Source organism: Manacus candei, unplaced genomic scaffold (genome assembly GCF_025592945.1).
Source record: "Manacus candei isolate 608988 ecotype Guabito, Panama unplaced genomic scaffold, ASM2559294v1 h1tg000056l, whole genome shotgun sequence".
In the NCBI taxonomy this organism is placed as follows: Eukaryota; Metazoa; Chordata; class Aves; order Passeriformes; family Pipridae; genus Manacus; species Manacus candei.
This window is the reverse complement of record NW_026138104.1, coordinates 7,717,289-7,995,865: the sequence shown is the minus strand read 5'-3', so window position 1 is coordinate 7,995,865 and position 278,577 is coordinate 7,717,289. Positions and strand designations below refer to the sequence as shown.

Sequence of the window (278,577 nt, the reverse complement as noted above, 5' to 3'; positions counted from 1 at the left end):
TGCTTACAGAGAGTTGAAAAAAAACCCAAACAAAACAAAAAATCCCAACCGAGCAGCTTCTTTCTATCAGATTATTGATACTTTTTTTCCCACCATGAATTAAAGACCTAAACCCAGAAGCTGTTCAGTAGAGAGGCTCTTGCATAATACCTGTACAGCATCTAGCACCCAGTTTCTGAGTTCATTGCATTCCAGGTCCTGCCATTTAACCATGTTTATTAATGAAGCAAATAGGGTCTTTTCATATCAGGTGATAAAAGAAGACTCAATGTTGAACAAGTATGTCTTTTCTTCTGCCTCTGAAGGGGTCACAGTGCACAAATGGAACTGTCAGCTAGCAATGATAGATGTCATTTTGTATGAGTGAAAAGGAGAGGGAATCTATCTTGATCAGCAGCCAGAGCACATAATTTTTTGTACAGAAAGTTACACATAGGTTGTACCTGAGCAGTGGGTCTCCAAAACACTTGCTCACTTTTCTTCTACCTGGCATGACTTTTTCAATCAGTGTTAGCTAGTGCAGAAGATTCTCCATTTTCACAGTTCCCACAAACACCAATCACAATTCTTCAGTTAAATTTCAGGCACTAAAGATGTTATGGTTTACATAAGACCAACTTCTCTCAAGACTGTATCAGTTCCAGTAGCCTTGCCAAGAGTCACAGGGCACCAGCTCCTTAATCTGTGGATTAACTGGATGTTGAGGTTACGATTTCGAAAAATTAAGTTTCTAATCCTCATAATATATAAGGGACTGTAAAATTTTATCTAAATACTCAGCAACAATATGGAAAATAATGATAACCTAAGAAATTTCATGAGTTGCATTGGGCTATGTCTTTTTTTAATTAACATTTTTTTTTGTAAAGCCAATACTATGATTTTGAATGGAAATTACTCATGAGGTTTGCCAATTTGAGGCTCAAGTTACTATTCTTAAAGTTTGGAATATCACATAATGTCCAGAATACTTCCAACAGATACACAGAATGTGTCAAATATTCTTTGTTCTACTCATTTTTTTCACTATTTTACACTGTTTCAGACATACTGGGAACTTGCTGTCAGTCTAGATCATCCTTTCCGTGGAGCCGGAGGTAACAAGCACGTTGCCAGACTTCACACACTTCACAAATCCACACTTCATTAATCCCAAACAGTTGCAAAATAACAAACAAAAAAAGAAAACCTGGAAAATTCTTTTTCTTTCAGACAAAAGAAGAGACAGATTGGTTGTATCACACTAGCCCCAAAAAGAGAATGACAAAGTAATCGGAAAATAACCTGAAAAGCTTGTTTTGGAGTTTTTCTCCATTATTCTGCCAGTATTATTATAAATTCCTCAGCCTCTTAATCCAGAGGCACACCACAAATGAGTTTTATAAACAGTTTCCTATTCGTGGGCCTGTCATTAATCTCTGAGGATGTTCCAAAGATAGCCCTGGGAGGATTTGGATTTGTCTTCTTCTTTTTCTTTTTAATCCAGTTAGGGAGTATAGCAAACAGTGACACAAACAGGATTACGTTTTGAAGGGGTCTATGGCTGGTTATGTGAGCAGCACAGACACAGACATGCTGAGCTCTGGTTTCCTGCTCTGCAGTTTGCTGTCTTTCCAGCTGCTCCTCCTCCTCTTTTCTGCTTGATTGTAAACACATTTGAAAAAGCATATTTATCTTGAAAAAACCCCACAAACAACCTGATATAAAGAAAGAAAGAAGGAGGAGGGAAGCTATGTGCCATCTTGATTTTAAACTTCTTATTTTTCTTTGTTTCCATGCTTGTGTCCCAGAGCTCTACCAGTTAGCTGGATGTATCATTTCCAACACTTCATTCTCCTGAATGATGAGACAGCTTTGTCATCTCATCTGCTAGCAGGAGCAGGAGCAATTCTCCACTGCTACCACAGAGTACTCCCAGCATTTCTGTGGTGACCGTTAGAGGCAAATTATCGTTAGGACTTTTCTAGCTAACAAACACTTTCTGAAATAAAACCATGGATTTTTTAAACACTGAAGGTAATTTAAAACACTGAAGTGAAATACAGAATGTACCAGTTTATTGTCCATCTCAGAATACCTTCAAATCAAGACAAAGAATTTAAAACAATGAAAAGCTGTTAAAGTATCAATAATTCTGTGTTCCTGGAAGTATTAATTGCATATTGATTATTGCAGCTGGTGTGCTAAATGGTCCCAATTGCTCTATCCGTGATGATCTCGCTCCATTATTTGTACTCCCCCAATTTCTCCCATCAACTACAAACTTTATCAGAAAATATTTTTGGTTCCCAGCTATTGTCAAGAAAAAAATTCTTTTGGGACCAAGACAAATTGATACAGACTTCCATTAGAAACATGCCTGGTTTTAATTTCGTGTTTAATTTTGAGACCTACAAGTACCCAGTTTCCAATCTGTCAAATGGTGGTGGAGTGGTTTTATAGGTTCCTAGGACTAATATATGTTATCTAGAGTGATTGGCTTTGGTATTTCATATAAACTATTATACTCAGCAAGGGTCCACATTTAAGAAGATATCTGATAATATATTCTGTCAGAAACACTCATAAGACAATCAAAACCCTCTTATGTTTTACTGACTAGTGTCCTAGTTCTCAAATGCATCTTATCTGTACTATGCTATGATCTGTATTATAAAAATATTAAATAAATGTCTCAGAATGCATTTTATAAGTTTATATATAATTTCTACATTAGGTAGTATGGGCTTTGTTGCTTACATACAGTTATGCCTCAGATGGTATCTGACATGGTTTAATATGATCTGTAAGTCACAACATTATGGCAATGTAAATCATTTGGAGTAAAGAAAATTACTCAATGAGCTCTGAAAGTTTCAATAAGCAGGATTTAAATTAAATGAAAAAGCCGACATTCGAAGCCCCAAAGCCAGCAGTCAAAAAAAGCCAAGCCAAAAGTTTTCTCCTTTACATTATCTAGATAGGAAAGAAGACTGTACTGTGTGTTTGTTAAATAATACACCTTTGCAAAGCTGAGGTAAACTTATCTGGCTGTTCTTTAAAACATTTAAGTTGCAATTAGTATAATGGTCCAGCAGTTGCTGTGTCTAGCTGCTTTTCACTGCCAGAGTTAGATCTTTAGCTTGTCTTTTAAAGGGTTTGCTAAGGAAACCTGCAGAGGAGCCGTAATGGATCTAACCCTGTGGAATTTTTCAGTCCTGAAGATGAAAATGGTCTTTATGAAGGCTGAGTGGCATAAACTTTGCTCCTCAAATTGAGCAGCTTTTGCAGCTGCTAATTCTGAACAGTGTCAGAGGAATGGATCATGCAAAGTGAAATTTAATTTAAATCCACCCTAAATTATGAGCATCATGTGGGGCACAGGTTTTCCACTACAGAGACTTGTGTGAACTGGACTTTGAACTAGTTTTCACACCAGAGCACAGTGTCTCAAGGGCTCGAAGTGTGTTGCTGGAAGTAGTGTAGGGCTGTATCACCCACTACTACAAAGGTAGCACTGCAAGGAACAGCTTTTTCGAATGTGATCTGGCCTAACTCTCAGGCAGTCTTAAGCATAACCTGTCTTAAAGACTGTTCTAGACTTTCTGACCATAATGATGGTCTATTCCTCTAAAGCTGTTTGTACTATATGTAACAATTTATAACTATCGCTGTTTCCACCTCCCTCACCTATCCATACAAAATTGTGAACCCACAAACACACTATTTGTAAAGACCAGACAAATTCTCATTTCAGATGTCAAACAAGACCCAAATTAAGAATTAGGATGAGGTATTTTATAAGGGGTTCTCTTATTTGACCTTTACCAGTGCTTCATGTACCTTTCTTTGATGGAGCTGAAATTGTTCACTGCTGGAGACCTGGTGCTGGACTGGATAGCCACAGGTTTGGTTCATAGCTATGAAAATTTGGTGTTCTCGCTGCAGCCTTTTGTCCTCAGGATTAGGATGTTTTCCTACCATGTTGTTGCCTGACACGGTCTCCTGTGGAGAATATCAGCACAAGCCAAGACTGTCTCCTCTCCCCCTTTTTGCTAAAACACACTATTTAATCATTGCTTTCACACACAATTGAGACAACAATGTGATTTTGTTTGTTTTGCTAAGCCATGCGGAGGTCAGGGCTGCTGCAGCTATCCTGTATGCACTGCCGTCTCCAATCAGCCTGTCTAGCGCAAAAGAGGTTGTTCCCGGAGATGGTTTTGTGTCCTGAGGTTCGGGCTTTGATTGTGGCAGCTGCCTTACTTAGCAGGCACGGCAGGATGCAGAGGGAAAGCGAAATCAGAACAGCGGGGGAGGTTGTGCTCACCGCTGAGGCACAGCAAAGAGCAGGGCCACCCACTGCTCCCCTGCTGCCATCTGACAATTGAGCTCGGATTTCTACCTTCAGGTCTGCTTGAACCCAAAGAAAGGAGCTGTGTGTTGCAAGCAGAAAATTGCTTACAAACTTCCTGCAAATGCAAACTTTTTTTTCTGTTAAAAAGGGGCTGCAGCTTAGGAGAGATTCAAAATCTCTCCTAAAAGAGGTTTGTGTGCATTTGCCACACAGTACAAACCTCCTTCTTGCTCTGTGACTGCTGGAAGGAAGCAAGCCTGATTCTGTGCTCCCTGAACCTGTCTGACTGGAGAAGAAACTCCCAAATTTGCTATGTGAAAGCTACGTCAACTGTCTTAATGTTCAGAACGCTACTGCATGCAAGTAATGAAGAGCTAATTACTAGAGTTGTATGAGGGAGTACACTATGGCCCTTTTTTCTGGTTGGGGGACCATATGTGGGTTTCTGATTATCAGGTGCACCTGTTAAAATTTACATTACTAACCCCAATGTCATTCAAGGGAACAGTAAAACTTATGTTGGTTTGGAATGGGCTAGGGACTGACCCTTGACAAGCAATACTTTTAAATTATTATCAGTTATTTCCCTTACTGTCCTTTTTGATATAAGACAACGATAAGAAGCAATATTTTACATTTTCTGGCACTGTTTATGCCTAGGATTTAAGAATATGCTGCAGTCTACATGCATGTCATCGGCCCATTGCCAAAGGTGTTGCAGTAGGCAGTAGAGATCTCCATGCTCACAGAGAGCAGGCGAGATTTCAGTTTTGAAACCTGGTACAGAAGACCTACTGGGCAGAAAGCAACAGTGCACATCAATGGATGTCTCAGAAGGAGCACAGCGCAGGATATGATGTGTTTTGCACCTGTTATGCAACAGAGAACAATTTGCCAATTAATTCAGGTAGTGTTAGAGAGAAGAGATAACATGTCTTGGATTTCCTGCTCTTAATTTATTGAACAGCTAGGCCCTTGGGACTAATAAAAAGTATTTCATCAGCCTACAGGAGGTCTACGGTTTCTGATATAATAGGAAAATACTAGCTTTCAGAATGACAAGGTATCATTAACTAATGCAGATCTTGCACAAGGAGGATCTCTGGTGGACTATTCAAATAAATGTTCTGCCTTACCTTCTAACTGTACTCCCTGATGGGCAAAATGGTAAACAACAAGGTACATGGGTGAGTATTTACTAATTTCTTACCACTCTGTTTCTTAACCAGCTATGAGAAAATAAGGTGGGAAATAACCTTTCCATCATTTTTTTCCTGACACATAGATGACAGAAGACTTTCACTTCCTAGGCACTTCTTACAAAGGATTGTGTCCTAGAACCTAGGTGACAAGCTGAAGTGTCTTGGGACCTAAACCACAACTGAGAGAATATGAATATAGAGGATTCCATTACGCTATGTGTTTACTTAGGAAATAACTGGAAAAACCTCATAAAAGGCTAAGTTGTTAGTTTCTTCTTCTCTGCAGCTTCATTAATACAAATTGGAAGAACAGGTAATACAATAGAAAGTCTTCTTGCATGACAGCAAATTCCAAGAATCTTCTCAGTTTCAAACTAATAAATAAATCAAATGTTCTTTATTCATGAAGATGGCAGTACCATCTTACAATGCTTGCTGTGATACCAAGTGCAGTTTAACTAAAACATAGGGTCTTTTTTTTTTTTTCACCTGGGGACAGAGGGCTTATTGAGGTACCAGCTGCTCTAAAAGTGATAACATTTTTCTCCAAAAGTCCATTAAAAAAAGAAAACCAAAGTTGAGTTAATATTCTTCAAAGAACTCTTTTTTGGTTTTTTTTTTCAGTTAATTCTAGTTTGTACCATATTTACTGAGCTTCTAAGTTAGAGGGCCTGTACCTAAGCTCAGATGAATATGCATCTCCTGATTTGCAGTCTTCTTGCACGGGTATGGTAAGATGGATTTATCAAGGTACTGGTAGAGTTATGATCAGATAGACCAATGAACCACTGTCCTGCCTTGTCTGACTACATGCATCATCTCTTTTCCCCTCTTTTCAAAATAGGCATCTCTGTCTTCAGTAGTTTTAGCTGAAGTACTCATGCTTTCTTCCACAGGCAGGAGTCTGTACCTCTGAGATGTGCCACACATGAGATTCATCTTACAGAAAACTGAGAACTAAACAAAACCTGTTTAGTTTGCAAAGTAGCTGATGTTTCAGTCTGTAAAAACCTCCAGTGCTGAAACACCTGGCAGTGAAGCCCCCCCAACACAGAGCGAAGTGCTGACAGCCAGACACGGTGGCAAATCAGACCTATATCCAACCTCCAGCCTTCAAACAGCTTCTGAGAAGTCAAGAGAAGTCAATGTGATTCATGTGGCTTCCAGGCAAACCTCACCAGCAGTAGCTTTCTTAAGACTCTGGCTGGAGCTATTAAAAAAATTAATTTCAGCTTCTGTTAGTCTTTTCTCAGTCTCCTTCACATTTGTTACCTTGGGTCAGAACCTCAGGTTTGTAATCCAGATCGGTTGCTTTTGATTTCCTTGCCAGCACCTCGCAGACTACAAGCAGGGTAAGGGCTCTGCTTTTGTTCTCTAGATAGCTCTAAATACTTTTTCTTCTCATGTATAATATGTTCTGCAGTTTATAAATCCAACTAGGTAAAGTGGGATGATCAGTCACATTGATTATAACTTATAGTTTTGCCTCTGCAACTTACCTTGAGCAGTTTCTTATTCAAGAAGAGAAACAAGGAACAGCAACAACCAACAGAACAATTCTGTCTAGGTAGTACCATGCAGACTAAAATCAGTACAGGTACAAAGATAATGCAGTGTGTTCCTCCACCCTTCTACCTCTGCTAGGACTTTTTTCTGTTCTGTTATGCTGGTAAATCACAATAGCATTATTTCAGCTTCTAAGAAAATCTGGAAATGAGTAATGTAAACACTTAGCTCATTGTAAGGGCAGAACTGAAAAGAAGGAAATGTAAAGACAAACACAGAAGCAAGGAAAAAAAGGCATTGATTACCTTTGCTTTGGTAAAACAAGTAAGTTTTGAATTCTTTTGTATAAGATGATATTTCTGTCATATATTCATGCATGCTTATCTGTAGTACTCAACAAGTTGCTCTTCAGCTATTTTCTGTTTTTATAGTGTGATTTCATAGCTTCTTCCCATAACTTGTTTACAGTTGTGCTCCTTCTGTCTAAATAAAGCAAAGATTCTTCTAAAATCCCACATCTTTACTTTTGTCTGGGAACTAGTCTTACCAGTATGTCTTTCAGATTTCTAGCTCCACTGTTTAAAAGTGGTAACATTAAAAGGGAACATTATAGTGACAACTGTGAGGAAAATTCAAATCTTTTAACTGATTAGTACAGGACATGTAGGTATCTAACTGAGGAGAAGACAGTAAAATCAAATGTTGGGAGACATCTGAAGATGCTGCAAGGATAGATGAGATTATGGATCATGGGTGTTTAAATGTTTCATATGTGCCCTTAAGAGGCAAAAGGTGTATTGTGCTATTCTGCCACTTGTATATTGATGATTAAATTGCCTTATTATGTGTCTGGTGCCCAATGTGAGCCAACACAAACCTCTCAAAGGCACCCAGCAGGTGCAGTGGTGCTGGATGGCTTCCGAATGCCACCTCTCCTGGATATATCTGCCCAGTGAAGGGGACCAGGATGTCTTGTCAGGAGTGTCCTTGGAAATGCCTTGCTGTTTATGGCTGGGACATGGGGTTGAACAGGCTCACAGAGGGGCCAGACAGCTGCTTCTCAGGTTTATCCCTACCAGTGCAGTGGGAGTGCTTGTAAGACAATCCAGAGGCAGACCTACTGACTAGGCAGCAGGACTTGGGAATTCCCTTCAAGGGACCTGTCAGGTCAGCCTACCTGAAGCCATAGGTGCCTCTCAGTGGAGGCTTGAAGCCTTGCCTGATTGACATATTGGCAGCACTTCGTATTGGGAGTGGCAAGTTAACCAACTCAGCTAATTTTTCTGCATATATTTGAATGTCAAAAATAGTGCTGATGCAACAGCAGTTGGAAAATATATAAAGTATGACTTACTGCTTTAGCCTAATTCAAAGCCAATCAAAAGGACTCTATAGAAGACAGCAGCTAAGACAAAGCTCTTGTGGTGCACTGAAATAAAGGTCACTGCTGTGCAAATCAGTGAGTTGGTGGTCTTGATGGTCTGCTTTGATACTGGCTGGTGTTGAGTCACGAAGCATGTCTGAAGAGCTCTGTTCTGCTGTCTGAGTTGAGAGCAGTGCCAATGAGGGTGAAGGTCAGAGTGGCTCCTCAGTTTTTGAGGACAGTTTTTGAGACTCAGTGTTTGAGGACCTACCTCATGCAGCCTGTGGATGCCTTGGAGGTCTTTCAAGAAGCAGAGGATCCCAGAGAACAAAAATAAGGCATTTCTTCAGGAAATGAAAGGTGAGATAGGGCATAAAGGAAGAGCTGACCAACCACACTTGAAGAAGCTCTTCAGGTACTAGAATAAGTTAACAACCATACATTTCTTGTCACTGCTACAGCTGCATGAAATTTATTTCTGGTTTTTTTTCTGTATACATTTTAACATACATACCCCAGAATGTCTGGTCTAGCCCCACTGAAGGAACTAGGAACACTTGTAAACTTTTTCCAAAAATTAGTTCATAGTGACAGTTCATCTTTCACTTACATCAAATACATTTACTATAGTTTTCAAACCTGTAAAGTATATTTTTCTTGTGATTTATACTGAACTTTTTGTTTGGCTCAAGTTTGACTCCCCCAGTTTGTCTTCTGGCCAACAATTGAAGCAGCATCCATCATGCAGCTCTTTTGCTAGACCTGACTCTTTCTCCTTCTGTTAGAGTAAAACCTCAGGACTCTGGGAGTTTGATGGTTTACCTAATCCTGTTGTGCTTGCCCATTCTAGAGTCGAGAGCAGGGCAACTTCTGGGGCTAAATTCACAGACTACCTTCTTAGTTTAAAACATCCAAAAGGGAATTTCTAGATTTTGGCTACCCAGTAAATCTACCCATGAGCTCCCAACTGTCCTTCTGGAGCTAATGCCCCACAGTCAGTTTTTTTCACTATAAAAAAATGACTGGTTATGCCCATGGATTCAGTGCCATGTCTGCGGGTTAGCTGCATTAGTCTGGGTTGCCTTACTGACTCTCCTTATAAAGGTCTCAGTTAATTTCATGTGTACAGAAGAGACAGGCATTTCCAGCTAGCTGGAAAATGTAGCTAAGTTATTCCTCTGTGGCTCTGGATTTCCTTGCCAGCATCTCAGACTGCTGGCAGGATCAGGGCCTCTGCTTCTGGGATGAGGGAGGAGACCTCTGCAAGGTGCTTCATCTGTCACTCAGGCTGGAAGTTCAGTAGTTTATTTTCTTCCCCTTTAATCTATATCCTATAAAAGGTCTAGAATTTAAGCACAACCTAGTTAAGAATCTTCACTTTCTTGCTTCTGCCTTGGAGCTGCACTCTGTCAGTATGCGCTGCTAAGATAATTTCTTTAAAACTGCAGAAATAGGAAGAGAACTTTGCAATCATCTCAGATATATTTTGTCGCATAAGCCTTGGGCTTAAACTTACATGTCAGGCCAACATCCCAATCTATCCTGCTGCCCCAGCAACTCTGTCTTGAGTATAAAGTGAGCCAGGTAAGTCAAGGAACAGCAAAGCATTGGAGGATACAGTTGGCTGAAATTCATCTCCTGTCTCAACAGGGCCCATGGCCATAATCCTCTTCCAACAATGTCCTGTGAGGATCTCTATTTAACACTGGATTAACTCATCTGCTTTAGAATACCAAAATAAAATTAATGGAAAGGGTGATATTCTAGGTGTAAAATGTTGTATTTAGGAGTCCCAAGACAGTGCATCATTATAGCCAGAGACCTGGCCCAGGGGATGAGTCTGGGACATTCATGATGTGTGAGTCACCAGGTAAGAAAAGTAGCTGCCAGAGATGGAGATAGCCATGAATGAAATCTAGAGGAAATACAGAAGGCAAAGTGTATAAGAATTGTCCAAGCATACTTACACTTCTGTTTGAATTACCAGAAACTTCTCCTGAATGGAGACTAACTAATCACATAGTTTTGCACAGTTGCACGCCACAGACCAGCAGTGGAGTTTGAACCACTGTGCTCACTCAGCTAATGGCCATGGCTCCAATTGTTACTGCAATTTCCTTTGCTGCATCAGCTGACAACATATATCTATGCCTGCCTAAGTGCAGTTATATGAGACTGCAGGAAGTGAAGATCAAAGCAGTTAAAGTATATTTGACAACCAAGGCAGATTGACAGCTATAAGATCCATGTATTGAGCAATGTAAGAAATATACATGGCAATTTTTGATCAAAATCATCAGAGGCAAAGGGTCAAACTTTCATGCACTTTTTGCATGAGAGACAATAGGTCCTGGGGTAGTTAAAAAGAACCATGATATGTCAGGAAACTAAGACAGCAGGGACTGCCTAACAGACATTCTACTGTCACTGGGAAAGAAAATTGGGCTGTGGAGACAAGATAGAGAGCTGCACTAAAGCTACAAATAGGAGAGAGTGCTGAGCCTGCAGGAGAAACAGAAAGTGTTTTCTTTATCCTATCTGGCAATCCTAACAGGAACAGTGCAGGCTCACCCAGCCAGGCTAGGACTGTGAAATAGTCACTAGAGTAACAGTCTCTGTGTGACAGAATAAGCTCTTTGGTCTTTCTGTTTTATGAATAAAAACAAGCATTTAATGTCAATCTTGAGACCCAGTGTTAATACTTAGTATGCTCAGTGTCTTCCCTTTTACAGTACCTGGTATGCACAATATCCCCCCCTTTACTCAGTGCTGTTGGATTCTTGGATGATTAAATAACTGATTTCAGGCAACTGACTTTTACCAAATTTTTAAAAATTTGATTTGATTGCTGTGTTAAAGAGTCACAAGTCAATGAATGGCCAGGCTACTAATGAACATTCAATAAAAATATAGAACAATCCCTCATCTGCATAGGCTAAAGCCATCTACATGTATTCTCCATTCCCACATCTCCACAGCTAACCAGCTAGTGAACTAAACTTTGGGGTTTACAAGCACTAGTGTGTACATTGTGCTGTCTTTGCAGGCAGGATTTCAAATATTATTTGTTTTAGCATCCCAAGCACAACAATATGGGTTTTTTAAACTAAACTTTGTATTTAAATGCACACATGTCTACATATACTGCAGGTGCATAGGAGATGGTTTGTAACTCTGGATGGCATGAACCAAAGTAGTTCCTTCTGTTCAGGAAAAATCATACATAGTGAACCACAGGAAGAAATATTCCAAAGCAACAGAGTACCACAGAGTGCTTTGAGAAAGCCAAGGCTCTCTAGGACATCAAAGGACAGAAAAACCAAGTATAAGTTTTTCATCAATGAATTAATATGTTGTCAAAGATCTGACCACTGCTAACATGTCTTTGTATGGAAGAGGAACCACAGCGGCTTTTGTCTCACTCCCTGAGCACTGAATCATCTTTTCTGCCTACATTAAATATCCACTGAACTAATCTAAACCTTCTGTAAATGTCTCTCTTCCTTAAAAGAAAGGGGTTTTCTGAATTAGTTCTGCCTTCATTTTTATGAACCAAGATAAATGTGAGTTGTTAACACATTTTTCAAGCACTTACTCAGGTTTTCAGGCTTGAAAAATCAAGCTAAGTACATCAGTAAGAAGTCTGCATACAACACACACAGCATCTCTGTCACTGCACTGTAATTCCTCCACTCTGGGATTAAATTCCAATGGACCTTGTCCTGCAAGTCTTACAGAAAGTAACTAATCAAGAGAGGCTATATGAAAAGATAGAATTTGGTATGAGAATGAAAGATCACATTTAAGGGACTGATATGTCTCTTGATTCCTATCATACTTAGCTTGTAATGACTTGCTGAAGTGCTGGGATAGAGAGGAAGAAGTCCAAGAGGTCTGTTAGCTCTGCCTTTTCTCTAAGTGCCCAACTAAACTCTTGCTTTGGTCTGATCAAACTCCTTTCTGGAATCAAAACTCTATGACTCTAAGCAACTTTGTAAGCTCACTAAACTTCTTTTTAACTACTGCTTATAAAGAAAACAATAATTCTCCTGTGAGCAAGATTCACTTTTCCAAATTATATCTACATATACAAATATAGATGTTTTCTGATACTGTATTGGGTTTGTGGGGCCAGGTAGAAGGGGGGTGGAGAGGGGCTACAGGGTGGCTTTTGTGAGAAGCTGCCAGAAGCTTCCCCTGTGTCCGACAGAGCCAAGGCCAGATGGCTACGGGATGGCTCCAAGATGGACCCATCACTGATCAAGGTTGAGCCCTTCAGTGATGGTGGGAGAGGCTTTGTGATAATATATTTAAGAAGAAAAAATAGTTATTGTGCAGAAGTAACTGTAGCCAGAGGAGAGAGGAGTGAAAATACGTGATAAAATCAATTCTGCAGACACCAAGGTCAGTGAAGAAGGAGGGGGAAGAAGTGTTTCAGGCACCACAGCTGAGATTCCCCTGCAGCTTGTGGTGAAGACTATGGTGAGGCAGGCTTATCCCCCTGCAGACCATGGAGGTCCATGGAAGAGCAGAGATCTACCTGCACCCCGTGGAAGAGATCCATGGCGGAGTATGTGGATGCTTGAAAGGTTGTGACCCCTTGGGAACCCTGTGTTGGAGCAGGGTCCTGGCTGGGACCTGCTGACCCATGGAGAGAGGAACCCACACTAGAGCAGGTTTTCTGGCAGGACTTGTGACCCCATGGGGAACTCTGGAACAGGCTGTGCCTGAAGTACTGCACCTCATGGAAGCAACCCCAAATACGTAGGCAAAAATAGACACAGAAGTACTGGATCTGACAGCATCTCACTCTCCATCCAACACCCTTTCAGTGGCTTCCAATGGTGCAGCAAATGCTATGCAAAACCTTTTGTGGCTAAATCCTACTTTTCTCAATATTCCATTTCCTTGCAGGGCTTTTGCATTGTCCCCAGCCTTTATGTCCCTGTGCCCTGCCTGAAAGTGCCCTTGATGCCCCTAGCTGTGTGGCCCCAAGGGATGGCACAGTCTCCTCTCCTCTACAGGTTTTCCTCAGACTGGGAGGGTAGCCATCAGGATGAAGAGCAGCCTTCCACCCTGCTTCCCTTTTTCATGGGCCCTTTCACAGGAACATGTTAACATGCAATAACCAAGGAAGCGTTTTAAACATCTGTGCCACCCATTCACTCATTTCAGCCAGAGTTTCTAGATGGGGTCTGCCCTGCCTGGTGTGAAGTGCAGTGACAGGTTGGCAGTGCCAGCTGGCTACTAGAAGACATTATCTACTGAATTAGTAGCATTTCCAGACCCATGAGACATGGGTGTAGTTTCAGCCTACAACCTCTAAATAAAATTAATAAAACTTCTGTTCCCGTTCAGCCAGAGGTCTGCCAAGGGGGCCAAGAAGGCTGATGGCCTCCCAGATTCAAAATATTATGGCCAGCAGGACTAGGGAAATGACTGTCCCTCTGTATTTGGCACTGGTGAGGCCACACCTTGAGTACTGTGTCCAGTTCTGGGCTCCTCACTTCAAGAAAGACATAGAGGTGCTGGAGCACATCCAGAGAAAGGCAACAAAGCTGATGAGGGGTCTAGAGAGCAAGTCCTATGAAGAGCAACTGAGCGAGCTGGGGTTGTTTAGTCTGAAGAGGAGGCTCAGGTACTTTATCACTCTCTACAACTACCTGAAAGGAGGTTGTAGCCAGGTGGGAGTTGGTCTCTTCTCCCAGGCAATTAATGATAGGACAGCCTCAAGCTGTGCCAGGGGAGGTTCTTGTTGGACATCAATAAAAATTTTCAACTGAAAAGGTGGTTAGACATTGGAATGGGATCCCCAGGGAGGTGGTGGAGTCGCCATCCCTGGAAGTGTTCAAGAAACAACAGAATGTGGCACTTAGTGGTTTGGTTTAGTTGACAAGGTGATGTTCAGTGAAAGGCTGGACTCAATGATCTTGGAGGTATTTTCCCACCTTAATGATTCTATGATTTTTTTATTCTCAGGGTGCACGGCAGGCTGCAAAGTGCCTGGGCTTTCCTTGTCAAACCCTCTCTCTACTCTTTTCCCAATGAGTGGAAGAAAAAAGAGCCAAGACCAAAAGAGCCTTTCCTGCTTTAGAAATCACTGGTGCCATTAGAAATCAGTTTTCAAGCAAGGACCGGCAGTGAGCAGGGAACAGTGGTATGTTTTCGGCTCCTTGGTGCCTGCAGCGCTGCGGCAGAATCCCTGGCCCAGTAGGGGGCAATCCCAGCAAATAACTCAGGAATCAGCGCTGTAGCTGGGGTTCAATTCTCTTGCAAAGGTAAAAGGTTGAAAAAGTCATGGAACCACAGCTACCTGGCTTCCTGCACCACCCTGTGAGTGAGTGTGAGGTGGGAGCTGGGAGCATGGAAAGTCAGGGAATGGCCCTATTTCTGCTAATTTTGGATCAGCTTCTGATCTCAGGAACTCTGCGCCTTTCAAGGTTTATGGGATCAAGCCCTGCTGGAAAGAAGACTTCTGAAAAGCAGCCAAATTCTGCAGACATGGGAATATGGAAAGATCCTGGGAGAACTGTTTTATTTTTTTGCACACCTCACTTGTACGGCTTCAAATCTTCTCTAGGCCTGCCTGGAAGAATATTTGCAAGTAAAAGAAAATCAGAGCAGCTTAGTAGTCAGACAGTTTCTGGGTGCTTATTTCTGCTACTAAATGAAGTGACTCGCTTCTAAGCTTCCAAGTACACTGAGTGTACTTTCCCGCACACTGGTATCAGCAAACATTTTACTGTAAAGCATATTAGCTAGTCATAAGCTTTCTTTTCTATAAAATAATGCAATGTGTACAATCCCCTGCTCATCTACATAGGTATTTGTTTGTTATTCTAGGCAGTCGATTAGCACTGAAAGCCAGAGATTCCACAGAAATCATGCAACACCAAGTGTTACTGTATCACTTTTCTGTATAGAAGGAAACTTAACTATTCTTAGCAGTATAAACATACATGTTATATCACTGACAAAAAAACATACCTATTTGAGGTAATGTTCCAAGAAGGCATTTATGTTCCCTCCATCAGCAGCACAATTGCTCAGCAAACGAGTTAAAACAGTAGACAGTACAGTAGACCAACTGGGCGGAGACAGAGCCACGGATGAATGCTGTAAGGTCTGCAGTCTCTTGGCCAGCCAAAGGTGATTAACAGCAACAAAGACTTGTGTACTGTTCCTTAAAAGCTGCTGCAGGAAAGCAGGCTGGACAGGTCAGAGACAATTCCAGGAAGCGCCATTAAGCAGAGTTCTATAACTTTAGGAGAGGGGACTTTTCCAGTGACACCCTTTGTTCCATGCAAGAAAAAAGTGATTGCCTGTGGTGTCTTGTGATTGTCACACAGGCTATAATTTATCCCACACTACCAGCGGATTCAGAAAGGAATTTTCAATGGTCTTTGACGTACAACTGATATTTTATCTCTCACTTTTAGTGACAAGATAGCATCATCAAGAGCCCTCAACAAAGGCATAAAATTGCTGTACTCATTTCTTCACCCCATCTTTGGAGCAAATCTGCTAAAATGCAAGTCTACAAGTAATGATCTACCCCAACCCTCCTACAAATATGTATGTATACAAATACATATATATAACATACCATTTCTCTAAGCATCCTGGTGCATTATGTCTTATGTATGCTCATCTATGTACAGTCAGTTCAAATGTTAATGAGATTTAAAAATTGTTTAAAACTGAATTCATGATCAGGTACTTTGCTGGCTCATTCAGCAATACTCCTTTATTTCACAGTCAACCTAATGTGAGTTAAAACGTCATATCAGATCATCAAGCTCATCTCATAAACCCTAGAGAAAAGGAAATAATCACTAGAGAACCAATTCAGTATCAGTTGGCTATTTAATTAATTAGTAGAACAAGAAAGATGAATATAAAATTTCTACTAGAAATAATTTCTACAGAAATCAGTAATACCACTGATACATTGATCATATAATAAAGCTTCATTTTATGAACTCTTGCACTGTAATTTTTATTTGAAGACTTCTTCACAATATTTTTAAACCAATTAAGCAAATATTTTTGCTTCTTATCACAATGTGTCATTACTTGGTATTCTCTTATTTAGGAAAAGAGACACAAAGAAAAATGCAATACTGTAAATGATACAGTGAAATGACTGCATCATTTTGAAATATGAATATACTACAAGCATACCTCTTCAAACTATTGTAGTTGTGCACTGTGTATGCCGTTTTGCTGTGCACAGTGACTTTTGCTGAGGGCTTTGGACTGTAGCAAGAAAATATTTTAGTCACATGTATAATCATGAAAATATGTACTAATATTTTGGTACTTTTCGTCATTCACTACTGAAAGAACAAGGAAGGAAAATACTGTCTTTTTCTCATTGGAAAGAAAGGGATGTAAAGAATAGACCAGAAACAGATAGATTATTGGAAATGCCATGATGTGAAGATTCACAGAGAACTGCAGAGGTGGATTACTTCTACTCTTGCATTTAAAAATTAGATATTAAAATTATAATTGTGTAAATAAATTTATGTTCTCATACCACTGCAAAAGTGAAGAAATAAAAAAAAAAAAACAAACAAACCACTGTTTTCAGTTAATATGGATTTTTTTTTCTGGGTAATATTTGCTTGGGGAAAAAAAAAAGTACAAATGTATTGAGTTACAGCCAGCCATTATATGCTCACAGAATTGAAGACTGGCACTTGCCTGTTCCCTCCTCATGTGGAATTGCCCTTCCCCAGGCCAGGTGTATTCATAGTGCTCTTGTTTTCTAATGTGTTCTCATCTCCTTCATATTAATCCCAGTGGGGCATATGACAGTTGTAGCCAACCCTTGATCCAACACCGCTGTGGTTGCTAGACTATGGCACTAAGTGCCACATCCAGTCCCATCTTAAAAACCTCCAGGGACGGAGAATCCACCACTTCCCTGGGCAGCCCATTCCAATGCCTGATTACTCTCTCTGTAAAGAATTTCTTCCTAATATCCAACCTAAACCTCCCCTGGCACAACTTAAGACATGCCCTCTTGTCCTACTGCTGGCAGCCTGGGAGAAGACACCAACCCCCACCAGAATCCAGGTAAATCATATCGTCCACCCCAGCTCAGCTGGGGTCACATCCAACGGGGAGTGTGAATGCCTCCTCCTCATGGGCTATCTCTGCCTTCGGGGCAGTTACTCAGTGAGCAACAGGTTCATGACATGGTGCAGGTAATCTTTACTGCACCAGGGAGATACTTGGCATCAAGGAGGAAAGGTCCAAACCTGGTGAGGGTGCCTGCTCAAAAAGGAGAATACGAACAACAAAGGAATGGTGAGTTTGGACCGCTGTAGGGAGGAAGGAGGTGAAAGGTAAGTGAAAGGTAAGTGAAAAAACTGACTTTCTCATGGATTGTGTGAGATAGTTGATCCAGACAAAAGTTAGAAATACTAATTTAAAAAGATATTTGAGGGGGCAACTTTAGGCAGAGTAAGTGGTTCAATGCTTTGAATTAGGTGATGATGTCACTTCTGTCATGAATGTCGTTTTTCCTTGGAAGGAAACACTCAGGGTTTTTCATACTGCCACTAAGCCTGGGAACAGTTATTGCAGTATGCTGGAACAAGCACGGAAACATTTAGGCAGAAACTCTGTTAGTTTTATACAGTCAAATACCTAAAGTCTCTTCTAGAAGCTGGTTGACTCCCCGGTTTTCTCACAGGGCTTACCCACAGGCAGTGAATTGGGCTCAGTGTTTTGCGGTTGCATTCTACCTTTGAACTTGGTAATTCTCTCATCTCTTAATCTTCTTTTCTGTAGGAACTGGCAGACTGCCTGGCTTTAAGCAAAAGCACTGGCAATGATTTTGCATTTTGTATGTGTTTTTTTTTTTTTAATTTTTAGGGCACTGCTCAATCTTGAATTTTGGATCTTCTTATCTGACGTTCAGCTGCAATGACAGAAACAGGGAAGAAAACAAGTTACAGTCAGTCCAGTTTGTCTCACAGACAGAAGCAGTTATTCCTCAGACTCCTATGAATTGCAAGATTTCCTCAATTGGCATTTCGGAAAAACAACAGTGACAGCTATATATCACAGCTGTCTGTTGTGGCATGAGGAACAGGTATTTCCAAGGACCACAGCTGATCCCTGGGGACATTGCATACAAGATTCAAGGTATCTGTCCTCTGATTAGATCTTGTGCTCTGCTTCCTCCTGCATAGACCTGGGAGACACAGCAATCTTCCTGGCCTGTGTCAGTTTACTTCCAGGTCAGACATGTTCAACTCACATTTGGGCTTTCTGTTCTTCAGGTTCTTGCTTCACGTTACAACATAGGTTTTTGCTGGCAGCTTTTAAAATGTATGTTTTGAGACATAAGAGAAAATCTGGAACATCTTTGAATTAAATCAGAATTGAAATCTTCCTTCCTGAAGCCACAGGTTTTTGAGTACTGCTTTGTTATGGGAGTTCATTTCCTCAGAAAATCCCCTCTGATGTGGTTCCTGATTCCCTCCATCCAGTAAGGTAACTGAACATCTTCCTTGCAGTGCAGAGGAGGATTTTCAAGGGTATGAAGAACATCTACATCACTCCTGCAGCATCACATGGAGTAAATTCTTACCAGAAATACTGTGGATGAAAATAGCATTGACTGTATGATGACAACATTGTTTTTGACCTTGAGATTTACTTTCCTATTCTTTAATGTTCCCACTCCTTTAAAGTGATAAAGACCATACAAAATCCTTCACTATTTTATTTGTTTCTTTTTTTAAACAGAATCAGCCACATCTCAGACTCACAGGAACTGGAACATCAGCCTCATGGGAAAATAGTTTACTGCTAATTCTTCATTATATAAGTTATTAATCAACAGCTTGAGGCTTGGGGAAGTACAGTGGAGAGATACGGAAGTTCTCAGTAATAATTAGGTTGAATCCAGAAGTCTGTTAGATATGACCATGCTCTGCACATGCCAAATAAGGGTTGGCTGTGTGGGAAAAAAAAAATTGCTGTGCTAACTCTTCGGGTAACAGAAAGTCAGATCAGACAGATCTGAGCCTCTATCTTCAGTTTGCCAGGGTATATTAGTGCATGCAGATTGCATGGAAGACAAGATATGTTTTCTCTTGCTCTATAGGCGGGCTTACCCCACTGTGTCTGGCACAGGGCAATGAAGGAATTGGAATTACTGGTGGATGGAGGGGAAGGGCCTGGCTGCTGTAGTGGCTGCAACTGCCCTACTGTGTCAGAGACATGAACATATTGGGATAGAAGAGGTGCCCTGCTGGGTCACAGTCAAGTGACCAGCTTTGTCTCTGCCAGTGTCAGAGGTGGTGTCTGAGGAGCACACATGGGCCTGGCTTCATTTTGTATTCCATCCTCCTACATGTCCCCAGCACCATGACTATTGTATTACAGATGTTAGAAAGACTATCCCAGCCTAAAACTTTCAAGAACTCCTTGTGGACTTGTTCCATGTGAATTCTGTTGAATCTACTGACTACTGCTCATGTCATGAAGCCCTGCAGTCCTTTTGGGCCCCTGTATCAGTTTGGCCTGGCTCTCTTGCCAAGTCCAAGCTGTCTCCTCCCCCCTCCTGCTCTTTCAAGTGAGGAAAAAAAAAAAACGAACCACAGAAAAAAACAAAAGAAGCCCGAACAAACTGGGATTATATAAAAAATATGTATTTACATATATTTACAATTATATATACAATTTGAATATATTGCACGTACAATGGGGAGCTCCTGAGGGGAAAAAGGGAAAAGGGAGGGGAGAAACAGGGATAAAAAAAACTAAAACAAATATCTTCCAAATATACACTGTTAATAGAGAGCTAGCAAATAAATAAAAAAATTAATTAAATACTTCCCCGAACAAGACAGCAGAACTGTGCGAAGCATCAACCAACTCCCCACACCTCCTGGAGGGACCGGAGGTAATGGCAGGCCTAAGCAGGCAGGCCTTGGCCTAGACAAGCAAAGACCGTCTGCGGAGAGACCTGTCGTCTTCAGCCACTGGAGGAGAGAAGAGAGCAAGTTCTCTTATCTGCGCCTTATTTATATGTTGTGTTACACTAAAGGATGATATGGAATACTTCCTTAGATTTCTGACCCCCCTTGCTAAGGAAGGCCTAAAAAATCCAAAAGCCAACCCACTACAGTCCTTTCCAACTCAGGATATTTTATGATTCTGTAATAGTGATGATGATGATGATGATGATGATGATGAATAGTACTTGTATAGATGGATTTTGTGAATAACATGTCTGCATTAATTTTTTTCACAATCTTGTAATTGTTGAGCACCTCCTCGGTGCGTGAATTATAGTTGCCTTATTAGGACAGACTAGAAGGCTGGGCTCTCCTCCAGTGCCCCATTCAAAGAATGGTCATGTTCTTACCTCTCCTTGTAGGGCAGCTGTCCCACCTCTGTGATCCCTGGGATGCCCCTGCGCATGTCTCTCCTGAGATGCACACACCAGAACCGCTGGAGATGTGGGTGTGCCAACGCGAGAAACATGTAGCACCAACCCTCCATCCTGTTCTCAGCAGTGTTGCTGTTGATAGGCAACACTTTATTGGCTTTCTTGCTTGCTGCTACACATAGAGACAAGGACTTCAGGTCAAGATCTCCTTCCTGTATTGACCCTGCCAGTTGCATTCACCAGCATCTGGCATGGTTTAAATTGTGTATCACTGTCCAAAGCTTTGTCCGTCTGCAAACCTGGAGATTTCATTGTTATTGATGAAGACGTTGAACAAAACTAGTCCCAGAACTGGTCCACACTACTGGCTTCTCCCCATCTTAAAAAGTGATTGTTAAATACTACTACTTACCTGTTGCTCCTTATTCAGCTTTCAATCTGTAAAAGGGCCTTTGCTCCAATCCCATGGAAATTTTCTTTCTTTAATATTTTTTGGGAACAAACCCAGGCAGTACAAACTGTCAAGACACTGGAACTGATGGGTGGTAGCCTCTACCTGGTGTGCCTGGTTCTTCAAGCAAGTGTTTTGTCACCTGGTGATGCAGGTCTTGCCACGTGGCAGGTAACACCAGCACAGCAGGCACAGTAAAAGCTGTTATTATTGAGAAGATATGAAACAGGGCAAGTGACACAATAAAGAAGACCATCACTGAGAAGAGGAAATTTTAGCTGTCATCCAAAAAAGGAAGGAAATAGACAAAGAAAACTGTGGGGTTGGAAGATGCAGCATGTAAAGTTAGTTAGGAAAGCAGCTACCATAAGTTACCAGTGACTGCCATACAGGTACCAGTCAACTGTGAGGTTTCAGAGATGTCCAGTCAGCCTCCCTGGCATTGTCTGAGGAAGTCATAAGCACCAGCAGGTCAGCAGGATTTATGCACTCTGTAATAAAGAAAAACAGTTATTTAGAACTCTTTTCCACTGAAATTTTCAGAACCTTAATGCTGTGTCAGCTGCAATGGGACATCACCTTCAGGTTAAGACATGTCCTACCAACAAAGCAAACAATTCCTCAAAACCCCAAACCCCAGATGTTAGATTTTAGATTTTTTTCGTTACTCAACAAAACATGCCAACATGAAGCGGGGCATCAGTGAGAGACAGCCTGAATACCCCTTCTTTGAAAGGGGTAAACAGGGATTCAGCCAAATAAAGTGATCTTTAAGAAAGAAACAGATGTAGAACGTTGTTCATATTGATAAATCTTTATCACACACTTCTACATAGAATCATAAAATAAGAAAAATGGTGAAAACAGAAGTCAAAGGCAAAAGTCTATAAGAATCATTAATCAATGATAAGGAACAGAAAGATATAAGACAAATGAAAAAGCACAGAATAATGACTCTGACACTTTATCACACAAGAGTGGTATATCACTTAATAATAAAAAGAAAAAAAAAGGAAAAAAAAACATAGGAAGGTACATACTAGCCCAGTTGACTCCTGTCATAAACTGTGAGCAGTGAACAAGGACTATTCCTACAACAGAAAATGGGGCAGTTACAGCTGTCTGGGTGGACAACAGTGGAAAGCTCTCAGCACGTTCAGATTTCATCAGCAGTGTAACAGCCAAGACAGACAGTAATATAGAAATTCATAATAGTAACTTAGGGCAGCCATTGCCAGCCTAGAGATCAAACTGATATGATAAGTGGCTTAAAAAATTGGTGTTTCAAGAAAAAAATATTAGTCAAGGCTTTGCAAAGTTGTGCAAGAGAATGAAAATGAACAAAAGGTGTGAGTCGGAATCCCCCAACACCTGTGAAGAAGTTTCCAACATTTTGGTAATTCTGCCTAGATTGCAGATTGCAAATGAAATTCTATGTTTTAAAGGCAGAAAGGGACCACCATATTCCTTTGGTTATGATTTCCTGCATAATATAGCTTCAGACTTTCATTCAAGAGAATTATTTTTAGAAAATCATGTAGTCTTAAGACTTCAAATAATGGAGAAACTACTACCTTTCTATTCCATTAATTCAGATTATTAACTGGCACATACCATAAAGGATATATACACTATAAGAAGGACATGGACCTGCTGGAGCAAGTTTAGAGAAGGGCCATGAAGGTGATCAGAGGGCTGTCATCTCCTATGATGACAGGCTGAGAGAGTAGGGGTTGTTCAGACTGAAGAAGAGAAGGCTCTGGGGAGATCTTTTAGCAGCCTTCCAGTAGCTAAAGGGGGTCTATAACAAAGCTGGAGAGGGACCTTTTACAAGGGCATATAAAGATAGGACAAGGGTGAATGGCTTTAAAATGAAAAAGAGTGAGTTAAGATTAGGTATGAGGAAGAAATTCTGTGCTGTGATGGTGATGAAACACCGGAGCAGGTTGCCCAGAGAAGTTGTAGATGTCCTATCACTGGAAGTGTTCAAGGCCAGGTTGGATGGGGCTTTGACAACCTGATTTAGAGGAAGGTGTCTCTGTTCATGGCAGGGGGTTGGAACTAGATAATCTTTGAGATCCTTTCCAACCCAAACCATCCTATGATTCTTATCAAGTTGATATTGTCCAGTTTTAATTTCTTACTAATAGATTGTGTTGTCTGTCTGTAATATGACATTTTGACTAAATACTTTTATTTCCTGAAAAAAATGAACCTACATTCTGAGAAATCTTCATTCCCTCCAGATGCTTGCTGACAGTAGTCAAATCACAGTCAGTGGTCTATAAAAGGTAACAAAAACATTTCTAATATATTTTTGTTCCACACTGTTGTACCTGATCATTTAATTGACAGCATTCAATTCATGGAGATAAAATTGCTTTTGTCTCTTATTTCTTCTTTCTCTCTTACAAAAATTCTCTTTTTGCCTCCTATACAGAATTGTCTTATAGAAAAAAAGGTAAAGCTAGATTATTAGTGCATCATATTGCCAACAGATACTGAAAATTGCCTTTTGTCAAGATGTTTCTGGGTGAAATTTGTCTCTCAGTTTGTAGCAATGCACTAGTAAAGCCTACCTAGGATGCATGTTATGAGAACACTTTCTATGCAGAAAGGGTAAAGGGGGGGATGTCTTTAAAAAGTGAAGTAAACTAGGATGTTCTCTAATACTACTCTTTTTGCTTTTTATAGAAACATCTCCTTCTCCCTATCTTGTTGCATCCATTAGAGGCACAAATAAACAAGTCAGCAAGCATCTTTGCTCACTTATTACCTTGTTCTTAAATCATCTTGGAAATAGATTCCCTACCTTAGAAACATCAACCACAGAAACTCATTATATTATATATGATGATCCTGTACCAACCCTCTCTGCCTGCCCTGTCCTGTGCAGGGCACAAATGTGTCCCTGACATGCCTCTCAAATACACCTGCCCTGCCATCACACCCTCCCACTGGTACCTGAGTGCTGAAACATACCTTTCTTCACAGCTAATATTACCTTTCTCCTTCCCACTTTTTCCCCATCTCCCTGTGCCCTGCACCACAGCCAGCCCTGGCCCCAGACCCTCCACACCTTGGCCCCTTGCTCCTGAAATATCTCTTGAAAGTACTGGTTCTCCAACCAAAGAGAAATTTAGTTTGTTGATAATATGTACAAACATAAGTAAGTGGGTTCAAATAATATCTTATCCCTATTAATTTTGTCTTATTTATGTTTGGAAAATGTCTAGATCAGAAGAGAAAACCTACTAGTGATATGTCCTTAGGTGGTAAGGCTATATCTCTGCATATCCTCAGGAATAGAAGGCAATTCCATAGAAAGGTAGTTCTGACAAATCCTATCCCTCAAACAGGAATCACCTTGAAGGTCTAAAGACCAAACAGATTTCTTTAGAATACAATCTCAGATTGAGTCTCAAAATACCTAAAGAAGACCTTTCAAAAAGTGTTTGAGAAACTAAATGTCTGTATTTGGACTACAAATTAAGAATGCATTCTATTACTCAGTGTAATTTTATTGCTTTGTTACTAGAGGACACCCAGTCATACAAATGCCCTGAAGCAGCTCTTCACAGGATAAAGGAGTAAATATGGTCATGCAGCTGAACTTTTGCATTTGCTGCTAGAAGCCCAGAAACTAGAAAAGAGAACAGCAAACCTTACTCAACACACAAGCCCCTTTTGGTAAAGGAAAGGCCTTGTTTATATAAATACCCATTTCTTGCAATTTAGAAGCAGCTGCTAACCACAAGTGTTTTAATTGCCACTGCACTATTTCAATTACTAATCTCTGCTTTGTTCCTACCTCTCTATGGATGTGCTGTAAATTATTATAATTTGTTATGATGGACAGCATTAGAATGGCATCTATTAGCACTTCTATTTAGAGATCCTCATAATGTCTATTAGCAACCCTTGCAGGTGATGACAATGATGGAGGGGAGGTACACCATCCAATGTCTACTGTGAGTAGTAATTCAGGCCACTGAGTTCTGGATAATTACTCCTTTTTTCTTCTTTTTCTGTCTTTTCCCCCTTTTCTTTGTCTCTCTTCCAGACATAAATATCGTAATATGTAAGCAAACTCAGTCATGCTAAAAACCCTGTAATAGGGTTCAGCAGTATTTTACTACACTCAAAATTATTTAAAAATTTAGTATTTTACAGACAATGAGTTTCTTATATGTTTAATGATGATTTTTGGTTCTTTGTTTAAAATATTGAAAGAGAGCAAGTTAAGATTTTAAAAGGTTTTAACAAGCAGTAGGCTTGTTGCACAGTGGGTGGCAACACAGAGTAGCATAGAAGAGATAGAGCTTTTCTGCAACCTTAGTGACCCTGCAAGCTGCAAAAATCAATAAGAGAATCAAACCAATTAAGGGGTACTGAGAAGTTTGCAGAGGCTTAAAATGGAACTCAGGCATACAGCCATTGATTTATTGTCATAAAGTGATCTCAAATAATAGATTTATAATTCATTGTTTGTCATTGGATTTTTTTTTTCTTTAAAGTAATCAAATACAAGGCCCTCTTCTGATGCAGGTGTGTTAGGTAATCATCCTTGTGAAAGGTGCTTTTGTCCTCTTTGCTCTTTAAAATACTTGAAGAATCACTTAGACAAAAAGCAAATTAATGAAAATGGTGTATGGCTCAGTAGGTGAGAGCATTATTCTCATTCTATTTCTGTGGGGGTGGGAGGAAATGTAAATGTTGATAAAAAACCTAAAATTGCAAGAAATGGGCTTCCTACTATCACTTCTTCCCTAGTGATAAATACTTTAGAGAGCATTCTCCTGAGACATGTTATGGTCTTCAATCCATACAGAGGATGGCACCAAACCTTGCTCATCTCCAGTACATGTCCATTCTCCTAATGACCCAGCAAGTGTAACCTCTCCCCTCAGCTGCTTTGTGCTCCTGCTCCCTAACAGGACTCCTTTTTTCTCATACGTTCCCAAACAAGATGGTTTCACTCTGAACCACAGGGAACATTGCAGCAAAGGAGGTGTGAGGTTTCCAGGATCTCTAATTACAATGGTACAGGACCCATCACTTAGTGAAAGTGTACTGGTCCAGGGCACCAACTGTCTGATGTTCAGTTCAATAGCGCTGGTATAGGGGGGGTCTCCTCCCCTGCATGTTTGAACTGGCTTCACACTGCAGAAATTTAACCTCTTTAATTCTGATGTTAAAAAGATACACCCTTGAGTGGAAAGGTTCTTCCCTTGGTTTCACAGCTAGCTATGCAGGAGTGATAACTGCTTGCAGTCAAGGTATCACAGCCATTACACAAGGCAGTTGCCTCAGTTTGCTTTGAAATACCTCCAGATTTTTGGGAAATGCTCCCGAATTATCCCATGTTTCAGCCTCTCTGGCATCCTTCCTGGGTAATGTACTGGCTGCCCTTTCTCATTTCTTGGACAATGGAATGCTCCAGCCCAGTGCAGGTACTCTCCCTAGATATGAATTGTCCTGTGTAGCCTGCCCCAGACCTCCAAACTCGAAGCTGCTCTGGGATACAGCTGAGCAATTCAGGAGCACTTTGGCAACTGAGTGGTTCCATCCTGTGCAAAAAGCCCTTTCTTTCTTCACTTTGTATTACATTAGAAATGTGTAATTCTACCAGAGAGGTAAGATGCAACTGTGTGATCCATGTCTCACTGCCCTCTTTGTTCTGGTATATGACATGGGAACTCTGTACCTACACCAAAATACAATTTCTACTCTGATCTTTTTCTGATCTTTTTCTGATCTTTTTCTGATCTCTGTTACTGCTGCCCTGCCTGTGTCCTTTTTCTTCCCAAACAAAATCTATTTGTGGTATGCAATTTCTCTGTCTTGCTAACACAAGCACAGGGGACATATAGAATAAAACACAGCATAGCTGACAACCGTGGTACAGGGAGGGGGGCTATAAAGGCACTGGAGAAGCAACTGAACTAGGATAAAGTATAACTGGATTTGGGAATGAGGAAAGAGGAACACTGAAAGATCATTAACACAATTGCTCTGCTGCTGCTGGTATGTGAAAGAGGGTAGAAAGAACTTTTGGAAAATGTATCACAGCTTTTTTGGAAGTAATTGCTTCTCTGCCAGTCTTCACATCTTCCTTCATCAGTGCCAGCAGTTGCTGTGCAGGGTTCTAGGGCTCAGCACAGGCAGAGCAGGCCAGCAGGGCCATGGCTGGCTGACAGCCTCACAGCAACCCAACTTACCTTGTCTTTACAGGTCCTGAAAGTTGCTAAAGACACAGACAGTTAACAAGATCAAACTAGAACTTGTGTGTCTGGAGAGAACACTCTACTTAATACAGCTTTCTCTAAAAATACATCTGAGCTGCTTGCAGACCCTTAAATTTCTCCAAACACATCTAAATTTTGCCTTGGAGGTCTAGAAAACACTTTATTCCTTTGGTTATGCATGATGGGAAGTTCTGAAGATTATTTAGTTAATATTTGCAAGCACTTTAAAGATAAAACATGTCAAATATGTTACAAGTAGCAGTAGTTACGCTCTTAGATTGTTCTTTTTAGTAGAGAACCAGGTACTTTAGTTAAAGATGAGAAAACAAAGGAGAATAAGCAGTGATGGACTAATTGCTACCGATTGCATTCCAACACTTTGCATTTACAGTCAGCCAAGATTTGTTTTCTCATCTGTTTGGTGATTTAACTATGTGACTTCCCCAAAGCTAGACATCATCCCAATAAAATTCTGATGCATTTCCCTGGCAAACCTCTCCTTAAATTACTTCTTTTCCATTTACTAAAATACAACCATTCATAAATAGTCAATTCATTGATCCCAGTGACACTGTGCAGCTTCAGCCCTGCTAGCAGCTAAGTGACACTAATATTATATTGAGTTTAGAAAGCAGCTTATTTGCACGGAAGAGCCTCATTATTCAGCTATAGTCTGTAGTCTGTGGAAATTAAGCAGCAGCTACTGAATGTGAAGACCCATGAGCTTCGTATTTTGTAAAGTTTTCACTCTGAGTGTGCTAGGGCAATAAAAGAGCTAAAATGGTGTAAATACCAGGTGGTTTCACAAGCCCTTATCCAGCATTTGGCATCATCCTGATTGTAAAATGACAAATATATTTGATCTTTTGCAACATACAATTGAACGCAAGAAAGTAAAATATCCCCCATTCTCCCAAACACACCAAAAGGACCTTTTGAAATATAAATATATTACAAAAATGGGGCTGTTTCTTGTTAAAACAGCTCAGTCATGGTCTAGTTATACAAAATCAATAGGCACAACATATTTTTGGTGAAGAAGTATGTACACGTTTTTACTAGATACTAATAATGGTATCAATTTTCTAATTAAAATGACAATAGATATTGCTTTAAAACTGTCTTAACGTGACTGATGCAGTTTCATATTGGCTAATAATATTCCTCCATTTGTTTCTCACCCATTTATATGCTACCATTTAGTGTTAGTGAAGTGTGACCTTGCCAGATGTGCCTGCAGAACTAAAACGAGGGCACACAAGCAGTGAAAGCCTCACAAGCCCTTCAGCTAATTGACATTACTGTGTGTACAGAAGGGTGCAGAAGAACAGCAGAACAGTAGTTTGTTTCTTCACCAGACTTCCACTGCAAAACCACAGTCATGGCATCGTGCTGAGCTGAACTGCCTTTGTCAGGAGACATTCCCTCTGGTTTAGTGTGAATTTTAAAGATTCAAATTTTTTATTGACAAGAGGATTTTAGTCTTTACCATATTTCCGTTTCATTAGAATCCAAGCAGTTGTCCTGGGTGAGATTATTAAATTTCACCTTATTTGGATTCAAGTTTTTTGAAAGAGAGAGTGTAAGAAAGACTCTCTCCTCCCTCCATACATACACCCTCATCCAAAGGACACCTTATGAGAGAAAATGCCAAATAAGACATAGTTTTTTAAAATAGTATGACATACAATTGTCCAACTTCTTTTGTTTTCTTTTTTTATAACTTCTTAAATACACAGCTGGCCTTTGCTTTACATTAGAAATACATGTGGACACTGATGCTAAAGTCCAGAGAGATCATTCATGTCAGGTATCAGCTCCTCACACAGGCAGTCCCAGCTCCAAAGGTGAGAGATGGGTCTGCATCTGTACCCATGCCTCAGAGCTTGGTGATAGCACCTAGAAAACCAGGTTCTTGACTACATGTATTGCTTTTCTCTGGACATCTAAACAGACAATACCTCAAGGATGCTGCACTGGTGAACAGGCTGGGAAACCATCTAGTCATCTGCAAAGATAATGCACTGTCTTTGCTCTTGCTGTGGTGCTCAGTGAAAGGAACTTAATCCTCAAACTACTTCTTTTCTCCTCAAAAACTTCATGTGTTGCATGAGGCAGGGACAGCAAAAGCCAGGGGTGCAGCAACGTCCTGTGTATGAGCCACACAAACATGGCTGGGGCCATGGAGAGGAGTTGGATGGGGCAGCGGTTGGACATGAGCAGGGCAGCCTCAACAAGATAGCCCTGCAGTAATCCAGGACTAGCTGACTGCTACAGGGATGTAAAGGTGAGCAGCTGAAGCTCAGCAAACTGAACAGATTTGAAATGAAACCTTTTTTAAGTAGGGAAAGTAATAAGCCATGGAACAAATCGTTACTGATGAAGTGTCCTTGCTGCCACCACTTGAAAATGTAAACAAATCTTGGGTTTCTTTTTGAAATATTTGTCCTGTTTCCTCCACCTATTGCAGGTGTTAAGACTGGATAGTTCAGATATTAATGATGGGAGGGATCTTTCTCCTTTGCAATACACAACAGCGAGCACAGCAGCTTCTTGTGCCCTTACAATAGATTGATCTATCAGTCCCGTGACATCCATCAGTTACCAGCCACATCTCAAACAGACCTGTCAATTGTTCATTTCACATCATTTTCTTGACATGAGGAATGAGTGGATAACGGCTGTCTTTGTTGGCAGGAAGAGTTGCATGATAGTGGCACAGCTGATGAGCAAAGCAGTCATTGCTGAAGGCCAGATTTCCATGCTGCTCACAGTTGAGGGCCACTTTGGTCAGCCTCCAAACACCCAGGGCTGACCAAAGCACCTGAGGCGTGCCTGCAGAGCCCAGCTTCTGCTCTGTTTCACCCAATAGAGAGACACAGGCTCTCAGATTACACTGCATGGTAGGTGGTGATCGTTTGCTTAAACTGCAGTCTCATGGTCAAACCACAGTGGTGATGTGGACACACACCCACTATCATGGCACAGGAATGCCCCAGTCCAGGAGAAGACTTGACTACGATAATAATCAGCTCTGGGTCCTCAAGAAGCAGGAAAAATGACATCTTATGATTCCCATGGGCAATAGTATGACACTTTGATATGAACTTGGACTTAGTCTTGAGATGATAGCAGGATCTGGCTATCTAAATGAGGGACATGTGTTTTTTTTAATCTCTAAGACATAAGGTTTAAGTCAGTTATGTAAAAAGAAAAATATTTACATGATCAACTCTAGAAATGCTGAAACATATGGAACATTATTTCTAACAACCTGAGAAAATGTTGCCTAATAGCAGTTCTTGTCGTCTCTTTAGCAAGGCTAATCTTAGTCTTCATTTGTTTTCCAAATGACATTATTATTCAGTAAATAGAATATGAAGCCAAAGAACAGAAATTGCTCAATTCCTGGCAAACTATTCTCATCTTGTTCAATAATCGTAATTATAATGATTTTATTCATAAGTCACATTAATTTTTCCCTATGGTAAAATTAAATGCAATGGGAATTGAATGATCTGTTCCCTAAATGCAAAGCTAGAAGCAATACGTCTTGCTCTTACATGAAACAACTATATTTATGCTCCAGATAGTCAGTGACTGAATCAGAAATAACTATTCGGATGAACACTGGCATTCAACTCTTCCTTTTCTTTTTGTTTAATAGCAGAACAAAATGTCAGTCTAATAAATTAAAGCATTGAGATCTTTATGGAGACCCCACAATGTCAGAAAGATTGATACTAACTCGCTGGATGCAGAGTAATCAATGTCATCTGAAAGATCAGAATCCAAAAGTCAAATATCACACTGAACAGATGATTTGTGCTATGTTTTATTATAAAACATGTGCCACCAACTCTCTACATTTGCACCAGCCTGAAGGGGACCAGTTTTAGGACTAAAGTTGGTGTGAACATTTTGCTGAATTGGGGTATCTATAAAACCAAAGCCTGGATATAATTTGCTGATATTTTAGTTTAGTAGAAAGTTCTTACAATTAGGGGGAATGCTCTGAAAGCCAGACACCCAAGGAAAGTGCCTGGGGTCTGAGGTTAGCAAGCAAACACATCCTCTTTGTTCACTATTGCTGAGTGAAGGTATATTGGACTGTACCAGGATACCTTCTGAGGGAAGCAGGATAATAATACAAAAGCCAAATAGTCTCTTCCCTTTGAAAGTGAAGTAGATGATTTTTGGAGGAGTAGGGCAAGCAGCAGCAGGCAGTCTTGAGGCTTGACACAATCCCGAACCTGACAAAGGACACAGAGAACAAGAAGTAAGAAAGGATGCAATGACTCAGATCAAAAACTTGCAGCCTTGGGACGTGAGTGACTGATGTGTTTGCAAAAGGCACTGCAATTGTTTTATATTTGCTTGGCATTTGTGAAGGGTCAGTCTTCTGGGGTTATACCTGTCACATACAGCAAACTGAGGAGATTTGAGGGAAGAAGACTTAATAATAAATCTGCTAAAGCTCTATGAGTATAAAATGTTCTATAATAACAGTCGCAGCATTTACCTGAGGTATCTGAATTATTTTGGAGAAATTTTCACATATAATTTATGGTTGCAATGTTCAGCAACTCACCAAACCTAAAACAAGTTTGATTATGCTTGAATATTATATATTGCTTTAATCAAGGCTATAGCATGTCCATGATACAACCCTTGGAGAACAAATGTCCCCACTGGCGCTTTGAAAGAAAAATCAGCTAAATGCATGGGATCATTAAGCATAAAGAGGGCGTGTAGTCCTATCCAGATATCGTGACCCGAACCAGCAACCAAGCACCACACAGCCACTTGCTCTCTCCACCACCAACGGGATCGGGGAGAGAATCAGAAGGGTAAAAGCTGTTAAACGCAGGGGTTGAGATAAAGACAGTTTATTAGGGAAAGCAAAAGATGCACACACAAGCAAAGCAAAACAGGGAATTAATTCACTGCTTCCCATGTGCAGGCCCCAGATGTTCAGCCATGTCCAGGAGAGCAGGGCCCTATCACACATGACGGAGTCTTGGGAAGACAAACACCATCACTCCAAATGTCTCCCCCTTCCCCCTTCCTCTCCCCACTGAGCATGATGTCATACGGCATGGAATATCCCTTTGCTCAGCTGGAATCAGCTGTCCTAGCTGTTTCTCCTCCCAGCCTCTCACGCACTACCAACTTTCTTGCCAGTATGGCAGTAAGCAAAGCAGAAAAGGCCTTGGCTCTGTGTAAGCCCTGCTCAGCAATCACAAAAGCATCTCTATATTATCAGCACTGTGTTCAGCACAAATCTAAAACACAGCCCCATACCAACCACTGTGAAGAAAATAACTCTATCCCAGCCAAAACCAGAGTACCAGGTTGTCATAGTACAATAATAAAAAGAGTTCACCAGAGAGCAAAGCAATACAACCAGGCATGTGTCGTTGTGTCTGTCTCACAAAGCGTATTTTCTGTAGTATGCTGAAATTTCCTAAAGTTTTGCCAGACAAGTCCTGTTTTTAGGATTACTTTTTGATAGCTTGAGAAAATTGATACTAATTCCCACATAGTGTAAGACAGGGAGACTTAGAAAGACAGCACCAAAGTACACACCACGTCACCCTACTCTCCTACCAGTGAAGATGGTGACAAAAGCAGCTCTGGTGAGGTAGATGTAGGATAGTCTGATCTGAAATGTGTGGAGCTAGGAGGCCACACTTAACCCCTAAGGGCTGAAATGCTCAGTGTAGGTAAAATGCAACTAGGGTCCAAAACCATCAAAACCATACTGGGCACTGAGCCGTCCTCTAGAAATGATCACTTGGCTTGCTCAGGATTCTGCTTTCTGAGTATGAACCTAAGCAAAAAATGACGTCTATTTCTTTATTAATTTCTCCGTCTTGTTTGCAGCAGACTAGATGTCAAGAATACATGTCTGTTTAGTTCATGCTGAATTTATGGCAGAAGGAAAATGTGATCAATGTTGAAGCCACATTACCTCAAATAATGGAGTTAATCAACTAGTTCAACATAGAGCACCATAGAAACAGCATGTTTAAAAGAAATACAAGGTTTTGATTAACTTCCTTGCATGTATTGTATGGATATGTGTGTGTAGCAAATGTAAAGGTTACATTTATTTATACTTGGTATGCCTGTGGAGTACCAGATACTCCCTTGCAGGAAAGAGTATGTCCTCTTTTTTGCCATGAATTTACCTCTGGAACTACACATGGAAGAACATTAAGATTTACAAAGCTATTACAACTGACATATTAAATTTCATGGGCATATGTATTTTAATTGATAACCATAAAAGCGGTGCAGTAAAGGTTATCTTGCAACTATATTTGGAAATTGCTTTCATAACATCACCTAATTTCTCTAGAAGTTATCTTTAATCAAAGAAACTCTCTGATGATATTATTACATATATTTTATCTGAAAGTGACCCTATTTTGTCTTGTTGGGACCTTATCTTATGCATGATCCAGCAAGAATGGGAACTCATTTGCTTTCCACAGATCCTTTTGCTTCATATATCTTGCCTAGATTTTCTATCCCCAAATAGACTAATGCAAGTATATAACCACTTGCTATGACATACTGAAATCCCTGATTAAAAAATGGCTGACGTGTAATTGTGTCCTCAAGCAGCTGACTACAAAATATTAGAAAATTGTGACAGAAGGTTGATTTTTTTCTCTTGTTTTTGTATAATAAAGATTTTTGCAGGAGAAAGGTATGTTGACTGAAGACCAAAATAATATTGTAGTGCCACTTCCTACATATAATATAGAATTCTTTTCTTCATTAAAAATAGAAGAAAATAAAGACTCTAGTCTTTGGCTTGCAATACTGGGTCACGTCTCTCCCCAGCCGCGGGTGGACGGCGGCACAGTTTGCCTCTCTTGTGCTATCAGGTGTCCACAACCTGAATAATGGTATTGTGAGAAACAACAATTTAAAAATCTCCCTAGGCTGTATAAGTGCATCAACATATCAGGGAAGCATAACAGCTTGGAAAATGATTTGACTGGCAGTTTTGTCATTTCAGTCTGTGTTTTCCCTCCTCCCTTAATAAAACTTACTGGCTGTTCAGCTCTGCAGAGCTGCAGGGAGGCAGGGGAATTTGAAGGCTGTAGAGTTGTCTCTAAGGGTGTCTGTAGGGGTGGCTGTAGTGGTGTCTGTAAAGGTGACACTTCTTTTTTCAACATGATAGTTACCATATTAATTAAATAACATATCCAGTTGTTAACAGATATTGTTAATGAACAATTAATTGTATCCATATTGCACATGAAAGCACAAGTGTTAGAATTACTTTCAAAAATTAGAAGGATGTGAAATGAGAGGCCTGATAATGCTCATCTTGTTTTACCTTCAGTGCTCTTGTACAGCCTGTGCTCCAAATCCTAGTTATGAGCCATCAGACTGTACTAGTGACATCTAGTTACAAATACACGTGGAAAAAACATAATGAAGGGTCAGTAAGAAAAGTTATAGAGCAAGTATGGACAAACCAAACTGCAACAACTTGCTAAGATCAGATGATTTCCAGCCAGCATCAATAGTAGCCAACATACGCAGAGTCATGTATTTGAAGAGAGATGGCCCTACCCTGAACAAGTTCATTCATTTAAAGGTACCAAAAAGGGGGTGAGAATAAATGATCAGTTTTAACAGTAGAGTGGCTACCAGGGGGGTATGAGTGATGCAGTACAATCATAGACAATCTGGAAAAGGGGTGAATGGTCAAAAAAATGAACCAGACATGAGGAGTTATAGGAAAGAAACAGAGAACAAATCAGAGAACATGATTGTGCCTCTGTAGAAATGCATGATGTGTTTGAATTTGACTTGTTTATGTATTTCTAGTCCTCAGATTTCAGCCCACAGGGGACATACTGGAAATGGAAGAAGTTCAGAGGAAGGATGGTTATTGATACAGTGCAACTTCCATTAAAGCACTGATTAATTACACTAGGATGCATTTGCTTAACAGTAAATGAAAAGGGTACTTCCTCTATAAAAGCTCTAGTGACCTGGACAGAGTGAACACAATAGTGAGGAAAGAGTAGATGGACTTCAGAAGAAAAAATTGTAAGCCCAAAGCAAATCAAATCAGGCTTTTTTTCCCCATGATGTACAGTAAAACTGTTATTCCTTGCTGCAGAATTGTAACTTCTAAGTGTGGCTTCCATGGGACTAATGAGACAAATTCCATGAAGAAAAATCCATTGACAAAAATTAAATACAGAAGTATTTCTGTCTCAAGAAATGTCTGAGGTGTAAATTTTCAGAGTCTGAAATGGTAGAGCCAAGAGGCCTCATTCCAAGCTTGCCCTGTGCTTTTACTGCTCTCTAGCTGCTGGGCACTGCTCAGGGCAAAGCCCTGGGCTGCCTGCGGTTGTGGTCTGGTCACTATTACCACTCCCATCAGAAAAAGTGTTGAACAATAAATACACTTTCCCACATTTTACAATAATTATTTAAATACAAATATGAGAAAATAATTGAAAAAATAATAAACTAACAAATGTTTTACAGTGCAGTAATGGACCCCGAGGTAGTTGCTGTCCTGCAAGGGTCTATTGGGGAGATACATTTCTATATGTTTTGTCCATCTGTGGTAGGCTTAAACATTTTCACCAATGATCAGTCTGACAAGACAGGGGCTTTCTGCGAAGTTTACCTGCATGGTTCAGCCTAGTGAAGGGATCAAAAGTGGTATTTTATAACTGACCCAGCTCCACAACTCTGCTCTGCCAGTACAGAACTGATTGGAGGCTGGAGGACCACCATGCTCATATTAATTTACCAGCTAGGTTAAATAAAAATTTTTTTGCTTATATAACCAAATAAAATAATTGCTGACCTTTATGCTACTATTTGCAGGAAGTGCACTGGGGCTTTGTTATTCTTCTGTTATTTCTTAGGATTGATTCAGATTAATCAGAAAGCTCCTGAAACCTTTACATAGTATTAAAGAGATCGTGCCAGATAATCAGCACCTTTAGTCCCAAATTTTTTACTGCATAACAAGTATATATCCTTTCCTTTCCTGCTCTGGGAACTGCATTTTCAGTGAATTAAACACATGGAGGTTGAAAGGCTCAGAAAAGTAGAGCTATATTAAGGGGAAAAGAAAACAAACACTATTGAGTGGCTGCTAAGTGACTTCAGAAACATATATTCTCCCTCTGGTCCCTTGTTAAAGGCCAGGCAGCCTTGGTGAAAACAAATCTGACTCAAGAGAAGAACCTGCACACATTGAAAACTCTGTTGTACAGAAAGAGAGCAAGCATTGCAACAGGACTTTTTCGGGAAAAATGTGTGGATTAAATATGAAGAAACAAGTAGTTTCCTGAGGCTGATACTTTTACTCATCTTCTGAGATCAAATACCATGTGATATATTTAGCATATATCTTATCTCACAGTTGTGGGTTCAAAAATCTTATGGAAAGACATACTACTAAATTCTGATGTACCTTTCTAGAAAATAAATGTATCCATTCCCATTTTTTCTTGGTGTATGACTTCTTTAAAGGTTTGTGCTTGACTAAATCTTTCTCCTTCAAAAACCAGACATTGAGAAAACAGCACTGCCAAGAAATTCTAATCAAGATTTAGAAGAGTCTGTTGCTATGGAAATAGCCATGGCATAGCATGTTCAATACGACTTCTGCTGCAAAAAAAAGCAGATTGAAAAAAACAGGAAAGTCTTGCCTGAATACAATAAAACAACAGAGTAAACCAATTGAGTGAATTATATCAGTGATAAATTAATGGTGAAAATTTAGCCTTTAATAATTATACTTTCATTGGATCATTTTTACCTGCAAGCACAGGGACTGCCTCCCCCCAGGAAGGGTGACTGCAGCAGAGAGGGACTACTTGCCCCCAAGCATCCAAAATGAGTTCACTATTTTGCTGAGTATATGTTTAGTTTTGGAGGTTGTATATGCTCTCACTCAGCACTGCTGACACCAGGGTTGAGAAATCATGACTTAGCTCTTCAAAATATTAAGTAGTTTTTCAAGAGCAAAGGCTCCCTACTCCAGGGGAGTGTGTGCATGTGGGCTGCAGTCAGAGCTACTGATTATTCTCATGAACTGGCAGAGCCCCATGTAACCTCAGCCCCACAGAATCTCAGCTCCACAGAAAGCCTATGGTAGTTTATTCTACATCCAAAATTAATCCAGATGCACTGTCCAGCTCTCATTTCTATCCCATCAAGCTTCAAGACACAGTAGAGCCTGCATCTCCAGTCTGCCCGTTGACAAGCCCCCTGTACCAGTTCTGTCCATTGATTCTTGCTACCACAACAGCCCTCCTTTTGTTTAGTTTGATCCCTAGTTAAAAGATTACTAAAGCTGAAGATACAAATTATCATTTGTGCCTGGAGACCTGATGACCTTGGAGGTGAATCAAATGATTCGCACCTCCCTCTGGTCATGGCTCAGAATGTTCCATGTTCCAGGTAGATATCATCACTTTGACAATGCTTAAGAATGTGAAATCAATTCAAACATGAAATCTCAGTTTATGGAACAGGAGCTGGGTGGCTCCTGCCAAGCATTATGTGTAGATGCACATCCATTTTGGGGCAGTTCATGGACATATGGAGATTATGAGCACAATGGTAACTGAACTCTTTACAGAAATGGCTTTACATCATTTCCACATGCTGTGCAAGATTGCCCTGTGCATGTATAACTCTGTATGTACAAAGTGCAAAGTTGCTTTTCTGGGTCCTCTGTATCTGAATATCTGATTTTAGATCTAGGCAATCATCTGACTGCTGCAAAACCTTCCTGTAAAACTATATACTTTTGAAGAAAGATGTGATATCTGATGTACAACATGGAAAAGCCCATGTTATACAGGGTGCCTAAGCCTAGTGTGGCAGATGGATCTTGAAAGTCTTTGGCCTGTGTATTATGAATCCATGCCTTAACATCCAGCTGATCCAGTGCAGCTCCTTGTGAGCCATCTTATGCCAGTGATGACTATAGTAAAACTACTTTTAAAAGCTAGAACAAAATTGTCTAGTTATCTTAACTGAATTTTGCACCTTTTGATTTAACCTAATGTGGCCTCAGGAGGAAGAAAGGAACAGGAAGAGTTAAGTCCAATGTTGGTAGAAGGACGTGCTCTAAAAGCCTGATTATCCAGATGGAACAGATAAATCTGTTACTCTTTCTCTAAATATCAACACTGCATAATTAGCAGCTGCTAAAATAATGGAAGCCAATTGAAGAAAAACATGGTATGCTCTACGTTCATTTATTAAATACCTTATGTTTCCAAACAGAGCTTTCCATATTTGCTGCAAAACTCTGTAGCTTCATGCTTTACACAACTGAGCAAAGATGACAGCACTGAAATGAGCTATTACTATTTCCATCAGGACGATATGGGGAACTAGTCTGTGTCTTTGAGGCAAAAATATATATTCATCAAATGGAAAAGCTTTAAAAAGCAGCACTATCTAAGATATCAGCATCCCGTCTCCCTTGGAGACAGCTAAACCCCATATTTATCTAAATTATCTTGGTAATATGACAGAGTGATTGCTCACTAATGGTCAGTAACAGTTTTCTTTGTCATTTTCCTAGTCATTACCTCCTCAGAATGAACTCCAGAATAAACTGCTGATGCATCGTGACTAGAATATAAAGCGCACCATCACAACAGAGACCATTTCTATTAAACTCACGAACCCTTACATTGGGCTTCTGACATTTTCATTTACGAAAAATAATACCCCTCTATTACAAACTCTGATGAGCTTAGAGATATTTTATGCTTAAAACAGAAGTTATATTTATTTTGCACAGCTGTCTTCTATTTTGTTCCTTTTCTCCCCACAGCTATTCGTGCACAGGAGCCACATTCTCTGCGAAATGAAGAGCACGGCTGTAAGCAGGCTAGTTTTGTAGGTACTGTATTTCATAGCCCATTCATCTGAATTTTTTAATTTGGATGTTTAAGTCTATTTGCCCTTTTTCAGGAGCTGGAGAAAATCACTGATTACACAGTCTGCCTGAATCTCATTTCCCCTGCTGAGTCTGAGAAAAGCCCCCACAAAGGGCTTGTGCACGTGGCAGCTGCTTATTGACTACTACTTCTCCTCTCAAAGAGTGGAAATTTTCAGTGCTCTGATCCATTGTCTTTATTTCAAATTAAATGGAGCTGATTTGTTGAGCTGCCAAGATGGAGGAGACAAAAAACTCGATCAGAAGTAGTAAAGGAGCCAAAGTGCTGCCATGTGAAGCTGTATGATTTTGAAACAGTGCATCAGCCTAGAAAAACAGCATTGGAGTGACCATAAAGGAGTATCCCATCTTCCCCAGTGTCACACCAAACAGATGCATACTGATCCTTCTGGGAGTCCTAAAGGCTGAAGCACTGTTGAAATGCTGTGGAGCTTCTACACTGCATTGTCTGACCTTTTTTTCTACAAGAGGGTATCCTATCTGTTTGCTGGGCAAATGGACATAGACAACATGGGCAGCCACAGAGTGACAGAGGTTCTTCCTTCAGTGAATTGTCAAGTGCTCCTCCAAACTTGCAAAAAACACACGCACAAATAAGCTATACCTACGAAAAGCTATCAATACTTTTTTTTAAGCTCTGCTGTACTTAGGAGGGAGGAGAGAATTACAGCACACTCTGACTCCTAAGAAAGTGAGGCCCACCTGAAAAGCCTGGTATTTCTGAATCATTAGGGCACAAGGAATAAAAGAGATCAAATTTCTCTTTCTCTTACAGCAGGCTACCAAGCCACATAATTTCCCTTGTTTTAAAGAAAATTACATGTACCTTTGCTAGCCTATCTACAGTTCAGGTCAGGACCATGGAGGAGTTCAGGTCAGCTTGATCATGAATTCAGGTCAGATCGTTGGACTTCATGACTGTGGAGTTCAGGTCATGTCCTCGGTTTAGTTAATCCCCAGGTGCACAGTTTACAAAAGAAAAACAGGATGCAGAGCCTCCTGAGGTGCTTTTCATAGCTGACCCCCAAGAATAGGCAGTGGTTACTTAAATGAATTCAGGTTTTCCCAAAAAGTGCCTTCTGGCAGCATCATGAACCACTCTACCCCTGGAGCACTGGGGCAGAGAGCTCAGAGAGGAGCAGCCTTGACCTGGGCTTCTCTGCTGAGCCTCATCCCAGGGCTGTGCAATGCTCCCCTCACCAAAGTTTTGGCTTGCTTGTGAAAGTGGATGATGCAAAATGCTTGCTGCCAGAAGCTTTCAGGCACAATACAGATGTATTCTTTCCTTTTTAAAGGGAAGGGAAAAGACATAAAGTTGAGGTCTGACTGTCATTAGACTTTTTGAGTCCAGGTTGCTTCATTCCTATTGCCTTTCCTGGAACACAGTGATGAAGATTTGCATATTTCTGTGTCTATGCAAACATTAGATCTCCTTGGCAGGCAATGTATTTACCTGAGAGGGCAATGAAGGACTGGCACAAAAAGGAAACATTTTTCCTGCCAAAGTATTCATGCATGGCTATTCAAATTCTGTTTTCTTACTTTCAAAAAGCCATCTACCATCTGAATGTGATCAGTCTCCTTGAGGGCTAAGAAACAAAACAGTGCATCTGCTTCACATGCTGAATGGGCCATGAGAATAAGGCTAGGAAGTCATCCCGAGCTATATGAGTCCTGTCCACATGGAGTGAGGGAGTTATGGCTTCAGCATATGCAGAAAGGATTCCCACTACATCCATGAATTAACATCGACTTACTTGTTATCTACCATTCTGAAACTAGATTAATTGCTAAATTTTCTGGATGCAAGGTAAGAAACACAACAAGAACCTAAGAGTGTAAGACCCAACAGGGTGAGCTGGACAAAAGCTCAGGTTAGCTCATTATCATATCTCCAGTGCCCAGCTTTGCATGGGTATCCAAATGCAGCATTTTGTGGCAGCAACTGATTCCACAGCTTAATTATGGATTCTGTCACAAATTGCTTCATCTTTTGAGACTTGCTGGAAATGTCATTTAACGCCCTTTAGTTGCTACGTATGAGAAACAGTCACTAACTTTTCACCTTCTCTATACATCTCTCTCCCAAGTCAAGGGTTTTAATCTGATCTTATATGGAACATATTCCCATAGAAAATATTTGAATGTTAAATGAATAATTTGCAAATCAAGTAAATTAATGAAATGTTTTTAAATAAAGCTAATATGCCTAAGAAGAATAACTACTTGAAGATGGAGATCAGTTCACATAGTGCTGAGACAGGTAAGATTATTTTTACTGTTTAGTCCTCTGCTCTTGGGAAAAATTAAACACTCAAAGATTTGAAAATATATATATTGCAATAAAGAAGCAGTAAAAATATCAGCAGGAACCACCTAAGTATATGTGGGAGAGGTGAGAGGAGGCAGGAGGAAAGTGAGAAGGAGTTTAAGCTAGCATAGAAAATTCCCTCCCCAAAATCATTGGAATGCAGTAAGAAATTAATCTATTCTATATATTTCCCACTATAATGAGCTATTTTTGCTTCAGGCTGCCAATCAATTCTGCTGACAAAGACTCCAAACTTTCAAATGTCTTGCATCACTCTCTTGCATGAACTAAATTTTCCAGTTAAATGTAATAGAGGGTTAGGAAAAGATATTGAAAAATGTTGCTAAATTTATCAACTGGAAAAGTGGCAAGGGCTAATTTATAAGAAAATAATTTAATTCTCCAAGGCGATTTAGTCTCTATCTTTCATGACTGTGTCTGAGAACTTAGCAGGCTATGTAAGCAAAATCACTCTTTTCAAAATGTTTACCAGATCTGCAGACAGATGTTTTGACCCTTAAGGAGATTTTAATCCATGTTTGCATAATCCTGAACCTAATCTTCCAGGTGGTCTTGCCTGAGGGGGAAAACGAGGTAAAGGAAATAGTAATATATGAAAGAAACAACACTATGCCAACTTGGCAAAAGGAGAAGTCTTGTAACAAACCCCATGCCTGGGGTATGCCCCGCTGGTGTGACAACAAGGTGCCAAAGGGGATTTTCACCCAGGAACCAAAGGCTGGGGTACCTCAGGGCATCCCCTCTGGCAGTGAGAGCACACTGTTATCACTGCCGATCACATGTGGGGTGCTTCCTTTGCCAGAGTGGTCTCTGAAGTGGAAAAAAGACATCTTAACTTTCAGTATTATCATTATAGATGTATTTGCAGGGAAACCGAATTTTTAGGAAAAGAAGTTTTGGTGTTTTGAAAATGAATGGGAGACCTTTCTGACCTTAAATGACATGCACAATTCTCTAATCCTCTCAGAAGCAGCCTCGTCACACCATACGGACCATTCAGAGGAACTCCAGGCCACTCTAAAATCAGGGGGCATATGATTAGCATTAAACCAAAAAGCATTTTAATCCTGCTGCAAGATTAAAAGGGTGCTGAAAAACAAAATGGTGTTCCTGTTTCCCTCTGAACAAAATATTTCATCCGATAACAGGAAGCTCTAGAGAAGAAACACCTGCACATTGGGATGGATGAGTGTGTGGCTGGAGGACTTTTCAACTTTTATACATCCAGCTATTAACTCCAGGGTGGTTGGTCCAACTCTGCATCGGTATCACTGAGAGCAGACCCTGGGCTCCAGCCATCAGACCTTGCCCAGTTCTCAAATGGCTTATCTGTAGCTCCCTAATAGAGAGGCTTACAAATAAGTGGCTCAGCTTGGTAAAAGCCACTTTATAAGCTGCCTGCTACAATACAAAGCTTCGTTCTTTGATTAAAAGATACTAAATTTATGGGAAGACAGCAGTGGTATGCCTTCCTGATGCTTAATGAGAACACACTGATTTATGAGAGAAGCCAATAAAAATGTATAGCTTGAGTCAAAAGCTTTTGATGGAGCTGAAAAATATGCTTTTAGGTATTTGTAAATTATTAACTACTTCCTGGACACAAACTGAGCACTTTTAAAAATATCTCCATATTTACAAACTGTAAAAACGTGGTCAAAGTTATCCTATTTAATTATGACAACTAGCTGACTGTCAATAGCCTAGACTATTGCTTGGTGCAATGGGATCAAAAGTGCTCTGAAAGTGACTATTTATTTAGGCAAGAATGAAGTATCTTGGGTGATGAGGCTTCTATTTTTCACAACCACAAAAATACCTGAAGCTCCTAAATGCAACCCATAGGCTGAAAATATAAGGAGTTATTACTGCTTTGTTGTCGATACTTTGTTATTTTATCTGTCTAATTTGGTCTTGAACCAAAACTGAATAGGGATTTGCCCTTACTATCTATCAATTTGTGTAGTATCTATAATACATGTCATGGTAAGAAACAAAATACAGAGTGCTGTGATAAGATGAAGTACCTATATTTATTTTCGTCTCCATTTTTAATAGTTCATGGCAAATTTCTATTCTATTTAGTGGAAATTATAGCATATTGATGGAAGATGATAATTCAACATCTTGCAAGACAGGAGGCAGAAAAATCAAAGGGAAACTTGCTGATTTAGCATCCTTATTACAATATAATAGTACCAGAGCATATATTTTCTTTTTAAGATATTCCATTTAATTTTTACTTGCTTTGGATTCTTGGATTTAAGAAAAAAAATCTTCGCCACCACTTTATGGGAAATGTGCTGGTAAGAGGAGGAGCCCTGGTGCTATGGTAACAGAGCTGCATGCCTGTGTGAGCCACCGATGCGAGGACTGTGAAACACAGGCTTTGTTCCCATCGAGTTCAACTGGAAGAGCTTCTGTCATTTCAAGCAGCATGAAACCACTCCTTTTCTTTCTATGCCAATGCAGGATAGTATTTCTCCAGATAATTTCCCTTCAAGGGTAAAATTTTTAAGGAAGCACGCATACCAATGGGTCTGTTAAACTGACTTCTTTGAAAACACCTCCTTTATTCAGGGTTAAACACTCAGATACCTACTTCTGCTTCAGCTGTATCTTACATTTACTCGTGGTTCTACTACTCTACTTTGCAAATAGTCCATGAGATGTAAGGAACTAAATGTATATGCCAAAAATCTGAAAAAGACTTACACACCTTGTCCTCTATTTACCAAGTGGCCAGTGGCCTTGACAATCTGCACTTTCAAGGTCTAATTTCAGGCACCATAGTAGATGCGTACAAGCAGATAGCAATTCCTTCATATCAAGCTTCAGTGACCACTAGTAATTTCTAAAAATGTAAGCTACTGACTGCATGGAAGTGCTCGTGAGATAGAGGTCCAGTGGTGATTGACAATAGGTATCTTCTGAACAGCCCTCAAATCCCTAAGGAGATTGCCTGACTTGAACTGTAAACCTCTTCAATTATTTCTTAATCTGCACTTACTTTCAGACTCTGAGACAGTTTTACTGAAAACAAACAAACAAACAGAAGTTGCTAATTTAAAATTGATTGCAAATGCAGCAGTGCAACTAATTATGCCTAATGTCATAACTCCATAAATTGGTCACAGCAGAGAAGGGAAGCACATGTGTAAGCTTGCTGTTTCTAGGGTGTGTGAGGTAGACTCAATGTTCACTTTAGGAGTTTAATTTGTCCACTATGTCCCCAGAACTTTAGGGGAGGGAATGCCCATTCTTTCTAACTTCTGTATCGCGTGGAGAAATATGCTGTAGGTAGAGACCCAGCCCACCTCAAGTGGGGGCCTTACTCCCTCATCGACTGCTTGAGGAGATCTGAGGGACCACTGGGCTCCTCCAGGACATGGAAGGGGGCAGGGATCACCCCTTCCACCAACATAAATACCCGTAGGGGTATGGCAGGTGCCATAATGCCCTGTGGGTTTAGTCCGAATGGTTCTCTTGTGAGGGCTGTGTGCTAGTTAAGGCAGCCTTGTGCCAGGGCTGCAGGACTGGCTCAGATGGGAGGGATCAGACTCCATCTCCCACGTTTTAGGAGAGTGTTGAATCCACCAAAACAAGGATACCCAAGGATGCACTGGTTTTTTTGAGTGTGATCTGCACAGGAACCCTTGGGCCACACAGCCCAGTGAAGCCTGCAGAGGAGGGCACACGACTGAGGACATCCACTGCCTGAGGTAGCTGAGGCCCTGTTCCTAATCTGGAGTGCTTCTCATTCATTCATGGTACCATGCAGCCTGGGAAGCTGGGACCAGAGGTCCAGCAGAGGTAAGGAGGGGATAAAGCACAACTTTTTCATTGCTTTAACATACCTTGTTGTAGAGAAACAGCCTCATGATTTTAAAATTGCTCTAGAGCAAGATTTCTTTCATCTTTTACCAGACAAGATAATGGTTGGGGTGCTCATTTTTCCTTTTAAATGAAGGAGACAAATGGAGACTGCAAATAACACTATGGCCCTTTAAAAAATAAAGACACAAATACTGAGCAGCTATGGTGAACAGTACTTCCGTACAGACCTCCAGGTACATGAAAACCAGCCCCAGTGTGATATTGGAGACAATAAAGAAACAGGATTAATCTCTTTCAGAGATTTTTTGGAAGAAAATTAATCTCTTTCTGTTTGCAAATTGTTCCTCGGAAAGTTTTGCCCATGCCTGCATGCAGCTATAGTACACAGAGTGTCTGGCAGCAGTTTCCTCAGAAGTGAAGCATAGTTTGAGAGCAAGTGTTTACACATTCTATATGCAACACAGCAAGTATCAATGCAGAGATAAACAACAATAACAGGATGTTGCTCATGCAACTTCCTTCAAGTGTTTTTTCATGTTATTAGAGAAGAAAATTTGGGCTCCAAAACTCTGGTAGGACTTTCTATTTGCTAAAAATTAAGCAAGTGCAAGGGGTATAGCAACAAGTGGGCCCATGTCAAGATAAAAATATAATAGGACATCTTGAAGATATTTGTCATGACTTTCCCCCTGCCCATGTTTATGGCTAGGTGCTGCCCTTACTATCCTCTTCTGCCTCTCTAGTTTCCTCCTGCAGTGCTCAGATAGCCTTTGCTCTCAGGGCCCTCAGGAGTGGAAACGTGGAGCAGTCATTGCAGGGACAAGCACAGAGCTACTTCAAAAAGTCACTTAGAGAAGGAACAGCTGAGAGCAAGTTCCCTTCAGTCAAACACGTGTCTGATGTACTGATCTAAAAATAAACCTGTGCAGTCTATGAGATGTGCCAGTCCCTGACAGCCTCCACCTTTGCTCACTGTGTCCTCACAAGGTGTGGAGCAGTGCAGTTGCAGAGGTTCACCTGAGCTGACCAGAGTAAGCCTGCCTATGCCCCCACAAGTAAAGCAAGTAGCCACTAAAAAACAGAGGCAGATCCTTGTGTGGGGGTGTGATGGTGTGATGGTTCAATGCAAAGTTGTCTAGACAGCAGCCTAAGACAAATCAATACCTGGAATAAGGCTCATCATGCTCCAATAGCTGCTGCAATCTGCATAGAAAGACTCATGCTGGAAGAAGAGGACATGTGTGCTCCTGAGGAAGAAAGCACTTAACAATAAATTCTCATTAAGTGAAAATTATTTGCTGATGAAAGATTGAGCCAGTTGGCAACGGCACAAAAGATGGGCGTATGGCAGAGAAAGAGCACATAATGTTTCCTAATAGATTCAGCTGAGGTTTGTGGTGGTGAAGTACAATGTAAGCAGCAGAAAATACTGCAGCTTTGCTTCCAATCACAGCTACTTTTTATCTCCTTTCTAAGAGGAATATCTGTAGGAATATTGACCAATATTCCTACAGAAGAAAGGCAAGATAGATCTACTGGAAAATATCTGGAAAGACTATTTTTCTGTCTTTAATTAAATATTATAAAGAAGTACATTTCTGAGAGAAAAATGTGCTTATATTATAGTGTGGAATTTCTTTTTCCCAAGTGTGTCGTTAGGCTATGAGAGATAAGAGTATTTATGATTTCCCACATAGATCTGATGAAACAGCTTTTTAATTTACATTTGAAAGAAGGAATTGCATGGGTAACTTATGCAAGAAAAATAAGACAGAAAAAAAGAAGAGCATTGTAAAGCTACAGACACCTCCTGGAGTTACAATGGAAAGAAGAGTGTTCACAGGTCACTGTGGCTTTATGCCTGACAAAGGGCAAAACAAATTTTGACCATTTTACTGTGGATACAAGAACATGCATCATGTGTTCGGGGATGAGGGGGAGGGTTTCAAAAGCTTTTATTACTGAGTAGTGGCTTCCCACCATGAGTTAATGCCTCTTTACATGCAGCTCTGGCAAATAACTCTTCCTCGACAAACTTAAGGAGTGGCAGACCCACACAGACAGAGCCTGACTCACATCGATGTCCGTGGGTCCTTGGGAAGCTGATCTGACATCCCTCAGGACCTTGCCAAATCAATCACCTCTGGTGCTGTGTTCCTGCATCCAGTGGAACTCTGCATGGAGACTGCCAGGGATGCTGGCACAGAGGAAAGATTTGCACTCCCACTGCTTGCTCTTGCCACAACTAAATAACTGAAACCCACAGTAGGGAGGGTGTCTGCCTGTGATGCTCTGCCTCCTGCCACCTGATCTCCCAGCCATTCAGTCCTTCCCTCTGCTTTCCAGCCAGCAGCAGCTGAGAGCCAGCAAGCCCCAGCTGGAAAGGGAACAGCCTGGTCGAGACAGAGTGAGTACAATTATTTAAATGAAGAAAGTTGGACAGTTGTCAATGGAAAGAAAATTATTTGGAATCTAAATCTAACTAAAAGAAACTACCCAGATTACGGATACTGTAAATTGGATTAAAATTAAGTCCTATGGGAAAATCAATGGAAAGTGATAAGGAAGTAAGTCAAAATGACAGCAGAAAGAGGCAGATGCTCTCTGAGAGCTTATTCAAGAGATCCAGTCAGAAGTAGAAAAGAAAATTTAATTGAGCCAATCCAAATCTAAATGGTAGAAAAATAAAGGGAAATTGGAAGAGATTAGAGAGAAAGCCCATGGAAAATATTTTTAAGAAGGCTACAAATTAGTACAGAAAACAGAAAATGGAGGGGAAATTAAAGAAAAGAAAAAGGCAATTTTAATTACGTCTTAGAGCAAGTGAAATTAAGTGCCTGAGAGTAGGGTTTTTTATAGGATGCATTTGTTTATGTAGAAGTAGACTTTGATAGACATGCAGATGTTGTTTCTCTGAAAACAGGCTGATTTTTTTTAACCTATATGTGCAATTACAAAGCCTCTGAAATGCATGTGTTCTCACTCCATGCTCTGAAAACCACCTTTTTTTTTTTCTCTCTCTGTCTTTTCCTTTACAGGTTCATCTCTTACAGAGGTGCTGCTCCAGGCTGTGGGAAGCTGGAGCTCTCTGCACCCCGCCAGCCTCCTCCAAGGGGCTGGAGCACAGGGAGCCTGTCCCAGTGTGAGGGAACCTGTCACCTCAGGAGTGAAAGACTTTATCTTTCCTTGGCTACACCTACAGTACCACTGGATGTCACTGTTGTTTCATGAAAGACAAAATCTTACTGTGATCTTTTTAACAGATAACGTTTGGTAAATAAATATATGTGTATTTATATTCTCTTCCCCATAACTTTTCTGCACAAGGATTGCAACCTCCTGGCTCTCACTCACATTTTCGATGACTATTTTACAGCAACTTTGTTCATGGGTCCCTTTGTGGCACTCTAAGATATCTTTTCTGTAAAGGATTTCTTTTTGCCATGGTAGATGTAAAGCATGGCCAAGCTGCCACAATAAATTTCAAATTTTTTTTTTGCTTCCATTTATTATATTTCCTGTGAAATACTTTAACTCACCGCATCTGGCCTGATTGCAGCTGTGTTGGAGTGGAGGAGTGAGCTGCCTGCAGAGCAGCAGGATCTGCTGGTGTCTGTCTGCAGCCCAGAGAGCTGGGCACTGCCAGGGCAGCGCTGTCCATAAATCAGGATTACCCTGGAGGTGTCTGCTTCCCTCCACTCTTAAGAGCACTGTGCAGAGACTCTGCCCCTAAATCAGGCACCTCCTGTACTAAGAGTCAGTGAGAAATTCAGATCCTATTTCTTATAAAGGAAAAACCTTTTCCCCCTCTCCCCCATCAGTTGCCTGAGGTGGTATTTAGATGGTCAAATGAAGACAAATAACTCTCTTTAAAGTCAGTGAAGAGGAACAGGCAGTTCCAGGAAAGTGATTCATCCCATCTGAAAGAACACTTCTAGCAGATAGGTCAGGCAGGTAAAGGCTTAGAGGCACCTATTTCTGCCAAGTCACATTGCATGAGCCTTCAGTGACCTTTCAAGAAGAATCCCAACAACTCTACAGCAGGGGTATAGAAGTCTTCTCTACATAAACTTCACTCCACTACTGATGATCTTTCCCCAACTTTCTACATATTTCCCTAATGCTAAACATGTCCAAAAAGGCACATGATACCCAGTGACTCACCCCAAACTGCCCACCAGGATCTCAATTATCTCTCCTTCTCAGGGACTGAGAGTGAGTCAAGAGAGGCCTTGATAGCCCCTGTTGAAAACACACCAGGAGTTGATCCAACAATATGGCAGTATGGACAGTGGCATTGCTGTGCCCAACAAGGCTTTCATTTTCAGTGCTGCAGCTTAGGTGAAAAAAAAGTATATTTCTGTCGGTGGCAGGCATGTAGACCTCAGTTTCCTCACTGTCCCCAGCTCCCAGAAATTCATCTGGTATACTGAGGACAACCCAACTGTTGTTGCCTATGACAGGACATGAAATACAATGCTAAGAAAGTGGTCCTCTATTTGCATGAAAATAGTTCAGCTCTGTTACCTGTTCTCCATCTCACAACCCATATGAATTTCCAGAAACAGTGTAAATAAAAAAACTAAGGAATTTCTGATAGTTGCCTGTATCTCTTCATGCATGAAAATAAAAAAAAAAAAAAAGAGATAAAGCTTGAGAATTAAAGCCCAATTATTCCAGTGAAGAGGTAACAAATTTGGGGTTAAAGGTCATGAATGCAGGCTGGCCTAAGAGATTTGCTAATTTTAATTAAAAAGGATGCTAAACCACTAGGAGGAATAATGCGTGCTGTGCAAATTGAATAGGAGCACTCCTCAGTCCCTGCTGTTTCTGGCAGTGCTATTTTCATTCTATATGCATAAATAAAGGATTGTGGAAAGATTACTGTCATTTAGTAGGGCACAGCAAAATGCCTGAATCATGTGAAGTTAGTGTCAGGGAATCAAAATTATAAGACCTTTCCAAAAATAAGGTTTTCTAGAGTAACTGCTTGGAGCAGGGCTCTTCTGAGGTTTGATAGGCAATTCCCCCATTTATCCACAGCACAAACCCCTGCCATCACCCGCGCCTTTGGGCTACTGGTACCTCTAGAGGTAGCGGAAGGAAACCTGTCTCCCCAGTGTGTGCACAGGCACGCTAGTTGCATCTTCTTCGTCTTATTTTGATTGCCACCAGGAGGTTTGTACCTGCCAGGCAGCCTCGGGCACTCCTGGGAGGTGCGCAGTGCGCCGGGGATGCAGCCCGTGTTCCCCCCAGCCGGGATGCTCAGCACACCCTGCTCGCCCGCGGGCGCGTTGTCTGTCGGCGGCTGCCGCAGAGCCCAGGCTGCTGTGCTGCCTGCCCAGCCACAGCCCGTGTCCCTGACAGGCAGAGCGGCACCTGAATTTTGTGTATAAAATTAAGCAGCATGCAGAGTGCTCAGAGACACGTGCGAGCTGTGGGGCAGGGTGAGATTCCACCGCTCTACCTCTTCCAGTGCTGATGTGGTTGCATGAGGCCCCACGAGTGCAGGGACCTGAGTAACATCCCTTCACCCTCACTTCTTCTCCCTCTCTGGCGCTCCTCAGGACAGAAGGCAATGCTAAAAATGTCAGTTTTTCTATATCCATAATTATATGCATTTTTTTCCCAATTTGTTGCCATTATTCCCATCACCCAAAATGAGATTAGTGATTTACAGAAGATGGAACAAGCCTGATCCTGCTCTCATGTCACTTTACTCCCAAGCTGTTTCACGGTACACATTCCCGCGGCAGCCGTGGAGATCAAATCCGCTTCACGCTCGGGCACTTGGAGATTGTCATGGGCAGGGAGCTGAGAAGCGCTATTCCTTCACGCTCCACAGCACAGGGAGGCTGGGAGGCAGACACAGCCCGCCCTGTGCCGGGACTCAGCCGACACGGGAGCTCCTCCTCGCGGCTCTTTGCCCGCCGAGGCCACGCGTCAGGGAGCCCCAGCCCCACTGGAAGCCTTTCGGGGGGGGGGAAAGGGACACCCCGGGAGCGGGAAGCTGACAGCATCGCTGTGTGGCATCCTTTTAGAAAGCTTTTTGCATTTGCTGTTATCTCCGCGAGTCATATGTATGCAAATTAAACACGGCTGGTAGCCGCTAAATAGGTATTTCTTTCCAAAACTATCTGCTCTCTGGGGTCCCCACCTTCTTGCGTTTGCAAACTGCATCAGATGCCACATAAGAAAGACATCCTCCAAGATGTGCTGACACTGATACCAGTTTCAGGCAAGAAGTTCCCAGCCCTCCCTGCTTTCCTCCTTTAATCTTTTTTTTCTTCTTCGATTTTAGGTTTTTGCTTTCACACTTTTAAGCAATTAATTTTTTGGCTCCCACGTAGGATCAACAGGTGTGGAATGACTGGCATGGCCTTGATACGCTCCATCTGGTTGCTACTGATAAGGTAATCCTTCGAGCTGAGGGCAATATCTCCAATAAGCTTAAACGGCGGCAGCACCCTAATCTATTTGCGAGAGAACAAGCCCTGCAGCCAACATTGTTATTTCGCGGGAACAACTGGGCACAGACAGCACTTTCACAGGCGCAGTGGGGAGGCTTTCACCCCCCTATTTTTCCCTTGGGAGTGATGACTCACTCAGTGCAGTTGTACCCTCTCTCTCAGGAAAATTAAAAGCTTTGCTTTTTATTTAGGCCCCCCCCCAACCCATGATTGCTGAATCAAACCAGTTATCGCTTTGCTTCTTTACATCCATAAAGTCATGGCTCCTTATTTAATCTTCCCCAAAGCAAGGGAAAAAAATGCCCGTTGGCTTTGTGTTGATAATAAATATTATTGTCTGTAACTTCCATAAAACTACGACAGCTGTTGAGTTCTGATGTTGGATGTGATGAAAGTAATGGGGTGTGCTTGGGGTGCCCTCTGCAGATGAAGGGTTCTGTAATCTCCACGCAGGTTTTGGTCTGTGGTCACAGCCAAGGAAGCCGTGCAGGCACACTGAGAACCATCTCACCTCCCCTCAGTGTGCTGTGCCGGTTTGCGGCATGAACCACGCAGTGTCAGGCCGACAGCATCACAAACCTACGCCTGCATCTTTCCTGGCGCCCATTTTGTAGGATTTCAGCCAGCAGCTTTGGAGCTTATTTTATTGGTGATTTCTGTTCTTAGCTTTCACTGTGTGGTTACCCTGTTCAAATACCTCTTCCAGTTTTCTGCCGACCAAGTCGTGCTGCGGGGTCAGCTGCGGAGCCGAGCCGCCCCGCCGACGGCAGCCAGACAGCCCTGCTGTAGCTCCTTGAGGAGCCACGGGAATTAACAGCTAGTATCCTCTCCTCTGGGCTGAGGAAAGGGCATTTTTAAGATGGTCTCTACTTAGAAAAACAAGAGAGAAGCGCTCTGGCAGACACGTTTACCGACGCGCAGGACAGGGTGATCCCACACTTGTCACACAAGGGCACAAGTGTGACGGAGGCCCCTGCGGAGCTGCCACCCCGTGCTGGACATCATGGTCCAGTAATGAGCACAAGCAGCGTCCCTGCAAACACGGCATTAATTGCGTCGAAGGGAGCTGCGGCATTACTGCATCACACTTTGTACCTTTGCTCCTCTCAGCCACAGCCGTTTCTGCTACGTGCGTGCACAGTGAATGCGCTTGGCTGTGCCCGAGGGGGCACAGCCGGCAGCAATCCCGCAAAGCAGGGGCAGAGAGGAAGCGGGCAGCATCCGGGCTCTCCTGCACAAATAGTTAAGCTTTTCCGGCTGCTGCTGGTGTCAGACATTACCCCATCTGCTGGTGAGCAAAGCAATGAGCTCGCAGCAGCCAAGGGGAGTTCTTGCATCATGTCCCTTCCTGTGGGAAGGAGACGTCACAGGGATGTCTTGACCATTTCTGCTGCCCAGGGCTCCCCAGGGGTATTGGAACCCTCTCGTCCTGCCAACCCACTGTGGGGAATCCCTGTGCCCCCACCTGCTGCACAAGAGGGGCCAAATCCAAATGGACCCCAGAATGTGCTGGGGGGACCACCACCACCCCATGTAATGAAGGTACCTTGATGCTCAGGTGATGGCCTTACTGCAAGATCCTGAAGTGAAGAGAAGGGGAAGACACCATAGCAGGAAGGTGGGCAGGTGATCTGGGAGATGTGGCCCTCACAGAGGACCATGTGGTGGGAGATGAGGCTGCTCTCCAGTGAGTTGTAGCAGCAATGCTGGGCTACAGCTGGTGCTCACCCCTCAGCTACAAGGAGGATGAGGCCAGGAGCTTCAGTTTCAACCAAATACGATTTTTCTGCCGACATGGTTTATGTCATTCATGGATTTACCAGATAAAAAGTTAAGATTAGTAGATTAAACATGCATAGTTGATTCTCCAGAGAGAGCTTCATCTCTGTTATCTCCCTTCTAAATCTGCAAGGACATTGTGCAGAGACAAGACCTTCAGCTCCCAGTTAAGAAACAGGTAGTGACTCTGATAGCACTTTTAAAATGGACATTTTTGAGAAGAAAAGTGGCTCTTCCTCTTCCCTGCTGTCTCCCTGCCCAGCTCCAGGCAGCCCCAGAAAGAGGGCTCCAGCTGCACCCACCTCAGCACCCCATTTTTTCCATGCCCCTGCAGACTCTCTGCCACATTGAGCCTGCACTCATGTTGGGCGCTCAGCTGAGATGCTCCTGTTTGCACCACAGACAGCAAGTGAAGGAGTGAGCACCAGTAATTATATGGAACAGCTTACATGATGCCCATGTACATGCCTTTTGGGACAAATGCAGGGCACAGAGGTGATGGGAGAGGTCTGCATGCTGTCAACCCATCTCAGAATAAATGAATGAATAAGGCCAAAATTCTGATTACTTTTGCAGCTGGGTGCTTCACTGGTGTTAATTACATGGTGGAAATGGAGGATCCATGTAAGCAAGATTCAAATCAGACACTGATATTTAGCTCTGCTTCAGGTCCTCTCTATAGGATTGCTTCTATCAAAGTAAAGAATGAAACAAAGAGGGGAAAACCTAAATAGTGATTAATGAAGAACAGTCGTTATTTAATCACAGCTTTCAATTCAGACTTTATAATTTAAACTTCAGTAATTGTCTTCATGATTTTGGCATCTGCTCATCCCAGCCTACACACTATCTTTGAACTAACAGCATGGCTTATCTTTGCAATTAAGCATTCAGTGTAGCAACAAATCTTCAATTTGGTGTGAGTCACTCAGCTGCTAAATCAAACAATGTGTTACTAAACAAACCAGTTTCCTCCTGACCTCATATGATGATAATAACGACTTGTGAAACCATCTTGAGATTTCTTTGGTATAATTTGCTGGTACTTTCTGACACACTCTTTTTCATCACTGTAACTGGGTTCTGGATAAGAATTGAACAGTACATAAAAAATTGATAGTTGTTATTATCATGGAAATACCTTGAAACCAGTTGCTAATAAAGCAAAATAATTTTCTGTAAGTAAAGGCTGTAAGTACAGGGTAAGCCAAAATTGCAACTGCATCAGCCTCAGTGGGTAGGTGGGGATCTGGACTCCTGTTATGAGGATGGGAAGTGCTGGGTGGACAAGGTGGACACTCCTGGTGCAAATGGGATCCCCATGCCTCCATATGGCAGACACACACGTGCTGCTCTGCATCACAAGTGTCTGTATGTGCAATCAATTAATAGAAGTAATTAATAATCTTCATCTTAATGTAGTTAAGATGACATTTGGAAACAAAAGTTACCTAGAAACTCATTTCTGTACTCAACCAGCAATGTTGGGGGGCCAGTTGTGATGTGCAGTCCCAGGACAGGCTGGGCTCCCAAAACACACACCATTGTTTCATGCAGCTGAAATTTCTGAGAAGCTGGATTTGGAGTCATGGTGGATGTGGGCAGTTGTTTACCCTGGCAGCACTGCCTCACTGTAACCATACATCCTTGAAGTCCATAACACACAGAAATTGGTAGTGTCCTTTTGGGTGCTTAAGCTTTTAGTGCTCTTCTTCCTCAACCCTAGGAGCCACCAGAGATCTACCACAGCATTTTCTCAACTGTAGCTGAAAATACCTGTGAGGGCTTTTACTTCAAAGGCCCAGCTGTGGGACATGATAGCTGCTCTGAGTGGGTTTTGCTGTTAGCTGCTGACACAACAGGGTCAGAGGTTGTCCTCATTTTAGGCAGCAGCACAGGCTGCAGCATCAAGGTGACACTGCTGCCTGCCACCTAGGTCTGTGTCTGGAGGGCTTCCTGAACCTCATTGAGGCTTATCTAGTAGATATGCTATTGCAATGCCTTCAGTGGCATACTCTCTGCTTAGCTGAAGGATCCAGGTAGAAAGTCACTCACCTTCTTTCCTATTCCTACCTCTCATGCAGCTCTTTGTTCCTTGGCATAAACCTGTTTCCCGCCTGCAGTGAACTAACGCACTCAGGCAAGTTCTCACATCCACATGTCAGCTGCTGTCAGGTGAATTTTGTACCTTTTGAGCAGCACAAAATGAACTTGGCAATTTGAAAAATGTGATCCAGAAGCTGTTCTAGAGTCAAAATGTCATAGTCATGGTGCCTTCCTGTATTCAGGAGAACATATGCATCTAATCATAGTATTTAATTAGCTTAATTGGGCTTTTCATTGTACTGCTCTGCTTTACTTCAGTTCTCAAAATGATTTCTAAGGGTTAAGATCCTCCTTTTACCAAAGGAGGAGCTTGTACTAAGCAACAGAGATTCAGTGTTAGATATGGGCCATCACCTGCCTGAATGAACCCTAATAAATAGGCAGGAGGGAGCCACTTACTAGCACATTTTCACATTTCAATCACTGCAACTAAGGTGAAACAAAATAAAGTCACTCAGTTTTTGATAGCAATGCCAAGAGAAATAGGCTTCATGTTCTGTATTCTCTTTAATTATTGCCTTTGTCTGGCTCAGGAACTACATGAGGTACAGTGAATGCTACCACCTACAGCAGAGCTGCTGATCTGTAAAAAAGCATTATGATCAGATGACAGCAGGAAAAAGGCAAGAGTTAAAAAAATAATTTGTTTTTTATAGCAAGAAAATAGATTTCAGAATAGATGAAACAGAATAGGTTGCCACAGAAAAGGCAGCCACTTGGAGAGATGCTGAAGAGATGACAGATCTCACTTGTTTTGGTTACATGCATTTTAGAAGTTTCATTTTGCAAACCTTCACCTTCATTTGTACCACTGACTTTACCAGCTTCACTCCAGCAGCCCAGGCTTTCCCAGAACAGTCCCTTCCCAGTTGTTCTGAGCCTGGAAATACTGCAAAGTTTCCAAACCATCTCATTAACAGACAAAAATTAAATTTAATTGACTTTTCAATGGCAGCATGATGGGTATTTTCAGTTTGGTACCTACAGACTGCTCTTGCATCTTGTTTTCATGTCCGTCTTCACAACTAGAGGAATTTTTTAAAAGGTGAAAGCTGAGATGTTTGTTTATCCTACGTCTCCAAGACCTGGAAGAAGCATGCTGCATGTCCTGGTAAAGACAGGTCACACAGCTATAGGACTGTTCATGCCACGACACGTAGTCCTAAGGAAGTGGTACTACACAGTTCACACCTCTCACAGACATTTCTTAGAGATGATTGAAAGACAGTTCCCTCCAAACTCATGTCAGTATTATTAGCAGAAAACAAAGTAATTTCATCTAACCTCTTCCAGCCAAAATCAGTTCAGCCATTGTGAGTGGTAGGTTTGGGTTGGAAGGATACTCCAAGCTTCACTGTTTACTCCTCCTGACCACCATGCCTGGTGTGGAAAAGGAATCATGAACAGGTGGGTGGCCAGGCAGTGAACACTCTGCCACCAAAGTCACATCCCAGTTCAGGTTTTCTCCATTCCTGGACATGTTTTCGCCACCCTCTCCTGAATGCTTCCAGGAACCACCCCTGGCGAGAGAGCCAGTCTCAGAAATTTGGGGTTTCATCAACAAAGGTTCTAGATCAGAGACCACATGAGTGGCCTCTCTACTCCTAAACAGCCATAGCTCTAGGAAGAAATCTGCATCTGTGTGTCCAGTCTCTGGTATTCACTTTCTGATTTACCTGCTGGGAAAAATTCAGTCAGGCAGATTTCCTTGCAGAGAAACAGCTGTAGGCACGTGGCAGGCCAAGTGCAAGTAAGTCTTCAAAGTAGCTCTTTAGTGTTCTCAGAAGAAAAGTGGGTCAGAACTTGCTGCTTAAGTCTTCTGGGACTTTGACTTTAATTAAAGTGTAAGATATCAGCACTTACCCTCACCTAGACATACAATGGAGGAGATGTGCTGCTATTAGTGCTTACAGATTCAAAACCCCAGGCTGGGAGCTTCTCTTTCCTGGTCTTAAGCCTCAAGTCACACAAAAACTGCATTTGTGACTTTATGAATCCATTCAACTGATGCAGAAATAATGTGCCAGGTGGAATGACACCAAAAGGCCTTTCCTGTGCACTGCTGACCAGAAGGAAGCTTCCCAGAGGGAGATGTCATGTTATTCAGGCAGCTTTTGCTCCACAAAATCCTTGGATTTGGCAGTGTCTGATCCTGGGAGGTCCTTGTGGAAGCTACCAGGCTACTGTAGAGCAGGAGATCAAACTTGAACCCCCAATCTCTTCTAGCAGAAACTGGTATTTCAGCACAAATGTCCATGGCAGCTATGTAATAAATTGACTGTTAACAAGAAATGTCAAGAGAGAAGTGTCTGAGGGCAGTAAAAGGCTGACAGGGAGACGTGTGGGATGCTGGAGCTGGTGGTAGGGACTGGAAACTGATGTCACAGTGAGTGGGGAGATAATAGATTACCTCATTTCTACGTTTTCAGGATGTGAGAGGGATATGGCAGCCTTAAAGAAAAGATTTTCAACTGCTTTGTGCAATTTATTTTAATTTCTTATTATGTCAAAACAGCATTTTTCTTACCCTGACTAAGTTAGTACAGTTTTATCTGTCTGTTTATATAGTGTTCTACCTGTACTCTGCCAGATCACCCAAATTTTTCAAATTTTTTTTAATATTTTGTGTTCTTCTAAAATCTCAGTTCCTGGAGATAAGGGGCATCCTCGGCATTTTAATTTTTGCTTTTTTTTATAAATTCTAGCCAAAAATAATTTTAAAAAATCCTCAACTGCAATATTTGAAATGCATTCTCATAATTTAGAGGATGACACCATATTTTTCAATACATAACTTTCAAAATATTTATTGATGCTGCAGAAAGGACTGAACTGTTCAAATACTGTGACTTTCATGCCACATATCAGTTTTATGTTCTGGATGACAAATACAGCCTCGTGCAAGTATTAGTCTGTATCTAACTAGTCTGTTCTAAACAACCACGATACCATTGTTAACGTTCTTCCCTTTGGAGTTTTTAATTATCCTAAAGTTCCATTCATTTGGAAAACATCCATTAAGTCTATTCACCATTGAATGAAGCCAATAAACCTGAGAGTACACTCAAGTATATGAATAACTGACAATTTTTATTTCTTACTCAGAGTGAAGTTTTCAGCAGTAGCTGAGCAGAAATCCACAACTGATAAAAGATGTATAATCAGGTAACTATAAGTTCTCCTGTAGCTGACCCTGCCCCTGTGCTGGTCAGATGGTCTCACTGCTGCCCAGAGGCAGTCCTGCCCCTTGCCCAGGGGAACATGTGCACAGCTCATGGGGATGCTGTCAGGTGCTGCAACAGGTGCAACTGGTCTTTCAAACCTCACAGTTTTCATCTCCTCCCCAGCCAGAGGGGAAGGGGAACTGTCACCTTCATGAGTAGTTACATTTGCTGATGGCTCTGCTTTCCTCCTTTTATGTACACAAGCCTGAAGCAAAATGCCCTGGATATGGTGGACAGGTAGATGATGCTTAAAGATCAGCAGATGCTACCTGGTGTAAAAACTGGAAGTTTGTTGAGCTTTGCATGTTTATCACCAATTTCATCTGCTCAGGCATCCAGAACTACATGTATAGTCTGACAGATCTCTGACACGTTTCTGTGATACATGTTCTGCGGAAGAGTGAGTGGGGAAGTGGTGTCAGAATCCTGACTGGGCAGCCAGCAAGGGCAGTGCTTATACACCCGGTGGTATAATACAAGAAGGAAACCAAAATGCCTCATAAATCTGTATTGTAGAGCTGCAAGGCACCCATACTCACAGCTGGCACATTTCAGGATGTTGAATCACTTAGATTGAATATCCATAAGGATAAGCAAATTGGTGATTAGAGCACCTGATTTAGACTGTCACCATGCCACATGTCCTAGAACATTTAGTTACCTACTTTACACTTGTAGAGAGAGGCACCAATTTTAGGAGCAAACATTTAAGGTGGAGCTATTTCAATTATTATTTTTCTATGAGGCACAGCACAGAAGACTGTATTTGTGTTCTGGCTTTGCAGGAAAGGACATAGGCTGCCAAAGGAAAAGCTAACTAGGCTGGTTCCAACTTAGTGGTAGCACAGAACATATTAATACACAAGATGGAATTGGGGGGCTACTTTAAAATGATGATCTAACAGCTAGCTAGTATATTTTGCAGCTGGGATCACTTACACTCACTTGGCAACAGTGTTCTGGCCATGCTGGCATCTCCTCAGCATAGCAGTTTGGCTTTGTTTCATTTTTTTCTGCAGCTTTTCAATGAGGAAACCAATTGCAGTTTTGCTGCATGAATGCAGGAGCATCACCAAGGTCAGCCAAGGAGAAAGGTCATCCTGTTGTCCTCTGATGGTCATGCACCATCTGGTAGTAGGTTAGTATGCATTGTATGCATGGTATTCCAATGACAGGTGAAGCAATCATGATCTGGCTTATGCTACGCAATGGAGAAAGTAAGCGACATAGTCCTCTAGATGTCCTCAAGGCAGAAAGAAACTGCTTTATTTATTCTTATTTTGAGGCAAAATAAAGAAGCCTTACAGCTCTAAGAAGAGTTTCCCCATCCTTTATCATGGTGTTATGTTAAGCTGTTTCAGTTATCCTCTCCTAAATTTGCATGCAGCTCTGTAATTAAGCTGGAAGTCAGTGGCTTAGTTGTCTTTGACTGCATGGGCCTTTGGGGGGGTGGGATGCAACATGAGATTAATACAAATGTAAACCTAGTGTAGCGAGTTGACCCTGGCCGGATACCAGGTACCCACTAAAGCCACTCTCTCACTCTCTCTCTGCAACTGGACAGAGGAGAGAGAAAAAAAACAGCTAAGGATTCATGAGTAGAGATAAGAGCTGGGAGAGGTCAGTTATTGATTACCTTCATTGGCAAAACAGACTCAAAGTGGGGATAGCACTTAAATTTATTACTAACAGGATAAAAGCCAAAGAGTGAGAAATAAAACAGTCTCAAAAACACCTTCCCCCCACCCCTCCTTCCATGTTCTCCCTCCTCCCCCCCAGCTCTGCAGGGGGGTGGGGAATGGGGTTTACAGTCAGTTGATGTTTCTGCTGCTGCTCAGGGAGAGGAGTCCTTCCCCTGCTCCCGTGGGGTCCCTCCCACGGGAGAAAGTCCTTGATGGACCTCTCCAGCATGAGTCCATCCCTTGGGCAGCAGTTCTTCCCAAATTGCTGTCCTGTGGGTCACTTCTCCATGGGGTGCAGTCCTTCACGAATGAGCTGCTCCACTGTGGGTCCCCCACAGGGGCCACAAGTCCTACCTGGGAAAAACCTGCTCCAGTGTGGGCTTCCCTCTCCATGGACTTCAGCTCTCTGGCAGGACCTTGCTCCATCTTGGGCTTTCCACAGGGTCACAGCCTCCTTCATGCATCCACTTGCTCCAGCAGGGGCTCCTCCATGGGCTGCAGGTGGGTCTCTGCACCCCGATGGTCCTCCATGGGCTGCAGGGGCACAGCTGCTCCACCATGGTCTGCACTGCAGGGGAACCTCAGCTCTAGTGCCTGGAGCACCTCCTCCCCCTCCTTCTGTGCTGACCTTGGTGTCTACTTTGTTGTTCCCATGTTCTCACTCCTCTCTTCCCTGGCTGGAACTCTTCTGCACAACAACCTTCTGTTCTTAAATGTTATCACAGAGGCGCTACTACCACTCCTAATTGGCTTGGCCTTGGCCAGTGGCAGGAAGCCCATCCTGGAGTCAGCTGGCATTGGCTCCATGGGACAGGGGAAGCTTCTAGCAGCTTCTAACAGAAGTCACCACTGTAGCCTCACCCCCCGCTACCAAAACCAGCCACAGAAACCCACTACATCTAGATATCTACATACACGTATATCTGTGAGCTAAGTATGAGATCTGCATTATGGTGGATGGAGTCAATAAGGTTGATGAAGCGTGGGGTGCAACTGAGGCTGTCACAGATTTGGTTTCCCTGGCAGAGTGGGATACATCATGCTCTGGCTCCACTGCCCACAGTCGTGTGGGTTGTTTGGGACTATGGATATGAGGCTGGATCAGGCACCTATGTTCCCTCTCATCTTGATGCAGCTGAAATAAGTGGAGCCCAGACCTCACTGGTCCACATTTCAATGTCTCAGACATAAGCTGAATCCCATCCTGGATGAAGTGTAGAGTTCTCCCTCTTCTGGAAACCTTGCAGGGCCTGGATATCACAAACACTACTGTGCCTTCACCTGGGGCTGTAAATGACCAGCATACCTGAGGACCAAGGAACTCCTGGACATCCCTGCTAACTCCCATGGTCATGCTGCAATTTCAGTCAGTGAGGACTTCTGTCATTGTATTGGTTGAACAGAGGCTTTGTGTTTGCCAGAGGCTGCATCTGAGGCCCAAGTGCAGTTATCTTTATACTGTACATATATACATGATTAGCTGGGTAGCTTTACCATTTAGCAAGCAAAATATTATGCTGAAAATAAATGGTTAATGGAATGATTTAAACATTAAACACAGAAAATGCTGCTTAAGCAAAATTATATAATTTTCAGTCTTTTACTTAACTTTGCCATCTACAGTAGTGCTTCCACCAGATGTCACCCCTCTGCCTCCTGGCTTTTGTAGAATATTATATTTTGTCAGGAGCTCTCAAAAACTGGGTAATTAATATAATTTTCTCTCCTGTTTCCCTGATGGTTGTTTAGCTCTATTGTCAGTAACCAACTGGCAGTGAAATGGCCTGAACTCAATTTCTAAGTACTTCAACTGAAAGCACTTGATTGATACCAGTTCAAGACTCCATCTGGCACCCAGGGAAACCTGCAGCTCACTAGCTGTGTACCACAGCAGATCATTGGTGCTCACTCATCAGCAAAGGGCTCCCAGTGTGAACATAGCTGGAGTAGATGTGCATTTGCAGAGCTACCACCTGCTCGCTGCTCCTCACCCCAGGGGCACCTATCACCAGTTACCTGTGGTATAGGTGTGCTGTGATGGCATGAACACCTACCTGGCTCCAAGAAGAGATGTAAAGTATGAATGTTTTCTCCAAAAAGGCTTTATGAGTTGTACCTGATGGCAGACAGCTCCCAATATGCATGACCTTTTACCTGGGATGAGTGTTGGTTTTCAGGACAATTTATGCTTACTACAAGACTAGCCTAAAGGCCTCCTAGCTGTTTTGGTTTATTCTGTAAATTTGCCTGTACTCCCGATGAACCAATGCTGAGCTGTCCAGACTGGCTTTCTGCACAGCAAATCCAGATCCATATACTAGCTCTTCCCTCATGACTATTCAGGACAGTCAAGGTAGGAAGATGTGGTAGTATTAATTTCTCAAGGGCCATTCTAAGTTTGCAAAGGAAGCAGAATGTTTATATATCATTGTCATTGACTAAATTTCATTTTTAGATTAGAGGAGCAATCAATGGAGCAATTTCATTGCTTGTCTATTACAGAATGCAGGAGGGCAACTTGCAAATGATAATTTGTGCTGGCTGATGGTAACAGAAGTGTGAATGATTATCCATAAATGGGCACTGTAGGCATCACAAATGTCCTCTCTGTGTGCACTAGTTTTGGCTGGGATGGAGTTAATTTTCTTCATAACAGTCCATATGGTGTTTCGGATTTGACCAAAAGAGTGTTGATAACACACCAATGTTTTGGTTGTTGCTGAGTAGTACTTGCAAAAAACCCATACATTTTATACCAATTCTTTTGCTCATGCTCCCCTCTCAGCAAGTGTACTGACAGTGGCCAAGACTCTGTGAAGGGACTGAGATGAGATAGCTGATGCTAACTGACTAGAGGGATATCCCACATGGTACTCAGCAATAAAATATGGACATTAAAAAAAAAAAAAGAAAGAGGGGATACTTGGAGTCATGGTGTTTGTCTTCCCAAATAATCATTATGTGTGATGAAGCCCTGCATTCCTGGAAATGAGAGATTTTGACTCTGGGGTCTAGCTATCAGGTGCAGAAACTGCTGGTCTGATCAAAAAAGAAAAAGAGATGTGCTGTATATCTCAGAAGAATGCATGCACAAAGGTCTGCTTTTCAGACCAAGAGATAACCTTTCATCTCCATCCACATCTACACCTCAAAAAGATTAAGTCAGAAAATGTGCAGATGCTTGGGCTCCTTAATCCTGCTGACAACTGTGGGTGCTGGATGGATTTCTTTGCTGGGGCTATGAGTGAGCTCAAGCAGCGATACCAAATCACATGTATTATGGTGGCTTGTGGACACGTGATCTCCTTGTTTCTATGTCTTTCAAAGTAATTTCTTTACAATGTCAAAGATGTTTCTTTGCATTGTCATCAGTTTCTTAGCTTCTGTGAAAAAGCCAGAGAGTTGGATTTGATGGGGATTGCAGAGAACACAGAACTGGCTGTTTCCCCTCATATTCCTGGCAGGACTAGCTCTGCCAATTGGCACTGTGGGCAGCCGTGGCAGGCAGAATGGCTGGAGCCCTGCTCCCTCTCCATAGTCACACAGGCTCCTCCACCTTCCCTCCTACTCTATCTCTGCCTCTTGGATAAAAGATTATTCATGTTTTCTCAAATCTTAGGATGAATCTCTCTTTGAGTAGATCAAACTGTGAATGTTTGCATCCTTTTGAGAAAGTCTAGTTTCCCATGGGCCTAGTGTAATCTTTTCAGAAATTAAACAAACAAACAAACAAACAAACAGCGTCAGTGTCAGTAAAAAGTATTCCTGCACTGCTACTGTTACAGGAATACTGTAACCTATTTTAACTTATGTTATAGAAAGACAGGATATATTCTAGAGTTGTGAACTTTAAGATGTTGTCCATATCTGTCCAGTCATCCTTGGTATTTCTGTTGTGTCCATGTCTGTGCCTGTCCCATACTCAGCCTATCCCTGAGATTTCTCTTGTCTAACTTTCGAAAATCAAAATGCAAAACTTCAGCTGAAATAATCACCTCCGTGAAAAATCAGTGGCTCAAGACAGGCCTTATAAAGGGCAGTTCGCTCCCACCTAAGGCAGGCATTTGCAGAGGACAGGTGGCTAACTCCTCACTACAGAGGCTTCATGTTTTGAGGACTAGCATTGAGATGCCACTCACTGTCCAAATGAGGTTCACTCTCTCCTCCACAGCTTTCTCTGCTGACCCACTGATGAGGAAAACATCTTCCTCCCTTGCAAAAAGAAGAAACCAGAAAGTGCAATTGCACCTGAATTTTAGTTCTTTAGTAGTGTCTCTGGGGAGGGAATAGGGGAGGCAGGGGCTGCTGTCTACCAGTCCCCCTTGACTGCGAGGAGCCCCATGGCTGTGTGACACCTTGGGATGTAAGCCCAGAGTCACAGAATGTTTGGGGGACCCAACAGCCACTTTGTCATTTACACTGTTTTGTTCACAGCAGCAGGAGACACAGTTAACATTCCCCCAAGGAGAAAGAAGGTGGAAGATCTGATACCAAAACTCATTGCCATCACCTTATGAGGGTGATGTCCACCTGTGATGACAAGACTGAATTAAGCAAATTCACGTTATTATGACAAATACATGCCAGATTTGGCCAGACTCTACCTTCTAAAGTAGAATTTGTTGCTATTGGAATTCTATTTTGTCTTCACTACTGTATTGGGAGTGGGTAGAAGATGGGCATGTAACTGTGGAGGTCATAACTTTTCCCAGATCTAGATCTGAGAGACATTTCAAATGTAAACTAAAGGGGGGATGGGGAGAGGTAGCAGCTGCCAAAGCAGAACTAGCCCTGGCATCCACATTCCTTCCCCTGGGAGACAACCTGTGATGCTCCCAGGGATCAGAGCAGAGGAAACCCGCACTGGGCACCCAGCCAGCACTTGCTGTCTGGCACATTCTTCAGAGCACAATTCATTTTATTCACCTCTTGCCCCATGTACCAATGGAGACTGGTTTTAGGGAAACATCTCACGCCTTCCTGGGCCCTCACACACATCTCCAGCACTTTCCCTGTCTTGTAACTGTTTGTCTCTGCAGCTGTCATGATATGAAGGTTTAATGGTCTTTTAAAACTGCTTTATTCCAGGTATTCTTGCTTGGTGTCAGAATTTGTAAAGTTGAAATACGAAGCCAAGAATTTGGGGTTTGGGTTATTCTCACTCTGGCCTCTCGCTGAACTTCTCAGCTGAACATCTTTTAGTGAAAGCTTCTTTCAGCTTACTGAAAGATGCTGTGATCTGCCTTGGCAGCATCTTATTAAAATGCCAGGAACAAGATCAACAGCTGTGCTGTGATTTCCATTTCTGTGCTGTAAGTGTATGACATTTTCTCACTCCAGCCCTCCTACCACCACACATTGGACCTCTGAATGTCCCTTCCAATCTAAGTGAGGCTCTGATTTTATGGCTGCTCAAGCAGAGACCTCTATGCACAGCTCTGCAGCTTGAAATGAATTACACATAATGAGGGCATTTCTTAAACAACATGTCCTTTTGAGGTATGTCAATGCTTTTAGGTTTCTTTTCATAGACTTTTCCTTGAATAAAATATCCCACAACCTTTATTCTAGTCACATAAAAGATTCATGCATGTCTTCTTTTGAGATGAGTGAAGAGAGGCATAATGTATGGGAAAAGGGGGAGCAACACTTAATATGTTTCCTCTTATGTGTACTGAAATTAAATATAAGAAGTATTTTATATTTAATTTATCACCATATTACTATTTAAATTATATGTGCATGGAAAATTTATAGATCTCCTTTGCCACTCTTAGTCTCTCTTTTTCTTTCTTCCTAGAAATTAACATATCTTGGGTATTTCCATTGCTCTTTCCCCAATATAAGAAAATAACTAATGCAATTTTATCTACATTTTTTGGGATTTTTTTCATTATATGGTTTACAACAGCTCAAGGTGGAGGGGGTAATTTTCCATAGGCAGGCACTTCCACTGAAGGAGGCAGGATTGATACGCTTAAGACATTTTGCTTTGCAATAAAGCAGATTTGGAGGATGACTATGAGGGCAGACTGAAGGAAAGGGAATATTCTTTGTAAATTTTCTGTGGAAAAACAACTTCAGAAGTGACTGGATGTGCTTGTCCTAAACCCACCTCTCTCCCTCAAAACATGACTTAAATGCATATGATCTCACACCCTTTGATCAAAGACAAAACCTTGAAGCCCCAACAAATATCTTCTCCTGGTCATCTGAAAACTCACTGACCCTTCTGGTTCATTTTACCTTCCTGAAGGGTCCAAAACTCACACTGCAGAGATTGTGGGCTTCCCTGTCATCTTGCATGCTATCCCCATTCACCACATTTTTCAGTTGCTCCCTGTGCACACCTCAGTGGACAAGATCTCCACGGCTCTGTCAGGGCCACCTCTGCCACCCAGAACTGCCCACCTGCATCTTTCATAGCATTAAAAACTTTCTCATTTTGCTAATTTCATACAAAGTGCAGTTTTTGAAATTGATACAGAAAGAGAATGTGATAGACAAGAAACAGCTGCCACTGTGAAAAACACAGCGACAAATCCACAGGTTGAATTTCAAATATGAAGAAAACGTGTATGGCCTTGAGGGTTTCAGCCACAGGACGAGCAAGGGCTGCTCGTCCACTCACCTGCACTGCTGTTCTGACAGTGGGTGAATGAAAATATTTTTTAAAAGCTGTCATTTTGTTTTGAATCCTTTGTGCACAAATTTTGCAGGGTGATTCCCAGCTCTTGTAGGTGGAGCCTTGCCGAATAACTGCTCACTTTGTAGAAACTGTCTCTTATAAATAGCTCCTTTTGATCACCACTTTTTTAGTGATAGTCTCTTCAAACAGTAGCTGCAAGATACACTGATCATCTTAAAGACAACTTTTTTAGGCCTTTTTTATGCTTTCACAGTGTGGGGAATGAAGGTGGCTCCAAATATCAACGGTACAGTATTTACACTGTCACATCTGGCATTGTCTCTGTTGGTCACTACTCTCCCTCTGTTAGTTCCTGAATATTCAGTTTTCCTCTTTGGCTGCTAACAGGAAGAGGGCTGAGGTTTTTCTAGGACTCTAGGAACTTTTTCTCACTTACTCAGGGGCCATTTTCTGTTTGAAGCTTGTACTTTGTCTCCTGCTCATCTGCCATCCCTGCAGCATGGGTAAGGCATGACCACCTTCATGCACCATCTGAGGGGATTATGGGGGCCCCTGAAAAATCTGGCACCTCAATGCCATTAGCAACTTGGCATCATAGCTTTGGCTATTTGTTTAAAATTAAATCCTCCATTTTTCAGTTCTACATTTGTGTTCACTAACTTGTAGGCTAAATGCCATCTTGGAGTAAGAGGATAAGTATGGAAGTCATAGGTGTTCCAGGTGTGACATCTCCACTGTCTCTGCTCTACTTTTCATTCCTTTACCCCTGTATTTTGACAAAGGCCAGCTTCTGCTTTTATGATGAGACCCCCCAGAGCTGCATGTGATGCTCAGATAGATGCTGTTCCTTTTCTCTCTGCATCCATTCTTGTTTGAGAAGATGATTTTATGGGGGTAGGAAGTGTGGTGCTTGTTAGCCCGTACCTTAGACAGATACAGTTAAATAGTCCCATCCTCCCACTGCTTACAACTGATGTGATTTTATGTCTGTTTGCAGACACATTATCCTGGATGTCAAACTTTTTTGCTGGCATTCTTTACTTGCAGGGTCTCAAAAAGCACCAGGACATGAGCTGTAGATGATGTGATTTTGTTTTGTGTGATGAGCTCCCTTGAGCCTCGTGTGCCTTGCGCCCAAGCAGGGTCCAGGAAGTCCACGGAGTTGCTCACAGGAGCAAAAGAAGCAGCAGGCAGCACATACAGCAGAGCATGCTGAAGTTAGTAAGAATCTTTTAAGCTCCCACCTTCTTTTTTCCACCCCCGTTCTTTATCCTTTGCTGTCCAGTGCTTGCAAACCCAGCAGTATGCTGTGGTGACTTGCTCTTCCCATCCCATGCCTGCTCAGAGGGGGCTGCCACATGGGTGTGATGAAATGCCTGCTCACACAGTTCTCTGCACCAGGGCTGAGCACTCGAGTCTCAGTGCCTGTGCCCACCTGTTGCAGCAGGGGTCAAGAGGCAGCCCTTGGAGCACTGCACTTCCCTTGCACGCTCATCTCCTAAAACTGAGGTGTAAAACACCTTCCTGGAAGCACAGGCAGTTCCTTTTATTCTGATCACCAGCACACCACCTGGAAAAAACTGGGCAGTACAGAGGAGAGGCATAAATACTGCGTAGCATCCTTATATATTCACTCAGTTACCTCGCATCTCACTTTTCTGTTATTTTGTAACCATCATTTAAATAAAGGAATTTTTCCTTCCACTGCCATCCACATCTTTTACTTTACGTTGCAATGGACTTGGAAACCACTTGGGGGAACTTTTCCCATTGCAGTTAATTATAGATGAAAGGCTGTGTTGTCACAAATACCCAGTGATCTGACTCAGCTGCTTTTATGAGCACTGAATATCACAAAAATCCAGCAAATTTCACTAAGAAATGTCAAATGCTTAGGACATTTGCAGATAAAGCATTCTTTAGATTCCTTACTCTGATCATATAGTTTGGGAAACTTTGAGTGAGTGCCTAGTTAAGCACTGAAGTAGCTCTGAAAGACCTTTTCTAAAGTCTTGAACTGTATAGTGACCTACAAAAATAGGGAAATGTTATTTAGTTGCTAAACAGGATTTTGTGGTCCTGTAAGATAACTACTTTGAACGGTTAGATTAATGTCGTGCTAGAAATTGTTCAGCATGTACCTGTGCAAATCTTGTAGGGACTTTTTCCCCTTAAAGCTCCCCTACACATACTATTGTTCGAGCCCTCCTAGGCAGGCGGTACGAGTGGAACGAGCGCCGGGAGCCTCCAGCAGCAGCAGGGAGCTGCAGCAGCGCCTGTGGCGGAGCCGCCCGGCGCGGCAGAGCCGCAGTAGCGTCACCAGGTGGAGCCCTGCCCCGCCGTTCGCCTGCAAAATCCTCCCCGAAAATGTGAGCCCGTGCCTTCGCCGGGGTGAGGCCACATTTCTTACAAACGCGGTTTTTAGGGAATGTCCTTTGAAGTCAGTTTTCAGTGCTAAATGACATTGGGGTGCTGTGCGGTGCCGCTGTGCCCCACCACGGGATGCGCAGCGAGCGGGGACTTTGCAGGGAAGCGCCCTGTGCCCCCCTCACTTACAGCCCTGTGAGTCGGCCTGCCTGCCGCTCCCGGCTTCCGCGATGAATCCGCTTCCAGCCCGGCTGTCGGGAACCTGGCACTGCCCCGGTGTCTTTTGGCCATTAATCAGTTTTGCCCCTCGAATGTTGCCCTCGCTCCTGCCCGCCCCGCCGGTGTGTGCAGCCTTGTCCAGTCAGGCTGCCCAGAGCACGTCAGATACCAGGATCACAGCATTCCTCATGCTTCTAGAGAAATCAATGGAGATAAGGTCCACGGCTGAGGTTAAGCATGCATCTGGTTGCTATCCAGGACTGGGGCCCTGTCTTCCTCCTCCTCTTCCTCCTCACCTCTCAGGGCCAAGGGGAAATGCTCTGAGTAGAAGCATTTTTCTTTGTGAGGATGTTGAATTTTGTGGCAGAGGCTGCAGTGTCAGTCACTAGGCCAGTGCCCAGAGTGTATGTGGCCAGAAGAAAATAATGGATGGACATGCATGAGAAAGAAGAGAGGAGAAGCAAGGTGAGGTGGGAAGAGGAGAGGAAAGGGAAAATAGAAAAAAAAAAAGTGAAAGGAAGGGAAAAGGGAAGGGATGCAAACTGGAAGCCAGAGGGACAACTCAAAGTGAGATCTGCTGTTCCTTAATGCATCCTTCAAGGAGAGAACAGCGATGCAAACAGGTGTGAGGAGTAGTAGTCACAGAGGATTTTGTTAGAAGTATCTGCCATAAGGTAACTCTCCACCATTGAAAACATGAGACTAAATGCAACACATACATGCAAAGATAATTCCAGTATTTAGTTTTCATTTTTCTTTTTAGGTAAACACAAGGAAGGTCTGATATTCACTTGCAGAAGTCATTGCTCCCCTGGGAACAGTGTACCTGCAGTGTAGCTGAAACATCTCATGGTCTTCTGTAATTGAACCTGAGGCACCCTGTGGTGGTTGAGTGCTGTTGAATAATCTGGGGCTGTCATGTCAGCTTTTTAAAGGCAGGAAAGCATTTTCTTGGACTGGGATGAAAGTCTCTAAACCACAGCCACAGATGGAAAAGAGACTCACTAGCCACTAGGTCACCCACTGACAGCCACAGCTTGGGGAAAAGCTCCACAAAGTGATCAGGGAGGAGGCTGGGCATCAGCAAGTACACTTTTAGAGAAGGGAAGGTTAGAGAGCTTGAGGGAGGAGTATCTGCCACTTTGCTGCTATTTTAGCACTCTGCATCCAGCAGCCAAGCTGATCAAAAGCAATCAGGACTGGGGTTTGATGGCCTAAACTGCTTCTTCTTTCCAAAGTGTATTTCATCTATGCCTCCCAACTGCTCAGCTGTGGGAGAGCCCACCTCTGAGAGAGGAACAAGCAAACAATCACCACTGAATTTTTGGCCCTCCAGCCTGCTGCTTTCCTTGCTGAAACCAGGGAAGCACTCCTTTTTGCACTGCCCACAACACAGGCACAGCACTCCTTAGGATGGGGGAGCACTCCAAGGAAGGCCCTATCTGCCCATTTTAGCCGCCTTCTGAACCACGACCAGTGCTGATGGCCCCTTCCTCTGGCTTCTTCTTCCAAGAAATGTATATAAATAGGTATTTGTAAGGATTTTTATTTTTGCAATAAATATGGGTTTGTGGTGTTTGTCAGGTCATTGGATAAACTTCAGAGAGTCAAAGCACAGCTGGGCTTATGCAGCTGCCCTTGATGGAAGGTCCTCATTAGGATTTGCAGAAATTTGCACTATAAAGACTTGGCTTTGACTGGACCATCAGGGGATTTCTGCCCAGGAAAAACAACAGATTGTCATTTAGTATCTCCCTGGTATGACTTTAAACAGTTAAGAGAAATCAAAAGCTTAGAGGCCCAGAACTGCCTGACCAGGTCTTGCCAGGCATCCAGTTTGCTCAGCAGCATTGGGAGAACTGGCAAGAAACCTCTCAGCTTCTGGCTGGGACAACTTGAGCCTGAGAATTTATATCATTCTTTGAAATGTTTGAGTCACAGCAAACATTATTTCTATTATGACAAATTTTTGAATAGAGATTGAAATGATAATTTTTCTTCTTGCTGTAGGAGTTCAAGTTTTTCTTTGCCTCCTAGTCTAGAGGCTTAGGGTTGCCTGGTTACTCTGACTCAGAAGCTCTGTGAGGTATCTCTTAGTGAAGAGATACAATTTGGCAATTAGAAAAGCTTGATTTGTCATCTAAATGTAGAAATCCTTAGGAAAAAATAACCATTTGAAGAGCAGTTGTACAGAAAACACAGTGAGAAAACTCTCAGAATGTACATTGGTACTGAACATTGCTGGTTTGCTTATTGTAGAGGCACAAAGGTCATTAATAATATATGCAATAATTAGGAATTTTTTTCCAGTGTTCAATTAATAGAATTCTGTTCATAGCATATATGAATTGCAAATGTGATCAGAAAAGCATTTTTGTTGAAGAATTTCCCCATGGACTAGCACTATAAAAAGACTCCATTCAACCAGCAATCTGTTCATCTTGGGCTGGAGTTAAAAGAGATTGATGTATTTAGGTGAGGGCCTCAGCACAGCCAGCACAACAAGCTAAAAAGTGTCTGCTTAAATGAGCATGTGGCTACATATGTATTTATATATAGTGCACGTGTGTGTGCATAAATGTGTGCAGATGTTCTTACAATAATTCATTTGTGCTGATGTGGAAATTTGTTATTGCAGAAACTGTTTTATTTTGCAAAGTATTTCCTTTAGAATTGAGACCATGTTGTTTCAACAGTTGCTTCATAGATGCCCTTTAGTTGTTTGCATTTTGATGAACAGCAGCAAATACTTTAAGAACAAGGAATGGCGTTTAATGACTGGGAAGGTGGGGAATGTTTGATGAAAATCTGAGATCTGTGGACCCACAGTTTTGCTTGGAGGTCCAGGGAGCAGAAAGTCTCAGCCAGAGTAAACTCTAAAAGGTCAGACTTTGATTTAATGAACTTAACTTTCAAGAAAACAAGCCTTTTTCATGCAGAATATCCCCTCGGGCTCACTGTATTTAACTAGCAATAAATGCAGAACAAATAGAATGACAAAAAGAAAAGTCCTGTTTTGTAAATCCTACCATGTTTTTAACCTAGTGCCACCACTACAAGCTTAAGAATAAATTTTAGATACTTCATGCTGTATCTACTAGGTGTAGGGTAAATCTATGGTATTATCTGGTTCCTTTATATCCTTGTGTTATGCCCACTACTGTAGCCTACACTACCAAGGTCTGAATTGTTGTCTGCAACTCCTCCACCAGGTCTACTCTCACAGACTCACTTTGGACACAGCTCAGTTGCAATGGGCTGTTGGCTTAAACACCTACACGCTGTTGGGATCTCCGACTTCTCACAATCTGCTTTTTTGGGCTCTTGAAATGCAATGGCTGTAATAGAGAAACAAAAAGCAACAAGGGTTTGTCCTTATTATTAAAAAGTAGGGATAACTCAGGAAAAACAGACATCACCCAGAATTATTATCAGTGGTATATAACTGGGTGTAACAATCATTTTAGATCTGAAATGGTGAAACTGTTAGGTAGTCATGATACTGTGAGCTTCTTGCCAGAACTTCGACAAAATAAAATTGTGCCTCACTAATCTCTTACATGAGTTTGTTGGGTTTTGTTTTGTTTACTAGAATCAATTGCAGTTAATGAAATGATCAGCATAAATATTTTTTCAGCAGGGCACAAGGTGAGCCTACAATACTGTGCACTGGAGTGATATGTAATCTATTTACTAAGTACTTACTAAGTACTGTGGGAAAGTTCCAGTGAAATGAGATAATTTGCAGATAACACTGCCCTCCAAAAATATTTATATTAACATATGAAAAACGGAGAAGAGTTCAGGAAGCCTTACTGCAGCAAAGCTGGGTGAGCAGTGAGGTGGGACATGGCATGCAGAGTGGTGGTTGGCAGGAATAATTAGAGAATATGGCAGTCTAAATTAGTACTGTCAGTTAAAAAATAGGTATTTAGTTCAGGTGCCTGAGGTGGAAGGTGGGTTGCCTGTGGTATCTCCTCTCCTACGCTCCCTAAGGGGCCCCAAAAGCTCCACAAAGTGCCAGGACAGGCAGGGCCCCAAGCTTGGCAGCATTGGGTTGAACCTCCACCCACACCTTCCCCACCACTCAGCACGCAGTGGCAGCAGGGAAGGGAGCAGGGAAAATTAGATTAGGAAGAATCACAGAATCATAGAATGGAAAAGAAAACAGCATAAGAGGCTGCACTGAGAGTTCATTGTTGCAGATCGCAAATCATCAATCTGTCTGTGACCAGAAAAAGGATTTAAAATCTGGTCACCACAAGAAAGCAGGATTTAACATCAGGAGAACCAGCACTAGGATACAGTTGAGTGAGTGAGTGAGTGAGTGAGTGAGCCACCTCCAAACAGGCTGCTTATTTTTTAATGACTTATGGAAGCAATACTTGCACCCTCCCTTTAGGATCTTCCACTTGGTTCCTTTCTGAGTCAGTCTACTGGGTCAGAGGCAGAGATATACAGAAGCCAATATGACAATACTTGTGTTTCTATGTTAAGATTCAGTCACGTTTAATAACATTATTCCAATGACCATTATAGTTTTGACTGATATATCTTATGTTCTATTTTCTGAAGTTAATATCTATGTTAACTCTATCACAATATAGAAGGAATTTCATCAGCCTGGTTTGTATGTTTTCACTGACCTCATGTATGCAATATAATTTGTCTGTACAGACAGTTTATTTAGGAGGACTTAATGAGAAAACGGCAAATCAGAGAGGCCTTATATTTTTATTCCTGTCTGTAAACACTATTTATTTATTAAGAACTACATTTGCCTTTAATCAGAAATATGGTCTCTCACATCTTTTGCCAGTCATGTTTTGACTTACAGAAGTTGCCACAGTAAAGAGATACTTTGCATTTCCAGGTTGTCTTTCTCCAGCAAATAACCCAAACATGGTATTCATGGGATTTCAGTGCTCCCTATTGCAAGGGAAGAATGGAGCAATAACACCGAAGTGTAAAGCCCAAGGATAAGAAGGGTCTGTTTTTACCCCAAATTTCTCACAGCATCAAGTGCTTCTTTGTTAATGTGGGAAGTACCATGGTACTCAAGGAAGATTCATTTAACAAAACCACCTGAAATACACCCAAACTCAGGCACAGGAAAAGCTTTCAGATTCAAACTTGGATGTCACAAATTTACAGAGAAAAAAAGAAAACACAGTAGAGAGGAGGATGATTTCCCAAGCCCTGAGGGATAGATACTTTTACCAGAATTCAGGAAATACAATTGCCTCAGTGTTAGCCTAAACTGTAGCACTCAGAAGGATCAGGCTAGTGGCAGGCTGCTATCCTCTTTTCTGCAATTCTGATTTAATTTTAGCATAAGAATAGGGATTTTATTGTAGTTCTTTCTTGCTTAATGAATTATCAAAGTTTTCCACAGCTTTGGATGGAAATATGCTGGGCCCAATTTTTTTTCCTAGTCTTTGCCCAAACGATGCAATCACAGCCTCCCAGTGGAGTAACATTACTTGAGGCTCAGAGAAAGAATAAATAAATTACTTAGAGGCAGTTGTATGAAATACACATCTGCATATATAGCTGTGAGGTTCTGGCCTCATAATTGGAGATCCTTTTTACAGATTTATCCACAGCCTGGTACACTTCTGGCTTCCTACAGTGAACTAGTTTACCCCTTTTTAAAAGTCACTTTGTTACATATCTGGTGCATAATATTAATGATGTTCTCAGCAAATGAGAGGAATTATAAACATCAGTGATGATGGAGAAATAATCAAGGAGCAGGAAGTTTCTAATGGGAAAATGGAGCCTCCCACAGAGAATTCTGCTTAAAATATCCTCTTTCACTAATTGATACGGCCACTGGTGTTAGAGATGTTGTTGTTTTGCACCTGATTTAAATAGAGTTCAAGGAATACTTAAATCGGATATGGAATTTGAAGTGTTTATTGTGTTTTTTCTGAAAGAGTGTTGTAAAAAAATATTTTAGAGACCCTGGGAACTCAGCAGCTAACACCAGTGATGCCCCAGCTGTGTGGGAAAGGGCTAGAACAGTGCAGTTTCACATTGATAGATGGCCTAAATACTCACCCAGGTATATCCATCTCTGCATGAAGGAAAAACTTTGTCAATTGCCTGGATCGTTACTTCCCAAAGACCAGTGCTATTGGAAAAGGAGGAGGAGATGTGAATTAACTCACCTGTGCAGTGAAGGGCCTCCTATGAAATGTGCAGTGGGGTGGGTATGGATCTGTAAGATTTCTGAAATGTAACAAAGTCCAGGCTGGGTTTCTCAGGCTCCTCTGAAGGATTAAGTGCATATTGTAGTGGATTTTCTTGTGCCTGAAGCTGTGAATGCAGAGTGACAGTATTCACATAGGACCCCCGGGGACCCTTGAATCCATTCCTGACAAAAAGTAGGCTGCATGTATGTGTTGCTGCATGTAGGAGTTAGCTGCTTCTCTGCTGTGGAAGTATCCTCCTCAAAGCTATTTTTGTACAGCCGCTCTTTCTCTCAGTATGTGCAAAGCCTCAAGTTTTAATTGCCTTCTCATATTTGAGCTTTTTATGATCCTCTTTACAGTTATTTATTTAATACAAATTCATATAAACAAAAGCAGATTTTTTCCAGCTAATAAAGTCCCTTCATTTAGGTAAGGAAACTAAAGATACACATTTCTATCAAAGAACTACTTATTTCAAATGTCTTCCTGCATTATTATTTAAGGGTGTAGGAGGAGTGGGAGAGGGAAGAAATGCATTTCTCTCTCATTCAACCACAGAGGTGCAAACCATGGAGTGAATCCACTCCTCCAGCTCCCTCCTAGCAAACAATGGTTTTTGGACACAGCTTAAGATAACTTTTTCATCTTACTGATGACTTCCTCAGCATTGTTGACTTTCTCAGCATTAACTTTGAGGAAGAGAAATAATGCTGCACAGAGACCTGGCTTAGTCAGAGATGGCAGCAATAGCTACAGGAAGCTTTTCTATGCCTTTCTGAAAGCAACATATCAAAGGGTAAGAGCTAAGCTACAGAGGATGCTTATTGTGCCAGGACAATAGCACAGACACCCTCACTTGAGATGGTGAAGATGAATTTTTCATGAAGCCTTTCATACTGCTTCCAGAAAATGTCATCCCATTGAATGTTTTCATGACAATGTACTGATGTACCTTTCCTCAGCAGGAGCTTCTTGAATTCATAATGTACACCTGGTCAAACAAGAGACGATAACTCTCCATGATGCACCCATGTTGCCATGATCTCCAAGCTGCAGTCATTCTTCCTAGATTTTTTTAATTAAGCTTGAAAAAAACCCACATAAGCAAGCAATGAAACTCTCCACAGAACAGGTTTTTTTATTTCTCCAGCTCTCCCTAGTCCTTCCCTAATGACAACAGGTTGTGTGTTGCCTCAAAGAACACATATCTCACAGAAGCTCTGCTAGGAAGAAGGAAGTCAGATTGCTGTTGCTAGAGGGGCAGAGCTGGGGTTTCCAAGGTATTTTAGCTATGCATTGCCTTATTTTCAAAAATGATCATATTTTAGATTTAAAATACAGTCTGAATTCGTAAGTTGCTACAGTTTTTCTTGTGACTTAAAACATTTTGGTTCTCTTCAGGCTGCTGCCACACATGGTGAACCTTAAACATGTTCAGTACAATCCTAAGAACACAGTATATTGCCAGCATCAATCAAGACTACAGCTGCAATAGCATAGTCATCTATAACACTCATGCACAAAAGGTACATGCATTTTGTACATTGGTAACCTCTGAATGGGAAAGTTAACACCATCAGAACATTCCTCTGCTCTGGGAAAAACACTGCCAGATAGGACCAAATAAACCAAGACAGAAGGATACTTGGATTAGCATCTCATATCAGAGCACATTGGAGTAGACTGGCTTCCTTTTACATAAAAGGATTTCTCTAGAACAAGGCTGATGTTTGAGAGCTTCTTGATGTTTCAGTCTCTGGTCTAAAGATTTGCCTGCAAAAAGCAGCAGTTCATTCCATAGTGACTCACTTTAGCGGATGGAAGACAGAAAACCTCCCCGACAGCACTTTATTCTTAGTCACAGTTCTCCGAAGCAGCATCTATTCAATGTACATGGACTGTCATCTTACTTGATCAATTAAAACCTGGAGCACTGCGTAAACATTATCGGAGAAAGGTTGTAACTACAGTGGTAATGGGATACATCTGCATAACAAGAAAGTAACATGCAGTACCAGCTTCCTGCTTTTAGAGCTTTTGGTTGAATTTTTTTTAAATAACTGCTTTCACATGTCAAGATTTTTAGGCAGCATCTAGGAGATAAATCAGGGATAGTTGGATATAGTTGTGTATAATTCTTTGTGTGCCTATGTGTGTATTTAAATGCATTATATATATATATATATATATTCACACCACTCACACACATATATACATACATGTATTTACATATACATTTTATATATAAATATATACAAAACCATGCAAAACCTAGATTTATACACAAATTACTATGCAATTGGGATGGTTATTCATGAAAGTATGGAACAAGAGAGAGACCTCAGCAGAGAGTTGTGTTCTGCTGCTGCCTGCCTACTGTCGTGCTCCCAGATAATTTCTGAAGTCAAAGCAGCCTTCATTGGGCAGGAGAGCACAGTGCAGTGGAGAGCCCAGGATGGGCAGCAGACAGGTGGTGAGGAACTGTAGGCACAGGGACAGCACTAAGAACACTGACTTCACTGACAGCAAACTAATTGAATTGGTGCAAACTTAAGACTCGCCCAAACGTCTATTAAATGTTTCAGTCTTATTCAAAATAACATTAAAGTGGATAATTTTCATTGTAGAAAATTAGGGGGGGGAAATTACAGTATACCCACAGAAGTGTAATGAAAGCTTAACAATTAGAGATATTGACAAACCTGACATACACAGGTGTTTTTACTCATAATTAAGTAGTAATCCTGGAAAGATTACTGGGTTTCTTCCCAGTAACCCTGGGAAGAAAGTGTGGCTTTCTTAGTAAAGACAACAGTGATGACTTTTACTCTAGTTATACTTTAGACATGTAAATCATCAGCACTGTTGCTTGAACTTGAACCTTAACATCCTTCATGTTCAAGAGACAGAAATTAGTATAGCAACATTTAGGTTGGAAAAGAACCTTAAGACCAAGTCCCACTGTTAACCCAGCACTGCCAAGTCCATCACTAAATCGTGTCCCTAAGTGCCACATCTGCACATCTTGTAAATACCTCCAGGAATTGTGACTCAACCACTTCCCTGGGCAGCCTGTTCTAATGTTCTACAGGAAATTTTGGAGAGTGTTTTATTTGTTCTCTTAGATGTGGAGTTTCACTAATTGTGTCCCAGACTCCATCAACTGTATTGATTTGATCTTTGTAAAGGGGACCCAGGGAGACTCATAGATAGAGATGTTGGCTCCAACTCAGATGGATATTATTTTGGGTAGTCTTTGCAAAGAAAGTTGCTGATACTTCCCAGGTTTCCTCAGTTCCCTCCCTCATCCCTCCCCCACACCTTTCTTGTGGAATTGTCTCTCTTGCTTCTTTTTTTCCCCAACTCCTGCAGCACAAGAGAATCATGGGTCCTCTTGGTTCCCAGAACAGATTTGGCTGGAACGTGGTGTGAAGGGTGGTTTTCTTGGTGAGCCATTGTGATCTGTACAGCAGGTTTGACAGAAAGCTCTATTTCATCTGCCTGCACTGGGCTCAGCCCTTTCACCAGGACATGATGCCAACACCCCCCTGCCTGACGTGCAAAAGAGACAAGAGGAGCCTGGGCAGCAGCAGCTGCACACTGTGGTGACAGAGCACACCCCAAGGCTGTGGAGCCGTGTTGCCATTTGGAAACATTTGGTGCCACTGTGTTCCTGAATGAAGGGAGGGACTGACACAGAAGTACTGTCCTTGCACATTTAGGCAGGGTTAAATAGAGGGTTTAAATAAGAAAGCATTGGAAAGGAGGTCAGGTCTATCTGCTTGGGGTTCTGGAATCTGTTTCTTAAGTTAATAAGGCCATTGGGGGAACACTGCGTTGTGATACTGGACCACAGTGCATTACTGATGCATATTGTTTACTACACTGATGGTTGCTATGGACTGTAATTATAATGCAGGGCAAAACACAACATGAATGCACAGAGAAAGGTATGGATATTCATTTCTCAACGAAAGAATGATATTTAGTTGACTGGTGTAGAAGGTTGGCTTCAACAGCAAGCAGGCCAGCTATGTATCTTGAGAGGTGTGATCACACTGCATATATCACACCTGTGCTATGGCATATAAGTTTCTGAGGAAGAGAAAGAGCTTAAATGGTGAAGTAGATGTGCTGATTTAGCTCAGTGATAAGTGACATTTCAGGGGCAGAACAAAGGGGTGGTTAGATCTCTGAGTGGGTTGGAGTATGATGTACCATTTGCACCCTCACCATTGATACGATGAATCTCAGATGCTGTATTACAGTAACTCTGCACTTACTCGTGCATGGAGCATCTTTAAAGCCTAACTTCATATTAGGCATGACCTGCCACAACATTAGCATTATGATCCATACATTTCATGGATCTCCATTCTCACTGTCATACAGATTTTCACACTTGGCAAATTACAGATCCCAAATTCATCATATCCACATTTAATAGTTTTCAGTGCTGCAATGATTCTGTATTACCTAGCATGTCATACCTATGCTTAATAGCCTTAATGTTCATCTCACTATACACATACATTTTACCTGATACTGATATTATGCTGCCGCCTTTAATTTCAGTACTTTAAGGTATTCCTTCAATGTTTAAAAACTACATCAGTTTCAAGGGAAATTGCAATCCATATATTATTTAAATAATTTTAAGCTTCAAGTCGCTTTATATGATATCATTTCAATTACATCGTTGATCAATATATAGAGCATTTACTCATAAAAGAGAATGAGTGAGTTAGTCAGATGTACAGAGTTTTCAAGGTCACTATATTGTTAATAAAACCTGTTAACTGACATAGGCATTAGTCATAAAGCTGAGTAAATGTAATGATTAAGCCACTCACAGCTCCTCACCATTCTGTTATATCCTGTCTTCTAAAGAGACAATTTTTATTTTGGGGCCTAATTTAAACCTACTTAAGTCAGTGGAAAAACTCCCTCTGGTTTCACTGGTATTCATATCAGACTGCCACTAAATAACAGAACCACACTCATGAAAGGAGCAGACAACAGGCTGGTAATTCAGGCAGACTCCTACACATCAGCTCCTGGCACAGTTTGTAGCTGTAACGTTCATCTCAGCAAGACAGATGGAGCTTGACCAAGCTCTAGGTGGAACTGTAATTACATTTTATTCCTTCAGACACCTCTTACTGCAGAAAGCACAACATTTCCCTGCTGCAGAAAGAGTGGAATAATAATTGTTTGGACTTGATGGGGGTTTGTTGATCCCCTAATGGTAGGCTGGTACCCATTTGCTGGGTGCAAGGGACCAAATGAGAGTATAGATACAACATGCAACCCTACAAAATGTGCAATAAACAAAGTAATCAGGACCCAAATGGAGACACTTCAATTTAATGAAATCCCCACTCAGCTCCTGGGAGAGCTGACAAAGTTCCCTTTTAGTGATAAGGAGTACATTATTTCTGTATACATGACCATTCTATACTGAATATTAACAGGTATTATGTATTCTGTTTAAAAGCAAAGAATTTGTCTGGCCTGTGTCTTTCTGCCTTACTCAGAAAATCACCAAGGTTTTAAGATTAGGTATTTGAAAGATCCTTGCCAAATGAAAAGTTGGAAGGCTGGAAAGAAGACTAAGGCATTGTCAGTGCCAATATGTACAGTATAGGATGAATCATGTCCTATGTGGGATCTCACATCTCACCTAGTATGAGACATCTTGGATACCTCTAAATCTGAGCTAGTCATCCTAATCTTCCTTGGAAAATGGAAAGATGGCAACTACCTTCTATAGGCACTGTCTTTAGTGTGAAAGGAATTCTGCCATTGACCCCAGGAAGTATACTGAATAAATCTCCATTGACCATACAAGGGCCCAAAGAAGACTCACATACATGTAGATTTCCACATGGTGACATTCATTCAAGGCAGTGCCAACTACCCAGAAGCATCTGCTGCTGGGTACCACAAGGCAAAAGAAAGACCAAGTTGCCAGTACAGATTGCCACCAAAACAGGCAAAATCCCTCCTTGGCAATGCCAAACAACTGCAACACACCCTTGAGGAAGCCAAGTCTGCCACAGAGACTAAGGGAGCACAAAAAACCTCTGTGAGTAGACTGTACACTGCAGTCCCCTGTAGAAGCCCCACTTAGGGCAGCATACAAGAGAAAACGTCCAGTTAAATAGACAACTTGCCAACTAAAAAAATACTTACACAACATGTATATAGGGTGTCTGCAGATCTCAGAGAGTGAGGCATTAAATTCACTGAAAAGTAATGGGGGACAGGCAGCACCTCATCTAGAAAGCTGATCTGGTTAGGAGCAGCAAGACAGAGAAGTCTGGCATTAGATACAGCATATGAACAGTATCATCAGAATGTCACACAGCAGAGGGACAACAGCAGCAAGGTCAAAGGACTCCTCCTCCTGGTAGTAATAGTAATAAGGGAGCATTCAATACAAAATCCAAGACACTTGAAGGATGCATCCAGAAGGTACAGCAGACCAGCAGCAGAGACTGTCCTTCAGTGCGATTCATTTATCAGCATCACAGCCCCTGTCACAGCCAGCTGCTACTGAAACAGCTTTTTCTAAAGAAAGCAAATCTTAATCCAGCATGGTCCTAAGAAAGAAAAATCACGGTTTTGGGAACTGGACTTGAAAGAAGCAGCAGTCTGTGCACTTGGCTACATTGTTATCAACAAAACATTTAGAAAAAGGAGCTAGAAAATTCTCTTAAGAATCTCTAGTTTATGCAAACAAGAGCAGAGTCTTCCTGCATTATTGTAAAGTTCATGTTTCATGAAACAGTATGGATACATACAGAATTTAGTTTCGTCAACAGAATTATTTTAATAACATAAAATTATTTTTATCTTTTTTATTTTTGTTTGAAAAGTACTCTTTACAAATCATAGACAATATCTCAATAGCTGGAAAATGGTGAACATTTTTTTTGTGTCAGTGATGTGTTCATTATACTCACATGATAGTTATCCCTCTTCCTATTTTGATTTTGTCTTTTTCTTCCTATAATCGTAGGCTGTAAAGACTAAAAAAAGAGTAAATCAGCACTTAATTTTGCATGTGCATCTTTGTATAATTGCCACCACAACAGAAATTGATGCAATCGTGATGCCACTCCAGTCTGATTAGGGAATCCAGAAAGACTAGGGAAGATAAGGCAGAGGGGGATTCACTCAAGTAGGGCAGCAGTGTCTGGAGTAAAACACGTGTCCATGGGGAGAAGAGAATTCAGAGCAGATGTCAAGGTGAGGGGTGATGAATGTCTGGGATGTCAGGATGGAGCACATGGTCTTTGCTAGCTGAAATTATTTTGAAGCTGAATTGGAAAAACAGGGGGCTTTAGCAAAGCCACAAGCACAGACTTAGTGGAGAAGGCAGAGGAAAACTCTAACATGAAATTTGTGTCTGACACACATGGAAAAGCTGAGAATCAAAGACAAGGAAGCATGCAGGACAGATGGGGTAAATAAGATTTTTAAAAACACCTAGATTCTTAGGGCTTCTAAGTGTCTCTTGTTTTCAGTGTCCTGCTTGGTATCAACAGGTAGAGATAAAAAATCCCACTGAAGGAGAAGAGCTCCAATCAGGCTGAGCAAGAGCTGGACCTCAGGCATGAAAAAGGGGTTAAAAAGAAATATGAAAGACTAGGAGACATCTGTGCATCTGAGCCAATGTTTTGATCACTGTTTGTAAAGAAGAGGGGGAGAAAACAGTCCTTGAAGGAGATCAGCAGAGAACACTAGAAAAGAGGATCAGGAAATGCACCTAAAGCTTTCTTCAAGATCTGAGTTTACTACGCATGAAGGTTGTGACAGTGACATTAAGTACAAACAAACTAGCTGCTCACAACAGATTTGATCTCCACATGGTGCCACAACTTAGCTTTCTTCTGAGCAGAATCAGCCCTGTTTAACAGAGCCCAGCTATTTTACTTAAGGGTGTAAAGAGGAACAGACTTCGATATTATTTATTTGAATTTACCTGGCTCCATGGAATTGAACAGAGATTAAGACCTGCTGAAATTAAACAGACACACATAAAACTGTACCAGATGTGCCAGAGATGCAAATACTCAAGACCCTCCCTGTGACATTTGGATAGTATTTGGAGAAGCAAGGAGGATTTTTAATTTGCTCTCCATGTGTACACAGGAATGCTGTGATAGCAGCAGCAAGCTGTGCAGGTGGGCAGGGGAAATTCTGGACAACTCCTGACACTGGTGCTAAAAAACAAGTATTAATTTCCTACTTCTGAACAACTCAGGAGACTATAAGAATTTTAATATAGGAAAAGGTCAGGTTATTTCAACTTGGAGTTTGTCTGGGCTTTATTCATTTTGCTAAGGAAAAATGTAAATTATAAAAGAGCCAGGAGGAAATTTCTCACGGTATAAAATTGCTTACATTAAGCAAGCTTCCATACTTGAAAGTTGATAATAACCTGCTTTGTGAATCACCTTTTACTGTCATTCAACACCATATAATCCTTTGTCATACAGAAGGTGAGGAGCAGTACCATACATGGGTTTATTAATGCTATCAAAATTATCTAAAGACTGTAAGATTTTAACTGCATCCTTCTTCCTACCATCAGTAGGAAGTAGTCAGGTCTTTGTCACACAGTGATGGGAAATCAAGGCACAGGGAGCCTGGGAGTCAGACCAGTACCTATGTAAAAAATTTGCCCCTTAATGATTTGCCAAATATTACACTGGAAATTTACAGCTGAGCAGTAAAGTAAATGAGTGTGGCTTTGTCCTGGCTATCTCTGGTCGGGGCAAGGGGACAACATGGCTTTAGTCTGTATGGTAGCACGATTTTAAAACAATAAAGTGGGATGTTTGAAGAAGATAACGATAATAGTGCTGCCATCTGCCCAGTACTTGAGCTTGGGAAAGTAACTCTGGTGATTAAAGGGAGCTGAACAGCCAGGAGGAAAAGCTGAAAAGAGCTTTAGTTTGCAGCACAATGCTTCTGGCCTCTGGCTGAAAAGATGGCAGAACCAAGCATAAGCCTCTGTGACATTTCCAATGAAAAGGCAGACCTTTTGTACTACCTGCAAGGTGGCAAAGGGCAGTAAGCACCTGGTGGGACCACCAGCTGGAAAGCAGGGATCTGAATGGGCAGTGGCAGCTCTTGAGATAATGAATGCTTTTTTGTTCCTTAAGGGTTTTGTATCAGGTGAATTGCTGACAGCAGGTTTCTGTTTCCCTGGTATGAATGTGAACCAGATCCTGACTTAACACAGGCCACCTAATTCAGTGGCCTACTTTGTATGAGCTTGTGGTCTCTCCATTGCAGTCCAGCTGAAAATAGAGTTTGACAGTGTTTATACCGTCAAACACATTTTCTTTCATGTTTGGTTCTAATAACTAATTCCTGCTAGTGCAAAATTAATGCTGGATAGAGTCAATGTGTAGTTCTTTGTATTGTTCCAAACAGTTTCCCACACCAACAGTCCACTTGGCTTCACATCAGCCTGTTTCTCCAAGCAGTTTTACAAGGGCATGGACTCTATTGCTGGCTTTGTAGATTTTTTTATTGCCATCAAACCCAATAAACTAGACTTTCAGACTTGAGTTTTCACAGAGAAATGGAGGCTAAATTAATTTCCTAGTGGCATTGAAAATCAGTAATTTCTATGCTAATAATTAACTAATAGTTTGCCTCTCATCCAGCAACTTGGTAACCTGTCCTCTAAGTCTTCTTTTGGGTCATATTAAGTTACAGTAGAAAATATGTTCCCCAAGCGAGGAGACAACAAACAAGCAGAGGAAAGTGGGAATTCTGCTTAAAAAGCCCCCAGATGCTGCATTGTTTGTTTTGTGTAAATGTATTTCCTTTTATAATCTACCTGTTTGACACTCCAAACATGCAAGCACTTTGGAAGTAACAATATCCAAATAATTTACTTCCATAAAAAAGCAATTTACTGTGAGATAAAAGCAGGAACAGCATAAAATGGTGATAAAAGCCAAAAATCATATGCAGGCATGGAACTTCAATATATATTTGTGGTTTCTGCACCTTCTGTTGAAACTCATCCCCACTGGGTCAAATGCACCTCCAGAAAAAAATAAGTTTTGGGCACTACAAGACACATACTTGCTTCAGCTGAAATCACATGGGTTTTAAATAGACAGAATGTACACAGCAGTATTTGATCAATTAGAAATGTACAAAAGTTTTCTCTGAGCTCCTTAATACTAAAATAATTGGTTCTGAATACAAAAGCAGTAAACAAAATCCTCATTGTTTTGTTCTATTTTCTCCCTCAGAAATGCTAGGATTTTCACTATCACATTTTTAACAAAATAAAGAATATGCAATTTTATCTCATTGTTTTTCTATTATTATCTGCTTGTCCATCATATTGAATTTTAATATTGTTCCCAAAGATTTAAGAATAATATCTAAATTTACAAGACAATGAATAAAACACCAAAGCAGGTGGTTTAGCAAGTACTTTAGCTTGTGTGTAAAAACGCTTGTTATACACAGATGAGACAGCAAATCCAAAAACCTAATCCCCACCTAGGCAATGATTGATTGTAATATGACTTCGCAATTCCAGTGTTAATGTAGACAACAAACAGTTGAATGGAAACATTATACAATGCACAATTGCAATGTACAATTAATCATAAATCCTAGAAGGAAAATACATCTAAATGACACCTAGAAAGTAATGAATGTAGCATTTTGTCACCAGTTCTTACTCATTGCAATTTTGTTGGTCATTAAAATACAATAAATAATTGAAGTAATCAGAATAATCAAAATTGTATTTTAAAATATTTAACTATTTCTGAAGGAAAATTCCATGAATTGTGAAACTACTGCTTTCGGACTTTAAACGCAAATACTTTTGTGAGGATAATGCTGGCCTTGCAATGGAGCCCCTGAGATATAAATCACATTTTGTAGGAAGTACCTGTAAAAGGATCAAAAAATCATCACAGAGATACCAAAAGTGCTGTAAATAAAGGCAAAGAGAAATGTTGTAAAACAAAAGCATTAAAATGAATATAAACATAAAATATATTGTATACAGAGAAGCACTAGTCAATTTTGCTGGCTTACACAAATCCTGTGCAGTTGCCAAGTACCTCATAAAATATCATGTGGGAACAGAGCTGGACAGGTGGCTTCTCCAGTGCTGCTGTGATTTTCCTTTGATGATGTCTCCAAGATGACTGCTTTGGAACCACACGATTCTTACCCCCCTGCAGTTTAAAAAAACCTTTCATGGCAAAGACATCGTTATATGATACTATTTTTGGCACTGAAGTATGTCGGATCAACGTGTTTTTCATCTGTAGTACTGCAGCCAGTCTAAACTCCCTGCCAACATCACCTGTCAAGCAGTACAACTAATAGTGTTCAAAAAGATCCAGGCAGCCTCCAGAAGACTCACTCTGCCCCACTCTGACAACCCTGCAGCATCCAAACCCATCCCATCTCCACTGCTCTTGGCAGCTTCTGTGGAGCAGCAGGGGAGAAGGTACAGCAGAGAGCCACAATTACGGGTGTTTGCCAAGCCCATCAGGCAAATACAGGTTTTTAAGTCTACTCCATGATTCCCCATCATTAACTAAGGGCACAGCAGGTGACCATCAAGCAGGGAAGCAGGAGTTCACCCATGTGGGCATGACAACCCGTGCTGTGGTGGATCTGCATTTGCTCTGCCTCAGAACATCTCCCCAACAGCCAAGAAGCAAAGACATAGGCACATATTTTATACCTGTAGACCCAAAAGACACCGAGTGGTTTGAATTTCATGAAAAGATTTCCACTGAGCAGGTTTAGCAATCTTCTCTTTTAACTGCTTCTCTTTAATTGCTATGCATATCTATATTATAGAGAAGATCATAAATGCATATTTCAAAAATACATGGCTATTTTGGGTACAATGCACTGTTTTTTCATGCTTTGAAACAATGACAAATTTGAATCAATTCATATATCTAGCAATCTAAAAGCCAGTAATTTCATGGTAGAATGTCCAGGCTTTGATTTGTTTGTGCATTTTCCGTGACTAAAAGAGTTAACTCATAAATAAATGAGGAGAAAAAAGAAAAAGAAAAGAATAATCACCTGCAGAAATGGAGCGATAATGTTTAATTTTCCAAGTGTTAAAGAAGCAGAAGTTTGAATATTGCAACACAATGGTAGCTTGCCAACCAACGATCAATATCCTTTACTAAATTTTTAGCATTGTTAAAGCTAATTTCTGAGTTGATGAAAAAGCTCCTTATGAATTGGAAAAGTTGGCTCCAACCCTGTCAGAAATATTATTTTACTGAAAAAAAACCAAAACGACATTCAGCTTGAAATAACTTCTCTGCAGGCAGGCTGGCAGCCCTGTAACCCTGAATCAAATCAACTGCCATTTTGAAGAGTTGCATTCACCTCCCCCCTCCCCCAGATTCAGAATTTCTTCATGGTTCCTTCAGAACTCAACACTGATTTTAAAAAAATCCTCAAAGTGTTAGAGAAAAACATTAAAATTTTTATGGAGTTTCTTTCAATTGTACATCAGCTCAAGTACTCACTCGGCATAGGCAGCTAAAACTTCTACCCAACCAGCTCTTAAAAAAATAATTTCCTTCTTCACTTTGTTACCATGATCATCTGGACTCTGGAGGTCAGAGGAAAAGCCAAATCCTGTTAAGGCAGCTGGTGTTTGTTTAGAGGGTTTGCCCACAGTTATGTATTGTCTAAATGAATGTGTGTCCTGTGCTCCTGGGCAGGAGTCAGAGCTACCTGGTATCCACCTGCAAGCCTTCCAAAGGATCATGTGAGGGGTAAGTTCTGGTAGTAAACACTTTTCACAGGACAATGGGATCATTCAGGAGGTCTCCAACCTGCTGTTCAAATCTACAGGATCAGGGCTTTATCCAAGAAAAGCTCCAAGGATGGCAACAGCACAACCTCTGGGAAAACTTCTCCACTGTTTGACTTCGCACGGTGAAAAACTTTTCTGAACATTCATTCTGAGCCTCTTGTTTGCATTTATGCCTGTATTTCTCTTCTTCCCACCATGTACTACTGTGTAGAGCCCATCTGCCTTCTCTATCCCCTCCCCATGGGTGCCAGCAGGCTGATGGTGGGACAACCCCTCGCCCCAGCTTCTCATGGCTGGGCAGGCACAGTCATGGTTTCCTCTCATGGAATATAATGGGAGAAGCAAGATGGTATTTGAAAATACAGCTGTGGATGATTTCCAAAGCCATAAAACTTTGGAAATCATTCCCTTACTTCTTAAAAACTGTGAAAATGTCAGAAGTGGGGCTCAAAAGGCCACTATTAATTTTGACACCCTGCACCTGAGAGAGCAAAGCTGCTCTCAATTTGAGCTGAGCTCCATGGAGTGGTTAAAAGAAAAATCTCCAGGTCTTATTTTTCTGGACTTCTTGCTTGCAGAGGACTTGTATACAGTTCATTTACGGAACATAAGTAATTCCCTTTCCCTTCTTTCCCTGTCACATCTCCTGAGATTCACAGCAATCTGTGAAAATGAGCTTCACAATTTATTTATGCCATATACAGAAGAAAACTTCATTTGTTTTAAGCTGCTGCATGATGGCCACCCTGGGTGTTCTGTAGTTTCCACATGAGAAAATCCAGCAAATTCCAGTCTCCTAATTACCTTCAAATCCTTCATAATTTTATATAGATCTCATCCCCCTTTCTGAGTCACCTCTCTCCCAAGCTAAACAAGTTGCACTTACACAGCTGCCATTTTCTCTCTCTTATCTTTTTTGTTACTATTTTTTGTATCTTTCCTATATCTGTTAGACACATATCTTAGATGAGGAATTCAGGTATACACACATACCGTACAGATGAGCTGTAGGATTTTACAGTGACATGATAAAATGCCATCCAGTTACTTCCTGTTATTTTTAATATTGTAGCTGCCATTAAATTTAAAAAATAGAACAGCCTCTACAGTTTTTTCACCTCAAAATTGCAACCACTGAGAAAACAGAGCCATTTCCTTAACCAGAAATCCTGAACACAGTACAAATCTACTCTAAAGGGTGATGTTAAGAAAATATGAGGAAAATCCAGAAAATGCTACTGACATGATCAGATCATATAAGCTGTAAAATTAGCTACTTTAGAAGTTTGATGGGAAACCTGTTTAGCTTGGATCAGTAATGACTTCAGAAGACCACAACACAAAAGCCTGCAGACAGATTTCATATAAATGTGCTTTATTGCAGAGAAGTTACATTATTTACATGCTGCAACACATTACAACATAAATCTATTAAGTATTTCATGGTGGATGCTGTTGGTTGCCAGATAACATTGTCATAAGAACCACATTATAAAGTGAAGAGACTTACAGCTTTATATACTCTACAACTTGGAGTAGCTAAAATGTTAAAAGTCAAAGGCAGTGTTTGCTCAGGCCTGCCTGTTGTCATATGCATGCAAAAGCCTAAGGAGAGCAAATATAAAAGTATTGTCCGGTTTCAAGTCTATGATGCCACCAAAGCTGACGATAGGTGTGTACTGATTTATATTTTAAAGCGCATAATCTTGCATAAATTATACAAGTCTAATAAGATTGGTATAAATCTAATTCTTTATAAACCATGTCTTAGAAATAAAGGAGAAATGCAGCTTGCACATGCATTTAAAAGGACAACCTAGCAAATGTTTGTGACCTTCATGTTTATTGTCTTTTCTCTGAACAGATATGCTAGAAAACATCTTTATAACATTTTTATTCTAGAGTTGCACTTCTCTTGGATAATGAAACTCCAGAAAAAGACAACTAAGCAATCTAGCCCATATTTGCTGGTGGAGAAAAATCTATGAAATACAGAACATTATTTATGTCTAACTTAGTATGTCTTCATTAAGCAATGTTTCTAGTAGCATCATAGAGAAACAGAATAGTTGTGTGAAGTTTGGCCCCTCATTTTCTTAAATGTGAAATAATTTTAAGTCCCAATTGAATCTGTAGTCCAAAGATCAGTTTCTTAAAAGACTGGGGAAAGCTTTGTTGTCTTCTAAAGGAAAGTTCCCCAGTTGTGTCAGTCTTAGGGGATGTGACTACAATGAGCCTAAAGAACCATAACAGACACTTTTTAAGAAGTGAAGGAAATGGTCAGGATGAAAAAAATCAAACCCAAACGAGAATATACAAACCAGTGCCTTCCACGGTAAACCAGCTTTTTGCTTGCTGTGCAACTGGGCTGTTGTACACCAGCCAAGGACTGGGCTTTGTTTCTGTGTTTCTAATGAAGTTATCTTTTAAAAAGAGAAAGAAAGGGAAAAGAAACCAAGCAAGGAATTATAGATACATAGCGGTGGCACAGACACAATCATGCATGAAGGGCTTGATCCTGCCAGGAATGCAAGGGGCAGTGGTACTGTGTGGACACTTTGCCAGTGTGGATCCCCTCATCCTTGGTGTGTGCTGCACCCCAACACGGCTCCCACAGAGCAGGGCATGGGCAGTGTGTCCTTGCTCAGCTCTGAGGTTGAGGATGGAGGGCCAGACAAGCAAGGGCAAGAGGGTTGGTGCCTGCTCCTTGCGACCATCTGTCTCCAAGAGGCAGTGAGAACACACAAATATCTAGTTTCATGATTCCTCCATGGATTCCCACTTCTAACATCACTGTCTGGGTCTGACAAAGCACTAGTTTTGTGAGTCAGGGCAGCCTGCAATAAGCTGTCCCCCCATCCCGTTCCCACAAACCACTGCTAAGATGGGCTGCAGAACCTCCCTTTGAGGGTAGGGGAGGTGTGAGGTGGTAAGCATTTCATCAGGTTTAAAACTGTGTATTTCTCTGCATACAGGGCCAGTGTGCTCCTGGAGGACCCCCAGGAAGCTATGTTCCCAGGATGGACTTCTTCCCATAGAAATATAGGGTTACTTTCTCTCTGAAGAGCTGATCAAGTCCCACTGAAGTTGACAGAAAATTTACAGACAAATTCCACTAGTGTCTGGGACTGGGAAGGGAGAAGCTGAGCACACCAAGTCTAACCTCAGCTCTTTTCCACACTAAGGACAGAGCTGGATTTGGGCTGCACATAGGATGCCACTGGCACTGTGTGTACAAAGTGGGTGCACTGATGTCCAAAGCACTCAGGCTCATATGTCTGACTCCCTTTCATGGGGGAAACAGGGATTCTGGGTTGCAAGGGTGCCAGTCAGATCTCCTAGGCCCTACAAAAGAGGGGTGGGAGAGTCGGACAAGCCCAGGGTAGTAAAGACCTGAGGCAGCATGTCCTTGTGGTGTAACTGAGCATCACTCTGGCTAACCAGGTAGGCTGGGGCAGCTCAGCCACTTAATCTGGAGCTATGAGGAGAATTTATAAGTGAGGTCAATGTGTTTAGACAGCACCAAGACCTGAGCCAACTTGTCCCCAGCTGGCTTAAGTGTTGGCATATTCCAGATTAGGGCTTAGCAGAGGCAGTAGGAAGATCAGATATATCTTGATCTGTCAGTCTAGACATGCCCATAGACTCCTCTCCCTTCTAAAGGACAGAAAAAGTCCTCCTCATGCCCAGGTTGTCTGTGCCCCTCTGCTCATTGCATTTTATCTTAAGCCACTTTTCTATGATGCCACAAAAATCAGTTTATACTACATACGTGTATGTGCATGTGTGTATTAGATATGACATTTATATATATATATTAAACATATATAAATATCTATTTTTATATATATTATATATATATTAAACAACACGTTCTATTCAATCATCCTCATTTCATGTTCTTCCACTGAATCCCATCACTTCTCTCAAATTGCACAAGTTCTTTAGGACTGAGCTGTCTTTGTTTTGGAGTACACTATGTATAGCCAGTTTCAGTGAACAGCACTTTACTGGTAACACATTTAGATGGCTGGGGGTTTTTCATAATTACTGATACTCCTTGGATTCTTTACAATATGTCCTCAGGCCCTGATGGTGAACCATCACTAAGACTCATAGTTGTGGATGGGCCATTTATGAATTAAGCTCATATGCATGATGAGGACTGTAGCTATTGCTGAAAAGTAGCACTGTATTAAACACTAACTTTTACTGTAAATGCACATATAAATTTTAAAAAAATCAAAGCATTTTGGAGAGTGGGAGAGAAGTGCCATCATTTCCATTCCCATTACCTCTTACAATTGCATGTATGGGGAAGAGTAATATTTTGGACTTCTCACTCAAGGGCGAAGTTTGTGAGGTTTGCCATCAGGGGTAAACAGTACAGTGTTGTTCTATATAGGCTAGCTAATATACTTCCCAGAGCTGTCTGGTTTTAGTAAAACAGGTGATCATTTCTGGGGTATATTCACTGTCATTCTTTCTTACCTTATTTAGCAGGATATGCTCAGCAGGGAATACTGAATAAGATCATCACAATCCATGTTTAAAGTAAGAGTTCTGTTTTGTTAGATGATATTTTCCAATTAGTAACAAAAAACCAGATAAGTTGTCCTAATATGCAGCTAAGACGACTGAATTTCCACTACTAACAAAGAACATTAACAGGGAAGTGCATAACTTACTGCATATAAAACTCCTGAATAATACAGTATCAAACTATAAATTTAAATAACAGAGAGTAAACAAAAAAATTCACTATATAAATCACAGGAAAGGAAAAAAAAATAATCTCCAAAGATCAAAAGAATTTCCTGATAAGAATTACGGCTTTCATAGCCAGTGAAAGATTACTGCAATTCTATATATAAACAAAATGATATTTTAACTTGCAATTAAAAGAAAGTATCTGCAGATTGCATAAATATGTTGTTGTGTCACATAATATCAAAGTTATTTGCAAAAATTATACAATCTGGAATGCTTTAATATGAGACACAACGGTGTACTTAAACATATAGTAATAAGAAAATGAGAGCAACCATTATAGAAAATATTTTTGGGATGCATTGAGTTAGCAGTGCTATTTAGATTAAATATATAAAGTGAAAAGTCGTCATTTTAATAAGCTGCTCATTGATACCCCTTTCTGCCATCAGAACATTTTCTGTGCCCTACTTCTGCTGGATCTTTAAAGTCCCAAGGGCAAGTTAAAGCAAGTTACGGCATCCAGAAATAATTCGGTTAAGATCTACACTGTGCGTTTGTTATCATCATGTTATTTTTCTTTTAAATGAGAAGTGATTTCACAAAGGCAGATTTCTTTCACTGACACAGTAAAATCCTTGGAGCAGGGACCATATTCTGGGCATTGCTAATCACATTGTTGGCACTCAACAAATAAATAATAACAACATCAATGATAATTTACTTCACTTCTACTTATTTGTAGTGCTGATTCCCTTGATTTAAGTGATGCTCCTTAGGAATTTTCAGATCCTTTTGGCCTAAGTCCCCTCTGTCCTTCCTGTTGTCTTTCTTCTCAATGTTGCTACCCTCCTCAGTCCAAAAGCCTCTTATTTTCGAGGTGCTGCTGTTTTATTTGCACTTATAGCAGAGGTGTTCAATAAAGCTACACTTCTTTCTGCATTTGGTAAATCTGGTGTATCATACTCCCAAGGGCAGACTTCAGCTCGAGATGCTAAAGGTTGCTGTAAGTAACTACTTGGCTTATGGGAGTTAGATGAAAGCACATTTCCCTCGGAAGAGGCATTTTTTTTCTGTTCTGCCAATTTATTGAGGTTTTCCTTTTCTGCTGCTTTCTGGGGCAGCTCTTCCCGCTCCCCAGGACAGGTATTAGGTGTATATTTATTAACATTCTCACACTTCAGCCCAGGAGCGACCTGAGACTTGGAATTTGACTGGTTTTTCTCATTTTCAAAGACCTGCTGCTCTTGTGTCTCCCGAGTGGCTGCCTCCACCTTCTCTGAGCTCTTTTGATTTGACTGTTGGTACCCCTCAGGTGTCTTCAGCTTATGATGAGTCTTCCCCTTTGGCTGGGAAGGGTGGTTTTTCTCTGCCTCTGAGGAAGCAATAGATACATGTTTTTGAGCTTTAGAGTCAAAAGGCACAGGACCAGGAATTTGGTCATATATCTCCCAAGGACAAACTTCTCCTCTGTCGAAATTGTCCTTGTGCAAAGACTTACCTGGGCCTGTGTCTGGATTTGCAGGTGTTTGACTAACCCTTTGCTGTTTAATAATTCCAGATTTATGGGCTTTCTTTGTTTCCTCAGAGTGGGTAGAGTTTTTCCTGTGGGAATCCTTATGTTCCCCCTTATCAGAGGCTGAGTGCTTTTTGCTGGCCTCCTTACCCTTCTGCTGAGGTTTATGAGATTTAGTGCTTTCTTCTAGACTTTGTGTTTTACCTGTTAGTCCCAGAGTCTTTTCCTTGGCACTAGCAATAACACTGAGGGATTTTTGTAATACAGACGTTCTTGGATGCAGAGGTTTCTTATCAGCACTTAAATTATGTGCACTTACTGATTTGCACACCAAAGGGACCGATTCAGTGGAGACAGCTTCAACTTTTTCAGGAGCATTTTTGGTTAATTTGTTACCATTCAAGGACTCCAGGAGTGTTTTCTCAGCAGGTATAACTTCTGCACTTTCTGTAGTTAAGCCATTTGGTTCTTCTGTTTGATCCCTAACATGATCGTAAGTGCTGTGGGACTTTTTTAAGGAAAAGACCCTGTTTTTCAAAGTCTCTTCCTTTGGCTTTGCACAGCTTGTAGAATCCTGTGCATTTTTCTTCAGTGTGGCCAAGCTCTTCACAGCACTGTGCTCCATCAAGTCCTTCTCATCCCTGGAGCACTGCCGGGTGACTGTCTCAGGGATTTCTGTAATACGTCGCATTATCGAGCGCCCCAAGCCCTTTTTAGAGCACCTTTTTTTCTGGAGATGTGGATTATTAGCAATCATCTTTTTCCTTTTATAGATTTCAAGCTGGGCATATAGTTTCTTCAGCTCATCCTGCAAAGCAAAGTGAATGGCAAAACTAGTATGTACAGAGCGAGTACAGTCAAACAAGCAACCTGATGAGTGCAAGATCTATTGCTCTAACAATGGCATTAAACTTACTTCACTGTCTTTTCTAATTCTTGAATTTGCTATTTCTCCAACAAATTGAATCCAATTTTTTTTCCACTTTAAAAATGTTACTTTCCACAGCACACATAATTCATATGCATTTATGCTGTATGTTTCACATTTTGCAATGCTGTGGTGTATGCTTTCCTGCTGATCTCTATAGCTATTCTTTATTCTCAGAATATAACCCCTTTTATCATGTAAAATAGGAATCATTTTTTTCTTTTAATCACGTTTTTAAAAATTTATCTATGCAGTTATATATGCTTATTTATATGTTACATACAAATGGCTAATCACACTGAAACCAAATGTTGTTAGCACTTCAAGATAATTCAAAGAGCCTATGTAAACTGATAAACAGCTCTTGCTGTGGATGATTCCTCCTCCTTAACTGCCAGTATGACTTTTACTGCAACTAATAATTCAGCATCTCTTCACACTAGTGAATACTTTCCATGAGATTTTACATGACCTGATACCACAATCATAAGAGACTTAAGCTAGCCTTTTTCAGCCGATATCTGCAAAGAAAGATAAATGCATGCAATTTGGAGTTTACTTGTAGGAAAAAGTGTTGTTCTTGAAAATGAATGCTATTCAAATCAGTTATATGTACCCGAATATCTTCAGGATCCAAACTATGTTCACTCCATGCTGAATTGATACTGCTGTTCAGATAGGATCCAGATCGACCCATATCGAGCTCATCTTCATAAGCTTCTGTAGCTATATCATCTCTTGGGTTATTGCTTGAATGTGAAAACTGCAATAAGTATTCATAAAAGAGAGGTTGCCATGAGTGCAAAAGTTTACTCCAACATCACTGTAAGAGCTTACAGCAGTTTTTATGGTACAATGATCCTTCTATAGATTTCATGTGATTCTCGAACTCAAAACACTAGCTATAATCTTCACTGGCAAAAGTAGTGTCCTATAGAATATCAGTATTGTGTGGAAGGAACTCTTAATAAGATGCCTTAACTCGATAAATCTTAGAGATTTACATAAGAAAAAATTCCTACTTGTTTTGATGCTTGTTTAAACCTCTTTAAATGGCATTTCAATTAAGCTAGGATAGAAATAGACTTTCAGACAGTATTTTCAATTTGGCAGCTGAAACCGTAAAACACTATTTTGTATTCCATACAGTTTAATAATCCTGTGGAAAGCAATTTTTCCATTTTAGATCCTGACCCTGAAAAGGAAGACATGAGGTGGCCAAAAAAGGAAAAATAAAGGAAAAAAGATGGAAACTAATGAAAAGGGAGATAATTTTTCTCTTCTGTGTTTTAGCAAATGCTTGAATTAAGAGTTGGAGAGTGTTTGTCATAATTTTTTTGTTCATATTGATTCACTCATCTGTAGTTACTATTGTTCACACAGTCATCTGTCTTCAGGAGTTTATGAATAGAACAGAACCTTGTGAATCTTAATTCCCTGAATTCTTTGGTATGTTGGAAGAAAAGCCTCCGCAGTGTTACATAGATAATAAGCTAAAAATTAAAATGTTGAACAGTAGTTATGAATCAGCTTCAGAAAGCTCAACAAATCTTCTAGGCTAGTTTAGAAAGACACCTCTGAAGATACCTTATAAAGTATATGAATATAAAGTAGAATATATAAGACTATTGCTAAAGACCAGAAAAGTAATTTAAAATAAAACAAGATTATGCAGTTTAAGGCTGCATCCATGTGTCCCCTTGTTGTGACTGTTCGATGTATGTATATTTGACAATTATCAGCATACCCTGTTCTGACACACAAGCAAAAGATGGGAATAGCAGCTTCATTAACCTGAAAATTCTATCAACTCAAACTGCTTAATGCTCTTCCTTCATATGTAGCTTTCACCTCTGCTCCTGACCTTTAGATTAATATGACTGGTCATTTCAAAAGCCATTATAAAATCATTCCCTTTGCTGGGGTACTGTCTTAAGAAGGATGCTCCATTCAAATCCTGGGGATCAGTGCTAGAGACAGGTGGAGCTTCCTGCAGTTCTCCTGTCCCTGGTGACACTGACATATTGCCACTCCAGTTTCAGTGCCCGATGGGAGGTGACTGCAGCGCTCAGAGCATTTTCTCTTCCCCAACTCCTGTCATCCCCCTCGTACTTGTGCCCCTACAGTGTTGGCACCCAACACTGCTCCTGGCTCCATGTCATGGGCCATGTCTCCTCCCAGTATGCAGCAGATGTCCATCCCAGGCTCTGATTTGCAAAGGGCTCTACTTTTTCAGCCTATAACTGCCTGGTTTAAATCCCAACCTCCCTGACTCATGGCTAGTCCAGTCTCCTGATTCTAGTTTTTCTATCCCCTTGCCTAAACTCTTTTTCTGTTCCCTGCTAACTCTGGCAGCAGCACAGTCACCCAAACACCTGAAAAAAGTATAGTTGGGCAGGATTCTTTCCTTCTTATATTAATCACAACAAAATTTTAAGTACTTTAAACTCCTGGAATTTTGAGAGCTGAAAGAAAGAATCTTTGAAAATGTGTAAGTTTTTTTAAAAAAAACAAACCAAACCAGCTTTTTAGGTAGCCAAATAGCCAAATTTTACATCTTCCTTTTTTATCAGTTGCTTGCTAGATTTATACAGAATTGCTTCTGCATGACAACTTTTATCTGCCTTAGTCTTGGCAAAAGAAAAGAGATAGAAGACTCAAATACCTTAGGAATCAGAAGTAGCCCAACAGTGACTGTCACAGTCAAATGTGTGTGTGCAAAGAACAGCATCAGCATCCAGTCAGACTGAAGTCTTGAAACAAGAATGAATCTGAAAATAGAATTCAGGTTTGCAATTCACTGCGTTTTCTCCAGTGCATTAGATTTAATATCTTTAATGTTCCTTAGGTTTCTTTTCATTGAATGGCCAAACACAATTGGTTTTGTTTTGTACTGCTTTCATAAAGACTAAAAATTACATCCACATGCTTTTTCTATATACCACATTTCAAAACAACTCAGAAAAAACCCAATCAACAAATCAAAATATAAAAAGAAATAACAGACCTTAAATGATACTGCTTATTCCATCTTTCTCACTGTATTGAGCTGTCTTTTCGTTTGGTTTATATTGTCACAGTTTCTCTAGCCTGAGCTGAGTTATGGCAGCTTACATACATTAAGGATGTGAAGGGATGATTTTAGGTTAAGTAAGCACACGTACTATGATAAATTGCAGTGCACTTCATAAACACAGGATGTCCACAGATCGCAGCTACCAAGTACAGCTGATAAGCCATCAAAGAGAGAACTGAACTGAAATGCATTTTAGTGGGGAGCAGAGAAATGATCTTGACTGCAGGACCACCCAGCTCACTGCTGCGGGGCCCAAGAGCCTTGTGAATGCTTAGAAATGAGTGGCTGAACCTCCCAAACAAAACAGTTCCTTGCTGAGCTTTCTATAAGGGTGGTAGAACAAGCAGTGCAGGTAAAGCTAGCTGGAGCATGCTTGGCTTGTCTGCTTTAGTGAGCTCCCAAAGATAGAAAGAGTAAGCAATGCAATGGATGAATGGATGTACCGCTGGCTTGCAATTTGCAGGTTTACAAAAATCATTCAGACAGAAATGACATTTGCAACTTATCCAAGTTCACAGATGCACATTTTGCAGAAGCTTTTGTTAACAGAAATAGTCTGGCATGAAACACTGGTTTATATGCTGCAATAATACAGTCATAATTACTTGTTTAATACTTTGTAAATGAAATGTTTCATGAACACAATAAAATATTATCATTAATTATTTCTTACAGAGATGTTGTTGTTGAGATGTGCAGGGATATGAGGAGGTTCAGGCCTGAGGTTTAGCTAACTGAACACGAGAACTGATGAAGATGACATGAACTGCTGGATGTAACAGTGAACAAAAGTTAGAGGGATGGCAAGATTTCACAGGTGGTTAACAGGGAGTCATTTGAAAGATGGCCAAACTTCACAGGTAACTGAAGGATCTTTGAGGGAGTAGAACTTGCAAGGTCACTGGTGCCAATGTAACCTATCAGTAACAGCATGTATGACTGTGATTACCCTGCTAATGGCATCACAAATACCAAAATTTGAGTACAGATGTAGCAAAACTTGGACCAATCAGAAAAAAATAATGAGGGGTAGGTTGTTTATTTGGGAGAAGACAAGAATTGGGACAGATAGATGATAAGGTAGGTGAGGGAAGAACACTGGAGACCTGCACCTGGAAGACCCAAGGTCTCAGCCCGTGCCCAGCTGCAGAGGAGGAACAGGACCAGGCTGTCTGTGTTGGGCCTGTGCTGGTCCACATGGGCAGCCACGTGCTGTGTGTGACTGCACTGCAGCGGATGTGCTCAATCTGCAAATGGAAACAGTGGCAGCCAGATCCATCAGACAGCCAGGAAAAAGCACCCACATCCTGATGCCCACTGGATTTGTTTAACCCTGAACAGATCCAACCCTCAAATTCTGTGAAGGTTTTCTGCTTGTTTTATGCATGAGATCTTGACGGATTTAAGGTATATGTGCCATACAATACCTCTGAAAGCAAAATAGTGCTTGTGGTATCCATTCAGTCCTACAGAGATGGGGTTTCTATTTGAATGAGATTTTTTCCATATAAATTTTGGGTTTCTCTGTAATATAAGAGAAAGAGTAACACAGGAATTTAATACTGTGCTGATCTGAAGATAATCCAGAATCCTCTTTTTCTGAAATGGGAATATTTTAAAAGGAAAACAAAATGCAAACAGTTCAAGGTTTTATTTAGTGCTCACATCAATCTTCTATGAGCTTTGGGAGTTTTTAAACTGGATGGTTGCCTTGTAGGTGTCCTTCAAGGCTCCAGTGCTTTCAACTTCATGACAACTCAGATATGTCATATAAATCTGAGTCTTACATATCCACCCTTTCAACTGCATCCAGAACTTGGCAGGGAAGATGAAAGCAAAAAAAAAAAAAAGTAAGGAAACAGACTAAAACTTGTATGCAGAAATGGACATAATCTCAGGAGGGATCGTGTGCATTTTATTAATTCCTATCCATAAACACTACATGATTCTTCTTCAACAAATGAGCATGTATCAGACAGATGGCAAAGAATCAATACAAAATGTACATTAAAAAAAAAAAGGAAGAACAAGATCAGCAGACCTTAGGCTGGAGGCACAGGACTGTCAATAAGATAAACTGAAAGACTTAATCCTTTTCTGTCTCCTTCATAAAGCATGTATTAAAATGCTATATTTTCCTATTTTTCCCTTTTCCCCTCTCTTTAATCCAAGATTACTTTCATCCTGCTCTATTGTTAAAAGAAACTTGCAGCCCACATAATAGGTCTCCTAGTGCACTGAACTGTATCTTCTAACATGGCCCAAAATACAGTTTAGGAATATTAATTAAGGGGGGGGAAAATTGACTGAGAAGCTGTCATATTGGTTATAATAAATTCAAAAGTATTTTAACTGAATTTTACATCCACTAGGAATTAAAAAAAATACTTTCATCAAATATAGATTTTAAACAATAGCTTTGCAGATGTTTGTGATAGGGAGTAAAGATTTTGAGAGTATGTGGATGTTGAGACACAGGGTTAAAAGAAGGGGAAGAAAAAAAAAAAGTTGCAAGTCTGAAAAATGCAGTGAACTGTATGACAACGATAAGGGAAAAGAGTACCAGGAAAGAACTGAGATGAAGGATTTGCTTTGCTGATGTTTACTCAGAAGAAAACATGAAAGCAAACAGCAAGAAGACAGAGAGAAATGTGAATACCAAGACAGACCAAGGAACAGAGAAGAGTATTTGAAGACTGTCAATTAAGCAATGCAAAAAATATAATCTTAGCAGATAAGATCTGTCAGGAGGCAAAGTAAGGTGTGAGAACATCATAAGAAAGTCTTAAGGGTTTTCACAGGATGAGATGAAACTCATGTTATCTTGCTATTTTGCATTTTCTAGGACCAATTCATTTTTACAGGGTACTCTGTAGGAAAGGAATATATAGCAATTTTCATGTAGCTCTAGCAAAGACCCTTATTACCCAAATACTACCCAAATAGTTTAGAAGTATGAAATGTAGAGCTCATTACAGACTTTAGAAGAAACATGGGCTTTATATTACTAATATACCATCATAGGCATAACAATATTTTTATGTCAGCATATAAAACACTATGCTTCATGCCCAAACCAGTACAGTTATCTTAATATATAGCTGCAGCTCACCAATCTGTTATACACCAGAAAAAGTTCATATAAACCAACATTCTTACCTGCTGTTTTTCTAGGGGTACAAAACAGTAAGCAGCATGTAGACGACTGAAGACAGATAGTAGTTTTGCTATACCTAATTTATCATATACCTGATTTATCAGCTATATTGAAAAAAACCCTAATTATATAATTTCATACTCTTGAATCCCATGGGAACATTTTTAAGTTTAGCAATCTCTTAGTTAGCAGAAACATATTTATAAGACCTTCCATTATGCATCCTATCCCATTCACCCATTTTAAGTTGTACCATATGAAACGTGAAAGATAAATAGTTAATTACTAGATCTACAGATCACTTGCCTAATTGTATGGAATATAGCAGAGATAATGAGCTCATTGTGAACTGCAACAGCCATATAACGTGGCTCATGAAATGCTGATGGGACTGTCCGCACTGCATAGCAGAGATAAACACCCCACAAGAGGAATAAAAATTCAGCTGTGAGAAGAACAAAAAGAAATAATTTGCAATTAGTTTTACAGATGGAAGGAAATGTGAAGTACTACAGCATCTTCTGTATGTGTGAGTATCTATGCAAAGACAATACACATGTACATAGGCACACACATAGGCATTTAAACTCTTTCAGGTACTGTTACTGTACATCATACATTTGGTTTTAATTTTACACACTTTTTTCCAGATCAGGAGCCTTTACATTTATGGTGTTTCAGTTTTTCAAGTGACAAACTTTAAGACAATGTCTAATAATGTCTTGCTTGCTTTTATATTTGGTACTACAGAAGTTTGACATCATTTCAAATAGTAAGTATTTTTAATTGCAGGTCTGGTTCTTGTTATAGAGGCAGATACTGGTGCTATTACTAGACTGTGCTTTTTAAGACAACACTTTCATTTCAAAGGTTTATAACTCAGATATAACAATATATTTGGGTTTAAAAAATTCCTTTGTTCATGGTAATTAATTCTGCTGGTACCCATTATACGATGAGTCACTTCTGAGGGTCTAATGCAATTGCAACAAATGACGTGTTTCTGTTAGGAGAAAAATGAGTAAGGGAAGAAAGAAGAAGGAGTAAAGGGTCAAGATCATCTTAAATTATCTGGTTAGAGCTAACTCATCTGCACCCAGCAGTATGCTGACTTCAGTTTCCACTGGACAGTCTGATGTGACATCATTTTGATTTTGATACAAATGAGGTGATTTCCTACCCATCTTGAAGAAACTCTCAGAAAAAAAAACAACCCACAGGTCTGCCATGTGGTTATGAATAGAGCTGGTGCCTGTCCCTCTTGCCTTCCAGCCTGGGTGACAAAGGCTGAAAGTGTTTGAGTGTCATCCAGAAACGTGCAGTTCCATGTTAGGTCAGCATTACTCCAGGCCAGCTTCAGAAACTGAGTGTGATCCTGTTGTTACTCATACACTGCTTTTGCCTTGTTGAATTTTAGCAGTAAAAGCTACAATCAAATGTAGTATAATAGAAAATTATTTCTTTTTCATACTTACTTTTGCCAAAAAATGTTATTATACTGTAACTAAAACCAGTGATCAGTGACATCACTCTGTGGTAGTGGTCAGCAAATAATTACTGGTCTGATTTAGATAAGCACACAAAAGCTTGTGAACCCCACCATTATCAACAAACTGAAATAAAACATCAGTACTGGATATCTCATGAGAAAACATCCTCTGGTTTCTCCACTTTTAGTAGTACACAGCTGCTGTAAATTACCTATATTATATTGTTATATAATTTTGAAATTTCTAATTTTTCTATTAATTTCATGTAAAATCAGTAAGAGACAAGTCTGGATAAAATGAATTCAGTTACACAGATCTCACTGTGCTGTGATAAGAGTTCAGTTTGAACTCTGAACAACACTTTGCATGTTTCTTAATGAAAAATAGATGGCCTCGCTCCGAGATTGTTGCTGTTACTAGATCATATCCTTCAGACACCCGGCAGCCCTACAGTTACATAAACCAAACATGTGAAGAGGCACAATCCAGGCATATTGCTGTTTTTATGTTCTTCCTCACCAAAATCCCAACAATAATAAACCTTTTTATCTTTTGACTAAGTAATAGTTTGACTTGGGACCTTACTGAGTGTCAAAATGAAAAAAGCATGGTATGAATCTTCTGAGACTATGTGTCCTAGCCTGGTTTTGAGCTCAACAAAAGTATATATGCAGGTATGTTTTTCCCACATCCCCCATACACTCACTGCCTGGGCAAACTGGCTGGTACTTCCATTTCATTCCTAAAAAATTAGCTATGCTACCAAAGAAGTCTGTTACTTTGGTTTCCTAAAACCTCCTACGCAGAATGACCTATCAAGACATCTTGTTCCTAAAGTCTTTCCTGGCCAAGTGGAATACAAATTTTGCTTCCATGAAATAATACTAAAGGCTCTTTTACAGATGTTAGCAGTTTGTTTGTTTTTTTCCTTTAAGTACTTGCCTTGCATATGCAGAATCATGGCACTGAAATGTACTGCTCTTCAAAGCACTGTAATTTATTGCTTTAATTGCTCTGTAATAATTTAGAAGAAATTGAAAAGCAGAAAATGGTTAGAATTAGGCTGCTAAAGCCAAATCACTCTATCTTACTGTCCTATCTTCTGTGGAAACCCTTATTAATACGGCTCAGCAGGAACCCCCTGAACATGCCAGAAAACCTATTTCTTAATATTTTACCTTTCATCCAAACTCCCCCTGCTCCCCAAAATGAGCAGCAGAACTGAACAGACAAGCTAATTACGAAATAACAGGCATACTCCACAAAACTACCCGTGGTCCATTCTTCTTTCTCAGCTGAAGTGAGAAGAGCTCAAGTCTCTTACTGACTGAAAAGTTCAGTTACAAGTGCTAACAGGGGCTGAGAGCTTGAAAAGGTTTGGCTTTTAAAGGTATAAAAATTCCCATATAAACCTTCATGTGCTGAAGGTATTCTTAATTAAGAAGTGTGGGCCGAATCTTGCTTATTTTTACAAGAAAAAAACCCCTACTCTAAGTTGGAAGATTTACAAGAATTATCTTTTTTGTATACAGAGCAAATGAAAATGAAAAAGCCACACTTCCATTGAAAAAACCACACACAACCCAAACATTTCATTTAGCTGGGCTGAGTAGGAAGGCAGGTAGCATTTGATCTCCAGATCTGATTAATTCTGAAAATTTCACAGTTTTCAGTTTCACAATCATAGTTACAAGGAGTTCCTAAGACAACAAGGGGCAATTTCAAAGCATTAACATACTGAAGCATAACAGTAGCTTGCACCATTCAGTGCATAATGCTTTTAGAAAAGCTTTACATATAGAGCAGAGATGGCACTCTTGTCTGCAGATAATAATTAGTGTGACATCTGGTATGCAACACAAATAGGGAATAGCTCTTAAAACACAAGGTAAAATAACAGAGTTCCTTTACTTGCTAAGCCCAACATTACAATAATTTCATTAGCAATGACAAAACAAAACAGACTGATAGAAGACCAATTTATTATCTAAACCACTAATTAAACAGTTTAAATGTATAATGTAAAAGCTGTGCTTGAGGGGGGAAATCAAGTACCTATAATTAGCTACAGACTATTAGTGCAATTTGTAACAAAAATCTGAAGGAATATCTTAGCATACTGCATACCTGTCAAGACCAAACTCAAAGCTCAAAACACATGATCTCGTTCCTATAAGTAAGATTTATCACAAGGCTTATAAATTACCACATTTTACATATTAAGCACAAAAGCAAGAAAACCTTCTTTTCCCCTCCCGAAAAATTATGGAAATTCCTAGGAGAGAGTGTTGTCAACAGCTCTCTGGACAGAAAATGTGGAGTCAAAACAACAAAGCATAAAAGAGCTCTGCAAAAACCTGCAGTAGCTACTCTTTGACTGTCCAAACCAGGCATTCGGATGTCAGGAGAAAATCTCTGAGAGATAAGAGGTTAAGAAAAGGCGTAATTCCTTTAAAGGCATAAATGGATGTAGATGTGAATGGAAGGTAGGAGATGAAAATGTAAAGTGACCTCAATATGTCATGTGCATAAATGAATTAATCTTTAAATTTAATCTCTCTTCCTAGTCACTACCTACTTCTTATCCACAGAACCTCTTATCTGGTCTTTGCATTATCTAATCAACCTGCTTAATATATTCTCTGGTGCTTATAAAGCAAAAGTCTTCCTTGTCTTTGTGATGCTGATCATGTTTTTAGAAAACGAAGCAATTTGGAATACTCAGCTTGATCATCCAATATACTGGGCCAGATTCATGTCTGATGCCACTGGCCTGTTACAATGAAGAGTGTGCCATGTCTGCTCACTTGACATTTGTTTAGGCCATTGCTCATATTCTGCATCTTCTGATACTGAAGGACAATTATATATGTTCACAGTTTGTGATACGTATCTGTTGTTAGAAAAGGACAGCTTCAGGGTTGTTATTATTGACTCAAACAAACTTTCTCAGAAAATCTGGGTTAATATATTTACTAGGTTTTGCTAAACATGCAGTTGTCTGTATTGCAAATTGTTCTTTCATATTTAAAACCAGTACAAGGTGAAGCTGTGTCCAGAGTCTGTGACGTTTTCTTTCAGTGTCCATCAGCCATGCTGTGTCATGCCTTGCATGGTACAGTGTGTGCAGCCTGACCTGTGCCCACCTCTCCAGCCCCCAGCAGAAGGAAATCCCCACGTTAAACCATAGCAATTCCATTGCCTGCTCTGCAGATGTCTGTACTTCATCTGAGAGCACAGAACTACAGAGCAAGATATGACAAACTGAGAGCAGTGATCGAAGTCACTGTCCTCTCTTTAAATATTGAATAAAGTCACTGAGATTCATATAAGGAAACATGAAAAACCAAGAAATGTGAAGATGGACCTTGGAACATGGCTTACACACCAGTTCTTCTCAGAGGCCTTAGCAAAGTACTTCATCCTTACTTCTACAGCTTTACTGCCTAAGAACAGGACAGCACCAAATAAAAATACCACACATGCAGCCTTACGTTGCTCTGTTTTGCATATATAGTTTTCAGTTAACACTATCATTTCTTAAGAGACCAGACTTATTTAATGCATGTGACAGAGTATTTCCAGGGATAAATCAAGGTTGGCTAATGAAGAAATCTCTGTAATTTGTTGCAAATAACATCTAGATGTCTAGTGAATGAGAGGAAAGACTGCAGGGTGGGGAAAACCAGTCTAGTGCACATGCACAACTGAATTCTAACTTTGCCTGTGCCTCAAGCTTTTATGCATATGAAAAAAAAACCCACTCAAGGTCCCCATTGAATCCAAACTTTGCAGAGGTGATCACAGAGAGAATTTTTCTTGCTATTTGGGTGCCAAACAAGGCATTTTTGCTGCAATTTGCAGCAGAACTAAGCATGCAGGGCTGTATTTGTAGCCAGTGAGACCATACATAAGGTTATATATAGATTTGACTAAGCTCTGTAACTGAGCCAAAGGCATTGCAAAATGGACACCCAGATTAAATGGACCATATAACCCTAATCTTACTGTGCCTCAGCTTTGCCTGTGTAAAATGGGGACAATGCCACTGTCATTGCAAGGTGACAGTGGAAATAAATTTATCCATATTTGTGAAAAGCTGAAATCCTAAACTGCGTGTTTTCTTCCTGCCATGGTCAGGAAAGCAAAGCAAGTTATTTCAGACTGTCCATCCTGGTTGCTTCTCAGCCCTCCTACCCTGGCAGAAATGCCCTTCTGTTGTGCTTCTTCATGCCAGCCTCTCAGTGGAGATGGCTGTGGGCTAGAGATCCTGAAAGGAGCTCCCCGGAGCCAGGACACCCATCCCCGTGCTCGTTTGCACTCTGCTATCCAAAAGACACTTGCAAAAAGAAGACACCCCTGAAGGATTAAAGTCCATTTTCATGACTCTGTATGAAGTTTTACATGTGACCACACTTATTTGTTTAAAAAGCACCATCACAGGCTAAGAACAGGACACTGATCCCCAGAGATGGTGACCTGCTCTGCCTCTTTTCCTTAAACCAATAAAGGAAAGCCCATTAAAGCTGTGACTTGACTAAGTTCAATTGGTATTCTGAACTCTGCACTGTTGGTAAACCAGTACTGTTCCAACAGTTATACCATTTTTAGCTCAGATTTTGGAAACAAATTACTGATTACCACTCTACTTATATCCATAACACAGCTACGACAACTCATCTATTTCTCCACCACACTTCACTACATTTTAAATCCCGTTTATTGAAATGAAGTGAGCTATGGATCTGGAAGCACAGCTCCTCCATTCGTTCATTCACTCAGGGTGCCAGCTGGAGCCATTTTAAAACTGGGAAAAAATCGTGTCCTTGATTGCTCCTGTGTTGCCAGCCAACGCAATATCTTCCTACTTCGCTGCGTCCAATCTCCCACCTGGAGAGTTGCACCGTGTCACAGGAGAAGCTTTTTTCTTCAGCTGAAAGGATTTTCATATATTTCAATGAACTGTGATTACATGTGTAAGTCTTTAGTGTCAAGTCATTCCTAGCAAATTATAAATCACCAAAGGTTTATCCGTCTCTCTCACCATAGCTCAGCATCATTTTAATTAGCTACACACAGCAATAAAAAGACCTATGTGTGGAGAAAGAAGTAATGGTGCCAATTCCAGACTTTTTTCCCCTACCAGAACTTCTGTGGGCTGTGGTTGTGCAAGGCTGAGAAAGAAGAGCAGGGGTCCTTGGGCTGGTGGGGGGCACAGCATACTCTGTCCCCCACACAGCCACAAAACTGCCTTGCAGGTGCACTTAAAGCAATGCAAGGGACATGCTAATCCACAGTCTGTGGGTCCCATGGCTGGAGGGTGCCCTAGAGATGGCTTTTGCTAGCAGTGGAAAAATATCCACTGACTTGAGTGTGAGCAACATGCCTAGGAGTCTCACTGCACTAAACATATGCCAGTGCTCAGGTTTAAAATCCCTAGGAACTCCCCTCTTTTCTCTTAGCCCTTATACTAAAGCACTTTTTAAATTCTTCTACACAGATGTGCTGTCCTGCCTTATTCCTTCCATAGCTCACTGTTGTTATTAAAGTCAGCAAGCCACTCTTCCTGTCTCCATGTGCCCCATCATCCTCTTCACTTGGGTGTGGATGAAAGAGGAAGAACAGGATCAGAAAAATCTACCACTAGCAGCTGAAAACTGGCTGAGTGTGGGGCCTTTTATCTCACATCTTAAAGGGAATGCAAGCAAATGCCAGTGGTGTCCAAAGTACTTGAAGCACTGGAAAGACTTGGAGTAGTACAGGTAGTGGATTCCAATAGGGGTGGTGCAAAGGAAGTCAGAGCATCTTCCAGCCTCTCTCAAAGCCATCTCTTCCCACAAGTGGCTTGCAAAAGCAGCGAAATATGGCATTTACCAATATATAAAGATGCAGTTAAGGCAACCCAAACATGGTTTCCTGAGCAGAAATACTTTGTAGAAATTGTGACTAAATAAAGGGTCTGGAAATTCATCTACCATGTAACAAGAAAAACCAACATTACTGCAGGGGGTAATGCAATGCAAACTGCTCAACCTGGGGATTCCAGCACCACTCACCATCTTTGGTGCTCTTCCTCATACTCTTCCAGATTTACCATATCCTAGAGATGAGTGACATAAACTGCACACAGTGTTGGTGATGCAGACTGTGGAAGAGGTGTACGTGGTAGCAGAAGTGGCTTATAAGTAGAAAAGAGACAGAGCTGAAGGCACTTTGTAAAACAGTATTCTTCTCCTATTTCTGCTCCAAACATTTCATACATCTCTGGCCTTATCACTTAGAGTAAGCTTTTCACAAGTGATCACTATTTTTACATGATACATTTTCTGAGCAACTAATGTGAGAGATGAAGCACACAGTGATCCACACCAGTGTTGAATTCTAACAGGTGTCTCCTGGTTGTGCTTTCCACACAGGCTATAAATAGTACTCTGAAAAAACAGTCCCTCAATGTCTCAAGACAGAAACTTAAAATGGATAGCTACTGTTGACAATTCTGGCTTTAATCTTTGTGCATCAATACTAAGGACAACATGCTTTAAAATGCCCATTTGGAAATGAACAGTTCTTTATTCATTGCATGCTCTGAACCATACACTCTGAATATGGCATAGGGTCACATCAAATAGGGATAACAAAAAGAAATAATAATCATTCATTTACTGAATGCAGCAGAGGGGCTGTAGAATATTTAATAAAGGGCCTCATAAAGATGTATTACAATGCCCCAGCTCCAAACTGTACAAGCAGTCTTAATGCACAATCTGTCAGAGCCTGTCCTGGCACCTCTTGCCCTCTCTGCAAATGTTGTATTTGTTAAATATCAGCAAATGAACAGTGGGAGGGAGTTCTTTCGGGAACAGTCCGAAATACTCACTTTGTTCCTTTTCCTGGCTGAGAGCATGCAGTAATCACAAGAAAGTTTTGTGTTTGAAATCCTCCTGATGTCCAAGACCTAAAGCATGACCTACAGATGCGTGGGCCATGGCAGCAGCTCAGGGCAGCCACACAGGAGTAGCACTGCTCCTGTCAGCCAAGAATCAAAGAGGTTCTGGGGAAAAACACCTCCCTGTGCTTAGTTAAAACATGTCATTCATATCTAAATAAAACACTAAAAAATGCATACAGAATGCATGGGGGATTTTTAAAAACTATCCTATCCATGCTGGGTGAAACTCTGGCCCTGATGAAGTCAGGAACATCCATCCACCAAGATTTCACCTCTGCTTTTTATTTGTCCTTGTGCAGGCATGTTTATCTCTCTGCCTGCCTTTCTCTCCTGCCTGGGGCTTTGTTCATTAAACTTACTATTGTCTTTTTTTTTCAGTTTCTGGGAAGTTCTTTTAAATCCTGTGCCTATATCTGTTTCACTTTCAGAATGCTTTCTCCTCAGGATAAAGAATAATAGTTTGATTTGTGACACTGCAAGCCCTTACGTTTATCAGTTTATCACTTGTTTTTTTTTCCAACTTGGAATCTGACTGTGACAGGTATAGTATACATTCAGGCTATAGGAAAAAAGTTTGTGGGTGAGTGTTTTCAAGCCCCCAGGTCCTTCTCTACAATCTCAGACTGTCACCCATGCCATGGCTTGTCAATGAGACAGATGCCTCAACCTTGAAAGTGATGCAGAAACAAACACAAAGGAAATAAAAAGAATCCAGGCAAGTAACACATAAGCTACCCACAAGTATCCAACGCCAAGGAAAACACACGCAAACCCACATTATGTTATGTAGATAAAATAAGATTTACTGAATGCTAATTTTTCTCATCAGCGTACCAGAGTACAGAGGCAATGCTAGAAATGGTGACAACCTTTATGTCTAGGTCCCTACTTCTCTCACAGAGAGCATCCTCTTAAACTTAATGGAAATGTAAATATAAAATGTTCACTGCAATAAAAGTCTCCAGAGTCTAAGTAGCATGATTAGTATGGAAAATGCTTCATAAATCCCAACTCCACTAACCTCTAGTAGCAAAAAGGATTCATCTCATTATGACTTTCTAACAGAGCCTTGTTAATTCTCACTTCACTAATCTGCGACCTTGAAAATTCCCTCTCTGCATTTCAAAGAAGTGTTGACAGCCAAGTGAAATAGGGAGGTATCCCAGCAAGGACTACAAGTAACAGAATATATCCCAAAACACTCACTAGTTTTATATAAAATACTGTGCCTAACTATATTAAATGAAATAACAAGTCTTAAAAAAATTGCTATCCACCAGCTTTATTTTAGCATTTGAAATCAAATAGCATAATCTATCAATTAATTTATCACACAGCATATTTTGCAAGGCTGCTCCCAGTCAACCAGAGGAATAAAAGAAGTTTGGCATTATGGGCATTTCTTCTGACACATCTCTGAGATGAAGCATCTAAATTCGGAAGTAGTTCTTATTGACTGTAAGCTTTTCACACTGCTATTAACAATAAAAATCCTGAAGTGCACATGCACACACACACATACATAAATATATATAGACACACACATTAGTACAGTCTTGTAGGTGTACATCTCCTGGTACTGCCAATGTGACTGCATAGTCTACTGAAGACTTGCACAAGCATAACTCTGTGTATGAGGCAATTTGGGTAAGAAGACAAAATGACAGAAACATAAGAAATTTTGCCCAATTTATTCAGGCTTGAGAGCTCACTTTGCCTCTACTGCCCTTGAGTATATTTTGAAAAACATTTAAAATCCTTCTAAATGTAAATATATCTAAAAAAATTATCCTTCTTTTTTTCCAAAACTATGCAGACAGTAACTTATGCATTTTCTTACCAAAAAGGGACTATTGATCATAATTAGGTATTACGATCTGAATTATTAATCACTGCACTACCACAACTATAAAATACAGAGACTAAAAACATTTGTTTGTCATTATGCAAAACCCATCACTATCAAAATTTTAATGAAACTACATTGTCAAATGCAGTAAAATTTTGATCCAAAATGGGTTAGTGCAAATGACATTATCAAACGTTTCACATTTAATTCTCTTTTGTTATTAATTTTAAAACATCTCTGGCAAGAGTACTATTCCATTACTGCAAAAGGGCCCAGATCAAGATGCATTTCAAAACATACCCCCTTCTATTCCTCTCTGTGTGGTTTACCAGTGAGCATATTCACAGATGGGGTACCCATGTGTCTCACTGCCTCTGAGATTTTACACAAAGGAGAGAAAAGCAGAGCACAGGGGTACCTTAGAGCCATGGACACACCTTGATGAGGCTGGCAGCAGTGTTTTGCTCTGTGTATTGCCATGCACTGGCTTTCTGGTACACCACTCTCAGAGAAAACACTTCTTATACCTGCAGACCACCTCTGGCCATCTCATCTGCACTCTGATGTGGAGGAGCCACCATTACCTCTCCCTAATCCTCAGCAGCAGAGCTCTGTCAGTGGGATGTCCATGGGGGAATCGGGAAAAGAGCAGTAAGGTAAGAATCTTTTTTAGATTTCAGAACACTGATGTATTTGAAACAGTGCGTGCCAAGCTTGGGTTGTACTTGAAAAAATGGCTCTAGGTGGAAGCACCGAAGCTGTGTGGCCACTGGGAGAAAGCACATTACACTGTTTAACTGAACCCTGGCACGGGGAACCCCCTGGTTGTTATAGGGTTAAGGAAACAAAACCAAATATTTTTTCTCCTTTCTGTAAGTTCTGTGGAGTGTAATTTTTTAGCTCCTGCCTACTCCATGCACTGAGAACACATCCAACAAATACATTAAGTTGGCATATTTGATGTGCATTTCCTATTTCCTTTACTTTTACGCTGATTTTTGTAAGTCTGTGAAGGAGTGTTCTTGGAAGTTCTTTCCCTTCTCACACAAGAGATCTGCCCAGTTCTGTGGCGTAAAAACAAAAAGCCTCCTCTAATCTAGCCACAATTTCTGACTGCAATAGCAGAAAAGCTTTTGAAGAGCTTCAGTAGTAGAAGAACTAGATACCTTCTGCCTTCAAAGATGAAATGTCTTGAGCACCCATCACTTTGTTACTACAATCCAAGTTACAAACCTTTGAAAGGTATAGAAGTTCAGTATATTTTAATTGTTTTACTTCTCAATCCATTTAAAAAACTTATATGCCAATATTTTACTTCCATAGAAGCTTTTCACATAATATTAGGTGGTCTGATAAAACTTTAAGAAATTCTAAAAGAAGAAAAATTAAAAGGCAACCAAGCTTTATTTTAGAAATTAAAGATAAACTAGAAAATTAACATACCAACAGCCATCATGTAATCCCAGCGGTCTATGAGGCACATGTTGAAGATCAGGTGGTCAGATGTCTGCCCCTGGCCAATGAGTGGAATGTTTCTCTCCAAATTTTGGGTTATTGCAGAAGTCCAGCCAACAAGAAACCAAACGACTACCAGAAGAATAACAGCCAGCATCCTCATCACTCGCCCACCTGTCATATATGGAATACGCTGAGCCGTTCGGGACAGGAATACCTTCAAAACCCTGAAAAATTCAGACAGTGCAGAATTAAGAAGAGTGCTAGCAAGTGTCACAGGAATTAGATTTTCCTTTTATTTTACTATCAAATTATTACAAAAAAAATATCAACATTCTTTCCCCCTGACACTATGTGCAAGAGTGAAATTTGAAACACTACTACTTTCATATTAATTGTATTTAAATGGAACTGATTGCTGCCCAGAGAGTGCTACACAGCAATAATAGAAAATATTAGCTATGCTTATGTTAAAGACATGCATTCACATGCTGTGTTGTCAAGCTGTTTTGTACCTTCCAGCTCGCAGTGGAAGACTTTTGTCTTTGGAAAAGGAAAGGTTATTTCCATAAAACAGCAACCATGTATGTTAGATTTCATTCTGTTTTGATGCTGTCTGCCTGCTCATCCCCAGTCATGCTATTTCCAGAGAACAAATTAACACTTGGATATTTTTCCCACTGAGTTAGATGCTGCTGAGACAATAACCTACTCATCATAGAAATAACTGTGGAAGGCTCTTGGCTAATTAAGTGGTTTCTGATTTGTTCAGAGGCAACATGTTTTTCAAGCTAGGACAGAAACATCATAAGAAAAGCCACACCACAGATCAGGCACATATACCATGTAACAGCCACTGAACATGTAACACTTTAAAAGTATTTGCACTTACTGTTAGGATAAATTTACTCCCACCAAGAATTATTCAAGGAAATATCACCTGCATTTTCTATCCATCACCACCTGCTAATGCAGAAAAAGGTCCTCCTGGGAGCATGAGAACAATCAAAACTTGAGGAAATCACCCTGGGAAGAGGGAGCAGTTTGATTCTTCATGTGACACAGAATATCTCCTTGTGCCTCCCGTGGCACGGGATCTGCCTGGGAGCATTGCAGTGCTCCAGCCTTGGCCCTGCTAAGCTACCAGTGACGAGCAGTGTGGAAAGGCTATCATGTACCCAGACCTTTAGAAGCAGATGGGCTGAATTTTAAAGACTATTTCAGAGACTGGGGTGAGGAGTTTTTCAAAGTGAAGAGGTAAGCTGTTTCAGTGATTTTGTCCTGACTCCTAAGCATGAGCATGTCCAGGGAATACTCTTGATATTCATGAAGGGACAAATTATCACTGAGGTTTAGGGATCTTGATTTTTTTTCAGAAAGTTGAGTTTTTAAGTGCTGTTGCCAGCTCTGAAGTTTTTTCAGTGTACCAAGCATCAAGCCACCTCCCAAGCCATTCCACAGCCAGGCCTGCCTTTTCAACAGTAAAACAAAAATCATACTTCAGATTAACATTTATGCTTATAATTGTCTAAGAGAAGGCAGAAACAACCAGTGTTGCCACTCCCTTGAAAAACAACTAATAGAGCAGTGCCTTTAAAGGCAGAAGCACAAAAGCTTTTCCATATCCATAAAAATGAATCAGCATTTGACTACAAACACAGTCTTCACAGTGTGCATTAGGTGAAGTCAGAGATCTGAATATGTTCAACATTATTCAGCTGTTTCCCTCCCAACGGTCACTCCACAGGGAGTCACAATTTTTGATCTTTCCATGTTTGATAGATGTTCTGCTCTGCCTTTAAGTGCTAAGTGCCTTATGTTGGAAGCAGCTTCCCAAAGACTTCAGGGAGGAGAGACAGAAAACTCTACAGAGGCAAGACAGGCCACTTCCCTCCACATTGCTCAGCCACAGCACTGGCAAACCCCCGTTTTCTAAACAGTAAAAATCAGGGAGCAAAGGCTTTTCTACTCCCTATTGTGAATGATGGTCAATAGTTTGCTTCTCTGAAGAGAAGGAAAATCTATTCTTTTTGTAGTGAACTGGAAAATTTCACAGCTTTAGTCTATCATTTGAGAAAAATCTCATTGTACATTTTTATGAAGGCAATAATTACAGAAATCATACAAACCAGCTGAGAACTATTAGAAACGTTCTGTATTTTGGCTCTCCAAAGTCAATTCTTGATGATTCTACTGAAAGTCAACATGTGAGCTTTTTCTGGACATAACAAGGCAGGACCCATGAGATTACTTCCAGTACTAGCTCATGTGAGACAGTTCACTGCTGCCTGTGAGACAGCTTTCTAAGGGAGAAGGGTGGGCTGCTGTTACATTATTGATCTAGGCACAGTGAAACAAATATCATTTTGCAATACAGCAGTCAAACTCCCTCCAATTTGGATCAAATCACATTTCTTTTTTTTCTCCTCTTTTTCACAAAAATAAGCATCCCCCACCATGACCATCTCTACCTTAGTCATATAGTCCTACATGTAACCCAACCTTTACACTTTGCTTTCCAAACATTCTTTTTCTGGAAAGATGTAAGGAAAGTTGGGTTAGATTTGTAGTGTTGAAAATCTTCTTTTCAGAGGCTGTGGCATAGAAGTGCTCAACCAGAACATGAGCTCCAAAGTTTCAATTCCCTCATCTTCCTGCCACAACATGAATCTAAAGTTGCATTGCTCACCACCTCAACACTGACTTACATGCTTCATCTGCTCTCATCTCCTATGTATTATTGAACATGGACCCAAGCAGAGACAACTGCCCAGGAGTTTCCCTCCCAAGAGCAAGCACTCTCACCAGGCTGGAGGATTATTACCCTTCCTGTACCTCTGACTCATACAGTCAAAGTTCACTATAAAAAAGTTGAATCACTGCAATGAGACCAAACTGCCTCACCAAGCATGTAGTGTTCGATGACTGGTACCCTCTATGAGAAAACAGGGGAGTTCTCAATTCAAATCCCTGCTCTGACTTCTGGGTAGCAAATGCTCAGACCCCCTTTTCCACCCAGTTCTATATCTATGTATTGGGTCAAACTAGTTGTGGAACAAATGAGGGAGAATTCTCACAGGGAGGCAAGAAGTGAAGCTGCATCTATACTAGGAAATCAAATAGGCCCTGGTTTGTCCCTGGCACTGATGCCAACTGGCACAGAACAGCCAGCATCCATACTATTACCCTCAGCATTACAATTCAGCAGGACAGAGGATGGGGCTCCAGTGCCTAGGAATGTTCTCTGATGCTACTTAATTTATGAATATAGATATAGCCTTGCATTCAAGTTCCTGAGCAAAATAATGTTTAATTATGAGTATCAAGTAAGTAAATGTAAAATGGAAAGACTTCTCCTCCTGTCCTACCTACCCCCAAAATGCCTGGCAGCACCAAGCACCAGTCAGTGCCCTGGTAGAAGCCTAGGGTGCTGTTTGAGCCGTATGGTCTCTGATCTAAGGCAAAAGAGGAAACTTCACCATCTTCCTTGGCATCTTCTAGTTCTTCTCCCACCTAAAGCCATTCAGCATACGCATTCCACTTTTCTGTGCTGTCGCTGGATAATCAAACAATCATTTTCAGTGACATGTCATCAGCTCTGTTTACAGGCAGATCAGAACACTGCAATGTACTCTACCTGCTTTGTTGGAAGGCACAGCTGCCATCAAGCAAAGCTTTGACATGCAGGCAGCATTAAAGCTGATATGCAGTAGCCATCCCTTTTACAGAGTAAACAGAAGGCACAGTTCAGGCTGAATGAACTGCCTGGAGACCCCTGCAGGTAACTCCCAACTCTTCTGGCTGCACTGTCAGGTCCGGGAAGAATTAAGCTATGCAGTCTGAGGGTTTTCTTTGGGGTGCCTGGCTTCACATAAAGGGACAAGGAGAGGGCTTGGTTGCAAACACGGAGAGCCAAGGGAAACCCAACAACTGGGAAGAGAAGTGATGCTGTAAGTGGGTCTGAAGCAGAGGGACAAAGCCTGCTGGTTCACAGGACTGGCTGGGATCACCAGGCTGGAAAAAGCAAGCAAAGCAGGCGACTGCCACTGTAGTTACATCCTGAGATGCAATGTGTAATCTCTGAAAATAAATAAAATCATATTAAATTTTCAAGTCATCTCAATAATCTGTCCTGTGAACAGAAAAGATGGCCCCAAACTACTGCTGACTGCATAAGCATTAGCAACAACAGGTGAAGGATCCTGTTTTGACAGCAATGACCCAGCACAGTTTGTTTATTTTTTATTTCTAGCATCTGTCATTTTGTGGTTCTACTGAGTCATTCTGTCAAACTGTTCAGTTCCAGATTGATGATTTTTATTGTGATACAAAAGCTACAGCAGAAAGATAACAGGCCAAGCTCTTAGGAAGTATATTGCCCTCCTGCAGTGCAGGGATTATGTCTTACTTGCTTTTTCTGGAGTAACAGTGAATATGCCACTAGTTACTTTGAGTTTGTAGACTGATGTGATTCTACTAAAAGTGAGAAGGTACTGGTGGCACATGTATGGCACCATGTCAATGTCAAAGAGAGCCTACAATTCACACACAGTTGCACACACTTACACAAATACTGAGTGCAAGTTTTATTTCCACATCAGAAAAGATGACTGAACAAAGAGTATTAACACTTAAGGCCTAAGACCTCAGAAATCATATTTAGATGGACTCACACCACCAGTTACTGGCTCTCCCTGGAAAGGATAAAACCCAACTGAGAGAGAAATGAACAGCTTTCTAAACAACTTTCCAGCTGAAAGTGTCCAAATTAGTCATTGTTTACTTCCCAAGTGATTTCTCAAGACCTCAGCACAGAACAGACAAGAAGTGCACCTCTGAAGAAAATGCTCACTGAAATTGGGATGATCTTTTACTTTATTGATTCTGACCACATTGAACCTGAGCAAACCTGGACTGAGAGACACCACGACAATGGCACGGAAAGACCTGCATCATCTTCATCATGTCCTGTCCAGTGAAAAGGTACAACAACTAGAAAAAGAAGTTCTGGCAATTATTTGGGTGTATGAGTACATCAGAGAGTCCCCACCTTGTGTATAGTCAGCAAACTTGGCCCCATATTACTAATAGCCATCAAAATATCTCAATTCCTTCACACCATGCATGCAATAAATCACAGTGTAGATAATAGGAAATCTTTCACATTTTTCATTTCAGAAAAGAATTTTGTAACAGTAAATACACAGTCAAGAACATTGCCATGAAAGGCAACAAATCCTCAGAAGAATCAACTGACCCTTCCAAATGCACTGGATTTTGTAATGGGTAACAGAGCACAAGTGTGCCCTTGTGGCCAGGAAGGCCGATGGTATCCTAGGCTACCTCAGGAAAAGCACTGCAAGCAGGTCAAGGAATGTGATCCTGCCCCGCTACTCAGCCCTAGTGAGGCCACATCTGGAGTGCTGTGTCCAGTTCCTGGCTCCACAGTACAAGAGTGACATGGAGCTCCTGGAGTCAGTCCAGCAGAGGGTGACAAAGACGATTAAGGGACTGCAGCATCTCTTACAAGGAAAGGCTGAGGGAACTGGGCCTGTTCAGCCTTGAGAAGACTGAGAGGGGACCACTTCAATGTTATAAGTATCTGAAAGGGGGGTGCCAAGAAGATGGACACAGGCTCTTTTTGGTGATGCTAAGCAATATCACAAGAGGCAACACAGAGAAAGTGATGCACAGAAATTCCACCCGAATATGAGGAAGGACTTCTTTACTGGGTCAGTGACCACGCACCGGAACAGATTGCCCAGAGAGGTTGTGGAGTCTCCGTCACTGGAGATATTCAAAAACCACCTGGACACAATCCTGTGCAATGGGCTCTAGGATGTCGCTGTTTGAGCAAGGATGTTGGAATAGATGACCCAGTGTGGTCCCTTCCATTCTGACCCACTTTGTGATCCTGTGAAGGCTGGTCTGCACAGTGAGACCACTAATGTTATCACAAGCTTGCTCAATAGTTACAAGGTAAATCCTAGGTACCAACAGTACTTGAAACATGGGGAGGAAGACTGCGGTGAAGGATTTTTTTACCTCTGTACTGGAAGCATGTCTGGCTTCAAATCCTCACCTGGCAGTCTGTGGTTAATAAATGGCATTAATATCTGAGGATATCTTCATGGTACATTAAAAATTACTGATCAGACATTCTTGTTTATGGAATGATGAAACAGTGCTGTCTGTTTTCCGTAACAAATTATATTTACTTTCAAAAATGTGATTTTGAAAGTACAGTTTCCTTGACATATTCCCTAATGCTTTAAAGTGTTTTTCTGCTGTGAAGAACTAATGCAATACAAATTTATCAGATGTATGGGTAGAAAAACAAGCTGTGAAGATGTATTTTACCTCAGTGCCTGGTAAAATCTATCGCTAGTAGGCAAAGACACAGGGGTAATGACTTAATGTTAAGCTACTCTGTACAGAAGTTTCCTAGATTAGTTTTAATGTTAAAGGTAATTCTACAGTGCTTAAATGAAAGTTCCCCTTCTGGATAAATGTACAGAAGACAAACTATTCTAACATAATTTCCAAGAGTTTGAGCAGACTAAGGAAGGTGGGAGGGAGATTACATGCAGTTCAAGGGAAGGCTCTGTGCACTGGGAGGCAACAGGAGACCGATAGGTTTCCCACCGCAGTCAGAGCCACTCACTCACTCCCATGTGAGCAGCCCTGGACTCAGTCTCATGTATATTTAATAACATGGAAAAAGTCTAAAAATATGATTTGCTTTGATGAAAATTTATTGATTTGAAGTACCTTTTGTCTGCCAACCTGTAGGTAAGCCTGGAATGAGCAAACAACATTGTTACTTCTTTAAATGTAGCCTAGATTCTGACAATTTTCATGCTATACATAGGCTTTATTTTCTCCTTTCACCTGCTAGTCTAAATTCCCATCTGAGAAGAGCTCAGTTTCCTGGTGGATTATAGATCAAAAAGCTTCCTCTGCCTACAGCCAGTTCCAAGAACTGTAGCAGGAGTCTTTTGACAGACCAGCTGAGGTTTGCTTTTCCTCAGTGCCCCCTTGCTCCCCAGCTCACTGCCCTGCTGCCCGCATCTGTTCCAGCTGCCTGTCAGCTCCCATTACAGGAGACACTGAAGCTCTGTGTGTGTGTTGCTTTTTAAAGTGCTTTTGTTTATATCACCATATCATCCAGGTAGGCCTCATCAGCAAAGGCTGTTCCTCAAGGGGATTTGCCCATCCTGAGTGTGTGCTGCTGTATTTACTAAGCACTGGGGAGCTGAGAGGTAAGAAGGCTCAACAAGGGGACTTACTTGCCATGTCACGTAACCAGGTTTCAGTGATGCAGACCAAGTCTCCTTATTTATTAAATCCTCATCTGCTTTGTGCTCATTATCTCTTCTAATAAACCACTTACTACACTAATACCCCCACGAATCCTGCTGAGATTAGCAGAACTACAGAGCACCAGTGAAACGTCTGAAACTTCTCTGTCAAACTCTGATGAGGCAGAGCTCTTACAAGGCACACCATAAATCATTAAATAAAAAGTCCATCAATCTGTCCCCAGACAACTAGCAGTGACATATCACAGAACAATTAGGGTTGGAAGGGACCTTAAAGCTAGTTCCACCCCACTGCCATGGGCAGGGATATCTTCCACTAGAACAGATTGCTCAAAGTCCCATCCTACCTGGCCTTGAACACTTTCATGTCTCCTGTTTGTCAGCTACTTGGGGCTTAAGGTTACATCACACAGTTGCTTTGGTAGCACCAAAATCAAGAGCTCATGATCACAGAATCTGATTCTTAAAATCCCAGGTCCTTGGGATAGGCACAAAGTCATCTCTTTTCAAGTCTGCTACTGAATGGTTAACATAGCCTATTTCAATACCTTCCTCTTGGTAGATATGTTTAAATAACTACATCCTTCACTCAGTGAAAAACGAGGTCAGCTCCTCAGACAATTTTCTCCATAAGAAACCAACCTTGCTGAAGTCTTCATTCGAATTTGTAGTGATTTTGTGACAGGAACCTTAATTCATAGATCCTTAAGATTCCTACCACTAGTAGTTTGAACAGATGATTATAAATCCTTCAGTCTTTATAAGGACTGGCTAAGTTAATTATTTCTTAACATTCATCAGGTGGTTATTATCTTTTCGTAAATCTAAAGCCATTGAGTTCTTTACCCTTATCAAAGACTTTCAGAACAGGCAGTACAGATCTCAAGGTCATTATTTATCAGGAAGCTTATACTGAAAACAGATGCAAGAGCTGCCTCCTGGTAACCTTTTCCTACAATAGGTCAAGAACATTTTCAAGGCTTTCATTCCAAAATTTGCTTCACGTAGAGCCGTGGAGTTGAAACAACCTTTACAATTGTCAGAGGCATTTTCTAGTGTCAGTAATACGGTAACTGCTCAAAACCTTATGCCAAAGCTTGTACTTTTGTTCTTAAAATTGTCACACTACAGACAGGGAAAGTCTTGAAATGGATAAAGCCCAAATCCAAACCAAAGTAAATTTGAGAGTGGCTATTTATCTTGATACAGAAAGATTTTCTTTCCTTTCTTCTTCTCCTTAAGTAAGTACTTATGATCAGAGAATGATAAGCTCCACTTAAAAAAGACAGTACTTTTTCAGCATTTCTAATGTGTCCAGAAAACCAAACTACCTCACCCCTAAAGCTGAAGACAGTAAATATTCTGGTCCATTTGCATGATGTGAAAAGTTACAGCTTTAATAAAGACTTAACAATCAATTGCAGCTGTACTACATGTTTCACTACTTTCATAAATAGATTAATTTATTCATTCAGGTACTGTATAAGAAGAATGCAAGGCTTTTCTCTGGATCAAAAAACAGTGAAAAAAAATTTAGTGGACTTGAACGAATCACAATTCACTCTGCTAGCAGTCGTTTATTGTGAGGACTGAACTATATATCCATAGCATACTTACAGCTCACTCCACTTTGCTTTTTGAGAAATGCACCAAACAGTAGTCAGCAGTTGAAGTAAAACAACATAACCATAATTTCACAGATAAATGTCTTCACGTTCATAGAAAGATGCTTCATTGTTTTACACTTTGTATTTCACCTATGGTTGATATGATACTGTAACTGTTAGTTTGTGTGTGCTACATTGTGGATTGAATAAGATAAAAAGATTTCAATAAAAATATCTCATCCATTTAACTTATTTTAACCCTAATTACATACCAAGTTTCTACATTAAAGCAGCATAAAATGAAATGTGGTGTTATGTGATCTCTTTCGTCTTGTTAGTTGCTTTAACAACGTTAAAAACTATTAAAAAATGCTTTTATAATAATATCATACAATTCTGTTACTGAATTTTCTAGAGCAGCATCTGAGATCCTGCAGGGCAGGGCAGATGTAGCTCTTTATTTCACCCAGGCTGCCATGCCTGGGACCCCTTTAATGCACAGACCAGTGCAGGTGTTTTTCACAGTCTCCACAGCCCCAGCAACAAGGGGGTTCCCCAACCTTGCTCTAAAGGAACAAATACGTTGATTTACAAGATCTAACCACACAGTTTGGGTTTGGATTTGTCATCACAGCTGCTTCAGTGACCCAGTGATTTTTCTGAATACTCCACTTGCAGGAGATGAAAAGCAGCAAAATTCTTTTCTCCTTAGGAGTCAAATTACATTTTCCTTATACAGTTTCTCATGCTGATGAGATTTTCTTGTGGATCTTCAAACTCCATGTGACATCTGGTATTATCTATATTTATCTATATATCTATCATAAGATATTAAATATACAATTCTTTAAGAAACAATGGGGTCAGTAGACTTCTCTGACAGAAGTGCTATTTCTCTGCCTGTCTATGGACTGCTGAGCAAGCTCAGATGTGGGAGACAGCAGCGGGTAACAGTAAGAGAACTGGAGCAGTTCCAAGAATCTGAAACAAAATTCACAAGCAACAGAGAAGACTGTAGAAAATTTGATGTAACTTCAAAATTCACCAAGCCGGATCAAATCAAGACCTGCCCTGCAAGAGGATGGCACACTAATCAAGAATTAGGCACAAACACTGCTACTTCTGGTCTGATGCATCTAGTTGCCTTGAGTTTTTTCCACCAAAAAAACAAGTCAATCAAACAGATTTTCTGAGTTTTCTCATTGCCTTTTTGGAGGAGGTTCCTTCAGGAGAAGGCAACTACAGGTCAAAGGTGTCACTGACTGTGTGTTTTAACTGCATTTTCAAGGACACTCAAGAGAAGTATTTTTCAAATAAACTGGTTTAAGCATATTGCCCTGAAAAAAAATCCAGGGAAAAGAAGCAGACCAGGAAAAGAACTGTATCTGTGATGCACTCACTAAAACACTATGCACAAAAGCTTTTGGCATTGAAGTATCTCCTCACAAATTTTACTTGCAAGCGCTTGTTTCCTTTTCCGCTGTGAAATGACATTCCTACACACTACTTTAAAGTGGCAATCCATTATTAAAGATGCAGGAAGCAAACATCAGCAATTGAGGAACAGGAACCTCTCCCATCTTTAAACACTGCAACAAACCACCATTTTTATGCCCTTATATCTTTTGGAGTGTGCTTTTTTTTCCCTTTCACTTTCCTTCTGTCAGAGTATTTCAGTGCTGGAAGTTACTGTGAACTGGTTGCTTCCATAACAAATGACCAGAAGTATGTGCATCTTTACATATCCAAATGAAGCCATAAAAATGTTCACTTTTTTAACACATCATCCTCCCAATCTTTTCACTTCATTGATAATCCTATCTAGATAAACAATAACAATCTACATATGCATTTCTTTTCAACCACGAGGACACTCAGGAGGAGGACACATTGAAAGATCCAGTCTCTGATGTGTTCTGCTCTCACTTAGATGCATTCACTGCCATGGCAGATAATCAAACAGCACAGATGTAACAGAAAGTCTGACTATTTTACTCCCTTTAGGTGTGAGACAGAGAAATAATCACACCCACTGGAACAATCCTACTCTCAGATCTTTTGTACTTCAGCAGAACTCAGGAGAGGTGCTGGGTTACCAACACCCTTATTATATGATGCAAAGATGACAGGGGTTAATGAAATGTGGTACAGAAAGCTGCAGAAAGACACATAACTGTAATATTTAGTTATAACATTTGTTGCTGATTTTGTGCCCATTTTAATAAAACAATGTTAACCACTTTAGAATGTGATTGACAGGCAGCAGCGTTTTATATCAACTCTACAGAAGAAGAAGCTCTTTATCAGCACTGTGTTCTCCTTCCACTTGTGGAATAAATATTAACTTTATCTCGTGGTTATGCATGCAGGTATCATGGCTAGGACCCCCATGTGTATTTGAAAGGAAAGTTTATTCTTCAGCTTGTCGGCAAAAGATAACATTCAAACCACTTTTATAACAGATAAAATCAGGAACATCTCCACCTCTCACAAAATATAACAGTGTCAACACCAATAGAAATTGAGACCATAAATAACATTAACTTTTTTTGAATAAAATTTCTATGTTATTACTAACAATATTCCTCTGTAAACGTGCACCCAGAGTAGTTTAAACTGAATGGAATGAAAATGCTGGCAAGGGTATTACAGCTCATGAGGCATCTGAGGAGTTATTATGTCTCTGGTTGATTAATTCACAGAATAGCCAAGGTTGGAAGGGAGAAATTACAAAATTGCCTAATGACAGTAGGTTATTGAGGACCTTGTACAGTTGGGTTTTGAGTTATTAGTCTATGTCAAGCAGAGGAGAAAACAAGAGGCCAGCTGCTGGCATCGAGGAGCAGTGACCCTCTGTAGAATAAAAAGTCCAACATGCAAGTTAAATAGCAAAGGCTTCATGTCTTTCACTGCAAGTTCCAGGCTTTCCAGGCTCTCAGGAGATACTTAAGATGCAGGAACAACATCATATAAAAATATGCCTCCAATCTATCAATATAGGGGTGAAGATATGGCTATTAAAGGTTGCAGTGCTACCACAGACGTCCCTTTGCTTTACTAGTCATCTTATTTTACATTCTCCACTCTCAAAAGCAACAATGACAAAGGTTCCAAACCTTTACTACTTCAAACTCCTGTCTTCTCTTCTGAATAGAGATGGTACAGAGGACAAACAGACAATAGTTGGTAACCCAGCTGACAGTCACATAAATTCCCTGACATACTGCCCAACTTATTTATGTTTCCTTCACTAAAAACTTAGGAAAAAATGACATTCTATAGTTAAGGTAAGCAGACCAAACCAGAATTTTTTAGGTATTTCAGTATGTCAAACACCTCTCCTGTTGGAAGAACAAGTAGAGCAATGACCATGTAAGAAAATGAATATCAGTATGTGCATAGCAGTTTCTCAGCTAAAGCAGAAGACAAATTCTGGTCAGAGCAAAGTCAAATACAGAAGAATGCACTTCTTCTGTTTATAATACTATAGTAACAAGACAAATAACTAAAAAAAATCTGACATGCTACTGACTATCATTATTGAAACAGATCAGTTACATTCATGCTCTGGAGGAGATAAATTGCATTCTGTATGTTCTCCCAATGTTTCAGATAAAATAAAACATACAGTTATAAGAAATTTAGAGAATAGTAGCTGAAAATCATTGCATAGTATCAGCAATAACTGAATAAAATTAATTCTTTAATAAAACTCCATGACCTATTGCCAGGTAAATCCTTATTCAACTGCGTTTACTCTCAATACGTGTAAGCATGTGTAGCGGTCAGAAAAAACTGCCAATCATGAGCACTTCAGAGGAAGCTTCAGTCTCTTGGAAACTAGTTTCTGATTGCCTGTCTGAATTTAAATTTTGTGAAAATAGTTTAAGTTGCATGTCTGGATAATTACTTGCTGGGCAAGAACAACCCCTTGCAGCAGTACATTCCGAGGGCCAACCAGCTGGAAAGTAGCTCTGCAGAAGACAACTTGGTGGTACTGGTGGACAGCAAATTGACCATGAGCCAGCAGGGTACCCTTGTGGTCATATCAGGACCAGTGTTCTGTACCATACGAGGCAGAGTATGTTCAGCGAGTTGAGGGGGTGATCCGACCCCTTTACTCATCATTGATGAGACAGCTGGAGTGACGTATCCAGCTCTGGCCTCCCCGGTACCAGCGAGACACGGACATAGTGGAGATGAGCCCTGTGAAGGGCCACAAAGATGACTGAAAGCCTTAAACATCTTCTAAGGGGAGAGGCTGAGAGGGACTGTTCAGCCTGGAGAAGAGAAGGCTTAGGGAAGAACTTATCATTGTATATAAATGTATATAAATATCTGATGAGAGGGAGTAAAGATGATTGAGCCAGACTCTTTCTCAGTAGTGCCCTGTGTCAAGATGAGAGGTAATGGACATAAACTTAAATCCAGGAAAGTTCATTTAAACATAAGAAAAATATTTTATTCTATCAATGTGTTCAGACACTAGAATAGGTTGCCAAGAGGAACCTTGTGGAACTACATCCTCAGAGAAATTCAGAACCTGACTGTACATGACCCTGAGCATCCTGATGTGGCTGAGTCTGCTCTGAGCAGGTAAGTTGGACTAGAAGACCTGCAGAAGTCCTTCCCAACATCAACTCTTCTGTGGTTCTGTAGTCTTTGTGTAGATGTGTACAGATGGAAGAAACTATATTTTCTTAGTATACTTTCTGCAACAAGGTTTTTATTCAGACCTTAAATCTTAAAATTTATTATGCTTTAGAAGTGTATTAGTACTAAAAGTATAGTTAGCAGTAGAAGCTCTCTTGCATAACTTATTCTGTGAACTTCTTCAGAGCTTTGACTGAATATTCTACAAAGTATCACAAATTCTGCTCTCAGGGGCCCACTAAAGTACACATTTTCACTTTTATTTTCCAAATTTATTACTAGACAGTACTGTCACCCATTCTAATGAAGAGGGCAGTGCAATTACTCATAATCCCCTGCACGGTTATATATATCAATGCAACATACAACTTCAATAACTAAATGAAACATTCTCTTTGTTTGTCATTCTACAATAAAATACTCAAGTTAAAAAAGTCAACTACAAGAAACACTAATTCTCATCTCCTAGTCTCCTCTCACACACACAGGAAGAAACAGCACCAACTGACAAGCTGAATGCTGCAAACTGTTGTTTTCTGCGTTCACCATAAAATAATGAAAAAAAATTATAATTTAAATTACAGTCAAAGGTTTAGTTGTCAAGAAAAACAAAAATAATGTGTATATTTAATGATAATTAAAATTATTCTACTCTTCTGAAGGAGCATGAAGCAAGCACACAAGAGAAGCAAGCACACAAGAGAGTTAATCTAAACGCCACAATTTTCAGGACAGAAGAGGAAAGGTTGATTTCTATGAGATAGATAAAACCTTCGTAAATTCTGACTGAAATCAAATGTAAAAGATGTAAAAGATGCCGATGCAGGCAATCTACCCACACAGAGCAATGAGACCCTACTGCCAACAACATGGACTGAACAGAATGGGAGGAAAATGCAATAACTTGAAGCTCTGTAAAATCTGCAAAGATAAATTAAGGACAAAGAGTGCCATCTCCACTTTGAGGTCATATACACATTAGAAGAGTTGATAGCCGTGATTTGTTTTAGAGAGTAGTTGTTTAAAAAGAAATATTACAAATAAAGAGACAACAAATAGTGCTAAGAAATGCAGTGGCAATGACCTTGCTTCACAACCAAATAACCCAAAGAAGTAAACAGGGAAAAAAGGGGGAATTAATAAGACTCCTTTTTAATTAACAGTCAGACTTTGACTCAAATTCAGACTTGGTGACATCCATGAAACAAGAGCTAATCACACAAGAAACAGATTTGGACTCTTGAACATAACAAACAGCTTAAATGTGGTGTTTTATGTAACACAAAGATGAAAATAAAACAAATTAACCTAGTCTAACTGAGCATGGAGACAAAAAGGAACAGAAAACATGGTTTGTTTTCATTGAAAATAGTCTTGATATGTCATTTGGTTTCTGTATTATATATCTGACAAGTCTTGCAAATGACACGGATGACTGATTTTTCATGCTAATGCAGAAGCATGGTGACAGACCTGAGGTTGTCCAGGGCAGGGCGTGCTGCCAGCTCTTTATACATCTGAGCCTGCTAGGACTACTTCCAGGCTGCAAGCTAGAAAACAGCCAGGCTTCAGTGCTCATTGCATTCTGAGAGCATAGCTACAAAGCTCACCTCACTAGTTCTGATTTCTGTTATCTTTCAGGATACTCAATTTTGCTGCTCTCCACAGTCTTGTGTTTATTTCAGAAACTGAGAAGCCCACCCAGGAAACCCTTCTGGGATTTGGGATAAATAATATTGTTTGGGTTTGCAGGCTGATCTTTGTCAGTGGCTTTAGTACAGTCACTACACTTATAGTAAAAGGGTGCAGAAAACAACTATGAAGTTCACTGACTTGATTTATAAAGTCTACGTTTTTTCTGCCTCACAGCTGAAGTCTCAAGGGCTTTGGGTTGGGGTTTTTGTTTGTTTATTTCAGAAGGCCTGTGCACTCTGGCTGGGCTGTGGATTTAACAGACACAGCACACTCTGGCTGCTATGCCACTCTGTACAAAAAGGTCCTTGCCAACTGAGGGGAACTGTGTCTTTAGGAAGGTCTGGCAGAGAGTTACTGCACCTGGTTGCTATGTGCCTCCTGTCCTGCAACACTGGATTCTGCCACTGGATAAAGCAAACTTTGCCTCTGCATGGTTTCTGAACACTACGGAAGGAAAACAAAAACATAGACAACTCAGTTCTCTGTGGTCAATCTATCTTTCTCAGCTCAAGCAGCACTTTAAGTGTTTCATGGTGCCCGGAGTTAAATCCAGGCAAGCTGTGTATGTGCAACCAGGAGCACTGAGGTGTGGGCAGCAGGCACAGTTCAGTGACAGCCAGCTAAGGAACTGTTGCACTGACATTTGAAAATGCAGGACTTTCTTCATCAAAGTGGTATTTTAAACAGACACCCAAAAGAAGGTGGGAACAAGAGAGTTCGTGACACATCTACGGTGAAGAATTGGTCTTGTCATTTGAGGTGGAGAAACTGAGCAACAGAACTGGCTGACATCTGATCGAAAAAAACTCAGAAGGGAATTACCGTGATCCCAGAATTAGCCCTTTAAAAAGCCACTAGGATTTGTCTAGCAAATAAATTACCTGAACAGAACTTGGGATCGGAAGACCTGTGGGACAAAAAGGCATGTGAAAGAATCTACAATAAATACAGCACTGCACCTGATGGTGCTAGACAAGACATCTATGTTCTTCAAACACCAGTCACAGTGTTTGAAGAAAATGATGCCATATCTATTGCTATACCTGGTGTTTGAAGAAAGGCTGAAGAGTGACACAGGTTTGCCTGCTCTTACACTCTGCACAGGACTACACCAGTAATGCAATTACTTCCACAGAAGTAATGAATGAAACAACAAAGTATCATGATTAAGTTTAAGGTGATGAAGGGCTCACAAGGCAAAATGGCAACTAAAATAATGTCTAGTCCTCAAAATAAATGCATAGCTAATGAAAACTACGTATAGTTTTGCAGTTAATTAGTGAGCAAACATCCTGTAAGCTGGCAAGTTAAGCATACACATAGTTAAATAAATAACCGGAAACTACTCAGTTTATAGCTTTTACCAACAAAAACATGTATGAATTAAGAGGATAATAGCATGCCTCATTCTTGGTCTTGCTCAGCCTTATCTTTCCTTGGACAGGCAAGGAATAGGCAACTGAAGAACATCCTGGCAGAATATACCACATTCATAAGAGTTCAAATGACCTACAGTTTTATGATGATTTATGCAGTTTACCACAGGGCAACAGCTTAAATGGAGAGAGAGTCACTTGGTGCTCTGACAAAGAAGTAAGGAAATAGGTAGTTCTGGTTCTCCAGAAAGAAGACTAGTTAAAGATGCAACCCAGCCCCTGTAAGGCTAAAATACAAATATGAATATGAAAGAAACATTTGGATGCCTCAACCAGGGAAAACCTGAAGGACATGGACTAGGAAAAATGCTAAGGCAATTGTGCAATACTCTCATCTTCAAGAGAGGTTATGGGACAGGGCACAGAAATGGTGCATTAGTAAAAAGCACACTGGTATCAGGACTGGTAGCACCATCACTACGTTAGTGAGGTGCACACCTTAGCTATTTGGTGAGAGTTCGTTTTTTTTGCTCAAGTTGACCTCAAGTTGTGCCAGGGGAGATTTAGATTGGATATGAGGAAAAATTTCTTCCCAGAAAGGGTTGTCAGGCATTGGAACAGGTTGCCCAGGGAAGTGGTTGAGTCACCAACCCTGGAGGTATGTAAAAGATGTGTAGGTGTGGCACATAGGGACATAGTTTAGTGGTGAACCTGGCAGTGTTAGGTTTATGGCTGCTCTCAATGATCTTAAAGGTATTTTCCAACCTAAATGATTCTATGATTTTATGTCTGGCACATTGTTGCAGGGTTCTACTGCTTTCAGGTATCTGCATGATGTTGTACCCTGCGGGAGAAAATCAAGCGACAGCGTTTGTTTGGTACTGCTGCCTCATGCTTCAATTCATGGCACACATCACATTCTCCTCTGGGTGAGATAGTTTATCTTGGGCATGCCTAAATTTTCAGTCAGAAACACAAAAGCCATTTGTTAGCACAAAAACCATTCTAGAACGGTTAGAACAGTTGTCCAAGACTCTGAGGATCTTTGATGAGAGTCTGGAGTTCTGAGCAAAGATAAACAAATACCAGAGTGCCACATGAGAGGAAAGGCAAGCACAGAAACAAAGTTCAAAGAGAAGTATAAATAGACAGTAGGCAACACCATCATGTTTGCCACCCAAATAAAAAACTGTATGAAAACACACAGAATGGTCCGCAAGGTGGACTTGATGGTACAGATGTGCAGCAGGTGTGAGTGCAAATCCCAATAAAGAATATGAAAAACAGTGGGAGTTTATTCACTGGGCCTCCAGACCTGGGGTAACATCTTAGGAAGCTAACAAACTGAACTGAACACCAGCCAATATTTTTGAGGATGGACACTGACAAAGTTTCCTTACAAGAGACTGAGCCACAGGCAAAACTAAACATCACATAGCATATGTTCTTGCAAACCTCTGCATTTTAATACATTCAAATGGTAAAACAGTCAATGTCTTTTCCATGGGTACAACAGTGACATGGTTTACCAGCCAGCACAAATAGGCTTTTGTTAATCAGAGGCCAATGCTGGCTGATACTCACCAGAAGCCAACAATTGCACTTTAAAACAAGTTTAACAATTACCACGTACAAGGATCCCAGAACAATATACAGGCCTCAACTAGCAAAGTATGATTTGCAAATTGAATATAAACTTAGAACTGAGATTTGGTCATTGCAGCCACATTCTCCAAAGCATCTGAAAAAGTGCAGGGAAGCAAAGTCCAGAGCTGGATTATGTTAATCCGATTTAAAAGAAAAAAAGCCTGTCCAGTCTAAGATAGAAGGCAGACTTATTGCTGAGGCAAGATCCTGCATAAAGTAACTAAGGCTGTTACTAAAGGATGGCTAGGACAGTGTAATTCCAGCTCTTTTATCAGTTTTAAGGCTCTCAGCACTATATGGAGTTTTGTTCAAAGCCTACAGAGAGTGATTTCTGAGGTGCTAGAGAAATATCTCAAAAGGAATATATGATGGTCATTTATGGACTGAAGGAAACCATAGGACAGCTAGAAAATACATGTTTAAGAAAAAATAATTTAAAATACAAAGTTGAATACATAACTTCATGAAATAAGAACAGTAGCATGAAAAAAGTTCTAAAACCTGGTCACATGCAAAACCTAGAAAAACAAGTCAAGAAGAAGACCTGCAAAGGTGTGCTCACAAATCTGATTGCAACACCTAGAACTAAACAATTCATAGAATCTTAGCCTTATTTCAGTTAGACAATGGTACCAAACAGTTCCATGCTTATACATATCAACTTTCTTTTTACCAGCCCTGGTGAAACTGCCACAGTGCTTCTGACATTGCCCCTTGTTTAGAGGCCATGAATTTACGTAGTTTGAACTGAAGTATGATTTCAGACATGTAATGCCCATTTGCATTATTCATGAGTGAACAGTAAAAAACAATGTCAAAATAATGCTGAAAAACATATCTGACAAAGACTCTGGTCCACATACACCAACAAGGCAGAACCAGTGAATCCCTGGTTTTCAATGCCTGACATTTTTTAGAATAGGAAGCTGAAAACAAGAATACCTGCACTGGTGAAGACTGATACCAGTCAGAGTAGCTTAATATATAGAAAGATATATAAAAAGATAGGCAAGGAGAAACAAAAAACTTAGTAAGATTGGTGGTCACAAGAGCGGGTGCCACTTCCCAACAACTCTGTGCAAGTCAGTGCTTGAGGCACAGGCTGCCAACGGCAGGAGCCTCCCCACCAGCAGTGCTGTACTCACAGGAAATTGTAACTTTCCTGTGGCAGACCTGGGACGAACAGGTGGCATCTCCCTAAAATCCTAGCAAGGCAGGAGAAGGATTGTTTTGCTCAAGAAGATCTCAGAAGACTAACAGATGTTGCTGTTGTAGAGGCCACGAGCAGAACATGGCTCCACCAGGACAACTGCACTGCTGTGAACTGCCAGAGCGCAGTGATGCTGAAGGCTGGGAAGAGACTCAGAGGCCCCTGAGTAATGCAGCACTGCTAGCTAACTTAATTCACACAATAGAAATAGGCACTCAAAATTTTACACTCATTATTAACAGCTAGTATTTTTAGATTTGCCAGAAACAGAGGCTCCAGCTTGAACCATATACAATAACTGCAAGTAAGCACAGAGTGCAGACGGAGGAGGTAGGACTCAAGAACACACAAAACCTGTCCTGTACTGTAATACTCTACAGTAGGAAGACATTTTTAATTTTTAATAAATTTTTTGCAGTAAATTGAAAATATTGCAGATTAGTTCTAATATAAATAGCTGGATATTTACAACTGAGTTAATAAATACTGCAAGTTTCTAGAGGACCTGCTAGGTATGTATTCCTGAGCTTCAAGCAGCCAAGTCAGCATTGTCTTGGCCTTTCCAGTTCAGATCATGGATCCAATACATTCCATCTAAAATTCTTGGAGCACCTTGGACATCTTTCAGAAAAGCATCTATGAGGATAATTCACTAGTGTGCAGAGTGGTACAATGCTGATGAGCTTTACCCCTCTGTATGTTATAGCAGGGCAACACAGCATTTTATGTCACCAGTGGTTGGTTACCACTGAGCAGGTACTCAATTTTTCAAGAACATAATGGTAATTTTTGGCCTTCATAGTAATCCAGAAAAGGACAACTAATATGTGAGAATATTTGGTCCAGGGATCAGTTTCTGCAGTCCTAAAGATCTTCATTAGAGTAAGTGATCAGGAATAATGTCAAAGCAGCTGGTATATCCCATTAAGCAGTACAACTATATGTAATTTCAGTTTATAAATATGTTTAATTTCTTAATAGATCCATACTAATATGAAGCTATCATTTTTATTGCATATTTGTAAAATAAAGGCCAAATATAGGATTAACCACTAAATTTTATAGCTTGATCAGTTGTATAGCACAGACCATTACATTTTTCTATTGAAACTCCTGTAATCTGTAGTAGTGCTTAACTACAGAATCTTCCAAAAAAGGATTCAGTCTTGAACTGAAAGCAGCACAAAAAATTTCTCATTTCTCCTGTTGGATTTTTTCAACAGCTAAGCACCCTTCTGAGAAAAACTTGTGCCAGATTGCTCATTTGAATTTCTCTAGCTTTGGCTTTCCGCTACCAGATCTTATTAAACCTCAGTCCAGTAGATTAAAGAGTCTTTTGTGACTACTTTTCCTCTTCCTGCTTGTTTATACACCTCATAAGAAGTCATCTTTCAATCTTCTTGCTAATCTAAAAATCACAGTATCAAGCATTTTCCCAGTCCTCAAACACCAGCCAGGAGTTGGACTTCAATGATCCCTTCTAACTTAAGATATTCTACGATTCTAATAAAGATTACTTTTCATTACTATACTTTCTGAAACAAAATTTACCATTTAACCAAGGTTTGTGTTATCCACAAATTTTATGTGTAATCATTTTTTGCTTGGTTCTTCACTGCAACTCAAAATGCTAAATAGTATCAGGCTTATTCCTCATCCTTCACAGTAGCCCACCAGAAGCCTCCTCTCCAGTCATGATTTTTCACTGACAATCAGTGTATGTGATCTGCAAACCCCTCCTTCCACTCAACTGTGATCAGCCCCTGGGTATGAGTCACATACTTAACTCCCTCTTCACACTCCCCCACAAATAGCCTGTAACTCAAGTATTGCAGTGCAATGCCTGGTTTCTCTTTCATGCCATAATTCCACCCAGCAGAGATACCTTGTTCCATGGACCAATTCTGTCCCTCCCATGTAATGAGAAAAAGCCCAGTCTGTAGAGCTGTATTACTTGTACTGCTAATGCATGCACAAATGCACACCTACCTGGAAGGTACTGCATCACAGCACAAAGTTTTGCCACCTTGGGGGGGGTCCTGGACTTGGATAAGGTCTCAGAAAGGATAGGTTCCAGTTCTAGTTCTGCAACCCTTCTGCTATCATATAATCTGATGTGTAAAACCAGTCCTTTCTCCCATTATTTGCCACGGTGCTCTTGCATGCTATCAAAAGACATCTGAAAGGTCTTGTGATACCTGTGGATCATTACAGAGGGCCTTCCAACCCACTCCTGGGTTTTTCTACACATGATAGCAATATAATTTAATATTAAAACACCAGATACTTTCTTGATCTTCTCTTTGAACTTTCCTAGCCAAATTCAGTCTACTATGATAAGGAAGAATGTTTGCTATATTAAGGTGATTAAACAAACAGCCCATGGAACTGTACAGCTGTATCTACAAAATTTTTATATAAATTAAATATTAATAGGAATATGGATGAGAATAGTTTGAGGATCACAGTGCTCTCATAATCTTATATGCTGCTGACTTTTTTTCTTTAAGATAATGTTTATTAGTCCCACTTCTACATTGTGCTCCATCAAGATTAATTCTGCACTGTGTTTTTGTAACAGCTGTGCTGCATTTTATTAGTTTATACATAAGAAAGTAGATATTTTATTCAGAAATACAAAACTGAAACATTATGCTGTCTAGTTAAGGCTAGTTATTGCTTGAGAATGGCAGGGATACAAAAGAGCTAAGTAGGATTTTAATAATGCAGATTTTATTGGGGAAAAGGCCACAACACAACAGAATGAGACTCATTTAATCTGGAAGAACTACAAAAATGAGAATTTAATCTCGAATGTGCATCACTAAGGAATGCTATATGAAATTTACTGTCTAAAGCCCTCTTTTTTTCTATACCATAAAAATAATTAAATAAAGTAGCAAAGGTTTGCAGCAGATAAGAAATAAATTATACCCAGGAAATGAATTAATTAGGTTAAGATATGATAACAAGAAAGCAGATTTTTCCATGACCAGTCTAATTAGTAACATTTCATTCCTTATGAGCTCCTACTGTATGTGCATACACCTTTGCAGCAAGTCCAGCTCCCACCCTTCCTAAACTGCATCTCCCAATCTTTCAGTCTGTCCCCAGCCCTTAAAATCCCTGTTTCTCTGCCACTTCCTCCAGCAGTCAGGCCTGAGGCATAGTGTGGGAGCCACCAGCACCATGTGCCCCACTGACCACCAGTGGTATATCAGAGAGAGAAGGACCTGCTGATGCTGTGGGTTTCAGCTTTTGGTCTGTGAGGACATGCACAAGGTCTGTTTTCTGCCCCATCACGTTTTTTCACAAAGCTTTGTAGGATTCAGTGCGTACAACCTCTGGTGCTAAAACATGCCACTTCTAGGGAAGAGATAGACAAATGGTTGGAATAGTTATAAGAAGTCCCTATGGTGTAAACATCTCTACAGCTTGACCAAACCACTCTTTTTCCTGTCTCGCAAACATACTCAAATACATATTCCTGTCAGTCAAGTTAAAGCAGTAAAACTCAAACAATTCAACAAAACAGTAACAGACCAGCACTCTGGACACTGCATTTTTGCAACATTATCATCTGCCTTGAATTTTCCCCCCTTTTGTTTCACATGAGATAACAACCATTACAGAAACCACATCCAGTGGCAAAATCCAACAGTGAATGCATCTGTTTGAACCCATTTCACTCTCACCTTCCATAAGAAAAAAGAATAATCTAATAGAAAGTATATGTCCCACTTTTTTGAGTGTTAACCAAAATGACCACGAGGGCCTGATTCATTTAAAAAAGACCAGGGGGGCTCACCACCACCGCTGCTGCTCATCTCGTTTTCCTTGCCCACTTAAGCTGAGGCTACACAGTAACCACTACCCCAAGACAAAACTACTCTCTGCAGGGCTTCATCACTAGCGCCTCGTGTCATGGAAACATTGGGTAGTGGTGTATTGGCACTACAGAACTATCATCTATTGGCACTACAGCCTGTGAAATATTGGTCTAAGGACCATCCAACTGTACAGGTTCCAGTTGCCAAGGCACATTCTGCCCTTTCTGCACCACATTCCCACTAGCCACTTTTAGACAGGATCATCTATATCTTCTTTCCCACCTTTAGCTATGAGAAGAGCCATTTGCCATGGTTTAGGAATGATATTCCCCAATTTAGCGTTCCCTCTGAAACACCTCAGACCGTGTGCCACTTGCTCACACCCATCTCCCCCTGCAGTGGGAGAGAAGAATTGCAGGAACAAAAATGTGAAGATCATAGGTTGAGATAAGCACAATTTAGTAGAAACAGCAATGAAATAAGAAAATGAACAGTAACAACAACAGAACTAATAACAGAGTGTACAAGAGAGGCAAACAATTCACATGTGAGTGCTCACCATGTGCCACCCATGGCACACCCCAGCAAAGCCAGAAAAAACCCCTCCACCCCCCCTGCACATGTCATGAGGTGGTATCCAATAACCCCAGGCTCCTGGTTGTGCCCCTCCTGGCTGATGCAAAAATTAACCATGTCCTCGCCATTGATGCTTCAAGGAGCAAATCAACATCTTTGGGTTCTCTGCTAGCACGAGTCTCCTCTTCGATCAGATACTGAACCATGACCCACAGAATCATAGAATCATTGAATCATTTAGGGTGGAAAAGACCCTTAAGATCATCAAGTCCAACCATAAACTTAACACTGACAGATCAACCACTAAACCATGTGCCACACTAAATCATATCTCTGAGTACCTGATGCTATCTATACTGCTTTTCTCCTTCTTTCTTTCTCACCTACAAAGATCTGTAGGAAGGTCCACTACTTGCTCCAACTGTACCAGATGGCAAGGCACAGCAGTGTAATCTCAGCACAGCATTTAGATGAAGTGCAGAATTGCCTCATAGTGTTAACATCTTGTTCTCCCACTAACACGCCCATCCCACCATCACTACTCACAGAAAAAGTAATTTTATGTCATTGCCATGTTTCCCATACCTGGAACATTACCTTCTCCATACCTTCTAATTCTCTTCACTTTCCCAGTCTTCTCTGTTTCTCCTAGTAATATAAGAAATGGAGACTTCTACAAACTAGAGACACTGTTCTTGGGTTTCATTTTCCTCAAATGTCTGTAACCTATCCTATGTATACACACACACACACATACATTTGTCTGTATGTATATAACTCTCTTTCACTCTTATGCTTTGATCCAGAATTAAGGATTCTGTATTAATCCTGACGTCAAGATGACAGAAGTTATCTCATTATTAAAAATAATTCCTTGCTATTAAAAATAATGAGGTAACCTGTTCATAAAATACAGGACTTGAAAAAGGACACAGAGTCTCCTCACTCACACAAATACACTGAAAGGTGCAAAATCAGCAGATCCTTTAAACCCAAAAGGTTAAATTTGAAATATCATTATTTCTTGAGAGAATTATTTTGAAGAATTCATTGTTAAGGAAAGTATTGTAATTTATGTTCATGGCTCTACAGCTAGATTTCTTAAATTAAGCTCATTTCCTTACCCCCCATCCTTCCACCCCCACAAACATCAGCTCTTTATTTTAAAAATGCACAATGAATAAGAAAGAGGCAATTTAAGATAAGGCACTGTAGAAACTGACTGTGACAGGTGTTCAAAGAATGAATCAGTACATGATTTCTTAGTTCTTTTACTCTTCCTTAAGCATCTGCTTTTGACTACTTTGCTAACTTCTCCTTGATGCTTGACCCTAACAAAACCTCTGAGATCTCCTTAGGAAGTGAGGAGCTACAGGACAAAAAAAAAAAAAAAAAAAAGCTACAAAGAAAACAAGTGAACAAGTGTTTCCAGTGACTCCTACCTGGCTCTGGTTAATCTTCATGCTCCAATGCTACTCAAAGCACCTCATTTGTTGAGAACTACAGCTTTAGACTTTCTTGTTATCATTAATAGCTGCCTTTACACAATATTGGTTCTCCCATTAAACGTAGAAAAATCGCAAGTTCCTTGCTAGCAATTGGTTCTTCCCCCAGGCAAGACACAGTCGAGCTGCAGGAGGGAACCAGTCTTGCCATGAATATTTGTGGTATCTGCAGTAACCCATTTCTCAACCCTGTAAGGCCTGTGGGTTGAATTAGATCTGCAAAATTTTCTACCAAATTTCTATTAGCACCCCATTTTTCCTAATCAGTATAACTGCTGTCAATGTATACAATAAAACACACATCTAATATGACTCAGTCTTTTGCAAGACACACTCTGTGACTGAAATATTCTGTACCAAAAATCCCCACAATATCATGAATGTAGGAAATGCATAATCAGGTTATCTGTGTGGAAAACAAAAGACAGATTCCTAGAGAAAGTAATTCTAGAATGATATATTAAATAGGCTTTTTTCCCTCTGCACATTTCACAAAGAAATACAGAATTTTTCAAGTTGGAATTACCTCAGGTGGCCATCCAATGCTCACAGCAGGCTTAACAGTGAATCCATATCAGGTTGCTCAGAGCTTTATCCAGTTGGGTCTTGAAAACCTCCAAGTACGGAAATTCATAACCTCATGAGCAACCAGCTCCATGGCTTAAGCACCCTGATACTGAAAATGCTTTCCTTGTACATCGCTGACCCTAATATTAATTTATATTGTATAAAATTGAAATCTCCTATTTTAATTTGTCATTATCTTTTGTTCTCCCAATATACATCACTGTAGAGAACATGGTTCCAGCTCCTTGTAGCTGTTGGATAGCTGCTGTTAGGTCCCTCCGATGCCATCTCTTCTCCAGGACGAACAAGCCTCAACCTCTCCTTGCAGAACAAGTGCTTCGAGCCCTGACCATTTCGATGACCTTTCACTGAACTCACCCAAGTTCACTGATGTCTGGACACGTCATTGCAGATATGGTCTAAGGCGTGCTGAGTAAAGAATAATCACTTCCCTCAGCCTTCTGGCTACTGTCCTACTGATACAGGTCATTCTGCTGCTAGCCTTCATGGCTTTGGGCTGATCAAGAACAAGGATGTAGTTCATTCTTGGTTTCTTATTCAATCTTTGTCCTGTTTGATGACCCTGTCAGCACAGGTGCCAAGTAACACCGAACAGCTGAATGAGCAAAGCAGAAGTGCAAGACTTTCTGCCCAATCTTGCAGCCTGCCCTCACTTCATATGAATGGAAGACCAACTGCTTCCTCACATCATGCAAAATCATATAAACAACCTTGTAGGATAGCAGAACTGCAATGACAACATGAACTGCCCACAGTCTTAGGCTGTTTCTCTATATCTGAGTTACAGATAACAAAGATCCAAGCAAAGTCACTGGCTCTCTCTTGTCTGTAGTGCTCTAGTTGTTTTACTTTTTGCATCAGAAATTGTTCATCCCAGAAAATACCATGAGGGTGTGGGATTTTCTTCATCAATTTCAATGCAAACATGTGGTCAGACAAAGCACTTTACATTCAGTTCAGTAGCCAAAGTGTACACTTGTACTCAGGGACACAAATAAAAGGGACATGCAAGAAGAGACTCTATTTCAATGGGAAAGCATGGTTTTCCACCTAAAATGTGACAAGTCAATATGCATCATGAAACACAAGATATTTTTAGTTCTTATTCAGTTTATGAGCATAATATCAAACCTCCTCTATATAACATGCCAGCACAGTAATGAAACTAAGATAAAAAGATGAGCAAGCGTACTTCATCCAATATGTCCAAGTATCAATATACTGCTTATCTCTTTGCTTGAATAAAAATACTTGCAAAATGTATCAGTAATTTTTTTCATTAAAGTTTCAAGAGGAAAAAGCATTAGGATTTTATACAGCATATACAAAAAAGGTTTAAATTTTTAAAGGGACTGTAGAAGTGGGAATTGGGCCTCTCGACCTTAAATCTGAATCAAATGTGAACACACTGCCAACCCTGTGGAATCCAGAATTTCCCACACATTTTTGCTGGCAGGTACGGATGCTTGTGAGTGTAAAGCCTGTCTGCTGTGATTGTCTGAAGAAAGCAGCCCTTGACTTAAGAGACATAAGAAAACACAGTAAGCACATATACCATAGTCTATTATTTTAGCCACCATTGCTGTACCTAAACACTTCAAAAGCATCTCTCGATGAACACTTCACAGGGAAACTTTTGATCACTCTATGAACGTTTCTGTATTTTCTATATTCAAGGAAAACACATTCACCTTCCGTGAAAAGGGGTTCTTGCACAATTTTACAGTTGATGTATATATTTTCATCAAATCCTGTCTGCATTCATAGCTCTTGACTGACAATTAGCAGCATATAATTTGAACAGGAAAATTGAGGAGAAATACACAGTGGTTTTAAAATCAGAAACGGCACTTGTTTATGATAATATCTGCAGCTCTTCCATCTAAGTACCCACACAGATTGCACATACTCCCACAGAGATGGAAATTAATACGTGAAATACCTGTGCAGCTTGAGCGTCACAGTTCCATAAACAGTAGCAAAGCCCAGAAGACGAACCCATCTTAGGAGAACACAGCGAAATACACTTGGCTCAAAATACAAAATGACAACCTATAGAACAGAAAGATAGAGAGAGCTTCAGTACTGCTTTCATGAGAAAGTAGTTCTTCATTCAAATGCAGAATAGCTGCAAAACAGGACAGCAGACACATTTCAGCTCGTACTGCTGTATATTTAGATTCTCTAGTAAAGCAGCGGGATGATCTGATCAACCAGCTGGCACAGTTATAGGCACCAACTTCTTTTGAAGGGAGCTGGCAAAAGCCCTGTGACAGACTGTGAAGTGACAACACTTTTAAATGCAATTCCACTGACTTTTCTTAACTGAGTGAAAACATGTACCCAGAGAAGAGGATAGAACAGACAAGGACATTTTCCTTGAGCTATTCCAGTAATATGCAGCTGGCCTAATTCTGGTTTGATGGGCTGTATTTACTAGGTTACACTTCAAAGTCACTCCTAATAAACCTATCAAAATTATAGTTGCTCATTTTTTTCTGCCAAACTAAAGTGATTGCACGAGCCTCGCTCTATCCAAAATGACAAAATATTGATGACATATTTGACTGTTTTCTTCCCCATACATTTTACCTAAGATATACCAAATCTCCCTATGCATCATCACATTCTTAAGGAAAATAATCTTTTTGTTCACCTACATATTTCTCTAATCACAACAAAAAGGTCCTACTGGCCTTTTGCACTATCTATCAAGTACCATGCATGACGACAACATCCCATAAGCAGTAAAATAAAGCTACTTCTGCAGGTATAGTGCATATAGAAGCTTCACTACCAAGTAAAATGCCACCCTTCTCTAAAACAGGCCTGCTCGGTGGACTCGGTCACAATTTGAACCAAGAATCCATTTCTTCTCATTCCAACAGGCTTTGTCCCTGGTGTCCTGAGGCATGATCCCATATTCCTTCTCAGCACTGGCCCCTTCCTTCTTTCATCTCACCCCACCAGGAGCCTGATGTCTCAGGGATTTGGCTGTAAGCTGCCCCTACCCCACCTGCAGACCCCGCTTGATCAGCAGTTAGACCCAGTGCATCCCACATGTCTGACTAAACCTGATAAAACGACCCAGTGCACCACAGTATAAATTAATTGGGTAATCCTGGTTCACAAAAGAAAGCACTGAAACATTTCAGGCCATCTGCCACAGTTTCATTTACAGTCAGTACATTCTGGCAGCAGAGGTAGTATTATGCCTACTGGCTGCCACATGGTATTATTTTCCTAAGTAAATGCTCTTCTATGTGGGAATTCAAGTCCAGGATATGGCCAAAAGCCCAGGACTGTGTCCTTTGGGTGACACAGACTTCTTTTAGAAGGGTGGGAACAAAAGTGGCAGACATGGGCTGAGAAGCTTTTGTGCTTTGCTGGCATGCTTTTCTTTTACAGAATCAAACTATTTCTTTTAAAAATATGTTTTGTTGAATTAAACTGTGGTGCAAAACTTAATCTGCTTTTTTTCACTGTTATTGGACTGAGATGTTTCAAGGTAGACATTTTCTGGGAATATGACAACTTCTCCATGTAGGGAAGGAAGGGAACAGCGTGCAGCTTTTCTCCTTGGAAAATCAGCTGGAAAAATAAAATGCATCCACACACGCATGACTATGCTTGGGCAAACAGAGCATCCAGTAAAAAGTTTCTCAGAAAGACCTGAATGATAGCAATGACCTCTTATCCTAATATACAGTTACATACATTAGGACAGTTGCAGAACCAGAGCAAAGTCTGTAGCAGTAATATGCCTCCTGAGGTTTGCCAGGGGGTAGAAAACACCACGTTTCATCTTTGATTCTTCCAAACTAGAAAAACAATGTCAAAAAAAGACTGGTGCACAGAGATCCTGAACATTTCAAAGTCGATCTGAAAGCAGAATTTTTCAGAGAATTGAAATGGGAAGGTCTGAAAACTCTCCAGGCATAGAATTTTTTGAACAAGGGCAACTGCTCGCTTTGCTGTGCAATCTGACACAGCAATTTCATCTGCAGTAGCTTGTTGAAATATTAACTGCTTGTGTCTAGAAAATCTCATTGATTTGCACTGAATCATTTGTATGAGCAGCTGAGGCATTTGGCTAGATATCAACCAAGAAACCACCACTTCAAATGCAGCCCAGCGTGAGTCGGTATGTGGCACCTCACCACGAAGGCTGCAGAGGCAAGGCTCTGTTGCAGAAAACTGGTCACCTTTTTCCTTTTGAATACTGACCCAGTTTACCTGCTCCTTCCCCCAGTGGTGTAGGACATTGCAGAAGCACGACTTGATCCAAGTTTGAATCCCTTTTGGATCTTCCTGTGTTTATATGATGAAGAATAGTTACAGTGCTCTCGCAAGGGCCAACATCCATTTCTACCTATTTTTGCATGTGGTCTGTCATAGACCTAGGCTTTGAAGAGCAAGAACTGCTATATGTACACTTCACTTGCTTCCTAGGCTTTCCAGAAAGCTCCTCTGAGAATATGTCATTCCCATCAGGGCTCACCAGGACGTTCAGATGACTGCCCTCTCTAAGTTCTTGTTAGCATTAAGTCTCTTATAATCACCATGAATTTTCAGAGGCACAATTTTTAAATTGAATAATCTTTAATGGATTAGAGCCAAGGGGCTATAGAAAAACTGCCCTGAAATTCATGCTCAATTTTTTAATCTAAGTGGAATACAATTCTTGTAAAGAATCTGGTCCAAAGCATGGCTGCTGCACTCCATCCCTCACTCTCCCTAGGTTTAAAAAAAAACAAACAAAAAACCATAAGATAGAAGTCTTGGTTTAGTTTCATACCAGCCTCTTCTACCTCACCAAAAACCCCATTCACTACTGTTATTCCCAGATCTAAGCTTTCTTCAAGTGACAAACAACATGCAGCAAAAGGTTGCTGAGCTCCAAGTGAGGATGAAACCAGGATTCACCCACATATCCAGGTTGCTCTCAGCAGAACAAGGGAATCCCTCTGCAGATCTAAAAGACTGCCCTGCCCACCAAAAATCTGACAATAATTCATTTTCCTTTTGCTTTTATAATGCATTAGACCATAACAGCAGCATAGATCCCACTAAAAATGCTTAGAGGTTTTGCTGATAGATGTAATAAAACCTCTTTACTGTACATAAAGAAATGTGTTAGCTGTTTTGCCAGCACCTGGAATTCACTTTAATACCAGACATAAGTTTCTGTTACTTAAATAGCAAAGATCAGGGAAAAAAATATTTGGAAATCAGGAGAAGCCAAACAGTGACTGTTCATGTACCAGTTACTGCAGCTGTGCGTGAGACTTCATGAACTATCTCATCTTTGTCATTTGGACAAATGCATTTAGATGTCTGCTTTTAAACCCAATGTGTTTTAAGCTATTATTATCCTTGCCAAAACACCGTCCCAGCAGTCACGCTACCACTTGTGGAGTCAGAGATGAAAAGACTTTCTGAGGTCACCAGCTAACTGTCAAGTGTGTTTAGAGCTGGAGAATTACGGTCATGGAAGAGGGACTTAGCTTGCTGACACAGCGATGAGCCAGCTCCGTTATTCATCTCACGTGATGAACAGACACGCACACTCTCTAAAGACAATGGCTAAAGTCAATACAGGCACCTTGCACAATACAGCAAATTTTTGTTATCAGGACAGGTAGGGCAGTAAAAGTGCAAAGAGAACTAACACTTAACAACTGAAGGTTGAATATCATAATAGAGTTTGTTGTCACAAAAAATTAGCAATTAAGGACTTTTATAGGATCAGTGCCATTGCTTCTTAAAAGATAAACAAATAATCTTTAGAAAGATTATTTAAAAAAAAAATCCACCTTATCACAGCTCTATAATGTTAACAGTAAGCAATACTTCTGTGCATCACAAAATACTCTTTTATTTTTCAGATTAACTTTATTGTGCACATTAAAAGATGGTTAATTCTGCACTTCACCTTGGGCACCAGATACAGGCAAAAACATTTTAATACTGTGCATTTCCCCAAGGTGCATTAACTGGGATAGTAAATCAGCTAGGTCTAGTAAATCAGTGCAAGTTCCATAGAAAACCCAGGGATAAAGGCAGATACCTTGAAGAAGTTCAGCTTCAGCTACTTGAACAGAATCTTGGCCTACAGGCTTCAAATACGCATCTCCATTGGCTAGAAAGCATTTATTTTAGGGAATTTGCTTTACTACATGTCAATTAATAATCTGCATTGGGAGGACTAAACCAAGCATTCTATAGCCAGCTGTAACTATTTTGTAATGTGTTGAAGACAATTTGCTTTTCACCTTGATTTTTAAGCCACAGAAGTCACATGAATAGATCAAAAACTCATTTTCCTCTTCAATCATCAAACTGCTATACTCCATATTGAGAAGGAATGGGAAACACTATAACGTCTCAAAAGATCGGAAGTCGAAGAACTTTAAAAAATACATGTGGTTGTCAGTGCTACAAATCCTAAAGCTAAACATGAAAAATTTTGAGCAGGACCTTAACTAAAAAAGCGTCAAAGTGTTCATTTTTGAACCCTTCTTATTTTTTCCCTCAGTTGTAGAATCGTGGTAAGGTTTGGGTTAGAAGGGACCTTTAAAGATCATCTAGTTCCTAGTGCTGTGAGCAGGGATGTTATCCATATCAAATACATGGAAATGAAATTCAGAGTTTAGAATTTGAGCATCAGCATCATCTGGTTATGGATGAGAGATGAAAGTCACCTACTTTAGACAAAAGTGATCAAAGAGTAATAGTTATTTTCTCAATTGCAAATAACCATATTTTTCTTAAAATTGTGCACACTTAACCCAGAGAGCATTTCAGGAAAACTATCTACTTTTTATATTGAACTTCAGAATTTTTTGCAAGTACTCTGCACAGTTCAATGCAGGACATGACACAGCCATTTAACATAATGCCTTTCGGGCTAATTCCATTAACAAGCATCTAGGAGATACTGTGAAGAGATCCATCTGATCTGTTCCACTGCCCAATACCATCTGCCCTTGCCTGACTGCAACAGCTGTCTAGGGTTGTCTCTAGGCAATTCTGCTACAGAACAAGCCATCAGATACTTCCTTTCAGTATCCTGCTGTGCTGTGAGATGGGCAGTCTTCCTTCTTCTGCCATGTTTCAGTACTTTCTTCCAACACATAAAATACTCTCTAGGGTACATCAAGTCACCTATTAACGTTTCAGTCCTAATACTGAGAAGGGATTTCCTGCAACGGAGATGCCGTTTGCAGTGTTAGATAAGCTTGCCATCCAAACTCATAACAATCTGGCACTACACTTCCTAGAAAAGGGACCAATCAATCCACTTCTATGTGGGCACAATGCCATCCTAACAGATGGGCATGAATGGAGGCATTCATGAGCCTGTGTACACTACGGGTACCACATACCACTGTTCAAAACATGAGTCACAGCTCAGATCATCTGCTTAAGTATTAGCGAGTGCACAACTCCTTATCCAATCCTGTACTACCAACAGATATTTCCGGTGCAACTACACAAACCACTTTAGAGGTATGATAGCAGCTGAATACATACTTAGGCTAATTACATAAGAACACTTCCTTCCATTTTCATCCCATTTTTTTTAACTATATGTGCTTTTTAAGACATGACATTTTATTCTAATACGTCTGCGAACAACAGCACCATCAAACCCCTCCATCTTTGCAAATCTCACCATTTTAAAGCAAAGCTGTGCCAGATCATCAGCTCACTGCCTCTGTAAAGCACTTTGCTGCAGGAAACCACAGTAACTACTCAGTAAGTTTTATTCTTGCCTCTGAATTGGAACTGAATCAAATTCCCAGTACACAGCACTGGAGGCATTATGCTGCTGGGGGCAATGCATTTCAGGAAAGATGTATGTCAAAGTCAAAATACTTAGAGCCACTTAAGATCTTTTGGGTTTCTTCATAAAAGAAGACAAGTTTTTCCTAGTCACCCACACAAAGTCCAGCTTGAAATTCTGCCTACTGAAATCCTCTTTTCCTTCCCACTACACTTTCAACTGTAGATATTCACTGCCTGTCTTAATATATATATTAATATATATTAAATCTCTGTCTGTATCTGTGTTTCAGCAAAGACACGTCTTGCCTATAAAGTCTTTGAGAAGACCATGACCCAGTACAAGCTCCTAACCACCAGCATCAGTGTAAAATACGACGGCAGACTTCTAGAACTTGATTCATCAGAACCCTTTGCTATCACTAGGTTTTATTACACTTTGGATTCATCCCCATCAAGCAGTAACAACAGATCTCTAAAGCTGTTTAAGGAACAAATGTTTTAATATTTTACAGAGGAGCTCATTTAGTCTCCTGAGAGATATTACTGGTGATTAAGCAAACAGAACCTTCAAGACCATTCTGGTTTGACACAAGACTGCATACTTAGAATGCCTTTTTACTGATATATCTTCAATTATTTTCCCTCTTTTTTTTTGCTCTGTTCATAAGCCAGATCTCAGCTAATGCTTGACAAGACGCCCCTGAATATGTTATTCTGAGGAACATAAATGTCCATGTGACTTCCAAGATGTTGTCAAGTCTTTCCTCCAATTTGAAGAGAAAAAGTGATATGCCACAGATCCTACCAGCTCTGGAAATACTTATTTATAAGTGACCTGAACGTACGGCCTGAAAATGCATTTATCTGCCACAGATTCTAGCCCCTGCTTAGACTTACTAATTATCCAGCTTCACTGTTCCTATTAATGTTGGCCTAATGAATAGTATTCTAAAGTCAAGTAATAAAAAATCAACATATAATCCATGATGGATTGAAAAAGAGACATGTTTGCACTCTGCAAACAGATTTGATCCTCAACAAATGAAGTTTTATCCCAACAAGGTTCACGCAGTGGAGAAGGGCATTCTGGGACTTTTTCCTAATAAAGGCTAAAACTTTGTCACAAAACAATTCCTCAGCTTATGAGAGACATCAACTGATGCCCTGGTTAAATCAAGTATAAATGTTAAGGGTTGAAGGGCACCCCAAGGGTCAATTCACAATCAACAAGAGAAAGGAGATACAAAACAAGACAGCACACCAGGTCTGTACCCTCTTACAGGAAAAAAGCTAAGAACTAGTATTAACAAAAAGACTAGAGCAGGCTGCTGTGGGAACCATCAGGGGAACTGAGGAGACACAGAAATTACCTTGAATCACTGAGTTATCACATGTGTTCTCTGCATCTATTTCCAAACAGAGATTATGCTTAGCTTTTCATTGTAATAGAATAAACTATTTATCTTTAACCATAAACGTCTCAAATACAAGGAGAGATTTCAATGGCACTGGCTCAGGGAATGATGATCCTAAGCAGGTCATTCAGGAAGTCTCCCAGTCTAAGGGGCTATAGGCACTGAGCTGTTGGAGGTGGCAAATCCCATTTCTTGTGGGCAAATCCCACTCTTGTCCAAGAAAGGCGTCTTCCTGACCTCTGTGAGTTATTGGATGCTTCTGCAGCATGGAGTACAAGACAGGGAGAAGGTCTGAAGCTCAGAAGTTCCACTGAGACCATGACAAGGTGTACTGTAATGAACAAATTACCTAACACTGAAAAATCCAAGTCTGAAAAAAAAAATATGATAGCTGTAATAATGTCCCATCTTAAGACAGAAGAGAAAATAAAGTCTGAATTACATACTAGGTTTTCCTTGTTCTCATTCAAACATACTTCTGCTTCACCACTACCAGAAAGCAAAAGAAGCAAATGAATATTCTTCAGGCAGTCCAAACAGGAATGGGTTTGGCTGGCCCAACAGATCTTCTTATCCATCTGCTTTGATGTGCCAATTATTTGTCTGTCTTTGGTATGTGTCTGCCCCTCATACATATGTTGGTTCCCTCCTGACAGCCTCACAGTCTTTAATACAGTTACCCTAAAAGTCGCCTGAAGAGCCTCAGAAGTCAGTCCTTGAGGACTTGAGAACTGGCTCATGTCAGTAGTTCAGAGGCTTCAAGTTGGTGAGATGTGGACTTGGTTGGACATCCACTTAAGTCAAGACATTGCCTCACAAAGATTAAAATCTGTTCAAACGAGATTTTTAAAAACAGTAATAACTGTTGTGCTTCAAAATTTAAAGCCTATCAGAATCCATGTCACTAACTGTGCACAGGAGCTTCTCCTGACTCATGCAGGTCACCAGCCACAGTTTTGAAGCACAAAATAATAACTTATCTGATTTTAAAGATACGTAAGAGCTAGCCAGGGAGTAGGAGCCTTTGACTTCACTGAAAGGCAACTACTCAAATATTTAAAAAATATCTGGCTTCTTGCCTTCAAACAGAGCTTCAAGCATTAAGAGCAGTGTAATTAACACCAACACTGATGTAGTTAACACATTTGATGTTCTTCTTCCCAAAATTATACAAAAAGGCCTTGGATTACTTTCCAGTCAAATATTGAAAGAGAAATGAAAATGTGGGTTTCCTGATCAAGCACATACATGGTCAGGTTTTCAGTGAAGTTTAATAGACCTGATCTGCCAGCAGGAACACTAAAAGCAAATATGAGCAGATGAGACATTCAAGGCTTCAGCCACATGCACACTATGGATGAGAAGAGAAGCACAAGTGAAATACAGAGAAGCTGAGCTCCTTAAACATTCAGTGCTTCTGTTTTCATAGTGTGCATTACATTCAAAAAACATAATTCAAAATTAATGGAAATAATTTTATCAGAACATTTTATCTAGACAAAAGGTATGATGTATGGGCACACCAAAAATTGTTCTCACTGATGCAAAATTATAAAAGTGGAAAATCAAAGGAAGTTGTAAAGTCAAAACATCTTCTAAAATATTTGCTTTTTCCACCAGTTAACTTTTATAATGCAACTATTTCTGTCATTTGTTCAGATACATTTTTTCCCATGTAACACACCACTTGGGTAAATGACAACAGTCAACTGAATGTTCTAGTTTACCTACTTCATATGTGAAAACAAAATCCCAAACTTACTTACTGGATGCATTACTATCACCTTTTCTTAACAAACACGTGGTCATCAAAGAAGCAGAAAGAGAAACTCCTTAAAAAGGAGCTGAAACATCTCTAATGAAAAAAACTGACATCTATTCAGCCCAGTCATTTGCCAAATCATTGACACATTTTAACAACAGGGTTAAGGGTATGCTAGTTTCATTATTTTATTAAAAACAAGGAAAATCTAACAATCAATTTTAAGACCACATCTGATTTTAGGAAAAAGGAATCTTTTAGAAACATAATGGTAAAGGAATTTATATTAAAATAAATCTTGCAAGAGCTGCAGCTAAATCAAGACATAATAGACTAAATTATTCAGAGCAATTTGTCAAGTATACTTAATGCAAGACACAGGTCATACAAGACTTGTATAAAAGTCACACAGACTTTTATATCTCATGGATTCAGTATGGCTGAAATCCTTAGAAATATACAGTGCAGACAGGGGGTTTTATGTGAGTATTTCAAAATACTGACTTATACTTGGGGAAAAGAAAACATGCAATATTTAGAGTTCCAAAAATACCTTATCCCCTGGTCTTAATCTATAAAAGCCAGTGAGGTATTTAATGCTGAGTTTGTGAGAAAAAAAACTACCTGATGGTTTAGGTTCTTCTGGAATACCTCCTTCCTGGCTGCATGCTCTCTCTGAGCTACATATTGGCAGGTTCATGCGTCAAGGCAAGAATTCTATTGACATCAGCTTTTAAGACTGTTATTGGGAAGAGATAATGAGGACAGATCAGGACTTTGAAATACACTGTTAAACCACAGCAAAAAGCAGGACAGAACCAGCTGCAACTCTGCTCAGGAAAGTTTTTGTCAGTATTTATTTTGACAACCAGCAATTTAGAAAAACTCTCTCCGCAAAATACCAGCTGGACACCTCAATCCAGCCAGCGCTGATTAGTTTACTGCAGACATCACTGCTGGAACTATCGACTTTTAATTTTCAGCTTGTGTACCTGTAGCAACAACAGCAGTGGGGATAAGCCAGAGGCCACAGTGTGACAAACCTCCAGAGAAAGTGCTGGGAACATTCCATCTCCTAATGTTCCATAATGAAGAATGGATGCCTTTCTGAGAAATCTGCTATAGGTAGACTGAAGCCATCAGCTTCAGCAGAGAGGTAATTGGATGAATAGTGAAAATGAGTGACATACTCTGCTGGCATGAGCAGCATGAACATTAATCTGAAATCTACATTAACCATTTTAAGCAAATTATGTCACTAACATGATTAATTAATTATGAGTAATTAACAAAGTCCAGAAGAAACCACAGCTGCAAACTCAAAATTCACTCCGCAGTAGAAGCTACAGAAATAGGAATGAAACACTTCTTCTCTTCCTAGTACAAAGACATTCTTATAGTTCTCATATCACAAGGATATGAACATTGCTATCTTCAAAAAAAATTGTCTGGACAGTATGCTTGGCTAAGAGGGCCAGAGTGCTCATGCTCTTTGGTTCTAGCCAAAAGTAAAAAAAATTGTTTAAGATAAATCCATGCAATAAAAATATTTATGCAGTATTGAGCAGATATTGTAAAATTATTATGATCGAGAAACTAAAGCAAATTTAGCAAAATAAATTCCTATATTCAAGGTGATCAAGCTCTTCAGAGATTTTCTCTCAGTCACATATGATATCTAGGTGATTTTTAAAGAACAGCATAAAATTAATCACACATTTGTATAAATATTTATGCATCAATACATTTAAAGACAGAAATAGATTTGATGCATTTGTTGCTCTCTTTCAAAAGTTAGCTACTTTTCATGCAGATTCCAAAGCACATTGATTCCAAAATGCAGCATAATTCAAGTATATCTGTGCCAATGTTTTCTTCTTGATGAAAAGCAACACAGAACTTGATCAGTATCAGTTTTCTGCAATCCTAAGCAACTCTGAAATACACTTTATTGCAGAAGGGTTCACAGGGCATCTCCATGAGCCATAAAACACTCCTTCACACAGTATGTGTGGAAGTCATATTTTCTACATTCACTCTCTTCCACCACATTCAACTAAGGTGATTTGATACTATAATCCATCTATTTCCATAGGGATGATAAATCTGGTGTAGAGGTTCTACACACCTGAGCTAGGGAAGACAAGTGAATTGTTGAAATCCAAGACAGCCAGGCTAAAATCCCTCTGTATTCAATGGGGAACACTGTATGCAGAGGCCAAACCACATTGTTCTTCTACAGGTACCTAAGGTAGGTTACGAGTGCTGTCCTCCAGAGGTGCCTACTTTTCTCCATGGGCTATAAAGGCACCCTGGGGCGAAATGGGATGTTCAGAGTTAAAAGTAATTAAAAAAAACTCAACCAACCAACCCTGCACTGCAAATAGCCACTCCAAAGTTTTACTCACAGTTCTCAGCACTCTTTCCTTCTCAAATGCAGGCAGTTAGCAACCTGTCAGACCATGTAAAGTCCATCCTTCAACTCTGAAATACTACAGAGGACAACAAGCTGGAAAAGGCTTTAGCCTGATTTAATATTTATTACTATTTTAAACTGGGTGTCACAAAGGAAGCAAAGAACTTTAGAACAACTCAACAGATTTGGAAAGAAATGAGCCTAGAACAAAAGGTATGTTTCGTGGATTTTAAGGGGGATGCAGATATACAGAAATAAGATGCCAAAGAAAGTAACAGAAACAGTAGCTCGCTGAGGGCTATGAATGGACAGGTGTCATTTAAATTACAGAAGAAAAGTGAAAAAGCTGTAAAATGAAAAGTAACGATCTCAAAGGAGATATTGGATACAAGATGGCAAGAAGCTATCTTGAGCAATGTATCAGCAAGACAGCTGGATGAACTCAGAGGAGCCTCTTCTTTACAGACCTCAGGAAGAATATTTCCTTAATAGTTCAAGAACAACATATTCAACTCTGAATGAGCAGTCTTCAAAAGCTTCAACACGTGTAGGTGGCAACCAATTAAAGAGAACAACTCAGAAAAGAAACCTCCCCTTGGAAATGCTGCATGGAAGTGGAAAGTAGGAGGTTTGGATCTTGGGGTAGAACTTCAGGAAATTGAGCGTGGACTTGAAAAACTTTAAAAAGAGCAGTGGCTGAGAATTCTGAAGTACAATGGTGCAGGAAAGAGAGGAGTCAGGTGACACAGGTGTTGCACAATGTGAAATCACTGACTGGGAGAAACTAGGGTAATAAACCCTCCTCCTCCGGAAAACAAAGTTTCATGACACCTCAATGATTTGTATTGCTGCTCATCACCTGAACAATCAGCAACAGTGAAAACCCTAAGGGACTACAGGCAAATCTCATCCTTCAAATACTGCATTTTCTAACCTTTGCATACATTCAGGTTTTCCATCAAACGGCATTGCCAAATGCACAAATAAATGTATTGATGAATTCTTAATTGTCTGACATGGGCAATTTATTTTTCAAAAAGTAACAGAGAAGCCACAAAACATTTGAGATATAAGGTTGCATTAGACAGGCATATCTTTGATCTTTAACTTTTTTTAGGTTATCATTAAAAACTTCAATCCTCTCTCTCATACGATACAAAGTCTTTTTGGGTCATAACGATTTGAACTCAGACACTCAGAACTGCATCAAGACTTGCGATTTGTTTTGCTGAACTCTGCTTTTTCTGTAACTTAGGGTTTGTTTAATGTGAATATAATTGCCATTTACTTTGAACATGTAAAGTAACTGTACATAAATAAATTGTGAATAAGGAAAAGAAACTCCAAGGAGCTGAATTTTTATTATTTTGAAAATTAAGTGGGATTAGATGAAACAACAGTGCCCTGTCTGCAGTGCAACAATTAGCAAGTTTCTGAGGAAAGTTCTTGACAGTAAATGATTTAACCTGGAAATCAACTAAATTCAAGCTATGTTTTTACAGTGACATCAGTTGAGGTCCATATGCTACTTTCTGCTCATACCTAAAAATAACTTAACCATTCAGTTAGAAGCCAGATCTCCACATTTTAACCAACAGGTAATCTAACCAACAGGTAAAATACTCTCCCTACTGCTCTGAGGAGTTGGACTAATATTTGTGCTTATACCCATATACTACTGCTTAATGAAGCCATGTGAAATGGAACAATAGCAGCACAAGAGGCTGAACACTTCTCATACTTGAGCATCTTAGAGCCAAAGCATTAAAGCTTTCTTCAAGGTGGTATGAGTTTGTATCTTCTGAGTCACAGGGGGAACTGAACCCAAGTGCCACATCCAGAAGAAAAACATTAACAAGTGGAATACTGAAAAAAACCACTGTCTGTAGGCTGTGTTTTTTACCACCTATGCTTGGTAAGAAAGTGAGGATTGCACAGTGTACCTGAAGAAAGGGTTCCAGTCTGCAGCCCACGTGAAGGAAGGCATGTTCCCATGCAGAAAAACGAGGCAGATCATAAACCACAAATTCCTCTCTCTTCAGCACATCCAACTCCCTAAGAGTCCCTGACTGGGAGCACATGGCCCTCTCATGCCAAGAGTACCTCACTTGACCTCAAGGCACCAAAACTGAACAGTGTAATATGGAGTTGCAATGCTTCCCCAACGGGAAGTTGAGTCCTTAAAAGACTTGCCATGATAAAAGTTGAAGCTGTATTAGGAAACACATTCCCTACTAATGGCTTAACTATTCAACCACATTTAGTCTCCTCTTTTCAGAGACACTGACCAAAATAGCTATAACCAGTACCTGCTGGTTCCCTCCTGTTGTGGTAGCTGCAAAAATAAAACATTAGAAATACCAGTCTTTCAGGGTGAGATCGCTCATTTGCATTCCTGGCACATCTCACTTGCACGGTCCACAAAATGCGTTCATTAACAGATAACAAAACAGCAGAAGGAGGCTTTCTTCAAATGTTCCACTCCTTCCTGAGCACAGGGGGAGTCCTCCAAACATTTCACTGATTTATCAAACAAAAGTCCCACCCTTTATCAGGAGAGACATATTCTACTGCATTTTGTTGCGAGGCAGTCCTCTGCATTTAACTGCAATTATTTATTTATATGAACTTCCTTCTCCATCCTCCCTACCAAGCTGCTTGTGGTGTTGGATAAACAACTGTACAATAAAAAAACCATAAAAGTAGAAGGACAAAATATTTGAGAGTAAAATTAACAGTTGTCACCAGAACTAATAACGAGATGGTAAATAGAAACCAAAATAACTGAACTCCAGGAGGCCAAGGAGAAACACAGCAATTTTTAAAAAGAGAAGTCAGACTCTAAGATAGACAGATAGCAATGAGATAAACCAACTAAGTGGTGAGACCCCATATCTGAGACTGCCCAAAACAAACATTTCAAGACTCACATTTAGATGAGGAGCTGTGAGTACTCAGAAGGCCATGACCTTCTTTTTCTTCAAGGTTCTTGAACACTTAATATATATATAACAACTATTTATGATTTAAAACAAATCCATTCTGGCAGATTTTGATGGGATTGATTGTGACATGTCTGAGAAAAATGCATTACTTTAAACAGTCTGAGGAAATGAACCTAGCAGATTCAGTGTATCATGATACAAAATTTCATCTACTTTATGAAAGACACGCATGGAGGGTAAAAAAAACCCCAAACATTTCTTCGAACTTCCTTAGGTAACTACAAAATCTCAAGAATGTCTGATGTGCTCTCTAGACCAACAGAGTACTCAGTGTTCAGCGACAGGAACATCTCTGTCCTCTGTTTAATTTTCTTTCTTTCACTCTGGTTTCAACTTTTGTCCAACTTTTTCCTGTTATTTAACCTATTTCTTAATCAGTTAAGACTAAACACTATTTGAAGTTAGATCAAGGTTCCAAACTTTTTGTTTTCATTTGTTGACAAAAACAGAGAATGATTTTTCTCAATTTTACTGTCTTCTCAAGAATTCCTTGTCTGTCAACTAGCTTGTTTAATCTGATCTTCTATTATTATTATTATTATTAACAATAGCATTACTAATTATGGCATCAAATACAATTAATTATCTATCAATTTCACATCTTCAAGTTCTTGATCACATCTGATGTCTGCTATACACACTGGAGAGTCAAATCAGAAATGAGTGCCTTTCACAACTATATCATTTGATATGAAAGGCTTTTGATGTTATCAGGTTAGCCCAGTTTATAGGTACTTGTGGAAAACCTGATATAGTAGAGGTTTCCTTTCCAAATGTAGTAAGTACAGATGTCACTTATCCTAAAAAGACAAGTTAACCTGAGAAAAAAGTGCTCCTTATTACTTGTCAAATCCCACAACCAACAGCACAACACATCAAATTTCTTTTCCTGTAAATCTAGCAATGTGGAATGTTTTTGGTTCCAGAAAAATTACATAAAGAGCAGCTAAAAGTGAAATTTAGATATTTTTTTTATGTATTCCTGGTGACATCTGAAATTGACAGATACCTGGTTGTTGTCAATAATAAATCTATTCATCTCACTTAAGACTTACATGGTAGGTATTTAGAGTATGTTTCTGATTCAGCTATCTTCCAAAATTCTTGGATCTTTTTTAAAGACCTGAGCATATGATATTCCAACAGAGCCTTATGTTGAATTAATGGGTAATATATATGTTCCTTATGGTTTTAAAATACTTGTTATGACAGCATTTTGCCTTCTCGTAGCAACAACTGGTGATTACTTGAACAGAGAGTGTCTGCTACTATGGCAGTAACTTATTTGGATTATGATTTCAAAGATGTAAATATGCCTTAAGGCTTGGAAAGTAAACACACATTTAATAAATATGGATATAAAGAGCTGACTAAATAACCCAGTACATAGACTTCTGTAGATCAGTTCTTTACAGGTTTCAAGGCAGTGCCATCAATAAAGACAGAAAAAAGGATGAGCTGACTCTACGGGCCAGGAAGTTCTGCCAGATTTAAAATAAAAAAACTCCACATTTCAAGGATTCAGCATGTTGGTGTTGTCAGATTTGGAATTTAAGAGACAGAGCTGAACACTGAGAACACATGCTTGTATACAGCACCCCAGTACATGCTATATTTGAGAGGATTAGGTTAGATAAAAAAACTAAGCAAAATTAGGAGATTTAACAACATACTACTGGAATATATACAATTGAACTCTGACTAATGTGACAACTTACATTCTTGGATTGACATAGAAAAAGAGATCTGAAGATTAAATCACAGCTCCATGTTTCAAAAACATTGGTTATTTAACTATTTCCTGCAGAAAATTCCGAAATTTAAAAGGAAGATGTAAGTCTGAACAAGATACGATACTTGAAGGGAAAGTGGAAAGCACTTCCTTATGCCAACAAAACTTCCTTTACTTTTCTTCCTAAATGTCATCACAGTCTGCATAAGTGTCAGCATATGACATATAAAATATACCTGTTTGATATACATGTAACAGGTTTAAACATTTCCTTCAGTGAAAGTGATAAAAAAAGTTTTGGTCATGCAGGAAAAACAGTATCAATATAAATTTATTAGGAAAAAAAAGTTAAATGAAGAACTATTAAGATTTCCCTTTATCAAAAAATGGTTTCTCACCAAACTTTTTGGTTTGGTGAGAAACCAAAGCAGAAGCAGAACCAAACCTCTTTGTAACACGCTCTCAGTCAGCAAGTGCCCACAGGGACGACGCGCTGCTGCCGGGATGGCAGTCGGCCATGGGAGCAGCACAGGGCACCCTCTCCCATCAGAAACTCTTAACACAGCTTGACTCCATCACAAAGCACTGAGACTGCAGCACACCCGAGGAACACACTCTGCCTTTGTGGTGGATCTGCCCACCACAAGTTGCACCAGTGGAACACATTTGGAATATGTAAGGATTTGTGTCTGTGTATGCTATGGATATGGTTTGCATTTTCCAGTGCAAAACCCTCAGATTACTTTTAAAACCAATGACCCTGACACTGACAAAGTTTCCAGGTACTCCAAGTATCTGCTTAGGTATACTTTTGCCTGCTTTTTGGCTTACTGCCTTTCTCACTAGCCTTGAGTCAATCTCACACTCGACATACAAAGCAAGAACCCTCTATTGTCTGCAACATGTGAGAAGACAACAAGACATGTAAATCGGTAATCCTTACCTGCCAAGGGGTCTAAGGCATCTAAAGGATTAGCTTCAAGATCGACTCCTTGCTGTAAGTCACAACAACCTTGTCTAATGTAGCATACATCTGAGCCCCTCTCTACACAAACAAACCCACCCAACTCATGCCAATGCCAAACCATGGAACATTTAACTCCCTTCTGAGCCCTCTTCAGTTGTTAGTGTGTAGGATCCAGCCTTACTGGTAAGGCCAAACCAAAGGACTGAGTAACCTCACTCAGGCCATTGAAAAGCAGTTTTAAATCCCTGGCTAGAGTGAGGGAGTGCAAAGACCCTTATCTGTAAAGGCATGCCAACTGTGAGGCAGCTCAGGCATCGGAAGCTGGCCTGTTCCCAACCCACTCTAGCAGAGCTGCTCCAGTTTACATGGAATACTTGAACATATTCACCAGGACACTCTGTACCTTATGAGCTCAGGTCAGTCCCCTAAAAATGAACAAATCTGAGTTAAAAACTCATCATTCCGTGACTATTCAGAAGAAGACTGGATTATTCATTTGATAAAACTCGGACCTGTTCTTGCTCTTGCCCCTTGACAATGCAAGCTTTCCCACTGTTCCTCCTATAATCTTAAAGCCCATAGATCGATGCTTTCTAGTGAGAGTTTCTTTCTGCTTTGTTTATCATCTAATGTCTTTTAATGCAAGTTGGATGCAGCTCCATAGAAATTAGAGTAGTTCTGAAATACAGTCCATGTGGGACCAGTGTCAGGCTTTTTCCTGTCTGTACTTCTACGCCTTAATCTTTTCAAGTCTAAATCAAATATTCTCAGATCATTCTCATAAAGTACCTATAATTTCTAGCACTGTAAAAAAAAAATGGATGCTACCAGACCTTTGGAAGATGAAAAATTCACCATTAAATGTGTCCTTGCTCACACCTTTAATAAAATATTTTTAAACACTTTCATTGTTGTTATTATTAGTAACAGCCATTTGTAACGTGATTCTTACTCATTGATCATGACCCTGCTGTGCACGGCACAGCTAAGCCAAACATCCCTGTACCAAAGAGTTCATAATTTAAATATGAGATGAGAAACCACACATCAATACAGAGGAAGTAAAAGGAAAGAATAAAAGATTTATCTTATACAATTATGTAAGTGGTGTTTTAGGAAAGAAAAAGAAAGCTTGCAAGGAGTAGTGAGAAATAACCGTATGCAAGCAAGGAACGAGCACTGAATGTACAATCTGTGGTTTTACAGATATCTTCTATAACATGTAGTCATGATAATAAGAGTGCTGACTGTATCAAAGTACAAGATGTCATTTGTGTCTTGTTTTCATTTCTATACTGTTTGATTGCTCAATTTTAGATTAATTTTCCTGTTGCTACATTAGACTTTTTGTTGTGTTTCAATGAGATCTCTCAAATTCTTTATTCGATTTTCTCACTATCATCCTTTCCCTTTTCTCTTTACATTGCTTTTACTGACTAAACAATATGCAATAAGGCTTTAGCACCCTAGCTTATTTAAAATATTAACATCAAATAATAATGACAATTGCAGATGATTTAAATAATTTAAGTTTGATAAATTATACACTGTAAGAGAACTGTATAAAATGTTATTTTACAATTTTTTTGTTTGATGGAAGAGAGTCTCTTTTCATACTCTTATTTTCTATGGTTTTTTGTCCACATGTATTACCTGGGAATTGCTTTAAATTTTTTTTAGCTCTGAAATCCTTCTATCCATTTCCAATAAGAGTTTTGACTGAATTGGTATATTTTCCTTTGCTTCTTTTTTTTTTTTCTCTCTCCCAAGAACGTCCAGAACTTACTGAACTGCATCATGCCACTACAAGAAATCTACTTTGGGTTCAGATTTCAAAGGGAGATCAGCACGTGAACACTGTATATCAGTTATGAAGTACAGTATATTTCTTAATAGCTTTCTCAAAACTTGCATCTATTTGCAGATCTGAGCTTAGTTCCATAAAGGCATAGAATCTCGAAATCAAAGTTTGTATAAAACACTGCCTGTTGAAAATAGTGCTTTTTTATGTGGTCCTAATACACAGTTATATCCAAGAAATAGAAGGTTTATATCACATAGGAAAAAGCTGCTTTTTACAAAGACTAACTGCTTGCTCTAATGAACATTTTCTGTCGCATCCACAGTATTATTGCTACTTCTAAGAACAGAAATCTCATCTCTGCCTACTTGATGTGATGTATGTTTAGACCCAAGCACTAGTCTTTCAAGTCTCAGTTTCAGAAATGAATCTAGCTAGTTTCATAGCAAATTTTTTGCCTGCTGGCCCCTACCACTTCAATTTTTTAACCCTGGCAAAGTAAAATTTTGAGCATTTCTGTCAGATGACTCTACTATTATCAATAATAGAAGAAATACAGAATACCTCGTACACTGCTACTTGTTCATGTGTTTTGATAATTTTATATTGCAACTCATGTTGTATTTTAAACTTGTCTTTGCTCTCATAAGTATTTATATTACTTTTCCTAGTTTCTACAAGTAAACAGCTAATTTCTTATTTACATCAGGCAATAAGTGGTCTTGGTTTAACAGCATTGATTTAAATCCCATTGATCTCTAATCCCAGAGTTTAGGAATGAGAAGTTTAGAAGTGCTACACAGTAATGAAAACTTTGCACTATCACTAATATAATTCTGTAAGATTTTTCCAGTGCAAAGATTTCATTAGTTAACATATAATTTTCCCTGTAAACTGAAAACTGCTTAACTTCTAGCAGTTGTTATTGAAAACCATAAAGATATCATTGCCTGCATCTTCTAGGTACTCAGCATGCAGAATGACTGAATAAGGGCGGCCTCATCTCTGATGGATGAAATCTCCTTTCTTAAGGATCTCTTCCAAAAACATCAACTCTTCTCTTTCTCCATTGTAATGTATTGAATTCCTCATATCTCCTAATCATTAACCATTAATCACCCTTCATGGTGCAACACTTAAACTCTTAAGTTGATGGTTAGGAAATACCTAATGCATTCATACATAAAAGAAGAGAGATCGAGAAAAAAAAACAAACGAGGAAAAAAAAGCATATTTCAGCTCCTGTATTATTCACAGTGAACAGGCTTTGAGATGGAGACTCTGTCTTTTCCTTTTCCTCTGTGTTGATGCAGAGTTCTCTGTCAAGTGACATGGAAATTGATAGGTAAAGTATCATGTTTTATCACTCAGCTGTACATTTTATACTGGTTTATGCCTTACCTTTAATATCTCAACTTCATATTCCAAGGCATGGTGAGCTATGATACTGCCACTATCCCTCTGACAGCACTGGTTTACAACTGCACTAAATTTCATATCAGAAACAGCATGGTAGTATCAGCTTATCTATTTCAAGTCTTCCTTAGGCTTGAACTGCTACTGCTTTCATTTTGCTTCAGATTCTTGTTGGGGCAGATCACAACAACAACACCTGAGTCTAAAAAGTTCAGGAAGACTTAAAAACAAGACACAGACCTTTCACTTGACTATAGTTGTTGCTCCTTGGGTCTCAGGTATGAAAGCATGAATAAACAACGGTGGAAGAACATGAACATGTCTCTAGCTTTCACTGAAACGCAATGGGTAAGTGAAAAAGAATGACTGAAATTTATCTCCCATCAACATGCAGTCTCTCAGGTGCTAAACTGAGTGATAAAATGAGTGAAGGCAAATCACTGATAAAAGGGCTATGCCCTACTGAGAATATGTACATGACAACTACAACTTTTAATATTTTCCTTTTTGGCACAGTTCAATCCTGGCTCATCTATACTACCTAAACTTCTTGTCTCTTTAGTTTTACAGTTTAATAAAAATAGGGTATATCCTTTTTCATTATCTTTCCTGTAAAAGTTCCATCACATTTATATTTTGAACTAATACATGTGAGCGCCTTTTCTCATGTATTCATTTTTTTCATAAGCTTTTACATCACTACAGTAAAATTCAAACATATTCTAAAGCATCATGCCTATCAATTCAGTTCACTTGCCAAGTGATCAGTGTGGTCATCAAAACATGTTTGTCTGAGAAAATTAGTCCAATCCTTTCTAGCTTATTTGCTATTAAGATCCAACAAGAGTTATATAAAATAAAGTACATACTCATTCAGTAAGACCTTTTTCCTGTTTTCTTACTCTAATTCAGCAGAAACAGTGAGGTCAAACAAGGACTTTCACTGATTTGATTTTTTTCAATCAGGTGTTCTTCTAATTCTTTGACTTGAAAGTGGCACTGCTGTGGTCTCCTGCTCAAGTATCTAATGGTTTAGCTTTAGAGAGTAGAGCAATGAGGATGAATTATTACAGCATGGTTTCAGGCTTAAGTAAGGAACATACCATGAGTATTTCCAGCACTATTTTCCTCCATATGAGTGCTCCCACATTCTACCCTTTGATAACTTTTGTGTTTCAAAGCTTTCTATGATCAGAAAAGAGTTCCCACAATTTTATTTTTCAAATGTAGCAGATTTTTAACTTGTGCATGTGTTATTGCCCATGCTATATCCAAAAAATTTTAAAACTCCTTGCTAAATATTGTGCATTGTTTTTCAGGACTGTTGGTCTGGTTTTATAACACTATTTTGAAAAGAATATATCAATGTAGAGTTTCATCTATATATAAATAAGTTTATTCATGCAAGTTATTTCAGTGGAATTATGAATAAAGAAGAAAGACCACAAGATTTTGCCCCGCTCCCCTCACCGCAGGATTAATTTCGCCGAATGAAGGGCTGGCAAGATTGTACCACACAAGTCCCTGCAAGCCAGCAGTGCAAGACAGTAATTTAAAATAAAAAGGTCAACAAAAACCCAGTGTGGCAGTTGGTTCAGGTCACTGGTTGCTGTCCTTTTCTCTCCAGTTCTCAAGTCCTGCACGCTTACATATACTTGGCTATTCACTGAACTTAGACTCTGACAAATGTGTCCTTCAAACTCAGTTCTCAAAAAAGCTTTCAGAGTAGCAAAAATAACACTAGCCTCCTACAACACTGTACTGTCCCTTTGTGGAAGGGGAAAACTGAGTTTTGTCATGGCATTGCAATTATTGTCTCAAGGATGAGCATGGGAGTCCAAGATGTGAAAAAATAGTAACATCAGTACCTGTATGTTCACTGATGTATCTTCAGCCTGTCATTTATAAATCCCACTATATGTTCCAGCAACATCACATATTTTATCACTATTCAAAGAAACTACAACTATGTGACTTTACTGTGTGCCTCTGCATTGCCTGGTTGGGGAGTCTCTATCCTTGCAGGTTTTTAAGACCTACTGGATAAAGCCCTTAGTAACCCTGTGTCCTGGTTCTGGCCAAGACAGGGTTAATTTTTTGCAGTAGCCAGGACGGCATATTGGCCAGGAGGGGGAAGGGACTGTCTTCTGGGGAGAAGGAGTTCCTTCTGGTGGAGAAAATGTGGCAGGGGGAGCTGTCCAGTATTGTTTATTGTCATGAGGCCCTCATGAACATTTTTGCACATGAATCACTCTCTCTCTTTTGTACACTTTTGTTTTTAATATCATTGCTGTTAATGTTCATTTTCTTATTTCATTGCTCTTTCCAGTAAATTGTTCTTATCTCAACCCATAATCTTTGCCTTTTGTGCCTCCAGTTGGAGAGGGGGAAGGGGGAGTGGCATGTGGGGTTTTCATGGGAGTACTAAATTAGAGAATACCGTTGCTAAACCATGACACCTTGTCTTGTAGCAAGTCTTATAGCTGACTGTCCTTTGAGCAGGAAGTTGGACTAGAGGCCTCCTGAGGTCCCTTCCAGCTTAAGCTATCCTGGGAATACAGCACACAGACATACAGAAACACAGAGAATATAAAAAAATACTCCTCACCAAATTCCATCTGCATGATCTCTTAGAATTTATGATGTCATAGCTCTACTAAGTTTCCAATACCCCAAATATTGGTCATATACACAGAGATATCAATATCTAATCAAGATCAGGAGACATATACCTCTTGCTAATCACAGTTCTTAATGTGGATAATCATATATACAACAGTCTCTAGTTAATAGTAGCTAGTAGAATCTTTTAAGATAGCTATGTAGATTAGTGGTAACAGAACCATGAAAAACTACCACACTGTGTATCTTGTTTTACTGCCATTTCAAATATATTTATCTGAAAAGCAGAAAATATTCAGTGCTTACTCCCTATTAATAAAAATAGTCATAAACATTTTTCTTAGCACAGTTCAGGACAAGGACAGAAGTGATTCCAGTACCTATGAGGTTTCTGTACTTTGTAGCACAAGCTTGTCATGCAGAGGCTACACCAGCTTACTTCTGGCTTTTGCATTCAAAGAAAGCTGGCTCTCCAAAAAACTCTATTGGTTTACCAGTTGCACGTTAACTTCAAAAAGTCCATTCATCTGACAAGGACACTGACCAAGGGAGACAAAGGATTGCATCATCTTCAGCCTGGTTCCCTTGCATCTCTGCTAAGACAATGTACATATAAAATCCTGGCAACACAGTATTTAAAATCTGCCTTTTCCATTGTCTGGACATCTAATCCACTACGATCCAAACAAAATGGAAAGACCCTTTTCTAGAGTACTAGGGAAATCTGTAGTGATTATCTCAGAGCAGATATTTACACTGTGTCCTTGGACTTCAGTGACATGAACACCAAAGACAGGCATGTTCTTTATCCGAAATAACAACAGTAAAATGACAAGTGTTAATTCTAAAAGCTTTAAACACTATTTTGTGAGTAAAGATGTAATTATATTCTGAAAAAGAATCAACCTAAAACATCTGGGGTATCAAAGCAGGCTTGCAGTGATAAATGTGTTGGAAAAAGCCAATCTTTCAGTTGACCTTAGTGCACATCAATGTGTATAGAATAAACAGTGACTGAGCTCTTGTAACACATCCCTTATAGGAATACTTGAGGGACAAATGCATAAAAGTATTTTGCACTGTTCCATTTTCACATTCATAAATGTCAAAACCAGAGCTTTCCAGTGACCTTGCTCTGCTCAGGACTATTACAACTAACGGAGCTACCACAGCCTCATCCTCCCAACCCTCATGGCTCACTTCTTCTGTGCTAATTCACATACAGATCATTTGAGGGGAAAAAAAACCACATCCATATCTAAGCTCTACTCCTCCTCACTTTCTATCCCTTCTCATAACAGAAAAGGGTAGGTGATTCTAGCTCAGGCATGAAAGAGGAACTAAGACAGCCCCAGAAACACATCCTAACACCTAACACATGCAGCAAGATGTCTGAGCACAAAGCTTATTCGAGGATTCACTACTGAACTATTTCATGAGCATTAGGAAGTCCATGCTCTGCCATCCCACAGCTCCATTTCTCTAAAGTGGCAACCAGCCTTGCTATAACTTGCGGTTTGGAAAAACAAGGGAAAGCAGTAAAGAATTCAGATTCTTTAGCCAAAGGATGAGAAGACTGAAGGACCAAAATCCTAACAGTCTTTAAAAAGATACTCTGCAGCCTCCTAAACTAGTTCATCTTATGGTCTAACTGGTCTCACTGTTACAAGGTTCACCTCCGCTGCCTAACATAACTTTGACTTGCTGGAATTTAAACCTAGTACTTATCTGCTATATCAAGAATATGGAGAAGAAATTATTCCCTTTGTCTTTGCATCATTAGACTCATTAACTTTTCTCACTGGTTGTAGAAATTGTATCATAATATTGCATGGAGTTAATTTTGGAGTTTCAGTTAACATAGAGTAGCAGTATGGAAAATATTTAATATATCAGATAATCCTAGTTGCCTGGGGTAGAATTCATCACCATTTGAGGCAAGTACCTCAGGCTTCCTTTATAGTCCATGAAGTGCTGGCCATGATGCACCTCATCTTCAAGTCTAAAGTCATAAAAGGCCCATTTCCTCTTCAGGTGGGCATAGGGTAACTGTTTCAGCTATGGATACATATACAAGCAACACAGACTCAGAATAATTTCCTCTGCAAGGGAGCTTCAGAGGTCATCTAGTCCAGCCTCCTGCTCAAAACAGGTCTAGTAGGTCAGGTTGCTCAGAGCTGGGCCCAGTCAAGTCATGATACCTCCAAGGATGGATATTTTACCAACTCTGGACAAACTGTTTCAGTATTTGACCACCCTCATAATAAAAAAATGTTTCCTGATATCTAATCAGAATTTCCTATTTTTCAACTTGTGCCTATTACAGATATGTAAAATCAGCTGAGATCTGACCCCTAATGCAATGAACAGGCTTTTCTCTTATAATATTGTGCTTGTGCTCACTTTTGTTGAAGGTCTTTGTAGCATGCAAAAGGTTTTAAACCTGTGTCAGTGAGTTCCAAGCATTAGCAAGACATGGAATTAGGAAAGGTGTAAAAGTTTCAATAGTTAATATTTCTGGAAAAGGAAAGTAATCAGCTACCAAGTACAGAAGTCAAGGGACTCATCCATAAGATGGTTGGGTTTTGTCTTTCTATTCAAAATCTAAGAACAAAAAAATATAAGCAAAATCAATTAGAAACCCTAGAGTTCATTTGGAGGAGGTCCATTGATAATTGAAAAGACTAAGCAAAGAAATATTAGAGTTGTTACTGTGAGACTACAGAAAACACAAAAAATGAGAGTTGCCCAGCAACTTCTGGGTAAAATCTATGCATTTGTAATAGACAAAGCTCATCTGCCTGCTTATAATTCAGGAAAGATCAGAGTGTTGTTATCAGTATAGCAGAATTTGAATAATAAATTTAGGTGGAAACCATCATTTGCACTTCCCATTTGGTTAGAAGGGCATTGTAACAGCTGTTTTTCTCACCAAAAGCAGCTGACTGGTGATATTATTTTTCAATTAATGATGTTACACTATGAATAGATTACTGCATGTAGACATGCAAACAACGACAATTAGTGAAAGAAATTCAGCAATGTAACAAAGTAGGTTTTGGTTTCCATTTAATTAGAGGGTAGGAAAAGTCAGAGGTGCAGTAAACCCCTTTTGGACACAGTGAAATTTGTATGCTGAAGGCTCTCAAAACAATCCAAGACAGACTGAGTGAACAGATCTAGAAAAAGTGCGAATTTAGGAAAGTGTAGAAGAACAGAGAATAAAGATGCAAAGACTTGGAGCAGTGTTGAGAAAATCTAAGGGGATTTTGCTTTTTAAATAAGAATGTAATTTTGCATTGTATCTGTAAATGAACAGTGATTTCAGTTATTTAGAACTGAAATGCTGTCACTTTATGTCTTTACATCATTATATGCACTAAGCCACACTCCGTAATTATGCACTTGGTTGAGTGCAAAAGTAAAGCTTTTTGGTTTTACACTCCAAGTCACAATAGAAGAGATGATACAAAAAGGAAAACAGCCTCATGTTAAAAGACAACATCCTTCTGTAGTGATGCTTGTGAACTCCATTCCATATATTAACTTGCATTTCACACTATCTGTGGAAAACATAGCCTAATTTGGGTCTATAAGAGTTGAGATCTGTATTAACTAGCCTTAAAACTCTAATGTACTACTCTTCCATAAAATGAGGACCAAATCAAATAGCTGAAACAACAACCTCTGAGCACATGTTACTAAGTCTTTAACCGTATCAGTAAGTCACAGAATATTCCCAATTCTTCTCAGAAACAAACAAAACCACCAAATAACAGGAAGGACTAAATAAGCAATGGATATGACCCAGGAAAAACAAGATCTGCTTTGCAGGTACGTGACTCGTGACTAACATATAAAATGATAATATATGCTCTATGCCTTGCTATAAATGTGTGTGTGAATGTCAGCTGGTGCAAATGAGACTCTCCATTTAGACCTTGGGTTCCCTTTCTCAAGCCATTCCGCTCTGTTTTGTGCTCCTTTTCAAGACAATAAGCAGATGAGCACACTTAGATACTGTCCATGTAAAGCTAAATATCAAGAGTTCACATTCCAAGCACCTGAAGACTGAAGACAGACACCACCAAAAGACATTAGTCCTTTGTGAAATGGAATGCTTTATGCTATGAATTTCTGTAAATGCTTCTTTCACACCACCAGCTGAGGAAACAGTGCATGGGCTTTCTGTTCTGTTCACCAGAGGGAAACATGAAAGACACTCTGAAAATTCTGGGGAAATGTATTGTTGTAAAAAAACATTTGCGCAATATGGAAAAAACAAAAACTTTTACTTCCCTGACATCTGCAAAGTGAAAGATGAAAAAACACATAAAACTATCCTAGAAATGCACACACTTTTTCTTTAGAACTTGAGAGGCCCACACAATTGAAAAAAACAATGTATAAAAATTCCATCAGGATTTGTGTTTCTTATAGTATTCTTCACACATTCTACTACAGTTTATTTGCTACTTTTTCTGCAACTACTAAAGAGTTTTGTTATCCAGCTCGTCTCTCAGTACCTACATGTTGGTCTGTAAAAGTACAGAAGATTCTGACTACAGAGTAAAAGAGAACACAAACATATTTGAAAACAGCCCACAACTCCACCTTTGTTTCTCTCCTGACCTGCATGCTATCAACTTCTTTCAAATCTATACTTTGATATCTTGCCTAATCTAGCCATTGTGTTGGGTTTATGTAACAATTAACAAACTCAGTTTTCCTAGGATTTTTGAAAAGAGAATGGTTCCATATTTCTATAAGTTTTGTAATGTATTTCTCACATGACTGTGAAAGTACTTTTTTTTCCACTTACAGCATAGAGATAATACCATCTAATTTTCCCAAATACATGGTGTTGCAGATGTCACATAGCCTTAAAAACATCAAAATATATGCCACTAATACACTGAAATAACTATCTTCCTCTGTACTACACTCCAGAAAAATACTTGGTGTAATCAGTGTCTTTCTTTTACACACCTTGCTGATTTTTCCCATAGCACAGATTAGAGAGCTGTCATCTCTAAAAAAAAAAAAAATCAGCTTAGCCCAGAACACCTAAAAACTTCCAAGTCAAAATGGCTGGTAAGTTCATTAAATTGAAAATGGAGAATTATTACAAATATAGCAAAACATTTGAATGCTCTTAAGAATATTTACAGAACACATCAAATTTTACAGTCAGATTAAAGTAATAATTAGTTTTGACATTTATATTTTCACCAAGTCACTCATGCAATGTTTTAAAATGTTGGCAGGGATATAATTTTTTTTAAAGTTATAGTTTGACTTACTGGAAAGTACAGAAGAAGTGATCCAAAAAGAATGGTTTCCAACAGCACCAGCCCTGAAGCCCTGATACTCTAGAAGACAAAAACCAACACAAAATATTAGAAAATTCTCTCCGTGTGACATTTCAATGCTAGTTTCTTTGCAGAAGGCACCTTCACTATTGTCAGTATAACACTTCCACAGTAAAGCTTATTAAAGCAGAATGTTAAGCTGTCTGTCATACTGGCATGCTCTGCACTCTTTAATTCACAGGCCCATTAAAATGGTTGTGTTTTACAAAATCCAATTTAAAAAAAAAAATCACTCTTTCCTATGTCAAATACTATTCAACACACAATACCTGGATACAATTTGAAACTGCTAAATTTGCTCTCAAGTGTAAAGAATTATGGATCATGGGAATTACAGGTAAGAATTAACTGTGGAATTTGTTCTGCATTGTTTAAATTTCAAGAAGTCCTTTGAATATTTTTACTTATTTCACATTAAAGACTTGGCTTCTATAATATGTATGAATAATCTACCATTTTACTGAATGTAGTGTGCTCTTAGATTGAAAGTGCCTTTATTTTTTCTGACATTTTGTACAAAGATGTTAATTCGGATATTAATTTGTCAGGATTGTAAAAATACCATGCTATTTCCTTACTGATTCTAATGTAGTCTCTCCATCATGTTTTCTTACATCTTAAAATTAAACAAAAAAATCAATTCTTTTTCCTAACACAAAGTGTATTCAAACAAGTTTGATGATTTATGTAGAGTGCAACTGGGCCTTATCTTAGAGACAAAACGTCAGCACTGCTTCCCTCTTCTTTAACCATCTCCTTCCCCAGGGAGTTTCACACTTTGTGATGTCAAATTCCCAGTACAAAATTATAAAAACTATAAAAAGCATTATAGGACTGTGTCCACAAGATTCCTTTTGTGGCCCTGATTCTGCCATACGTGGAAGCTTCACTTGTTTTGATACAGTTTTTCTTCACAACATCTTCATAAGATGACACTTTTCTCCCAGGAACCAATGCAAAGGGGTCTGCCCAACACCACACAAGACACTGGCAGAGGTCAGTGAACTCATCTCTCATGACTGAGCAATACTCAAACCACTGAAGAAACTCTTCTTTCTTATTTTATACAATGCATCTGTGTGTGATAGGATGGCCAACAAAGTGAAACAGACTTCATACACGGAAGATGGAAATTATCTAAAACATCTGCTCTTCATATAGCTTCTGTGTGAACATCCTTTTTTAAACAAGTTTTCACATCCTGATCAGTCTTTACTTATCGAGCTTTTTTCTGGATGGCTTGATTGTAAGAGAACCTGCAGGGGCAAAGAACTTCAGCATTTACAGCTCTTCTTCCAAAACAAGTAATTAATCCATGATTTTCTTCTCACCTGTGTTCAGGGAGGGACCATTCTCTGTGAATTCTGTCTATGCACTTCTCCTTCCTGCCTTAAAAGAAATGTGGCTTACAAAGAAACACCGAAATTCAAAATGAGCTTGAATCCAAGTTTTGACTGTGTTTTTTGTCTCAGTCTTTGATACCAGGAAAATGGAGGTTTTAACCCAATGTTTAAAGATATCATAGCTCTTCTTAACAGGATTCCTCATTAAATGGAGTAGACATTCTAGTACATATGAATGCTATCCACAGCGATGAAGAAAAGCACAAAACTTCAGATAAGAAATAGTACAACCAAAGAACTATTTTTGTGTAAGTGTAGAGAAAAAAAATAGTATGGAAATGGAAGTATGAAAATCCTCCCAATCTACATTTTTGAAACTGTTGATTTTTGCTACTGCAAAGAAAAAGAGATATTTTAATAAGTGATTTTAAAGATACATGAGTTCCATTTTTCTTCCATAGTGACCACTATATTCCGAAAGGTAAAGTCCAGGAAGAAAAAACTCCATCCAGCACTGAAGCTTTAACAACAGGGAATAAGTAATGAGGAGAAAACCAAACTAAAACAAAACGTTTTAAATTTTATTAGATAAATGTATGGTATATTAGATAACTAGGTATTTCTAGCAGTCTCTGAGTAATAGCTTTTTGACCAAAAGCTAAATCTTCCACTGTACAGACTTTGCAAATATGGGCCCCTCAGGCATGGCTGGGGGCAGCATCACAAATACATCTACGACACACAGAACAGTGAATATGCCCATATACCTCAAGAAAAAAGCCTTTGCTCTTTTAAGAAAATAAATGAAAGAATGATAAACCAAAGCCTAATGATAAACCAAAGTCTCCACCAGCTGGTGTCCACCAATACTGGCTGCACAAATAAAATTCTCTGACGGAAATCACAGAAATCAGGGCATTTTATGATACAGCCCTGAAATTTCATGCAATGGGATTTTCTTCAACTTGCATTTAATGTTTGCTCAATTTCTTCTTCTTTTCCTTAACAGCTGCCTGGTTTTTTGCATCTGCCTTGCTTGTTGGCATTTATTTTGGTTTTACTTATTTATTTCTCTGGTTGTTCATCTTGTGTACAGTTTGTTTATTGCCACTTTGCCTGTGTGCTCATTTCCCTTTCAGGGTTTTATTTCTATGTTTACTTTTTTGTGCCAGTAAAACTGTCCTTTCTGGATTTCCTAGTCACACTCAATGGTTACACGTTGCTGACACCTCAGTGATACTGCACTTTATTTTGCTTCTAGTTTCATACTAACTTTCAAACTTAATTTAGCTACCTATACCATCTACTGATCTAGGCCTGTTTGTGAAGGACTGATTTATGCCTTAAGATTTGCTCAGTCTTCCATCTACTCATTCTATCTAGACCACATTAGTAGCCTTTGAGGTAAGCAGTCATTCCTTATCCTTCTGTCTTAGAAAGTAACACCATTTCTTGGGCGAATCATTAAGAAAGCCATTCGTGCCCCTTGGGCACTGCTAAAGAGTCATAAATAAATACTTAACAATTATTTGCATGAGAGAAATTTAAAAAATAAGCTGTGTAAGTTGCATCAAGTAGAACAAAATAAAAAGCTGAAATTATGTATAAATATGCACAGAAGATACTGCATTTCAATTCTCTATGGTCCTAAGCAATCCAGGAAATACAGCAGCATTAATTACCACTGAATTCCTGAATGTCACCACACAAAGTCAGTGATATGAGTGTCAAAGTATTTTCAGAGTGGAGAAAAAAAGAAGAAATTAAAACCCAAAATAAAATTAATGTAATCCTGTATCTCTTACATTGCATAATACCGAATTAATAGAACTAAAGACTTTTGGTATCAGTCCAGGAAGACTGCAGATTCCTCCATGGCCACATGTCACTGTGTATTTTATGAGCATGATACCATGGAAACCTAGTGAGGGGAAAAGGTTGGCATATTTTGATTTGTTTTCACTTTTGTTAAACAGTTCTGCCACTTCTATAACATAAAGAATGACCAAAGAAGGCTGTGATTTAAAGAAAATTTCCTTTTGCAAAGATGGCTTCACCAGAATGTGAGCTTGTCGTACAGATAAATGAAGTATACAAGAAACTATTAGGGAAAAAAATTAGATAGAATTCTTCTTTGATCTCTACTTTAAATACAACACATTCATATTTATTAAATTGTAAAGTGTATCTACCACTCAATGTACAACTGGAAAACACATATGGATACAAGACAGAATGGTAGAGAAGCAAGGAAAGACAGAGAACAGGCCCAAGTGTGCTCTGCTGTACTAAGCTGATGTATTTGAAGTGACTAGAAAAATTACTATGCAAAACTGTCTCAAAACAAGTGAAATGAAAAGGTTAGCTAAAGGTATGTGTAATGGTAACATGCTCGCTCTCCAGTGCTCCCAGGAGGACCTTTGTGACCCTTGTGGTGCAGATCCATTCTCCTCTACATGTGAGGACATGAGAGATGTGATGAGATCTTACTGGACTGTATTCCCAAATCTCTCCCTTCCCTGAAAACTCTTCCTGTTCAAATTCTTGTTTCCTGGTACAACTGCTCTTTAGTTCTACTAAACAACAGAGGTGAAAAGAGATTTTTGTCAAGTTGAACATACGTGGTCTGAAGTGGAGCTGACTGAAATGTTTTATTACCAGTTGCTTTTCTTATTAAAATACACCTTCCCAACAAACAAATTTTTTTCAGTATGACTGTATTTTTCCTTTGATTTTCATGTGCTGTTTTTCTAAAGCCCACTGAACCTTCTTCCTCTTTCTTATTCCATATATCTTTTCCCAACTACAAAAATACAGTTATCATTTTCAGTGAAAGAGCTGTGTGGAAAAACTGAAGTGCTAACTTTCAGGAATTTTATCTAACTTAAAATTTACTTTTAAGAAACAGAATACAGAGACCCTTCTTTCCATCCCTGAGGCTGAGCAACAGCAAGATGTTTGGCTCTTTGTCAAGAGACAAAAGTTGCCAGTTCCCAGACACTGATATTAAGAAGAGTAGAAAAGAGTGGAAATACATTTCATTGTGGTGGTTATCTTAATACTGCTCAGATCTGGAAGAGGATTACTGGGGACTAAAGAATGAGCACAAAAGCAACTGGAAGGAGTTCTTTGAACCCTCAGTGAGTACTATCATAATTTATTGATTTTCTTGATAATAAATTCAGAGACTGATTAGAACTGCTATCCAGGAAAAGGGAACTGTCAATTCCCATAACAAAGCTATGCTTTAATTTTATTTTTGTTGGTTAAGGAACAAAACTCAAGCAACTCATTCCCAGCTAACTGCAGGAAACACCCTTCACTTCAAGGGAGAAAGACATGGAGCTCTTTTGAAAATTGCACTGTAAAACAATAGAAGAGAAAATTGTGTGTCCTGTTCAACCTCTTGCCACACTGACAAACACTTTTAATGATAATTGTTCTATTTGAATAATATCTATTAATAGAATATGGATTGTAAACACAGAAGATTTCATAGCAAAGGCCAATTTTCCAAAGACAGGCCTACAGTTATGTGCTGCCACTTAAACTATATTGGCAAATTGTCAGAATTTTCTGGCATTTGCAGGTTTTGTGCAGTATTTCTAAACCAAATAAATATAATCCTCATGTTCTTTCATTTCCCCTTAAAGCCTTTGAAGAATACTTACATGAAGGTCATTTTATTTCTATTACTAGTTGAAGGTGAGCTCCAATAGAATACAATTATTAAATTTACTTTTTACTGTAAAAAAGTCAGGAAAAGCAAAGGCTATCAATCATAAATCAATTTCATTATAAGTGCACAAGATGTCAGGCATCCAGGATATCCCCATGTACTCTATTTTTCAATTCATGTGGCCCTTGATCCTTTCTGTTATGAGAGTAATGAAATCTGTATGATATGTCATGATGATAAGGTCTTCTGCATTTAGAAACACAGGTTCTGCTGCATCTAAGTTGCACTACACCACCTACAAAATAAATATTTGAGAAAACAGTATTTGTGAGTGAAGACTCTCACAATGAAAATAGTTAATGTCTCAGGGACATCTTTCCTTATAAAAGTGGGAATTCCTTGGGGACATGTTGCTTAGATGTGGTGAAGAAAGAAAATTAATAATAAGGTAAATAATACCTAAGTTCAATTTCGGTCTATTCACAGACTTACGGTAAATTTAAAAGCTGAATATCTACAATAGCAATCATCAAAAATCTAGATCACTTGAAGTGCCTGTTTTGCTAGGCTATGCAGTCAATTAATGCAGAAATTAAATGAAAGGAAGAAGCAAAGGCATTATCTTCAAGAATAAAATGCACTCTAATATTGACAGTTGCCTAATCAGCAAGAGATTAAATGGAATACACAAAAAATCTGATAGAAACCAAATTTCAGGAGCTTTGGAATACCTGAACTGCAATTCAGCATTTTATTCAACATGGCCTCACCTATTACAGAAGGCAATACCACAGCTCACTAAACAGTCTATATAAATGGTAGTTCAATCACGTAGAGAGCAATAGTTTGTGATAAGTTACAGGATAAAAACCCCAACCTGACTGCAAAGCTCAAAATCCATATCTCAGAGAAAACAAACTGACAATGATGTAAGAAAAGAAGGGCTAGAATAAATCTCATAAAGATAAAAAAATCTCATTATTCACATGACTGAGAAGGCAAATGAACTACAGACAAAGATCATTAGATTAATTTCAAATCAATCAAAATCTCATAATTCTGAAGAATTTAAATCCAAATCGAATTTATTTTATTCATTTTTACTTTACAGGAGCCAAGTGGCTAAACCACTCCAAACTAATATATTGGATCTGAGAAATGCTCGTCCCAGAAATGGTGAAATTTTTCAGCTCTTCAGAATCTATTATGCTAAGTAATGTCTCATTAAGTTTAGATCACTGTATGTTTCACTGCAAATAAAAGCACATTTGCCTTGGAAGGAAATATTGCTATGTAAAATTTAATTATTTTTCCTACCACTGCATTGCTGAAAGGCCCAGACTCGGGGAAGACTCAAGTTATTGTGGACCCTGCACAAGGAGAAAGTGAAAAAGACTGTCCTACCTCCACAAAGTTAAGAGTTAAAGGGACAACAGACAGATAAGGGCAGATGAGAAGAACAATGAAACAACAAAGCAATATCATGTATCATAACCAGCAATTAGTAGTCCAAGCCTATCAGTATCCCACTCTGAGTCACACAGTTTGTCAGCACTTGAATCTGAAGCCATGACACGGAGAGCAGGGGATGCTCTCAAAAAGCCTCTACCAAACATGAGGAAAATACGAAGGCAACAAAGGGTGTTTTTGAAAAATGTAACAAGATGAGGCTGTTGTTGACACTTCTGCATCAGAGAAATGGCATTAGAAGAGAGAAAAAACTCATGTGGGAGCCAAAAAAAACAAGAGGTATAGCTCATGTATGATGTAAACAGGGAGATGCAACAAGGACAACACAAAGTTGTGGAACAGAAAATTGTTTGCAGCATCATTTTGAATAGACTGGAGCAGGCCATGACTGCATTTGCCAAGGCCAGCTGAAAGGACTTTGCAGTAGCCAAGACAAAAGATACCAAGCTGAGACAATAAATTTAGGTCTGTGGACTAGCAAAGAACATATATTAAAAGGGAACTCAGAAGGAGTTCAGTAAGGCTCAGACATAGCTGGAAGCAAAGTGAGCTCTAGAGTCCAAAATGACTTTCAGTAACAAGCAGGTTGCTACAGTAACCAAGAAAGTAACTGGGATGTCCTCGAGGGGAGCAGGAGGAGATCAAAGTTTCTTTTCTGCTATATTGATGCTGATGAGAAGATGTCAGAGAAAAATGTCACAATTTTATTTTAGACAGGGGGAGGCATGGCTGAGACAGGGAAGGCATAAAGCAATCTGACTGTGTTCATAGCACGACATCCTAACAAGAAGCTGACAGCATAAGCCTCCTGCTATAAACCTTCAACTTTTGCCCAAAGAAATGAAGACAAGAATGAAGAACAGGCATATATTTTAGTCTGAATGATCTGTGTTCAGATTCCACCACATGATAAAGTCAAAAAAAAAACCTCACATAAAAAACAGTACATAAAGTTTCTCTGAGCACGCTATCATTAAATATAAGGTTTGCAATAAAAAAATATTCAGTAAAAAATGCAAGATTTTCCTAGAATAAGGTTTCCAATACAGTTATATTTCTACTATTTGGATGTTCTCGTGCTACATCTTTTCTGTTGTTTTCTTTCCCAGTTTCTTCTTTGTTATTTCTTCCTTCTCTTTGAGCGAAACTTCTAAAAAAGCTTATTTCCTCATCTTCATAAGCGCTTCTCCTTAGTTATACTGTTTTTTCAACATCAAAATGGGGTCCAGACACCAGCACTCCAGAATGCAAATCCCAATTGCATCAAAAGCCATATTTCAGCCTCCAAACCTTGGCCCTGTCTATTAGCCAAATGTTTTTCCCAAAGACAAAGACCTCATACAGCAAATGACTGTCTGCAATGAAATTCTGAAAGCCTTCCTGGTTCAAAGTCCCTCTTCTACCAGTCGGGCTTATGCTTGGAATAGTTCTCCTGAGCCTACACTTAGACCCTTATAACAAAAGGAAAGGCCTGCTTCAGGAAAGGAAAGGTCTGCTCTTGGAAAGGGAGGCATGCCAAAGACCTCCCAAGACATCAGGGACTTTGCTACTGCTATTGATTGTACAAGGAAGGGTCTTAGCAGGATGCAACTCCAAGACAAATAGCAGGATAAATAAATAATGTTGGTATTATTCTGCTGACATGATAGGAATTCTCTTCCCAGCAAATCTGTAAATACCCATTCACAAACCCAAATGAAACTTCAGGTAAATGCAACTCTCCTGAAATTACTGCATCAAAGAATCAGTGGGGAAAGCTTATTATCACGTGACAGAGCATTTGGTTTACTCAGCTACCCCACAAGGGCTACAAATACAAGATTCAGCAAGACTAAGAGAGTAACAGACAACCAAAAATTTTAGCAGTTTGCTAAATTTGTAGCTCTGAAACAGCTCTGGAAAGTTATTCTATGCTGCTATAGTTCTTGTTGTTAGAAAATATCTGCTGGAAGTCAAGGATTTGATTACCTTTATTTTTCATTATTTTAAAAGTGAAATCATAGTGCAACACAATTAAACATATATATGCCTTCAAGGCTACTCCAGCCACGCCTCTTGTTACAGCTGTATTCTTGGCCAACACCCTACACTGAAAGTGCACTATCAGCTCCATTCATTTGAACTTTGGGGCTGTATGCTGTAGAATTTTCTGGAGTATTGGTGGAACATAAGATAATGATTCATATACTGCAAGGTATTAAACAGCAAGACACTAAGAAAGCAAAAGCCAGGAATCACTTGAGACATCAAAGTGGAGCAAACATGTCACAGTCCATGGCTGATTCACATCACTTTGAAGGCAGCGTACTCCCCAAAAAATCACAAATGTTTTCCAGATGGGTCTTAAGGTGTTGTGCAATCCAACTCTGTAGAGACAAGCCCTGGCTTAATATAAAGATTTATAGAGAAGACTGTAGCTTTTGAATTCTTAGAGTTACTATTGAGTACTGATGAGAAGTTATTTTGAAGACCTATCGTTAGAACATTGCCCATTCGGAGTAGACTCAGTGTAGAGAACCCTGTATGTAGCCATTTTGTGCTTCCTACTGCCCTGCTCTTCTCATTAACTATTCTTCATGAGACTGAAATGAAATCAGAAAACATATTTCATATCTAGATCTTTATTTTCTTCACACTTCAGTTTTTCATTAGGCCCGAAGTGTCTATAGTGGAATCAGGTTTATTTTTCTATTCACATGTATTAGAATGCAAATATATACAAAAGTGAAATCTTTGGACTTATGAAGTGAATGCTGCAACACCCTGCAAACACAGGGTAATATCACCCTTGCAGTCATGCCTACCAATGCTTGCTGTTTTTGGAAACTCCAGCAGACAGTACATCATCCCTGAGACTCAACTACAGGCTAACAGCCCCTGTACTTCTTATCTTTTCAATAAGGCACTCTGCAATTATTTATGTGATAGTTTAAAAAGTACAGCATCCCTTAAATGCATCTTAACTACCCAGAAAAACGGTAAGGGACATTTTATGAGTTCTGTTTTATTAATAAAGGAAATGAGAATTCCACTAAAAACAGTAACAGTTTCGAAAACAACATTGGCAATGTCTTTAAAGTCACACACCTGAAGACTACAATAAACTTCCTGAGAATTCACAAGAAACTAGGTTCTCACAATAGGATATGATGAAGAAAGGGTGTATAAAGCACTGCACAGAATGTGTATGTGCTGAGCGAACTGTCAGGTATGCCCACCAGAACAGCATGTGAAGGAAGCTGCTCCACCTGCGCAAGATCTCTTCCCTCTATCAAGTTTCCACTTCAGCTGAAATGCCAGAAATTGGTGTCTAGGGAGAAAAAAGCAGAATGTGCACCAAAGATGAAAGGCATCCAAGCATAAGCACATCAAGATGCCACTGTGGAGTGAAAAAAAAAAGAAAGGATTGGCTGATTTACATTAGCAAAAGAGGTATGTTTGCAAAGCCAGCACACTTTAATGTTCAAAGATGTATCACACATCAATAGCCTGTGATTACCTCACTCTGAATTACTGCATCCTACCATGGTTGCAGTAAGGGAGAAAAGACATTCTTGATTTCTCAGTATTAGAAGGGGGAACTACAACATAAATTTGCATGTTGCCTTTCCATCTATATGCAGTTCTGTGCAGTGTTTACAATTGCATTGTTTAGGGACTATCTTCACAGTTTTGAAATCATATTTAGCAGAACACTTCAAAATATTTACACAAAAAAGAAAAATAGAATATTGGTGGCACAGTGTATCTAGCCACATTGAATTCTAAACACTAAAAATCCGTACCCAACAGACTAAAAAACATATAAAAACAGCCTGTTGCTGTTATTTGCCACAGTTCCCTCGAGAGGTAAAATGATTCATTCCTGTTGGTGATTAGTCATGAGGTCCTGTTAACTGTGAGTTTTTTCCTTGACCAGTGTTCTAGATGTACATTTTCTTCTCTCATTAAAAGCATTTATATTTTTTTATTTCCAACAGTTCTTGAGCGTTCCTAAAGGGGGGAGGGAGGGGAAGACCAGTGCAATAAAAGTTGTTTAGTTATAAATTTCTAATATATGTGACTGGAAATGACCTTGAATGAGGCAAAGCCCTTCATTCCAATGGCCTCCATCACAGTCCTTCATCATTGTTAATGCCATAGGACCATTCCAAATTGCTATGTTTAAGACTCTCCTCTAATAATTTTTTCCATTATTTTTCAGAGCTGAAAACAACCTTTTCCAAGTGTTCTCACTGCTGTCAATTTTACCTTGACATCCTGGGTTTACATCCAGAGATGCTGGCCATCGGTAGGTTAGGCAGGCGGAAAGACCAGATCCCCCAAAGGTTTCCTCCCATGCTCGCCCTCAGTTCCTGCATTCTCAGAAATTGGCAGCACCACTGTGCATGACAAGAAGAGATGATGGCAAAGTAGTTTGGCTTTAGTGCAACTACTCTGAAGCCTTTAGCATTGATTTGAATGAGAATTCCCAGCAAACAAGACCCTTCTGAATAGGTCTAGGTGAGTCAAGGCTGGCGTCACATTCTCATCTCTCCTTCATCGCCAAAGTAGCAATTAGCCCCTTCCAAGCTACAGTTGAGATCAACTTCTCCGGTCTCTTTGCCAGCAGAGGTTCTTAGCATTTCTTAAAGGGACTCACAATTCCTCACAGCAGTTGTATCCTACCTAATAGCTCCATGTTTGATTTGACAGGCTGTAGTGCAAAGGTCAGCTATTTTCTGCTCTCCTTTCCAGTTCATTTGAAAAGGCAGCCTGATAACTGATGAGCCCTTTAGGTTCTTTGCAGGTAATGTCCTTCTGCAGTCTGGTACTTTTGCATGAACTTGTTTACAATGCAGCTGGTTTCCTCTCTAAGGCTCTGGTAGAGTTTTAGTCCCTCAAATTCTATGCTAAATTTGAAATTTTTAAAAAAATTGGGTTTTTTATTTATATTTATTTAAATGTTCATTTTCTTTCTGGTAGTTTTGCTACCCCTACCCTACACTGCATGTAATCAATACTGCAGTTGCTGACTCCCTGTTTGAACTCTCCATGGGTTCACGTAACACTACTCACACAGAAAAGTTCTCCTATTTTGTTGATACTTTTTCTTACAAAATCACTGTTCAGCTTCTCATTTTTGAGAATATTTGCTTCAGTATCCATGATTTCTAACCATTTACTTTTGTTAGCTTAGCCTCATACTTTTTGGATGTGTTTTTAGTAGTAATGTTTGCATTCTAAAATCAATAATAATGCCACAGCACATAAAAATGTGTGCTAGTATTCATCTTAAGCTGATTTGTTCCCTAGTTGTTCAGTCTGAAAAATGTTTTAGGCCTCTGTATACAGCCATAAAGATCTGACTTGGTAGGGCAGAAAGTTGTTCTGTAGGATCCTCTCATACTCTGTCAAAGCCTTTTGAAAACCAAGGAAATAAGGTTGAGCCTATTCCTTTACAGACTCCTCTACAATTGCTAAGACATATCTTGACCATCAAAAGCACTGAGCATGTTCCTTGTTTTACATACATCCAGTGTCCCTTTGTGTCTCTTACACTGCAGAAACCTCATCATCCCCCCAGGTGCAGTATTCAGCAGGATCACCCTATAGAGCAGTCTAACAGAACTCCAACATTTCCACTATTGAGGAAAAATCTCTTTTTCCCAGGTTTCATCACACAACTCCCTCAGTGTCATTAAACTGGTGCTGTCAGGTGCTGTCAGCTTTTCTGATGGGATTTCACATGTTTTCATCTCCCTTGAGTTTTTCAGCCTCTTGCATTTTGTGTCAATGCCAGGCTCAGGGTTTCCAGCTTTCACTACCAATTGGCATGAGGGGTATTGAGAGTAAAGATTTCTTTTAAGTGATCCGCACATCTGCTTTCCCTTCTGTATTAGCTGGGAATATTTTTTCCCTCTTTTCTCTTTGGCACATTTCCTCCATTTACTCTCCTGTTGAAATGCTTTACTGTTTCCCATTATAGCAGTAGCATCATCTTTATCTATTAAAATTTTCATCTTTTTCTGTCTTTCCCTACAACGCTTTTCACCAGTGGTTTAGCTTCTGCTGCTCCTTCTGTGCCGCCTTCTAAATTTTTTTCATTCTTACCATTTTGGACTTCTCCTTTCTCTTGGCAAAGGGCCACATTTTCTGCCTGTGGTTTTCTCCAGTTACGACTCTTGCAGTTTAATAACATTGCTGCTGAGCTGATCTCAGGGCTGCTGAGTCACTTTTACCTGTGTTTGACAAAGCCTCAAATGAATTTGTCAGCATCAATCTGAGCTTGCTCATAATATCTTTCGGCTGTTCCATCTTGTACTGTTGGCCAATTCTGACTACTTCTTGAAGTCACTAATTTGCCATCATACTTACAGGTTGGCAGTGGTCAGATTGGTCAGTGGTACCAATAGTTTGGAGCAACTGTGTTTTGGATGAACAAGTTGAATTTTGTTTTGCCACATATCAAATGTGAAAGTCTATATGAGTAACTAAAAGCTTTTCAAGGAGAGAGCAAAAGAATGTCTTTCTGATTCAGACTCTTGTGTCCTACCTCACTTCATGGCCTGTGTTGCATTATTAAAGGAAAAGAACAGAGAGTGATCCTTCCCAGTCTATCCTCGCAGTTTCACCAAAACCACTGTGTTTAAACACACTAGAAATAAAGAAATATATATAGAAATATCCTGCATTATTCTTCCAAACCCTGTTTTAATTGCTTTATATTTCAGGATCCAAGGTATTTTTTGCCAGTGAGTGACATGAAGCAAATAAAAGTTATGTAATGCACCTACTTCATTTTTTTAACCATTTGAGAGATCCCTTGAACGCCTTCTAATGATACCTTAAGAGGAGCCATGAATATATGTTCACACATCAATATCACCTTGTTGCACATGACTTTATACCATATTTCCTGTGCTGTCTTTTCCTCTGTCATCTCTTGGTTACCTGTAAGTAGTGTAGCTCACCTAGCTCCTTGAGATCATAATTTTTAAGAGCTTTTGGCAGCAGACCTTGGAAAAAGTTCTCTCATATCCACATGCTCATAATCCACCTTCACAGAGCTATAAATACATTTGTAGGGCATCACATTCTCACAAAAACCCACTTCCCACAGTTATCCACGGACCGGTACTTCTATTTTTTATTACCATTTCTATGTATTTGCAACTGTTTAAGTTGGACCTACTGATCTTTAGTTCTTGTCACCATTATGGGAAGTCTTTATAAGCACAGTTGTCACATTTCCTATCTTCCATTCCTCCTTTACTGCTATTAATACAAGCAGTAGCTTATTTCACAGTAAATAGTTCAGCAGTTTTCTAGAGTTCTTTCAAAAGTCTGAAGAGGATTCTTTAGATGAACCTTAAGAAGTTCTAAAAGAAGAGACTGAAAATTTCAGAGACTTGTAATGGTTCCTCTAAAGAGAATCCTGGCTTTAAGAAGCCAGTCATCTGGCTTGCTATAGGCTTTGCTTATTTATTACCATCCATTTTGTCAAGATCTTTCACTTCTGGAACCACTTTGACTGATATTTACCAGATTTCCCTGTATCTCGTTACTATTACAGCCTAGGTTGGTAATAAAGGTCATGTAAAAATGGAAGCTGTATCATCACATTTTTTCAATAACAGTTTGGCAGTAATTGTTCAAAACATTTCCATTCTCATCACCACACTCTTTGGAGCAGTACATCTTTTACCAGGCTGATCTTTCAGTAACTGGCTTGGACCTAGCATATGTTCCACACTATTGATGATACCAGGTCAATGGCAATTTTCCATTGTAATTACTGCTTGGTCATAAGATGTGCAAACAGTATGATCTGAATAGTTGAGGTATTTCTTCACTTGTCTAAAATGCTTATGGTCTGCATCTGCAATTACTGATATATTGATTTTTTGGAGAGAAATGTTGTCACTTCCATCATGATCTAAAAGATGCCTATGGGTTTTTATCATTCTTTTTCTGAATTATTATACTCACAATAGCATGGTCAAGGTGCCTGGGGTGTTTCTTTCCAAGGTGCTTTCCATTGGCAGACCTTAACTTTTCAGGACCCTAGCTTTTTGAAATTAGTAATTACCAGAACCCTCCATGAAGTACAAGCATTGAGAAGTCTTTTGCAGTCACTTTTACTGAAGAGGTAACCTGATCTCATTTACCTTCTGATTTTACTGATCAACAACTGTACCAAAATGCCACATACCTGCTTCTTCACTCTTTCAGCCCTGGGGCCCTAATCTAACATTTTTTGTTCTCAACCCCCTTCTTTTGCTCTTTTCAACACTTTGAAGTTTGTTTCTTGATATTGTAACAGTAAACAGTTCTTTCTGTTAAAATGTTGTATTGAAAACTACTTTTTTGTAACTATTTGAATATTGTACTGCTACATGTGGGAGAGAATTCAAAAAAAATGCTCTTTTCTGACACCCACACAGCACAATGGAAATGAGCAGTTTAACACAGCAACTTTAATCACAGACACATATACTAAACTAATTGTGGTTTGCTTCACTAACAGTTGGAAATTCTCAAAAAGGCAGATATTTTGAACATATTTCAATATGTGTTCTTTCATTTTCATGACTTTCCCCCCTTGGCAGAGAGTACATAGTCAGCTACTAGGGTTTTTTCCTTCACTCCAAATTTCTGTCATTTCCCAATGTAACCAGCAGTTTTCTTAAGCAAATACTCATTGTTCTCAGTATGTTTGTCCTCCATAGAGCGTCCCATTTCATGGTAAACATATGAGATTATTTTCTTCTTGAAATCATGCTGTACCAACAAGATAAAGAACATTAAAGGAATATCAAAGTAAAACTCAGTTGAATACATGGAAAGCAGTGGAAAATCTATTTATCGGTTTCTATTCCTTGAAAACATCAATCATAATGGAAGGGTTTGTTAATCACCATACTATTTTTTTGGCTCATATTTCCTTCCCTTTTCCTTGTGAGATACACATCTAGAAAAAAGTCAACTCTCTTCTATGGTAGTAAAATTGTAATTAAATACATCTCTGGCCAATTGAATGAATTGCAATATCTGAAAGGCATCACTTTTCATTCTGGGAAAAAGAATGCTTTGGTTTATGTCTGGTTTCACTCATTCAGATGTCATGATTTCTAATGGTAAAAGGCAAGCTGGAAAAAAAAGTAAGGTCAAACCTTTTCATAACGACTGAAAAGCTCTTTATAAACAAGGAAAGATGTGTATATGCTTTCGCATTGCTTTGGTATTAAAGATTTAGATCCCATCTGGTTCTTTACTCATAGACTACTTTGGAGAATTGATTAATCATCACAAAAGTAAAAATGCGCCTTTCGTTACTAGCAGGTTTTGTGAAACACAAGATTTCTCCAGTATGTTTAATAAAGATATATCTTTCTTCTTACAGTAGCAGATATGTATATCACAACATAAGCAATGTACAGGTGCAAGAGTGTATGCAATTTTATTCATGTCTGATCTCAAGCTACTTGTGAGAAAAGAGACATTTCTTATTAAACAATATTTTAATGTGTAAAAAAAAATCAAGCCAAACTCGCTTCTTTCATGATGTTGTTTATGACATTAAGGGAGTACCCTTATCAGACTAAAACCTCACAAAATCCGGACAAAGTTCTTCTGCTAAGTTAATGTTAGGCAACTAAAGAGATGCCTACAACAAATTTTCATAATGAAAAATTTTATAAATACAATTAAGTCTGTAATTTGAATGATTTTATGCAATATCATTAAATACAAAGACTCTTTCAGAAACAGAAGAGGAAAAAAAAATGTTATTGCTCGTTCCATGATTTCCTGCCAGGATATTAAAGTCTTTCAAAATGAGCCACGCATTTGTAACACAGACACTGCAGGATTAGGAAGATTGTGGGATCAAGTGTTCCAAAAACCAAAATGGAAATGCTTATCTAGCTACAGAGAGTGGATGAGGCTCTTAATTTCAACAATGTAGCATACTGTGTGCACACCTACATCTCCCAAATGTAAGTAATGAATATATGCCATCTTCAATTAATTTCTTTTTATTAAATTTGAAGTTTTAGAGAATATTCTGCATTTACTGAGGCAACAGTGAGATTCCAAGAGATCTTACAAGATTTTCAGTGAGGTAAAAGCAGAAGGTTCATTAGGTTAGTACATAAACGCTGCATCAGAAATTTAAAAATACTCTTGAATATGCTCTTGCTTTAGTGAAAAAGTAATAATCTTTAACCACAGAATCAAGTTTAAACTCTCTAGGAGCTACCTGGAAGTATTTCTCTTTCATATAATTATTTTCAAACTAGTCTCTCAAATATATTGAAAACAAACATCATTCCCAATAGTGGTAAAACAGAGACTTTCAAGATCCCGAGATTCTAAAAGCCCTATGTTCCCTCAGGTACCTGCAAAATTGGCCTGATTTTCCAGAATTACTTTGAACATAATAGGTTTCCTTGATTTTTGCTGAACACCTACAAATGTAAGAGTATTTCATTGGAAGACACAAATTGCTCAACTTTTCTTTTTCCAAAACTACATAAACAATTGAGGAAAACATCCCTATTTGGAAATCCCACCCTCCCCTTGACCTGAGCTCCTTACCCGATAAACTGACTCTCAAAAGGAGAAGCTATACACCTAAGATAAATGAGTCTGTACCACACAGTGAGGAATATCAAAGCAAAACAAGTCAGTTTACCTTTGCCTTGCGAAAATGGTAGACTACCAGCATGCTTATGAAGTCCAGCAGCATACAGAGCGTTTGGAATGAGATGATAGCCAGCCGCAAATACTTGTCCTCCTGTGCATAGCAGGGAGTATCGTCTGTACAGTAGGAACATCCTTCTCTGCAGGGCAGGCAGGTGTAGACTTCCTCCGACAATTCACCAACTGAAAAGCGATTTTCTGCATCTTTTCCTGAAAGTATCAGAAGGGCAAGGGGAGACACCTTTAGTTGTACAGGATGGGGAGTTCATCCAGACAGAAGCAAGTCATTACTCTGCTGGGCTCCCTTTCCCTCCCGGTTGGTCTCTCTAATTAGGTTACAAAATAGCTTGACCAGTGTTGCTTTTCTCACTTCAGTCTCCTTTGTAACATTCAGAAAATGCAGACCAAATTAGATATGAAGGAAAGTGAGCTTGTTAAACATCAAATGCTTCCCTGTTATATTTAAAGTTGGCTAAATCTGCACGGTAAATTCTATGAAGGAGAATTCTGAATGGGGACAAAAAGTATATGAAAGATTTGAGAATAAGGAAAGGATTTCACACAGACACATGAAGAGCAGACCCATTAACTACCTAATGTTCATAGTACAAGCTCTGATCCTATTTCAGATTGTTCCTCAATTTCATAAAGATGCTATCTAGTGAATTAATGAGCTTCAAATTAGATAAAACTCTTCTTAATTAACATTTGTTCAGCATGTTGTTGCATGATTGCACTACTCTGTGCCCAAAGCAAAACCAGTCCACTTACACTAAGTATAATTTTCCATTGTTCACACAAGCACATCAGGAAATCTGGAAAACCTACTGGCAAAAATTAATATTTTGTCTATGAAAATCAGTGATTCTTGAGCTGACATCTCATCCATCAAAATGAACCCATCAACAGTGCACATAGAAGGATTCCAACTTTTTCTGATCTGTGAATACTTTCCTGTAAACCCCTCTAAGGCTTCTTACCCTATAGGCAATTAATGGAGTAAAAAGGTGAAAAGGGGCAAAGAAAGAATATTATTAAATAAGATGGAAAACTGAATTTACTGAAAATGCTTACTATAGGCAAGATAGCCTTAGGACCTCAAAGAAACAAGAGAATGTGGCTGAAGTCAAATCAAAGGTGTGTTAAAATGTGTGATAACTCCTCTCACTTTACACAAGACTAGAGAATTGCTCCAATTTCTTTGATCAAAAATTTCCTCTGTCACTGACAACAGTAAATCATCCATTGTTTAGTCTTAATTCAAGAGACATCTTATTCCACCGATGTTGCACGTGCATATGGGCTTATGGAACTCTTCTCAGACTTTTAGCTTGAAACATTTTAAACAGAAGGTTATCTCCAAGGGCAATTACTTATTGCCTTCTCAAATCTATGTACAAATGTGCATGAGCTCACATCTGCTGACGTCAAAGCCTGGGAAAGGGACAAAGAGGTCCTATACCCAGGCCTGTTTATTTGGCATGCCATTCCAACCTGTGCTCCTCGCCCTGTGCTCCTCGCCCTCAGTGCAGGGTGCTTTGCTCCCACATCCCCAGTGGGAAGAGAACAGAATGGTATTTCTCATGAAGACTGTGAGTTTCTCTTTGGAGTGTTATTCTAGACAAAGATGTTGGAAACCTGAATAGAGCAGAGTAGTGCTGACTCACGCTGATAGTCAGATTTTCTTAGATACAAGCAGACAGCAAGAAGAGATTTTGTGCCTTTTTGACCCAGACTGTGGGAGGCAGGAATGGAAATGTTGGAAAATAACCACGCTTGGGCATGACAAAAAGGTGGAGAACCTCTAAGGAATACTATCTTGAAGGTATCATAGGATTGGAAATCCTCTTCAGAGCAAACAGCCATGGGCCTCAGCACATTATCGTTCCAAGAGCTTTACCAGAAACCACCATCTAACATTACAACCCTGTTTCCTTAATTACAGCTAGAGCAACGGACCCACACTGTATTCTGGCAGAGAACAGAAGTTACAGTCTCCCACCTCCCATCTCCATATCCAAATCAAGAGTGCATTACCTACTGTCCAAGTTTTCCTTTGTTTCCTCAACAGTTGTACTTGTCAACCTGTCTTTCCACCACACACCTGTTACTTTATTGTTTCTTAAAGAGTTGCCCTTCAATTAGCCCATCTCCAAAAAGATTATTTAATCTCTTTAAAATCTCACATTCCTGAGCCACGTGAGCCATTCGTTAATATATTTTATGGTGTCAACTGAATAAATTATCTGCAGCATAAAAACATACACACTGGAAAAACAAAATTTAAAACCTATAGCTATGAGACTACTAGTCACAAATATTATATGAATATGTCTTGATAATTTTGCATGGTCCTAAACTTGATACACTTACTTTATTTCTGAAGTGTTCAACCTTGAAAGTCATTGCAAATACATTATAATCCATTTTATCAAGGATTTTCTTATCTGAATCACGCGTGGGAGTTTCTTCATGTGTATATGAATATATACAGCGATAACAGCCAATAAACAGTTGCATGTTGCAATAAATATCCCACAGATATGACTTCATAACACAACAGCAAGCCCTCATTTAGCTTTGTCTGGTGTCATGTTGTCTGTTGTACACAAAGGAAGATCATCAATACAAATCTTCACTGTCTGCACTGCCAGATATAAATGATTTTTCTGTGAAGATTTTTTGACTTGGAAACAATTCATTGTTTTATAGGTAATATAAGAAAGATTAAAAAAATTTGATTTAGCTGAGGTTTTCCACAATGTGATGAGGAACTATTTATTAACAACCCCCATATTTTTAGTTTTTTTCCTCCTTGACAAAAAGAAATAACATTTTTCAGACCCTCTAAAAGAAGTTCTTGGGAAAGACTGTCCATTTTATTTACCACTGACTGGAAGTTTGTTTGCCCAATCACACCCTCGTCCTGACTGTATGACTCAGGGCACTGAACATTTCTGCCCTTTATTTCTGGTCCTGTCCACTCACCAAAGTCAATGGAACATCAATTCAAACCACAGACAGTCCCAGCCAAGCATGACGTTACTGCCTCTGACAGTATTGCTTAGAGATTTCATCGTGCCTTCTCCTGTCTCAGCAGTTCTTTGGGATTACATATCTCCTCCAGTGAAGAAAATCAGTTTTTCTTCCTCAAAAGATGACAAAAGATTCTGGACACTTGTAAGGTAGATGGACAAGAAGTCAGTTCTGTTCTACATAAGGCTGCAGAGTTTTTAGCATGGACACAAATGAGACAGAAGTTATACTGTGCTGCAGGGAGTTAAAACTGAGAATGAGGAAGGTGTAAAAAAGTACCATTCTAAAGGAAAAAAAGAACAGAAAAAATTGCAGTAACCAAAAAATAAAAAGCATAAAAAGGAAGAAGAAAAGAACAAAGAATTGATGAAAAGTAGGAATAGGGACACAAACTAATACAAAGTACAATACAATAAAACAATAAGCTTAAATGCTTCAGCTATATCCACTCTACAATATTTTTCCCTAGTTCTTCCCTCTTCTATCCCAGCTTATTTTTCTGCTGGATTGGCCCATCTGCTTTTGAAATGGTCTCCTGAGGGCAACTCTTCATCAGCTTCAGTTCTCCTAAGGACACTTTGCCACGCAAGGGATGCCTCAGCAGCTGCAATATTGCCAGCTGAGATCTTCCTGCAAACTAAGAATGGCACCACAGATTGCCAAGATCCAGGGCAGGAATTGCTACTGTCCCAAACCAAATCATCTCACACTCCAGTCAGAACTCAGCAGATGAACACAGAGAGCACAGTGCATGCTGAGCACTGAGCAGAACAAAAGACTGATTCTGCTCCTTTTCTGTAATAGTGTAAATGAGGAACAACTCTCGTTGCTTCAGCGATGCTGCAGGAACCCAGTGGGTTAACTGGACCTGCTAGCATCAAAACCTCGTAATCTGCCATGGCCATAAGCCTCAGCCTAGAAAGGGATCGCTGAAGTCAGTACCAACCTCCATATGTGCTAAGATCTGCACGTGTGAGTTCTGCTGAAGAACCAAAGCCAAAGGGCAGGTGTAAAAAATGGGAATTCCAGTTGAACTGAAAACCCCTCTTGGAACTTTTTATGTGATCATAGCAGTGTTAGAGACAGCACAGTCCTGTATTCAGACAAAAGGGCCACCTCTGGGGCAAGCACCTTTTTGCACAAGGCAGGTTCCACATCCAAACAACAAGAGCTAAGCAGAACTTCTACAATATATGGACGACGCATTGCTAAAGAGAGAACTTTTAGGTTGAACAAAGCACCTTGGTTCTGCTTAGGATTTTCCAATGCAAACCTGATTATCCCACGAGGCAGAGAACAGAACTGCTTTGGAGAAGGGTGTTCCAGAAATGTTAAAATGTAAGTAGTCATCAGTTAGTCTATTCTACCTATACTAATAGTGCTACCTAAAAATGAGCCATTAGGAGAAAGTGCATAGTCATGTACTCAAGTACTTACAGGTTAATACAACCTGCACACATGAAATATGTTTTTTTTCTAAAATCAATTTCCAACCTCAAAAGACCTCGGGAATTTTTCAACAACTTTGTGCCCCACTGGTACCCAGGGTCCTCACTGACACATGCAGAAAAAATAGAAAGGTTTTACATATTTTTGGCAGTTTCAGTTCTGAAGAACTGATGCAGACATGGGAGGGAAATGTCCTCCTACCTGGCTTCTTATTCAGTTAGAGAACAGCCTAAATTCCAGCTGTGTCCCTGTCCCAAACATTCTTTGGGAACCTGCAACACGTGCAAATTCCCTGGGAGCAGCAACATTGCACTGCTTTAAGACAGAAAAGCAACTGATCTGCAGAATCTTTCCTACATGGGACACTGTTTATGCCACATTGCATCCTGGCGCTCAGGGCAACAGCTGAGTTTGCAGAGAGGCAGAAAAGCAATCTTATAAGCCTTCCTACCAATAAACTGTGTAGTGCTCAACATCCCTGAAAAGCCACTTAATACAGGCATCTTTCAGGCTCAAACTGAAACATTAATCTGGACCTAAAGCAAAACCTTTCCCCCGCTTAGAAGTCAGACACTTCAGACACTTGTGCAGCTGTAGTTAACCATATTTTGCTGTGAAGTAGAATCCCAGTATCATTGATAAATGCTCCCATTTCAAGACACAACACACTCAATCTAATTTTTAAATCCAGAAAAGTATAAAACTGGTCATTTTTTCTACCTATCTTCTTTCTTGTATCTCAAGACCTGCAAATCTTTGTTGCCTCCTTATTTTATTCCACTAGGAATACTTTCTAAATGATTAACATTTCTATTCAGTTTCATCTCTTTTATCATCAGATTTCATCAACCTATCTCCACAGAGATCTTCAGGTCAGACAGTTTCTGTCAAAACTGCTTGCAGGATTTGTGTCTAGAATTCCTATGTCATCATCGTTTTGAAGCACCAAATACATACTACAGCCATTTTAACCATGGAATTTTTTTTCCTCTTTTCTTTTTACAGAATGCAGCTGTTTGACAGGGCCAACTTTCCTTTGAACCACAGTTTTTTCTCATTACTCAGTCATTTCCAGTCTCACTGGAAAATCATCTGTAAAACTTGGTAGATGGAGCTGCATCTGGATGAATTAAAGCAGTTCTTTATTACTATTTCAAAACTCACAGATACAAAGGCTCAACTCAAACTGGCCCCAAATCATGTAATTGCACACCCTAAAATATCAACATATGCAAACACTTTCTTGAGACAAATTTCACTCTGTTAGGAGCTAAATATCCTTTCTCAGGTAGGTATATAGGCTCTTCCTTCTAAAGTAAATGAAGAAAAAAGGTTACTTGTCTGAGGTATTACTTTTCCCATCTAAAGACAAATTACCCTCCAGGGGAGCCATGTTCTTCATGCTGACTGCAGTTCAAACCTAGGTGACTAATACATAGCGAGCCTATACATGATATAAAATTAAGCTCATCCCTGATGATCAATGCTGTTGTGATCCCTAGGCAAATTATTTTCGTGTGTTCTCTGGCATTTGGTATGACAAAAATCTAAGAATTATTTTTTTTTAATACGCTCACTCAAGGAGTTAAATCCCAATTCCACCAGAACTCACTGCACTGCAGGAGGAACCAAACATCCTCCTTACTTCACACAGCCCAGAGAAACAGCACTATCACAAGGCTGCCATCTGTGATACTTTACAATATGAAAAGAGAAGGGGAAACAAACACTCACGGGGTAAACTGTTGAACAAACTGTGCTATTTAGGCTACAAATACATACAGGAGACATGGTATCTCTCACAGATATATATGTGCACGGTTAAGTGTTGAATAGTACTAGAGGTATTTCTATAGCTATTTACAGACAAGGCAGGAGATAATACACACAGTCTCGGATCAAGTTTGGTGAAAGTTATTCATTGCCATTCCCTGGGCATCTCATACAAACTGCTCTCACAGAGCAGAGCTGATGACATGAACCTCTGGCTAAAGAATAGTGCAAAGAAGCTGGGGATGGTATTTAACTGAAAGCAGGAGGCAGAGAAGGATGCCCTCTTACACTTTCAAGCAGCAGCTTTGCACCTATGACTGCAGCATGAGCTCTACTAGTACAACTACAACAATTACAGCATAAAATCTGTCCAGAGATTTGGTCATATGATAAAAGTACAGACATCAAATTTGGGCATGCAGTTTATCTGTTTTCCCTGCTGAGAATCAACCAAGTTCTGTTTCCCCTGCTGTGGACAACTCAGTCCATACAATGTGTGTCCTGGGCACGTGGATGCTGTTTGTCATCCATATCATACAGCCAAACAGACTTCCAGGCCTGAACCATCTCTATTACCTCATCGGCATCTCCCTTTGAATTCTCCTTTGCAAATGAAGTAAAATAAAAACAATTAAAGCCCACACAAAGCCAGAGGCTAGGGCATTGTCATTTCCTCTGGCCAAAGTGAAAATGAGTAGGTTAATTTCCAGAATACTTCTGCTTGAGCACAGGTGCCAGAAATCTCTATTTCCCCTTAGCACAACTTCTTTTCATGTTTTTAAATTTATTTACAAATCAAATATTCTTCAAGTGGGTATGTTTTACAGGATCCTCAAGAGTATTGTGAATGACAAACCAAAGGGCTAGAACTCCTTAAGTGATTATATAATCCGAGAGTTGCAAACCACTGGGATTTTACTGTATAACCCAGACAAGGATAAAAAGGAGCCCTGCATTATTAATGCTAGATCTGTTTTCTTTTTTTTTTTTTTTTTTAGCTCAAGCAAAGGCACTTACTCTGAAAGCTGTTCACTGAGAAGATGTTGGGATGATAGAATCCAGCTTTGCAAATACATTTGTAGGCTCCAAGCACAAATCCAAGGCCTTTAATTGGCATGCACTGTGAGAAAGGAAAAAAAGAAAAGTCATGCAGATGATCATACAACTGTATACTCAGATGTACATTCAGGCATAAAAACATTACAAGATATTGTGCACAGACTTCTAAGAACAAATAGGCACTCCTTGCAGACTGACAGTATTTTCTCAGTGGCTTTTCCTGTAGTCATATATCACTCCAGCTTTTTTCCCTTGTCGTTCATCACCAACAAACAGCAAAGACAGCTATAATCAAGCCTGTTCCACTGGTGAACTGACCAAGTGCCAAATTTGACTCTTGCACATTTGCTCTAGGCAGGACATCCAATGGCTGTGTTTTTCCCTGAAGAGTTTCCAGCACTTTTTCCCAGCACAGCAGGTGGAGACAGCTGGAGCTCACACTACATGAGTAAGAACATGGACACCCACAGCCAAGCCACCAACCTTCTGCCAGCAGCACATGCCGGTGCCCCCGCCACAATGGCAAGCACAGCAGAGTGGGGATAACCCAGTTAAAACACAAACAACTGGTTAGAGAAAATGGCTGCAGACATACATCTAACATTGGTGAAAGAGAGAAAACCTATGTCAACAGGAGCCTTATACTTTTAAACTCTCTTGTCCCTTTTGGAGGAAGCAACACGTGAATTTGTTTAAATGCAGCTTCACTCTTGCTTACTTCTGACATCAGGTCAACCATAGCAAATTTTTTACCATGACAGAACATCTAGTGTTAGACCATTTCTGTACCTCAAACAGTCTCTGCCTAGTACAGAGGAAAGAAACAGTACAGCAACATAAAGGTAGAAACACTGGTAAAATTATGTTTCCCAGTACAGTTTATTTCACTTCATCACATTGAAGCAGACTTCTACACTAAATGCCTTTCCCATCAGTATAGGTGTACTTATAGCATAGGTGTACCTATACCAACACACCTCCATGAATAAGAACTAGACACCAGCAGTTCCTCAGTGACCAACTGAATGATTTAATTAAAACAGCCTCTACCCTCTCACCTGACTGTGACTTCAGAATATGCTTCAATCTCTAACTGTCTGTAACTGGCAGGGAGATGAAGAGGACAAGGTTCAGTAAAAAATATTTGAGTTTCAAAAAGTCAAGTGTACAACAAGAAAGGCCTTGTGTCTGCACTGACACTTTAGAAAAATTCAAAAAGAAAAATTAAAAATAAATAAAGATTAATAAATTTTTATTATCTCAAATTTCAGCTTTGTGACATCATTCTGCCTGATGTGAGGAAAGCCACTTTGCTTTTCTTTGCCTCTGTTTCTCAGATGGCATCATCTTTTCTTGCACCCTTTGCCAATCCGTCATCCGTGCAGGCAGTACAGGCTGTGGGTGCTCTTGGTAAAAAGCTAATGAGTAGGAAACTGGTATGCAAGAACACTGAAAATTCCTTCAGCTTTTGTATAAACATGAAAGGAAAAAAAATAAAGCAAAGAGAAGGCACAAATTTTTTTTTTCACACTTTATGCTGTAGAAATATGACTGTTGACAGGGTAGAGGGCAGGAGAAATTGAAGTGGGATGAGTGTGTGTGCAAGCCCAATGACAGCAAAACCTCTTTAACCAGGTGTAAAATGGTAGTTAAAGTGCTGAAAAGACTCTTAAGGAGAAAATTCTCTTCTGCCTTTCTGGCTTCTTGCTTTGTAACATGAAGATACATCGTACTACAGAGACTGCATTTTCTTTTTGAAGGAAAAGAAGAAAAGAAGTAGTTTCTACTGTATTCTCTGAACACTATATTCATAATCCTTTCCCACTGAACAAATTCATAAAATCATAGAATTATTCACATAAAATATGCCATAGGTTCATGAATCTGTTCTGCATTAAAATGAATGTTTAACTGATGGTCCTTTCACAAACACACATTATTCACATCAAATAAAAGTCTGTACCTTTTATTTTATTGTCACTGACCAGTCTAGAACTTGAAAATCACCAAAATGTTTCAAATGCTGTAATCTTTCCTTGGTCTAGGACATTATCCTTGCTTCCAGACTTTGGCAGCTGTAATAATGCACACCCTAAAAATTGTCAATTTGTTTCTTGCATTGCACATAATCCCATGTAAAGGTGCAATAGGGGTCAGGACAGCCTGTTGAAAGGTGGAATGAAGAGAAGGAGAGAAAGAGGCCTAGATCATTCTAGATCTAGGCTAGATGCAGTTTCAAACTCTGAAATTCCACTCTGCTCCACATTTCACGTAAACATTTACAGCCTGAGGTTTTTCAAGAAATTGCAGCAGCTAGGCGGGGAAGAACACTAAATACCATGTGGCCAAAAATGGGAAAAATACTCTCCCTGGAAAGAAAAATTTTTGCTCTTTTCACAAAAGATTTAACAGTTAATATTTTATTAACAAATGGTGGTAAATATTATGGTGAAAAAGGTAATAAATAAATTGAGTAAGAGTTTTCTGCTGCACAGAAGGAGTTTAGCAAACAAAGTCCAGATTTGTTTGCAATGTTTGTAAACAGACACAGAGGTTTTTCCTGGCTGTCTGTGGGTGAATCTACACAATACATAGCAGGCACAGACAAGCAGTTTTTGTCCTTGGTTCCAGTGACCCCAGTGGCAGACTCTGAGCACAAGCCTGGCAAAGCTGTACCAGCTCACCCACAGCAGCCACAGATTGGCCACCGGTCTCAGAGCCTCAGGAGTGCAGGAACTGAGCAACACACAGCAGACTGTGCAGACACAGCCAGTAAAATATTAATCTGCTGCTGAGTTACTTAAGATTTGATCCATATAGAACTTAGCACTGAAAAAAAAAGCAGACGTGAAAAATATCTGCTTCCACATAAGCAAAAAAAAAAAAAAAAGTAAGCATAAAACTGATCTGGTTTCAGATTTCATTATAAATGTGAAAGCAAAGCTCTGGGAATAAACCCACCATATTACTGAGCATTTTTCAATTCATCAGTACTCATAAGCTTTTTAAAAATCATACTTTATTTAATTCATGAAAGCAGCTACTATAGGTTAGATCAGAAGCTCCATTTAGGCTTGTATCACATCTCCTACATGCCCAGAAGCCAGTGTCAAGGCAAACAGTGAAAGATGCAGATGACTATTGAATGATCCTTCACCCATTTGCCCTTCAGGCCATCATACTCCTAAATGGAATTTATATTGCTTTAAATTCCAGCCATTAGTTCTTACAGATGGCTTGGTTACCATTAAGATCAGTTTTATCATTTTCTCTGCTAAAAAGAGAATAGGTGTGTGTAGAATTCACACAGCACATTTATTCCACCTATCTGTTCCCTGGTATTATACTTTTAGCTTTATAGTATTAGTCTAATTTACTGACTCCCAGGCTTAACACAGTATGCTTTAAATTATATATTCAGCTCAAAAAAATAAGATATTCTCTGAATATTTATCTTGAAAATATTTATAAATAAATAGCCCCTGAATCAACACAGACACAGCATCTAAACCATTTTTTTTGAAGTCTGTATTGGTTTCATTTTATGCTGCTTGTTGTAAAGGACAATGTTGGTAAAATCTAATGCGATAAAGATTATCTCTGCTGGAAGAAAATAAACCTTTCAAATAACCTGTGCAGTTGCTTTGAAAGTCTGAGCCAAATCTTCTGGGACAAGAGAGACAAAGCCCTTCATCAGATCTGATTAGGCAGAAACCAATTGCCAAGTATTCAGCAGACACACAAAGCAGGTGTTACATCCACATTGGATGTAACAGAAAGGGGAGAAGAGGGCAAAAAGAAACTAGTAGTTTAAGAGAAAGGATGTGGCATCATGTCCTACATGTAATTTAGAAACTCAGACAAATGACTAAACAAATCTGTCCTGTGGCATTCTTGAGCAGAGGGGGTAAACCAATAGTTTTGGAATTTAAGGAGGAAAAAAAACCAAACTAAAAATGCAGCCAGCCTTGATTTGGGTATTTTTAGTTTTTCAAATAGCAGCCTTCAAAATCTGTATTTCTACATGGATACAGAAATGAGAACATCTCCCTTTTCTAAAGTCGACTCCTTGTTCACAGGACGTAATAGGAGCAAAGTCATGATAGATAAAGATTAACAAAAATAATACAGGTAAGCCCATATTTCTTTGCTCTGGTCAGGGGTAGCATATAGGGGATTTCTAGAAAATGCTAAACACATATGAGTAATTTTGTGCCTGGCACACAATAGCAGCTGGAGCAGGCTGGTGTCCTGCAAGACCCCACAAGCTTTTTTCTGATCCTGTTTACCATTGTGGTCAAGCACACTCACTCATAAAAAGCCTAAGAAAAAGAAGACAAAAGCCAAAGTGTCTCTGCTTAAGTCAGTGACAGCTCTGACATTGAAAAGGCTTTAGCCATTGTATTTTCTCACTTCATTTACCCTTCAAGAACAGAGTTTTATGTTACAGTGTGTTTGCAGCCTCACAAATGAACAGCGAGCACATCCATACAATCCAAGAACCTTGTGCAACACCTGGGAGGCCCTGCTTGTGTCCAGACAGCTTGGGAGGCAGCCAGCCTGCCAACCACACTACTCATAAGCTTTTCTCTTCAAATACAGCATTTTGTTTCAAAAGTACAGGACAGGGTTGGCCACTCCATGCTTTACACAACAGAGTTACTTAGGCCCCTATAGCTCTTCTCCTCCCTTCTGAGTGCATTGGTGGAGTTAATTATTTTTAGATGCAAGTTCAAAAACGTGTTTTCCAACAACAAGGGACTTAGAATAACACCAAGTTGTTTAAATCTGAGTCAGCTGAAGCACAACAACAGCTGATCTGATTCAGGTTAGAGCAAAGGTAGCTGTCAGGACAGTATTTGTCTTCCTAGTTTGATGCTTTCCTAAAAATTCCTTAATGTTTTTCAATCTGAAATTTCATTATTCTGGTTTTGTTAAGCATGGGCTGAGACTAAATACCGATGGTAAGGAGCCTCAGCTCATTCACACAAATAATGATAAATGACACGTGACTACTGACAAACCACAAGCAGAAAAGAGCAGAAAAGTTAATGTCATTTACTAAATGAAAGAGACTATAGAGCCTTTAACATCTAATTAACCTCTTTTGCAATGTGAGTCATTTTGGTGACCAGGCTGTACATCTGAGGACATACACGATTCCCTTCTGTTTATCTCCTTCACTCCCAAGATGCAGATGTTATCAGCCCTTGGGTGCATAAACACTACAAAAATGCAAGTACTAGGAAAAAAATTGGTGGCAGTGAAGAATTTTGCAAAGAAATGAGAGATGAGAAATACGTACAAATCATGCTACCTGCTTAGAAGACAGTAAAAGGAGAAAAAGTTTAATTTAGCAGTGTTTGAAAGTAGGTTACTTGGGGGCCATAGTGGGGCTACAGAGCAGAAAACGCATCATCAGCTGTTGTTGTGCACATGGAGAACCCACAGTCAGCTTACAAACTATGCTTCCCACAGTCAGGATCCTTTACAGAAGGACAACAATTAGAGCAATTTTCAGAGGATGTGCAGCTTTGACACTCACAGGTTCTCTGCAATGACAGTGTTTAAGACAGATTTTTCATTACTGCTGAAAACACCTGTGCAGTCTACAGTCAGGCTACTTTAACAATAAAAATCTCTTTACTTGGCAGTCTGGAATTGACACTGGTAACCTGAATATTATTTTAGAACACGTCCAACTTCACTTCTGATTAACATGCTAAACAATAAAATTACAATTTCTCCTCTCCTAGAAAACTGCACTGCAATTACAGGGGAACCTGTTAACAGATACCAAAGGGACTGAGAATTTTATAGCCATTAAATAATGCAGTGTAATTAATTCGTAGGCATTTTTCTCAGGGACAGATATCCTTGGCTTTGAGGATGAATTAAGACATTTTTCACCATTAGCACAGGTTAAACTTCATTTAGAGCAAAGTTTAATTCACTTCCTCGGTGTCTTACCTATATTAGAGAGAATTCTCTTCATACTGTCTCTCCATCCATTTTTTCCCTATCACTAGGATAACTGCTTTATACATGGGCAATACTAGAAATATCAAACATTATCTGCAGAACACCTTCCGGAAGCTGTCAAGGAATATGCCAAAACATACAGAGGTCCTTTACCTCTGGATATCTGGTTCTGCCAGCTACTTCTGCATTCATCTGTGACTTGGCAGCAACTGTTGCAGAGTTTGCCTGGAAGATGAGCCACACAGTGAGACAAGAAAGCTTGCCAAAACCTGCAAGAATGTGAGTCATTTCCAAAATCATTTAGTGGGGGGGAAAGCTGTATCTTTTCCTGATCCCCACAAAGGATGCAGTGTTAAGAAATGCAAAACCCCTTAATTTGGTATTACTTATTGATGTAAATTTTTAACCAAATTTTCTGTTGGCATTTCTCTGCCAATAAATGCAACTAACAGCGCTATGACAATATAAACTACTTCCATTCTGAAATCCATTTTTTGCACGTTTATAAACTTTAAAATATTTATTTATTTATTTATAATACTAAGAACACATTTTTTTCTAAAGGCCAATAGGAAATACAAGAATAGTCAGTCCAGCCCAGTAACTCATTAAGAGAATTGGGGAATTCATCAGGGAACACATCAAGGAAAGAATAACAGAGGGTGCGTGCGAATTGCACAGCTCATCTCACAGAATGGCACAGCCAAACATCCAGTAGACTGTGCTATTCTTTGGAAAGAGTCTGACTGTTGAAGTGCTTCCTGCATGGATAGCCTGCTGGCCCTGCTAGCTGGAAAGGGAAAAAATTTCCTGTAGTTCATCCAAAAGCTAACAAATCAATGGGTAATTTAGATGCATAAATCAAAGAGGGGAATAAAATGGTGGAAAACTGCACGATATTTTAGTAAGTTAACACGGACAACATTGCTAAACCAACATTTTCTAGCTGGGAGATGTATCTGTCATTTCTACTGTATTTCCCAGCAACCACTCACATAACTACTTCTTGATTCTTAAAACATTATTTTTAGGTTGATTCCACATACTAGCAAGACATACGTAACCACACTGGAAAAGGTCTGCAACAGTTTGTGTTATTTTCCCAACCCACAGTAACTTTTCTGACTTACTGGCTGGTTCCAGACGGTGCAGTAGGGGTCAGAAACTTGCTAAGCTCCCACAGGCTTCATGAAAATAACATCCTGGTAGAGAAGAGTTACCTTCTCACTGTCCCTGCTGAGGGAGAAAACTACATCATGAGGACATACCTTTTATTAGACACCACAGATTGCTCTTTGAAACGCCAGTCACAAGAAAAGCTTTAGCTGGCACTGGTGCCTTCCTAGAGGCCAGTCAACAGCATAACATCCTCATAAGCAAACTCAGGAAGTGTGGACTGGATGATTGGACAGTGAGGCAGATTGAGAACTGGCCAGGAAGGCCAATGGAATCCTAGGGTGCATTAGGAAGAGCATTGCCAGCAGACCAAGGGAGGCAATCCTGCCCCTCTACTCAGCCCTGGTGAGGCCACATCTGGAGTGCTGTGTCCAGTTCCTGAGCTCCTGAAACAGGTCTAGTAGACGTGACAAAGATGACTAAGGAACTGGAGCATCTCTTACAAGGAAAGGCTGAGGGAGCTGGGCCTGTTCAGCCTTAAGAGGAGATGACTGAGAGGGGACCTCATCAATGCCTATAAAGTAAAGAGGGTGTCAAGAGGATGGAGCCAGGCTCTTCTCGGTGGTGCTAAGAAATAGGACAAAAGGCAATGAGCAGAAATTGATGCACAGGAAGTTCCACCTGAACATGAGGAAGAACTTCTTTACTGTGTCAGTGACTGTGCACTGGAACCAATCACCCACAGAGGTTGTGGAGTCTCCCTCACTAGAGAGATTCAGTAATGGTCTGGTCACAGCCCTGAGTAACATGCTCTAGGATGGTCCTGCTCGAGCAGGGAAGTTGGGCCAGATGACCCACGGTGGTCCCTTCCAACCTTACCCATTCTGTGATAAGAAAATATATGAGGAAACCAGACTACGACAACCTGTTGTTCCTTGGTATTCAGTCCATCTTTAGGACAAGTTGGCCTATTTTTCCAGAGGTTTTGACTATTCAGGACTAACAGCAGTCTTGAGTTGAGTCTACCTGTGCAAAGTTGGGTAAATGATGCTCCTAGCCACAAAATTAATTCTTACTGAAATTCTACTTGAGTATTTTGTGTGAAACATAATTGAGAAGACAGCTACGCAAAGGCTCAAATTTTAGTCATTTTTACTTTTTACAGCACTCTTTCCTTTCTGACCATCAGCGGCATGTATTTTAAAAGTGTATTTCTTTAATTCAAGAAGACAGTCATGTCCTGCAGCAGTGACTGCTCTGCCCCCAAGTTGATCAATATCCTTTCATTAATTTTGCTTCATTCTGGACTCTAGCCTCTACAGTTCAACAGTCAACTCAAATTTTAGGTGGGTGGGTGTCTACTGGAGCACATCACTCACAGCTTAACAGGTCCCAGAGCCCAGGGAATCCACAGAGCAGTCCAGACTCACAGCTGTGGCAAGGTGACTTAAAATCTTGCTAACAGTCCTCCTCCCTTGTGAGATCTCCAAGCAGGACAGCTTTCTTCCTGTATAAATCTGTAGTATAGCTAATCTTTACCACGGAAGTATTGCCACATTTTAATTGATCCTCTGAGATATAACAATACACATACCAAAATGAAGGTTAAGTTCGAATCTAAGCTGGAAGGATGAAATACACTTTTTGTTTTAATTTGTTCAGTACTCTGCTTCCCTTTGGTTCAGCACTGTCCTGTTTTTGACCCAAGGTCCCAAACCAGCACACAGATTACCCAATTCCAAAATGAGTTCCCTGCTAACCCAAATGGCAGATGGCCACACCACAAAGATAAAACATGATGTGGTTCCAGCTTGCAGCAGGAAGCTAAAGCAAAGCATCAAACAATCTCTGGAACCGGAAACTCTGGAACTTTGTATTCCTTCTCCTGGCAGGGTAACTACTGATAAAACTATTTGAAAATCATGCAACTGAAAATTTGAAAGCCGGTTTCCTAGGAGTTATTGAGAACATCAGAAAATTCAGCAAGTTTACTTGCACTGTAGTTATTTCTTCCTCAAGTACTTGCAAGTATAGAGTGGCAGAAGAGTAACACCAAAACACAGGAATCAGTGGCCTTCAAGCCATAGGGTACCTCTCACTCACCTATTCTATTTAATGAATTTGCATGAAAACAGGGTTTAAAGAATAACAAGTAACATGGTACATCAACTGAAGAGAAAGCAAGTTGGAGTTTTCTCTCTGTTTTGCAGCAGCTGCCAGGAGCTGGTTCACAAAGCATGATAGACTGGATCTTTTCTGACAACATTAAAATTAAAAATGAAATTGTTTTCCATTATTAATTATAGAAATGTACCTCTTGCTCTGAGAGCTCTCAGAAATGGTGAAACAGCATCTGGTAGCAGCGCAATGTAGGCATATAAACCTCAGCAGACAATAAGATGCTTGGAAGAGTTTGCCTCAGATTCAACAAAATGTCAAGTTTACTTTCCATCTGACAGAGCAAACATTTTTATTAGAAGCCACTACAGAAATAGCACCGAAGACCTGACAGCCTCAATGTGACACAGGCATGCACATACAAGCACTCACTCTTGCTCTGTATTATTACTTTTTAACTCTTACTTTGAAATCACTTGCAGATGTTACAACACAGTTACCACTTCTATCCAGTGGCACAATCCCAGTGAAGCTTAAGCCAGGACAAATGAGGTGGAACCAGGTCCTGTCACACATCCATAGATTTTAGTGGGTAACATGTAGATATTATGGAGGTGACAATGGAAGAGGAAACGCCTTTCAGGTTGAGAGAAAATGTTTGGTTAGTAATTTCATTAACCTGCAAATTTAATGGCATCAGATTTTGCTTCATATTTATAAATAAATAATGGTCACCTGTCTTCCTGGGTTAACAATACCACAAGAACAACAACATCATAGCACACAGGCTTGTAGAATTAACTTACTGCTATGTTTTGTTACTGCTCTCCCCTCCCTGTCCTTTCTACTCTCATTCTGCTGCAAAAAATAACACATCACTAAGGACATGGGACTTGTGACCCACTTCCCCAGAAACATCTCCCACCTCATCCCCAGGAACAACAAAGACTCTCCATTTGCCTCCCTTCAAAAGACTCTTATTCCCAATGCTTATGAAGCAAGACACAAATCCAGGAACCAGCCCATTCAGAAGCCTGAAGAGCCTTCCCAGTGCAAATACATTTCCAAATTTGGAAAAAAGCACAAATGGGACATAGACTGGGTCTTTCATATTTCTATTCTGAGACTTATAAAATTCCATCTCAACCATTGACTTTATTAAAACAAACAACAAACAAACAAAAAGAAAAAAAACCACCAGGTAAATTCTATTAACATGTTCCTGCATGGTAAGTGAATTATAAACCAGCAAAGTTTCTAGACAAGAGTTTCTTTGAGTTTTCTTGAGTCTAAGCAAACTCTCCCAAAGTACTGTCATTGCTTCACAGATCCCAGGAAGTTTCCAGATTCTATACATAAAGGTTGTAATTCTATAGTATAGTAAATACAATCCTATAATATGATAACTATATTCAAAAGTTCCATCTTAGTTATGATATCATAGGATTGTATTCACTATATTATAGAATTATAGAGCTGCATGAATGGACCATGGCAGAAGCTTATGGTGAAATCCTACTCTCTTCATCAACCTTACACTGAGTAAGCTGCAGAATATGTAATGAAAACCCTAAAACCAGAGGCAGTGTTCTGAAAGCTCAAAAAATTCAGAAACATCAGGTGAAAAAGCAAAGCACTCTCCACTAGCAGCATGAGAGCCCTGCAAACCTACAGGGTTCAGAGCTTGTGTGCTTCCAGGTCAGGTTTGGAGGTTCTTGCTAAGGTTCAAAATGTTCAGAAGTTCATAGGCATCTGCATGGTCACTCCAAGACAAATACTTCAGCAGACTGTCAATGTGACTTACCTACTAAGAACCCTTATCTACCTCTCATGAGTAAAATGTTTTCTTTGCTTATCTATAGGCTTCTGTTTTGCTTGTCTAGTAAATGATACATCTTTTCCTTATCTATGGATAAGGGGTGAGGGACTTTCTTTTTTGATCCCACTTGCAAATCCTCAAGACATCTCAAGATTAGGGATTTCATATAGCCTTATACCATGAGAAGTGTTTTGGTGAACCAGGCTAATTGTTCAGCGTCATACCCATATGGAAATAGAGGGGGGAAAAGAAAAAAAATAAATAAAGGTTCCTTGCTCTAAAAAGTAGTAATTTGCTCACTATAATATAAATATTTTTACAGTATTCCCATGACATAAAGAAGGTTACCTGACAAGCTAAATTGTACTTGGGTTTTGCACTAACTCTTTGTTATCTTTATTAGCTCTTTTGAGACTATTATGCTGCTTATAGTTACCCTAATGTGTAAAAAAAAAAAAAAAAGCCAAACAGTTAATATCAGCAGTGATGCTGGTACTGACAGAGCAAGTTATAGACACTGAAGTTAATTATATTCAAACTAAAGTAAATTTGGGAAAATCACTCAGCATTTGACTACTTTTCAAATTACAATCTACTGTAAATGCACAACTTCACTTCACCAGCAAATTTTTATAAACTTGTGTTAGAGAAATCAGTTTTGTGAAGGAGAAGTTCTCTGTGTAAGGACCAAATGGAAAGAAGTGAATGGGCAATTAAACACCTCTACCTACAGAACACACCCTTCCAGCAGTAGCCAGGTGAGTGTCCCTTCATCCACTTCCAGCTGTCACATGTGAAAGAGGGGAAAGGTGGGATTTCATATATTGCATCCATCATGCTTTTTCCTCATTATAGTTTCCAGTGCTTCAAGACAGATGATTTAACACAGAAACGCTACTTTTGTGCCTTAAAAAATTTTACCTAGATATTCATACAAACTAATAATATCCTGAAAACTGTCTCCCTCCCTAGAAATATTTTACAGGCTCCTCAGCCACACCTCATAACCAATTCCTATTATAAAACTCCAAAACAAATACACAGAGAGTGAAAAAAAAAGACATCTTATCTTGCACTAATAATCTTAGTAATAAAAGTTAACTACTGTTAATTCAAAATAATAAATATGAATTATATCAATTTACATAAATACCAACCATATAAAGTTAATATAAGAAAAAAACAGAGAAATCACACTTAGCCATGAAAGAAACATGTTTGCATGTAAACCTGCATTGCAGAAATAACAACTAGAGTGGCTGTTTAAAATCACCATCAGTTGGCTGTAGCTAAAGTAACAATATATCTGTTTTATTATTACTAATAAATCTGATAACTAACACATTTTTCTCTAAATTTCATTTTTATTTTACTAAGAACTCTACACTGCAATGTATTACAGCAGTCACTTTATAATATATGTCCTCACTGAATCACATCCTAGTGCACATAGCCTACATATTTTTTATTTCTAGGTTACAAATCATCAAACTTCAAAACTCGTGCTCTAAACAACTGCTGACTTGCTCAGTCAGTACCCTCACGGATTACTTCTTACACTCAAGTCAGAACCTGGATTCAAAGATGGTTTGACAATGAGAAGTCTTTAACTGTAAGATTGTAATACAGAACAATACCAAGGAAGATTCCGACAAAATGTAGATACGACCTAGTACAAACATGTAATCCTGGGGAGAGAAGATGGGAACAAGTCAGACAGACAGCAACCCACTGGAGGGACAGACAGGGGCTGCAGCCCAGCCATGTCCTGGAGTGCTCTAACCTTGCCTTTCTGCACCAAGTTGAACAGAGGTGACACCTGCCCTCAAAAAAATCACATCAGCTGAACTCTCATTTTTATGAAAATCTCTTTTCATCAGAAAACTGTAGCTAAGCCAGTCTCATTTTAGTTTTTCTCACATCAAAATTAACACTACAGAGGAAGTGGAAGGGGGGGATTTAGTATATCTTATTATTACAAGGATGCCATCCAATATCTTCCTCTTTCATACTTCTTCTTCAACCTTGCAATCTTTAAATCTTCCAGACAAAGCCATTTATCCTCACAGGCAATTGTGCTGCTGAACCCCAAAGCAGAACTGAGGACACACATTTGAAAGGCAAACCAGCTTTTAGTGGCATAATGTCAAAAGCAGCTGAAAATACACAGCGGTTCATCAGAAAGGACAATTCTTCTGGAAATAATTAGTGGTTATTTTCAGAATCACAATAATGTGCTCAGAGCTGCACAGAACAAGAGATGTATACAATCTCTGTCACGTGAAGTTTGTTGTAACTAACACTTGAAAGACAAAATGAGAAGGATCCATTTCTGTTCTCATTTGCCTTTTTTTAAAATAAAACAAAATTCCAGTGACTCCAGTGCTTCCAGTCATCTCAGTGAAACTACTGGCTAACGATGCCAGAATCAAATCCACTTTGCTTCCTTCTGCTTTTATACTTTAATCTATACTCTATAATTTCTTTAATATAAATTTATTTGTTGAGACTATAAAGGAGTTATAAAACCTAAAGAATGAAGATCACCACAGCCTTAAGTGCTACCTGCAACTCCAGCTTCCAGCAGATTCCAGAAGGACCAGAAGGTAGGGCAGCCTTGCTGCTATTGCCAATTAGCAAACAACACTCATTAAGCCACATAATTTCCCAGGTCCTCATCAAATTCCATCTTTATCAGTGAATACTTTCTTACTAAAAGTGTTTAATCCACAAATCCTGTTTTTCAATCCCTACAGTTCTAGCAAGCCCTCCTCTTTGCTGGACAGTATAAGCTTGCATTGATAAGATGCAATTGCCAAGTTTTACCACTGAAGCAGCTCAATTTCAGTGTTAGCAAGTGAAAAAAAAAATCCCTGAGGTGTTCTTGAAGTCAATAAAGTGGACTGTGGGATCTTTGAGGGAGGAAGAGAATTATGCAATTGTATGAGTGTTAACAGGACTTTAATTATTATTATTTCTGAACACCCTTCTCACCATAATCAATGCCAAAGAGGTAATGGACACAGCCTGAACTTCACTGCTAAGACTAATAAAGACAGGCTCTTTCCAAGAAAACCAAAGAATCTTTGGAATATTTATTTGTAACACCACTTGAGATTACAGAAAAAGCTGGCTCAGAACAGAATCACAGAACAGTTAAGGTTGGAAGGAACCACTGTAAGTTGTCTGGCCCAACTTCCCTGCTCAAGCAGGGTCCCCTAGAGCACCCTACTTGGGGCTGTGACCGGATAGTTCTTGAATCTCTCCAGTAAGGGAGACTCCACAACCTCTCTGGTCAACCTGTTCCAGTGCACAGTCACTGCACAGTAAAGTTCTTCCTCATTTTCAGGTGGAACTTTCTGTGCATCAGTTTCTGCCTGTTGCCTCTTGTCCCATGCCTGATTCACATTTTATTAGACAACCAAAGTAGCTATTAGGTTGCAAAAAGCCTGTGTCTCAAAAAAGCAGTTCCACTGGCAGAACTTCTGACATCGCAGAGACACCTTTTCTCTTTCAGTAAATTAGCCAATTTTTACACAGCAGTAACTCATAGCTGAGCCTACAACAGAAATACCTTCTTTGCATGGGAGATTCTGTCACCTTCTCTATTCTGGTTTGCTTTTTACACTGAAAGAGCCCCTTGGATTCTCATGGTTGCTTTGTTGTTGTAAGAAACTACCAAAACGAGCAAGACAACTAAAATACAGCCCTAAAATAAGGTGTGTAACAAAGCTGTAATCCTGTTATCTCCGGAGATGTCAAGCATTCCTCAGCTTTTGGAAGAATCATCTATACAAATATTTAAGACCTCAAAGCCAACACATTTACCAATCATTTAGACATAATCATCTTATCACTTACATACAGCTCAAAAAACATGTCACTGGGGAAACCCTACAGTGTAATTAACACTGGGTTGAATGATAACTGAAGAAAAACATTATAACCATTTTTGTTCAAACCTGAAAGGCAGTATCTGGTATGTCAACACTCGCTTCACCAGGAAGACTGATCTTGCCCATTATTATTCTTAATTGTACATATGTAGCTTTCAATTTAATTTCACCAAGCATTTTAATCATGGCTTGGCTTTGAGGTTTCCTGTTTAGTCATGCAGTCCAAAGTTTTATTCTCAGGAACACAAGAGATAAAGCCACAACACCTGACAGCACAGTTAAGAGATCTGATGGTCAGAAAGAAGAGGAAAGAAAGAGAAAATCTTATTGTAATTTTTATTAACCTTCAATTTTGTAGGCAAAATTTTCAAAAGAAACAGTAAGTGTCAGTTCTACTCCAACAATCATTATATTTTTCTAAATATACTGTCCAGTCTTCTGAAGAAACTGTGGCCTCCAAAGGTCTTATTTTGCTTTCAATGTTGTAAAATTTCATAGAGCAAAACAACTTGCAGTCATACTTACCTATGTTATAATATATTTCCTCTACATTGACTGCAGAGATGCCAGCAGAGTTATCTGTCAATGTATCATTTCAAAATACAGCCACAACTGTTCTCTAAGCAGCAACACAGTCCAAAGCTCTGAGATGCAGCAACGTCTCACCAGCACATCTGAATTCTGCAAGTACTATTAGTGTCTGATTAAATATTAATTACAAGAATGTAGCTGTACGGCATTTATCGGGGGAAAGGCCATTAGCAAATCACAATTTTTCTGCCAAAAATATCTAGCACAGCACAATATTACTTTCTGCCCTATTTAATGTGGATCACAAGGAGGTAGTAAGCGGTCTGGAAGCATCAGTCCCACCCAGTGGCAAAGGCTATGGTCCAGTCTCCTCCCCACTTTAACCAGACAGAATCCTGGCCTGGGAGAGAGGAGTATTATTTGTTTCAACAAGAGCAAGAGGAAAACATTCTGTTTCAAAGAGGAGTTAAGCCTGGACATGGGAAGCCAACACCATAGATGCTCCTGACCTCCACTGTGCTCCCCCTTCCCACCTGCCTGATGGAGGTTTCAGGTGCCCTCACACCCCACCCACCAGCCTGGGGTCTCTGTTGATTACACATGGACCACGGCCACCCTTCTCCAAGAGGAAGGGACTATCTCCAGCTATCCACGCACATTTCTTGCAGTCATCTTAACCAGCAGATCAAACTGAGGACCCTTCCCATACCCCTTGTCATACTCAGCTGCTTCATGCCCTATCCCACAGATGTGCACCAGATCTGCCTGTGACTGCTGATTGGCAGTGATGTAGATGTGACCCCATTTTTTCCCTAACGCACCTACGTCATGTGATGGATATATCACAAATAATTAAATACTGAGGAGAGTAGAACTAGTGCCTCCATTGAAAAATTGGGGTCATTCCGATTTTGCTAACTTACAGCGATGAGATACGGGCTGAAGGAAAGCTCTAGCACTACCACACGTCAGGGATAAGCAAATACTTTTCAACTATTATTCACAAAGTAAAAACTGTCTGGGTCACATTTAAATTATTTAACTGTCTGAACTCACTCCCATGAAAAAATACTGGTGAGTAGAGGGAGAGCTTAAATTTTGTATGATTAAAACATGGGTTCAGTAAGGGTTGCCAGAACTGGTTGTCTCCCAGAACTGGGCACTGAAAAACCAGGAGAACCTGCACCTATCATGGGACACCAGGCATCACAGGTCCAGGTCTTTCCCTTGTGTTGAAGGACACAAACTTGCACCCCCCTTCCCCTAGAGACTGCTTTAGCACTCAGAACTGTTCTGGAAGTAGTTTGTCTCAGATTCAACAGAACAGTGCAAGATACTGATCTCTGGGCATTTTAGTTTAAGTCTCTGAATGTGCTTTAGAAAAAGCATCTCACCCCTCAGATGCACCCTTTGTGTATCAGGCTAGTAATCCATTCACACTTCCTTGGTGCTTCCTTGTTTCATGGCAGCACTCTAAGTAATTTATTAAGTGACACTAGTAGGGTATAGTTGAGGTGTAAAATGTACTTCCCATTTCCTCACACTAAAACACCCCGTTACATTTTTTTATCACACACTTACCTCCTGTTCAAGGTGCCCTCTCAGCTTTCACACATTTCACTAGAGCACTGAAATATTTTATAGCACTCACGAGAGCACTGGATGGCAGAGACACATGATCCCTGCCCAAAGAACTCACAGCCTGGAGAAGCAGGCAAGGATGAGGCAGCAGGACAGCAGGAGCAGGTGGGTGTCAGAATTTCTGAGCTCTGGGATATGGCCTTCCTGGGCTTTTATACCTAGTACTCCATCCTCCCCTGTCTGCCTGCCTTTCAGGAAGAGGCATTCATACAGTTCTGAGCTGAGCTGCACCTGCAGGAATCGCTCTGCTGATCTTTTTTTTTCTTTCTCCCCTTTTTAATTTCCTTCAGTCTTTTCCTGCTTCTGACTTTTCCCTTCTTTTCAATTCTTTTGTTAGATCAGTTTGATATGATTAATGAATGAAAGACAAACCCAATCACACTGTTGTTCCCCATAATACAGGACACATTAAATGCTTAAGAATTAAGCAGTCATCAAGCAGAGGTTTATGTGAACTATTTGTCAGAGCAACTACTCAATCTAAAAAGGGCATCAGCTCAGAAGTACCTTTATATTGGCTGGAGAATAAGGGTATCCTCAGGTAAGACGAACCAGCTCCCTACAACCCGTACAACTTCTGTCCAATTCCCCAGGCACTTCCTCTCAAGAGATCTGTATTACCACATTTACAGTAACATTTGTGTTACCAGGGCAGTTGCTAATGGAGAGCTGGTAACCTCCAAGAGGATTAGAAACAAGGCATGCAGCCTGCTAGGGCAGCATCACATTAGGCGCTCCCAAGGGTTCAGCGGGAAGTGCTTCTCCCACCCGGGGTCTGTAAGAAACAGCACTGCAAATAGCACCACATGAAGAAGTATGAAACTGCACTTGGGGACAGAATTTGAGGGTGTTTTTTCACTCCACTCATTCTTTGCCTGCAGGTGCCTTAAATATACATGAAATTACTCCATGCGATCCAATTTCCCCAGTCTCTACACTGGGTTTTAGAGTAAAGGAACAATCTGAGCTTGTGATTTTTTTGTTTTAGTTGTTGCCTCTGCATTAAATAGGTTATGTTGATTGAACGAAGAAGATTTCTTCTTAAGTGCTGTCAGCCTACCAGGAGATGAATGCCAAGGAAGCTCTCACTGGGCAGCCTGGATTCAGGCACTCTGGAGCTGCAAATACCCTGGGAGAGCACATGATTTTAATTGCAGATACTCTTGATCCTAGCTTACACTTGTAATTATTTGTCACTGCTCCTCTCCATAGAAATGAAAGGATTTACATCTTTTTAAATAACTGTTATATAGTAACAGATTTGATGAATTTTCAAACGTATCTGACAAAGACAATTAAAAGTGTTCAGGCTGTGTTACCTAAGCTGTTAGAGCAGAGAAGCAAATAAATCCGTATGATTCACCCTTCTTTTACTAATGCATTTTTATGTTCTGCATACTTCAATATTTAGCTATACACTCTTTAAACTGATAAATAGAGAGCTGCAAGCACTATTTGAATATTACATCTAGGATTACTATGCCATTTCTCAGGAGTCACAGGGAAGAGTTTAAATTTTCTTCTGTAGTCTTGCCCTCCTCTCCTTTTCTATGTTTTTCAACTTTCTACTTCAGTATTTGAAAACAAAACTGACCAAAAAAACCCAATAATTAATTCCAGAAGCAGTGATTGCAACAGAAAGTTGATCTAATAGATTTAAAATAGTCTAGTGCTCCAGTGTCCCTGCCTTCCACAGTCAATAGTCATAAATTCTAACTCATTCTTTGAAATCAGAAGCAGGTTGCTGATGCAGACAGATCCAGTTTCACCTGGGAGGTAACGAGGTGAAGTCATTGCATGGGAGAGAAGAAAAATACATCCAGCTGACTATGCACCATTTAACTCAATGGCTCCCTAGTGGGAAGCATCAACAGCAGGGGTGCAGCTGACAAGTGAAATGCTGCTTTGTGCAACACTTTACTACCCATTTGTGTGCTATAGGAATAGCAAATCATCAAAAGGCCACAGAGAAAAAGAGCCCCATCAAAGCAATCTGCAAAGATACCCTTTGTGGTTAGTAGGCAAGAATTCAGAAAGCCCCTGGGTTGGCACAAAGCTCTGTCCCTTAAATTTTGTTAGAAACTAGTTTTCTGAAAAATGCCTGCCCAGGCTGTGTAGTCCTTTATAGTATTGACAGTATATGAAGCCCATGCTTTTAGACCTTATACCATATAAAGGACAGGTGACAATAGGATTTAACATCTCTCTTGATACCCTGGATGCCATTGTTACCATCTAAAAAAAATTCTATAGGCAATACAACGAAGGAAGTCTGGTTTCCTAACAGATGTACCTCATCTTTCACTGTAAGTTCTACTTAAAGCATCTCACGTGGCTGGGGCAGTGACAGCATCTCCTGTACTCCTTTTTGAAACAGATGAAGTCACCCCATGTCTTTCACCTCATGGAGAGCTTTCCTTCTCCTCCACTCCTTTCTCTTCACAAAGCACACAGGACCAGAGCATATTTGTGACTTCACTGTCATATTGGCAAATGGCTCAAAATTTTCTGTGTGAGATGACCTGACAGTCACACGACACAACAGTGAATGCACCTTTTCAATGAGAATCCAGGCTAAAACTACAACAGAGAGACATCCAGCAGTAACACAGTTAACCCCCGCTCCTGTCACTCACAGAGCCTAGGTTCTGTCCTCATTACCCACTGAGCTACGAGACTATCCCAATTTAACCTGGATGGCTGGCCTCCAAAACGCTTCCAGGCAGACTCCTGTTTAGCAGCATTGGGGGATTGAAGTGTGCCCACAGATTTGCCGAGATCTGACTCTCTTTATCCCAGGGTAGGACTGAAAACCATTAGAAAGGGCTCATTTTCAGCACTTTTCTAGTACTGAGCTTGTACATTTCTGCAATCACAACTTTAACTGTGTGACCTGGATAGAGAAGTGACTATAGAAATGTGGGAGTTTCCAATATATTTGACACTTTACCAATTAAAAATAGAAATCATCAGGAAAAAAACATTCTTTTTCTTAGAATTGTTTATCTCCACCACAGCTTCCATGTTTCTACAAGCACTGCCAGAGCTGCAGATTGGTTAATCTCACTACAGCTAATCAAGAGCACGTCTCTTGTGCCCAGCACCACTATTTCAGTCAAGTATAAGAGATAAAAGTCATTACATTAGCACACTAATTGTCTCTGCAACTACATGTGCTGGCATAGAGTTAACTTCCTTTGCAGTGGCTAGTACAGGGCTATGTTCTGATTTGTGCTGAACACAGGGCTGACAATATAGAGATGTCTTTGTTATTGCTGAGCAGGGCTTACACAGAGCCAAGGCCTTTTCTGCTTCTCGTACTGCCACACTGGTGAGGAGGCAGGGGGTCTGTGGGAGGAGACACAGCCAGGACAGGTGATCCCAAATGACCAAAGGGATATTCCAGACCACATGACATCACGCTCAGCATATAAGGGGGAGAAGGAGGAAGTGGGGGGTGTTTGGAGTGATGATGTTTGTCTTCCCAAGTCACTGTTATGAATGATGGGGCCCTGCTCTGCTGGAGAAAGCTGAACATCTGCCTGCCCATGGGAAGTGGTGAATCAATTCTTCATTTTGCTTTGCTTGTGTGCACAGCTTTTCCTTTCCCTATTAAACTGTCTTTATCTCAACCTATGAGTTTTCCAGCTTTTACCCTTCCAATTCTCTCCCTGGCCCTGCTGGTGGGGGAGTGAGGGAGTGGTGCCTGGGGCTTGACTTCTCTCTGGGGTTAAACCACAACAATACCCAACAGCAGAAAGAAGAAAATGGGCTCATACTGATTGACGTTGTCTTGAAAAGGGGGAGAATTGCCCAAAACTTCATGCTTTCTGAGCAAGGGGATTATAATATCATTTCCAACCATTTCCTGTTCAAAGTAACAACTAAGCAAGGACCATTATATAATCCTAACTGCTTATTGATCATTAATTAACTTGATTATCATCAGCAAAAACTAGCTTCCTGAGCAACATTTATCCAGTGCCCAGCATCAGATACTGTATCCTTCCCTCCTAAAAGAAAACATTAATAATCACCATAATTGTTTCTTCATGAACCTTTCCCAACCAGGGAAGTCACTTATCTGCATCTGTCCTAAAATCCAAATGTCCAAAGATAATACAAAGCCACCTAAACAGTTCAGTAAGCACCACCAACCTACTCCCAGACAAAAAACACAGCAGCATTTGATCCATCATCTGCCACCTTTGCAGCCTTGACAGCAAGCTGGGCAGCCTTGACCTGCAGCATTTCAATTTGAGAATCACTGGAAATTTCCTCACTGCTGGGGCACTGCTGCACCTTGTTGAGACAGACATTGTTAATCAGACTGTCTTCAACCTTACCAAGGCTGCAGATGCAACTTTACAGGTATGAGAATGGACTACAGAGAAATGTTTATGAAAAAAAAAGAAAGTACTTTCTAGTCTTATTTTCCTGACGGATTCAATTCAAGACACTCTGAATTGCTATGTTTAAAAGGAAGCACACAGCAAGAACCCTCTATTCTTTTCCCCACATACGAGGAACATGTCTTTGCTGTTCCCAAAGCAGTGCAACAATGGTGTGAAAAGATTTCTAGGAGAAATAGCAGTCAGAGTCTAGGACAAAGACAACATCTATTTTCTTTTTCCTCTTAGTAAGTCTCCAGAGTTTTATAGATACCTTCGCTAAGGAAGAGTTTCAGTGTCAGAAGAGAAACATATAAGTAGCAAGAATTGAAGTGTCAATTCATTAAGGTAATTTTTTTAATTTAAAAAAATATAATCAAGCTTAAGGTTGACTAAACCACTATTGGGTTTTGCCATTATCCTTACTGACAGAATAAAATGTCTTTGATTTGTGTGCTGCTACTCCTTCCAGTGAAGGTATGGGCATGCATTTGCATTTTGTGCTTAGCCTTCCCTTTGAATTTAAGAATTGCTTTTTGGTGTATTGGAAAATTCTAATAACACTCTAATAAGATTTTTAATTAGCAGATATGTATTCACACTTTCAGATAAATTAAGGATTTTTTTTGTCATTTATTTCTCAGTGGCTGTGGACTGAAAGCACGCAGTGCTGATATTTCGCTCAAAGTGACTATCCTTAAAAGGATTTTAATTTTATGTAACTTCTTCATTTGCACTTGTTCAGTTCCAAACCAAGCTTATCTAGAAACTAATTAAGTGCTTATATTAGGATCATTGTATTGCTTTCATAAATAAGAAATCATGCTTTCTTTAACTATCTACCCACATAAATAGCTATCATTCTAAATATGCATTATCTTTATCATTCATAAGAATGGTTTTAAACAATTAAATGTACATTCTGATATCTTTTCATTATAATTTTCACATAATACTCTGGAATTATTAAAAGTTTCAATGAATCTTCCATTATCCAAACTCCCACATATAAACAGTCAAGCAGTTTACCAACAAAAATAATGGTGCAAACAATGAAAAACAAATGACAAATGCCTAATAGCTAGATATATGTAAGATAAATAAGGGTACAGAACATATGAAACAAATACATTCCAAAAAACCAAAAGAGATGGTTTGAATTTGGAATATTATATTTTGGAGAAGAACAAAGGTAAACCAAGATGTAAATGTCTCTGAAATAAACATCTTTATGAAGTCAATTTCTACAACCAACCTGCAGGTTTTTCATTTTTTTCAGTTCTAACTAGTATACATGAAATAAAAGAACCAAAGTCGTATAATAAAGAATTTAAGTCAAATACAGTCAAAGATAGAGGAAAAATTCCTCTTGAACCAAGCTTTAAATAAATATCAATATGAAGAGACTACAGAGATTTCTGAAGAAAAATAGTTCATAGTTCTAATTATGTTTTCTTTTTGCTTTAGTGGATAACTTGGTTGTATATCATCTTTGCTGTTTGTTGCTTACTCCTTTCCCATATCATCACTCCTTTACACCCCTAGGCTAAGGCTACTCAAGTAGTGGTAGTTTCCTTCTTTTATTTTTCTTTTTTCCTTCACTCACAAGACTAATTGCATATTCATACATTACCACAAATCTTCCCCAGACCATACGAGAATAATTTCAATCTGCCCTAGGATCATTTCTGTCACCATTGTCTATTCATTCCCGTTAAAGCTGTTACCCTTCCTGTTATTCAACATAAAAATGAAATCCAGTATTACCTATTCAATGAATCACAATGATGCTGGGGTTCACCTCCTGCCATTTGAGCAGTTTGTGGCAGTGAAGACTGGCTTGAAAGATGGTCAGTGTTTACAACTCCAATAACAGTAATAACAAAATTTTAAAAAGGAGAGATTTTTTTAAGTTTCACTGGTACAAATATGCAAGTGTTCAGTGAAACTGGGAAATGACATTGCTTTCCAGTGATCCTGTGGTTTGCTTGCTGTAGGAAAAAGAAATACAACTTTCTCTCCAGAGGACAGCCAAACCACCTTTTCCCAAAGTAATTGAGGGAAGCAGAGGCTGCAGTGAGAGATCCAGGTCTACCCATTGCTCTGAACTTCTGGACAGCGTTAAGTGAGGACCATGGAAAGATGAGTAATCGTTGGTCTCTATGCCCCCACTTCTAGACTAAAGAAAATCATCTTCCCATTCTTAGAATCCTTGCTCATGTTTCACTCTCAGAAGACACGAGTCTGTCTCAAACATGATATAAACCTCACAGGTTGTATTTCAAAGGACTACAGCACAAACTGTGAACTGTCTGCTCCAGGTTCTGACCGGCTCTGCCGCAGCTTCTGACCAACAGGAAGAAGCAACAATTCACCGTGTGTTTTCAGCCCCAGTCCTACCCTGTACCATGGCTCCCAAGAGGCCGCTTGCTCTGTCAGTTCTTTCCTGTGGGGGACATCAATCAGAGAGGTTGCTCCTGGGGAGAGCCAACTGCAGCCTCACTCCCCTCTTGTGGTTCCCTTCATTTTCTGACTTTTCCCAGACAGCTCTCCAAGATGCACACACCATGCCAGTGGGTGAGGGTCATTCCTGATCACTGTCCTGTGACACTCCTGGGAACACTCCAGCCCTGGTGAGACACACGTGCCTCTCCATTGCAGGCTCCCTGAACTGTCCTTTCACAGCCATGTTAACGAGCTGCATTTCTGAATGCCCGGCACTGCCTCCTTTTCCTACCGTTTTCTGAAGCCATGTACTATAAATATTACACATCTACTTGCTCTGATCTACATGACTGTTCTATTTTACAAATCCAGCTCTATCCTAGTGCCATTTCCAACTAAATCACCCAGCCTTCTTTTCATTTAGTTTTTCACATAGCAATAGGCTTTCTGGGATAACTAGTCTGATCACATCTTCTACCTCCACCTGTGGTCCTGAAATTCATATTTCTGTGACCCTTATAGGACTACTTTATCTGACACCAGAAGCAAGGGGAGGAATTTAGGATGGCCCAGCAAACAACGAGACAAGGAAGAGAATCACAGGATATGGTCTGTAATTGCACAGTCCAAAGCTGTCAACTCTGCTTCATTCAGAACACAGGCTAGACCCGGATTTGGGACAAATCCCAGTGCTCACTGACAGTGCCTGTTCCCTGAGTAACCCTTGTTTCATGTGCTGCTGTAGTTGAGCAGCACACTGAAAATGAGGTAAAGCATTAGAGGACTTGCAAGATGATTTCATGATTCAGATAACTACGTACTTCCCTAAAGAACATGCTTCAATCCCAATCCAGGCTGCAAAGTATATGTGTAGTCAATCTGGCAAACTTGAGCTCACCCTGCCAGTGAACTGACCCAAGACCATGTACATCCAGAGCACAGCCTCATATGCCCTGTGCAGGAAGTCAGGCACTCGGCTGCATATGAAGTGTCTGAAGTCAGTAGAGTGACATTTACAAAGAATGTGAGTTTTTCTACTGAAGTCTGTTTGGATGAACCCCATCATACTCAGGTATAGCTCATGCTCTGTCCCAACAGCTGCTGCAAGGAAGGTGTGCTGCTCAGGGCAATTCTCCCTAGTCCCCCTGACAGCTATCTTATCAAGAGAAGGGGAAAAGAAGAGTTTTCCAAGAGGCAGAGATCTGCTAAAGCCTGAGCACAGAGGATTTGGGTTACCAAAATCAAGAGAAGGAAAGCAGCAGAGATCAGAAGAAAGAAACAACTGCCCAGCAGATGCCATTTGGACTTATATATTTTTGCTGCTTTGAGCACAGACAGCTGAAGCAGTCTGATAACCACACCTGGTATGATCATCAGTTTCAATGGTTAGCCGGACAGGAACAGCAACATGAAAAGATGGCTTACAAACAAAACCCATGAGTAAATAACGGAAAATAACTCCAGGGAGAGTTGCCTTAACAGTACCTCTAAAGCTTCCTGTGTAAACAGTCCTTCAAAGGCTGCCTCATGAGAAATCTGAAATAAATGGTAGAGTCAAGAGTACTCAGCAGCCTGCAGCCATTCACAGGTTAGAAGCATCCTGTGTGTCAAGCACCGTGCCTTACAGACTCACAGGGTGCTCGTTCACCCTCCCAGCTGCACAGCAAGAGGCACAGATCCTGACATAACTCAGCCCTGACAGCAGAAACAAGCTCTGCTGGCTTCACTGCACACCCACCCTGCACACACCATCTATGTCTTGCATGGAGGTCACCCCATCTCTGGCTGCCACCTTTGTCAATGAATAATAACTGCTGCAGTTCCCGTATATTTATACACAATAATACAGCTCCACATATTTCTGCGTGGCCTAACAAACACAAGGTGTGTTGCACACTTAGTTTCAGTTACATAATGCTATATCTAAACTACTGTTCTCAATGGTGTTTTATAGTTGAACTAACCTGTAAATATTCCAGCAGTCAAAACACTAAAAGGATGCAGACTGTGCTGGTTTATTTTTAAGCAAGTAACTACTGCAATTCATTCTAGCAAGCATTTCTCTTCACTCTCATTAAAGGGGAAAGCTGTTTTCACAGAGATTGATAGAAACTGAGTAAAGGATGCTATCTGTATTTTATGAATCCTGTGTAATTCCCAGCTTTCACAAGCCTTCGGAGTTAACAAAAAACAGGAAACATGCAGCCAACATTTCATATCATTTAGCCAAAATAAACCCACCAACTAGGGTTGGGAGTTAATATGTTCTGAATTACTCCAACAATAACCTTTGAATAAAGCTCTGAATAGTTTGATGATTAGATGGCATGCACCAAGGTGATAAGACATAAGTGTCCTCAGACACCATGAGTCGCTATTTTCCTCCCCCTTCTTATGATCTCTGACCCTGCTCTGCAGTGATCATATGCTGCAGTTTTCCTTTTATCTAAAAAAAACCCTTGAGAAGGTTACAATAGGTGAAGTGATAGTGCTGTAGACATAGCCTACTTCTCCTTTTGTATGGCAGTTCTCTGAAACATTCATAAAATATGCATGTTTTAAGCTTCTTCATGGCACTGACTATTGTGCTAGTTAGCTTGATGAAAGCATAGCAATAGCAAATTTAAAGGGACACCATCAATTCTGGTTTGACCAGAATTCAGCATGTGTTTGAAGGTGGTGGATGTTAAACAAGTCTAATAACTACAAAAATGCATGTTGCAACAAATAAATTTTAATTCAGAATAAACTGAATTTCTTCAAATTACCTTCCATAAAGTTGTGAAGACCCCTTCCAAAACACGACTGTGCCAAAATAAGATTATAGATGAAAGAGCTATGCAAACTCTGTTACATAATCAAAATGATGTGATTTTTCTAAAATCACTTTAAATGTTTCTCTATTTTTGAACAAACATCCCCAGACGAAGATCTTTCTCTATTCCACTGTTGCTACCTTCTGAAAAGATGGCTCTGAAGAAAAGATAATACTGCAGGGAACTTCGAGCATCTTGGTTAAGTCTGAAAACTTTTCGGTCTAGGTGACAAAACCTTTGAAGAAGGTACTCCCAGCCTTCAGCTCTGACTATCCATTACCTCAGGATCACATCCAAAAACAGCTGGTGGACTTCAGTCTTAACACTTCTTCCATTACTAGCCTTGATGGCCCAAACATCCATCCCCCACAAAAAAGGGTTATAGCATACTTGTGATAGTTTCAGTCTAGGCCTTCCTGGAGACAAGCTTGTAACCAGGAAGGAACTAGGGAAGTGACCAAGGAAGTATTCCATGCTATTCCTTTATGTAACCTGAGGTATAAATAAGGTATAGATAAGAGAGCTCGCTCTCTTCTTCTTCGGGCGGGGTTTGGGAACAGTGGGTCCCTGTCTCAGTCTTGCTTATCTGGAGCTGAGCCCTGCAGTGACTGCTGTTGTCTACCATGCGTGAGGGGAGAGTGCTGGGCTGCGTTCAGCTGTCCTGCTTTTCTCAAGGGGAGTGGTGAGATTTTATTAGTTCTTTATCTTATCAGTAACTGGGTTTTTTCAATTGTGCATACCTGTTTTTGTTTCTGTCCCTTTTTTGTTTTTTATCCCTGTTTCTCCTTCCCTTTTCCCTTTTTTCCCCCCCTCGGGAGCTCCCTATCATGTGTACAATATATTCAAATTGTATATATAATTGTAAATATTTTGCTATATATATATAATTGTAAAAATTTTGCTATAGCTTCGGCTGTTCAAGGGTTTTTTTCCCCCTCTCTGGGGAGCAGGCTTTATTTTGGGTTTCAGCAATTTGGCAGAGAGTCAACTCCAAACATACACAGTACTGAAGGCCCTCAGCCTGTTGACAGTGTCCCTTAACAAGAGCTCACCAGGCTTTTATGCTCTTTGAACAGATACTAACACCTGAGGAAGATGCAGAAGCCAAGTATTCCTGACCTCACTCCCCCCCGTTCCTGGCAGATATGTGAGTACCAACAGAAGCAGGGTCTCTGCACAAGGCAGCTGCTGCAGTTGCCTAGTTGAACATCCTGCCCCCTTTTCCCCATTTTTCGATTAGAGTAGTTGCATAGGACATGGAAAGACATGTGTAAATCCCAAGAAGGAGAAATAACCACCAGACTCTGTGCTTGTGAAAGATGAAGGACAGAAGAAGGTGAGAAGTGCTCCTCAGCCATGTAGCTGAAGCATTAATAAACAGAATTAAAGATTCATTATAAAAGACCAAGAAACTACATATGCAGAAGGAAAAATGAAAGTCTCCTCCATATCTAGCGAGGTCCCTGACCATTTGGCCACAGAACAGAGCTTTCCACAATCCTCTTCTCCCATCTGATTCATCTTGAATCCTCAGTTACACAAGTCAACAGGAAGAGAGGTCAGTGTCCCACCTAAGATGAGAATTAGTCTGGTGACATGTTACGCATCTGATCTGAGTGGTTTTATAGTCACTCTGAAGTAATAATACTGGAATTTGACTTCCTTCTTCCTGGATGAGAGCTTTAATTACCAAGCTATTGCAGCATGAAGATACTAGCAGGAGCTCTTCCTCAAGCTGTGTTTTAAATTAAAAAGTGAACCATGATGAGGTTCCACAGGAAAACATAAAAAAGGCTGCCCATAATGCAGTGGGGAGATTCAGTAACACAGAAAGAAACCTCTCTGTTGTGTTCAGTGACTTACCAGAAGTTCTACAAAGGGTCAGCAGGAGAGAGGGGAACTGAATCTAAATCTGCCCTCTAACCCAGTGCCCTTTCTGCTGCATCTTCTGAGCTCCCAACTTCCAGCACTGAAGTAGAGCTCAGCTGCCTGAGATTCCCCAGCTATACTTGAGTTTGCCTTGCAGGGTGCTAAAGTCCTCCAGCACATTTCCTCTTGGACAAACCCAAGAAAACATACACGATTCCTCTCCTGTTGCTTTTATGTCTAGGTGCCATTCCCCTACTTAGAAGAAAAGGACAAAGGAGAGCAAAAGCCAAACAGGGGAAGATTCAGAGAGACAACTGCCTTGTCTCTGGGGAGCCCTCTCATAGTGCATGTCTACAGTCATATGATCAAAGTAAAACCATTTTTGTTGTTACCACTCTTCTGTAGGTCCTCTGAAGAAAAGAAATAACAGCTGACAAAAAAGGTGAATATTTACTCTTGCAGCACATGATCACCATCCAGCTTCTTTGGCTTTTGCTATTGCTGCTGCTATGCTTCCTACAGCTATTGGAGGGAAAAAAGGCTTATTTTCAGACATCAGATATTTCAGCCTCTTAAGACTTTTCTCTCTCTTTCTTACAGTTAACCAGCAAAGAGTTTCCCTTGAACAGTCCCCTGAACTGTTGCCCATGGAACCCAGCAGTCAAAGGAATAATATCAGCTAATGTCACTAGAATAATCTATACTTTATCGCCATCATCTTCTTCCACCTCCCCCTCTCCTCCAAGAAGATAAGTCAAACTATTATTGACTTGAAGATTTTCCCTCTCCTTTGTTACCTCTCTTTATTGCCTAGTTAAAACTCTGTGGCTCAGAACATTTCCTGGTGTACAGCAGATAACACACTGATAGACAGTAGGACAGTCTTAATGCCAGAAAATTTGGAGTGACTCATCTTCATGAAAGCAAGCCATGTGAGTCACAGCCATGATGACTCAAAAGCCTGAGAAGAAGGTACCTTTCTGGGAGGAAGAATTGAAATTGTCCTACTTTTCCAAATATATAACTTAGAGAGGAGCTTCCCGTAGGGGCAGACTGAATCAGGGGGAGGGGAGGAGCAAGGAGTGACGTGGAATTACAACATCAAAAGGTAAAGGGACAACATGTATATTAACAAAAGAAACCCATCAGTTACATTGTGACATCATATTTTCATTATTAGACCTTCTGTTTAATACACAGTATCCTTCCTTTCTTGTTATGGAAAATTAAATGGTGTTAGGGTTTCTGTTGAAGTGCTTCATTGCCTGACTTCACTGGCCATTCAATAATGATTTCATGAGTGACCATGGGGAACATAAAACTTCTAAGACCTACAGTTCATCAAAACTGTCAACAAAAGTGGATAAATACGACACATTGAATAACAAATTGCAATGTTTCTGCATATAAACATGATAAGGCATTTATTCATCATGCTTCACATGATGGCAGAAATATCAGACAGGATAATCTGAAACAAACAGCATGAACTTATAAATCTGTTTATCATAATTTGTATATAAACTAGAAATTATAAATCTGCTTATCAGAAACTCTGCAAAGATCTAAAGTAGCAACCACTCAAATATGACGGCAGAAGTCATGTCAATTCTCATCTATGGACCACATGTGGTCCAGACTATGCAAACCACAAGGCATGACACTTTCCTTCTCTAAATGACATGAAGATGGTCTCATTCTTTTTTTTCCACTGTTGCCCACAGGGTCTGCACTGCTGTTGAGCAAGCAGACCTTTGAATGCTTCCAGTGTTAGGATCACTTTATTCTTCAAGTTTCAGCCCTTGGTGCCAGATGTGGCACTAGAAATCTGAATTTTCTTTCTTCAAATTGACCATCCTACCCATGGCTGTTCTGGTCATGTCCTTTAAAATGCACTGTTGCATGGACTATACTAATCAATGGCTGTCTCTACATACATTCTCTTCAACCTGCTTCCCATTCCCCAAAATTTCTTTTTATGTTTCAATTTCCCATATTTGACTTAGAGTTATGAAGTAATGCAGCTTTACTTAAAACCTCGGCAGAAACATTTAAGCTAATGTATTTTATTCAGGAAGACTATGAATACCTAAACCAACTCCTGAGGTCCCTTCCAGTTTGAATCGCTCAGTGAGTCTATCAGGCTCATAGTTACAGTGCCCTAAATAAAAAGCAGCAGTCTGTTACCCCAACATAAGCCATTTGTCTGAGACAGCATCAGCATTTGAAGCCACAGCTTACAGCACATGCCTAAAGCATGGACAGTCACACAGAGGGCTGTTTAAAAGGCTGTCAGTGTTCAGATACTTCATAAGGAGAGGAGGCACATAAGTAGGCAAAGCAGACAGGTTTTGCAGATGTTCCCTGGAGAACGTACCCGTTGTTAATGATTTTGAATATTTAGCCTGACAGCCAGCACAGCTGGCTCCAGCTGCTGCTGAGGACATTGCTGCCCTGGCTGTTTATTCTGCCTCAGACGTTGAACTACTACTGATGGCCTTACCATCACCAGCTGGTAAAGGTGGGTTTGCATTAAAGCTCAGGATGGAAAATGGATGCAGGTAATGTACCTGCCCAGAACCTCTTGGCAGAATCCTGTGGTAAGGGTGCAGGTCTCCGACAGCAGGGACATGCCCTCCGCATTGCTGTTGGGGACAGCAGTGTTTCAATCTACCACACACAGGTTTGCCAGGAAACATCTGCCATGGCCTGCAATTTCCCTGGACTTAAATTCAAATAATTCTCTTCCTATGGATGAAGACAGAGCAACGCTCCCCTCCCATGTTTCTATTACTACCTCAAAGGTATTTATAGATCTTGGAAACATTTTCCATAGCAGCTAGCTCTTGTACGTATTCTGATTTCAGGATGCCTCTGCTTGATACACCTGAAAAGGCCCTGTTAACAAATACACCAAGTGCCAGCTCTCTCCACAAGCAGGTCATCTTGAGGAGGGTGAGCTCCCTCCGCACAGCCAAAACACTTGATCTGTCTCCCTGGCTCTTCTACTTCATTAGGAGATTTGTGGCAGGCATGAATCAGCAAAATTCCAACTGGCTAGTAGAAACTTTAGTACCATCTTCTTACAGGTTTTCTACTTCAGTTGTCACAGAGATATTTCCCTTCAGTTTTCTCTCAGTTTTCCATATATTTTGGTCACCTTTCAGAAACAAGTTTGAGGTCACACCACAGAGCACTTTTCTTCATAAAGGCAGCTTAGAAGAAAAAGCATAAAACAGAAGTACAAACCAAGCCAAAGTGACTTGCTAATCTGTGTGTAAATACGTGATTTTATGGTACTGCTACTTTTTCTGACATGCACAATTAGAGTCAGTGGCTTGAGGGCTGCCTTCAGAAAGAGAAGCAATTGATTAAAAATCCACAAATTCCTCTGACATAACTGTTTATATTTATAAAAGTCCTATTTCCCTGAGCACAGGAGGAATCAAACAGCAGGAGACAGTGGGTGTGTTGATGCTGCAGGACGCAGTGCAGCACAAAGATACCATCTTTAAACAGGCTGGCTGGCACACTGGGAAACCATGCTCCTGCAGCAGCACAGAGCTCCACTTTGGACCAGCACAGCCACCCAGGTTTGCATGCCAACCCCTTAACACTTTCAAAATTTTCATTTTGCTGACCTCTGGCTCCCTGACTGTAGTGCTAAAAGTCAAAGAGGGTGTGATGGAGGCAGGCTGAAACAGGTTGTAATGGTGGTGTTCTCAGCCAGTGTGCAAACTCTGTGGAATAGGTTCAAGCAGCGGCAGAGGCAGAGCTGCCTGACCAGGCTCTCTGCAGAGCAGTCAGGCACCACAGCCAGGACCCAAGTCCAGGCTGCTCCAAGAAAGCACAAGTTTCCTGAGCCAGAGTGACTCTTCTTTATTTGTGTGCCCTTATATATTTAAGCACCTCTAATGCCACTGCATGACTCGCTGTTATTATTTCTCCCACTACCCAGAATGACTTACATGAGACTTCATAAACTATTGCAAAGTAAGGCTGGATAGGAGAACAATGTAGCTCAGAGAATATACTTACATCTTGGCAAGTACACACATATTCTTAAGGAGAACCGATAGAGGGAACTTCAACAGGAGCTAAAATCTGGATTGGGTTCAGGTTTGTCCATACTCTTGGCTCAGTGTTAGCCCTCCTGTTTTCCAATGTCCAAGCTTTACTTTCCTTAGCTCTTATCATTCCCTCTGAAAAAATTCACTCAGAGATGCTGGGTGAAAAGTGAGGGCAATTATTATCCCCTGCACCACATCCCACCTTTACAAGCTGCTTCTGCAGGCAATTGATAAGATCCTGAATTACATCAACAACAGGAACTGGCATTGCTGCACAGCAGTACTAATGCCTCTATTAATCCATAACCTCCATGAAACCAAGGCCAAAATTCATGGTCCTCACAGGAGACTCCGGGCACAGCCCAAATCAGACATAATTAGCAGACCATGTGTCTAATGACAAGGTATCGATAATATTCAACACAGAAATTACTTCAGAACTTCAAATTGCAGAGGCTATATATTTTAATTATAAGGCTATTTATAGCCTTGATAAGAGGATAAAACTAAGTCCCTTCTGCCTATCCCTGGCTGCTGAGCACATGGATGCTAAAGATCCCCCTTGCATTCAGGGATCAGGATAACCCATCTTCTTCAAAATAACATCACCAGCAAAACTATATTCACAACTGTTGACACCGCACTTGTCATCATGTTGGAATATAAGTAAACAAATACTGTTAGAGACATATGCCTACACTTTAAGGTACTAGAGCAGTGTAATGGTAAATTGGAAATAAAAGTAAATTTTAACTTCAAAAAGTTTTCACTGCTCCGAATACAACAGTTAGTACAACAGCTGTATGCATAATATATAGATTAAATGTGTTCTGATCTAAAGAAAATTAAAAGTAATATTTTTTATAAAATGCCGTTTACCACAAAAAATAGCAGAATTAGATTATGTTGCGATTTTTCTTGGGTACCCAGAAAGCTGAAACATAATGTGAGTTATGTGCATAAAGGAGCAAGATATTTGATTGTATTTCTCCACATCTTAGGCAGAGGGCTGCACTGCAACTGGCAGAACCTGTGGAAACCTGCAATACATCAAATTCAGAAATTATCTCTAGAAAACCACTTGTACAGTTTATTAATTCTGACAGAATAGTTGGCTGTACCAAAAATGGTGTCACCATATTGCAGGTTGGAATTACAGCATGATAATTCATTTGTAATCAGATTTTCAGAGAGAGAGAAGTGTAAGAGAGATGGATGACATTAGAAAAAACAAACCCTCCCCAAGTATTTTCTATCACAAAGCCTTCTTGAGTTCATTATTCATAAATTTTAACAGCTTGTTCCAAAGAGTTACCAAATGGTCAGGTAAGAATTAGGAGAAAGCACAAATACCTGAGCACAGCAAATAAGGAATAATCCTGTTAAACTCAGAAGTCAAAGATGTGCCTTTCAGAATCCAGCCCAGCTAAGTCTTCCTGAATTAATAAAGAGATAAGCTAGATAACTTCCTATCATCTTTGCCACAATTCCCAGTTCAAAATATACGTTGGTTATGCAGTCTCAAATTCCCACTTACATTGCAAGAACTAACATCTTCCTCCCAAGATCCAAGAGTTTTGCAAATAGAGCTTCAAGAAATACCCTGCATAATGAGCAGAAGCTCCAGAACATTTGGACTGCTCAAATAAACATTAAGGACATCTGTTCTGAAAACTAAACCAATCTCTGCAGTTTTATATGAGTAATACACTAAAAATGGATCATAAGCGGTCAAATTCTGTGCTCCATCAAACTTAAACAACTTCAATGATTTCAACACTACTGCCCTAATTATCTCAGTTGATATGCATCACTTCTGCCCATTGGCAAAGAAGCTGCAATATTATGTTACAGGATGAGGTGCTTTCCATAGTTAAAATTCTCTCCTTTCATTGTCTCTTCACTAGTGATTTTATTTCCCACTACTCTTCAGTCTACTACAATTTAGTCATTTCACAACCCTTTGAACATCCAGTTGAGAATTACAGTTTGAAAAAATTGCACTAGGAGAAAGGTAGAAATGGAGAAAGGGACAGTATTCGCATACATTTCATCACTCAAACCGCACCTCCGTTCAGCCCAACAGCAGAGGATGAGCTGGTCACAGCCATGAGTAACAAAGTGATTTACCAAAGGAACTAAGGAATTTCTCATTTAATCTCAGATTGTATGTTTCTCTCAGATGCGCAAGTTCGGTTACAATTTATCAGACTTGACAGCTTTTACTTATATCCTAGAATAGATGAATTTCCTCCACAGCAGGAATTACCAAATTACATTTTGTGCTTTGAACTATGCAGATGATCAGACCAGTTATTCGTATCTTCTCTGTGCAGCCTTGAAATCGGTGAGCCACAGCTGAGGCCACGATATGTGATTTGATGTGGCCTAGACTTCCCAAATAAATATTTCACTTTACAGACTAGTCTCCATCTTAAACAACTTTAAGGTGGCACAGTTCATCAAGTTACCAGGTCCTGGCTGAATCCAACTCTCAGTATTCTTGGATGGGAACATGTTTTAAGCTTCAGTTTAATCCAAGTCCAAAATTAGGAAACACTTCACATATGCACAAGCCTCAGCCCTAAAGTAAATTAATAATCAGGTTTAGATTATATGAGAGAAAGAAAACAAAAACCACTGATATTTTCTTCCAATAACATTAATACATTAATTTTTATCACTGTTAACTTGCAGTTATTTTGAGACAGATGAATATTAAGTGATTTTGTAATCTTTATAGTATTACTTTTATGTCTTTGAAGAACGCTAGTGCAAGACTCAGTGAACTCAAATTTCCACAGCTCCCCACAGAAAATCGTTTGAGGCTGGAGAAGTTAATATCTCACAGGTCATCATCATCAGAATATTCCTTGCACTAATGGAACACAACAATTCTCAATTACCAAATGGTAGAAAGCATTTTATTCTATTCCTGGCAAGTGGCATAATAGCAGACATTAAAATAACATAATTTCATTTTTATAACATTTTTACTTTCCTCTTATTTCAGTTTAGATGCAATATTAGCAACCAATAATTCAAGAGGAGCCAGAAATAGAAATCAGATCCTTGTACTAGCCAAGAATAGCTTAAAAACATTTCAAAGGCTATGAAGCATTAACCTTCTCCTTTAACTTTTTCTAAAGTGTTATATATTTGATCCTTAAGTTATATCTGAACTGAGAGGAGGCAAGATTAGAAGCAGATAGCAAAGAGTCACATCTCACAATTCACAGTAAGTAAATACTTCAAGCAAAGGCACAAATAATACAAGGTTACATAAGAATTTCCAAGTATACCCTATAATCTTTCAGTAGCAGTACCATAAAGCACTTTGCAACCAACTGCAATATATTCCTTGTCTCATTCCTTTTTACGCTGCAGTAACCAGCGTAATGAAATAAATATCATTAAGGCTAAATTTGACCAAGGGAAGTAAACAGGGACCACACTCAGCCCTTCTGTGAGTATCACACTCCAGCAGCAGCAAAAGAGGACGAATATGAGGCTTTATTTGAGTCTGATCTAGAGGAAGTTTAAGTCAGTGGAGTTAAATAAAATTGTCCTACTTTCTGTCTCACTCTAAGGGATTCTCAAAATTGACAAAAAAAGATTAGAATCTCTTTAAAAATTTCATAGAAAATACAGAAGTTGTAGCAATCTTCCAGTTATCCCACTACACATAAAATTTGAAGTCTATATTGTTTCAATACCTACACCAAAATTAAGAAAAAAAAAGATTTTTTTTTTATTTATTTAACACTTTGACTTTAACGGTCTTATTTTGTTCCTCTAGTGGTATAGAATGATATTCTGAATTTTGTAGTGCTACTGTCCAATCCAAGAAACTACATTCAAGTGTCCTTTCAAACACAGAGCAAACCCAACACCACAGGAGAACCCAGAATATCTATCTCTCCTCAGCAGAGAAAGGATTTGTCACCACTTTGACATTACCACAAGGACCATCTTATGATCTCTTGACCATTTTCATCAAAAGAAACCACTTAAACTGAGTAAGGGATGTTGTCAGCTGAGAATATGGATATCAGGCAGTGGGATTTTAGGCTGTGTTATTATGACAGCTCAGCCAGGTCGATACTGCATGCATTAGAATAATATATAGTTCATCTGCCAACAGGCAAAACTGCTTTACACTAAGAAGGAACTTTGCTAATTGCACAAACCTGAAGGTGATTTAAACTAATAATGATGATCTCAGTAGTACATTCAGGTGTGGGTAAGCAGAGAGATCTAACAAAGCTAACTAGGAATAGAATGTTTTCAATTAAATTGCTATACTTGTTGATTTAACTGAAAATAACTAGATCTGGAATCAGGGTACATATTACTTGCCTACCATAATAATTTGAAACAGCTACAGCCTTGTGTACTTCAGGCATACACAAAACATGAAGGAATAAAAGGGGCAAATCTGGCATATTTCTGCACTGGGCACAGATATGCATGTCGAGTGTGAAAAGTAGCAAGTGCATGATGTGACATACAGAGAAGGGTACTGGGTAAAAGGGGAGCTATAAACCAAGCTGCTGGATGGCTAAACTGAACCTATGCGGGCTGTTGGAGGTGCTGCGGGTGTAAGAGACAATTCTGCTGTTGAATCGTGTTCATGGCTTAATGGTCCTGAAATTGTAGAGGCTAGAAAGGCCAGAGCAAGCTCACACCTCGCCATGGAAAGCTATATTGTGCAGAGTTAACACTCAGCTCCAGGAAGAGAGTACCTGCACACAGTCAGTGTTGCAGACAAGTCAGCAAGCCCCTTGTTGGCAGGAGTTACTAGCTCAGGACAGTCAGCTCAAAAAAAACTGCAAGGAGAAAACAAGAAACTGTCATCTTCTCAATTTTTCACCCTGAAAACCCAGGGTTGTATGAAAGAGCCTGTATCACCTGCAGCACAAGCAACCCAGTGGGCCAGACGTGCATTAGGAACCACTCATGGCTTGAGGGACAACACAAATTGTCTGTGAAGCTATTAGCCATCCACAATCAAAAGATAATAACATATAGAGTAGACTTAGCAGAAAAAAAAACGTAACCACACTCAGCAACAGGAGCCTACCCATGTATTCTTCTGGGATTTGTAGTGTAGTTTTTGAATTTTAACAGAAATTTTTATAATTTTTCAGCCTCAATGGATCACTGTATAGTCGCATGTGTCCTGTCCAAAATTTTGCTTGTAAGAGAATCTTTAAAAAATAATTGCATAGCTTTAAAACTCAGTAAGGTATGATTAAAGAGAACAAGGGGAGACTTCAGAAAGTTAAGCACAAAGGAGAAATTCACTATTGTTTTTAACCTTTTCCATTCTCCATAAAGCTAGAAAGCTACACAGTGCCAGCAACTTCCCCTGCTGTATGCTTCCCCATACAGCCAGAGACCTCATCTGGTTTTCCTATTATGAGCACCCTTTGAAGAAAGTTGCCAAGAACATAGGTCAGCCACATTAAATCAGACCAAAGGTGCAAAGATGCCTAGCATCCAATCTGGTACTGTGGCTAACAGCAAATATAGCCCATAAGGACTGGAATAATATACAGTGATAATTCTCTACAACACTCTCCCAACTTCCAGCTTAAGGGGAAGAGGCATTACCAATGACTTTGATAATGCCCATTTGACTTTGCTTCCTGTCATCTGTCCATACGTTTTTTGAACATATGTGAACTGTTAGCTTATACATTCCTCCCTATCAAGGAATTTCAGTGCTGAATTATTCACTGCACAAAGGAATTCTCTCTTCTTTCTGTCACCTGCTTGATGCATTTGTCATCTTCCTTCCCAGAATGTCACTATTATGGAAAGAGAAAGTATCTCTGGTACTTATTCACCATTTGTGGGGGAAACACTAAAAAAATTAAGATGGATATTGACCTCCTTGTATACAATAACGAAACAGTGCTGGAAGAGAAGAATGATGCAGGATTGTATTCTTCTAACAACCTGAAAAATCTCCTCTTCTCCAGGACAGAGCTATAGCCCAAAGGCTACAGCAAACAATTAAAGCTGGTGGTTGTAATTGTAGCCTGTAGCAGAGACTGCAGGGCTCTGTCTCCCCAGACCCTTGTAAGAAAGTCAAGTCCTTGCCACAAGTATCACAGTGAGAGAGGAACTTGAATTGTTTCTGGGTCTGTCAGCCTGTTGGGAGTGATGGGAGGCAACACTGGATACACTTAACAGACTAATCAATAAAATTACATTCAAAGGAGTTATGTGCATGCTCCAGTGTGTATTTATATCCAGCCATTTAACAAGATTTTTATGTAAATACTAAAAGAATACTCCCAACTGAAACAGAAATGCACAACATATTTTCACAGAAAACTCCTTCCAACTGCATTTCTCACAACAACATAGCAGGCCATTAAATAAACATGCTAGCATCAATAAGCATAGACTTAGGAAATTTAACTAATATAGAGCTAGTCCCAAGGAAGTGAGCTGAAAGCATTGAGAAAATAACTAGTCTATGAGACAACGCAAAATTGCAGAGATTTTCTCACCACAGGCTTCCAATAATGTCATAGAATCCTGGGAGACAGACAGTAGACTCTCTTTAAAAGTAACCACTGCTATGAATACACAGTGAGCAGAGCTGACCTGAACCAGAGTACCTAGGAAGGGCAGAGTCTGTCTAAAGGCACCAATAACACCACATTTTGGGCTTGAAGCCAGATGTCAGCCACCACCTGCATTCCTCCCCATGCCAACAACAAGTGCAGCCCTGCACTTCTTACACACCATACACAAAATCCCTTACTTACTCCTGGTCCATACTGTACAGGACTCTGAATTTAAGAGATATTTTAAACAGAAAGCTCCACTTTAATCATGCTACATATCATGTTCTAAATATTAATGGTTTTGCATTTGTCTGTTTCATTATTTGGGAAAAGGAATAAACGTCCTTTTCCGTTAACCCTTCTTTGAACAACTGTTTCTCCAAAATAAAATGCAAATCTTCAACAGTTATGTTAGGTACAAACAGTTATGTTATGTTATATACAAACACAGAGCCTTTTCACATCTAGTTTTTAAAGACAGTCCTCAGTCAAAATCAGCCACATTCCCAAGATGATTTTCAACACTCTGTCCATTTAATGAAAAATCAGGCTGTTTTCACTAGTACAAACAAGGAGAGAAATGTTCACCAAGGAAGCCAAGATCCTTCCTTTTTATGTACCATCTCACTTTGCTATTCATTTATTGAACATGTCACACTATGTCTTTTATCAACACAAAATTCAATTTAACTCTTAAATAGGAAATAAAAATAACCAGACATTCATAATTAGGACATCTTCAGATTTTTCATTCTGGTTTTTTTCCATTTGATTTATTTTCAATTGCTAACTGTTTACTTTTTTAATAGCTGATTGAATTTGGGAATAATTCTTGATGACAAATTGTACATTCTGCTTTTCAAACATTATCCAGTGGGTTCTGCTGGTGTTTACCACATCAGACATGTATTCTGAATAGTATTTTCATTGACTTTTTTTTAAACTAGAAGGACAATTATCTGAAAAATGTATTTAAAAACAGGGCTGAAGTACTAGTCTTTATACTTGCCTTTTAAACATCAGTTTAAAGGCAAACAAGTGAAAGGGGGTTGTCAAGTCAAACCATTCAATAATTCTATGATTCCATTCTATATACTCAGTATATGCTGTGTACTGCCCAGTGGGCTAGGGTGTAATGGTCAAAGTGGACATCAACACCTGATGGTACCTATCACTCCAGGCAATGCCTTTGAGGAGGCAAGAGAGGCAGGTTACAGACCTAATCTTAGTTCTCGTGCATGTCCATGGTTTGCTACTTGGGTGAGGATGCCAACACCTGCCATAAAATTAGAAACACTAAGTAGCTTGGATTAGACTTTTCAGCTGCCATAGGGACAGGCATTGCTTCTCTATGTTGTCTATATTCTTACACTAGAATACAGTGTATTGATGTACACCTTGAACACCACAGTCACCAAGGAAGCTGCTGCCAACTGCAGTCAAACCCCTACAGTTCCTGGCCTCCATAAACATGTAGCCAACACCTCACAGAAGCCAAGTGGCCAGCAGACTCTCCTGGTGTCTTCTTAGGCAAGGCATAACTGAGCATCCAAGTCACCCCTGTGGCCTTATCACTTCCAGGCACCACTCCCCAGAGAGAAAGTTGAGAGAGCTTCTGACTTGTGCTTCTCCTGGAACTCTCAGCTGAATGCTCCCTTTAGCCAAAACAAAGCTCAACAAGAAAAAAAAACTAATGATAAAATGTATATGAGCATGAGAAACCGAACAGAGTGGGACTCTCTAGCTTGGCAAAGACATGCTTTGCTAGAGGCATGATGGAACTTTATAAAGTGACAGGCACCAAGCGAGTAAACAGGAAGGAACAATTCACAATTTCCTATAACACAGCTAGAGGCAGAAGAAAACTACTTTTTCCCTACAAAATGTGCTATTCCAAGCAGGGACAAGGAACCGAGACATTTTATCCCAGTTCAGTCAGTATTGAAGTCTGATCAGTCTTGTAGGATTTTGTTTGCATTGGCTTTCCCAGAGAAAGCACAGACATGAATCTTAATAAATAAAGTTAGTAGTTTTGATGTTTCCAGCAGAGTAGAGTATCAGTTCTAGGAAGACTTCTCCAGAAGAGCAGAAACAAAACTTCACAAGATTAAAAGCCTTTCATTTGTTCTACAGAATAATTTTTCTTCTGTTATGCTAGTGACAGCCAAAGTAGATCATATTTGCTTTCCTGAAGTTTTGAAACGTGCCTATCAAAACCCATTACCACAGCAGCAGCCATTCCCACTAGAAGCCATTAGCCAGCAGGAAATTACAAAACTGTTCAGACACAAGCAAGAAAACAGAGCAAAAATTAGAAATGTGCATAGACAAGAAAAGGCTAAAAATATCAGTGAGCAAGTTTCCAGATATAACTGAAAAATACAGCCATAGAAAACACCCAGCTTCCAGTAAATGCTGATGCTGGTTCTACATAAGGAATGGTCATTAATTACAAGCAAAATATATTACACTATATATAAACAGAGTAAACTCTCAGAACTTGGTTAAAAAAGCTAAGAATACTTTTGAAGATCATAGATCTACCCTTTCTGTGCTAGAGGCAGATCTGCATCTCTCAGGCCAACAGTTACATCAGCATGAAGAACTGTCCTAACTCTACTGACTGAAAAAAATTTACCATTTTTCATAAAGTCTTCACTTTATGTTTAATACAGGATTTATTTTGACCCACCAAGTTATCCTCTTGGTAATATTTACCTGACACAGAGAAGAGAGAGAAGCATTTTATTTTTTATTCAGATGCCAACAGTAGCCCAGGGCAGAAGCAGGTCAGCATCTTCAGGGTAACAGAAATCCAGCTACTCTATCTGGAATGTGGGCCAAGACATCTAGAAAAGTCGCTAGGAAAGATCTAGTCCTGCAAATCATTCCCACTGCTGATCTTACACAGTTCAAGTGGACATGAGTTTTAACCACTTACTGTGATCTCTACACTCCAAAATACTGACTGAAGAAAAACATGGGCACTGCACAGCAGTGCCTATGGGTGTCTGTAATAGAAGAAAAGGGTGGTGATAGAGGCTACAGAGCAGACAGGAACAGGACACTGCATCTCTTTAATGGGTCATTCATCTGGTTGGGCCTTATTAATTTGTAGGTCTTCAAAAATTAAGTGCTGTCAATTTTAAAAGGCCATGGAATACACAATAATCAGTTTTATCAAGAAAGATTTATAAAAGAGCAACAGCAAATATTTAGAAGGAATCCAAGCCATCAATTAATAACCTCAGGAATTTGCAATAGACTACAAAATCATTTCTTCTGTTACTAAATACACGTGGGGTTTTTTTTCCCAGTTTGGGATTTTTGTAATTTTTTTCCCTGTGTTCCCTATTGCCACTTCATGCACGGGACAGGGACCTGCTCTGTGTCAGGTTCCATAACCCAACTCAGTGACTACACTTCACATCCGAGCCCCAGAAACCACTTAATTCCTACAGCTGCAGCTGGGGGGCAGGGGGTGGGATGGGAAGGGGTTGGTTTGCAGAAAGACAATCTCATGTCTTGAGAAATATCACAAAAACATCCTGACCATTTCCATTAGGATGCCAGGACATTCTGTTTTCAGAACTGTCTTAGCCAAACACGGGTGTCTAGACATGTTATGTAACTACTACAAACCTGAAGCTTCATCTGTACCCCAGTTGTTGGTGCTGCCAAGCTACTGCAGAAAAGAGGTACAATAGGCTACACTGCCCTTCTGCTATAGAAACATCTGCCAAAATTTCCCATTTTTACAAGCAGAAGAAAAATTTACCCAAAACAATGATGCAAAATTCTTCAATTCTGAATAATTGTAATGCTGGGGGTACCCCTGAGCTGGAGTTGACCTACAGCTGAACTTTCCAACCTAATATTATATTTAGCCTAGTATTGTATATAGTCATATATCTGCTTATTAACCAAGATGCTATATAATGCTTAGTAATGCTTTAAGAGTACACATTTATGTTTGTTAGCACAGCATACTAGTAGTAATTAGTAAGGCTTGTATGTGTTATAAATGTGTCTTCCTTTTAAGTTAGGCCATAAAAGCAGTAGGCCTCACATATTTGCAGCTTGTTCATATTTGAGATATAAATGTAGCCATAGTTCTGTATTTAGAGACTGGTCAAGGCCATGGGGCATTTGATAGTAGTTGGTCCAAACTTTCTCCCTTTTTAAACACAGGGGAAACTCCTCCTTTTGTTCTGGGAAATGGAAAGTCAAACTTGGAAAATCACTGTTTAAAAGGAAGGCTTAATCAAGAACAAATGCTACTAAGATAACGTAGGAAAAATATGAATTCCATAGCCAGTTAAGGAGATTCACAGAGCATGCAACCTGAATTTTACACATAAAGGAGCAAGGAGCTAAAGCAGATGAAGGACAGTGTCAGGGAAAGAGGTTACAAAAAGATGAACATGATTGAAGTTCCATATGGAGTCTGGTAACCACTGAACTTCAAATCAGCAAAGGAAACTCTGAAGGGCTCCTGAATGGTTAGAAATTAGCGATGAAAATTTATCAGGTAAACATTCCAGTCACCTGAAAGACCAAAAGATAATAATCTTTGAATATAATACAAGGAAAAATATCTAATAGTGAAGTAGGGAGATTATATCATCTCTGAATTGAGCAATGGTGAAGCACATTCTGGGATGTATGCCCATTCCGGGTGTATACATTTTGTGAAGGATCAGTGGTACAGTAGAGTAAATCCATAAAAAGATCCATAAAAATGAGATGAACACCAGAAAATGGGCTTTACAGGAAGACTTCATCATAAAAAAGGCTGATTAGTTTAAATTGAAACATATTTTCACAAAGAAGGCAAACTTCATTTGATAACTAGCCAAATATCTATAGCAGAAGTTGTTACCCAATAATAAAGGAGGCCTTTAGATAACATGATGTGATGAGGCTGATAGCTACATGTTATCTCTGAATCTATATATGCCATTACGATTAAAAACAAACTGAAGCTAGATGCATTTAAATACGGAATAAGAAACTTATTTTCACACAGAAACCCATCACAACCAAAAAGATCATTTACCATTTGCAATGTAAAAACTCCCCGAGTCATTGCCTTGTGGTCTACCAAGTATATGCAGAAATTCAGAAGTAATTCTAGGTAACCTAAGCTGCACAAGGGATTTTAGGTTTTTGACTTCTTTTCTCAGGAAACTACTGCACAGAACTGTTTCACAAAAGGTGTAACAAAGAAAGCCTGGGGTACACTCTTTCAGTAATAACATAAGACGAGAATGTTTCTTGTTCAGTCCCTATGCCTGCAACTACTCCAAGACTTTTAATTCTCTCAGTAATTCAGCTGGTACTTCTGATTTTTGTTTGCCTCACCTTGAAATATTTACAATCTTGGTGTTCTCCAAAGGTAGGAGACTGTGAAAGATCAGCTGCAGTCTATTAGAATGATAATACAGGGAACACAACCATGGAAACTTTCCTGAAAGCAAGAGAAAAACAGTCTGAAATAAAAGTAATAGTAGATTGATGGAATATGGCTGGTCCTTGTGTAAAAATGGATGACAGAATCCCTTCAGTTTTTGAGTTAAAAATGTGAGTCTGCTTTTAATGTTCATAATAGGTAATGTTCATTTTGATCAGGATGACAAGAATCATTCCTCCTAAGAAATAAAACAGCATCACTATTAATAAAAAAAAAAAAGACAGAAATTATTTATTTTAGATGCCAAAAAGACACATATAAAGCTATGTATTTCTCTGGCTCTTATGAATCCTTAATGAAAAATGCATCTTTATCCGATATAAGCCAACTGATCTTAATCAAAACAAGCTGAGGATGCAGAGGGTGATGGTCCTTATCTCTGTTAATCACCCAGTAAATATTCCTCTTTCCCTTTTCAGCAAGAGATCCCTTGGAATCAGTGAATACCAGACCTTGCAAAAACGACTGTTCAAACTGAAATGTTTCTATACTTTAAGAAATGTGAAGACTGCCAAGATGTAGACTGAAGATGGAAGGACAAAAGAAGAAAAAATGCTTGAAAATAGCTTTCAATAATTTCTGATTAAATAAAAAAAAAGGTGTTTTAAAATATACTCTATATTGTGTGACAAAGAAATTAGGACTTCTAGATTCTGCAACTCTTACATCAAGTAGCACTTTTTTTCAATATCACCTCACTAAACCAGCAGAGCTGCCTGTGAATTGAGGTGTAACTAGAGTAATAAGCATCTTTCTCAGAGGGTGCAATGGCAATGGTCCTGTATTTCATTAAATTTATATTCATCATGCCTCTGATACCAGAGCTGGGATACAATTTACATATCATTTCATTTTTCTGTGTACATAAAAAGATTTCCCTATTTCTACCAAGCACTGGTAAGGACAGTAATCCACAACAGTAAGAAAATTCCAGTATTGCTTTCTGGTCTATTAAAACTAATAATCAGTTCTACTGCTGTGACAATGCTGGCAAGTCAAAAAAACATGACTTTTACTCAGTAGGGAAAATACCATTTTTGCAAGAGAACTGAGACTGAAGAGATTCTCAGTAGATAACAAATGAGATCCACAGGGCTCAACCCATCTCTGATTCTCCCAAACCTCTGTTAATTGTCCCTTCCCACCATGAAACAAACTCCAAACATGGTTTTCCTTGCCTAAGGAGTCTCACCAAGCTCACTATATGATATATAAGCACTCCTAGCATTTTCTGCATGCCTTTATCAGTCTTCAAATAAAAATGGCTTGCTTGTGTCTGTCAGACACAATCCAATTACTTAGGTGTTCAATTACTGAGACAAATGCTGACACATCCTTTTGATTACTCTCTTTTTATTGGTTCATACTTCTTTGACATTACTTATGAGCTATGGTGTCCTGTATGTATTTATGCAACACTTGGGAAATCATGTCTTCAGCACAAACAGGAAACAACTGAGCTATCTGTACCTAACCAGGCAGCACACAGACGTGTCTAAATTTGTGTGAACTGTCCCAAACTCTGTGTTACCTATCTTTCTTTGCTACTGCTGCTACCTAGGCTAGGCAGATGAAAGTTGTCTTATGGACCAACTTCTCATTTTTATCCTTATTTAAGTTTGAAAATATCTTTGCCTATCAAACAACCCTTTTCAGTACTACAAATCTCCTCCTGGAGGTACATAAAAAAATTAACTAAAAAGATGGGCAGCCCACAAATCCAAACAGAGTGGTCTTGTACCTTTTCTGATTGAAGACAAGTTTTACAGTGTACTGACTTCATTTCTTCAGTCACTCCCAAGTCAGACTTCATATTAAGAATGCACTTAAGCTTGTGCTGCAAATTGATGTGGCATTTCAGTACCACTGAGGTTTAAATCATTCTATCCTGTTTCTAATGTACTCCTGATCATAGAATGGCTTGGATTGGAAGGAACCTTAAAGACCATCTAGTTCCAACCCCACTGCCATGGGCAGGGACACCTTTCACTAGAGCAGGCTGATAAGAGCCTCATCCGATCTGGCCTTGAACACTCCCAGGGATGGGGTATCCACAACTTCTCTGGGCAGAAGATGTCTGCTCGAGGACCTTGAACCAATTTGCGAAAGGATTCGAGTCAGAGCCTTCATTTGAGGGTGAAAGACTTTAAACAGCCAACCTAATTGTTGGCTCCTTTATTGCTGGTTCTCTTATTGCTGTTTGCACTGTCATAGAGAAACAAGGGTTTCAAGTCTTTCTTCCTAACACTGTTATTTTTAAAACAAGGTCATTAAGGTCTAACTACCCTACGGCCACTAAAGACAACACAAATAATTGTAATTAAATCCCTGAGAAAGGCAATTCCTCAATTTTTCACTACATTCCAAGGAAAGAAAGTTTAGACTGCTCAGCACCTACCAGTCACAAGAGAACAGAACAGTTTGTGTATTTACAGTCAGCTTTTGGACCTACTTTTCTTCTTTTCTGATGGAAATAAACAAACTAAAAAAAAAAAAAAAAGGTAATTTAATTATAGTAATGGTTCATATATAAAAACTCCATCTTGGTAAATCAACCATAAAGGGTAAGCCCTGGAAGCCTCTTATTGACATTGCTACCTACTGATTAACTGACAAATGTTGTAGGCAAAGTGCATAAAAATACTTGAGAAAAGCAAGTTCAAAACAACATTTACACCTGAAACATTAAAATACTGAACTGGAAATTTTTAAGATACTCACCTGCACTTAACACTCAGTGTTAGACATAGCACTGATTGGTACAAACTATTCATAACTTTGGTCTTGCTGTAGACCTGGATGAGATGAAAGTTAGGAAATTTTTCCCTCTAATTTTAGCAGTAACACACACACAACCTCAGAGAAAGGTGCTCCTCAAGTTCCTTAAAGACCAAGTAACTTAGTTTCAGATAGATAAATTAATTTCATTCTTATTTCTGAATTCAATCCTTGGTAACTATATGATACACTAAAGGTGGTTGGACAAACATGAACCCGATTTCATCTCTTATAAAGAAGCCAGAGCACAGATTAACTTTGAGATTTTAAATTGAGTTTCTATGAGTAGAAGTTAAAGTGTGGAAAATACGTAAAAAATCATGAACACAGAAATCAGGTAATAGGTACAAATATAAAACAGCGAGGAAGGGAAAGAGCAATAATTTTAAAAACTTCTGAGTCATGCTTTGGGACTTTGTCACCTTACACGTGACAGTTGCCAGAGCAATGCCTCAGGTTGGAATTGCTCAGAAACGCAAGGCTCAGTGATGATTCGACAGCCTGACTCAGAAGCAGTTCCTTGGAGTCTGAAGAGTCACATTCAAGTAAAACCCTGTGTAAGCAAGAGGAAAAAGTAGCCCTTTAATAGCCTGTCAGTATTAATCTTGAATAATCTTCAAGTATTCTGTGATTCCTCCTGTCAAGCTAAGACTGGTATGTGAAACAAGCAGCAAGATATGCTCCCTGCCACACAACAGTTTAGTTAGGTTCTTTCTTAGAATAACTAGTTCTAAAATCAGGTTTTTCTCATTCCGTCCAGGCATTCAATTACACACCAATTACCAACTGTAGCAGTAAAACAAGTCTCAAATACTATGTCCACCTCTGGAGTTTTGAATTTTAAAACTAGTTCCAGCCTTTCCACTTTGGGTAAACTGGACATCCTGACCCTGATTTGACTTCTTAAGAGACAGCTCTGGAAAGAACATTGCTAAAATACAGAAGGAAAAAAAAAAAGAAAAGAAAGAAAGAGTTACTTAGTGCAGGACAAAGGAGTTTTTAGCTTCTTCATTAAATGGAAGGAAATAGATCATATACAAAATGCATGAACTGGGAGCGACAGAGATGAATAATGTATCTCTTACTTGTTTGCATAATGGAGTTATTTGATCTACTTTGACTTCTCAGGTAGAGCAAAACCAAAACGTAATGGTTTTCCCACCTTTTTCCAAGAAAGTCTTCAGAAATTCATGTCCTTCTAAAGGCCACAGGATGCTATAGAATACTAATGAACTTCCAGTTGTTGTTGGTACACCTGTAAAATAGTGTAGGCAATGTTGCCCCTTTCAGTTCAATTCTAAACAGAATTCAAGGGCACCACTCTCTAATGAGAAAAAGCTGAACACCTGACCAGACAAGCTTCTGTTAACTTTACGTGTGGTAGCCTTCACTGTTTTCCATTTTTTTCTCTTTTAATCTTTTAAACTACCCTTGAAAGGATGACGTCCACTTCAAAACCAGAAGACACCCTTCCTCTGTGGCTCCTCTGCAGTAATGTTCTGCTGGAACATTCTGCAGCAGGGAAGGGATTTTCAGCTTCTCAACTGAAGTTATTCTGCTGTCATAAAAGGTTACAGCCAGACATCAGTGAGAAAGGAGTAAACCAAGACATAACCCTTCAAGCCAAGTAGATTTTTTTTTTTTTGGTCCTCATATCATCCCAATATGTAAATTACCAGTTGCCAGACTTCTGTGGTACTTCATATCGTGCTTAAAAGTCAGTACACCAGATCCTTCAGAAGGTTTGGTCCAGCAGCTGAAGAGGGCTGCCTGGCCTGCCCAAACTATTACAGTGGCTCTCATGTAGGAATTTTGGGTGTGGGCAGACATGATGAGTTGAAAACCCCGAGACCATGTGTGGACAAACTAACTTTACAGGTGCTCAATAGCATCTCTATAGCAACAACTTCTTGCTCTGCTGTGTCTGGAAATTTCTTATGAATCCTTGTCTCCTGTAATGTCAGAACTATACATATTGGGTAAAAAACGTATTATTACAGAAAAACTTTGGCATTACTTTCATTCTAGCTAACCTAAAATGAACACTAAGCCAAGGGATTTACCAATAAAAATACTGCCTGATAAATTAAATTTAATTTTAGAGTCTAAAATGTAAGTTGGTTCTAACTTGCATTACAAAAACTTTCTACATAGTTTTCTACTAAATAAAAATGGTTCACTTACCTTAATAAAAACACTTGCACTAATAGGACAGCATTTTTCTCAGTTTACATATTTGAAACTTAATAAAATGCCTTTTTCCCTATCTGATTTATTTAGTTAATATTGTCACTAAGCCCTTGCAATTAATTACATCTTTAAGTAAGAGGTTTCTGTCATTTACCTTTCATTACACTAGTTTCATTTTTTAGCTTACGAGCTTGCTGATCTCTTTCCCTTTTATTTATTGTTGTCAATTTTAAGTTCTAGGAAAAAAAAAAAAAACAAACTAGAAAAGGATCTTCTCATTGTGACCTAGAAGATGCTGAGCTGTGTTCCATAAAGCAATAGCACACAGCAAGGTGCACAGGGCTTCTCTGCCAGAATTTGCTCGGGTGTATTGACAAACTGGGCATCAGTGATTTAATTGCTACAACCCTATGTTTGAACCACTGTCCTTATACAACAATTAAGTTGTTACCTTTCAGGGACAGAGGCTGACAAAGTAGTTCAACAGATGTTAGTTTTAATCATAAGGAAGAGCCGTTTGTTTCCAAGCTTCCTATTCCTTGGCTTGAATACAGTCTACTTGACTACAACCTCTTCAAGTCTAATTTACAATTGCTTTTAGGAACATTTAATTTCATTACGATAAACATGCCTGTTTTCCTTGTATTTGTGATGCAAAACCCATCACACTTCTTCCCAGTACAAGTGGGATTTTTTGGGGAAGAGTTGTTAACATTTGTTTCCATACCTTCAGAGAACTAGAGCAACTCTGGCACACAGTATCACACGACAGAACACATCCTCAGTATCGTTTCTCCTGAAGAATTTATACCAGTGGCCCTTCCTGTGAAGATCAGATTGCACCTCAACATATGGGACTATCAGAAACTGAAATGTCAGTTAGTGACATTCTGACAGAGACAAGGAATTCTTAGGGAGAAAAGGGAATAGATAAAAACAACACTATTTTGAGAGAGTGCTGAAAAAATACTCATTTTTGAGTATATATTGTAAATATCTTTAGAAGTTTTGACAATTCACCAACTCTCCAATAGGTAATCTCTACCTTTCAGTGAGAGCAGTTTCTTGAGTCAACTCTCACAAGATCAGTGCCAGCAGTGGTTTAAGTGAGAACCTACTTAATACAAGTAGGGAAAAAGAGCAAAAAATAAATTTAAGAAAGTCTTACGTCCACTGTTTTGAATCTGAACCTTTTCCTTAAAGATGGCCACAGTGATTCGGGGAGAAGAAGCAAACTGTGCTAATTTCTTTAAAAATGTTGGGTGTTTTTGTATCTATCCTAAAGAAGATTGACTCAGTTCACACCTGCAGCACTTCCTCTGTGCAAGTCAAACTGGCAGTCTCAGGGAGGCATCCAAAATCTAGTTGTTCTTTTTCTTCTCACAGACTACTTTCAGGGAGAGATGTGACCAGTCCAGTGATACTCCCCAGGAGGAGCACAGGGCCAAAGATACACATGATGAAATGATTCAGCACTTCTGATACTTTATTGACTATATTTTAAGGCAAAGGGGAGCATTAGAGGATATAATCTGACCACCTATGTAACACAGACCACAGCAATTCAAACAAAACATCTCAATCCAGATCCCAATGGCATGTGAATGGTTAATAAGGGTTTTCCAGAAAGGTATCTGGTCTGCATTTAAACACCAGAGAGGGAAGAGGCTGCACTTGATTTGACTTGATCTTCCTGGTTAACAAGGAGAATATCCCCAGCATCACTGTGCATTTGTGATCAAAGTCATCAGGACAAAATAAACACCACAAGCAAATGTGGAGTTACACCTTCACATGCCCTCACTGGCTGGCAGAAGGGGTCTCACACTGAGCACCTGAGCACACACACATTTGAACAACACACAACTTTCTGCCAGTTTCTAAACTCACTTCAGCCCAATGCTTCACAGACTGTATTTATTAAAGACACTATGTAAGCTGGTAAGAAAATAAAAGTTACAGGAAAATAATAATAGAAAATATCAAAAATTATTTTAGAAAGAAAAGCCAAAACTCCAATGTATTTCAGTAGGTAGTCAATCCAGAGAGGAGAAAAGCAAAACCAGACTTAAGGCAGAGTTGCACACAGATAGCACCATTTACATCTGCATACTTCTCAAAACCAGGAACACGATCTAAAACCGAAGCTAAACTAATCTAGAGACTCCAATTTAAAATAAGACTGCAGACTCAAGAGCACAAATTTATATAGTTGTTTAGGGTTGTTTTTTTCCAAAAAAGCAAAGTGTGGTGTGGGTTTTAGTGGAAGGAGAAGGTAAAAAGAAAAGGGTCTGATTGACCCAATTATGACACTAAGGCAGATTAAAGCAAAAATAATTATTGGTAACATCCTTTCAAAAAGAGGAAGCAGAAACAAAAGACTTCTTTAACCTGCACAAAGGTGCTCCAGAAATCAGAAAGAATGCCAGCCAGGAACCAGTCTGACCTTAATGATTTGGACCATGTCCACAGAGCTATACTTGACATACACTTATGTTGCTTGAACTGATGGTTAAATTGAACACAAAGATCAATAGCACCTGAAAAGGTGATAGAGAGCATGATCCCCTGAATGGTGAGCTGATTAGCCTTTGCTGCAAGAGGGAAGAACATATCCCATTTGCTTTCATTCTCCCTCCAAGATCTAAAATGTCTCTCTACAGAGGATGCTCTCGAAAAAGCTCGTCAACAGAACAAAGCACAACTGGAACTCTGAGGGCCAGCACAATGGGTCAGCAGCTCCACTCACAGATTACTGCTTCTGTTCTTCAGGACCAAACAAGGATTAAAATTATATTAGTGAGAAATGTCTGCATGCTACAGACTGAAAGACCAATTCCTAATGTAAAGCTATTGCCATGAGCTCACAGAGTAATGGATCATCTGACTAGATAACTATAAACATTCTCACACTTGCAACTCAAAATTATTCATGACTTAATCAAGGCAAGAAATAATATGGAAAAAAAAAAACAAAAAACCACAAGGACTGTTTTTTGTAACAGTGTTTATATCTTTGGAGAAAACTAAAGGAGTGAAGTAAGAGAACAGAGTCAAATGTTTGATGTTTGTAATTGACAGGTGAGATGTTCCTTCACTGAAAAGTAGAGTTAATGTTAACAGTGTTATTCTTGCCATATAAGTCTTACTAAGAAGGTAAGTATTAAGCTGTTGTATATGATTTATGCTTTTCAAGCCCTCCTCTTCTTCCACCACTCTTTTCTCGGTAGGACATTGAAGCTTGTAGCTCTGGCTTATGGGAATAGCTCCTCTGGCCACAGGGTCCCCCTGACATACACAGTGCTTCACATACACACCAACTTCCTTCTCCCACGTCTGTGAAACATGACAGTCATTTCTCATGTAGCATACACACATATTTAAATATAGAATTAATGCAAGGACTACGGAAAATTCAGTGAGAAGTAAAGACTTCAAAATTGATGCATCTCAATTATTATAGGTATTTTAACATTTTCACCACCTAGCAGTTTTACAACAAAGATATAGAAAGAGGGGAAACACTTCAATTTGCTGCAGTGCAATACAATGACAAAGATGCAAAATGTCTCTATAATCATGTAATCACTGAAGAAAATATTTTTTAGGTTACACTTGTAACAAAAATGACTGCTATAATGCACCATTTCTTTTAAACAATGCTTAAAAAGAAAGCAGCTAGAATAATCCACTTATGCATAATTAAAAGCAACACTCCATCACCTATGGAAATGAAACATAACTGAAATGTGCATTAAATATGCAAAAATATTTCTTCCTAAAGTAGCTGACTGAATAATACTTCATAAAAATTGCCTCTTATAATTACACAGTCTATGTAGCAATATAGTGGTCCCTTAGAAAGCATTATTATGGAGTCCTACCCTGCAAGAAAACTCAAATTTTGAAATTAAAATTCATTCTATTACCATGAAAAAAACCCATCAGTCTTGGAGTTTTTCACAAAAATATTCCAGAATATTCATATCAGGACGATTGGAGCATCTTATTTAAACATTTATTTCAAACAAGCATCCTATTAGTTACCCATATAAAAATTCTGTATAACTAAACTACCAAGAAATGTCTCCTTCAGCTAGTGTAAAGTGGTGATTACTTTAAAGAGCTCTGGAACAATATGAACACAAGAGCTTAAGCTCTACAGGGTAAATGTTTGTTCTCACACATTTAAAACCTATTTGTGCCATGTCTTGTACACACTGGAATGTAAGGATGTTTTATCGTGTCTGGTAAGAGTTTACAAGTTCTGGAGTGGTGCTTTATTTGACTTCCTTTCTTGGAAGAGAGAGACAAGCTGTTTTGGGTGAGCTCAAAAACACAATGAATATCCAACAGCAAAAGACAGATATGATTACTGACAGAACTGGACAAATGGTATCAAAAGTTTCTAAACCTTTCAAGAGGCAAAAAAAGAGACACTTTTGGTGAGGATTTGACTGATAGACAGGTTTCTAGAAGTGCTCACAATGTTATCACCAAGCCATTTCCATTACCATACAACAGGACTCTCTCAAAGTGTCCTTTTCTTATTTTCTTCCCATAAGAAAGGATTAAGACTAATGCACGTTTTTGATCAAGTTTTATCAGTTTTTCACATTACACAAATTATAGAGTAGCACCCTGAAAAACATATTTTCATATTTCAAAATTAATACTTTTTTAAATGTTGATTCAGGAAAATGCACTGCTGGTGTTGGTTTCACTACATTTCAGGACGAAAAAAAGTATCAAAATGTCTTAATTTCAAACAAGCCTATAACAAGTTACTGAGTAGCCCTAGCCATTCTCTAACTCTAGGGCAGTATTCTATACATTGCAGTCTAATTTAGTCTGTTTGGAAACCTCACATTTTACCATGCAGCATACGTTGCCCAATTAAATCTCATTACCATATCCATATTGCAGATCTTCCCTCCACTCAAAGATTTAAGGGTTAGATACTTAGATAATATATATGAAGGGATAAAAATATTTCAAACCTAGCCCAAGCAGCAAGCCAGTATAATTCAAAATTTTAGCATTAGCTCTACTAAATCAGCTTTCAAAGTATTGAAAGTAACTAAGTAGAGATTTTACAGCTACTACCTGAAAAAAATAAATACCTGGATATACTTACTCCATTTCTTCTATTGTAGTAGAAGAAAAAAGTGTTACAGAAAAAGTGTCAAGTAAATGATTTCTCAAAAAAAACTTACATGCACATCTTCACACACTTATAAGAAGTTTAAAAGAAACAAGTGATAAGCAAAAGCAGTCGGCAATGGAAGAGAGTCTTGACATAAGTGTAAATAAAGCAGAGTGGAAACACAAAGGTCAAAAGGGATACCATATTCTCTGGATATAAATCAGACAGCAAAAATGAATCATGCAAAAGATGAAAGAGCAGCTGATCACAAAATCACACAGCAGCTGAGCCTGGAAGGCACCTCTGAAAGTCATCCAGTCCCAACCCCTGCTCAGAGCAGGCTCAGCTAAAACAGGTTTCCCAGGGCCATGTACATTCAGGTTCTAAATCTCTCCAACAGTGGAGACTTCATCACATCTCTGGACAACCTCTTCTAGTGTCTGACCACCCTCACAATTTAACAAAAAAAAAAAAAAAAAAAAAAAAAAAAATAGGTTTCTTTTACTGGTTCAGTTCGAAGCACTGCCTCTTGTCCTGTCACTGACTACCCCTTAGAAGAGTCTGTAGAAGAGTCTGTCTCTGTTGCCTTTACACCTTTTCATCAGGTATTCACATACATAGATAAAATCTCCCAATCTCCCAAACATTCTCTTCTCCAGGGGGTACAGTCTCAGCTCACTCAGCCTTTCCTCATTCAACTGGTGCTCCAAACACTTAATGATTCTGGTGGTCCTTCCCTGAAGTCCCTCCAGAGTATCCATGACTCTTGAACTGAGGAGCCCAGAAGAGGGCACAGCCCTCCAGAGGAGGCCTTGACCAGCTGGCAATGCTCTGCCTAACACATCCCAGGAGGCTGTTGGCCCCAAAAACACACTGCTGGCTCATGGTCAACTCAGTGTCCACCAGGACCCCCCTAAGCCTTTTCTGCAGAGCTGCTTTCCAGCCATGCAGCCTGTACTGGTGCAAAACAAAGACCACTATCTCCCCAGCCTCTGTAACATCTCTTCCCAAAGCAGCTCTAGCAGAATGCCTCTATGCAAAGGACCAAGTCCATCACAGCTCCACAGATACATCTATACAGATGCTCATGCACATGCACTTATATGATGTTCATACACATGCATACAAACACAGATTAGCTGTAAATATATATTTATATAAAAACATAGACACAAAAAACATTTGAGGAGTACAAGTAATTCAATTTATCAGCTACAGAGATAACTCAGTTTGTTTCTCAGGTGAAGCCAACATAGTTAGCTGTATTTTAAAATGCAACAGTAAGACTATGGCTGATTTAGATGAAAGACATGGGACTCACTTTGCTTAAATTAGAATGCATAGTTATATCACTCCATGAACACTTTTTTCCCCCTAGCAAACCACATTTGAAAGAGGAAAAAATTATCAGAATGGTTAGATGGAATTAGTTGTGAAAAAACCCTAACTGTTACATTCTGACAAAAAGAGTGGAGCTCAATAAGCAAATCCTACTATCTATTTCATGCAAGTAAATGAAAACTGATTGCCTTGAGAACAGTAGTTGTGGTAAATCTAGGGACCAAATTTAACTGCAGAGGAATTCTGATCCTGCTGCAAGAAGAAAACAGTGCAGTATAACAAATATAAAATTGTCTGATTGGTCTCTATGGCAATATCTAATTTCCCTCACCATCCCTTGTAAGTTAAGGGGGAATCAAAGACAGTAAATATTTTATTCATCTTAAGAAGTTTATATGTATAAGATGATGGGAAGAAGTGTTTTTTCTTTCATTACTTTTTCACTGATAGAAAGAAGAGTAAAACCCTTAAAGGAGATGAATGATAAAAAAATGCAGTAACATGATGAAGCTCAGTAATGGCTTATAAACTAGCCAAAACACAGAAAAAAAGTAACACTCAAAAATCTAAAGATCAAAAATCAGATGTTCTGCATTCCCATGTTAGTACTAATGCTTAATATATTAATTATCTAAAAGAGTAAAGGGCAAGAAAGTCATGAAGAAACAAAAGAAGATATAAAGCAGCTTAGTAAAGACTAAGAAATTTCCAGGAGATGAGTCCCTCCTCAGTGAACAGATGATCTCATAGCCATCAGTTTACACTACTGGCAAACACAAACCATAAGGATAAATCATATTGATTACTGGGATTCAAACAAAAGCTTAGGTAACCCAAAAGCAGTTATTTTTCACTTGCAAAAAGCATTCACCTCCTACCAGAAGTCACCAATAAAAATTACTGTATTTGAATGTCTAATGCTATAAAACTGTGCTTCAAAAATAAAACCAAATTAGTTTTTTTCCATTAAGGCTATTACTATGACTCAGTACATTGCTTTGAATATGAAGATTCAGCCAGTTTTTCATCTTGGGACCTTTAATATGCTTTCAATCTGATTTTAATTTGTTATAGAAAAAGAGGAATGAACTTTCTTCTTTAGGTTAAATTAAACTTGCCTCTTGTGCAGGTATCATGAAGTACAAAAAAAGCAGGAAAAACAGTTGCTACATTTCATAAAAGCTTTTTTCTAAGTAAGATAGACAATGAACTTTTTCCATCAGTTAACTGTTTCTCAAGTCCCTGGGGGGTTATTTTCAAGAAAACTGTAGAACGTGTGCATGAGCAGAACTGTCTTAATTTAATAACCAAAAAATCCTCCGCAGTTTATTGCCTGAGTAAACTGATAGCTAAATGTGCAAGTCAGGGACAGAGTCTGCACAGTTCACAGGAAGCTGTGTCCTTAGCAATGACAGCAAGTGTAGCAACAGTGTGTTTACCTAAGAGGAGGTCAGGTAACTTCATTATTGCCCAGAATTCTATCACAAGTCAAGACCACTAAGAAAATTACTAAGCTGGTCAGACTTCAAAAATATATGAGGATGCTTAACTCTTCCTGAAGTATGGAAGTATGGGGTGGGTGGGTGCACACTGGAATGCACCCCAAAATCCCATTCTAAAGACAATGCAGCCTGGGCCCTGGCTGGAGCACATCAGGACTCTCAGCTCACACGCTTGTCATACCTTTCTGCAGAAACCAAACTCCGGAGGAGGTAGTTTGCACACCTGGAAATCACTCTTCAACTCCAGTCAGGGCATCTATCAGCTCAGAGATAATCACTTTGCCTCTGCACCCCAGCTCTAAGATGGTGGTAATAGTCTTTATTTTACCTCACAGGATATAGGAGTACTTACATATCTTCCAAAATAAGCATATCAAAATCTCTCACAGAACAGACCAGATCCTTTGAAATCAAAATAGATATTTATCTATTTGCATATATGTAACTGTGCTTAATGCTATTAGATACATTTTGCAGATATTGTACAATAATTACAAATGAGAGTCCTGAATGAAACTCTGCTCTGTTTATGCCTGGATTTGATACAGCTTCTGTCACTTCACATCCGGGAAAGGTAATTCACAGCCAGTCTGCCAAGAGAATGGTACAGCCTGGCTACTGTCCCCAGGCTCCTTGTTGCAAGGCTTTCTGTGGCTCCCAGTACACCTCCATCTTCTGTTTCTTGCCCCAGTTACAGACAGAGTTTCTCAGCCTCTCTCCAGGGAAGAGCCCTTCCCTGGGCCCACCCCCCTCTCAGAGACTTTCCCTTTGCTACCACCACGTATATTTTGTTCACATTCCACCAGCTAACTAAAATTCTGGGCCTCACCTCCCCCCTTCCCAAAAACAATGGAAAGAAGCACCTGTTCAGCTAATCAGCATTGTCTAACAGGATGCTCTATTAAGCAAAGAAAGATCCAAAACTGTAGGTATAGCTCTGAAAGAAATGGGAACTGATGCAATGCTACCATCACCTGTCATATGCAAGACAAACCAAATACCTCCCTGCTATTTTAATTTCTAACAGACAACATCATTCAGCCAACCATCTACCACTTTTTGTGTTTTAACTCTGGGGGAAGAAAAACAGCAGCAAATAGAACTGACCCAGATGAATTTAAATGCTCAAAGTTAATACTGCTAACTAGGATGAAAGGAATTGTTGCAAAGGTCTTCTCCTTTGAAGAAAACACTGATAACCAAGATTAGCTCCTGCAAAATACAGTCTCATGTAAAATTTTTCTCTTAAAAGCAAAAACACTGTAGCTAAGCAACATAGCTCTTCCCTAAACTGAAAGTTGGTTTTCATAGCACCTTGTTTATCACTGAGAACTCTGACAAACCTCCACCTTATTTTATGTAACAGTGTCTGGGGGAGTGCCAGATTAGATCTGGTTTACAGTCACAAAGGGACTTTTCCCATGAATGCAGATGATGCGAAGTTATTTTTAAAATAGCATCCAAAATGTTCTTTGTGTCTACTGCATGCTCTTCAAATACCCCAGGTTGTGTGAGCAGCGATCAGTTGGAGAGAACAGATACACCTTTCTGCTTCTGAATCCCAAAGTGCTGGCTTTGTTTTCTTTCCCTGCATACTAAAAGGAGCCACTGCCCTTTCTGCCTTAGATTTCCCCTTCAGCCCAGGATTTAATACAGCATTTAGTATTTGGATTCTATCACTAAAGATGTTTTCTTCTAAGAGGAAATATATCCTGACATACAACTCTCTACTCTGGTTTGGGTACTTCTCTTGCCCTATCTTGGATGCAATCTGTAGCTCCAAGAATGATTGTTTCCAAATTAGAAGCTAACTGTATTCCATAAGACCATTCACTTCTCTTTCAGATTTTCTCATTCTGACTGCACTTTTTCTAACAGACAAGACAGAAAATACATGCAGGTAATAAGCAAAACCAGTGATACTGGATATGACCCACTGAGTTCGGACTTCAGATGCTAATCTCCTGCCATGCTTCCTCTCCCACAGACTATGCACATTAATATTCTCACTTTGACAAGGGCATTGAAAGGCATTTGCTTGAAAAACCTGGAAAGCCTTTGTGTTCTTTTCCTCTTCTCTTCCAACTCAGTCCCTATTACAATTCTATTTTTAATCAGCCCCCGCCTCCCCCTTTTTCAGCTGCTTGTCTGTAGTACTGGGTACAGTATGATAAAATATGATGGTCCCAAATGTTTTGCTAAACAATGGAAAAAAGATTTTGGCTGTAATGCACATTTGTTTTCCTTTCTCAATTGGCTTTGTGTTTGTGCAGAATAAATACACACAATAGGCCTATGCATCTTTCTACAAACAGATATACAGACACTGTATATAGACAGCAATGCAGCTTTCTTGTTTACTCTGCCTCTCTCATTTCCTCTGGATATTTTTGCATGCTGTCATTTGTGGAATACTGTTAAAACCCAAAGGGATGTCAGCTGAGCCTGCCTCACATTCCAAGCTGTTGGCAGGTTCATTAAGGACAGGGGAACAGTGTGGAGTCCACTGCCACTTTTCACAGAGTGCTGCTGGTTGGAAGAAGTCAGCCGAGCTCAATGGGCTACACCAGCTGATTTCTTCAGATGCTCCTCAGCCTTGATTCTATTGTTGGTGTCTCTACAAGAACTCTAAAGTTGTTACTAAAAGTGCCAGCAGTTGCTGACAGCACGTATGGGGAAGAAATCCAATATAATAAAAGAACAGTCTTCAAGAATTTCAAACAGGGTAAAAATGCATGTTTTCTTCCTCCCATAACCAGTCTTGACAGTACATTGTACTGCATTGCCTGTGCAATGAAATTACTCTGGATTTGTTATTGGGCAACTACACTTTTTCTACATTTGTTAATTGCAGAATTGTCTGTGTTATTTTGCAGTCTACCCAATTTAATTATTTTTAACTCTGCAGATATTACATGCCTCATCTCTAGCAGTCCTACAGAATCCAAATTTCTTGCCCATATAGCTTTTGGGGAAGCTGTTCTCTATTTGAGCATCAAGTTGGAGGGTAGGAAGAAGAATTGTAGCTCTCCATGCTTCACTATGAGCTGACCTTTATTCCTCCAGGTCAAAAAAATAACACCTGGCCATCAGCCTCTTTTGGGCTGATACAATTATCAAAAAAAAAAAAAAGAAGAGGAAAAAAAGTCACAACCGAAACACATTTTAACCAGTGCTGCAGTTTGGCTTCCCTGTGTTAAGTCTTACTTAACTTCTTGCCTAATTAGACTCAGCAGCTTCCAGTTATCCTAAGGTTAAAGGAGTGCACTCTTGTTCTTCCAGTTCATCTAGGCTGCTATGAAGTCAGGGTGTACTGTCCACAAAAGAGAACAAATCAGGAAAAAATTTGACTATGTATCAGGAATTTAAGTAGTCAAATTACAAATGGGAAATCCAAAGTTCCCTGAGGTTGCTTTTGCTTGGTGTTCAATTTTAGGGCACCATACCTAAAGCAAGATATTTAAGAGCCACCAATCCTAAGGAAGAACACCTAAACCTAAGGACAGATGGAATTTTAAGGAGGAATAGTATGTCTAAGCATTTTGCATATTTGAGTCATAATATTCATTAGTTCCTCAACCAGACACTATTCTTCTTTCAAGAAAGGACTAGCACTACAACTATTTTATCACAATCAGGTTACTCTTTATGACTTTCCGAAGACAAATCCCAGTGTCACAGTTAGCATCATGTCCTAATGATTCTGTGCCATACCATGTGAAGGCAGTACAGTACTTTTAACAACAGCCTCTTTATTTCCTGGTAGAAGTTGAATCCCATCCACTCCTTCCCTTTTTTTCTGTCTAGCACATACAGACCACTGGCTTACCAAATGCTTACATTCACTGCAATGCACCTCCATCTCCCTCCTTTCAACTGATTTTTATTTAGAAAATAAACACTTCAGAACAGCACAGAAAATAGGGGAATTTGTCTGCAGTGTGCCTAACAGATTCTAGCCACTATAAAATTATTTGAAATAGAAGACAAAGTAAAGAAGTGTTTTAAGTAATCCATTGGTTGGGTTTTTTTTTTTCCTCTTGTTCATTCCTTAAGTCACTAGCTATGTTTTCATAGCATCAGGGGAGAGGGGAGTTGTATTTCTGAAATACTGAGCTTTGTGCCTTAGATTTAATGGCACTGGTAGCCCAGCCACACGGTATGGGCTATGCAGTAAACAGACTTTCAGAGCCAAAGCAGAAATTCACTATGGCAAAGCTTTACCAAGTAGTCTGCACAAAGCTTATGTTGCACTAAATACTCAAGTCACTTCACAAAACTGAAGAGAGCAAGGAGCGTCTAACTTAAGCAGAACTGGAAGTCCAGAAATCTCCATTCTCTTCCTTACTCAGCTGGAGACAGACTTTGTAAACGGGGGTAGAGCACTCCAGCATCAGCAGATTTCTGTACTTGCCTCTAAGTAGATAAAAGAGAGCATACAGAGTATCATTTTATCAGCATTTATGAGGAAAACTGTGTGGAAAACATTGTTGCACAATTACGTAAGTTACCTTTATCCCACATAGTAGCACAGGAGACCTGCTCCTGAAACTATCCCTGGTTTCAGCTGAGATAGTTTCTTCTTAGTAGCTGGTACAGTGCCGTGTATTTTGGATTCACTATGAGAATAATGTTGATAGCAACAGTCAAAACATCAGCGTGTTAAGCAATGCTTACATTAAGTCAAGGACTTTTCGGTTTCCCATGCTCTGCCAGAGAGGAGGTGCACAAGAACCCAGGAGGAAGCATAGCCAGGACAGCTGTCCCAAACTGGTCAAAGTGATATTCCATACCACAGAACATCATGCTCAGTATATAAACTGGAAAGAGCATCACTTGTGCTTGGGTTTTATTTTCCTTTTTTTGCCCATCATTTTAGTAGCAGTATATTTTATTATCATTAGCACTATTATGATTTACTTTGTTTTACTTATTAAACTGTTCTTATCTCAACCCACAAGTTTTCACTTTTTTCCCCAATTCTCCTCCACATGGCTTTGGCAGCAGGGGAAATGAGAGAACGGCTGCACTGTGCTTAGTTGCCGACTGGGGCTAAACTGCAAGAGAACTGCTCATAAAGAAAGTACATTTTTCTTTACAGACTGAACTCTCCTAAAGCAGTGACCATAGGGTAAAAGGAGACAAAGCTTTTCTATAGATTGTTCCCAGCAACTCCCCATGCCCACTCTTATTAAGCAAGGACTTTCATCCTCTTCAGCTGCAGTAAGAAAAGGCACCTCCCTGCCATTTTGGGGGAGGTTTCCATTACCTATATGTTCTTCCCTTAGCCATGACAGCCTTGTTGATTTAACAGTCTAATAAGTGTCATGGAGAAGGAAGAACAGCTGGCAGGTTTATTCACCGCATACAAGTTGAAAAGCCTTTCATGAAGTGGCATTCATCTCCTTACCCAAGTTATTAACAGCTCCAGGTGACCCCACCATTGATCATTTTTTCCATTTTCCTTTTGCCTTGTTTTTTCTTAGTCTTCTCACAGAGTTGGGGTTTTTGCCCCTCTTCTTCTTGGTTGCAGAAAGAGATGCAACTTACAATCCCACCCCTCTGCTCACAAATTTTGCTCAAAAGACATCAAGAAAAGGAGGAGCACTTGCCAAAGTACATAATCACATTCAAGATAATTATCATATGTTAAAAAACAAGGTTTACCAAATCACATGGGAAACAACATTTCCTTCTAGGAAGAAACATGAAACATTTAAAAAGTATTCCCTTAAATTCAGAAGACAAAAAGTACTTCACAAAGAAAAACATATTTCTCCATTTGCAGAAATATTTAATCTTTAATTAGTCTATATCAAAGACTTCCTTATTTCTCATTTCAAGTTTATTTTAAGAAAGTAATCGAGTTGAAAATCAAAAGTGAAAAATACCCAAAAAAATAATGTTTACAAAAATTCTGAGTTCTTGGTCAAAAACGCTAGCAGTTGAATTCACCAAGACCAACTGTTTTCCCAAATTCAGATTTGGCTTTGATAAATTGGCATTTTACAGCAAATTAGGGAAAAATCTCCTGACTTCTGGCAGACAACGGTCAACTTTCCCTACTGTCCCTTCTCAAAGCACAGAAGTGCAAGAGGTGCCTACTCTCACAAATGGGTGCCATAAACCATAATAAGAAAAATCATTGAATGTACTTTGTTTTAAAGTTTCATTGAACACATGACTGGCCAGGCTGAATGATCTATGATACGCTAACAGATGGAGTCAGACACAGACCTTCAGAAAAAAGGGGAAGCAGGAAGGAGTTGAACAGAAACATTTTAGTCAGCTCTGTCAAAATGTTGGCATTTCTACTAAGAAAGAATTTCAGTATCCAATTCTGCCTGTTATTCTGTATCATTCTATCAAAAGATCATGTTTTTCTGACTAAATTACCATTAGCATTTGAGCAACTTCTACTATATTTTGCAAAGCTGTCCAAGCAAAAGTGACACTGACATTAAAAGCCTATTTTCATTTTGAGCACAAAGTAATTGTTTGACTTGCAAAGCAGAACCTCATAAATCATTTCATTGGTAATATTCTTTTCCCCTGTAACTGTTGTTTCTTCACAATAACTTAGCTTCTGTTTCATTTAACACAAATAATTCTAAAATGTAGGCACTCCTGAAACTCACGCACACCAAAACACCTTGCACAGAAAGATTCCTTCAGCCTACAAACCATATTTAACATCTATTAAATAAATAACATTTATACTACAGAGATCTACTCATAGTGGAAAGATTTGTTATTGAAGTCCCTTAGAGACATACATACCTCAGAATTGTTGAGATGACACCTGTGTGTCCCCGAGAACCACCCCTCGCTCGAACACTGGTCAATGTCCACCTTCTGCAAATTGATGTCAACCTTGACAACACCTCTGAAAAGAGAGAGAAACAGTTGCGAACATAAGTCCAGATATAGGTTAAACTTCTCTATGATGCTGTAGCCTGCAAAGCAGAACTACATCTTTCCTTTAAATATGGAATTTGATAAAGTGTCTAAAAACAGTTTTGTGCTCCCCAAGTCATGGTCACAGAAACACATTCTTATTTTAGACTTTACTTAGATGTATTATGGCAAGAGGTCAGCAAATGCAGTGCATTAAGCATAAGGTGGAAGTTAAGAACAAGTTATACACTCAAACAGTGCAATGCCCTTCACATTTTACAATGCAGCAAAGATCCAAAATTAATACAATGAAAGACGTGCACTACTTTTTCTGAGGCAGCAACCTCGCCAGCCAACTCTGAATAAAAGATACCAGGCACCACATCTCACCCTCCATCCAGAGACAACTACATCCTCCCCTGTGCTCCAGGGAACCCTATTTGCTGAAACAACTGGCAAAAGCCTTTTTCTGTATTTTCCCCAGAGACACTCCAATGTCTGCTGACATTCAGGCCTCCCCTCTGCTACTCAGCATCCTCCTCCAGCAGGCATTCAAACCCTCTCCCCCAGTTCCTGCCAGTTGGTCCTGGTATAAAACCTGATACAACATCAGAAAGCAGCACGAGTTAGCAGTAGTCCACTGATGTCTGTGAAGCCAAAAAAAAAATTTCCTACACACGCAGGTCCTCAAAGACCAAGTAAGGACAGTCCTCTGAACTGTGTAAGTCCTATGCCAAGAAGACTCAAGTTTTCATCAAGTTTCCCTCAAAAATTCTTTTGAAAGAAAAGCTAACGAACCCATTTCAAGGTCAACACTGTTTTATAAACAACTCAAAAATCACCAGAAGAGAAAAGCTGCAAGGTTGGAGTTTCAGATCTTAAAAAAACCCTTCAAAGACTTTGATATTCTCTCTAAAATAACCTCCAGAATGACTTTGGACATAGAACATTTATAGCATCACTTTGTGAGAACACATTATCTGTGACTGCTTTGCTGCAGTCTGGACTTAGCAAAAATGTCAATATGCAACTTCTAGTTGCTAGATCATTACACAAGCTCACTCACAGTGGATGAATGCTCTCTACTGATTTCTTAAATGTATGGTACCATTCCTTTTAAGTCAGCCATTTCAACCACTTTAGACAGAACTTTTCATTTCCACAAGTCTGAACTTCTACAACTACAAACACCATCATCCCTTCTTTCTCGCTGTGGACTAACAAGGACATGGTCCAACCTCTGTCTCAAGAACACCCCACTCACCTTGAAGTGTGTTGCCTCTTTGAATCAAATCTCACAATAATACACTAATAACAACAACATATCTACAGAGCCATATATTTGAGAGGGTGCTTACTAACAAAATTAGAACAGGCATAAGAGTGAGCTTGATCAAAACCAGGACAATATTGTTGACCCCAGTACAATCAAGTGCTAAGTATCCACAACAGCTAAATTTGGGCATTCTTCAGACATGCTATACAGTCATTGGAGAAACATAAACACATCATTTAAGTGATCAGAAGAAGAATGCATTAGAAAATTACGTAACACAGCCAACAGGAAGTTGGATAGTACAGGAACACTTCATCCCCCTCAATCTGCCTAGAATCTAAATAATCTGATGCCAGGCATACTTAGAAATTACCTGAAATATTTAAGTGCTGGTTCGAGCAAGCTCAATATAAAACAGCACACACTACACTTCTAGAATATTTTTATATACTTTTAGTTTACAGCTTTGTGCCTTTGTACACTTGTTTTGAACAACAGCTTCTCCAGGAAATGCTCAAACCTTACTTCTACCCCAACGAACTGGTTTTTCCATGTTCCAGGTGACAACAACCTCAAGGGGCAAAACTGCCATACTGCACAGATTATCTCTTTAAGGTGTTGATATCAGCAGATTACAAACTTAATCTTAACCAGGTAAGAAGGTACCTGACTCAGATGCTCATAGCAGTAGAGGTAGCCAGTTACTCATCTAGTCACATGCAGATCCCACCAGGTCCATGTATACAGAAGAAAAGCAATATTGCTTCAACCTTATTCAAACTGCAACTCATTCACCTGAGAAACTCTCAAGCACCTTAGAGAAGGTCTTATTTCCTTTATATGGAAAGTTTTTCCCTCATGTACATTTTGGTTTTAAGTGGTAGAAGAGGAAACTCCCCTTTGCTTCTACAAACACTTCTGCAAAGAGAAGTACAGATTGCAAATGAAGAGCAAACTAATCATTGCTAGGAGAGGAGAAAGACCTTAAGAGTTTGCTGTGTGGTACCACCAGCAAGCCCTGTAGGAACACAGTGTCGGTAAAAAAGGATATAAATATTTTCAAAAGGAAACTTAACTAGACACTACTTGCAAGAAAGACCACACACACGCCAGAGGAATTAGGGTCAGTAAGCACACTGAGCAAGCATTTGAGTGTGGCCTTGTACCAGAAATGCTCCAATTTGGAGAATTCATGGTATGTTCTAGTGGGACAAGCATCAGAAATCAGGATAGCATCTTAAGACAGAGCCATGTACTGAAAAGAAAGGAGTGTACTTCTGGATTTCTCACATCAGAATAGATTGGGTAACTCATATCCTTTGAAAGCTCCTGAACTCAATTACTTTGTCCAAAATAGATGCAAAAATCAGATTCATACAGCAAGTGTCATCGCAAGAAACCTCTTGTGATCATTCAGTTCAACCACCTGCTCAAAGCAGACTCAGTTCAGTTGGGGTTTTTTTATAACTTCAACAATGAAGACTTCACCAGCTCTGGGAAACCTGATCTAGTGACTGACCACCCTTCACAGTGTCAAGAAAAGTTTTCTTATGTTTAAAATAAATTCCTTGTATTTCAGACTGTGCCCCTTGTGCTTTCTGTATCCCCATTGAATAAGCCTGAGAAAGGTCTGTTTCTGTCTCTCTTTTACACTTTTTCACTGGGTATTTGCATACACATAGAGTGATCCTGGAGCCTTTTCTTCTCCAGGCTGAACTGTACCAGCTCACTCAGCTCTTCTTGTCTGTCAGACACTCCAATCTTGAACTTTGTGGCCCTTCACTAGGCTTGCTTCAGTACATCCATGTCTCCTGTACTGAGGAGACCAGAAGCGGACACAGCACTCTTGATGGAGCCTCACCAGGCTGAGTAAAGAGGAAGGATCACTTCCCTCAACTCATTGGCAACACTCTTCCACAGATCAGGAGGCTGTTGGCCTTCTTTTCCACAAGCACACATTGGTGGTTCATGTCAAATTGGTGTCCACCAGGATCCCCCAAGCCTCTCCTGCCAAGCTGTTTTCCAGTCATTAAGCCCTCAGCCTGTATTGGTTCATGGGATTATTCCTCCAAAGGTGCATCAGAGGGCATTTCCCTTTGCCAAACTTCTAGGTTCTTGTTTGCTCATTTCTCCAGCCTGTTTCAGACCCCCAGAATGGCAACACAAACAACTGGTCTCTCAGTCACTCCTTCCAATTTTTATCATCTGCAAACTTGCTGAGACAACACCCTACCCTATTGTCCAGACCACCAAACGAAAACGTTAAAGAGAACTGACGCTAGTATCAACCCCTGGGATATATCAATAATGACTAACCTCCAGCTGGACAGACAGTCATCTATGCACAGAAGGCTACTGGGTTGGTTAAATACTATTTCCCCTTCATAAACGCATGCTGACTGCTCCCAATCACATTCCCTTTCCTCATGTGTTTCACAAGGAGTTTTCACAAAGATTTGCTCCATCACCTTTTCAGAGATTGAGGTGAGGCTGATCAGCCAGCAGTGCTTGAAGACATCAAGTTCCTTGGCCTTTTCAACATCCTGCATCACAAAGCACACTCTTCCATTCAACAGCAAAGACCTTGGAAAGGACCTTTAAGATCATTGAGTCCAACCATTAACCTAATACTGCCAAAGCCACCACTAAACCATGTCCCTAAGTGCCACATCTACAGAACTTTTAAATATCCTCACGGAGGGTCACTCCACAACTTCCCTGGTCCAGCTGGCCATACTATTGCTGATACAAGATGTTCATGGTCACAGTCATATTCAGATTGTCTCCATATTCTTCTCAGGTTACCTGACCCTGCTTCCACCTCTTGCGCACTTTCATTTTATGCTTCAGTTTTGTCAGGATCTCCTTGTTAAGTCATGCAGGCCTGAAAGTCATCTAATTTCAAAATATTTTCATAAAACCTCTTCCAGAAATAATAAAAGATTCTTCCATTTCAAGCTAAATGTGTTTTCCTTTTGCTTCTCTTGTGTTAAAACTTTTCTTATGAGAATGTTTGTCTTTCACAAAATACAATCTTCATCAACTCAATACAAACTTTTCTACCTACACTCTTCAAAATGCACAACCTGAACTTCTAATACGGTTAGGTTGTTCTAGTTTTCCCCTTTCTCAAAGCTTTGCGAATTTCTGGGGTGAAAATCTACAGCAAGGAGAAACAGTACAGACCAGGAGCAGGATCATGAAAGCAATTTCTAAGTTACAATCTACCACAGGTTTTCAATTTTTTCCCCCATGGTGCACATTACTGTTTTTCTTTGAGCAATACATGTGGCATTTACAGAAAGCATCAGGATGGTACAAGACTTCTACTGCGTTCATTTGGGATGCATTGCCATTTTAAAACACCACCTCGGACTTGTACCCCACGATTATTACACACAGAGTACACCAATATGTACACGATACAGTTTTGAAATTCATCTGTGATTAATACAGTAGCTGGCACAGCTCGTTTAGCCACCCACATTTTCAGTTATTTTTGACTCAGTATTCGGAAAATGGAACGTATGGAAGAATACATCTTCCTAGAACGTATATGGACCATCTCCCTGTGCTACATTTATTAAACTAATTGGGAATAATGGCAGTGTTGCTATCTTGATAGAAGCAACCAAGACAAATATCAAGGGTATAAGAGTAGACTCAGCTTGTCAGCATAACGCATTCATCCACACTGACAATGCTGCCTGGTTGAACCAAAGCCACAGACATAAGTTAACAACAATAGTACTGGTAATTGTGGACCATCTGGCAGGTAAGTATATTTTGCTAATCTCCTTATAACAATAAACATTTTTTTCCTGCCACGATTTTCAGCCTTTTCAAAAATATATATATATTTAAGGATTGCGTGTTCATGTTTAACATGTAGTTAATTAAGAAAGAATTAGTTGAATTGTATATAACAGATAATAATTGAAGAATTATGTCATCAAGGATTTTTTGTCAGGTCAGAGGTTTGATTTAAGAGGCTTTAATGTCTGTCTTTATTTCCAGTACCACTGTTTGTTGGCATGCTGTTTGCCTTGAAATCTGTGCCAGAAATTGATTTAAGCTTATTTTCCCAACCTACTAGCTATCTTGATAGTTTCAGTAGTTATAATATTTCATTGTAACAACATGTTGTAAAACCTCTATCTACAGAATAATTTTTTCTGCCTCTACTGTTACATCATAAAAAGAGTAGAAGGAGCATGTTCTCTTTCTCCCAGTCAGCTTAAGCTAGAACTGCACAGAATAATAGCCTGCCAACATCTAAAAGGTGATAAATAATATCTTTGTCCTCTAGATCTTCAAAAGCTTTTTTGGCACAGAGGCCATCACAGCTCAGCTAAACAAGCAGAGCCTGTCTTCTAAGTTTGTACACTTATTTTTATACATGTAAGCACTGCAAGCAATCATAATTAAGGTATAAGGCATGGTTATCACATACTGAAGCAGACATCATCCCCCAAATCTAAGCAGTTGCTTAGATTCTTGCTGCTGTATTCATTCAGCCCTACATGATGGCCTTCATAAGTCCTCCTTACCATAAAATGAGGAGATAAGAAAAACAAGTTCTCTACAGCCATCTCAAATCTGCAAATGCCCACACCTCTAGACAAATGCCCACTGTATTTAGAATAGCCAAGGTTTTCAGGACAGATGCCTTTTCTGACCACACATTTTGGAGGCTAACACTTTCAAGAATATTAATCTTCAAATAGTGCATACTGACATCTGAAGCTCCTCCATCAAAAGTAATCCTGGTGTCAAATTCCCAAATTACTTTCAGCTATAAGTCTTTCAAAAGCAACTTGAACCTGCAGAAGCTGCTGTTTGTCTGTAAGTTAATATTTAGGATTCTGTATCACTTAGACATTGTTAAAATTGTTACCTCTGCATATCCAGCCAGATTCATAAAAGGCTACCGGGACATCACATACAACCTAATTTTGACCTGGTCACAGAGTTACCTCTAATTCCAAACTAATAGGACACAGAAAGACTTACCTAATTCCTCAGCCATAGCATGACTGCTGCTTTTCTGCACACATTTTCATAGGAGAACCAGCTTTCACTAAAAATAAACTGAAGTGAAGAATAATACATAGCAGTGTGGGCACATGAATTAGGATTCACCTGCAAAGAAAATCCCTCTACGCCATTTGGAACAGTACTACAATGGCAGAATACTTAAAGTTGAATCCTCTGTTGTCTGAAGAATTATTTCAATCTGCCTTCATATTTATGGCATGCAATGCTGCCTCTCTGGGGGTTTCCCTCCAGTTTAGTCAGAGAGCTTCCTAGATACTCCGAGGGGCAGTGATATTTTTTTTTCCTTGAGGATGCTTAAATTGCTGCTATCATCTTAACTCTTGTCACAAAGCATCACCTTATATAGGAATGCTAGGTGTCAGTGATGATGGGGTACCACTTATATTAGATTCTCCCTATGAAAAAAGGTCTTGAAGCCAAATTCAAGTCACTTACTAAGAAAACAGCACTTTTTTTTTTTTTTTAATGTTCCCATTACTATCCATGAGGGGAAAGAAAGGTTCTCAAAGAACAGTACAGAACATGATAGAAGAAAAAAGGTTAGGAACACAAAACTTTTGAAATAGAAGAATCCTACACAGGAGGGATGGTCTCAGCATAACCCTACCAAGTCCTCTGAGATTGAAGATTTATTCAAAGGTAATAAGGTCATTTTAAAACTGAAAAGTAAGTGGAAGTCAACATTAGGAAAAAAAAATTTAAAAAAGGGAAAACAGAGAGGCATAAACCTGGGCAAGGAACATAAAAATCACAAGAATGTAACACAAAACCAAGAGACATCTTTTAGAAACAACATGTTAAAAGTATAGGCTCTACTAATTAAAAACACTTCAAATACACCAGAAACATGAAAGCTGAAGTAGGATCTCTAAGGTCAACATACAACCAAGATATAAAAATTTCTCAGAGTGAAGACAGCTTTTGCCAAAAATGAGTTATTTTCATCCCTCTTGAAGGCATTAATATAACAAAAGCCAGCTTTCACAATACAGGACAGTTAACAAAGCTGGGCATCACAACTATCCCTTCCTTGTTTGGCACATTCACAGCTGACCACAAATGGGTGGCCATTGACAAAGGCCGCAGGTGATAAAAACACTTGATATAACCCACAACTAAATCGGTCTGACACAGAGAAAATATAATAAAGAAAACACTTTGAAAAGTCTTCATTCAAGAATCTGGAATGTCCCAACAGTTTTAGATTCATGAAGCAAATTTAAAACCAGAAAATTATGGAAGCCATACTATATACGTACTGTGGAATACATAAATACATTATAGAATACAACACCGAACTACATTGCAAAAGACAAAAATGTGTTAAAAAGCAAATTAGAATCATGAAGGTCAGTTTAATCTATACTTACTATCAACACTCATCCAGAAAGAGTCTGAAAACCAATTTATTTTTATTGCTTATTATTGGCAAATTGGATATAACCATGATAGAAGAACTCAGCACTTCCACCGCTCTTACATTTTTCCTTAAGTACCTGCCAGAAGCTGCTTTTGGATCAAGGGCTAGGTAAGGCTTTCATCTGACCTAACATAGCAATGCTTTTTTTCTTACCTTCAGGAACAATTCTCTACCTCGGCCCACATTCACAAATAGAATAGATGGCAGTCTTGGAGCTGAATCTTGGATAGTAAGGACTGCCACGTGTCCATCCCCTTCAAAGGAGCTTTGATAACCTGCTGTGCTGGAAGTCTTGCCCAAGGGGGATGGGGATAGAGGACAGAGGAATTGAAAACAACAGTTTGACCCAAAAAAATAGTTCCTTTTATTGCAACTTAGCATGTGCTACATAATTGTGGACATTTATGCAGTAAGTGTTTCAATGTTCTCATGGCCATATTTAACTTCTTTCTTCAAAGACCTGCTTCTCTTTCTCCAATACTGAAGAAAGCCAAATCGTGTTTCTAAAAAGAGAAAGTCCTATTTATTGTTCCTTTCCTATGTTTTGTCACCATCCAATCTTCTATCCCTATCCATGATCTCATAAGAAAAATACCAGCAGAGACATAATTGATTGCCTAGAGAATACTTAAAACATACTGGGGGTTTCTACAAGCAGACAGTAAATTATAAGAAGTTTCTTTGTTCTAACTTTTCAGGAATACAAATCCAAGACTTTCAGAAGCTCTAGGAAATAAATTATTCCTTTTCATTTTTAAAACCTGTTCTAAATCCATCCACACATTCAATCATGTTAAGGGTCAGGATATGTTATAAAAAAAAATTATAAGCTCATCATTTTAAAATATTTTCTAGATTATACAACTAACATATGATGTCACAAAAAATTAAAAAGTCCCCTTAAACAGTTCAAGTGAATTTTCTTTCTTGGCTCAGTATTGAGTCTAAAGAGAGATTAGGGGGGAAACTAAAAAAAGGGGCTAGAGGAAGAAATTAAACCATGTTTAAAAGAAAAAAATTTCTAATTTTTACAACATCATGTCTACGTTTGGGGTTTTTTACCAAGCAATTTAACAGCTGTAAAATATTTAGCAGAATATGAAATCATGTATAATCCCTAAGAAATTACATATTTGTCATATATACTTCTACCTCCATGGTTTAATCTGCCTTCAATAATGTTTCCTTAAGTTAGAGTCTCATTATAGCCTAACCACTCAGAGTGGTCTGAGTCATTGTTAACAGTACAGTGGAAATCACTATATTACACTGCCTTTAGGGAAGAAACAGTTCAATTTAAGTGTGCAATAAAGATTACCTTTGCATCAAGGAATACCTTCCAAATAATTGAGAGAAGTAGCAAACTTCTGGAAGACAGAAAATTTTAAGATGCTACACCCGATCCAGCCAAACTTCAGAATGAAGTTATCTGTAAATGCTCCAGAATGTGACACCATTCAAAATAAAATAAAAAATTTTTAAAAAATTCTCAGCTTGCTGACTGATTACCTTTCTGCCAAAACAGATATTATTCCATTGCATTCTCCCCAAAGTCCTTAAAAAAAAGATAGCAAATACTGTCCTGAATTTGGTGAAAAATTTGCCTAAGTACAGTGGAAGAGGAAAAAAATGCCAATGCCCCTGTATCCTGAAGACAGTCTGACCTACTAGATGGGAAATAATGTGAGACCAATGACCAGTTCCCAAAATGTTGACACATTACTAGATGACATTAAAGAAAACGAGAAGAGCACACGTGAGAACATTTTGAACTGCAAAAGCAGCAATTCATTAATCAGAGTTTGGGGATAATTGATGTCATTGCACAAGGCTGAAACATTGCACATGAATCTGACTAACCATGTTCAGGAAATACAGGAATAAGACTTCAGAAGAAGGACCATGGCAACAGAGAGCTTATAAAAGGAGCCTAAAGAAAGCCAGTTTGTGTAGTCCAGTAAACAAAGGTGGAGAAGGGACTGTTGCCTATAAATAAGTCAGGGCAGTAAACATCAGCAAGGAGTGCTAAGTCGGATAAAAAGCAGTTCTGACCAGAATAAATGGATGAGAACTGACTGTGAATAAATTCAGACCAGAAATCAGAAGAGGTTATGCAACCATCGGGTTGTCCAGAGGGAAGCCCACCTACTTTAAGATGGAGATTTGTAAATTGATGACATTGAGTGGGCTTGTAACAGCAGAGGACTGAATCAGTGACCCAGAAGGACTTTTGGGTTTTAATTTGTATATTCCTAGTGGCTGACTACTTGGTCGTCCTTCTTCCAGCTCAAGAAGCGATCTTCCTCGCTTATCTCCAAGATTGCTGAAGTAATGAAAACCTCCCACTTCCTCTCCAAGGGCCAAGCAAATACTTTTAGAGAAGGAATTGTATTTACAACATGCAGCTTCTCATACCTTTCCACTTTCTCAGCAGGGCTGCAAAGAGGCCAGTTGGGTCATCATGTGCTATGAAATATTGTTCATTCTCATCACATGATAGGCAGTAGCAGAGGAGGGTCACAGAAGATGTGACAAATGCTATTGTGTTCTACCCTCTGCAGCACTAGAGTTGAGGAGTGATTAGGCACATTAGATGGTGAATTCCAGCTGCAAAATGCATCAGTTTAGACTTCTCACGAAAGGAGAAGAGATGGTTAACATCAAGGGATTACTTCTAGTCTCTGTGGATCCACATTTCTGAATGAGAGCTTGCATTGCATCTTGTAAGCAGGTAGTAATGTTCTCTCTCTGCACTTTGGGTGGACCAAGGACCAGCAAATGCAGACAATAAAACACCAGCAAGCACTGCTAAGAAGCTGCAGCCAGCCAGCACTACTAACTTAGCATTGTACTGGGCTAATGTGATCCCACTGGGCCTGAACAGCCTCTGGTACATTTATCAGCACAACCAAGTTGTCTTTGGTTTCTGTTTCATCTCAGTATTGTCCTACGGTGTTAGCCCTGACAAGACAACTTAAACAACCATATTCTCTCCTTGGCCTTCACTTCGGACAGTTTGGCAGCAATCTCTTGGTAAGGAGGGAGGGGAAACTGAAGACAGCAAGCTGTTTGCAAGAGCCCCCTGGGCTGTTAACACTCACATCCTCCACCATAAAGCACTATAACCCTTCACAACGTGAAGAGCAAAGCTTGCTGCTTTTGCTGCACTTTCAGAATGCCATTGACAACAGCACTACAGTAGTAGCATATATTGAACATAGCCAGTAGTAGTTATTAGTATTGCCTTCATTAAACTCTTTCCATTGCTATACCACATGACATACTCATCTGTTGCTGCCACAGAAGAGATATCAAGAAGGAGCAATGGGTTTTCCTTCTGTAATCTGAAAGAACTCTCTTCCATGGATATAGCATACTCCTGAATGTCTTACCCTCATGTACCATGCCATAAACCTAATACAAGAAAGAGTCCATGAACTGGTAGAATAATATTAAAGTGGCATGCACTACATTACCATTAACAACCTTGTATCAGATTATTAAATGGAAGGAGCATATTAACTAATGCATTAATATCTTCCTAACAGATGGTTCAAAGATACTTTGTTTGGAGAACCAATGTAGCTTTTTCAAAAGATGGAGGTTAATAAATACTGTCTTAACATACAGGCCTTAAACAGGAATTTAAAGTCAAAATATTGTGTCACTCAAAGACTGGTGGTGAGGAGAAACAAAGCTTATTTCAAGAGGCACCTTACAGTGATTCACAGTAATTTTCCAGTAACTACATTAGATTTTACATTTTTCTATTGTGTGCTCGTACCTGGAACCATTTTTTCTCTTAAGAACTCATGCTGAGGCTGTGTACCTATCAAGTATAGAAAACATTCTGCAAATATTAAGACAAACCACAAATCTTGGAAGAAGCATATTTTGCGTGTAGTATTTCCTACATAGCTGTAAAGTTACTTTCTCAATATCTAAAAAGAAAAAAAAAGTTTGTATTAGAAGCCTATCTTCCATGTAACATACCTCAAACTAGGAACACAGGAACTATCATTTAGCCTTGGCAGAATATGTGCACATGTGTATTTATAAATGTACTTCTTCCACCTGCTTCTTTAATAGTTACAAAAAACATACAGACTCATTCTCTTAGGACAAAACTAACAAAGTTTTGTTGTTGGTAAGCATTTCTAACTGTTGGGTATAACAGCGATACAACACTTAGCACTTGCACAGCATACTCCACCTCAAGATCTTCTAAATACAAAGTGGTTCTCCAAGCTTAGATGAGCCCAATGGATGCCCTTTGAAGTATCAGAGTTATAATAGGTTATTCTATTTCTTCAACTGAAGTGACTCTCACGTGGCAAACAGAGGCTGGGAAGGCGAGGCAGGGAAGGCAGTGCTCTTACTGCATCCAGGAGGACATCTACTGGTTGCCTTGGTTGGCCACGGTTACTCCAAAAAGGGACCTGGTGTTTCCTGCATACCAAAGCTACCAGAGCAGAAACCTACACCGAGATGCCTTCTGGCATCACAGGATCTTGGCACAGAGCTGAGATTGAAGCTTTAGACATGAGTTTATTTCCTCTTCATTGAAGACAAGACTGAAGCTTCTTTAAATCATGCTTTATATCCAAATTTACATTCTTGAATAGCTGGCTTGTGGCTGCCACCCCACCTCCAGCCTGGTGATTCTGCAGGTTCTGTGAACCTCTGTACCCAACAAGAGAATATCAGCCTACATTAACTTTCATCCATATCCTGAAATCCATCAAGTGCATTTCAGTGATCTATGAGAAGTTTCCTGAACTTCTCTGCACCCTCTAGGGTCCAGAAGAGCTCTGCAGTAGACCTATTCTTGGGTTTTGATCTCAAGAGGAATTCAGCAACAAACAGTCTACAGATGAGCTCACTTTACCTTAACCCTACCATCCCCATAAGCATGAAAATTTCAAGGCAAAAAGTAATATAAGCAGTCACTCTCCATTCAACAGATTTTTTTTTTTCCCCCTCTAAGGATTCATGACTGCATTCATATCACTCTGATCCCACTGGATTTCAGACTAAGCCAACAAAAACAGCATTCACAGACACTATTGCCTCATCACCTAGGTATGGCAAAATCTCTTTTGTGTCTGCTGTGTTCTTATCTATTCTTACCTACTACTAACTCATAGCACAAAGCAAATTCTGTGTTCCTCTCTCATCCTCTGAGAAATGCCAGCTACTTCTGGGCAGTGGGTATGCCCCGATGGGCAGAGCTACCCATGAACCCCATAACAGAACTGCCAGCAGGAAAATCTGGCTTCTCGTACCCCACAGGTTGCTCTCATTCTTTGAGCAAATCTCTCTGCTGTCAAAATACAAAGATACAAGAAAGAGTCTTTTATATGGTCCCTTCTGCTAGTCACAGCCCAGTACAAAGTCCTGGGATTAACAGCAATAAAAAATACGCAAATCTTTACATATTCCAGGTATCAACTACACAGCTATGTAGCCAGGAGTGTCCTAAGGAACGCTTTCCTACTGCCAATTCAGGTTATAGCCACATGCACTATGACAGAACTGCTGTCACCAACGCTTATTTACCTAAAAGTGTACTGACCACTGACCAGGCTTGAGCACCCCACCGTGGATGCGCTCTGGAGACCAGAAATTGCAGTTTACAAGCACAACACTGAGGTTTCCAGGCTGGTTAAAATCATAGCTGGGGTCAAGCTAGGTTTAATTACACAGTATACTAAGAAATAACACCTCAATAAACATCTTCCTCTCGCAGGCAGAAATAAACTTCAACCAGCAACTGCTGCTCTCCTCTCCCCACCACAAACACACTAGGAACGTAACCCACATGCACATCTGCTTCCAGGGGAGCAGGTAAAGCAAACGTTGTCTTACAGATGGAGATGACAGCGATTCTCTTACTGAGCAACAGCTCCCTAAGGCATAGGAAGGTACAGCTCAACAGGAAGGCCTGAGGTTGCCCTGCGGTGTCACTGAGCAGCCCGTGCGGCAGGGGTTGATCAGGTCACTCCAGAGACATAGCCCCCCTTCCTTCGGAGGGGGGCAGAACCAAAGCCCCACTCAACCCCCCCTTCTCAATAGAAAGCAAGAAGAACTCCTCCTACCTGAACTCGGGGATGACGTTTGGCCGCCCATAGAAAGCCGCCGAGAGAGTCACCAGCCAGCCGGGTTTGTAATTCCCATTCTCACACTCCAGGTATGGTGAGGACCACCTGATGTGGTTCTTATCAGCAGCGAAGCTCTCCCGCCTCTTCCAGCTGTTCTCCAAAGTTTTGGGGCCCGTGTTTAAGACCTTCCTGTGTAGATGTGGCCTCCACTTGCGCTTCAAGCTGTGGAACCACTCTGTTTCCACAGAGGCATTGGCCAGTCGGTGAGCTGAGGAGGATAAGTCCTGCAGGAGAACATGGCTCTCGTTCCTGCTGGCCTGGAGGAAAACCTGGGGAGTGGAGGAGAAAGGCTCCGTGCTAAAAGTGATAGCTGCCCTGGAGATGTTGGGGTCCTCCTCCAGCAGGCTCCTGATCAAGGCGCGATACCACTCCAGGTCCTCCTGCAAGTTCTGCTCCCGCGACTTATTGCTCTGGAGGATCACGTTGAGTAAGTTGGTGGCGTGGGTGAGGGTGCCCAGGGCCCCATGCAGGGAGGGGTGCGAGGTGAAGCGCGACTTGCCGGCGAGGCTGGCCAGCTCGTACCGCCCGGAGCAGTTGGCTCGCCGCAACTCCCGGGAGTCGCCCGTGTAGAGGAACGAGGCCACGTCCTGGGGCACCTCCTCGGCGAGCCGCTGCGCCAAGATGGTGCTCTCCGTAGAGCGGCTCCGCGGGGCCGGCGGAGGCTCCCGGCTCTTGATGTGGTTGTAAATAGACTGCGTCCCTCCGAGCGCCCGCTCCCGGCCGCGCACCGCCTGCCCTTGGCCGGCGGCAGCCCCCGGTCCGCGCTGGGCGAGGAGCAGGAGGAGAAGAAGCCAGAGCAAAGCCATGTCCCCCGGTGCTGCCGGCGGCGCCGGCACGGCGAGGCGGCTGAGGATGGGCTTCGCGCAGGCGGCCGCGGCGCAGGGGCGCGAACGCGCAGGGGCGGCGGAACGCGGCCCCCGGCCCGCGAGTCACCTGTGGCGGCGCCGCCCGCGCCTCCCCCAGCACGGGGCGCCGCGCAGCCCCACCGCCGGCGCGGAGCGGCGCGCAGCCCCGCCGGCGACGGCAGCGCCGAGCCCGCCTGCGCCTCCTCCCGCCGCGGCCACCGCGCTCACTGAGCTGCTACTGCTGCTGCTGCCCGGCGCAGCGCGCAGGGGCGGCGGCGCCCGCGCCCGGCGCAGCGGCGGGTCCCCCCGCGGCGCCCCACCGCCGCCCGCGCCCCGCCGCTCCGCATCCTTCGGGCGCCGCTGCCGGAGAGGGGGCCCGCGGCGCGGGACTGCCACTTGCTGCGGGAGTCGGCGGGCGGGGCTGCTGCGGGGGAGCCAGCGCTCGGCGCTTCGAGCGAGGACACCCGGCCGCGGGAGGATGCTCTGCGGGCGGCTCAGCCACGGGCACCGCGCGGCGCCCCTCACCGCCGGCCCTTATAGGTGTACGCCGGGCAGCGGCCGCCCTATGTGGCCGCCTCGCCTGTCAGTCAGGCGGCAGCCACTCACGGGGCAGGAGGACGGCGCCGTGCGGCGCTGGGGGAGGCGGTGCTGCTGCCGACGCGGAGAGAGGCGTCGAGGCACCTCTCCTCACCTGCGGCCGGCTCGGCGCGGGGCGGAGGCGGAGAGGCGCCCGCCCCGCCGGCACCGCTCGGCTCTCCCGAGGGTCGGGGGTCGCGGGCGGGGAACCCGCGGGGGCTCCGCCGCGCCCGGGGCCGCCTGCGGCGGGGGGCAGCGACACCTGGTGTCGGGGCGAGGGGCGGCGCCGCTCGCTCTGCGCCCACGCTCCGGGGGCGACCGGCGGGAGCGACCGCGGGGCGAGCGGAGGAGGGGGGTGCCGGTGCCCAAAATACCTCCGCCTCCCACCGCCGCGGGGAGCAGGAGAAGCCCGGCGCTCCGGGGAAGGCGGCTACAGCGAGATCTGCAGCGTGGGCTGCCGCCTGTCAGGGCTGCGTGCCGCCGTGGGGAAAGGCACTGTTGCCTCCAGCGGTGCAGGGGTGGGTGGCGGCGACACGGGTTGCTCCTCGGCTTCCGCCGGGCCGCGTGGGCCCACTTGGGCTGCCCCGGAGGGAGGAAGGAGGCGTTTGGCTGAGGGACCGACGTTTGGGTGGGAATGGGCAACTCTGCCTTCTGGAATGTCCGGGCCCACATCCAGGATACCCACATCGACCGCGGGCTCCTCGCGTGGGCTGCCCCACCTGCCCACCCTGCTTCACCTGCCCCACATCCCACCGGAATGGGCACTGAGCCACTCTCCCTGCAACTACGGGGGCTGGCTGATTGTATTTATATAACCACGATCTTTTCTTTTTCCCCTTGGTGTTTTAACTTCAAGGTGCTAATTCCTACTGCTGTTTTCAAAACTAAGCCCTTAATCCCGTGGCTTTCAACACTGACCTGCTGAGCACCTGTGTGGAGCCAAAGCAGCAGAGGCTGATCACTCAGCTTTCCTCCCGCTCTGTGGAAACCCCCCTTGGAATAACACAAATGCATAGAAGAGGTAGTTGGGATTTTCCAGATAAGCCATCGTGATCACTAATAAGGATCTAGTTTAGCAAAGCATTTACTCGTGTGTTTAACTTCTTGTGTTTTCTTTGGCAGAAGTATTCCTCTGCTCAATATCTTGCTGTTGGATGAGGAGTTTGTGACAGGAGGGAGTTAGCAAAGGGTGAATTTTAGAGAAGGTGGTCCACAGCAAAATCTCCTAAATACAATTAATTCCATTCTAATTTAATATAAAATTCCATTTTGGAACTCAAAAGCGCGGATGAAGAGAGTAGTAAAAGAGGACCTTTTTTTTTTCCTCACGCACACACGTGCATGCACATCCTATAAGGAGCAGATTTCAGTCATGCAGAATATACGATCTAATTTTAAACCACTGACAAGATGTATCTGTTCCTTAAAGCATAATCTCTAACATAGCTAAATGTAAATTACATATATCCTAGGACATGTAACATGATATTAGACATTTTATCTTTGCCTGTGGACATCTTTAATAGTCATAATATCTTGTGTGGATAAGAGAGGAAGTTATAAATACTTTTTTGCTCTTGTTACATGCAGTTTGAAGAGGATATTCACTGCCTAAGAAAAATTTACTTCTACTGAACTTTCCCTCAAGTGAATAGTCGCTGAGATTATTTAGAAACTGAGTATACTGAGCAGCTTAGAAGCTGGTATTTACAGTTTAGCACAGCACGGGGAGTCTGTGCTTACAAGTCTGCTCTGAGCAAATACCTAAAGATGCATCGTTTACTGCGGATAAGAGAGAACCAGCGATTTTGAAAGCAGCAGCCCTCAGGACTGAGCTAAGGTAACATGGGATCTGTTACATGGGGAGATATCGATGGCAACATAAATAAAGAAGCATTTCTTTAATGGTGCACCTGTGCTGGTTCTCCTTATTGACAGACAAGGGCTGTTCTAAAGGAAAGGTACTTCCCTGTTGAGAATTCACTTCCCCTATTCTAGCCTGACTGTTAGTAGCTATCTACATTGCAATAGACCTGCTAAATGTCCACATTCACACATTCTCAGGATAATCAAATATCCCCTTAATGTACTTGCATAGTAAGTCCCTTCTACTTCCTGATCTCCTCATAGTCCTTCCAAATGCCCTTCTCCAGTAGCACTCACTGTTCTCCCACCCCCTTGTCCTTCAGTAATAACCCCAGAAGTGTAGTTCTTAATCCAAAGGTTTGCCAGGAGCAAAGGCCCAAACGGTTTAGGGCACAGCTCCGGCTGCTGGAGGTCTCTCCCTTAATCTCAAGCGTTAGAAGACTCTCTTACCTGTCTTATCGGTCTGCTCTGTGTTTGTGCTCCCTGCACCACTTCTTCCAAGTCGGAGGGAGAGAATGACAGGTTAGCTGGAGGACTTTCTCAATAAGGATGCCGGGATCATTGTTGAGTCTTGTACTGCTGCATCACAGAGGGTTCAAAGAGGCTTTCTTTATCCTGTAGGGCTTCCTACTGCAGTCAGTTCAGACCTGATCCCAAACAGCTACTACATACAGCCAGGTCCAGAGTAAGACACAAACAGATTTTAAGCCATTGCAAATGTGCAGCTTCTTATAGCTTTGTAAGAACTATGCTGTGGGACCCAAAGCCTGCCATTAATTGCCCAAATCCAGGGAATTGGCAATATGGAAAGATAATATCCTCCTAGATTAAGGAAATTACCAAATATTTTATTTATGTGAGTTTACTAAGGGTTGGAAGAGGTGTAGAAACCTTTGATCTTTGTATTTTTTTTTAGTATTAAAATGCGCTGATGGTTCTGGATTGTCACTCGTAATCAGCTGAGCATGAAAGAAATCTGTTCAGCTGTGACCACGACAATGTGAAAACTGAATTGTGAAAATGGATGAGAGTCCCCGAGACACAAGGTGACTGTGACTGAATAATGTTTCCTATGCTTCTGCCTCAGTTGTGCCAGAGGTGCTGCATCAAGCCACCCACTGGCGAGGAATCAGGAGGCATCTGACCACTGTCCTGGATATATCTGAGTTGTTACAACTATTGCAAGTGCTGCATGCAATGTACTTGTCCATGAAGTGTCTCGATTCACTGTATTACCTATCAGGATAGAAGTCAGCTCTATCTGAGTCTAATTACAGTGTAGAAAAAATAGTAGTGCAAAGTGTTAGCTGTTTTTAACAGACTGGAGCGAGTGTAACCTACTTTCTTCAAATATGGCCTATACAAAAAGGTCTTGAAATTTGAAATGCTAGAAGCATCAGAATTATTAAAATCAGCATTATTAAAACCAGTTGGAATGAAGGAAAGGCTGTTGTAGCTGTGAAATGTGTTAAAAGACTCAGTTATTTATTAGTATTTGTCCTGGACTTTTTAGGTGAAATATAGAGTTTCCACAGGAGTAAGTGCTAAAACTTTTTAAATTATGTGTTCTATTTCTCTCACAAAACAGAAACAAAACATTTATCAAAATCATTGC

The 278,577-nt window shown here is 40.0% G+C and overlaps 1 protein-coding gene across 2 annotated transcripts; it reads right to left on the bottom strand.

The window, feature by feature from the left end:
- Positions 1-90,580: 90,580 nt before the first annotated feature.
- Positions 90,581-274,628, bottom strand: GPR158 (G protein-coupled receptor 158). 2 transcript variants are annotated; one of them, XM_051802308.1, is made up of 12 exons: positions 273,613-274,628; positions 259,644-259,749; positions 195,114-195,216; positions 187,831-188,048; positions 170,592-170,660; positions 142,304-142,413; positions 114,341-114,579; positions 102,916-103,054; positions 99,042-99,147; positions 96,993-97,139; positions 95,434-96,256; positions 90,581-95,307 (listed from the first exon to the last, which is right to left on the bottom strand). In XM_051802308.1, the coding sequence occupies exons 1-12, from the start codon at positions 274,479-274,481 to the stop codon at positions 94,802-94,804; spliced, it is 3,435 nt and encodes a 1,144-aa protein (XP_051658268.1). In that variant the 5' UTR covers positions 274,482-274,628; the 3' UTR covers positions 90,581-94,801. The 2 variants fall into 2 exon arrangements, with proteins under 2 accessions (XP_051658268.1, XP_051658267.1); XM_051802307.1 differs by having other exon boundaries at positions 90,581-96,256.
- Positions 274,629-278,577: the final 3,949 nt, after the last annotated feature.

Coding starts and splice junctions, on each gene's coding strand:
- GPR158 (XM_051802307.1), bottom strand. CDS start 274,481: ATGGCTTTGCTCTGGCTTCTTCTCCTCCTGCTCCTCGCCCAGCGCGGA. Junction 142,414..170,591: donor CACTTCTTCTGTACTTTCCA/GTAAGTCAAACT, acceptor TCTGTTCTATAG/GTTGTCATTTTGTATTTTGA. Junction 114,580..142,303: donor GTGACGCTCAAGCTGCACAG/GTATTTCACGTA, acceptor TGAATTTTTCAG/GGTTTTGAAGGTATTCCTGT.